Source organism: Mustela nivalis, assembly GCF_964662115.1.
Source record: "Mustela nivalis genome assembly, chromosome: 12".
Taxonomy (NCBI): domain Eukaryota; kingdom Metazoa; phylum Chordata; class Mammalia; order Carnivora; family Mustelidae; genus Mustela; species Mustela nivalis.
The window spans coordinates 21,057,449-21,342,882 of record NC_139031.1 but is presented as its reverse complement, the minus strand read 5'-3'; the positions used below and the strand labels follow the sequence as shown (position 1 = coordinate 21,342,882).

The 285,434-nt window shown below is 43.9% G+C and overlaps 8 protein-coding genes and 3 long non-coding RNA genes across 17 annotated transcripts in view; 8 read left to right on the top strand and 3 right to left on the bottom strand.

Annotated features, from left to right (window-relative positions):
* Positions 1-37,147, top strand: part of KLHDC10 (kelch domain containing 10) — a 62,684-nt gene extending 25,537 nt beyond the window's left edge. For 2 of the 3 annotated variants that reach the window (XM_082692174.1, XM_082692176.1), the window contains exons 2-10: positions 4,795-4,881; positions 21,804-22,025; positions 23,256-23,410; positions 25,836-25,984; positions 27,593-27,677; positions 28,746-28,812; positions 29,345-29,392; positions 31,181-31,320; positions 31,957-37,147. In XM_082692174.1, coding sequence (XP_082548300.1) covers positions 4,795-4,881; positions 21,804-22,025; positions 23,256-23,410; positions 25,836-25,984; positions 27,593-27,677; positions 28,746-28,812; positions 29,345-29,392; positions 31,181-31,320; positions 31,957-32,166 — 1,163 coding nt within the window. In that variant the 3' untranslated portion in view covers positions 32,167-37,147. The remainder of the gene's footprint in view (positions 1-4,794; positions 4,882-21,803; positions 22,026-23,255; positions 23,411-25,835; positions 25,985-27,592; positions 27,678-28,745; positions 28,813-29,344; positions 29,393-31,180; positions 31,321-31,956) is intronic. The other variant, XM_082692175.1, reaches the window with a different exon arrangement.
* Positions 37,148-48,033: 10,886 nt separating this feature from the next.
* On the bottom strand, positions 48,034-52,378 carry LOC309844957. Its single transcript, XR_014300976.1, has 2 exons — positions 51,913-52,378; positions 48,034-48,154 (listed from the first exon to the last, which is right to left on the bottom strand). It is a non-coding gene; the product is annotated as an uncharacterized lncRNA (long non-coding RNA).
* A 9,116-nt stretch (positions 52,379-61,494) lies between these two features.
* On the bottom strand, positions 61,495-93,916 carry TMEM209 (transmembrane protein 209). Of its 2 annotated transcripts, none has more exons than XM_082692172.1 (16): positions 93,798-93,916; positions 92,736-92,872; positions 92,532-92,590; positions 91,424-91,555; positions 90,708-90,949; positions 85,140-85,341; positions 79,038-79,213; positions 77,651-77,722; positions 75,695-75,791; positions 72,259-72,384; positions 69,449-69,546; positions 68,044-68,158; positions 67,843-67,940; positions 66,743-66,816; positions 61,825-63,425; positions 61,495-61,609 (listed from the first exon to the last, which is right to left on the bottom strand). In XM_082692172.1, the coding sequence occupies exons 1-15, from the start codon at positions 93,798-93,800 to the stop codon at positions 63,371-63,373; spliced, it is 1,686 nt and encodes a 561-aa protein (XP_082548298.1). In that variant the 5' UTR covers positions 93,801-93,916; the 3' UTR covers positions 61,495-61,609; positions 61,825-63,370. The 2 variants fall into 2 exon arrangements, with proteins under 2 accessions (XP_082548298.1, XP_082548297.1); XM_082692171.1 differs by having other exon boundaries at positions 93,635-93,901.
* Positions 93,917-96,425: 2,509 nt separating this feature from the next.
* On the top strand, positions 96,426-103,216 carry SSMEM1 (serine rich single-pass membrane protein 1). Its single transcript, XM_082692173.1, has 3 exons — positions 96,426-96,701; positions 100,835-100,889; positions 102,609-103,216. The coding sequence occupies exons 1-3, from the start codon at positions 96,519-96,521 to the stop codon at positions 103,100-103,102; spliced, it is 732 nt and encodes a 243-aa protein (XP_082548299.1). The 5' UTR covers positions 96,426-96,518; the 3' UTR covers positions 103,103-103,216.
* A 17,685-nt stretch (positions 103,217-120,901) lies between these two features.
* Positions 120,902-144,363, top strand: CPA2 (carboxypeptidase A2). Its single transcript, XM_082693302.1, has 14 exons — positions 120,902-121,114; positions 121,572-122,634; positions 123,797-123,831; positions 123,912-124,053; positions 125,928-126,009; positions 126,664-126,798; positions 127,591-127,686; positions 129,637-129,738; positions 131,870-131,968; positions 133,286-133,396; positions 134,731-134,821; positions 136,402-136,601; positions 138,624-138,708; positions 144,129-144,363. Exons 4-14 carry the CDS (start codon positions 123,989-123,991, stop codon positions 144,314-144,316), a joined length of 1,254 nt encoding a protein of 417 aa, XP_082549428.1. The 5' UTR covers positions 120,902-121,114; positions 121,572-122,634; positions 123,797-123,831; positions 123,912-123,988; the 3' UTR covers positions 144,317-144,363.
* Positions 144,364-147,250: 2,887 nt separating this feature from the next.
* On the top strand, positions 147,251-168,131 carry CPA4 (carboxypeptidase A4). Of its 2 annotated transcripts, none has more exons than XM_082693301.1 (11): positions 147,251-147,381; positions 151,910-151,991; positions 152,428-152,562; positions 153,639-153,737; positions 156,567-156,668; positions 157,984-158,091; positions 158,832-158,942; positions 160,063-160,153; positions 161,624-161,823; positions 162,791-162,875; positions 164,880-164,982. In XM_082693301.1, coding segments are annotated over exons 1-11 (1,083 nt in total). In that variant the 5' UTR covers positions 147,251-147,313; the 3' UTR covers positions 164,882-164,982. The 2 variants fall into 2 exon arrangements, with proteins under 2 accessions (XP_082549427.1, XP_082549426.1); XM_082693300.1 differs by lacking the exon at positions 164,880-164,982 and adding an exon at positions 166,747-168,131 and having other exon boundaries at positions 147,254-147,381.
* A 5,284-nt stretch (positions 168,132-173,415) lies between these two features.
* Positions 173,416-205,924, top strand: CPA5 (carboxypeptidase A5). 3 transcript variants are annotated; one of them, XM_082692679.1, is made up of 14 exons: positions 173,416-173,536; positions 174,648-174,809; positions 180,849-181,259; positions 183,812-183,871; positions 184,381-184,592; positions 185,817-185,898; positions 186,928-187,062; positions 196,233-196,331; positions 197,526-197,627; positions 198,836-198,937; positions 199,280-199,390; positions 199,793-199,883; positions 203,195-203,394; positions 204,214-205,921. In XM_082692679.1, exons 5-14 carry the CDS (start codon positions 184,477-184,479, stop codon positions 204,526-204,528), a joined length of 1,353 nt encoding a protein of 450 aa, XP_082548805.1. In that variant the 5' UTR covers positions 173,416-173,536; positions 174,648-174,809; positions 180,849-181,259; positions 183,812-183,871; positions 184,381-184,476; the 3' UTR covers positions 204,529-205,921. The 3 variants fall into 3 exon arrangements, with proteins under 3 accessions (XP_082548805.1, XP_082548807.1, XP_082548806.1); XM_082692680.1 differs by lacking the exons at positions 173,416-173,536; positions 174,648-174,809; positions 180,849-181,259 and adding an exon at positions 203,688-203,772 and having other exon boundaries at positions 182,770-183,871; positions 204,214-205,920; XM_082692681.1 differs by lacking the exons at positions 173,416-173,536; positions 174,648-174,809; positions 180,849-181,259; positions 199,280-199,390 and having other exon boundaries at positions 182,769-183,871; positions 204,214-205,924.
* Positions 205,925-215,054: 9,130 nt separating this feature from the next.
* Positions 215,055-221,782, top strand: CPA1 (carboxypeptidase A1). Its single transcript, XM_082692574.1, has 10 exons — positions 215,055-215,204; positions 215,664-215,745; positions 216,209-216,442; positions 216,699-216,800; positions 217,337-217,438; positions 217,623-217,733; positions 218,345-218,435; positions 219,165-219,364; positions 219,762-219,846; positions 221,508-221,782. The coding sequence occupies exons 1-10, from the start codon at positions 215,119-215,121 to the stop codon at positions 221,693-221,695; spliced, it is 1,281 nt and encodes a 426-aa protein (XP_082548700.1). The 5' UTR covers positions 215,055-215,118; the 3' UTR covers positions 221,696-221,782.
* Positions 221,783-229,032: 7,250 nt separating this feature from the next.
* CEP41 (centrosomal protein 41) lies at positions 229,033-277,598 on the bottom strand. Its single transcript, XM_082694011.1, has 11 exons — positions 277,453-277,598; positions 262,758-262,821; positions 248,653-248,700; positions 243,692-243,753; positions 242,483-242,552; positions 236,902-237,052; positions 234,667-234,818; positions 234,190-234,257; positions 232,988-233,102; positions 232,309-232,524; positions 229,033-231,614 (listed from the first exon to the last, which is right to left on the bottom strand). Exons 1-11 carry the CDS (start codon positions 277,483-277,485, stop codon positions 231,466-231,468), a joined length of 1,128 nt encoding a protein of 375 aa, XP_082550137.1. The 5' UTR covers positions 277,486-277,598; the 3' UTR covers positions 229,033-231,465.
* On the top strand, positions 246,262-250,218 carry LOC309845725. Its single transcript, XR_014301474.1, has 3 exons — positions 246,262-246,363; positions 247,080-247,449; positions 250,039-250,218. It is a non-coding gene; the product is annotated as an uncharacterized lncRNA (long non-coding RNA).
* A 257-nt stretch (positions 277,599-277,855) lies between the features above and the next one.
* LOC309845723 lies at positions 277,856-283,991 on the top strand. Its single transcript, XR_014301473.1, has 3 exons — positions 277,856-279,272; positions 281,704-281,804; positions 283,834-283,991. It is a non-coding gene; the product is annotated as an uncharacterized lncRNA (long non-coding RNA).
* Positions 283,992-285,434: the final 1,443 nt, after the last annotated feature.

Here is a 285,434-nt window from a genome sequence, read left to right as displayed (position 1 = left end):
AAATTTTTGTGTTCTTGTACATTAAAAGGTATCTTAATTTCACTCTCACAATTGAGAGTTTGAGTAGGTATCTGGACCATCAGTTGAAAAGACTGTTCTTCCCCATTGAGTAGTCTTACCACCTTTGTCAAAAATTCTATTCCATTGGGGCACCTGGGTGGCTCAGTTGTTAAGCGTCTGCCTTCAGCTCAGGTTATGAGCTGGGATCGAGCCCTATATTGGGCTCCCTGCTCAGCGGGAAGCTTGCTCCTCACTCTCCCACTCCCTCTGCTGTGTTCCCTCTCTCTTTCTGTGTCTCTATCAAATAAATAAATAAAATCTTTAAAAATAAATTCTATTCCGTTGATCTATATGTCCATCCTTATGCCAGCACTAAACTGGTTTGAATACTGTATCTTTGTAGTAAGTTTTGAAGTCAGAAATCGTGAGTCTTCCAATTTAGTTATTTTTCAAGATTGTTTTGGTTTTCTGGGTTCCTTGAATTACCATATGAAGTTTACGATTAGCTTGTCCATTTCTGGAAAAAAGGCAATTGGGATTTTGGTTGAAATTGCTTAAATCTTTTATATCTTAACTTTGTGAAATACTTTCTACTTCTTTTTCCTTCTGTACTCTATTGTGAATTTATTGGCTCCATCTTTCATTGTACTAATTTAGTTTGTTCATTAACTATATCTTTTCAGTTCTTAAGTGTTTTAGTTAAGTGATCAAAAATTAATTTCTGTCCAATTGATTTCTTTTTTAAATAAATATATTATTATCTTGCATATCTCTGAGGATATTAATTGTACTTGATCTAAGGTCTTACCCTATTTAACCTGTCAGCTCTCTTTGGATGTGAGTTCTATTTGTCACATTCATGCCTCCTTTTTATGTTGGAATCTTGGTTTTATACTCATTTATCTTTGTTTGAGAGTCCTTGTTAGCCTTCCAGTAAATGTTACATCTATTACTGCAGCAGGTCTCTGCTGATAGTGGGTAGAGATGGAATGGGATGGAGTGTACCAATGCTAGTCTTCTTTGTAGTAGTGTCTCCTCTTCTACCTGGAAGTCAGTATCCATCCAGGGTTCTGTCTTATCTCTCTGATCCAGTGTTTATACTCCTTGTTCCTACCTGGAGAGTGACACCAGTCTTGTTTGATGCCACTATTCCCATCTGGGAATGCCTCTCTCTATTCTACAATGTTTATCCCAAAGAGGTAAATGGGGGAGAGGCTGATCTGCTTTGTAACTTCTGTGCTACCCCCCTAACCTGTAAATTCTGAAAGTTGTTTCAGTTCTTCCTGCTGTTTTCCACCTCTGGGATTATTTTATTGTGGGGCTGGTCTGACCACTTGCAGTAGCCCTCTACTCTAGGTGTATAGGACCATGTTTTTGTATTTCAGCGATTCCTCATACTGTTAGTCCACCAAAAAACATTTCTTCTTTTGATTATGGATTTTTTTGGAAAAAAATCGCTTCTGTGTTATTTGCTGGCCTTTGGAGAAAGGGGAGTGTGCTCAGCCTACCCCCCTATTTCTGTTAATGCCTATGTCATATTTATAAAGAAGTAAATTTAATAGAAAGGAAAAAAAATTAAAAGTTAGCAAAAAATAGGGGTGCCTGCTGGCTCAGTTGGTAGAGCATGTGACTCTTGATCTCCGGGTCCTTAGTTCGAGCTCCATGTGGGGCATAGAGATTTCTTTAAAAAAATTATAAACATTAGCAAAAAATAAATATTGAAGAAATTATGCTTTTTGTTTTTGTTTTGAAGGGTAGAAGCAATCACAAATGAAGATTGGAAGTTTGAATATATAAAAATCAATGCTTTATTGAACAAAACTTCAGACCAGGAATGTACCTATATGAAATTAGAAAGGCACATAGTTGCTCTGTTGCTAGTTTCTCTCTGTTTCTAGTCTTCGGGTAAAGGAAGAAAACGTGGGTTCTGAAGCCAGGGCCTAACCTCTGTAGAGTCAACATTAGTTTGTGCCTATGACAGATGTATGTTGGTGGCTGAGAGAGAAACAGGCCAAAGATGTTTAACAGAGCTCTGAGAAAACATCAGAAAGATTTTTTTATTGTAACTTTGGTTCAGTAATTTTCAGTATATTCCCTTAGTAATATTCTAAATTTCTGTATCTTTTTCCATTATAAAATAAATCATGGAATTTTTGGATACTATAAAAGAGGAAGTAATCCTCAACCTTAATCATAACCACTGTTAACACTTTGGTATGTTTCTTTACAGTATTTTTTTTAACACAGTTAAAAAAAAAGTAATATGATATTATTTTTCTTCCAGTCCAAAAGTAATGCCTACTCAATGGGAAAGCTTGGAAAATAAAGACCAGCATTAAGGAGAAAAATCCAAACTCACTCATAATAACCACCCAAAGATAACCACAATTAAAATTTTATGTATATGCTTCCTGTATTTTTCATGAACCTATACAAGCACTTTTTTCTTTGCTAATATGGTATCATACTTTGGTACTATTTTGTATTTGCATTTTTTGTTTGCAATATATTGTGAATGTTTTTCTCACGTTAATAAATATTCTTGTATATACTTCTTAGTGTATGGAATTTGAACATATTTAAGTATGTTTATTTAGCATACTTACTTAGCCATCTCCCTATCGTTGGACATTGAAAGTGTTTCTAATTTTTTACCATTATAAATAATATCATAGTGAGTATCTTTGTCCATACATCTTTCCATGCATCTGTGATTGTTTCTTTAGGAATAAATTCCTAGAAGTGGAATAGCTGGGTCAAAGGGTATGTACATTTTAACACTTTTGATACATAAAAATGTCAAATTTTAAGCTAATCACTTGTTATATTCTGTCTTGTATTGCTATCTAACTGTTTTATGTGTCTGTCTTGTCTCCCTAATTCGAATATAAGCTTCTTGAGGTCAGGGGAAGTTTTTCATAAATTTTATGTATCCTTTGACAGTATGGTTTACAATGTTGGACTTAGGAGTTAATCAACAAAAATTGTGTTGATTTAAAGCTGTGGTTCTTCAGATTTTGGATGTCATTAACTTGTAATTTTAAAAATATATGTATTTTGGGGCTACACATAGACTTGTAAATTTTCTATTTTTCCAAGAAAGAATGATAAAACCAAAACCAACTATGCATTTCCTATCACCTTCATTTCATAAAATAAAGCATATTTACTAACACGAAATTCCCAATCCCTGAAAAAAAGGACAGGCCTTTAAATGGAACATTTTACCTTTTAAAAAACCAAAACAAAACATTGCCTTGTCCACTTTTTTTCTCATTTTGTTTTGGGCTGGTCAGTCTTTATCCTAGCCTAGCAGTAGTTTGTAGACCAACATTTGGGCATTGCTGTTTTAAAAGACTTGGACGATTAAAAGATAACCCTTTTGTAAAAATGAATACTTCTTTCCCTTGCCAAGGAGTCTGTCCTCTCCACAATAATAAGTACATATGCACCAGTAATGCGATTTCATTACACACTGTGTGTCTCTATGTACAACAGTAAACAAACCAGACCTTGCTGATAAACATCTAAATGTATTTTCAGTTGCCAAACCCAAAAGCTGTACACTTTCTAAGGAATTTGAGACAGGGTAAGTGTGGTATAGTATAGTGGATAAAAGGCTGGTTTTTGTTTTTGTTTTTGTTTTTGTTTTCAAAGTCAATAGAAGGCTGGTTTTAAAGTCCGGCCCGCTGAGCTCGGATTCTGGGTCAGGCATTAAGTCACTTAATTTTCCTTTGGCTTTTTGACTTATAAAATGAAGATGATAATATCTTCCTCAAAGTGTTTTTATGGCTACTGTTACGGCAGTTACTTCACTGTAATATAATTATTTGTTTAGACATCTGCCTTCCTCACAAGACCAAGAGCTGTTGAGGGTAGGAGTCATCTCCTTTTTGCACTACCCTAAGGCCTTGGCTAGGGTTCAAGGCATAGCAGATGCTTAATGAAATGACTGTTGAATCCATATAGGATTGTTGTGAGGATCAAATGAGGTAATATGTGTGGAATCTCGTGGTAAACTTTAAACTCTATACATACGTTAATTGTATTGCCAGTTAAAGCTATCTTTGGGAGCTATCAGACTTCGGAAAGAGACAAAATTATCCCATTTACCGGTTCAATAATGCTTTATATTTTTCTACTATATTATAAGAAAGCAAATTTTAATTGGGATTAATATGGAGCTGATTTGCTTCCTGGGAAGGCAGATGAATTTCCTTTTTTCTCTCCCCCAGTGGAAGTGCCAAGATATTAAATGTTTGCTTTATTTGGTTGTCACCATAACATTTTAATCAGCTTATTTCATATGCAAAGAATGGTGCCCATTGCTTTATCCTCTTAACCATTTAACTGATAAAAGAATATCAAACCTGGAAGAAAACAGAAGCCGACATTATGCCAAATTAATTTTAGCCAGAGCTGCTTTTTTGACATTCACTGATTTTTCAAAATGTCATAATTTCTAATCTGTTTGTAAAGCTCCTGGTGAATTTTTGCCACAAGATGGCATTGGTGATTATTGAATGCATGTACTGTTGAACCAGAATTCTGAAAAATGGTGTACATGTTGTTCGTATTCTTTGGGGATGAGTTGAATACCTTCATCACTGCTTATATATTAATTTAATTTTGTTTTGACTTCCAAAACAGGGTTAAATGCTACTTTACATCACTTCTTTCTGTATTCAAGTATTGTTTTGTTTCCTGTTTTTCTGTCTTTATAACTACAGTAACTATGTATTATTTGCCATGTGTTGTATGTGTCTGACTGATTGCTGATAATTGTGGTGACAGGTAAGAAGAAAATACGATGGGACCCAGTTAGGAGGCGCTTCATTCAGTCCTGTCCCATCATAAGGATCCCTAACAGGTTTTTGAGAGGTGGGTGATAACTAGCAAGAGATCTCTGCTTCGTGTGGATGGGGTAAAGGGAGCTTTGAATTTTCTAAACTCAAATATCCGGTTTTAAAAAATTGTCTAAACAGCTAAAATTGGAGTAAGAAAAGTCTAGAGCTTAATTTTAAACTTGTGTTTCATGTTGACCACTGTTGGAATTGTAATTATAAGTTTTAGGGAGTTAGAGTCAATGTGTATTAGATTGTAGATGGTGGAAATAAATCATCTAACTGACATCAGTATTATTCTACTGTAACCGTATGAGAAAGAACTTTGAGTGAATATTCTGTAAAATATGGGTGTGGGAAAGAATTTTCTAAATATTCTGAGGAAGAAATAAAGATTAATTTGTTTGATTATATAAAATTTAAAACCTCTTACGTCAAAAACTATAAATAATGGCAGACAGTCTCTCCTTTGCTGTCCTGCCCACCATTCCCTTGCAGTGTATTCAATAAACTTAAAAATAAATAAATAAATAAATAAATAAGATAAATAAATAAGATAAATTAAAGAGGGTACTATTTTTAACAAATGGTTACTATCATGAATATACAAAGAGCTCTTATAAATCAATAGTTTAAAAAGCAAATAAATGCCCACTAGAAAAATAGGTAAAAGGACATGAATAATCAATTCATAATCAAGAACTATGAGTAAATACTCAGTTTTACTATTATATATACTATATGCTATATATAAATCGACAGTTTAAAAAGCAAATAAATGCCTACTAGAAAAATAGGTAAAAGGACATAAAAATCAATGCATAGTCAATAACTATGAGCAAATACTCAGTTTTACTACTATATAAACATGATACTTAAAATAATAAGATATCATTTTCACCTATGAGGTTGCTGAAGACTAAAAATAAGAATACCCAGTGTTGGCAAGGGTATGGGGACATGAAGCTCATATGCTGAGGGAAGTGACAACATTTAACACAGCTTATCTGGATTCAGTTTGGCAATATAATGTAAAAAAAACCTAAAAATGGTGACATCCTTTGACCTAGTAATTCTCACTTTTAGAAATGTTGCATTCCTTCTATTTCTTATTTTTTCCACCAAAACATACTGTACACTGGAAAAAAAAAATCTGAAACAAGGGTTGAAAATTGGTTCACGCTATTTTTTCTAGATATAACAAATTGTCAGACAAGTATGCTTAATGTGCTTTAGACTTCATTAAATTATAAGCCACTATGTCTAATTTTAACTGAAGATTATTTAAAAAAAAGTCTTCAGCTGCTAGAGATGTTCTATATCTAGTACCTAATCTATTTCTAGCACCATGTTCCACAGCATGGAAAGAATAAAATCTAGACTAAATGGGTCAGGATAAGATACTTAGGGTAGTGTGTTAGCTTTTAGAATAAATAATAATTTTATTGATACAAATTAAGAAGATATAATTTTAGTATTATGTGACATGAACCATTGTGCATACATGGCCAAGCAGGCACATCAGATTCTATAATTTTTTTTTCCCATTTATGAACTAGAATGCTAATTTATTGTTTTACAATGAGAAAGCTAACTCAGGCTGACTAAATTTAAGTACAATTAAGAAATTGTTTAATTAGGATGTAGAATTTAATGTAGTACCAATTTTGTACAACTATAAATGTAAAAAAACAAAGCAGTGAAATAGCATCATTATCTGGTTGTGAGATGTTATTTTCTTTTGAATATTAAGTTTTTCAATTTTTTAATAATGGAAAAAAGAGATTAGCACAGGTAAGTTGCACACCTTTGATTATTTTGTTAGCCCTAACTTGCCTCCAACAATGGCTGAGGAAGATGTCTCTGCCAGTGCTGAGGGAGGCGGGGGTAAACCCAGCATCATCATCATCAGTCACCAGTGACTGCCTCTAAGTCAGTGGTCTTGTCTTAGTTCTCGCCTTCTTTGACCTGTTTGTAGTGTTTGATGCTGTTGACCACCTGCACCTCTTAAATTTCCTTCTTCTTTTGGGTTACTTTACTGTACAATCCTAGATGTTTTCTTCTTCTCTTTGATTGTTCATTCTGTTTCCCTCACTAGCTTCTTACTTCCTACCCACTAGAGGTGGGTATTACTGCAACGTTCTGTCCTTCTCTCCATTATCTCCTTTGGTTCTCTCATCAGCTTTCACAGACTTAATTCTCTTCGTTCGTTCGTTCATTCTTTCATTCTTTTAGTATTTCTTGATTGCCTCCTGTGCAACAGGCAGTGTACTAGCTCAATATCTAGATAGTAGAGAATCAGATAAAGGAGCAATTACAGAAAATAATTTGAGTGTAATTCTTTGTGATAAGTGTCCTGATGAGGGGGTATGGTATGGGATTACACAAAAGAGGAACCTGACTCAACTTGTAGGGAGCAAGGAGAGGAGTGGCCAGCAGGATGACTTCAGAGGAGATGAACTTAAAGGCTGAGTAGGTGTTAATGAGCAAGGGAGGGTTAGAACATCTCAATCATGGGGACCACACAGCTTAAGTAAAGGCAGTTAGGCAAAATGGCACACAGACTCTCAGAGAACTGTAGGGAGTTCAGCATAGTGGGAAAGAGTATGGAGAGAAGAAGCCGGAGAAGTCCCAGATCAAGAAGAAACTGGAGAAGGCCCAGATCAAGTGGTGGGGGTACCACCCAAGGGGAGTTTTCAGAATCATTTTGTTTTTTTAACTAGTGAAGAGATTTAACAGAAAGATCAGCTATGAGGTTATTTTAGTTATCAAGGTGAGCAGTGATAGAGGCTGCAGCGAAGGCAGAGGGTAGGGAATTGATTTTAAATATAAGAGAGAAGAATTTGATGAGACTTGATTGATTTGGCTAATATTGAAGAGGAGTGTTCTGTGTGGACTGTTGTGCTCTTTAAATGTGTTATATAGGTGGATAGTGGGGCAGATTTGAGAGAAAACATGATACATTCAGTTTACAATCTCCTCAAACCAATAATAATGTATCCTTGAACCCTCAGTGTAAGAGTTATTTCCAGGGAAATCTCCTTGGAAGGCCTGTCTCTGTTCTGATCCCACCCTTGGTGTACCTGCCTGTATCATAGCACTTATCACACTGAATTATAGTTGTTGGTTTCCTTGTCCATGCCTGCTGTTAGACTGTAAGCTCTGTAAGGGCAGGGGTAGTGGGACAGTGCCTTTCATTTCTTTATCTCCAGTCTGTAGCACAGCACCTGTGGTAGGTATATCATGTCTATTTCAGTCCAACTGAATTTTTTTATTAAAGATTTATTTATTTATTAGAGAGAGAGAGAGATTGAGGGAGAGAGAGCACATGAGAAGGGAGAGGTTAAAAAAAAAAAAAAAAAAGAGAGAGAGAGCAGGGAGAGGTCAGAGTGAGAAGCAGAGGGGAAGCCTGATGTGGGACTCCATCCTGGGACTCCAGGATCATGACCTGAGCTGAAGGCAGTTGCTTAACCTACTGAGCCACCCAGGCATCTCCCAACTCAATTATTTAAAAGGCCCCTGTCAGGGAATAGGATGGGACTAAAATTTTCATATGTTCTCAACTTCTCTTGGTGGTGTGACAGTAAGCTAATGAGTTGTTGAGAACACAAAAATGCTGGTGTTTATTGTTTTCTTAGATTAAAAAGAATCTATGCTTTTGAAATTGCCACTTTTAAGACTCATTTTGGGAATCCAGTACATTACCTCTGTTCATTCTGATTTAAATAGTTTCAAAGGGCTCATTTTCTGTCACTGGATTCCTTCACGAGATCCTGCATTTTCTCTTAAAGCTATTTCTCATTTCTCATAAAGCAATTAAAAGTGTGGTGTGAAACAATACTGGTAAAATAAAAACAATGGGTTTCCATTACAAAATGATGGCCTAAATGTACCCATTTATGTTTCCATGCGTCTTAATATCATTGCAAAAGACAAAGTAAACATAAGAAGAATAACAAATCATAATTGTAGAAAAGGAAAGCTTTGAAACCAGATTATCTATGTCTGAATCCAGGCTCTACTGTTTACCAACTGTGTGGCTTTGGGCAAGTTCCTTACTCCTTTTTTTTTTTTTTGTCTTCAATTTCCTCATTTGTAAAATAAGGATGATGATGGTAGTACCTGCCTCCTAGGGTTACTGTGAGATCAAGAGAGATATTATGTGCAAAGCACTTTGAGTTTTTACATTTATCCAATGTTGAATTAATCTTAGCTACTTTCATTATTATTTTATAATGCCAGAAAGTCTAAGGAATTTCAGGGCAATAGAAAGCAGTTGGAATTATATTGATTGAGAAACCAGAACAGAACAAAATGGAACCCAAAGTAGGTGTTCCTGCTGCACGCTGCAAGTCAGAGAATTCTTAGTAGGGCCTCTTTCCTGAAACTCCAGGCCCAGTGTCAGCAAGTATGGGAATAGGGAGCAGGTATAGGAAAAGTGGAACATCAAGGCAAATTAAGGGTCTTCCTCCAAAACAGTTATTTCCCTTACTTCTCTCTCTTCACACAAAGAGCTTTGGCAAGAGCATTAGTTCCTAGGATAAAGCTATGAGGACAGCTGCTCAGGCAGAGTTAGGGGATTTGCCCTGGGGAAGGTTGAGCAGGCTGTGTTCACATGGACTGGGATTGGAGAGAGAGTAGGGGCACAAAGCAGAACCTTGGATGAGGGAGGTGGAATAGGGACAGGAAAAGAAAGGGAGCTCCATCAAGGTGTGGTGTACATTTAAGGACCATACCATCGAAACACAGCCTTTCTCATTCGGGCGATACCAAGGCAAAGCTCCTCACCTTTTCTCTCCTCCTAAAGGGCAACCTGTCTGTCAGTCTACCACCTACCTGCAGAAGCCCACCATGAGAGGGACCTCCCATTTGGAGGTGTGAAGACAAAGTACTACAACTGTTGAGGAAATCCTTGTCTCTCACAATTACCAACCAATGTCGTCCTTCATTTATTAATATAAATAGGTGATCAAGGTCCATCAGACATCTGAGGGAGATTAGATTTGAAAAAGGGATGACTAAGATGAACAAATGAAATAACTGACCATTGGGGAAGCAGGACAGGAGGAAGCAGGATGGAACTTTAAGATCTGATCATAGGAGATTTCCTCAGAATCAAGAGTGAATTGGGTCCATAAATAAAAAACCGTGGAGAAAAGTGAGTGATTAAAGAATTTTTATGGGGGCGCCTGGGTGGCTCAGTGGGTTAAGCCTCTGCCTTCGGCTCAGGTAATGATCTCAGGGTCCTGGGATCAAGCTCCACATTGGGCTCTCTACTCAGCAGGGAGCCTGCTTCCCCTTCTCTCTCTGCCTGCTTGTGACCTCTCTGTCAAATAAATAAATAAAATCTTTAAAAAAAAAAAAGAATTATTTCTGTGTTGAAGTCATGATTGCTGACCAAAAGTTGCAGTTTGAGTATTAAAAGAAAGCTTAAGACCAATTCTAAGGAAAGTAAGAAAGAGGCAATATAGAGACCATAAAGCAAGAAGACCAAAAGAGAAAATACATGAGAGAAATTCATACTTTGAGAATAAATCTAAGTGTTCCACTAACCATATCATGGGATTACAGAAGGAAAGATCAGATAGTGGAAGGGGAAAATAAGGAACACAGAGTATTTCCCTATACTGAAGAAAGACTAACTTTTCAAGTATAAAGGGCCCACCAAGGAATAGGCAGGAAGAACACAAAAACAAAAGCATCTATCTATACATTGGTGAACTCTTTATGATTCTAAGGACAGAAAATTGCTTACATTTTCTTAGTCTTAGACCAAGACCAAGAATCAGACTGGTGTTGGATTTCTCACCTGCAACACGATTTGCTAGAAGATAAGGACCTTCGGTGTTCTGAGAGAAACTTATTATTTTTTAAAGATTTTATTTGTTTATTTGACAGAGAGGGACACCGTGAGAGAGGGAACACAAGCAGGGGGAGTGGGAAAGGGAGAATCAGACTTCCCTCCGAGCAGGGAGCCTGATGCAGGGCTCAATCCCAGAACCCCGGGATTGTGACCTGAGCTGAAGGCAGATGCTTAATGACTGAGCCACCCAGGTGCCCCCGAGAGAAAATTATTTTGAACAGAACTCTGTACCCACTAGTATAGAACTCTGTACCCTCACTAGTGTTTAAGTGGGGGTAAAAATAAATGAGAACTCTGAGAGTTTACAACACATATCCTTTTTGAGAAAATTACTTTGAAGAGCTATTCCCAGTAAAATGAAAACAAATCCAAGAAAGAGGAAGATTGGGATATTGGAAGCTATGGTGTGGAAAGAAACCAGTAATACTTAAAGAGTTGCATGCAAATAGAGGGACTGGGAAGCCCAAGTTTAATTGTTAAGAAAAGATTTATAAAAATACAGAAATAAATGTGTGTATATGTATATTTTATATATATATAACATTCTGTAACTAAAAATACAGAATAATATAAATACATATGTGTGTGTATTTATATGTGTGAATATATAAGTAACATTCTACAGCATTTCGGATGATTTAAACAAATTGGGGGTATAGGGAGAAAGTAAAACTGCTTAAGATTGTCTTATTTTTTGTTTCAGAATTTACAGGTGTAATATGGGTTTATTTAAATTCAAATAATATGGAAATACATAGAGTGAAAAATGAATGTCCTTATCTGTATATAACAAATTTGAACAGATTAGTAAGAAAAAGACATCTCAATATCTAGTTGACCAGAAAACAGGAAAAGGTGCCCAGTCTCATTAGTAATGAGACAAATGCCTATTAAAACCACAATGAAACAGGTATACAAATGGATAGGAATTGCCTAATTAAAAAGATTGACAATACCAATAATAAGTATTTTGTAAGCAGTTTGAACTTTTCTAGCAAAGGTAAAGATTTCCATATATTGTGACTCACAAATTACCTTTCTGGATTTTATAGCCAACAAATGTAGGTCCCTGTGCACCTGAAAACATGTACAAAAATATTTATAGCAGCATTAAGAGTCACTAATTTGAAACAGCCCAAATGTCTATTCATGCAACGTAGAATGGATAAATCGTGGTATATATTCATACAAAGAAATACTATTTGACAATGGAAATGAACAGACCACTTCATTCCCAACAACATGAATGAATCTCAGAAACATAGTTATGAATGATAGAGCCCAGAAAGAATATATACGATATCATTCTACTAAAATACACTTCAAAACTAGGCCAAAATAAACAATATTGTTTAGGGACACAAATTAGGTATGATAAAGCTATTAAAAGAAAGCAAGTTTTATGATTGCCATAAAAATAGGGAATGTGTTCTTCCTCTAGAAGTGAAAGAGGTGGGTTGCAGGGAGTTGTGGCCAAAAGGAGCAGGTAAGGGGGCATAAAATTTATTTTATTGTATAGGCTATGTGTAAGAAACCAGTATTCAGTATTTTGACCTGAGTGGTGATTGCCTTTTTTGTAATATGTTCAGCTATACATTTATAGTTAGATGTGTTCCTGTACATGTGTTATATTTCACCACAATGTTAAGTTAAAATGCACCCTTTCACATCTTTACTCTTCACTTTATTCCCCTCTCCAGAAGCAATCACTGTTAATAGCCAAGTTTCTTTCCGTGTGTAGTTGGTTTGTTGCTTGACTTGTTCATTTATTTTTTGAGAGAGAGAGGATGTGAGTTCGGGAGCCTGGGGGGAAGGTGGAGAGGGATAGAGGGAGAGAGAGAATCTTAAGCAGGCTCCACAGCCCAGCACGGAGCCCCAGGAGCCCCAGGGAGGGGATTGACTTCAACACCGTGAGATGATGACCTGAGCAGAAATCACAAGTCGGTCGCTTAACCAACTGACCCACCCAGTTGCGCCTATATGTGGTTTATTCTTAATATTGTTAGGAAAACAAAAGTTTATGGTTTTTTTTATTTTTTTATTTATTTTTTATTTTTTTTTATCTTTTTTTTTTTAAAGATTTTATTTATTTATTTGACAGAGAGAAATCACAAGTACACTGAGAGGCAGGCAGAGAGAGAGAGAGAGAGAAGGAAGCAGGCTCCCTGCTGAGCAGAGAGCCCGATGCGGGACTCGATCCCAGGACCCTGAGATCATGACCTGAGCCGAAGGCAGCGGCTTAACCCACTGAGCCACCCAGGCGCCCCAAAAGTTTATGGTTTTTAAAAAGATTTATTAAAGAGAAAGAGAGGGAAGTCACGTGTGCTTGCAAGTGGCAGAGGAGCAGAGGGAGACAGAGAATCCTCAGGTGGACTCCCTGCTAAGAGAGGAGCTGGAAAGCCAAGGCTTGATCCCAGGGTCCTGAAATCATAACCTGAGCTGAAATGAAGAATCGGCTCTTTAACTGACTGAGCCACCCAGGTGCCACAAGTTTATTGGTTTAAAAAAAATATTAGAGGTAATGGGACGTAGATCTTCCTAGGAGAAAAGGAAAGAAAAATAAGAAAGCTTAATTATTTCAGCAAAATCAGAAAAGTGAAAAACGAACAAGATTTTCTTGATATCAAAAAGGTTGAATAAAATTTGATTCTCAGGGCGCCTGGGTGGCTCAGTGGGTTGGGCCGCTGCCTTCGGCTCAGGTCATGATCTCAGGGTCCTGGGATCGAGTCCCGCATCGGGCTCTCTGCTCAGCAGGGAGCCTGCTTCTTCCTCTCTCTCTCTCTGCCTGCCTCTATGCCTACTTGTGATCTCTCTCTGTCAAATAAATAAATAAAATCTTTAAAAAAAAATTTGATTCTCAGTGTGTTCATTTTGTTAAAATGCACCAAGCTATACTCTTATATGCAGTTTTCTGTATTTTCCATTTCAATAAAAATTTAATTAAAAAAAATACCCATTCCTGGTAAGGAAAAAATTGGCAGGCAGCCAAGAATAAAGGAAAATTTATTTTATTGTATAGGCTATGTGTAAGAAACCAGTTGCAAATATTATACATTATGGTGAAACATTACCAATTTAAAATGAAAGTAAGACAAAATGCCCACGGCCTGGGTGGCTCGGTGGGTTAAAGCCTCTGCCTTCGGCTCAGGTCATGATCTCAGAGTCCTGGGATAGAGCCCCACATCAGGCGCTTTGCTCGCTAGGGAGCCTGCTTCCCCTTCTCTCTCTCTCTCTGCCTGCCTCTCTGCTTACTTGTGATCTCTGTATGTCAAATAAATAAATAAAATCTTTAAAAAAAAAAAAAAGAGAGGGGCGCCTGGGTGGCTCAGTGGGTTAAGGACTCTGCTTTCAGCTCGCATCATGATCCCAGGGTTCTGGGATCGAGCCCCACATCAGGCTCTCTGCTCAGCATGGAGCCTGCTCCCCCCCCCCCCGCCTACTTATGATCTATCTCTGTCAAATAAATAAATAAAATCTTTTAATTAAAAAAAAAAAGAGAGACAAAATGCCCACTATCATCTCCACTCTTCAACCTTGTTCTAGAGGTTATTGCACTTTTAGAGAAAGTGCAATAATACCATAGAAGACAAAGAAAAATATAAAAGTACATGTATTGGAAAGAAAGAGCTGAAAGTTGTCATTAATAACATGTACATGATTGTCTACTGTAAAATCCGAGATAATTAATGATAACTAATACCAGAATTCAGACAGTTGACTGGATAAAATTTGAACTTGCAAAGATAAATTATTTCTGTATATATTAACAACAACCAATTAAAAAATAGAACAAAAGAGATAAGCATTCACCATTGTATGGAAAATTATAAAGTACTTAAAAATTAAAAAACAAGAAAAAAATCTATACTGATGGTTATTAAAAAAGATGAGGATAAATGGCTAGAAACTAGGTTCCTTCATGACTCAACAGAGAAGCAACAAGAATGGTAAAAAAAATTCTCTACCATTTGCCCAGATTCTCCAAATGTTAACATTTGATCACATTTGCTTGATCCTGTTCCCTCTCTTTTCTTCCCTCTCCTCTCCTCTCCCTTTTTACCCCCTCTTTCTATGCATATATGACACATGTATATGTATACACATGTATATTGTTTTTGTTTGAGACATTTGAGGGTAAGCTATAGACATGATACCCTGTTACTCCTAAATACTTTAGTGTTCCTGGAAAACAAATATTCTCTTTGACTGCAGAACAAGTATCCAAAATAGGAAATTACCACTATTAACACTAGAAGGAATGGATAAAATTAACACCAGTATCTGATTTACAGACCTTACCTTTAGATTTTGCCAGTTATTCCAGTGATGTCCTTTGTAGTAAAAGAAAATGCCAAATCATGTGTTGCATTCAGTTTTCATAGATCTTTAGCTTTGACATTGATATTTTTCTTTTTTTTTTTTTAATATTTTATTTATTTATTTGACAGACAGAGATCACAAGTAAGCAGAGAGGCAGGTAGAGAGAGAGAGAGAGAGAAGGAAGCAGGCTCCCTGCTGAGCAGAGAACCCGATGTGGGGCTCGATCCCAGGACCCTGGGATCATGACCTGAGCCGAAGGCAGAGGCCTTAACCCACTGAGCCACCCAGGCGCCCCTGACATTGATATTTTTCAACATTATAGACTAGTTATACTGTGGCATATCACTTTGTTTGTGTTTATCTTGTGTTTTTTTCATGATTACATTCAGCTTATGCATTTTTGGTAGGAATGCTGAAGTCTTTTTTTCTTTTTTAGAGGAAGTACAAGCAAGGAGGGGCAGAGAGAGAAGGAGAGCAGGAATCTTAAGCAGGCTCCACGGCCAGCATGGATCCCCATCCAGGGCTCGATCTCACAACCCTGAGATCATGACCTGAGCCAAAAATCAAAGAGTCGGATGCTTAGCTGACTGGGCAACCCCACAGTCCCCACCCTGAAGTAATACTGTGTTCACGTCCCTTGCAGATGGTGTTGATTTTTCCTGTTATGATGACATTAATTTTGATCACCTGGATAAGATGATGTCTTATATCAAGGTTTTTTTTTTTTTTTTTAAGATTTCATTTATTTGTCAGAGAGCAAGTGAGCAAGCGAGCACAAGCAGGGGAGTGGCAGGCAGAGGGAGATGCAGACTCCCTGCTGAGCAGGGAGCCCCATGTGGGACTGGATCCCAGGATCCTGGGATCATGAACTGAGCCACCCTGGCATCCTTCAAGGGACTTCTTACATTTGTGGGGGGGGGGGGTTGTTCTGTTTTGTTTTCTTTTGTTTTGAACAAACTGACTCCAAAATTGATTGCAAGTGTAGATGGAGAAAGACAGCCCAGAAGTTCTTTGAAAAAGTAACAGAAAGGGGAATTTGTTCTACTGGATATTGAGAAGATACTTCAAAGCTATCATAATTAAAACTGTGATAATGGTATAGGAGTTGATAATTAGCAGAGCTGGTGGAACTGAATAGAGTCCAGAAGCCAATGATGATATATAACTAGGTACAGTGTAACAATTACCTCAAGTATGCTGTGCTCAGTACTTGAACTCCTCATAACACCAGAGTCTGTCAAAGCAGATTTATTTGATTGCTGCTATCTTCTACACTAAGATTATCTGCCCTGAGAAGCCAGATCTTTACATATGCATCTCATATAGGGTACGGAGTTCCTCTGGTAGGAAATGCATATATAACTATGTAATAATGCTTGCTGGTATGAATAGATTGCTTTTGCCTGAACAGCTTGAACTCTGGGAGTAGTAAAAAGGTCTGCTTGCTGGTCAGGGGCATGAGCCAGCTGGCTCATTCCTCTTTGGCTTTCCAGTCCAGTTTTCCAGATGTAAAATAGAAGACCTGTCTTCTCTGGTTGAGGTAATGGAAAGCTTTGTATTTGGAAAAAAGTGACCAGTTAAACGAAACTGAATCTATCCTTTAGGCTATTTGATATTTATAACTAGCTAATACTTTCAGCAGTAAAGGTTTTTATTTTTTTTTAATGGCCTCCCCACAAATTAATATTTAGAGGTGGCTACATCTTGTAAGTAATAAATTTACTAAGCAATAAATGTTATATGCTATTTTACTTGCAAGCTTTTCCATTAATTTTCTGTGATTTTGCTTTATATTGATTGTGTGCACTCTCTCTCTCTCTCTCTTTTTTTTTTTTTGGTAAGATTTATTTATTTATTTGAGAGACAAAGCGAGAGGGACATTCCCAAGCAGATTCTGTGCTGAATGTGGAGCCGGTCATGGGGCTCAATCTCAAAACCCTAAGATCAGGACCTGAGCCAAAATCAAGGGTTGGATGCTTAACCGACTGTGCCACCAAGGTGCCCCAGTTGTGTGCATTCTTAAAAAGTAATAGATTTTGTGTCCAAGTTTGTGATTAGACCTGGATATTGGGATTTTCCTAATTCTACTCTAGAGCATGTCAATTTAGTGTGTGATAAAGTTGACATTTCAACTCAGTATAGAAGAGATGGCTTTCCAGAAGTGGTTTGATGGCAAAAGCCTATACATTTCGGGAGGAAAATTAGAGTCCTACCTCATAGAGTCCACAAAAACAAATTCTGGATATATTCAGTTTCTGAGTATTAAAAAAAAACCTGTAAAATTACTAGAACTAAATGAAAATATTTTTATAATTTTATGATTCAGAGATAAATGAAATATAAAGCAGTCTTTTTTCTTTTCTTTTTCTTTCTTTTTTTTTTTTTTTTTTTGCAAAGTTACCTTTATTAAAAGATTGAGAGATTCAGTAACACAAAAACTTCCATACATTAAAAGATAAAATTAAGACAAGTAGCAGGTTGGATGAAAGAAATATTATAAATAAATAATTTCTACAAATCTGTAAGATAACAACTAGGTAGATAGAAAAGCAAGGGATATGATCAGGCAGCTCCCCACAGAAGAACTAGAAATGGGCTGGTTAACATGTGCACTAGTAAAAAATCAGGGAAATACAGATAGCTGACCCTCATTTGTACCCTTTCAATGGGCACACAGGAGAGAGGTTAAAGAGAGTGTGAAGAAATAAGCACTTCCAGAAATCATTTGGGAGTATAATTGTTCCAGTCTCTTTGGAGAGCAATATGGCTCTTTCACATTGCATCTGTAACACTTTAAAGCATATATTCCTTTGACGCAGAAGTACTCAGACATTTGCATGTGAACGTATGTAAAGGAAGCTTTGTTAAATACTGTAATGGCGAAAACATTGACTAATCCGGCTAATCATCTGTCACCTTAATGTTGGGCAGCTAGCTTCTCTTTTCCTGTGGGCTGGAGTAGAAACTAAAGCCCATTTCCCTGGTTACCATGAGCTCTTGCTTCTGCCCAGGTTAAAGAGCAAGTGTTTGTGACGAGGTGAGCCCACGGAAGAGAAGATGATTCAGACATCATAGATACACATTCCCTTAGCTGGATGTTGCCTTGTGGATATTGGGAGTCACCTCTGCATACTAGTTCAGTTTTAATTTTTGACTTTTTTACGCTTGAGTTTTTTACATTTTCTAGTGGAAGTTTCTGAATTAGGTAACCTAATTCAAAGGGTAATTTCATTAGTAGCAAGTCATTTTTAGGAAAGTGGGATTTGCACATGGTGAGTTTGGGGGAGGATTCAGAGAACTATTTAACAATCTAAAACCCAATTTTATTTTGGTCAAGGCTGATGAACCTGTGCTATATCCCACACAATGAAAATAAGTGCTTAGTCTCCCTGGCATTAGCCCTGACAAATTCCCCTGATTTATTCAAAGTAAAATTTGACTTTCTGATATGTTAGTCACTCTTGGGCTATAAATATGTACAAAGAAATCTCTAGTTACTGACTGAAGAGAAAGAAGAGTTACCTTTTACTCCCAGCTATCAGACTTCTTGACAGCATGTTTAATATTTATCAAACATTGATCAGATTCTCTTTACCCAGCAGTTTAATTTGCATAGATAATGGAATTACAAAAGCAAGCAATTGAGTCAGACCAGCCCTGTTCAATAGAAATGTTATGTGAGCCACAAATGGAAAAATTTCCAGTAGTCACATTAAAAAAGTAAAAGGTGGCATTAATTTTAATACTTCTATTTAACTCAGGACATCAAAAATACATTTCAACATACATTCAATACAAAAATTAGTAATTCTGTATTCATTTTTGGATACGAAGTCTTTGAAATCCAGTGGGTATTTTACATTGAAATCATATCTCATTCTGGACCATCCTCATTTCAAGTGCTCAGCATTAATACACGGTTAGTGGCTACTGCATTGAAAGTGCAGGACTAGACTTTAAGCTCTAGAGGACAGAAATGACAGTGGTCCTATCACTGTATCCCCAGCACCTTAGGCAGTACCTGGTACAAAGCAAGTATCCAGTAATATTTTGGGCTTAATGAATGAATGAATGAGTGAATAAATATGAGACCATCTTTTCACTAACTCCTCAACCTTTAATCCATTTGAGTTACATTTGTCACAAAAATAGTTGTCAAGTAACTCATAGTGGAAAATTATAGAGAGAAAATCCTAGAATATAGTGTATGTCTTTTCAAATATTTGTCCAAAAGCAGTTTTAGAAAAGTATCTGTTGACTTCAGGGAGTAAAGCATATGACGTTATATAGATTCTCAAAGTTCCCATCTGTTGACCACAACAACTCTGTTTTGTTTTTTCTTTAAATATGTCTCACTAATTTTTAGAAGCATTTCTGTTTTGAGAAGACCATTGCATAATCCAGCCCCTGCCCCTGAAATCGTATATCTCTGAAGTATAATGATACCAAAGTCCATTGGGAGCTATACACTATTTTTATCATCCCTGACACTGTTTACTTTAACCTGAAACTAGAATCTTGAAACTCCTAGTGTCTTTTTTCTTTTTTTAAGATTTTATTTATTTTTGTTTGAGAGAGGGAGTGAGAGAGAGCACGAGAGGGGAGAAGATCAGAGGGAGAAGCAGACTCCCCTTGGCGCTGGGAGGCTGATGCGGGACTCCATCCTGGGACTCCGGGATCATGACCTGAGCTGAAGGCAGTTGCTTAACCAACAGAGCCACCCAGGTGCCCTGTCTCCTAGTGTCTTTTATATCGCTCCACTGGTTTCAGGTGTTACGGGTAATACAGGACAATTGTTATACATGATCTTTGCCTTTGAGGAGCTTCTAACCTATTTGGAGAAGAAAAACAAATGTTCACAAAATGAGTAGAGAAAAATTTATAAATTTTTGTTTAGTGTTTTTTGTGTGCCTTGGGCTTGGTACTAGAAAGGTCAATGCAAGTACATTCCTCTTTCTTCAAATAGTTCACACACTTGGAAAGATTAATATATAAGCCAATAAGCATTTTAATAGAAATCTGAAAAATCTGTGAGGTACAGGCTTAATATCCCCTTATACAGATGAGGAAGCTGAGATACGGTGAGGGTCAGTGACTTGCTCAAGGTAGCAGTTAGAAACCTGGATTCAAATCTAGACATTTGTAGGAGCTTTTGCTTTTTCTTCCACACCACACTTTCTGTGTTTTGAGATTCCTAGAAAGAGAAATTTAGTTCTTCAGTTGAGGTAAATCACAGCTTATGAGTAAATTTTCTAAATGATTATAGTTTGTCTAATATATTCATGTATTTACATAGATACAGTATAATAATCTTGCTGTGTGTGTATATCCTATTATTTGAATCGCAGGGTATTGAACTTTAAGGGCCCTAGGGTTTAAAGATGAGAAAGCTGTAAGGGCTGGATTTGGAGGCATTTCCACAAGTAAGCATTGAAGGGTAGGAGACCAGGCCAAGGGCTAAGGGAAGGACTTGGCTTTATAAGCAGAGAGACAAACTTAGGCAGAAGTGTGAGCTATAAGGCCAAAGTTATGTTGTGAAAGGCTCTAAATTGTGGGTTGAAAACTGTACTTGAGCAGGAAGGAGTCATCAAAGATTCTCAGACAGGACTGACAGGTCAGAGTTGAGGGATTCAGTGATTGATTCGTGGTTTATTTGTTTTTTAGTTTCTCTAGATAGGTGCAACTTCTTTTCTGTTCTTATTTGAATTTATACCCCAGGAAGTGAGATTTTGATGAACAAAATACATAAGGCCTATGTTAGGTTGGTAATAAGTGTTTTTTTTTAATATAACATGTTCGTTAGGTGTCCAGCATCATCCTAAATATTAATTAACATTATACTAATATCTATTCCTAGTATAGGAAAGTAGGTACGTCTTTAGGGTGACTGACAACTATTGTGGCTTTTTATTCCATCCAGTATGGATTTAAGCATCTTTGGTTCTGCAGCTATGTAAGGGTTTGTGTAGACTGGTATAAAAAATTGTAAGGATAAATTTTTAGAAATAATCTAAAAATTTAGGATTTTTTTACTCTAATCTCGAAGTAGTTTTTAGTGAACTAGTTGATGCAATTTAAACTAAAGATAGCTTTCAAATATAAACTGTAGAAATAGCTTTTCTTAGTAAAGCTCTCAGTAGGTTGAAAGATGCTCTTTGAGATAAGTATAAGGATATTTTTTGTTAACTGCCATACTGTCTGGAGTGGTATTTAATTCTAAATCTTTCTATAACTCTTTGAAAGCCAGTTTTCTTTTTAAGTGTATAATTATATAGTGTGGACAAATCATAGGTTTTATGTGTGTGTATTTTTATTTATACATGACTCATTCACATTTGTGATTATATTTATGTAGTTCTCTAATATTTTCAGTTTAATTTAGTTGGCCTGTGTTTTTGTTCTCCTCTAAGGAAATAAGAAAATTTGTCCTGTTAGCTTTTTGCTTATTAAACCCCTCCTTCCTTCTTGAAAATTTCAAGTTGTCAACCATTTTTTTGAGTTTATAATGCTATTTTACCTCCCTTGGAAAAAAAAAAAAAACTTTTCACAGTGACCAAAATCTGAAAGTTAGTTGTATGAAATAGAAATGGAGACTAGCTCCTTAAAAACTTAAGTAGTCATGTGTGAATGTAAAAAATAACCTAAGCATATAAAAAGTAAATCAATGTTATAAATTTTCCCTGATTCCCTCTTAAAGCTAAAATGATTGTGACCAAATTTGTTTGTACTTTTAATCTGCTTGGCCATCTTTGGAAAACCGTCTTATTCTCTCCTAGGCCACAGACCTCCACCAGCACGAAGTGGACATCGTTGTGTGGCAGATAATACCAACCTCTATGTGTTTGGAGGTTATAACCCAGATTATGATGAATCTGGAGGGCCAGATAATGAAGACTATCCTCTCTTCAGGGAGCTTTGGAGGTATCATTTTGCTACAGGAGTATGGCACCAGATGGGCACAGATGGCTACATGCCCCGGGAATTGGCATCTATGTCACGTGAGTGCAAGCAGTTCTGAACTTTTGACTTTATGAAATGTCTGTGAGGACAGGTCAGTGTCACATGGTTCTTGTTAATTTGTAATAATACTGTCATATGATTAAACCCTGTTAAGGGATAGACTTGCTACTGTGGTAAGAATGCAGCATGGTGGTTCAAAATCACTTGGGAGGCTAGTCCTGAGTTTGAATCTAGCTGTATACCGTTTCCTTGCTTGATGATTCTTAGGTTCAAGGTCTTTACTTGTAAAATGGGATTAGTAATATTTCAGAGGGTTTAATAGAAAGTAGCAGATACAGGCTAAGTAAAATATAGTAGAGGCTCAACAGAGGGGGTTTATAATGACGATAGTAGCTTCTGAGCAAAGTACTCCACACGTAGTATCCGTTTACCTCACAACATTTCTGTGATGCACTTTAGAGTTATTGCCGTTGTACAAATGGAAAACAGGATGTTAGAGGGGCCTTAAGGGACTTCAACTGAGATCATACAAGAATTGAAACCTGGCTCTTGCAGCTCCAGAGCCATGCTGGCTCTCAAACTATATCAGCTGAACAATTGATTTCTCAAAATGCCATTGAGGTAAAATAGTAGCACGATTTGGGGGGTACTTGTCGTTAGAGAAAGAATGTGTGTGCATGTGTGTGTGTGCGTGTGTGTGTGTGCACGTGCGTGTGTGCATGTGGTGGCAGAAACAGAAGAAATAGAACACCAAAGTTACCAGCAGGATATTGGTGTTTCTTTTTATCTGGTGAAGGATTAAGGTGACAGAAGCATAATTTAAAATGTAGAGATCATTCATTCCCCTGGCAAAACCAGAATGATCCTTTTATCCCTTCATCCAGAGTCCTGCTGGGTCTTTGCTGAGGCAAAGATGATACTTCATTTTCTCTGCTTTGCTGCATACTTGAACTGTCTTCAGTGACAGTGCTGTGCCATAGTTCATGTCCTCTCGTAGTGTTAGACACAGTATTTCAGGAACTCCACAAACACGTGGAGTTGAATACGTGTCACATACCTAACAACAAGCTGGCCTTATGGTTTAGTCCGTACAGTTTGAAGTAAGCCTTTTCCTGCAGAACTTTATAGTAGTTAGATGTCAGTGGTTTGAGTTACCTTCTGAGAGAGCATTAAAGCAGACATTTCTTTAGTCTCTCTTATTCTGGGTTTACGTGGGAACATACCGCAGGTAGCCAGTACATAATGGACATGTGCGTCTCCTTCCCCAGTTGTGCTGCATGGAAACAACCTGTTGGTGTTTGGAGGTACAGGCATCCCGTTCGGTGAGAGCAACGGCAATGACGTCCATGTGTGTAACGTGAAGTATAAGAGATGGGCTTTACTCAGCTGTCGGGGGAAGAAACCCAGCCGTATATACGGACAGGTACCAATCTGTGGCCAATCATGGTGGATGTATTAGTGCAGATCTTTCTAGTTCTAAGGACAATGTCAGAATATTTGTTACTACTTTTTTTTTAAACAGAGAATGAATTCACTGTTTAATATTTGATTTTTCAGGTCATTTTTTCAAGAAGATTTTATTTATTTATTTGAGAGATGAGAGAGAGTATGAGTCTTTGGGGAGGGGAAGAGACAGAGGGAGAAGCAGTCTCCCCAGCAAGGGGCTCAATCCCAGGATCCCATGACTGGCTGAGCCACCCATGTCCCTAGGTTTTTTTGTTTCCTTTATTTATTTATTTGAAAGAGAGAGAGTGCACACATGAGTGGGGGGAGGGCAGAGGGAGAGAGAGAATCCTCCAGCAGATTCCCCACTGAGTGCAACACCACACGGGGCTTGATCTCAAGACCCTGAGATCATGGCCTGAGTTGAAACCAAGAATCAAGCGTTCAACTGACTGAGCCACCCAGGCACCCACTGATTTTTCAGTTCTGATGTGAAGTCATAATTGCAAATCTGGTTGTTATTACCTCCTTTCCTTTTTTTCCTCACTCTTTATTTCTAATCCAATTTGGGATCATGACCTAGATCTATACAGAAGTATTTTTTTAAAAAGATTTTTATTTATTTATTTGAGAGAGAGAGAGAGACGGAGAAAGCATGAGCAGGGAGAGGGGCAGAGAGAGAAGCAGACTCCCTGCTGAGCAGGGAGCACAATTTGGGATTTGATCCCAGGACCCTAGGATCATGATCTGATCCAAAGGCAGCCGCTTAACTGACTGAGCCACCTGGACGCCCCTCTACAGAAGTATTTTAAATGTCAGGATGCACTCTGCCTCCACTCCCACCCCCAATGAGTTTGGGCTCTACATATGGTCATCATCTCTAAAATGATATGATTCTTTGGAGAGCTTTCTGACCTAAGTAGTAGAGTAGATAATATCTGCACTTGGAAAGGACTTAATACAGGCTAGTCTGAGCTGAAACACAGGTTATGTGGACATTAGTTTCTAGTTAATTCCAGTGCTTCAAAAGGTCTGAAAAGTTCTATCCAAAAAGATAGGGAGCAACCCTCCAACATCGGCGACCCTTGGAGAGTAATGGGCTAAACTTAAAAGCATCTTTAGCTTCTTTTTCAACTGGCCAACATTAGTACTGATAATAAATACCTCCTAAGCTATGTGTAGAGGTACATACTGGATAGCTCTATTCCACTGGAGGAGGCATTAAAACTCTGAGAAATGACCATAACAAAAGCAGAATTTATGCTGACGGGAGTCTGGTAGAAAATGTGACATTTTTAGGACTACCAACTTTAGACATTTTACTTAAGGGGTTCTGGTGCCTTATTTTCATATCTGCTTCTTCTTCCTGAGAGCATCTTTCTTAACACTGCTTAGAAAGAGAAGCAGCTTTGCGTGGAAATGTTCATGTCTGTGATGTATACATTCTTTGGTTGGCCAGGATCCCTAAACGATATCCAGTCCTCTTGCCTATCTAGGTAGAACTGCTTTGTAGTTGAGCAAAGCTTTACCTTTCTTTCTTAACTTTTCTTTCTTTTTAAAGATTTGTTTATTTATATATTAGATTGAGAGAGAGAGAGTGCATGTGGTGGGGAAGGGGCGGAGGAAGAGGGAGAGAGAGTCATAAGCAGACTCCATGCTGAGCAGCCTGATGCAGGGCTTGGTCTAACAACCCTGAGATCATGACCTCAGCCAAAACCAAGAGTGGGACACTTAACCAACTGCACCACCGAGGCACCCCAAAGCTTTACCCTTCTAAAAATAATCCCTGGGTTCTCTAAAAATCTTTAATCTTTTATTTATTTATTTTTAGGTATATTTTTAAAAGATTTTATTTTTTAGGGGCATCTGGGTGGCTCAGTCGTTAAGTGTCTGCCTTCAGCTCAGGGCATGATCCCCGGGTCCTGGGATCAAGCCCCCACATTGGGCTCCCTGCTCAGTAGGAAGCCTTTTACTCCCTCTCCCACTCCCCCTGCTTGTGTTCCCTCTCTCACTGTGTCTCTCTTTGTCAAATAAATAAATAAAATCTATTAAAATTTTTAAATTTTTTATTCATTTATTTGAATGAGAGAGGGAAAGAGCCCAAGTTGGGGGAGGAGCAGAGGGAAAAGGACAAGCAGACTCCCCACTGAGCAGGGAGCACAATGACATGGAGCTTGATCCCTGGACCATGACATGACCTAAGCCTAAATCAAGAGTCAGATGCTCAACAGACTGAGCCACCTCGGTTCCCCCCAGATCTATAATCTTTTAAAGGTCTGCTATTTTAGAAGGTTAAAAAGTAGAAGAGAATTTCATGAAGTCTCATTTTGGGGTATTGAATAACGTTTGTATTCTTTAACCAGGCGTTAATGAATCAATGGTATTCACCTTTCCTTGCCCTCCAGGCCATGGCGATCATCAATGGCTCCCTTTATGTTTTTGGAGGGACAACTGGCTACATTTACAGCACAGATCTGCACAAACTAGATCTCAATACAAGAGAGTGGACACAACTAAAACCAAACAATCTGTCCTGTGATCTGCCAGAAGAGAGGTGAGGTTCTAGGATCAAAGCATATTTATTCTTTTTTGCTAAGTTTGACTTTTTTCTGAATACTGCTAATACGGTTTGACGAAGACTCTTACAGCCTGGTTAAAATAGCCAACTGCTGGTAGATTCCAGTTCAGCATTAAAGAAAAGTCATCTGGTTAAGGAATGATATTTCCCCCTTAACCATAGATTTTTTTCTCATAGTATTTCCTTTTATATCTCATTTTTCCCTGCATTAGGAAGATAGTAACACTTTGAAGAAGAAACCAGTGGTAGCAAATGTAATTAAATGCCATATTACAGACAAAACAATCACTTTCTAGTTACTTTTTGATTTGCCTTCTTAACTTGCGCTTTGGGATTATTTGGCTCATTTGCTCGCAGCTGTATACCCAGAGAGCCTGTGGCACTCAATTCCCATAGTGGTACTCAGTGAATATTGACTTGGGGGGGGCGTGGTGGTTGGATGGGTGGATGAGAGGAGGGGAGGACCTTCGTTTCAAGTGCCCTGTTAAGCATGCAGACTTCACAGGGTGCTCCTAGCCACCTTCTGGGAGCAGTCCTAGGCCTTTCACTTTTCTTTCCTGCTAGGACTTGCCTCTTAAAATTAGAAATACTTCTGTGAAATAATTTTTTCCTCTCCAGTTTAAAAGCAAAGACAGTAAATAGTTTTTTATTCACTTTGTTTAGATGAATCCAGTTATCTCTTCGTTTCCTTTAAACAAAACGGCCTAGAGGTTCTAAGGAAGGCTTTATCTTTGTTGTAGGATGGCAGTGGGCTGATGTTTGCAGAGCTACCATGTGAGGACTCGGGGGTGGGCTGCTGCTGGAATAATTTTGATGTAATTTATTTTATCAGCACCAGGGCCTTCAGGGAAAGGAGGAAATAGATTAAGTTTTCAAAGCATTTTCACATGGTTGCCTTCTTGAATCATTTTATGGACACATTATAAATGGTTTCACTTCTAGCTAGACTGCTTGGATAAAAGTCCTGGTAGGTGTTTCACATTATAATCACAGTTCTATGTAGCAGAATTTTTCTGATATTTTTGTATCTATTAAATAAGTATCTTAATTTGAAAGTCCATACTGTGGGGTTTCTAATGAAATGTAGACAGATCACTTTTTACAAACTCTGTAATAATTTCCCTCCTTATACAAAGTTATCACAAAAAGATTTTAGAAAATCTGGAAAATACAGATAAGTAAAATTAAGAAAATGAAAAAAATATAATATAAATCTAGAGATAGCCAGGGTTAACATTTTGGATCGATCTCTGTAGTCATTTTCTCTGCATATTTGTGTATGTATAAATTTTTCATGGGATTAGAGCCTATCTGCTCTTACATTTTTTTTTTTTTTCCAGTTAATGACATGGAAAGAAGTTCTTGATATATTAACTGTCCTCTCTGCCTGTATTCTTACTGGTTGCACGCTAATCCATTTTATGTCTATTCTGTAATTCATTTAACCAATTCACTATTGTTAAACACTTAGATTGTTTCTAACAATTTATTACTATGAATAATTATCCAACAAAAGCCTTATGGCAAAATCTTAGGTAGATCATTTTTCACTTCATTATAAACAGATTCCATGTATGTTTTCAGATACAGACATGAAATTGCACATGATGGGCAGAGGATTTACATCTTGGGAGGTGGTACTTCCTGGACAGCTTATTCCTTAAACAAGGTATATTTAAAAATAATAATAATGAGAGAGAAAAGGACAGAGAGAGGCATGTTTCATACTAAGTAAGATAATTCTGTGACTATAGATACTTGAATTTTGGAACAGTTTCTTAACACCTTTTTTTTTTTTTTAAAGATTTTATTTATTTATTTGACAAAGAGAGATCACAAGTAGGCAGAGAGGCAGGCAGAGAGAAAGAGGAGGACGCAGGCTCCCTGCCAAGCAGAGAGCCCAATGCGGGACTCGATCCCAGGACCCTGAGATCACGACCTGAGCCGAAGGCAGAGGCTTAACCCACTGAGCCACCCAGGTGCCCCTTAACACCTGTTTTATGTTACATGCTCTTTATAACATATGGCCAAACTCTGTCCCTGATATGCTTTCCAGTTGACCATTGTATCCATCACACTCTGAAAATACATGAAAATTATCCCCGGCATAAGGTGGATGGGGGAAGTGACTAAAAGGAAGAGATAGTAGCTCGTATGGAGAAACTAATGAGAACTGGAACCATGATGCTCAGGATGTCACAGCTTTGTCATCGTCAGTGCTGTGTATTTAGAAAGAACTTTGCAGGTCTAGGACTGTGCATCTGTAGGAAGCTGCACTCTGATGGGTTTTTATTCATCCACTCCTGTGGTGTTGCTAAATCAACATCTCCCAGGAGGAATCTAGATTAGGCTACAGAGCCCCTGGGCTGTTTTGGCACTTTATTGGTCTTTTTCAAGTTTTGTTAAAACTGCATTATCGTATTTTCTTATCAACACTTACTTTCTGGTATAAAAATGGTAAATGTTTGTTGTAAAAAATGTGACAGTTGCAGAATTCCAACTGTTTTCTTTTTTTTTCTGTGATTAAAAAAAAAATGGAATCCTGTATCTGTTTAACTTTCAACTGTATCATTTAATGTTTTGCCTTCTTTTAGAATTAGGGAAGATTGGAGAAAGGCAAAAGAAATGAAGACTTTCCAACTAAGAATACGTGTTTGTTTAGGCTGTTATTAAAAAATCCGGTCTTCAGGCAAGCTAAAATTACGTGTGTGATTCTTCTTTCTTTTTTCTCCCCAAGATCCATGCATACAACCTTGAAACGAACGCATGGGAGGAAATTGCCACAAAACCCCATGAAAAAATAGGTAAATTTAAAATATTGATTCACTTATCTTTAATAAATATATTTTAATTTTTACTTGTTTCGAAGGGGGGAAAGTACTCTTATTGAGTTATATGACAAGTAAAATACGTTATGCTGGTCCAGTTATTATTCTTCCTCTGTAATTGTGCAGAGACTTTTAATGGGGATTGTTACATTCTGCGGAAGCAGGGAAATGTGGGTGGGTTAGGAAGCAGGCACTTGAATCAAGATCCACCCATCTTTTTGTGGGTAAAAGGACTTGGAAAAGCCACTAGTAACTCCTTCCCCTACCATCCCATTTTGTTCCCCTGGCACCTGAATGCTGTACGGTTACAGCGAGACTTGGATGGCTTTTTTTTAGTGTGAAATAAGGAAGGATTGGAAGGACTAGTCAGTGTTTGCTTAATGCAACAATGGGCTTGTTTTAAGTGTCTAAGAGTTATTCCTAGTGTGTCTTTCACCATGGCACATCAGCGTTAGTCTTAGTTTTTCTGTGAATAATGGAATTTCTGTGTTTATTATGTGTTTGGCAGGATTTCCTGCAGCCCGAAGATGTCACAGTTGTGTCCAAATAAAAAATGGTAAGGTTTCTAAAGAACATTCTAGTTCCGTTTTATAATTGTACGTGCTGAGAATGTCTTTATGTGTATATAAAGGGCACAATTTTGAGAAGAGTCTGTTTCTTATAGCTTAAACTCAAGGGAAATCCATAAAGTTATGCTTCTTTTAGTGGTTTTCATCAGGTACATGAGTGGGGTGTCTGGGTTCCCTCAGTTACGAGAGAACTCAAAGACTGGCAATAAATAAGCTTGTCTTATACGGGCTGACCTTTCAGCACCCCACCCCAAAGCTGTCCGTGGTTTTGGTGGGTAATACTGATAATCTTGACATATAATTGAGACCTCGGTGGACATAGTATTAAAATTACAGTAACTCCTTCAGAGTGGTATTTCATAAAGTTTATTCTGTGCTCTGTCTGATGCCAAATAGGACTCTTAGCTCATTCTTTGGCTGTATTACAACAGAGGCATTGTATGGCTTCCCAAAGCAGCTGTGCCTACCTCGTCCGAGTGTGATAAATGACTCCTCTTTGGACAACCCTCCTGTCTTCTAATTTACAGCTTATTTTATGGTTTGGTTCACCCCCTTCCATTTTTCCTGGGGGGAAGGTGTGTATAAGTGAGTTTGAGAGCCCATATCCTTTCAGCAGTTTAGTTGGGATTTAACTAGGATTATGCTGCCATCTCCAGTACAAAGCTGCTTTTTATGATGCTTCTGCTTTCTGGATAAGATGTGTAGATCGTGGCATTGTTCAGCTTTGCCTCTCGAGGAAGCAAAGCTATACTTTGCCTTGGCCCTAAACTTTTCTTGAATCTTAGCCAAAGAAGTTTCCAGTGTGTTTTATAGTTTAATTAAGTATTGGCTTGAGCTTGATCTAGACCTGAATGAAGACATCTCATCATTTGATCCATTGAGGCTGGATACCGTACCAGTGGAATTCAGTCTTAGTTTGAGGCATTTCATTTGAATGTTACAAGCTGACCAGTTATAAGTATCTAACTTTACAAACATAAAACATCAACAATGATGAAGAACCTTTGATTTTGGGGAAGGTTGAAAGAACTGTGTAGATCAAATGGGGCTTCACACTGTCCTCCTTTGGCTAAAGAAAGCTTTGGAAGAACCACTTTTATGCCCCTGAACTGAACGTTGCAGTGAATGTTTCTCCTCAGGTTAAATGTCTGCATAGAGGACGTTTGTCTTTATGGGCAGACAAATATCCATCCTTTCTAGAACATTATTTGAAAGAAGAATTTGCAAACTGGTGGCCTGCAATTATGTTTTGTCTGGCTCGTGTGTGTCTTAAGTTATTTTGGATTAGTGGATAACACTTAAAAATCAAAATGTTTCCCTTAGGAAAAAAAAAATCCAGATTTCCAGCTTCTGTGGAAAAATCAGAAGATCTGGCTGTTGTGGGCCTTAAGTTCCACAAGGTGTCGGTCAGCTGGCGCTGCATCACCATCTCCCCCTTTAGAGTGTGTGCACTCCTGTTGGCTTATTTTCCCTGGACCTTCTTGTCCATTCACTTCCTGTGCCTGGTACCTATAGGTATTTGGATTTGAGGACCCAGACATGAAGCCTGCTTAGAGACTTGCATCCCTAGTCCTAGCAAAGATCCCGGCACAGTGTCCGTACTTTACTGAGGGACATGACAGCAGCCGGAGAGGGTCTCCCAGCCACAGTCATCTGTGCTGGAGGAGATGCCCAGAACTGGTCCCCTGTCAGCTCACCCGGTGATCTACTACAAAACATGCTGTTGTCGTGTCTCTTTTCTTTTGTGTGATCTGGGGTCTCTCTTTTCTTGATAGATGTGTTTATTTGTGGGGGCTATAACGGAGAAGTGATCCTGGGAGATATCTGGAAGTTGAATCTGCAGACTTTTCAGTGGGTGAAGCTCCCAGCTACCATGCCCGAGCCAGTTTATTTTCACTGTGCAGCTGTTACACCGGTAAGTTTTTATTTTCTTAACCTTCCTTACATAGTTGCAGGTGATAAGGAAATCTTTTCAGCAAAGTTAGCAAAGAAAAAGATTCTGCAGTTAGCAATCTTGAGTTAAGAATGGGTTTCTACAACTCTCTTCAAGACAAAGCTAGCTCTCCCTCTGAGAAAAGGGGAGAGAAACCATATACACAGCTTAAAAGCAGCAGAAATGTGAAAGGAAGGCTGTGTGTGACATTCAGGCCCTGGTAGGGACAGAAAAGCTGTCTTCTGGGAGGGCAGAATAGCTCTATCCCCACGAAGCCTGTTGTTAAAGATCCCATTAGTTTCACGAAGGCAAGGGCCTTTATTTTCATCTTTGTATTCCCAGTATTTGGCACTGTGAATACTTCATATAATGTTAGTTTAATGTTTGCTAAAGGCCAAAAAAAGGGAAAGAAAAAGAAAAAAGCTACAGTTTTCTCCTAGTAACTCAGTCATTATTTAAACCCTTCTTGATCTCTGTGTTGGGATCTGTGAGAAATTCTTTTTTGCTTCACCTCATCTCACTTTGGCCTAGTGGGCAATTTTTTGCTGACTCTTCAGCCTCAGTATCTGTTTCTTTCCCATTTGAATTTATCCCCTTTTGACTGCCGTTTGTTCACAGGCTGGTTGCATGTACATTCATGGAGGAGTGGTGAACATCCATGAAAACAAACGGACTGGGTCATTGTTTAAGATCTGGCTGGTGGTACCTAGCCTGCTGGAACTGGCATGGGAGAAGCTGCTTGCGGCCTTCCCTAACCTAGCAAACCTCTCCCGAACACAGCTTCTGCACCTTGGACTCACACAGGGACTCATCGAGCGCTTGAAATGAGGATTTCTGGACTGTTCATTGATACTGGAAATGTTAATTTAAAGAGACTCCTTTATTTATGGGCAGTGTAGAATGTGCTACAAAGAGGATTGGTTACCCTGATCAAGGCCTTATTCAGAAAATACATCAGATGCCTTTCTGTAAATTGGTTTTAAGTTTATGGAAATCTCACTTTCCCTTGTGCTTCTTTCTTTGCTTCTCTCCCTCCTGCCCCAACACACACACACACACACACACATTCACATACTCCCTCTTCCTTGATGGAGTTGAGGGAAAGTCTGAAGGTACCTTAATAATGTTGTGAATCAAGATAGGATAATTTTTTAAAGGAACTCTGAAACTATGACCATGTTAGCCAATGCTCTACAAATTAAAGAAGCATCATTGACAAAAAAAAATTTTTTTTTTAAATATTTAAGTCTAGCCACAACAATGAGAAGTTTCATGATAGAACAAGAAGGCTAACCTTGAGAATCGTGCGGGTTATATGCAAACCTAGAAGTTTAACTTAACTGTTTTCCAAGATGCTGCTAATTGAGTAGCTGGGTCTGGTGGCTGCACTGGTTGACGTCTTGCTGCAGAGATACCCAAACCCATCCTTTGACTTTGGAGGAACGTCAAGCAGTTCAGCAACTCTTGATTAGTGATTTCTTTTCTCATCCTTACGGTGCCAGCAATGGTTAGGTTTGGCTCGTCACAAGGCTTATGTGTGTGTTGTAGTTGTGTGTTTTATTGTGGCTCTTAGAAATTATGGCACCTAGAACGTTTTGAATCAAGGAGTTTATGGTGGTCAAAGTTCTTCATTGTGGGCAGTTTCAAAATTCTCCTGTGCTTATTCCTGGGTTCAAGTATCTCTTTGACTTCTTCATGGGGGGACTTGTAGACCCTAAATGTGTGGCGTAAATGCCATGGGACATAAAGAAGCTTGTAAGAGGCCAGAGAAGAGCAGGGCAGGGAGGGCCTCGGCGCCAGACTGTGAGGCCCAACGGTCATATTGGCCACTCCCTTTTCACAGATGTTTCTTTTCTGACACTGGGCCACACACCTGCCATTTTCTCAGGCAACAGGTTTTATCTCTGGAAAGCCAACTGGTTCTTGATTTTTCCCTTAGTTTACTGTCTCCCCTTTTTGTCTGCTTTTAATGTGCATGGTGCTGTGAGTAATTGTCTAGTCATTGGATAAAAGGTCTTGATGAGGTGGGGGAAGCCATAAGTCATCCTTCCCGATGAACTAAGTATCATTTTAAAAACTAGCATGAGGAAGGAATGAAACTGATCATTAGTTTTTGGTGTGAAGTTTTAGTTCTGGGGTTTTTTTTTTTGTTTGTTTGTTTCGTTTTGTATTTTAACTCTAAGAAAGGAGTGACCTAAATTTTCACTTCTTTGCCATCAGGCTGCTAGATATTTGAGCAAGTCACTGAGATGTGAGCATTTGGAAGTCCTCAGGTGTTCGCCAGGTGCTGCAGGCATACGAGAAGGCACGTGCTGATCATCCCATCGGTCACCTCACAACAGGAGGCTCAGATGGGAGATTTGGGACATATTTTTTTCCTTTAAGTGCCTCTTTTCCACTTAGCTTTTAAAGTTACTCTTCTTTTTTCCTTCATCCCAGAAGGGATCTCTTTAGCTCATGTGTGGATTTAAAATCACTTTTGAGTTGTGGCTAAAGTTACCATCCATTGTTGAGTTCCGGGGAAGAGAAAACTGTGGTCTCTAGACTTGGACTTTTTACTTCCATGCCTTATTAGAACATCCCACCCATGTTGGGTTGAGTTCATGGTGCCCATAGTCTGCAAGGTCTTAGAATACCACTCCCCTGTGAGTTTGGGTCCTTTTGTGGGGACTGAGGGGTAAGGGCCAGAAGAGGAGAAGGAGCAACTCCTCTAGAGGTACCCCCCTCCCCCAATCTTGCCATGACCAAGTCTGTTTGACATTTAGCCTCTTACCACCCACTGCTTAGCTTACTCCAGTGAGGAGCTCTCTCCAGAGCAAGTCAGTTTGAGCAGCGCCATGAGTTCAAGACAAGGCTTTGCTGCATTACTCCAGCCTGGTCTCTGGATATTTGGTGGAATATATCCAGTTCAATAAGCTGTGCTGTCTAGGGTGGTAAAAGGATTTTTGTCATGGATTTATATAGGGACCAAAGCCTGAATGCTCAGCCTCTGTTCTTATCTTCCCATGCTCCTTGGGAAATAAGCAGATCTCTAGCTTTGCTACACTGGAGAGCTAGAAAGAGAGTCTAGTTCAATCCACACTTGCTGGCAAAAAAGGATTTAAGCCTTCTGAGGGCAGTCTTCTTTGAGGTAGACTTTTGGAGGCCTGACATCCAAGACCTTGTATGTGATGTTTTTATAAAAGTATATATCCTTGGTCTAAAGTGTCTTCTTTTAATATAATACTAGTGAAAAGGATGTGGGTGTGACCAGCTCAGAGTGCTATAGAACCGCACATATGCACATGTTCTGGATGCCAAATGAGACTGTGTGTATGATGACTTAAGTGTACATGACTAGAATTTTATATAGGGGTTCCCCAGCCATTTAGTATACCTGTAACCAGCGCCCTGAATTCCTGACACTGTTCCTTGGTTTAGGAAAGTTTATGCCTGCTGCTTCTCTGCCTCTTTGAGGCACTCCCTGCCATCTTACTGCAGTCCTGTAAATTGAAGTGCAATATATAGAAACACATATGAATATATACAGATTATATATAGGGTGTAACTATAAAGCAGGTAGACTACTTTTTTTTCTTTTTTAATCTGCTTTGGGAAGCCAGCTCATTGCTTTAGAGTCAGCTTATATCAAGAATGTGAGATGTGATCAGCTAGCATAAACCAACTCTTGGTCAGTCTGGATCTTCAAGTCTGTGTTTTCTCACTCCAACTCTTAAAGACTTTTTATTCCTTGGGCTTGTTAGAGTTGAGACTTTTCCCCAGTCATCTTTGTACTATCTCATGTGTGCATATCTTCCTACATTTCTTTGCCCACAAAAAGAGAAGTCTACCTGTAAGGAATTTCCTAAATGGAGAATTAAAGCCTAATATTTAATACTATCAGTTCTCCCATGTATATACTAATTTATCTGTGAACATAATACGTGATTAAATGAAGACAGTGATGCTTTCTTCATTTAATAAAGTATTTTCCACATTCTGGAAAATATATAAGCCAATATAGAGTAGATGGAAATTTTAACTGTTCTTCAGGGGCCAAACTGAAATCCTTTCCACTGGCAGAATTTTTTTTTCAGGGCCCTAGTGACTTGGTGTAAAAATTTGCTCTAAATTATTCATTTCCATTACATAGCTAGATTTAAATGTATAATAATAAACATTAACTTTTCTAAGCAAAAGGTTTATTAACAGTGACCTTTGGTTACCCAGGGTAGCTAGGGTAAAGCACAGATAATTGAAATTCATAATTAATCAGTGTTTCAACTTTTCTATCAAACAATTGATTCATTTATATTCTTCCTCCCTAGCTCTCTCCCATAAGCACCTCCTTTTTCGTGGAGTGGGGCTAATAAGTAGTTAGAAATGAAAAAGAAGAATCACGGAGGGCTAGAAACCAGCAAGCATATAAGCAGCCCTATTAGCCGTAATTGTCAATTTGATGACAGCTGTTGAACGCTGAAATTAGGACCCACGGGTGGTAATCCTGAGTTGAGATGTTAACTCTTCACTCCTCTGCTTCAGCGTAGTGTTCCTGCCCTGAGTTCTAGGCTGTCTCTCCTCTAACCACCAAAGAGCTCTCTGCGCCTACGGGAAGAAGCAGCTACTGTGTGTGAAGCAGAGGAAATCCCATCATTTGAACACATTTCTTTGGCTCTTGACAAATATTTGCATTTCCTCTGTTCTTGCAGGAGTCGTATTTTCCCTTTGGAAATACCCTTTCCAGCCATATAGCTTGGCATGTAGGAAAGGTTGAATTATCCTGGAAGTCTGTGTTGGTCTTCATTCTGTAAAAGCGGTTTGTTTTTATGTGGTCTTACAGATGTTTAGAAAGTGGCACCGTCATTCATTTGTCTAGCTGCCAGCACTCTGATGTAGCACAAAAAGCCATTTTCCTTCTCTTCATTGTTCTGGCATTGAGCTCCAGGACGGATGAGGGTTTATGGTCCTGTGGTCATGAGCTCCCCAGACTGGTCTCTGTTAGCTTCAAGTGCTTTGGTTCCCCAGATTCCTCGGGGCCCCTGGAGCGTTGGCAGCGCCTGAGGCGGGCTCGGCAGGGCTCCATACTCTCCGGGTGTGTCGTGCGGATCGTGCCGGCGATGGCGTTTCCCTTCCGAGGTCGCTGGATTTGCCAGAAAGTGACCTCTTCTCTTACCTGGGGTTACAAAAAGAAGTTCTGAGGTGTGCTTCAAAAGTGGTACCATCTTTTTAGTCTAATATTCATGATTTTATCATTTTTTTTTCACTTGCTAGAAGTTTTTTAAAGGCCCTGCTCAGTCAGTGTACAGGGTGAGTCAGAGGCAGGTTCACCAAGGTGTAGTAATTGCTGTTTTACTAGTTGCACATTTAGAATACAAAGGAGGCATCAGAAACACACTGACTTTCTCCAGAGCCACTTCCTTGTACACAGAGTCTGAGCAGGGACAGCGCCAGGCATCTCCCTGTAAAGGCATCTGCCGATGAGCATTTGACTGGAAGAACCTAGGCAAGAAAGGGAAACCTATCTCGCAGTCTCTGAGGGCAGGCCTGGGCTTGGCTCTCCGTACAGGGTGCGCTTAGGCCACACACGATGCTTGCCTTACTTTTCAAGCTATTTGCCACAGTCCTGTTCAATAGTGTGGAAGTCCTTTTGCAGTCTGGTGTGCATGCCGTATGATCAGGACAGCTTCTCCACCTTACCTGGTTTCCTACAGGCAAGTAGGAAAAATAGTGAATTTACCCTAAAATGTCCGATCTGTATTTATGTACCTTGTCAGTGTTTTGCTGTTGGTTTTCTAAAAACAATCTGATCAATAAATCTTATCCAAATCGATTTGGCGCAAGGCTACCTTGATTGACGGTCATTTGCGTGTATGTGAGCTCACCGCTGGGACGGAAGCCTCGGTCCACCCACCTCCGCCGCTCCTTTCCCGACCCAGCAGGGCCCACTTTTCTTTGTCATATCTGTGAGTCATCTGCCTTCCACCGCTGCCTGCTGTGGCTCCTTCCCTCTGCTCACTGTCTGGAACTCGTGGACACACAGCCGCCCCCTCAACAGAACGCTGTTCCCCTCAGGACATGAGCAGAAGAGTGAGTGACCATGGGGGCAGAGCACGCTCCCTTTTCCTTTCTCTGTCCTACCCTGCGTACTCCCCGAACTACACTAGCCGAGTTTGTGTGGATGTGTCAAGACATTCTGAAGAGCTGGAGAAGCAATAAGGAAATTCAAAGGGAAAATGTGAATCTTTACATAAGGAGTCACAACTGTTTACGATTCAAGAGAAGAGACCCAGGAGGAGCTGAGCCCTTCGCAGGAGTCCCTTAGGGATGAAACCACAGTTCCCAGCTCTGGCCTTGGTCTTCCAGATGCTTCTTTATCCAAAACCTCGGCTTTGTGTCGCTTCGCCATCAGCTAGGATCCCTCTCCCAGCAGTGCTTTTTTGCGAACTCTGAAGTCTGGCATCGGTGTGGACACTCCCAGTCTGGTCACTTGTAAGGTCTCCCATCCAGAGCCGCACACATGCCTCTTAGCTTTCAGTGTTTCCATCGACAAACGATTGGATTAAATATACCCTCTGGGGACTAATAATCTTAGATAATACAATATAAGCCAACAAGAGGAAAACACGTAATTTCTACCCCTTAATGTGTAAGGTACAGTTAATACACTTACTCGGCGGAGCAGTCTTGTTTCCCTTGCTCTCTTTCTCCTACCTCTTCTGAGGTCTACTCCCCTGAGACCTACCAGGAATAAGAAATGGACCCTATACCTTTTTGACTTCTGACCAGCCAGAGCTTTGAAATGAACTCTTATTTGTATCTGATTCGGTTCTTAGTTAAGCCCCAGCTTGGGTTGGGTGGGATGAGGTTTCAGTGGCTTAGTTGGTTTGGGGGTTTTCTTCTTCCAGTTCCATGGATAAAATTTGAGTTCGTCAAAATGCTGTCACTAAGCCATTATAACTGAACAGTTCTCTTATGGTTAATCTGCAGTAATTGCTTGAGGGGAGAGAACATTGATAAAACCATCCAGTTTCCATGTGTTTCGTGTGAAGAACTAAATTTTTAATTCTATTTAATTTCAACTAAAATGTGAACAGTCACACATGGCTAGTGGCTACCACAGCACAGCTCTGGAAGGAGGTGATCTGGAGAGTTGGGGGACCGAAGCTTATTAGCTCTGGCTCAGTCAGTATTACTGTGTGGCTTAACTCACACGTGAAGTGCTTTGAAGAATGCCTAGCACATAGGAAGCATGGCTGGGTGTTTACTGCTACTGCTCTCTAGCTGCTGTCATAAGAAATGAAGTATTTACTCAAAGTTACAAAGTTAACCAGTAAAGAAACAAAGAGGATGGGGGGGGGCGGTGCTGGGTGGTGATATAAGTGAGCTAAAGCCTCATCTTCCATAGCAGGAACGTAATACATAGAATGTCTCAAATTAAGCAATAACCAGAAAAGTATTAAGTAGAGGCATAAAGGAAGGTATCAAAAACAAAACGAAAAACAGCCCATAGAGCTAACAGGAGCAAGATGGCCTGGGAGGTGTGACGGGCCAAAGCAGGGACTGCTGGATTTTTAAGTATGTTCATGGGTTTTTGTTCATTTTTCCCCTTTTTTCTCCTTAATAAAGCCCAACCCTTCACAGCTCTTTGGATTGAGGCCTTCTTCAGGATTCTGTGATTCTGGCCAAATTAGGCTGTAAAAAACTGGGTAATTCAAAAGGTAGGGCTGGAGTATTAATTTTGTTTTTGTTTTTGTTTTTTTAAAAGATTTTATTTATTTATTTGACAGAGAAATCACAAGTAGATGGAGAGGCAGGCAGAGAGAGAGAGAGGGAAGCAGGCTCCCTGCCAAGCAGAGAGCCCGATGCGGGACTCGATCCCAGGACCCTGAGATCATGACCTGAGCCGAAGGCTGAGGCTTACCCAATGAGCCACCCAGGCGCCCTTGTTTTTGTTTTTAAAGAGTGAGTGCAGCTGTACATGAGGGGGAGGCGGGTAAAGAGAGAGAGAATCTCAAGCAGGCTCCACAGGGCTTGATCTCATGAGCCTGAGATTTTTGACCTAAGCCAATCAAAAGTCAGGTGTTTAATGGACTGAGCCAGCCAGGTGCCTCAGGAGTATTAGTGTTTTTAAGTTCTTTATTGATTAAGTCATAACTTGACTAGTATTTGGAAATCTTTGATTTAAAAGCCAATCTTGGGAGCTAGTAGGAGGAAAAAAGGCAGGGGAGGGAGAGAATTTAAAAACAAAACACTCTCTCAAGGTTTAGACACGGTTTTGTTCTGTTGCCCAAAGTCCCTTCCTCCCATGCTGTCCATTCATAGAATCAAGCAAGAGCATCACTTTGGAGGCTTTTTCTTTCCTATATTCCACAGTGAAGTGAGAGGAGATGGAGGGCTTCTGAGCGGTACAGAGCAGAGCCGGCAAATCCACCGTCCTGCACAGGCCTCGGGGTCTGGCCCCAAAGTCTCCAGGGGAGCAGTGAGATGCTTTCTCAAGTATCTGAGTGTGTGTGAGCTCCTGCCCAGCAGCCAGCCTCCAGGACGGCCTGGGCAGCTCTGGTAGGAAGGAAGGCAGCAGCACAGCGCATGCAGGCAGGGCAGTAACCTGGGCTATGGAGGACAGAAGGACAGGGACAGGTGGGACCTCTGGCCACTTACTATTTCAGAGCCCACCGCAGGCCGCGAGCTGTACAGCCCTAGCGCAAGTGGCAGCTGCGAAAGGAAGATAAAGCAGCTAAGGTTCTCTCTGTGTCGCCTCAGAGAGGACAGACTGTTCAGTTCATCCTGGCTGCCTGGCTGAGGTGGCCCTCCCTGTGACTGCCAACAATGTCGAAAACATCTCCAGCGGACGTGAACAAACTTCCGTGCTCTGGCGACTGCACAGGAATTCGTGCAGACCTCCAGGGTCTTGGTTCCTCCCTGAGCCTCACGCCAGAGGACAAGGGTGGAGTGTGTCCTGGGACAGCCGGGATCCCACGATGGGTCAGTGCTGGCACCTGCCCCTAGCTCCCCCTGCACGGCCAACTCCCTGGAAAGGACGACGACCTCCCGCTCACAACCATGGGATCCCTAAGAACGGCAACTTGGAGGTCGCTCAGAGCGGCCTGTACCTGCGGGGCGCCCTGCTTCCCCCACCCCCTAACCTCAGAGCCCAGCGTCCGGCTCCCCGCGGTCTCCACCGCGCGTTCTCACGCGCCTCCCTCCTCCACACGCCGGGACTGCAGGGTAAGCCTGGCGGGCGGACTCCCGCGCCGACGGAGTTACCCACCTCCGCGAAGCCCACCGGAGGCTGGCCCTGCCTGCAATCGCCCGCCGCAGAGCGGCCACCCTGGGGGCCGTGGAGCCCCCGGCTGGCGGGGCGAGCCGTGCGGGAGCGCCCCCCGCCGCCTCCCCTCCGCTAGCCAGGCTCCGGCTGGAACAGCCTCGTGCCTGCGACCCCGCGACGCCAACCGCCCTGAGCCAGCGCCTTCTCGGCCTACCCTTGGCGGGCGGCGGCGGACCTCGGCCGGAAGGGGGCGCCCGGCCCCCGGCCCAAAGAAGGGAGCGCGCGGGGGCGAAGGCCGGGGCCCGGGCCTGCGCGCGCCCGCTCGCACCCCGCCCCCCGACTAACTGAGCACCTAGTAGGCGCCGGCGGCCTGCCGGGAGCCGGCGCGGCGGCGGAGAGCACGCCTGGCTGCACGCAGCTTCCGAGGGCGGTGGGGAGCAGGGAGACGGTCCCAGGAAAGGCCGCTAGCGAGGCTGAGGGAGTGATTCCGAGCTGCTGGACACAGAAAAGTTAGGGAGAGCCTCTCCGAGGCCGCAGTGAACATGCATCAGGAGCTGGAAAGTGCGCGAGGGACAGTGTCACTACACCGGGACCGGGAATTCCAGACGGAGCCCAAACCCAGCTCCTGGCGTCTTCCGGAAGGGGAAGAAGCCTGGTGGCCGCAGGACGGGGACCCAGGGGAAGAGGCATGGGAGGCAAGGAAGGGGAGGCCGGCGGGGCGGATGATAAAGAGTCGACACATAGTCCGGTTTTTATCCTAAGAACAACTGGAAGCTGGAAGCCAGAGACAGGACGACGAAGTGGTCTCTCAGGCTGCAGCGGGAAGGTGCAGGAGGAAGCAGGGCCCTCTGCTAGGAGGACCTGGCAAGGGTCCGAGCAGGGTGAGGGTGCTTTGGGCCAGGACACAGAGCAGGGCTGGATCTCAGCTCCCAGTCACTGCCCCCCCTGGGCCGGCGCCCTTGGGTAGTGAGCAGAGGCCCAGCGAGCCCAGGCGGTAGGAGAAAGGCTGTGCTAACAGCCCGCACCGGCAGGGAGGCAGCTGGGAAAGGAGAGGAGAGCAGGCGCAGGTGGAACCTGGGACAGGGCGCGGGGGGAACTGCCCAGTAGCCTCCAGACCCTCCCCACTCTTCGGAGGGCCCAGACCCTGCATCAGCAGCGCACGCCTAGTTCGAAAGCCTCTCGGGAGTGAAGCGGGAACCGCTCCGAACCAGAATGATCTGGTTTAGAGCGGCTGCCTTTCCCTCCTCCCTCTCCCCCACCCGCAACCTCCCTCTCCTTCAGCGACTGGCTGGTTTTTGCCGCAGTCCCTGACCAAGGTAAACAGAAGAGGGAAGAATGCTCTGTTTCCATGGCAACCCAGAGGGCAGTCGATATGGCTCTCTGGGATGTGCTTCAGGGGAAGAAAAGGCTCACTAGAAAAGCAACAGGGAGATGGGCCCCTTTACCATGCACACGGTGGGGGATTGTTCTGGAACACGGTGAGGGCCTGACTGAAAGGAGGAGGGTTTGAGAGAAGTCAGGCGCCATCAGTGTGCAGTGGCAGCGGAACAGAAGTGTAGGGGACACACCAAAAAGCAGCCACGCACACTATTGCAACAGCTGTCCATCAGTGGCTCAATCCTCACACCCAGGGAGCACAAAACAGAGATGGCAGAGATCTCAGAGCCTCCCCAGATGCACACCTGGCTGTCCCTTTCCGGAAAATCCGTCCATGGGGCAGGCCAGTCAGCCAAAGGGCAGCCACAGAGGTTGCACCCAGAGCCTCAAGGCCAAAGACAAGTTTTGTCTGAAACAGAGAAGCCCACTGTTCTCCAGCTGCAGAGTTGGGGGTGGGGGGCACTACTGCCCCATCGGTGCTCCCCTGAGAGAGCTCCCAGGCTGTCCCTGAACCTCCCTCAGACTCGTGGGAGGCGTGTGATGGGATAGCTTCATGGGATTATGGGCATGGTGGTTCCAGGGGTGCCCCTCTCACCCCTCCAGAGGACAAGGGCTGTCCATTTTCACCACGTCACTGTCCTGCTGCTGACTACAACTCTCCCTCGCACTGAGGACGTCTCTCAGGAACAACCTGTGGGCATCAGAAACCTCTTCTGTTTTCTAGGCTTCATATTAGATTCGAGAAACTTGTTCTACCTCAGGAATTGGCCTGAAGGCTTGTGGGGGGCCTCTCACCCGCCCAGGCAGGGATGGGAGAAAATCCGGGACAGAGGGAGGTGAGAGGTGGTAAGCTTCCTGTTCCCACAAAACAGAAAGAACCTGGATGGCTCCAGCCCAGAGAAGCAGCAGCAACAGCAATGATTTTTGAGAAAATGGAGGGCGGTGCCTTGGTTTCCCCCTGCAGACATACAGAGAATCCTGTCAGTGGGGCTACAGGCCCAGTAAGTGCTCACCCACACGTTGTACAGCCCACACCCTTCTCTTAGCACAAGCCCTCAGATGCTGTGGTCTGCGTGGGAGACACCTTCAGGACAGGACCCAGGGGTGGGAGGGAACACCCGCGGAAGACGGACTGGACAGATGGGCTTTTCCCTTCCAAAACACCCAGAAGTGACAGGTTTACTCAGCTCTTTCCATGGCCTATAGATTCCAAACTTCTGTAGCTCTTCTTTAGCTGCCACCACTGCCTCTTTGCTCATTCTATTCCAGCTCCCCTTTGCTGTTCCTTGACCGGGCAGGCTCCCACATCAGGTCTGTGGCACTGGCTGTGCCCTGGAAGTCTCGTTCTCCAGTATCCATGGGGCCAATCTCACACCTGCAATTCTTTACTCAAATGTCACCCTCTCAGGCGCCTGGGTGGCTCAGTAGGTTGGGCCTCTGCCTTCAGCTCAGGTCATGATCCCAGAGTCCTTGGATCAACTCCTGCATCTGGCTCCTTGCTCAGCAGAGAGCCTGCTTCCCCCTCGCTCTGCCTGACTCTCTGCCTACCTGTGATCTCTCTCGGTTTCAAATAAATAAATAATCTTAAAAAAAAAAAGTCACCCTCTCAATAAGGCAGAGCCAGGGCAGGGGTGAGTGAGGTGAGAGAGGCAACATGGTCTTCCGTGACCCCTTGGTTCAAAATTGTATATTGCTACCCCCACTTGTTCTCCCTCATCCTCTCCCCACAGAATGCGACACCCTCTCACTTGTTGTTTCTCTTGTTTGTTGTCCGACTTCCTTTATTAGAATGGAAGCGCCAGGAGGGCAGGAGTTGTCTCTGTCCTGTGCTGGGAGGTCTCCACCACTGCTGAGATGCTCAGGAGGTGCACTGGGAGGAGAAGGGATGGCCCTGGGGACAGGGTGGGCAGGGACCCGCCTCTTAGAACCACACAGGCTCTTCTGTCCTGCAACCGGGAGCTCCTGTCCTTCTGCCTCATGAGGCTCCCGCCGTTCAGTCTCCTAGAGCAAAGGGACAAAACCGGTCCTAACAGTCCGTCAGACAAACCCCCCACTTGCGGCGTGTCACCTTCAATTTCCTGCCGGCCTGCCTCTTTCCTGATTGACCTGATAAATTCAGGACAGCTTCTATTGCTTTTGGCAAAAAACTGCCATTAAGATTTACAGAGCCAAAAGCTGGCACGGTGTCATCTTCAGAGTAATTTACACAGTGAGTTTCAAAAGATGGAAAGTTAGCATTTCAGAGGTAATTTCATAGAAAGGATTATCAGATTAATCACTATGTCAATTTAATAGTTGGTGTCTCAAATAATTAATTAGCTTTCTTGGAGTCAGCAAGGCAAAAAGGGACTCTAAGAGGAATAAAAATGGCTGTGTCAGACAGTAAGTGTGTTTTGGGCAATAGATCTTGAGAGAATCCTCGTTGGAATTACCCCGTGCAGTGTCTGGCATGGCTTCTGTGGCTCAGAGACATAACAAGAGGAGAAAGGCTCTGGGAGCTCCCAAGTCTCCCTGAGACCCGCAGATGGAGGCGGGTCTGCACCTGCTGAGTGAGGCTGCCCTGCCACGTGTTGAATTGTCCTGTGACACCTGGAAAGTATGTCTAACCACGCCGTGCACGTGCACGGACAGGCTGCTCTGGAGGGAGGGCTGGGTGTGACTTGCAGCCCGGCCTGTGAAATTACCTGCGAGAACTTGGGGACGGAACAAATTCAGCACGGCTGGGTCATTGTCATGGAGGTTCCATCGTGATGAAGACCTCAGCCGCCACATGTCGGGGCAAGGCTGTGACTTCAGGGGGTGTTCTGGGTTACATTTGTCCCCCCACCTTTCCCCAAAATATGTTGTGGTCCTAATCCCTCATACCTCAGAACATGATCGTATTCACAGACAGGGTCTCTACAGAGGTCATCAAGTTAAAAACGAGCTCACTGGCGTAGGTCCCAGTCCAGTATGACTGATACGCTTATAAAAAGAGTGTATCTCGGGGCACCTGGATGGCTGAGTCGTTAAGCGTCTGCCTTCAGCTCAGGTCATGATCTCAGGGTCCTGGGATCGAGCCTGGCTTTAGGCTCCCTGCTCGGCGGAAGCCTGCTTCTGAAATGCCAATAAAGTATTACCCCCACCTTAAAAGACCACCAGAGATGTGAGTCAAAGCCAATCAGCAAGGGTTGTTTATTGCAGGTTCGAACCTGGACCTCTGCACTGCTTGTTGCCGATAACGCGGAGAGGTCCAGAGCTGGGTTGGTGCAGGGTTTTTATAGACAGGTACAAACAAGTTTCGGGTGGGGCTGAGCTGATTGATTGATAGTTTGAACAGGCATACTTGGCGTCAGTGGATTGGGTCAGGGGACCCGTGTGCGAAGGCACCAGCTTTTGCTTTGTCCTCAGCCAGCCTCCTGCTCCTTCACTTCTCCCTCTCCCACTCCCTTTGCTTGTGTTCTCTCTCTCTCTCTCTCAAGTAAATAAATAAATAATCTTAAAAAAAAAAAAAAAAAGAGTGTATCTGAAAACCCAACTACGCACATGCAGGGAGAATGGCACATGAACGTGAAGGCAGATAATGGGGTGATGCTTCTAGAACACCGAAGATTGCCAGCCAACCGCCAGAGCTGGGGGAGGAGCAGGGAACAGATTCCCCCTCTCAGCCTGAGAAGGCACTGCTGATACCTTCCTGGATCTCAGACTTCTAGCCTCCGGAACTGCGTGGCAATAAACTTCTCTTGTTTAAGCCACGTAGTCTGTGGTACTTGGTTATGGCTGAATTAGAAAATAATTCAGCGGGGCATCATGGAGACTTGGGTGTCATCATTCTTACGAAGATTCCTGTAGGGCGCCTGGGTGGCTCAGTGGGTTGAGCCTCTGCCTTCGGCTCAGGTCATGATCTCAGGATCCCAGGATTGAGCCCCGAATCAGGCTCTCTGCTCAGCGGGGAGCCTGCTTCCTCCTCTCTCTCTGCCTGCCTCTCTACCTACTTGTGATCTATCTCTGTGTCAAATAAATAAAATCTTTAGAAAAAAAAAGATTCCTGTATTTTCATGTGTTTTTAAAAGACTTTGCTCTTTTAGAGCAGTTTTAGGTGCACAGTAAAATTGAGAAGGTGCAGAGATTCCCCACAGGTGCTCCCCTCAGCCTTTTCCACCATCCACGTCGGCACGAGAGCTGTTCCTTCGTTACAATGGATGAACCTACATGGAAACACGGTCACCACCCAGAGTCCGTGGTTTCCCTTCAGGCTCAGTCTCGGAGGTGTGCGTTCCGTGGGTTTGGACAGATGTCTGAAGACACATGTCCACCGTTGTGGTGTGATCGCCTGTGGGGTCTCTTCACTCAAAATGCTGTGTCCCACCCACTCCTCCTCCCCTCCTTCCAACCCCTGCGGCCACAGGTCTTTTTACTGCTTCCATAGTTTTCCGCTTTCCAGAATGCCATAGAGTTGGACTTACTGCAGTCCGTAGCCTTTTCAGACTGGCTTCTTTCACTTAATATGTGTTGAGGTTTCTCCCATGTCCTTTCATGGTTTGATAGTTCATTTCTTTTTAGTGCTGAATAATAGTCCATTATCGTCTGGATGTACCAGATAATGGAAATTTATCCATTTCCTCTATTTTTTTCTTTAAAGAAACATTTTTTTTAAGCACCAGCTCAGGACAGAATATAAAGCTGTGACTAATCTGGGCGGTAGGTACAACAATACTCTCAATACTATCTCTTAAAGAATGAAGAAGACTCAGGTCCTTTCTCCTGGGGCTGCTGACCAGATCGGCTCCGAGCCTGGAGCTGCGGGGGCCAGTGGCCTCAGCCTGAGGAGAGCCTGTGTGGAAGAGAACAAGCTGGGAGCCCCCTGGGGGGCTCTGATGCCCAGTGCGCACCTGGACCCAGATGGCCAGGGTACCTTAGTCACATGAGCTTTAAACAATACATGGTTTTGGAGCTCAAGTGACACTGCTTAGAATGTGATCTGCTGGGCCTTGCCTTCCTCCCCTCTAAAATGAGAAAAATCCTAATTAATTAATTAATTAATTAATTAAAATGAGAAAAATCCACCCCCAAACTTGTGAAGATGAGACACAAGAAGAAACTTGGGGTGACCTGGAAAGTGCCAGAACATTGATAACTGTATGGTTAGAAACTTCCTGGGCAATTGACACCACATTTAACAGCTTGGAAGAAGTTCTGGTCCCAGACTCGAGAGCTACGCCGCCCACCCAAGCGCCACTCCTATTCACCCCCAAAGCCTCTTACTGACCTTCTGAGGGTGTCTCTCTGGGGTCTGCTTCTCGCCCTTCAGGGAGGATGATCTTCTCTACTACTGCTTCTTCTCACCACCGTCTGGCCACCCTAACCCCTGTAGCCTGGGGTGCTCCTGGGAGGATGATGGCCAGTTCTTTTAGAAAGGGCACTAAATGGCCAAGATGCCAATGACCCGCCGAGTCTGCTTGAGATGCCCAGCCATTAGAAGGGGACAGAGCTTCCATGGCTATGAAAGAAGATTCTACAAGCTTCCACAAGCTGTGGAAAAGGAGTCTGAGGAGGGAAGAGAGGTGAGAGGGGGAGCCAGCCAAGGGGCTAGAGGCTACAAATGTATCCTTCAATGGGGAGATTTACCTCAGACTGCCTCTTCCTTCACGTCCCTCTTGGTGAGGAACAGCCTGAGCCCCTGCCTCACAGCACCTCAGAGCGCAGAGCCCAAGCCCCAGGTCCACATTCTATCCTGCCTACTGCAGCGTCTTTCCCGCTCCCCTTTGCCTCTGTTTCCCAGGGACACAGCTGGTGGGGCAAGAGCTAGTCGGCCATTGCCAGAGGAGGCTGTGTGGGAATTTAGGGGCTGCCTCCCAGGTCGACACACTGAAGCTCCCTCTCAGTGGCTCCTTGAAAAAGGGAAATCCAGCCTGTGACACCAATGCTCTTCCCTCCCCTCTCCTCAGCCGTCACCTGCTGGGCACCTTGCCTGCTCTCTGTCTTTCCTTCGAAGATTTAAGTTTAGATTCTCCCCACGAGAGCAAGATGGCTCCAGGAAGAGGACGGTAAGTCTTAGACTTGGCCCTGGAGGAGGTATTCAACCATTTCTCTTGTCTTTTCAAGCGTGTAATTTATTTCCTGCTCTTAGGCTTTCCCACGTTTCTCCACTGGGACCCTTCTGTGGTGCCTTGAACTGTCAGCCATTCCCAAAGATGCCATGTTGGAATTCTGGGCCTGGAATAGGGAAGAGAGGAGGGCTGGTTTAGGGTGGAGGCAGTGGGATGCAGGAAGCAGATGATATATTAGATGCAAGCTGTTTGGGGGGAACAAATTTTCTTATTCGGGGAAGTAAATTTTTTGTAAACTTGGATCCTAAAATGGTGTAATTGCTCACTCTTCCCCAGGAGGGAAGTCAAGCCCAGATGGCGTGATCCGTTTCCCAGGCACTCTGGCAAGGTCACTGGAAGGGCCAGCTGGCGGCTTTCTTGTTATTGTAGAGTTATTTTATTCTTTAACATTTTACTGATTAAAGTCCTTAAATCTCAAGAGGCCAGATGGAAGCCAAATAATATAGCTCTTTTGGTTTCCTTTTAATGAGATCAGGGTTGGGTGAGTTCTTGGGTAGGACAGAGAGGGAGAAGCCGTCTGCTGGGTGCCCTGGGACTGGCTGTCCAGAGGCCTTGCTGCGCCGTGATTTCTTTGATCCTCTTCCCTGTTGTCAGTCCCTATTTTCCAGAAGGCTCTCGTAATGGTTTCTGTAGGACTTTGTGTGTCACAGGCTTCAGTTAAAATTTGACTCAGCTTGGAGGAGGGGGAGAGGGATGAGACCAAGAAGCCTGCCAAGACGTTTGACCCTTAAAGCCACCAAGTCCCACCTGAGGCTGCTTGGCATAGGAGTACGGAGGGGGCACCGAAGATGTGCTGGGCCCTTCCCTAAGTCCTGCTGCCAACGAGGAGGTGCAGTATCAAGTCCTGCTCTCTTCAGAAGAGCTTTGAGCAGCCCAACAGCAGCAGGGCGCACCCCGTTCTGCTGGGATCGAAGGGCCTGAGCCCATTTGACCTAGATCTCAAACCTGCAGAGGCAAGATGGCCGCCTGCTGCCCTATCTCACATTCACATAGTGAAGGAGGTGAGAGAGGGTGGGCAGGCCAGGCCGGGTGAGGATGCTGAGGAGGCGGGGCCTTGCGGAACTCTCCAGTAACCCCCACCGGCCTCCAAGAGCCCCTCCAGACTCTCAGGAAGCTGTCACCATTTTATTCAGCAAGCAGTTTAGCACCAGCTATGTCCCGAGCCCCCCCATTAGACCCTGGGGCACCAAAAGGACACAAAAGAAACAGGAAATGTGTCTGTTCTCAAGGATATCCTAAAAAGGTCAGGAAACACAAATCTCCCCCACAAAATGGCCTGAGGACAAACCCGGCCCAGCGGCAGTGCCTATTCATGGTACATAAACCACAGAAGCTTCACAAGCTGGGGGCAGAGGAGGCAAATCAGAGAGGACATGAAAAGTTCAGAAACAAAGTCACATAAGGGAGGACTGTGACCTGGGGAGATGTTTGCGATTGCCTCAGCATGTGGGAAGGCGGCCTGTGTTCCTGGTGCTCCCTACTCTCGGAGTTTTCAGGGGCGCTCACCCGGCTGGAACAGCGGCTCTCAGACTTGAGGGTGCAGAAGAATTTTAAGACAGCCTTGTTTAAAAGTGCAAAGTATGAAGCGCCAACAACCGTAGAGGTTCTGCTTCAGTAACTTGGGGTGGGAACAAATCTGCATTTTTCCCAAAAGGTCCGCAGATGGTTCTGTTGTTAGAGCCCGGGGGAACCCACTTTGGAAATCAGTCCTTTAAGAACTCAAACCATCGCCTTCCCCTGGACCAGCTTCAGGAAGGGAACATTAAGGAAGAGATTCTCCACTGTTTTAGGACTCCTATGGGCAGCACCTTCCGCTCCCAAAGCCTCCACTCACAGTGACCACACACCACACACGTCACACCCACACACTCATGGCAAACACAGCACACTCACTCTTCCACACTCACACAAGCCATACCGCACCCCCCACCACATGCACCACACTATACCACACACCACAAGCTATGCACACACACCGACACACACCACACCCCACATTCCTCTCCTGAGCCCGAGTCCTGGGCAGGGGCCTGTCCTCAATGACTCAAGGCAGGGCAAGCTGGCCACCCACGCAAGTGAGGCAGCCGGCAGGCGAGGGTTTGAACGACCATCCCACTGCACGTTTTTGTCACCAGAGACTAACTGCGTCATTGCCTCACTCACGCTGGCCATGGCTGCGCAGAAAGGTGAAGGCCTCTGGCTATTGTTCCTTTACCAGCTCTGCCGTGAAAGAACCTCTTTTCTCCCTGCTGAGATTTATTGACCTCATTTTTGCAGACAGAGAAAATGGATACAGGGAAGTGATCAGTGAAAGCAGTGAGGCACTGAGCTGAGCGTATTAAGTGTTCAAAAATTTGCTGACTGATGTCTAAGGCAGGGAAATGACACTCAAGAAACTGCATCCTTTCTTCCGAGGCCTTGTGTGCTGGTCAGGGCCAGGGTCGGGTCCAGGGCCAGGGGCCAGGGCAACATCCTCCTGGCCCTTCCCTCTCCTAGGTCTGGCCAGGCAGAGGAGTGGCTTTGGGCTTTCAGGACACGTGCCAGTGTGTCCCCTCTTTCTCACCCCCCAACTAGGGAAGAGAAGCTTCTCGGGAAAGGGGCAAACATGAGTGTCCACAAGGGTGTGAGGAACCCTTGGAGCCCTGGGTACAGCTGTGGGAAGGCTAACATCCAGCATGTGACCCCACGAGGGACCACCTGGAGGCAGAGAGAAGCTCGAAGAGCCAGGGAGGCTGGGGCTTGAGGAGCCATGGGGACGTAGGGAGCGGAGGCCCTGTCTAGCGTCCTCCCTCGCCGGGTCAGCAGCGTTGGGGTCAGCAGCAATGGGGGCAGAGGGCGAAGTTAGGAACAGCCGCTCCTCAGCCTCCCACTGCTCTGAGTAGGACTGCCCTGGGCCTCTTCTACGGACTGGCTCCCTCGCACCCCGGACCAGCCTCCTCAGCGCCCACGTCGGGGAGGGAGACGCAGTTGACTCTGAAAAGAATCTTCTAGAAGCTCGGGCCACGGAGCGCGCCTGCTCCGGCGGCCGTGGGGACCCAAGTGCTCGCAGGATGAGGGGCCCGGCGGCTGGGTGAGCTACTGGCAGCCCTGCGGCCTACTGTGGGGGCGAAAAGCACTTGCATGCGTTTTGCCTACGACGCCCCAGGGCAGTCGAGAGCCAGCGGTCCCCTGGTCTAGACGTCCTGGCGAGGCCGGGACAGCAGCAGTCTGGGCCGGGAGGGCCTCTGGGGGCGCGCAGACCGGGCGCCCTTCTCTCCCGCGGTGGAGCCTGTCCCGTGTGCGACGGCCCGGCGGGCTGCCCGGCTTCGTCCCCCCGCAGCGGGAGGGGCGGCCCGGAGCGTGCGGGGTGCGGGGGTTAGGGGCGCAGGGGCCGCGGGCCGGGGGGAGGCAGGCCGCGGAGTCCGGGCGATCCCCCGGCGGGGCTCACAGGCGCAGAGACCGGCGGACCCTGGATTCATGCCAGGAGCAGGTGGCCCTGAGATCCCCGGCTCCAGCCCCCACCTCGCGAGGCCCCCGCAGGAAACCTGGCACCTTTCCCCGCGCCAGCTGCGCCGCCTGGCACCGGGTCCGCACCCAGGGGAGCCCGCGGAGCACGCCGCTGCCGGGGGGCCGGCTGCGTGACTCACGCCTGCTTGCTAATCACTCCCCTCTCCTCCGCCTCGCGTCTCGCACAGCCCGCCTCCCCCTGGAGAAAAGCGTGCCCATCTGACACCTCGCCCGCCCGCTCCCCGGGACACAGTCATCTGCCCTTGCGGCTGCCCCTGCTCCACGCAGCTCCCACACCACTCTCCCCAGCCTGCCGCCCCCTGCTCCGGCTTCCGCCTGGGACCGCGCGGTTGTCCCCGACCCGCTCCCGCGCCGCACCTGGCGGCGAGGCTGTGTGTCCAGCTGTCTGTCCGGCGTTGCCTCTCTGGCCACCTGCACAGGGAAGGGCACAGACGCCCAGTCTGGAGGCATCTTCGGAGAGGAAGTATCAGAGCGCAGTGGCCAAGCTCTTTGAGCCACCGTTCAGCTGTGTCCTGTGGCACATCCCCTAAAAGGGACCAAGAACAGAGTGGCCCCTGGATTTGTCTCTGTAGCTCAAGTAGGCGTTGGGAGGTCCCGGGAGTGTCAGTGGCTGGGCATTGCAGAGCCAGCCTGCTGGGGACAAACGACTCTGCCCTGCCACCTAGAAGTCCGAGAGCTGGGCCTCTAGAGTGGGCTCTGACACCAGCGCCAGGCTGGACCCCCGGCAGGAGCAGGCCCTCTTTGGGCTTCCGGGTCTTCTGTAAAATTAGTCCAGCTGCTTGATCCGCAAGACCATTTCCAAGTTTTCTAAGCTACCCTGAGGAAAAAAATATCTCACCTAAAGGTTGAAACAGCCCCAAAGCAAACAGGGGCGCACGTGGTGTTTCACAATGTAAGGCGCTCCTTCTCCTGGGCAGCTGAATACAGTACTGGCTTCCAGGCCTGCCACCTGGAGGGTGGCACAGGACCTTGCAGTCAGAAGGGCCCTGTGATTGGCTTAATGCTCTGTTGTGGTTGTCTTGAAATTCTTGGTAATTTTAACAAGGGACCTCCACCACATTTTCATGTGCCCTGGGTCCCACAAGTTATGTAGCTGGTGCATGCCAAAAATACTCAGAATGTCAGTCAAGGAGAAGCATTTGCAGCTTTCCCTACCATGTTTAGCTCTACAGATCTTGGTATCTGGCATTCAGAAATGTGGACCATGGCCTTATTTCCGTGCCTGGAGACCAGGGAGAGGGTGAGACAGTTAGGAAGCACTTGGTGAGAGTTAAATTGTTCAAGGGGACGATGAGTCCTATATCCAGTTGCTGTCCTTGGAGTCAGACACAGGCACGGCTCTGGGGCTTGGTGTGGACATCTCCTTCGGGGACAGGCTGCTGTTGTTCAGTGTCCAACCCCTCCTTCTTCTGTAGTGCTGGGGTTATTAGCTGGCCATGACCAGGATCCTGGCGAACACACACTACTTCTTCCAGATTCCTGTGTAGCTTGATGTTTCCATGAAATGAAGTAGATGGCCAATGGGTGGATATGCCTGGAAGAGTCGGCCACCTTCTAGGAGCTTTCCTTAAGAAATCGTTGGTGTGTCCTTTCTTCTATATATATTTATTTTATTATTTATTTATTTTAATAAATGCCTACATTTTTAAAGATTTTATTTATTTGACAGAGATCACAAGTAGGCAGAGAGGCAGGCAGAGAGAGGAGGAAGCAGGCTCCCTGCTGAGCAGAGCCCGATGTGGGGCTTGATCCCAGGACCCTGAGATCATGACCTGAGCCAAAGGCAGAGGCTTAACCAACTGAGCCACCCAGGCGCCCTGCTAAGTGTTATAATATATATTTTAAAGATTTTATTTATTTGATAGTAAGAGAGAGAGCGCACAGCATGGGGAGAGGCAGAGGGAGAGGGAGAAGCAGGCTCCCTGCTGAGCAAGGACCCATGTAGGTCCCGAGCCGGAGGCAGATGCTTAACCGACTGAGCCACCCAAGTGCCCCCCTAAGTTGTATCTTTGATCTGTAACACAGCAGAGGAGTTTTAAATCTTTAGATGAAGATCTGGAGTCAGAAAAAAATATATACTATTTGTTGTTATCATTTCACAATAGAAATTGACAGAAGAGTGAATTGGCACACAGTCGCCCCTCACGTTCCGTTCTTCAGATAGAAGAGGACACCAGTGTCCCATCTCTAAAAGGGATGCCGGTGGGGGAAGTAGAACCTCATGTAAGTGGGATGGAGAGCTGAGCAGGGTAAGGGGGATGGTGAGCAACAGGGCTGCCACTTTCGGGGGGCAGGAAAGGGCCCAGGAGTTGGTATTTGAGCAGAGATCTTAACGAAAGATGGAAAGCAGCCATTCCAGAAAGCTGGGGGAAGAGCATTCTAGGAAGAAGGGTAGGTTCAAAATGTTTTCCCAAAAATGGGGATCTCTCCCGTCATATTCACGCTCCTGTTTCTAGTGATCTGTTGTCATCTCCATTTGGAGGCCCCAAACAGCAGCTCACACTCAACACTGTCTAGAATTTCTCTTCCGCTGCAAACCGGTTCTTCCTCCTATTTCTGTTACTAGTGCCACTGTCTGCCTAATCACCTCCATTGAAGTCTTGGAGCTGTGTGTGTGTGCGCGCCCGGTTACCCGTTGTGACCAGTTTTCTTCCACAAATGCTCTCTGATCATTACCAAAGCTCCGCGTGTCTTAGCCACATCTGGAGTCCGGCCTCCCACAGGCTCCAGCCTGTCATCCTCGGCTTCGTGGTCAGAGGCCCTTTCCGTAAACACACCTGTGACTTTATTCTCTGCTCAAAAAATTTCAGAGTCTCTACTATTAAGTCTGCAGTCCTTAGCCCCATAGCATAGGTGCACCTTTCCTCTGAGCCCTATCTTCCCACGCTCCTCTGAACACATCTGGGTTTGAACTCTCAGCACTTTTCCTAAGACAGCTCCTCCTCTCCTGTCTTCAGGACTCGATTCCTGCTGCTTTCCTCCCCCTCCTGAAATTCAGTTGCCGCCTCTCCCACCTCAGTTTCTCACTCAGCGGAGACTTCTCTTCCTTTGACCTGTAGAATTCTAAAATTCTATTTGTACCCCTTCCCCTCCCCCCACCCCCACCGAGTTTTTCGATTGTAAAACCACCATAACCTTGGGAGGGAACTGAAAATGGAAAAACAATCATCCACATTCCCACTTCAACAAGTGAGTTCACATTTGGATATTCTGTTCTAGTTGGCGATCTGTGTGCATATTTTTACATAATTGTAATCACAGTAGACATACAACTTTGATTTGTTTTCCCTTCTACCCAACATTTCCCCCATCTTTTTACGTAGTCTTTTTAAAGTTGTAGGACTTTTTAAAAGGGGTCAAAAATAAGTCTGTGGGTATCTCATTCAAAGATGCATCTCAGAAAGTTGAGGTACTGTAATTTATTAAACCATTCTATCATTAAACCTTTGGATGGGTTTTGTTTTTAGCTCTTGTGGACTAGAAACTTTGTGAGGAGAAAAAGGGAATGCTGAGTCTTCTCTGTATTCCTAGCACCTAGCAAACTCCCTCAAATAATATTTACCGGGTGGACGGATAAACCAATAAACGAATGTACACAGTGAACATCTTTAGGCAGAACTTATTTTTTTTTCCTGGTGAGTATTTTCCTAGGACAGATCTTCCTGGGATCAATGAGCCAGAGTGCTCACATCATGAGGGGTGGGTGCTGCACACTGGCGCACATTTATTTTTCCAAAATGACCACATCAATGTATGACGCATCCTACAGGCTGTGACGTAGGACATCTTTCCACGGAGAGGCAGGGTCTAGGCTTCCTTTGAGAATAGTTCTCCGAAGCTGCCTTGATCAATAGGGGGCAGTGGGAGAAATGCAGAACTTTCAAGTCTAGGTTCTAAAAGGTTATAATATGCTTTTGTCTCTGTCTGTCTCCCCCTCCTTCTCAAGATACTTGCTTTTGGAATGCAGCCGCCATTTTTTTTTTTTTTTTTTTTTTTAAGATTTTATTTCTCACAGAGAGGGAGAACACACAGGGGGAGTGGCAGGCAGGGAGAGGGAGAAACAGGCTCCCTGCCAAGCACAGGGCTGGACATGGGCCTCCATCCCAGGACCCTGGGATCATGACCTGAGCCGAAGGCAGCCACTTAAGGGACCAAAGCCACCCAGCGCCCCTCAGCCACCATGTCATGAGGCGGCCCAGGCCACATGTGGAAGCCCTGTGTGGGCATTCTGCTCACATTCCCAGTTAGGCCCCAGTCAATAGCCAACCTCAACGACTAGACATGTGATTGAACGAGCCCCTAAGACGATCCAGCCCCCATGGAGAGAGATACTAAGTGACTTTTTTGTTTGGGGACACTTAGTTATGCCTCAGGAGTGCCTGATACACACACAGCCCCATGTTGTGTTCGCAAAGGGCTGTACCAATTCGTAGTGCCACCCGCTGTGGAGGAGCGTGACAGAACCTGGTGTGGCCAGGAGGCACGGACTCTCACTGTGGAATAGGCTGAGACTAGTGTGGTTTCCTCATCAGAGAAAACACATCCTCTAGTCCAATGAGACACATACTTGGAGGAAAGTCCTCAGTGTGTCAGGAAACAGGATGATGGCATCTGTGACTGAACATAGTTTCCCGAGCTCTCATACTTTGCATCTACCCCTGTATAGCTCCAGCCTTGTCAGTTTGTAAGATGCCACCGATTTTGCATCCAAGAAACTCCTGGTCCATGTGCATCTAGACATCCCTCCCCACCGCCTCTCCCAGGGGCCACATACATCTACTCTTTACTATTGAATCAATTTCCATAGAGCCCAACAAAAAGGAATGCATGGAAATGTAGAGAGGGCCCTCCTGCCTTCCCTTCTACAAGTTTAGATCTAACTGCCAACTGCCAATTCCTTACTGCTTTTCTTCTCTGCCACCTTCTGCTTAACTAGCCACATAGTTCTCTACGGTCTTCAGCATGGAAAGCACATTGCAAAGTCCAGTCCAAAAGAAGGAAAGGATTGCTTTTCAAGTAAATTGTCTACTTAATCCAATTGTTAATCCAAAAATAATTCCTCAGCATCTCAGAGATGCCCCTGCCCCCAAGGACCTCAAGGAACCGCAGTCTAACAGCAGCTCCACCATCTACAGGAGTTCTAGCTGTCTGAGATCTGGTTTTCCTCGGGTATTTGTTCCAGCACTGCCATACCTACCAGGATAGGATCAGGAGGGTGAGCCAGTGAGAGCAGCAGATCCCTCACCAACAGAAACTACTAGGGGCGGGTGGGTGGGGAGGGTGTATGAGTTTTGAAGCAGGAAATAGTAGTATACTGTAGAAACACAGTAGTTTCAAAGAAAAGTGCTCTCTCAGGTTTGTGTTTCACTTGAAGAGAATCCATAATTCTAGGATGTAGACTTTGTCTTGAAGTTCCATCCAGGGCACTTGACCTAAGTACAGTCTAATTGCTAACATTAAGGTAGTTAGCTCCAGGAATTTTCAAGATGGCTTAAAGAAGAAAAAAAAGACTTTAAAGAACTCATGTTGAAAAGCAAAAATGAACTTTTGGGACTTCGTCAAGATCCTTTCCAACAGCAAAGGAAACAGTCAACAAAACAAAGAGGCAGCCCACGGAATAGGAGAAGATATTTGCAAATGACAGTACAGACAAAAGGTTGATATCCCGGATCTATAAAGAACTTTATAAAGAACTTTGAGAAGTTCTTTATAAAGAACTTCTCAAACTCAACACACATAAAACAGATAATCATATCAAAAAATGGGCAGAAGATATGAACAGACACTTCTCCAATGAAGACATACAAATGGCTATAAGACACATGAAAAAATGTTTATCTTCACTAGCCATCAGGGAGATTCAAATTAAAACCATATTGAGATACCACCTTACACCAGTTAGAATGGCCAAAATTAGCAAGACAGGAAACAACGTGTGTTGGAGAGGATATGGAGAAAGGGGAACCCTCTTACACCGTTGGTGGGAATGCAAGTTGGTGCAGCCACTTTGGAGAACAGTGTGAAGACTCCTTAAGAAATTAAAAATAGAGCTTCCCTATGACCCTGCAACTGCACTACTGGGTATTTACCCCAAAGATACAGATGTAGTGAAAAGAAGAGCCATCTGTACCCCAATGTTTATAGAGCAATGGCCACGGTCGCCAAACTGTGGAAAGAACCAAGATGCCCTTCAGTGGACGAATGGATAAGGAAGATAATGGTCCATAAACACTATGGAGTATTACGCCTCCATCAGAAAGGACAAATACCCAACTTTTGTAGCAACATGGACGGGACTGGAAGAGATTATGCTGAGTGAAATAAGTCAAGCACAGTCAATTATCATATGGTTTCACTTATTGGTGGAGCATAACAAATAACATAGAGGACATAGGGAGATGGAGAGGAGAAGGGAGTTGAGGGAAATTGGAAGGGGAGGTGAACCATGAGAGACTATGGACTCTGGAAAACAACCTGAGGGTTTTGAAGGGGTGGGGGGGTGGGAGGTTGGGAGCCAGGTGGTGGGTATTATGGAGGGCAAGTATTGCAAGGAGCATTGGGTGTGGTGCAAAAACAATGAATTCTGTTACGCTGAAAAGAAATTAAGAAAAAAAATTAAAAAAAAAAAAAAGAAACTCATGTTGAACATTTAACTGGAAGCAGAGCACTGTACTGAGTTTACTTTTAGTAGTAGTTAACTAACTCGAGATGCAAGCCACGTACCACCTTTTCCAGCTCCCAGGTTTGGGGGCTTACGGCTTTAGTTCAGACTTCCTTCTGCCAAGTCTCAGATTCATGAGTTAGCCAGGCAACGGCTCTGCCCCTCGGGCTGGCCAGGGATGATACCCCTCCTCATTTGGAAAACAAGGGGCCTTTCTGTAGAGCTGGAGCTCAGTAAGCTAATGCCTGTAGTCCGGGCCAAAACTATCACAGAGCTGCCTGATTCCAGTCTACACACCGTGTGTTTGAGGAACAATCACGCCTGGCCGCTCCTCCTGAGAAAACAAGTTTTGCCCCCAACAGAGCAGATCACCACCTTCTGACTTTCCTCCTATGGGATGCAGGTCATGAAAGCAGAGTCTGATTCAGGGTTGTTATTTTTTCCTTCTAGTTTAGAAATAGGAAAGGAAGGAGAGTGTTTTCTTGGTAGACCAGAAAGCCCAGGTTTCTAGGGTACAAGGGCAGCACTGTCTGTGCTGGGGACTGGCCAAATCTGGGTTTGGGGAAGGGAAGTGGGAGCAGGAGGCACTTCCAGCTAGGCGAGGGCAGTGGGGCGAGGGTGTGTGAAGACCATGAAGATCTCATGGCCCATAAATGAGATAGTTGCTTTGCAAGGCCAAAGGGGCCACTTCCTACTTTTATAATAATGTGCTGTTTTGAGACTTAAAAAAAAAAAATTATTTTAAAGAGCACGCATGCATGCGAGTGAACACAAGTGGGAGTGGCAGAGGCAGAGGGAGAGGGAGAATCTCAAGTGGACTGCACACTAAGTGTGGGTCTCGATCTCACCACCTAGAGATCATGACCTGAGCCGAAACCAGGAATGGGACACCCAACCAACTGTACCACCCAGGCACCCCGATTTTGAGACTTTTTAAAGCCGTATTTTTTCCTTACCCAAAACCACTGTCATCATTATGTTCAATTTAGCTTTTCCGTGATTCTCTGAATCAGAATCAGAATCTGTGGAAATGGGAATTGCCCTGCCCCCTCTCAGGGACAGAGCTCAGTCCTCCCAAGCCTCAGCCCATTCAGGCTAGTGGCTCATCCTGCCAGAGTGACTTTGAACTATTCATTTTGCTTCGGGGGCACAAAAGGATTTAACTACAGCTTTCCATGGAAATGCTAGCAGCCACAGCCGTGCCTGGGATGGACTGCTTGTGGCTCTGCTGTGAACCACCCCAGGGTTGGCAGGTCCCCAGGGGCATGCCAGTCTGCTCTCCATACCCTTCCTGCTGTACCACAGTCTTCTTCCTGATCCTGACTGAGAAGCCACAACCTGTCCCCCAGGTCAGGACAGCTCGGTCAGTGTGGAAAGCAAATGGAATGCCTGCTGATCTTCCAGGGATCAAGTTAGAGCTGCGGCTCCAAACTAACACCCAACAATCCTTTCAACTCTGCGGAAAGCCACCAGCATACCCAGGGAGATGTGGCAATGTCACCAGGACCCAGGAAGCATGGGGGCTGGAAGTGTGAACCCCTCTCATGACAAGGGGGCAGACGAGTTCTCCACAGACCGGCCCTTTTCCAAAGCTTTCTGGCCGGAGATCCCAGCCCTCTGCCGCTCACCCTCAAACACCTTTGCCTGCCACCGGCCACCCGCTACCCATGGTCTGGGGCAGCTGAGGTTGAAGCCACCCCACCCTGAGGGATGGCTGGACCCCATGACATTTGGAACGTGCTAAGCGCAGCAGCCTCACCCCAGCTCACACAGGAAGTCACCCCCCAGGGACAGGGAATGGGCTAGGTCATTTCCATCACACCCCCCCTCAGGCAGGCCCCTTGTGGCTGTCCGGTCCCGGGGCTGCTTCCTCCTCCCCAGGTCTCAGCATGGGAGGAAAGCCTCCCTTGAAAGGTGTCCTTCGAAGAGGAGAATGTAAGCCTTTAACAAAACGTAGCTTTAGCCATCATCAAGTCCTCTTGAACAGCAGGACAGCTCAGACTCGTAAAAAACCCCGCTCTTTTAGGATGAGAAAAGATATGAGGATGCACTGTTAGACAGAAAGTCACTTCTGAATCCATTCACATGGCTGCTGAGTGCCAGAAAAGGGGCACAGATCCAATCACCCTGGGGGAGAAATGACTGCCGGCTGGAGTGGTCAGGACTAGCTCCAAAAAATGGCAGGTTTAATCAGAGTGAAGTCTCCAGGCAGGGGCAGCCTGTGGCGGGGGAGGGGCTTCCCCAGGGAGCGATCAGGCCAAGCAGGACGGTGGTTCGCCCAGGGCGGGGCTGGGCCAGCCTGCTCTGGCTGGTGCCAAGATCTGCAAGGGTAAGGCTAGCTCGGGGCCAGATTGTGGGGGGCTTTGAATGTCGGGCTAAGGAATTGATCAGGGGACTGAAATGATCAAACAGGTGTTTTAGGAAGATGAATTTGAAGAGAATGTGCGGGATGAATTGGAAAGTCTGGAAGCGTGGCAACAATTAGGAAGCTGTGAGATTAATTAGGCTGTTGCAGTGGTCCTGTGTGAGTTGATAAGGGTGTAAATGAGCACACTGGCAGCAGAAACGGAAGGGGACAGCTGCAAGAGACATTGTTAAGAAAGAATGGATGAGGTTTGCTGCCTGATTGGATTGGGGACCCGGGGAGCTCAAGGAATCAAAGATGACACCAGAGTTTTGAGCGTGGGCAACGGTACAATGAATAGAAAAAGGGAGGTTAGGAGAGCGAGCTGGTTTCAGCAGATGTGAATTCCGTTCCAGCCACAGAGCGTCTGCGGAACATCCAAGTGGAAATGTCTGACAGGTCAGAGGAGAGCACCGCCGGAGCTCAGGAGAGACGTCCGGGCTGCTGCTGAACTTGGGAATCCAATGAAGAAAGGTGATAAATGAAGTTGTGAAGTGAATGAGATCTCTGAGGAAAAGAAGAGATGGTGAAACAGGACCAAAACTGATCTTTGAGGAATGTCCACATTTAAAGGATTTCTATTCCAAAGCTGAGTTTAGAAGTGCCAACCATAAGCCGCTCGTCTTCACCACTGACACAGCAAAGTGTTCCACAGAGCAGTTTGTGAAAGCCGAGCACCAGAGCACTGTTATGTCTCAGTGGGAACTCAATGATAAACACCTCGGTATGCTCCTAAAACAAACTGGCCTGAAGAAAAGGCTGATATTCATAGAGAAAAAAAAGGATAAATGATACAGTGAACATAATCTAAAAGACTGGTGGATCTGATCCCACAAGGATGAGTCAAGCAATGAAAAAAAAAACTTACGAAAAATTATCCTATAAATAACATTTAATTAGAGAAAAGTAGATACTCATTTTAACACAAAGACCAAAGAAAATTTACCATATCTGCAGTGTGAATCCCAACTAATTAATTCATCAAAGTACTTTCTTTTTTTTTTTTTTTTTAAAGATTTTATTTATTTATTTGACAGAGAGAAATCACAAGTAGATGGAGAGGCAGGCAGAGAGAGAGAGGAGGAAGCAGGCTCCCTGCGGAGCAGAGAGCCCGATGCGGAACTCGATCCCAGGACCCTGAGATCATGACCTGAGCCGAAGGCAGCGGCTTAACCACTGAGCCACCCAGGCGCCCTCAAAGTACTTTCAATAAAGGCTACACTTAAATATAAGCCGGCTCAAAGGTGTGAAGACAGGTCAATACAGGAAAGTTAATGAGACTGTAGTGAACCACACCAGACTCGAGTGGCAAACAGCAGCTTTTCTTTCTTAGTGTGGATCCCTAGTCTTTTCACATGTTAGATTTCCCATATATGGTATTTTCTTGACAGTCAGTTATAAAATAAAATATCATAGCTTTGAATTTTTAGAGTAAAAGCTGCCTTAAGTCTTATAAAGAAAAAACAATTTTGTCTTATGTGTTATTAAATTTTTTCTCCTTATTCCCTTTAAAAATATACAACTGAATAGTTTAATAGCATAACAAGTGTTCTTCCATGACACCTTCAATGACTTCTGAAATAGTACTTATATTTTGATATGTTCTTATATTTAACATGTTTAGTTGATTATTTTCTTCTAAAATATCATAGCAAACATATATAACATACATCAAAAGCAGTTAAAAGAAACTTCCTTTCTTTTGGACATAAGACCTTTTTAAAACAGAAACAGCTTTTTGAAAAACAGAATTTACAAATCATCAGAAATGGGCTACATATACAGGCCCAACAGGCAGTTACTCAGAAGGTACTGCTTTTAGTTGTTTTCAGGTTTACATAACGTGGCAGAAACAGTTTCTAGTAATATGTCAGACCAGAAAACAAATGCAACTGCTAGCCAGCTTTAGAGATTCTATATACAGATATATAAGAAAACAGTCAAACAAAACTTACAAACAGTCACTTCTTACTCTTCAAATATTCTGAACATACCTAAAAATTTTAAACAGATACTGTATGATCTTAGAGAACTCTTAAAAATAATGCAATATAATGGAATAGTCAAATTGAGTTATTAAAACCAAAGCAGCTGTTTTTTGATGTCTTCAGCCTTTTAACCTAAGACCCAAATAGTATAATGTTATCAGTTAACATTTAATCTGAGAGTTGACTTTTTAAAATGCCAATACTGTTAAACCTCTTTCAATAATACTTAAAAAAAATACAATTAGACTAATACATTACTGAGAAGTTTATCTCCTTTCTTTAAATATGGGCCCCGGGCTGACTTCTAGAACAGTTAAGTATAGAGATAAAAAAGCTGAATTAGCAATTTCCTTGTTTCTTTCCAAGTATTTACACCAAATAATGCAAATAAAAAAAGATTTTTGCAGGGAAAAATTAGGGGGATGATTCTCATTTGTAGGTCACAATGAAAAAGGACTCAAATTTCTTAATGGAGGGGAAATTGCACTGTTTTGGGGCAGCAAATACCTGAAGGGTTGCAGTTTTATAGGCAACTGAAAAATCTGAAAGGTAATAAAAAAAGTACAAGTAATGTCTTTTGATATAGAAGATTTAGGACATATATTTACAAGGAAGTTTCATAATAGCTAATTTTTTGTTATATCTAAAGTGTAAGACACACATATGTATCTTATTTCAAAAGAGGAAGTGACTCAGAGATGCTTAGATTCAACTTCTGATTCAATCAAATAAAAGTCCAAATGTTTGGAATTAAATGACCCACTACTCGCCAAAAATCCACAAAATATTCACACCGGACAGACCAAGATTAACTCTCCTAAAAAAAAAAAAAAAATTTTAGTGCAAGGTCTTTTTTCAAATAATGAAAACAGGAGTCTTGACAAGGAACACATATTTAATCAATGACATTTAATGCTATTCTGTAATGAGTTATGTTACACATGGTTTATCAGGTGAACCCTAGTAATAGTGATTTTTTTTTAAGATTACTTATTTATTTGACACAGAGAGAGAGAGAGAGATCACAAGTAGGCAGAGAGGCAGGCAGAGAGAGAGGGGGAAGCAGGCTCCCTGCTGAGCAGAGAGCCCAATGTGGGGCTCGATCCCAGGACCTTGAGATCATGACCTGAGCCAAAGGCAGAGGCTTAACCCAATGAGCCACACAGGTGCCCCAGTGATTGCTTTCTTAACTGTGCTAAAAACCCAAATTTAGAATAAATGGATTTATGGGGTGTGGAAAATTAATTTTGTGGTTGATCTCAATAACAATTACATCAGACAGAGTTAACCAAATAATTTTAGCAAGTAAGATTAAAGTATCAGTCAAATTTTAAAATAGAGGATAGAGATGCTAGGTTTCTTAGAGAATGTTACCTATTTACCTAATTCAACTTGAACTAGGGATTTACTAACTATTATGGATGCTTTAGTGAATATGTATATGGAGTTTATTAATATAGCTTAAACTTAACCATACTGTATGTATAACAGAAAGAAAAATCTACTTCTACTCCACAGAGTACTACACCATATTCAAAGTACAAAGGGAAGAGAGGGCTATAAGCTAAATTACTCATCTAACAAAATAAGAAATCAACTTCCAATGTCTTAAACTTAAGAATCAAGAGAGAGCTACAGGCCTCCATTATGTGGACGCATGACAGGGAACTGCTTATTTCTGTCATGAACTTACAGCACTACAGAACTTTTAAAATTATGAGTTGTTAATTTTGATAAAAAATTTAAAAATATATATTACCAAAATGCCCTTCAAAAATATTTTTATATTCAAAATTATAAAATTTATTAAATATATTAAATATTTTTATATTCAAAATATAACTTTTTTTCCCATTTCTTCAAAACTGCAAATGATAGGGGCACCTGGCTAGCTCAGTCAGTGGAACATGTGACCCTCGATCTCGGAGTTGTGAGTTTGAGTCCCATGTTGGGTATAGAGACTACTTAAAGGAAAAAGAAAATCTTAAGAAACCCTCAGAACCTTAATTCTGGCTTGCTTGTATATACGGATAAACATCTTTTCATGTTTATTAGCCATTTACACAACACTTTTCTGTGAAAGTCTTACAGTCTATGACCATTTTCTGTTTTTCTTCTCTAAGGAATTATTACTTTTAAAAAAGATTTATTCATTTGAGACAGAGAGATGCAGGAGAGCAAGCGTGCACACAAGCAGGGGGGAGCGACAGAGGGAGAGGAAGAAGCAGGCTCCCCGTTGAGCAGAGAGCCGGATGCAGGGCTCAATCCAGAGATCATGACCTGAGCCAAAGGCAGACACTCAACCATCTGACCACCCAGGTGCCCCTCTAACGAATTTATATATGCTCTTTATATATGATGGATATTAGCTTAGATTTGCTATATGTGTTCCAATCATAATATTTTGTCTCAGTTTGTCATTTAGCTTTAAGATTTATTTATGGTTTATTTGCTGAACAGAACACTTAAATTACTGTGCAGTCAACTCTGCCTAGATTTTTTTTCCCTTTTGGAAGTAAAACATTCATCTCATTCCAGTAACTGCACAAATATCTGGCATTGAATTGATAATGTATTTGGATCAATCTGCTGTTTTATGGGCATGATTCCAAATGGACTATATTTGAGCTACTTGCTTACTTCCTTTATAGGACAGTCATTTAAACCATTTGACTGTTTTAGAATGTATTAAAAAGATTAACCAGTCATAATTAAAAAGTTAGTTTCAAAGTTTCCTTTCCCTTGGTTAAGGAAAAAATCTCAAATAAATCATGTATTAGTTTTAGTCTAAAATGCTTCTTTCCCACATGTAAGTTATTCATTAAGAGAATAAAAGCACTTCAAAAATTTTATCAGTTTTTGGGGCGCTTGGGTGGCTCAGTAGGTTAAGCCTCTGCCTTCGGCTCAGGTCATGATCTCAGGGTCCTGGAATTGAGCCCCGCATCGGGCTCTCTGCTCAGCAGGGAGCCTGCTTCCTCCTCTCTCTCTGCCTGCTTCTCTGCCTGCTTGTGATCTCCGTCTGTCAAATAAATTAAAAAAAAAAAAATTTATCAGTTCTTTTTGGCCTCTGAGTAAATTATTACCCCACTAAGTACTTCTTCTTCTTCTTCTTTTTTTTTTTTAGGATTTATTGATTTATTTGAGAGAGGAAGAAAAAGAGAGAGCAGGGGGAGGGGCAGAGAGAATCTTCAAGCAGACTCCCTACTGAGCATGCAGCCCAATGTGACATGAAGCTCGATTCCACATCTATGAGATCATGAACTGAGCAGAAACCAAGAGTTGTATGCTTAACCAACTGAACCACGCAGGTGCTCTCCTTAATAACTACTTTTACTTTATTTCATTTTAAGTAAGCTTTATGCCCAACATGGGGTTTGAACTCACGACCCTGAGATCAAGAGCCACACACTTGGGATGCCTGAGTGGCTCAGTCAGTTAAGTGCCTGCCTTCAGTTCAGGTCATGATCCCAGGGCCTGGGATCAAGTCCTGCACCAGGCTCCTTGCTCTGCAGGGAATATATTACTAACATTAATTTCACCTCTTTCTTTTTACTTCTTATAAAATGTTTAAGGTGTCTATTAGAAAATTTAAAATCACAGGGTGGCTCCAGGCTGGCTCAGTCAGTAGAGTGTGCGACTCTTTTTTAAGATTGTATTTATTTACTTGTTAGAGAGCACAAGCAGGGAGAACAGCAGGCAGAGACAGAAGCGGGCTCCTGCTGGGCATGGAGCCCGAAGTGGGACTCGATCCCAGGACTCTGGGATCATGACCTGAGCCGTAGGCAGATGCTTAACCTACTGAGCCACCCAGGCATCCCTTGTTTTTAAATTTTAAAGTGGCAGGAGCCTGATATAGATCTCAGAGTTCCTTGTCTGAGAGACACGACTGTAAAGCCAATGACATGGTCCAACAGCCTTTTCACCAGTAGGGAAATGGGAGGTTGGTGAGGAATGAAGGGACTTGCCCAAGAAACCAGAATTGGGTAGTGACAGAGCTGGGCTTACACTAGAAGCCCATCTCTTGTCAGTCTACAATCCTTTCAGTACACAATGCTGCCTTCTGTAGAATCTTAACACAGGAAGAAAAACAATAAATAAATTAAGTACTTGTGTTTTTAAAGCATTAATACTTACCCAAGCATTCCTGACTCTTTGGTCTTTATGATGTAGAGGAACATTAACAATGTATGAAACATATTATTTCGGCCCTGGAACAAGAAAACAGCAAGATTTAAACCAAGCCAAACAAAAAAATTATGCAAACCAAACAAACAGATAAATGCAGATCCCATCAATTCACATTCTACTAACTCAGAATTCTGTGTAATTCAGACTTTCATCTGCATGGATTTGGACAGAAACTTCAATGGTCCAAAATATTAACACTATCAAAGCTAAAATGTTAAACTCGCAAAAAAGGAAATGAATATTCTCCTAGAAATTTGATGGAGAATACAATTTGTGATTATAGTCAATGTAAAATTTCTTAGTAAAGAAGCTGGTAGAACTGGTAGAAGCTGCAGAACTGATGCTTGCAGTCAAGATTAAAATGCCTGAATGGAAATGTAAACTGGTACATCTTTTGTATAAAGTAGTTTGAAAATCTATTTTAAAAGGCTTGAAAATATTCTGTAACCTAGAATTCCACTTTGCAACTTTAAGCTAATAAAATTCCCCAAATGCAGATAACTATATCCATAAAGATGAACAGTCAGCAGTGTTTATGATAATGAAGAATTAGAACACCCAAAATGTCCAACGGTAGGGAAATGATTAAATAAATTATGTTATAATCTTATAATAAACTTTTTTACAGCCATTAAAAAGTGTTTCTATGGAAGCTTTTTAATGAGATGGAAATTACGGTTTTTTAAGGTAATTAAATTAAGAAGTTAATTTTTTAAAAGGAAATAAAATTACATAAATATGACTTCAACGCACAAAGTAGCACAAAGACCAAAATGAAATTTACCAAAGGCAATACACCAAAAATGTTAACAACAGGTGCCTTCACGTAATGGAATAATGAGTGATCTTTCTTCTTTTTCGTTTTACTTTCCCAAGTTAAGCATATATTACTTTAATAGTTAGAAAAAGGGATATTCAAGAAACATATTTTCCCTAATTTAGAAAGTTTACCTATTCCATAAACAAGGGACTCTGATTTAAAAAAATATTATCAAAGCAAGTCATCCATGACACTCTGTAATAGCAACTTCTACATTTAAAGGTACCTTTGGAAGATTGTAGACATGACGCTGGTAGATTAGCTCATAATGGGGAGGGTTGATAGCACTTTGATAAATGCAAAAAACATTCTCATTTGTCACATCTGTAAAGAAAATATGCTACATTAAAAAAAAAAAAAAGCCAACCTCTCTCTCTCTCTATATCTCATGTGAAAATCTCAACGTATTCTTTTAGGAAGTTTATACCTGGTTTATTTGGTGTCTGAACAAAGTGCTGAGAAGTAAATGTTTTTCCGTCAGGGTACTTCGGATGCGGAGGTAATCTGGAATCGAGGTAGGTGCAAAATACATGCATGATGATCTGAAGATGAGAAAACAATTTTTCAAAATCAGCATGAAAATCTATCATGGCTTAAAGCCTTTGTTTATAATGACTCCAATTTTTAAACTTTTCCCTATAGAGAAACTAGCAAAAATACTTTCAAGTGGCTACATCTGCAAGATGAAATCTATAAAATGAAAACAGAAAAGCAAGACATTCCCAGTTTTCTGTTAAGTGGATCATTCATACCCATATAGTTAACACAAAAAAACAAGATAAAAATACAAATACATTCTCAATTCAAGTATCAGCACTTGAAACTTCATTTTTACATCTAACAGTCATTACAAAACAATAAAGAATATGATCTCGAAAAACTCTTAAATGCTCAAAAACAGTATACTCTTTGATTTCAACAATCTTAATTCTAGGAAACTTCTCTTTTTTTAAAGAGAGTATGAATGTTGGAGCGCGGGGAGCAGAGGGAGGGAGAGAGAATTTTAAGCAGGCTCCACTCCCAGAATCTTACAGCTGATCTCATGACCCTGAGGAGATTATCAAAGGAGCTGAAATCAAAGGAGTCAGAGGCTAAAGTGACTGAGCCACCCATGCTCCCCTAGGAATCTTTCTTAAAGCCATAATCCCAAATAAGAAAAAAATATGCATCACGATTTTTCCTGCAGTATTATTTAAAACAGAAACAAAGAAATTCTCTTTGAATTATTCCAATTCTATATTGGAGCTAGAAGCTCTCTTTGGAGCTTCTAGCTCCAATATAGAAGAACAGTTAATTGAGAGTGTGTAGTAATAAAAAAATACTTAAACACTGGGGCACCTGGGTGGCTCAGTGGTTAAGCCTCTGCCTTCGGCTCAGGTCATGATCCCAGGGTCCTGGGATCGAGCCCCGCATCTGGCTCTCTGCTCAGCGGGGAGCCTGCTTCCTCCTCTCTCTCTCTCTGCCTGCCTCTCTGCCTACTTGTGGTCTCTGTCTGTCAAATAAATAAATAAAATCTTTAAAAAAAAATACTTAAACACTGCTAAAGTTAAAAAAGAATACAAAATTTTACGTGAGGGATGATTACAACTATGATAAAAACATAAAAAAAAAAATTAAAAAATAGTGCAGTATAAGTAAAGGGAAAAAATGAAAAGAAAATACACCAAAATATTAACAGTGGTTAAGATGATGATACAATGTAAAATTTTTTTTCTACCTTAGTTTCTAAAATTTTTTTAATACTTATTTTTGTAATGGAAAAATAAAAGTATATATGTCCAATAACATAGAAGAATGTTAAACTAAAGAAAAAAATTAAAGTAGTGACTTACAGCAGAATCAGTGGGCAGGTCTGTATCCCACTTGCGTCCTTTGAAGTCTCCACCTCTATTCCATCGAAATGAACTCATACAGCCTCCCTGAGAAAGTTCTGGAGCAACAAGGGTGAAATTTAAAAAGCCAAAAAAAACAAAAACAAAAACAAAAACGAAAGAATAAAAGGAAAAAAGGCCAAGGTGCTACAATAAGGGAAGCATATCATCTGATGAAAACCCCAAACATAAAGAAATACAAGATATAAAAGAAATACACATTACCATGAAGAAAGAAGAAAGAATCAGACAAACTCATAATGTGGGATAAAACTTTTGGGGTTTTCAATAAAGTCAGCGTCACACAGGGAAAAAAGATGGACCAGAACTGTTTTGGAGAAAGTGACCAAAGAAAGATAAAACAACTTACAGTAATATGTGAACCTATACTCTATTCTGGTTAGAAAGAAAGGATATGAACATTCTTTGGACATTGGGAAATTTGAATATGAACTGTGTATTATATGATATTATAGAAATATTGCTAATTTTAAACGTCTGTTAAGTGTACTGAAGTTATGCGGGAGAATGTTCTTATTTTTAGGAATTTGCATGCTGAAAAGTAATGATGTCTGTAATGAATGACAGAGCAAAAAAAAGCGTGTATGCATATATGTAGAGAGAATCAATGACAGTGAAATGTTGGTAACTGTTCAATCCAGAAGGCTTTGCTGTGCTTAAGCTTTTTTGTATATAGGATATAATAATACTTTATATATACTTTGCATACATGTGTACACATGTGTACTTTTTTGGATATACAAATAACCTGCTATCTATCAGGCAATCTTGCCAACAACTGCAACCTGAATTTACAGGAAATACGGAGGACAGAGGATCACATAAAATTACACCCCATGGGGACGTAGTCAATAAAATCCACACCATGGGCAACTCTATAGGAAAAACAATCCAATTTTTTTCAACAAATAAGTTGCAGGAAAAAACTAAAAGGATGGATAGGAAACCTATAGCTCAAAAGGAACTTAAATGCTTTTTTTTTTTTTTTTTTTAAAGATTTTATTTATTTGACAGAGAGATAGAATGAGCGCAAGCAGGGGGAGCAGGAGGCAGAGGGAGAGGGAGAAGAGCCGGATGTGGCACTCAATCCTAGCACACTGGGATCACGACCTGAGCAGAAGGCAAGATGCTTAACGGAGTGAGCCATCCAGGTGCCCTGGAACTCAAATGCTTTATCAACCAGTCATACCATGTAATTATATTTGAATCCCAATTCAAATAATAGCAGAAAAAGTAATTACACATTTTATGAGATGGCTAGAAATTCATACACAAGTTATATACTTCATGATATAAAGAAACTGTTAAAACAATATGAGGTGTGATAATTGTACTGAGGTTATATTTTTAAAAGGCCTTATCTCTAAGACACATACAGAGCTATATATAATATGGAAAGGGAGGAGACAGATGGGGATATGGATAAGGCTTGGGATGCCCAGGGACTGATGGCCGCAGGGACCAGGGGCTACGTCTAAAAGGCTTCAGCATACTGTTGTGTCTAGTTTTATGAATATCTGAAATCTTTTTTTTTTTTTTTTTAATTTATTTATTTGACAAACAGAGATCACAAGTAGGCAGAGAGAGAGAAGCAAGCAGGGTTCCTGCTGAACAAAGAGCCCATCGCGGGGCTCGATCCCAGGACCTTGGAATCATGCCCTGAGCCAAGGGCAGAAGCTTTAACCCACTGAGCCACCCAGGCGCCTCATGAGTATCTGAAATCTTGTAATAAAAAGTTTCCTAAAAGTCATGATAAATGATTATTCCTGAACCCTAATCCAAACCTAGGGAAGAGAGGGGGCACCATAACGTTTTTAAATTAAAATTTATGGTAAATCTGAAGAGTCAAATACTATTTCTAAAACTTGTTTTAGTAATGAGAACATTTTACAGTTTATCCAAATAAAAACAGGGAAGCATAAAGAGAGACTGTGGGAATATCAGGAAGGCTAAATTTCCTGATTCTCAAGTCAGTCTCCTCAGAAGATCACATTACCCTCCAATAATCTGGACATAACAGAAAGACAAAGAAGCAACACATTAAATACAAATTTTAAGAACTGAAAGTCAGTTCGGCATGTTCAAACTATAAAGACTGTCACAGTGGTATCCATTCTTGGTACAGCAGAAAATGAGTGAAATGTTTACTTGAGCCCATGTAGCTCATATTTAAGTTTCCCTATACAGAATAAAATTAAATAATATATTCAAGGCTAACTACATCATTTTGACAATTCCCTTATTTATTTGACACACAGGGAGATAGAGAGAGAGGAAGAGAACGAACACACAAGCAAGAGGAGTAGCAGGCAGGGAGAGAGGCAGAGGCTTAATTAATCACTGAGCCATCCAGGCACCCCTCCCATTTTGACAATTTTAAGCATATGAAATATAAAAACCAAAAACCAAAAAGCTTAATTAAGCAATAATTAAATATATATTTATAAAATATAAGGTACTCGGTCTTAAAATTTTTTTTTCCTTGTTACTTTATTTTTTTTTTTGAAAGAGAGAGAGAAAAAGTGTGCATGAGTTGGAGGGGAGGGGCAGTGGAAGAGGCAGAGAGGGCATCTCAGCAGGCTCCACACCCAGTGCGAGCTGGATGGGGGACTTGATCCTCAATGACTGTGAGATCCTGACCTAAGCCTAAACCAAGAGTCACCACTGAGCCACCAGGCACCCCTTCTTGTTATTTTTATTTATAACATCTCAAAGGAATGAAATTTTTTCCTTTTCAAATTACTAGTTACCTTTGATCCTTTCAAACAAGTACTCCTGATTTGGTGTAAGGTCCAGATACTGCACAATTGTATTCAAAGTTGGAATGAGAGGAGCTTTGACCAGAGCAGCTTGTTTCAAGCTAGTAATACTAGCCTCTGTTAAAAATAAAACACACAGAACAGATTATTCTTCATGTGGGTCTCTAAAAGAACTTAAAATGCTTTTTCCTCCATACATGTCGAAGAAATAAATAAAAGCAATAACAGTTTAACAATTTGCATTATCTACTTTACTTAGAATTTCTTTTTATCATTTCTGGCATGATAGCCAGATTTATAAGAACAGAAACCACATGCATACACACACCAAAAGCAGCAGCCAAATCCATGCTGACAAATCTATGAACAGCTAATACACAAAATATTTTTGTGGGGGACACAGAGAGATACACGAGAGCTTTTAAAATCAGGTTGAGTTAGAAGTTGCCTGTTATGCCACTGATAAGCAGAAACTTTTTATGACGGTGATTTCTCTTATCATGAAAGACGACTATGCAAAGAAATAAACAACTGACAAATTTTCACAATGTCTAACCTTACTAGTAATACTCAATGCTGGGAAAAAGACATTCTTTTGTGTGACATAGTTGCTAGAGCATAAACTGGTATAAGCTTTTTAAAGGGTTATGTATGTCAAAAGCCTTAATGCATTTATTCCTACTGAACTAACTCCACTTCTAAGAAATTATCCCTAAGAAATAATTACAAATATACACAGATATTTAGATAAAAGGATATTTACTCACAGCATTACTAATAACAAGAAAGGGCAAAAGCCCAACATTTTACATAATAAAGACCACTTAAACACAACACATCACACATACAAAAATGAAGTACAATCTAGCTACAAAAGCAGTACTGGAGAATATTTAACAAAATAAAAAAATTGGGATGAAAGTTGGCAACAAAAGAGTACGATCCCAATTTAATTAAAAATATGTACATATGGGGAACCTGGGTGGCTCAGTTGTTAAGCATCTGCCTTTGGCTCAGGTCATGATCCTGGGGTCCTTGGGGCTGACCCTGCATGGGGCTCCCTGCTCAGCGGGAAGCCTACTTCTCCCTCTCCCACTCCCTCTGCTTGTGTTCCCTCTCTCACTGTTTCTCTGTCAAATAAATAAGTAAAATCTTTAACAAAAAAAATGTACATATATGTTCCATATTCCTTCAACTCTTATATAAAGTTATAATGTTTATAAATAATGGTATAACATACAATTGAGACATATCCACTAACATATATATTATATATATACTAAAATATATATTGTATACACCAATATTAAATATAAGTATATAATTATATATTAGTATACAGTTACATATATATAATATATACATATATATACACACTTACATAGTGTTTATATATATATATAGAGAGAGAGTATCATAACCAAAATTAATAATTGTTTGAGACTTAAAATTGATAGTGATTTATCTCTGGAAGCAGAATTTATGTAATATTCTTCTTTGTGTACATGTTTCTATTTTCCAGCCTCTCTACAACGAACATAATATACACTGCATTTGTAGTCACAAAGCAATGTAATTCTTTTTAAAAAGCATATCATACTGGTAAAATGTGGAAAATACACATTTTAATAGCTCCCCCCTCTCCCCATTTTTATAGCTTTTAAAGAAAGCTCAAAGAGGACAGGCACTGGTTCAAACATTACCAAGATCTAGAAAGTAACCATTCTGGACTTTGGAGTTAACAGAGCTCTGGCTCTGGCCAAGTAACTCCAGGCAAGTTACCAAAGTTCTGTGTGTCTTAGCCTCATCCATAAATGGGACACTAACAGCTAGCTTTCAAGGTTAATGTGAGGGTGTGTAAATTACCTATGAAACATCTGGACATTCAGTATATAGATACCTTTGGGATATACAATTCTACTCTTAGTCCAGAGGATAAAGATTGATTAAGACACCAAATAAGTAGAAAGTACTAATATGTAATGCAAAGCACTTAACTATTTCAAGGAGAAATTTATTCCCTAGAAAGAGGTAGTCGACTATGATATTCCTTATTTATTTTGAAAGCTAATTACTTAACACTAAATAAATTATGGTATATATATTTTAGGCAAATTGTATGGAGCCTTAACAGTTTTATTTTTTCGCAGGTAAGAGAGTTGAAAATAGTTGATTTTAAATTAGCATTATTACACATTCTTTATGCTTTGTACAACTTTGGAATTAATAGAATATATAAAGAATACCACAATGATAAAAAGACAAGTGATCCAATTTAAAAATGGTAAAAGATTTGGAAAGATATTTCTCCTAAGATACACGAATGGTAATAAGCACACAAAAAGATGCTCAACACCAGCAGCCATCAGGAAAATGCAAATCAAAACCACAATGAGATGGGGCGCCTGGGTGGCTCAGTGGTTTGGGCTGCTGCCTTCGGCTCGGGTCATGATCTCAGGGTCCTGGGATCGAGCCCCGCATCGGGCTCTCTGCTCCGCAGGAAGCCTGCTTCTCTCTCTCTCTCTCTCTGCCTGCCTCTGCCTACTTGTGATCTCTGTCTGTCAAATAAATAAATAAAATCTTAAAAAAAAAAAAAAAAAACCACAATGAGAAACTACTTCACACCCATTAGAACAACTACAATAAAAAGGACAGATAAGTATTGGTGAAAATGTAAGAAACTAAAACCCTCATACACTGTTGGTAGGAATGTAAAATGGTGCAGCTGCTTTAAAAAAGAGTCTGCTGTTCCTCAAGTTAAACATGGAGTTACCACATGGCTCAGCCATTCTACTCCTGGAGAAATTAAAACATGTCCACATAAACACCTGTATACAGCTGTTCACAGCAGCATTATTCATAATAGCCAGAGAGTGAAAACAGCCCAAATGTCAATCAATGGATAAATGGGTAAACAAAATGCAGCAGATCAATATAATAGGATATTATTTGGCAATAAAAAGAAACAAAGTAGTGATAATGTTGTAACACAGATGAACACTGAAAACACAGGAAGTTAAAGAAGCCAGTCACAAATGACAACAGACTGTATGACACCACTTATGTGAAATATCCAGAATGGGTCTGTCTAAACTGGTAGCTGCCTTGGGTTGGGGAATGAGTGATGGGGGAATGGTATGAAGGGTATGTGGGGTTTCTTTTCTGGGTGATGAGATATGAGATACTCTAAAAATTGATTGTGGCTGCACAACCCAAACATCTGAATTGTAGACTTTAAATGGGAGACCTGTATGGTAAGTAAATTCTATTTCAATAAAATATGTATTAGAAAATATATATATAAGAGACATTTAGTTTTGTCTTCAAGATAACAAAGAAGTTTTTAAATAGCCCAGTATGAAAAGAAAATTTCTACTTGGCAGATTCACTGACAGTAAATCAAATGCTGGGCTCTATTTTCACATACCTCCTATCTGAAGCTCAGGACAGCCCATTCGTCTCATCTGTGTGCTGACAGACTCCATCTCTTGTACGAGGGGCACTAATATTGTCTCATTGATCCACTAGGAAGAAACGAGGCAAAGATTTTACACATATAATTCCAAAGCATTTCTCAAATAATTATTTCCATGAAATGCTAAGAATATTTTACAGAGCATAATAAAAGAAAATGAATGTTGAAGCCCAGAAAGTTAAGCAAGCAAGCTAGTAGAGTGTAAGTTAAGTTATAATCTTAAAGCACGTAGGCCTGCATTTTGCTGAAGAGAATATAAAAATTTCACTTATATCTTTTCTTTTTTTTTTTTTTTTAAGATTTTATTTATTTATTTGACAGAGATCACAAGTAGGCTGAGACGCAGGCAGAGGGAGGGGGAAGCAGGCTCCCTGCCGAGCAGAGAGCCCGAAGCGGGGCTCAAACCCAGGACCCTGAGATCGTGACCTGAGCTGAAGGCAGAGGCTTAACCCACTGAGCCACCCAGGCGCCCCTTCTTTCTTTTTTTTTTTTTTTTTAAGATTTACTTATTCATTTGACAGAGAGATAGCACCAGCGGGAGGGACAGAGGAAGGGAGGGAGAGAAAGAAAGAATCCCAAGCAGACTCTGTGCTGAGTATGGAGCCCTATGCAGGGCTTGATCTCATAACTGTGAGATCACGACCTGAGCTGAAACCAAGAGTCGGATGCTCAATAGACTGTACCACCAGTGCCCCGTGTTAAGTTTTTCTTAAAATTTTATGATTACGCTTAGCTAAAAGGAACTCATTTCACTTATTCATTCTTCCAACATGTATTCAATGCATTCCACTTATCAGCCACTCTTGGGCTGCAACAAAATTACCTAAGGGGTTCAGGACTATGTTCCCTTGTATCCCCATGACAGAATTTTTGTTTAAGAAAGACATCCAGGCTTCTGGTTCAAGAAAATAGGCTGCAATTTTCATCACTCACTCTCGATACTCTATTGAAATCATAGTAGAAGAATAAAAGAGGAGCACAAATGATTTCAATGATTTCTAGAAGACGTAGAGTGGATACATGAGTGCTGAAGGATGGGAGGGGAAGTAGTAGCAGCCTCTGCAGAATCTACATGGAGCCCTGAGTGGAGGAGGGCTCATGTGTCCTCAGAACTTGGGAGCTTCTAGTACCTTCCAGAGTGGGAAAGAGGCAGCGCTGAAACAAGGGAACTCATTTGCTCTGGATGAGTCAGTCTTCCCAACCTCCAGGTCAAATATGAGACGGCTCTTCTCCAAAACAGTCAAAGAAACTGAAATATTCTGAAGTAGATTCTAGTATATATTACCTTCTCTCTCTAACTTAAAGTTCTCTGAGGTGATGTCCTCATTCATTTCCCTCGCATTTCTGGGTATATAATAGGTTCTGACAGAAAAGCTCTTTGTAAAAATAAAATGGAAAAAAAAAAAAAAAAAGAAAAGAAAAACTAAACTAAACTACTGCTGCCCGGGGTGGCTCAGTGGGTTAAACGTCTGCCTTTGGCTCAGGTCATGATCCCAGGGTCCTGGGATTCGAGCCCCACCTGCTTCTCTCTCTCTCCCCTTGCTCATCATGGCTCTCTCTCTCTCAAATAAATAAATAAAAATCTTTTTTTAAAAAAAAAAAAAGTAAAATAAAATTGAGCTGCTGGTAAAGGGAAAAAGCTCCTAATAACTAAATATATTATCCCTTAATCTACTCAAAATAAATGGATTTACTAAATACGGAGAGAAGAAAAACCTGATGAAAGCAGACACCATAAGGTAAATAAATGTGTTTATCCTTACACATGTGCCATCCATATTGTATTTTTAATAATAATTAATTCTGATAATTCTGGTTAGTAATGAACACCTCTAAGTTACATTCTAATAACACACTTTGCATAGTAAGAGGTACTAGTATTATCCAAAGAGTAATGTCAGAACTTACATTTCTGAACTTAGCAGTCCATGAATCCATATGATCAAGAAGTTGTCTATTCATAGTCACTCTTGCCCAAACCTATTAAAAATGTTTAAAATGAACAATCAGTGAGGAAAAATTCTGCCAGAAATTAGTCATTTATTTCCACTCTCAAAAATACGTGGAAAAATATCTGAAAAACAACTTGACAAATATTGATATTGATCTAATTAAGAGTGATAATCTTCTAACTTCCCACTTGGTTGCTATTCATGCAGACTCATTTTTAAAATTCCTTACATTGGTATGTTTAAAGAACATTCTTGCTTTTATGAACAAATAAAAATCTTATATTTGGTATTAAAATGATGAAGTTACAGACTTGAATATTCTAGCCAAGTGTATTTTATTATTTTTTTTAAGATTTATTTATTTATTTGGGGGCACAGCAGGGGAAGGGGCAAAAGGAAAGGGACAGACAGAGAAAAGCAGACTCCCCACTGAGTGTTGAGCCTGATGCCAGGCTGGATCTCAGGACTCTGAGATCACAACCTGAACCAAAATCAGGGATTGGAAACTTAACTGACTGAGCCACCCAGGCACCCCAAATCCAAGTGTATTTTATTTTTATTTATTTTTATTTTTTAAATTTTTTTTTAAGATTTTATTTATTTGACAGAGAGAAATCACAAGTAGACGGAGAGGCAGGCAGAGAGAGAGAGGAGGAAGCAGGCTCCCTGCTGAGCAGAGAGCCCGATGCGGGACTCGATCCCAGGAATCCCAGGACCCTGAGATCATGACCTGAGCCGAAGGCAGCGGCCTAACCCACTGAGCCACCCAGGGGCCCCTCCAAGTGTATTTTAAAAGCAAGAGTATATAATACTATTTGTATTAAGTACAAATAGATACTTGAGATCATCTTTTATAAATAAATGCAGAAAAGTCTTTTAGGCAAGATGGTAATGTCAACTATGTGTTATAAAGAATAAAAGTGTACAATATAAATCAGCTTTAGTATGACAGGTGTTTCTCCACTATTTAATATGCACCAGATTTATGTTTCTAGCCAGTAAAAGTGAAGAATACAGGGGTGCCTGGGTGGCATAAGCATCTGCCTTTGGCTGGTCATGATCCCACCTGGGATTGAACCCCATGGCGGGCTCCCTACTGAGGGGGGAGCCTGCCTCTCTCTCTCCCTCTGCTCTTCCTCCTGCCTGTGCTCTCTCTTTCAAATAAATAAAAACTTAAAAAAAAAAAAAAAAAGTGAAGATTACAGAAAAAAAGTTCCAGAAGTAGAAGAGACTAACAATCTGCAATCAAAAATATTAAGTCCCCTGGGGCAAATAATACCTTATATATTAATAAAAATAATTAATTCATTTAAAAAATATTGTCATTTTTATTTCCCACTTACCTCCTCTGCTGCTTGTTTAGAGCTAAGATCAGCTTCATCTTTGTTAGCACAGGGAGCCTGAGACCTGCAGGCAAGTTGATACTGAAACTTCTTTAGAGTTTGTGCGTAATCTCCCATAGAACGATTATAGTTCCAGAAAGTGGGACTGGTGGAAGGCGAGGTAGAGTCTGGGCTCCCTACAATGATGAATTTAAAGAGCATCAGTGTGCGCTGTAGTAATTCTGACATCCAGAGTTAGCTCAAGAACGCTGGCTATCTAGGCACCTAGGCAAGGGCAACCAAGGAAGACAAAGCCCCAAGGGATTCTTCTCCTCCCTGACACTTTTCTTTAGAGAACATATTTTAGCCTGTGCTAAAAATTAAAAAGAACATTTACTGAGCAATATCACGTTAAGAACTCTAAGTGGTTTAAAGTGTTTATTTTTGTTGTAAAATTAAGCTTGTTTCATTCTCTAAGACTTTCAAATGATCCAGCAAGAAACAAAAGACACAATTCTTCAGTAAAGAAATAGGCTAGGGAAGTTCCCTGCTTGAATTTTTAGTGGCGCTTTCTGAATGGGACAACTGCAGTCTCCTATTAATAAACTACTCTCTGGGTCAGCAGCTAGGCTCGCTTTCCCCTGTACTACTACACTGCATTCTCTTTATAGCTCGTAATAACTCCTGTGTTGTATTAAAAGAGACTGACGATTACACTTCTAAATTTACACATTTACTCTCAGGAAATGTTAATAGTTACATATGGGGACTTAATCCTCTAGAAGCTTCTACCAGCGTACTTATCACACTTTAAGGTTATAGCTTGTCTTTCTACCAAAACAGAGTTTGATCTCCTTGAGGGCAGGAAGTATTATTTTTCCCCAGCATCCCTGTGAACTGCTGTTGTGGCTGCTGTGGAGAGTTCTGTAGGCTTTGGGAAACCTATCAGCTTGGATTTCACTGCCGGAGTGGGAACTGATAATGAGGATACAGGCCTAGCACAGGTAGAGCTGGCTGAGACCCTTCTACTTCTATCCCCTGTACCCAGCAAAGGGTCAGGAACCTCACAGGCCAAATTTTTAGTAGGTAAGAAAAGAAATCTGTCCACTGGCACCAGGAGGTAACAAGGAAATTTTGTCTGTATTAGCTCATACAGGGATTTAAAAATTATTCATTTTTGTATGGGTTTAGAATACCCATTTATACTACCTGTGAAGTCCAGCAACCTCCTAGCTCAGAAATTACCTAAGTTAGTTCACGGTCAGTGATACTCCTCAGGCATTTGGCAGAGGGAAATACAAAACTGCTAGGAGGAGACAAGGCTTCTATCCAGTTTTCTCAAGATAGAAAAGCACAGATAAATAAAACCCTACTGTAGATAAGCTTACCAAAAACAAAAATACAGAAATCACAAGAGGAAACGGTTTCAGTCAAAGGAATCAACAAGACAAAAATGTTAGTATTTAATCTCTAAGAACTTTAGATAACTGAGCTATTGGACAGAGATTTTCATTTTTGTTTTTTGATTTTTTTTTTAAAAGATTTTATTTATTTGACAGAGAGAGAGACAGCGAGAGAGAGAACACAAGCAGGGGGAGTGGGAAAGGGAGAAGCAGGCTTCCCGCTGAGCAGGGAGTCCATGGGGTTCAATCCCAGGACCCTGGGGTCATGACTTGAGCCCAAAGCAGATACTTAACAACTGAGCCACCCAGGCACCCCTGGACAGAGACTTTTAAAGAGTTATGTTTAAAATGATTGAGATAGGAAAAAGAATGGAAAACATAAGAACAAAACCAAGATACTCTAAAACAAATCATGCCTATTTGAAAGAGAAACAAGTAAAACCTTAAAAACTGGGGGGCGGGGGAGAAAAAGAAAACACCCACAATAAATTAAAAAACTCAATGAGTTGGGGCGCCTGGGTGGCTCAGTGGGTTAAGCCGCTGCCTTCGGCTCAGGTCATGATCTCAGGGTCCTGGGATCGAGTCCCGCATCGGGCTCTCTGCTCAGCAGGGAGCCTGCTTCCTCCTCTCTCTCTGCCTGCCTCTCTGCCTACTTGCGATCTCTCTCTGTCGAATAAATAAATAAAATCTTAAAAAAAAACAAAACAAAACTCGATGAGTTAAACAGCAAGTCAGACACCACTTAGGGAAGATAGAACCAACGGTCAGTGCAGTCAGGCTAAAACAAACCAACTGTGGGGTAAGCGGTAAAACAGAAGCAAGCCAAATTACTAAATGTGGAAGAAATGGAAGTTTTAGGAAGTCTCCTTTGCAACTACCACTGCATTAACTCATTTCAGAGAGGACCATCAACAGATGCTAAAACCACTCAGTGAAAGGCTACTGGGAAACAGGATTCACAAGTCTCAAAGTATCACACAGATTATTTACTAATAATAATAATACTAATTTACTTACTAATAATATAATAATACTAATTTATTTAATACTAACAATAATACTAACTATAGATTATTTACTAATTATAAAAGGGAAAGCCAAGGCAGCCATCATCTTGACCAAGTGATCCAATTTAATCTTACCAATAAAGGGACAAAATGGTATCATGTGTTTCCTGATATGGTATGTTGAAAGGAGCATAGCACTACCTATGTTGTATTCTTACAAAAAAACTGTATTTAAACTGATTCTAATCTTATCTAATAATGAAAAATGACCACACAAATCCAAATTTGAAAAAGAACTAGGCTGACCTCTTCAAACGTAAACGTCATGATCCTGCATCAGTTAAAAAAAAAAAAAAAGCTACAAAGGCCATTACTCGGTCAATTTGAAGAAATGTGAGTATGAATAATACTAGTATGATAATTATATTGTAGTTAGAAGGGAAAATGTTCATGTTCTTAGGAGATGTGTGTGAACTAATGAAGGATGGAGGGGCTAGTCAGCCAAAAAATGTGTGAGAAAAAGCAAAAACGAGTGCCTGGTTTCTTACTATTGGAGAAAGGAATTACAAATATGAAAAGGGAGGAGGCTGGAATCAACCCTGTATAGTTGGGACTGGAATTCGGAGGCAGTAGTATGAGCTCATGGTTTTTAATATATAGAGATGGACAGATACAGAAATACAAATAGGTGTGTGTGTACACATATTCCTAGTTGTCTGTTGAGAGGACCTAGAGGAGAGATGTCCCATCAACAGTGGTATATCCAGTGCCCGGACACTAATTTCTAAATATCATTCTCCACTAAAAACAACCATGGCCCCTTGGAGAAACAGACTGACTCCATAGCCACTTAACCAGGGAAAGTACAAGAGGAGCCTGAAATATCTTTTAGTGCTAGAAAGTAAAACAAAACAACAACAAACAAACAAAAGAGAAGCCAGAGGATCCCACCAGTGAAATCTTAGACCATCTAACCACCAAAATAAATGACATTACTGGGGAGAAGAAAAAGCTCTATCTCACAACAGAATGCCAACAAATAAATATGAAAGGTGGCTGCACGTCAAGATAAACACACTTAACACCACAGAATTATACACTTAAGAATGGTTAAAATGGTAAATATTATGCATATTTTGTCATAAAAGATGTTTAAAAAATGTAAAAGGAAATAAGGAATGACGGAATTAGAAAGCCTCTATGAGAACCAACATAGTAAAAACCAATTTTAAAAAAAATTTATTTGACAGAGATCACAAGTAGGCAGAGAGAGAGAAGGAAGCAGGCTCCCTGCTGAGCAGAGAGTCCAATGCGGGGCTCGATCCCAGGACCCTGGGATCATGACCTGAGCCAAAGGCAGAGGCTTTAATCCACTGAGCCACCCAGGCAGCTCGTAAAAATCAATTTTGAAAAGAAACTTAAAAGAATATTAAAGCTGGGGCGCCTGGGTGGCTCAGTGGGTTAAAGCCCCTGCCTTCAGCTCGGGTCATGGTCTCAGGGTTCTGGGATCGAGCCCCATGTTGGGCTCTCTGTTCGGCGGGGAGCCTGCTTCCTCCTCTCTCTCTGCCTGCCCCTCTGCCTACTTGTGATCTCTGTCTGTCAAATAAATAGATGAAATATTAAAAAAAAAAAAAAAAAAAAAAGGATGTTAAAGCTAAGTCAAGGGGCGCCTGGGTAGCTCAGTCAGTTAAGTGTCTGCTTTCCGCTCAGGTCATGATCTCAGGGTCCTGGGATCGAGCTCTGCATCGAGCTCCCTGCTTGGCAGGGAGCCTGCTTCTCCCTCTTCCTCCACCTGTTCCTCCACTTTGGCTCTCTCCCCAAAATAAATAAATCTTAAAAGAAGAAAAAAAAGCTAAGTCAAATATGATGAGGAAGAGGACATTTATACAGCCTCAAAGTAGCTCCTCACAAAATACTATTTATAAATTAATTTATACAAAATACTAAATTACCTAAAACCTACAGATAATGGGTCAGAAGTATAGGGATGGACATAAATATACCAAGCAAACACTAACCATAAGAAAATTAGTAGAGCAGTGTTAATATAAGAGAAAATAGAAGGCAAAAAACCTAAGAGATAAAGATAAAAGGAATAATTGGCCATAATGATATCAACAATCCTTAATTTATATGCACTTAGCATAATTTCCTACACATTTAGCAAATTTGACCGAATCACGAGGAGACATTTAATGGAAGACAATCAGTGGGAACTGTTAATGGACTTTCTTACTAACTAATAGATCAAGTGGATGAAGATTAATAAGATAAAGATTTAAGAACACCTTCAAGAAGTCTGGTTCAATGAACAAACATGGGGTCCAGTATTTAGAGACTATGCATTCTTTTCAATATACCAAGAACCCTTTTTAAAAAGTGATCACACAGGAAGCCTAAATGCAAGTCTTAAGAAATACCAAAGAACTGACAGGGTACAGTTCAAAATCTCTAGCCGTAGCACAATTCCCTTAGGGGAAAAATAAAAGATAACCAAGCCTTCATTTTGTATGTTGGAAATGAAAAGCAACACCAATCACTAACAATACTTCTAAGCAATAATAACCACCCTTCTAAATAACTCCAAAGGATCAAAGAAGAAATAAATGTGGAACCCAGAAAATATCTCAATAAGACCAAGATACGTCAATGGAACAACCTAGGTTGTTCTTTGCATGGCATTATACTCTATAATTTACAGTAAACTTGAAATATTTCAAAATTTAACAAGAAGAAAAAGCATGCATCAACAAATAACAAGATAATATTGATTTGTTTCTTTGACATTCCTGGCACTTTCAGGCAAAATTAAATTAAAAATCAATGGAGAGATTTCAAGTGACACAAAGAGCCATGGTCCAATAACTGACTTCCTCATTGTGGCCATGCTTTAGCACCTAATGTGCTTTCTGTGAAAGTTCCTGAGGGGAAAAAATCATTACTTGGCTCAATAACCTAATTTGGTTTCAAATAATTGACTTTGTTATAATCAAATCTACCCCAAACAGATTAAGATTTGCTAACATTGTTTCCCAAAGTAAACTAAAAGACAAGTTTAAAAATGTTCTGAAAAACAGCAGCACTTCTGGAGTAAATCCATTCTCTCTCCACCACGCCAATCTTCTCAAGGACCAAAAGGAAACAACTATCACTTCAATAAGCGGTGCTAAGCACTGATTAAAAAACAACTGATAGCCTCAACTTTTAAATAGAAAGTATAACTTATATGAAAAAAGCTTTCAATCTTAATGTAGATGAAAGGTTCAAGATTTCTTGGTTCAGCTACATTTTACTTTTTAAGTTTGGTAAGCTTAATTCTAACTATACAAAATATAAAAACAAAATGTATTTCTCTCCTAGGCTATCAAGGTATATTGGTAAAAAAGAAACATTTATGGGGGCGCCTGGGTGGCTCAGTGGGTTAAAGCCTCTGCCTTCGGCTCAGGTCATGGTCCCGGGGTCCTGGGATCAAGCCCTGCCTCGGGCTCTCTGCTCAGCAGGGAGCCTGCTTCTTCCTCTCTCTCTGCCTGCCTCTCTGCCTACTTGTGATCTCTGTCTGTCAAATAAATAAATAAAATCTAAAAAAAAAAAAAAAAAAAAAAAAAAAACCATTTATGGAGAGGTATCAAAATACTGAAATAATGAGTTAAGGGTAACATTAAGTAACACCAAATATATGTACATTAGGTCTAACTAAAAATATACATACGTACCCAGCTTAACTCTATGCTGTTTCTCTTCTTCACTTCTAAGAAAAGTATCCAAAGTTCGTAAGTCTGTCATGTAGTCTTCTTTGTCAGTAGGGGAATTATATACAGTGGGTGAAGACCGGTAGCGAGATCTCAATCCACTGCTCTCCACTGGTCCAACAGTAGTAGGGTATGGAGAAGAAGGAGAGGGACTATAGCTTGCCAACTACACAAAATAAAAGAACTTCTTCTTTACTGAAATTTATTTGTTTTGGTTTTTGACTTTCAAAAAGTCACACACCAATTAGAATGGCCAAAATCCAGAACCATGACAACACCAAACGTTGATGAGGATATGGAGCAACTGGAACCCTCATTCACTGCTGGCGGGAATGCAAAATGTATACATAGCCACTCCGGAAGGCAGCTGGCGGTTTCTTACAGAACTAAACTACACTCAGCACATGATCTAGCAATTGTGCTCCTTGGTATCTACCCAAAAGAGTTGAAAACTTATGTCTACACAAAAACCTGCATACCGACATTTACAGCAACTTTATTTGTAATTGCCAAAACCTGGAACCAATGAAGGCATCCTTCAGTAGAGAATGGGTACATAAATGGTGATACAGCTGGACAAAGGAGTATTATTCAGCATTTAAATGAAATGAGCTATGGGGCACCTTGGTGGTTCAGCATCTGACTCTGGATTTCGGCTCAGATCATGATCTCAGGGTCTTGAGATCAAGTTCCACAGAGCCAAGTCAGGTCCAGGCTGGGTGTGGAGTCTTCTTAAGATTCTCTCTGTCCAGGGGGCGCCTGGGTGGCTCAGTGGATTAAAGCCTCTGCCTTCGGCTCAGGTCATGATCCCAGAGTCCTGGGATGGAGCCCCACATCGGGCTCTCTGCTCTGTGGGGAGCCTGCTTCCTCCTCTCTCTCTCTCTCTGCCTGCCTCTCTGCCTACTTGTGATCTCTGTCTGTCAAATAAATAAATAAAATCTTTAAAAAAAAAAAAAAGATTCTCTCTGTCCCTCACCCTCTTCCCTTCACTGCCCCCTCCACCCCCAACTCACAGACGAGCATTCTCACTTAAAACAAACAAACAAACAAACAAACAAAAAACAAAACAAGAGGGAAACCTGGGTGGCTCAGTGGGTTAAGCCTCTGCCTTCAGCCCAGGTCGTGATCTCAGGGTCCTGGGATCGAGCCCCACATCGGGCTCTCTGCTCAGTGGAGAGCCTGCTTCTCCCTCTCTCTCTGCCTGTCTCTCTGCCTACTTGTGATCTCTCTCTGTGTCAAATAAATAAATAAAATCTGTTTAAAAAAAAAAAAAAAAAGAAAGATGTGAACTATCAAGCCATGAGAGGGACATGGAGGAAACTTAAATGCACATAACTAACTAAAAGAAGCCAATCTGAAACGCTACACACTCTAAGGTTCCAATTATATGATATTCTGGAAAGGGAAAACTATGGACAGAGTAAAAAGATCAGTAGTTGCCAAGGACCAGGGAGGATGGATAGGGCACAAAGGATTTTTAGGGCAGTGAAATTACCCTGTTATGATACCATACAATAATGGTGCATACATGTCACTATATATTTGTCTAAACCCACAGAATGCATACCACCAAGAGTAAGCCCTAAAGTAAACTATGGCCTCTGGGTGATAATGATGTACCAATATAGGTTCATCAACTGTAACAAATGTACCACTCTGGTGGGGGATTTTGATGGCTGGGGGGAGGCTATGCTTGTGTGGGGGCAAAAGGTATACAACATGTCTCTGTACCTTCCTCTCAGTTCTGCTACAAACCCTAAAACTATTCTAAAAAATAAAGTTTTTAAAAGAAGCAATATATGTATGTTTTAAAAAATGGAGACTTTGAAGAAAGTCATACTTTTAACTCCACAACCTAGAGATAATATAATCCCCTTTCATATTTTATGTTCAAATCTTTAAATGTACCCAGATAAATCAATGCATTATTGCTTTTACATTATTGAGATAATACTGTTTAGTTTTATTACCTGTTTATTAATTTTTATTTTTAAAAGTTTCACTTACTTTAGGATAAATAAGATGTGGTATATACATACAATGGAATACTACGCAGCCATCAAAAGAAATGAAATCTTGCCATTTGTGATGATGTGGATGGAACTAGAGGGTATTATGCTGAATGAAATAAGTCAATCAGAGAAAGACAATTATCACATGATCTCCCTGATATGAGGAAGTTGAGAGGCAATGTGGGGGGCTTGGGGGACAGGAAAGGAAAAAAATGATATAAGATGGGATCGGGAGGGAGAAAAACCATGAGACTCTTAATCTCACAAAACAAATTGAGAGTTGCAGGGTGGGGGGAGGTGGGTAGGGAGAGGGTGGTTGGGTTATGGACATTGGGGAAGGTATGTGCTATGGTGAGTGAAGTGTGTAAACCCGGTGCTTCACAGACCTGTACCCCTGGGGATAATAATACATTAATGTTAATAAAACAATTAAAATAAAAAAAGATTTATTTATTTACTTTAGAGATGGAGACGAGCATGTGAGCATGTGCATTGGTGGGGGTGATCAGAGGAAGAGGGACAGCGAGTAATCTCAAGCAGACTCCCTGTTGAGTGTGGAGCCAGAGGGATCTATGTCACAACCTTGAGCTCACCACCCAAGCAGAAACTGATTGAACCACACAGGTGTCCCCTCATTGTTGTTTTAAAAATTAACCAACGATTTTCCTATAAATATTCTTACTGGCTATATAATATCTCATTGTACAAATATACTATTTCATTCTCTTGTTCTAGACATTTGAACTGTCTACAATTTTTGGCCACCGTAAATAATGTTATGATTAACATCTTTGTACATAAATCTTTTCTTAATTTCTGAGGATGTTCTTCAGGAGATCCCAAGAATTGAAATGACTGGATCAAACCATATGAACATTTAAATGCATGTTTGCATTGTATTAAATGAAAATGTTATACTAAATACAATTCAGAAGAAACTGATAGGAGGACATATTTTGATATATATCCATCAGCATTACTTCTTTTAAAATGTTTATTTGATATAGAAGAATTTTTAAAAATTTACATTTAACTTGTATTTTTCCTCATACTTATGTAGTTAAACACTTTAAAAATAATTACTGGTCACTGTATTATCTATTTTATCAACTATCTACTCCACTACATTGATAATTATTTTTATTGGGGTTTCATTATCAATTTATATAATCTTGTCAAAAAGCAAGGATTAAAAAATCTTTTAGTTTAATAATGTTTGAAAACAGAAATGTTAATACTCTTCCACACTTATGGGGGTGGAGCCTATTAAAAAAAAATCCTCACATATGCTATATTTGAGCTATATAAACCATAATGGGCTAATAAACCATTGACTGGTTTATTCTTACTGAAGGGGCATATTTTATGCATAATATATATTACCTTATTTTATCCTCTCAATAATAGGTAAATATTGCTACTGTACTAATTTTGGATATGAGAGGTTAGGTAACTCACTCAAGATCCTACCAGGATTTCAATCCAATTTTCTGACTATAGAATTTACGCTTTTAACATGTTTTACTGGATCAGAATTAGCTGTCCATACACTATAGAACGTGGGTAACTACTGAAAACGGGTACAGGTATGTCTGAAAACTTTCATAATCAAAAGTTTAAAAGTAACTTGTTTCTTGAAAATTTAAAAGAACTCAATAGCAAAATTTCAGGCTCTAATATATTCTGCAAGTATACTTGATTAAAGTTTAAAATTTTTCTTCCCTATTTATTTAGGTTTTCTACTTAGTCAATCTTGGCATTTTCTCCCTAGAAAAATAATTATTCTATTTCATTAACTTTTCCAAGGTATTAGTTTGTATTCAACAAATACTTATACGGCATCTATATTCCCTACACTGGGCTAAGAAAACACAGATGAATAAAAACACACCATCTTGTACTTGAGGTTAGAGTCTAGTAGAAAAAGATAAACAATGTTACAAACTTTATGTAAAGAGCTATTTAGCACAGATTAGTAATAGTTTCTAAGAAATAAAAATAACTTACTTATTCAAGAGTAAGCCATGGTATTTCCATTAGAGGAGTATTAAGTAGCCATTAAACAGAAATTATGTTTGGATGGTAAGAATATGAGTGATTTTTCTTTTCTTATGAAAATGAAAGCTATTTTTACAAGTTATATTTACCTACGGGTTGTGAGTTATCACTATATTTACATTTCCTCATAATATTTAACGTGTACAAGATGTTCTAAATTCTATTACTTGCCAAAATTATTATCAGGTACCCAGCTGTATGGAATTTCATAACAAATAAATATTATGTAAAGAATGAGGGCAGGGGGTTTTCATTTCCAGACATTCCTCATTTAACTAGCAGCTACAGAGATGTCTAGAGTCTAAATTGTGAGAGCATCTGAAAATGTGACTACCCCACCCCTGCCCTTTAAATGATTTAAAAGATTTTATTTATTTATTTTACAGAGAGCGAGCACAAGCAGGGGGTGAGGGAGAAGCTGAGTCCCAATGAAGCAGGGAGCCCCATCTGGGGCTTGATCCCAGGACCCTGGGATGACACCTAAGCCAAAGGCAGACACTTAACTGAGCTACTCAGGTACCCCTGATTTTTTTAAAGTAATCTCCACATACAACATGGGGCTTGCACACACAACTGCAAGATTAAGAGCTGCACGCTCTACTGAGTCAGCCAGGTGCCCCTGACCATCTCTTTAACGCTCCTTCTATGTTCTCACACTTCAGGCAGGAGTCATAATTTCAAATTTGTCAATTTTGCTTCTATCAAGTCCAAAAATGAGAACTATATCCCACTTAACTGTGGGAGTTGGAATGAAGGATTCTATTCATCCCTTTTGAGAGGGGTGTCCATCCTCAAGAGTTCAACTACACAACTCCTCTTAGCTTAGGAGGTAAACCAACATGATGAAAGCATTAAAATCTTATTTATTTTTAGATTTTATTTATTTATTTGTGTGAGAGAAAGTGAGTGAGAGAGGGCACCCACAAGCAGAGGAAGCGGCAGGCAGAGGGAGAAGCAGGCTTCCCACCAAGAAAGAAGCAGGAGGCAGGACTCGATCCCAGGACCCTGGGATCAGGACCTGAGTCGGAGGCTGACACTTAACGCACTGAGCCACCCAGGTGTCACAGAAAGCATTAAAATTTTATAAGGATATACAAACGTTTCACATAAATAAGCAAAGAAAGAGGCAAACATGAATTTAAATGTAATTTAAAGTAAAACGTTACCATAGTCTCAACTGGTTTGAAAAACCCAGTAGAAAGATCCTAGATGGTGACCCTCAACCCATTATCTTTACAAAAGCTAGTATTTTTTCTTTCATCTTAGGGTGTAGTATAAAGAACTTCTGACTACGTATCAGGCTCTGGGTTCTGTTCTTGGCTCTTAAACAGGCCATCTGGGCAAGAAAATTACCCACTGTTCCTCAGTTCCCTCAGTGAGAAAATGAGTTTTGACTCATTTGCTGATTTTCAAGGTAGCTCCCCATTCTACAATAACGTGGCCAAGAGAAAGGATTCGTTACCTTATTATAACCACCGATGGGAGAGTAAGTCACTCCAGGGCTATAGGAACCGCTGCCCCCTGATGACAGACCTTGCAGCTGGGGGCTATATCCAGTTATACAGCTGGTGGTGAACTTGGGGCTGGTACTGGGTGAACGAGATGGGCTATAACTCAACACACTCTGACCCTGAATTGAAGGAGAAGGTGGAGAGGGAGGGATTTGGGTTGCTGCCAGATCATGTGGAGGAGTAGTCTGTACAACTAGAAGGAAGGAAAGAAGAAATAAATAAAAAATGAGTGAATTAAAGATGTGTGTGCATGTGTAAATAAAATTTCTATAAGAACAGATTTAATGAATTGAATCTTTTCAGACTGATTTGGTTGTTAAGTTACATAACATATTATTATCTAAGGACACAAAGTAGTTGCTTACCATTTCCAAAGATTTCAAAGTAAGAGATTAGCTTCAATGCAACAAGAGTCATTTAATTTTAATTGTAATTAAACAACGGAACAAACTTTCATGAGGCTGTTGAATATTATTTCCATTCAGTTTATACAAATAGGAATGATAATCATTGGTCTTAAGACAATTTATTATAGACTTGCTTAATATAGTTGAGCCAGATGGCCTTAGAAGTCCCTTCCAGCTCAGTCTATAAAAAGGGCAAATTAAATTGAGAAAGATTTATTGCCAACCTTTCCCCACCTTTGCAAAAGATATAAAACACTTACCAGCTGTTTTCAACCCTAAAAGTGTTTGCTGTCCAGGGCTAACCACCAGACTTGTTGGTGCCACAGTGTACTTGAAATATCTCCAAAAATCAAATAAGGCGTTTAGGCTAAAAAGGGAGGCAAGGGCAAGCTCTGGAAGAGAACAGTATGTTATATTTTCTAAAAGGGAGGCAGAACATTTAAAGTGGGGGGGGGGGGACAAAACTCTTCAAACTTCAGCAAGTCAACAAAAAAATTGAAAACCATCTTCCTACTCCTCATAATAGTTACCATTTAATGAATGTATACTTTATACAATGTTTATTATATAAATGTTTATTATAGGACATTTACTAGTGAATTTCAAAATATTATTGGGCACCTGGCTGGCCCATTTAGTGGAGCATGTGACTCAATCTCAGAGTTGCGAGTTCAAGCCCCACACTGCATATAGAGATTACCTAAAAATAAAAAAATCTTACCAAAAAATAATCACTAATCCTTACAACCTTGTACAATAAATATTTTGACCTTCATTTGACTACAGAAGTCAAGTGACTTTTGGAAGAACACACAGCCAGTTATTCATGATTACACCTCAGATACGCAGATGCCAAAACTTGCTTATCTCCTTGCCACCTAACACCACCTCCCTAACACAGACTTCATGTTAATGTCTGGGTTAGACTATGGAATTCACTTGAATGGCCATTAAGACTCTTCAAATCCCGGGACTACCAAAGAGCAGAGAGAAGCAGACAGAGGAAGTAATAAGTAAACTGAGGAAGGCATCAATGGAATAGAAATCTGGTTGTTCTTGAAAGGAGCAGTGGTAGGGAAGTAGGGAAGGCATTTCAGAGAGAACAAATCACCATCACCAAACATTGTTTTTCATCGCAGAACTCCAAGGATTACCTAGAATTGTACTGTTTAATTTGTTCCCCCTACTAGAACGTTCCTTCCATGAGGGCAGGGACCTTGTTCCCTTCCTACTGTATCCCCAGTTCTTGGAATATAGTACACACTTGAATATTTATGGAATGCAGGGACGAATACTAAGTTGAACTGAACATGAATGCAGTTTTTCATCAGTAGTAAATCTAAATCACCATAAAAATGAATTACTTACCAATATACCAGAGGGGCCAGTATGTCACATTATAATACGAACTAATCAATTTTCCAGTCCTGAAAAAATTAGAAAGGCTTTTCAAAGTCTTAAAAAAAAAAACATCAAAAACAACAAAGAGAACACCCAAAATCAAAACACCAAAACCTGTGGAACCGACCATTAGCCTCTTCAAGTTTCACTTTTTTTGGCTAATTAACTTACATTTCAGTGTATATCATTCCAGCCATAGATACATTTAGGAGTCCCCAGGCTAAAACCACTTTCTTAGCTTCTGTTTCTTTTCTCATCTTGATGGTTCTGTCAATAAGGGAAGCACTAGGATTTGTCTCCCTTTGCATCTATTCAAAAATAAAAAGCACCGTAATTAGTGAAAAGAAACCACTTTTCCATTGAGGAAACTTGTGTCCTTTAGAACAGTAACTAAAAACTGCACGTTTTCTTTATGTTTAAAATGTCTTTCCAGTATTTTCTACATTTTACTATTATTATATGAAAAGGGAACGATAAATTATAAGTTTATTGGTACCATATTGTAATCAACAGAGAACTGGTTGGTCACTTCAGAGAATACTTGCAATGAATAAAAATGTCTTATTTTGTATTTGAAGGATGGTGATTATATTCACAATTATTCTGTACTGTGCTTTTCAAGGACGTTACAAAGACTAGCCCAAAGGCTAATTTAAGAAACTCAAAATACCAAGCTTTGGGAGAAAATACTCCATTATTAGCTAAAGCCATGAAAGGTTCTCCTAACATCTTCACGCAGAAACCATTAACTGCCTACCATCGTGAACAACTGTCTGCACTCGGCCTGTCGCACTCCAGGGACCCCTGTTTTGTGTTGCTGATTAAGTTTAAGAATTTAAGTTTTTTAAGGGTGAACACTCGTGGTGTGAAGGGAATGAGAGCGACTGAGGAGTGTGCAGTTCGGGCCCACGTGGGATTTATATTTCCTCTGTGTCGCTAGGCCTCATCTCAGACAAACATAAGACTCTTCCATCCATGGAGTCCAGAGCAGCACCCTTCCCGCCTCCCAGCCCGCGAGTCCAAACTTCCCAGTCCCCAGAGATTCCCTCCCTGGGTCTCCCAGCACAAACTTTAGCAACCCCTATGACTTCTTTCGTCCTTCCACTACAGGTGATGGGACGCCTGGACACACTCCCCTTTGGCTGAACCCTCGCCGGATCCACAGTCACCGAAACCCCACCGCCCGCGAGGACTCCGCAGCCAGGAAGCACAAAGATGACCCCAAAAACGCACCATGTTCTTCGGCCGGAAGCCGGGGACTCGCGCCACACCCTACTGCACATGCGCGAAGCCAAGCGCGAAGGCGAAAGCAACCGACTTGCAGGACCTCAGTTACCGGAAGAATGAACCTTCTCGCGAGAAGGGGTGGGGGAGCGGAAGAACGAGAGCTAGGCGCGTTACCAGGGAAACAGCTTTAGTGTTTGTGGCTCTCTTCTGTGGGGAGAAAGCTGAGCAGCGCAAATTCAGACCAAGTTCTGAACCCGCAGTAAAAAGTAATAACTGTAGCAAGCTGAATTTCTATATATTAATATAATTTTAGCTTCCTTAGAGTATTTATGGATAAAAAATATGCTCACATTTTTAAGCCGATTTTATTACGCAGGGTAGCTAGTTGTAGGGTAGAGTATGTGGTAACGTGTCCAGACACCGATCAGCGACGACAGAGCATTTCTCACAAAAACAAGTGTTCTGACCCGATGTAAATTCTTAAATATCCTTGTAATAAGGGTGCAGCAGTAGGAAGAAATCCCCAAATCTGTTAAAGTTGCTAGTGGTTTTGAGGTCGAAAAAAAATCCAGTTGTTACTTTGATTGCTTATTCTTCGGAAGAATTTATAATCCTGAGGAAAAGCTTCAGGGAGTTCACTTTGGTTTTATTTAACAAATGCAAACGCCTACAATGTGCCACAGAGCTACGCGTGGGGATGTAAAAGTGGAGTTCCCTGGTCAGTGTCTGGAGGTCAGCCAGCAGGTGCAATAGAGGTGGGGCCCGGCGAGCCTGAAGGGGGTGCCCCTGGCAGGCTCATAGTGAGCTTCCTGGAGGAGGTGATGCAGGCCTAAAGCACAGGGCCAACAGCCACCATGAGCTGGGAGTGGGGACCTGCCTTTGGGGATGTGGAGAAATGTTACCCTAATGAAAACATCACGTCTTTTCACAATAAGCTAGTGGATTGTTACATCATGTACGTGTCAATGACCAAAATTTTTCCTAAAATGCACCTAAGGTCAAATAGAAGAAAATTAAGATTCCTTATGGTATTGCATATTAATGGAATCTGCAGGTATGCTATGCTCTTAAAGATCTAACAGATTTTTTTTTTAAGATTTTATTTATTCATTTGACGGACAGAGATCACAAGTAGGCAGAGAGGCAGGCAGAGAGAGAGGAAGGGAAGCAGGCTCCCTCTTGAGCAGGAAGCCTGATGGGACTCAGGGCTCACTCCCTGGACCCCTAGATCATGACCGAGCAGAAGGCAGAGGCTTTAACACACTGAGCCACCCAGGCACCCTAACAGATTTTTTTAAACTGTGGTTTTAATAATTTCTAGACTGTTGTAGTAGCAATGATGTTTTGCTCTAGTTTTAGATTCAGAGATGAACTTACTCAAAAATTATTCAAAGTGAAGGGACCCAACGTACAGTCAAAATTAGAATACCAGTTTCCTCCCCACCTCATATCTCTTTCTTAAGAAATTGTTTACATTTAATGTCATTTACAACAGACATATCTTTTTTTTTTTTTTTTTCTTTTTAAGTGGGCTCCACACTTAGCATGGAGCCCAAGCTGGGTCTGAACTCACAACCCCGAGATCAAAATACCTGAGCTGAGACAAGGAAGTTTAACAGACTGAGTCACCCAGGCACCCCTACAACAGACACATCTTTATTTCCTCTCTCTCTTTTTTTTTTTTTTTAAGATTTTTATTTATTTATTTATTTGATAGACAGAGAGAGATCACAAGTAGGCAGAAGGCAGGCAGAGAGAGAGGGGGAAGCAGGCTCCCCGCTGAGCAGAGAGCCCGATGTGGGGCTCGATCCCAGGACCCTGAGATCATGACCTGAGCTGAAGGCGGAGGCTTAAACCACTGAGCCACCCAGGGATCCCTTTATTTCCTCTCCTAATGTCCTTAAATTATTGTGCATTTATTGAGGCTTAAAAAGAAACACTATTATATATAGTGCTTTGCTATATAACTGGCCTTATGTATTAGTTTGCAAGGGTTACCATAAAAAAAAAAAATATCATGGCCTGGATGGCTTGAACAACAAAAATGTATTTTTTCACAGTTTTGCAGGTGAGGAGTCCAAGACCAAGGCACCAGCAAAACTGGATTCTCCTGAGATCTCTTTCCTTGGCTTGAAGATGGCCACCTTCTGTGTCCTCTCTCTGTGCCCACACATCCATAGGGTCTCTCTTTCTCTTATAAGGACATCAGTCATCTGGATTAGGGCCCTATCTTTATGACCTCTTTAACCTTAATTATCTCTTTAAAGACCTTATCTCCAGTTATTGTGAAATTGGGGATTATTCATTTAACATATAATTTGGGGGGAACATAATTCAGTCTATAATATGTTAGGTGTGTGCATGTCAATTTACAGTGATATGATTCATACAGAGACTGAAAAAAATAGATACCTCAGAAATTTAGATTTTACAGGCATTAAAATTTAAAGAAAATACAGTATGTACAAGTTTCAGGAAAATAAAAAAAATTAAGGTAGAATGGACCCTATTGATGTATGGGGAAAATACCGTAACTCTCATAGAAATAATTTAGATAAATCTTCCAAAAAGTTAGAAATCCAAGAAGTGTTTGTCAGTTCCTGTCACAGTTACTGAAGCGTATGTCACAATAGGTTGCCAAGGAAATTGTCATACACATGGAGTGAAGTACTTCCCAGTCATCTTCATTCCTTTGAGCATGCTTTCTTTTCAAAGCAAGAAGCCATCATGGGAGACCTTTTTTCCTTATTTTGGGAGGTGGATCCTCCCCCCATACCTTTAAGTTTTACCATTCCAAGTCAGGAATATGAATGCCGGAAGGATGACTCTTGCGGGACAATAGGGAGCTTCCTGCTTTGGTATTTTGTCATTATATTGGTCCTGATGTTCCTCTCTCGGGCTTCTGTCTGGGTAGGATATCCTATTTCATTTAAAATAATATGTTTACTGTATCATAGGGGATTTTCCATAAAATAAATTCACTTTACTTCAGTCAAGCTACTTTTTAGAAGTTTGTTTTCTAGTTTTAAAAATAATGCAATCTCTTTCTAGAGCATCCAAGAATACAGAAAGGATGAGGAAGAAAATCAAACTACTGTAATCCTATTTCCTAGAGAGAGCCCTTGTTAATATTTTGGAGTAATAGTCTGATTTTGTTTTTTATTTTTCTCTATCTCAATATATTTCTCTCAATCTCCCTTTGATATTACATGGTTGGTAGTATAGACATTTTCATATCCTTTTTAAAAACTTAATATTATATTGTCACATTTCCTCAAATCATATTCACACAGCAGCACTCTTAATGGCTGCGTAATTTTGTCTTGTGGTTGTACCAAAACAAATCTGCAATTTGGAGACATTTAAGTTGTTTGCAGTTTGTCCATAGTCTGTGAAATGCTGGGATAAACTTCCCTACTGGTAAATGACCTCCAAATTCCTTTTGTAGCCATGTAATTCTAATCAAAGATACAAAAGTTGTCATATTTATAGAATACATGTTGTAGGATTTGGGAGATTTGAGAATGAGGCAATGTCCTCTCCTGAAAGATAAGATGCAGAACTAAAGTAAACTAAACAGAACAAAAGTCACCACTTCAGACCGCCTACTAGCAAAAGAAAATACCATCCTCTTAGGAAGGGGGTAGCCCAGGTTTTCAGGACTGTGTATCTCTAACATATTATGAGTAAGCAAGCTCTTATAAATTGCTGACATGGCGTCCTTGCTGACCATTAATACCAGGCTGATGATTAATCAGACCACCATCATTTGGCATTACAGTCAGTGCCCTGGGCTGGCAATGGTCAGCTAGACTGAGTGCTGCATCAGCTCTAGATGGAGAGGAGGAGGTTTGGTATGTCTATGCCAGCTGAATTCCATTATAATAATCAAAGATTCTTCCCCTCACTACCTCTTCCTCCTAAGAAGAAGTTTCATCTAAAGTCTAAATACTTCTTAAAGTAGATACTTTGCCAAAAGGAGATTTAGAATAGTGATCCCTTATATGTGTCCTAGACTCCCTAGCTAAGTATATTGAATTTGTCTGGTTTGGCCAGAAAAGCTACTTTAGAAAATTAACAAAAAATTGAAATTGATTCCTGGCAATTTCATCATGAAGACTACTTAAGAGATCTAAGTTATTCTTCTGCTCCTTTGCTTGTATCAGCTCTTTGGAATCACAGAGTCTGAGCTTCAAGGACCTAAGAGAGCAGGCAGTCCAGGCTCCTTTTTGTAGACAAATAAGATACCAGTATCTCTGCTTTTTTTTTTTTTTAATTGATAAGGCCCAAGGAAATTAAGTGACTTGTCCAATGTTACACAAGTGGTTAAGTGTTGGAGGAGAAATAGACCTAGGTTTCCTGCCATGTAGTTCATTTGCTTCAAAGCATAGCTGAAATGTTGAATTAAATCTATTCAGTGCTGATTAAAACCTTAATTATCTTAGAGGTTTCGTCTTTCACTTTGTACCCCCATGGCAGTTACAATGGGTTGAACTGCTTCTTGTGAAGGGTCCCAGATTTGAAATCTGAGAACCATATGAGAGCTAGTCAAGGAGGATGGAATTTTTCTTTCACTTTGAACTTCATTTTCTCAGCTAAACTATGGGCCTTTATTTACAAACCTTGAAGTAATGGTAAAAGCGTGATGGAAATGTGGTGGTAATTATCCTCAAACGTGAAGCGTGCTGATTTCCTCTGGATTTGCCACTACTTACGATGCATTTACCCTTTTGCTTTCGGAGACTATAAATACTATATTTAGTTTGGGTATTTGTTTAGTGTTTATTCAGACTGTTAGTGCTGGTATTTTTCCAAACAATACTGGTCCAAGTTTCTCATTTTGCATGTGTGGAAACTGAGCTTTAGGGAGGTGTTAAGTGAACTGCTAAAATTGCAGGGCTGTTCTATGGCTGAAAGGCAGAGCCATAGCCTACATCTCCTCTCCTCAGGGCAGGCCCTGCTGATGTTTTCACTCACTGAATCGCACACAGATAGTTAAGAAAGTGCTTTTGGTAACCAGAGTTCATGTGATTCCACTTAACTTGATGCAAAATCTTTTGATTTTGGGATTCTGTTTTGATTTGACATCAAGTCAAATATGGAAGCTTTCTGTAAAAATGATGTAAACCTAATAAATATTTTTTAACATTTCTCCCTGTCCATTATAAAAGTATGTGTTATAGAAAATGTGGAAATTATAAGAAAGTGCAAAAAATGAGGAAAAAAAAACCTACTCCAGATTACTTGGAAAAAACCAACTACCATGAACAAAATTTTAGGTGTATGAACTTCTAATCATTTAATAATTATCTCTCTTTATATTAAATTTAAAATAAGCCTCCCCCCACCAATCATTGAGAAAAGAGAGATATCTCAAAAGAGGATTCCACTCTTAAATTTTTCAGAGAATGTTTGCAGTAACCCAATGCAGAGAGGGATCTCATTAAAGATACTTGCCTGCTGTTGTAGAGATCAGATATTAAGAAAGGAATGGGCCAAGGATCCTGGATTGTAGCTATGAATATCCAGGTATGGCATTTTCAACCCCAAGGAAGTTTGACTTTCTACGAAAATTCATTGTTTTCCCCAAATGTAGACAACCTGAAAAATCAGAAAGAAAAGTATCACTGTTTCACTCACAGTCAAACATTGCTAACACTTGTGTACATTGTTTAAAGTCTTTTCATGTTTTTAGCCTTCTTGTGATTGTACTACATATACAAATTTGTATCTTTTTTTTTTTAAAGATTTTATTTATTTATTTGACAGACAGGTAGGCAGAGAGGCAGGTAGAGACAGAGAGAGGAGGAAGCAGGCCCCCCGCCGAGCAGAGAGCCTGATACAGGGCTCAATCCCAGGACACTGAGATCATGACCTGAGCTGAAGGCAGAGGCTTTAACTGAGCCACCCAGGCGCCCCTACAAATTTGTATCTTGATTTTTAACATAGTAGTACAACATGTATTTCCTCATGTCAAGACATGCTTTTCTTTTCTTTTTTTTTTAAGATTTTATTTATTTGACAGAGAGAAATCACAAGTAGATGGAGAGGCAGGCAGAGAGAGAGAGAGGGAAGCAGGCTCCCTGCTGAGCAGAGAGCCCGATGCCGGGACTCCATCCCAGGACCCTGAGATCATGAGCTGAGCCGAAGGCAGCGGCTTAACCCACTGAGCCACCCAGGCGCCCAAGACATGCTTTCCTTATAATAATTTTACAACTATATATTATGATTGTCCGTAATTTAACCATGGTCTACCTTTGAATTTTATATTATTCTAATTACACTGTGATTATTTTGTACATAAAGTTTTGTCTCTTTGAGGGGTTATTTCCTGGTGATAGATTCCTAGTAAGAATTATTACGTGTCAAAAGTGTTATGAGTATTTCTAAAGTCTTGATACATTCTGAAAGAGTTGTTTTATATTTATATTTTAGCGAAATCATATTCAGCATAAAAAAATGGGACACTAATCTGAACAATGGGACAAATTTATTTATGGAGTATTGGGCTAGGGTATTTGAGGAACTATTCAAAGAAATCCATTTCTTTTCTGTTGCCAAATCCATAGCCAATGTTATGGTTGCATTTTAGAGGAAAGTTTCGGAAGGACTTGGGAGATAGTGGTTTATGAACTCTGGTAAAGATCTTCAAGGATTACAAAAAAGGTGACCTGATAAAGTCTTTACAAAGTAATGTAAAATGAATCCCAGTACTATCAAATCTGTTTTTAAATGATATTTCTTTACAATGTGAGTACAGGAAAACTTTACAACCCATAGATCTTCATCAGTATTATTTTCTCTCAAGTCTTTGTTCCATTTAGCTTGGTTCAAAACTTTTTGGCAGACTCTGCTATCAAAGCATGGTCTTCCAGTGGGCAGCAGATGAGATGATCACTCTAATAGGAACTCCATAAGAATTTATTGAATTGTACTGAATGCTTAAAATTAGACATTGCCCAAGAGTCTAGGGCAACAGTGTTCTATGGACTTGAAAAACAGCCAACTGAGACTGCTATTACTGACCTGTATTTCTGAAACAGATGTCGGAGAAGAAAAAGGATGAAGACAGTGGGACCAGCACCTCAGTCAGTAAAGGTGAGAGCTGGTACATATTTGGTATTGAACTATGATGAGAGAAATATGTGCTGAGTGTGGAAAGCAAACAACTGAGCGTGGTTATAGGCCTCCCCAGACCTGTGGTGGTCCCCGTGGATGGGCCTCTTGCTTTAGCACAGGACAGCTTAGCTGCTTCAGTAGAGCTTCTAGAGGCCATAAATTACTAGTACGTAGAGTTCAAGTTCTCTTTTCATTCCTCAAGCATTCTCCCTGCATATAGTTTGCCTTTCATACAACTTTATTGTTAGTGTTGCTATAGGACTATGAGCTTTATATGACATTTTTAAAAAGATTTTACTTATTTATTTGACAGACAGAGATCATAAGTAGGCAGACAGACAGGCAGAGAGATAAGGGGAAGCAGGCTTCATGCTGAGTAGAAAGCCCGATGCCGGGCTCGATCCCAGGACCCTGGGATTGTGACCTGAGCTGAAGGCAGAGGCTTTAACTCACTGAGCCACCCAGGCGCCCCGCATGGTTTTTTTTTTTTTTTTTAAATGTTGCTGATATAAAGGATGTATATCACACAATTTACAAGTAACAAGATATATAATACACTTTATGGTAATAGACTGCCAATTTGACAAAGCACTTCCCAAGATTTCTGCCAGACCCTTGCATCCTAAGCCAACCGACAGCTGCATGGGTGAACAAGTGTAGTCCTATATGAATGTTATGTTTCTTTTAAGTTAAGGAGTAAGATGAAGGAAGCAGGAAGATGTATGTTGTAACTTAACTTGGTTGTCAATGATATGACTTCTTTCCTGAATTGGATAATAATTTTAGAATACTCTGGAAGGATATTTCCTCGTTTTGGGGTGCGATTCACAATGTAGTAGCTAAAGGATGACACTTCTAAATGTAATCTACGTTAGTAACATGTTCTTTTCCACTTTAAGCCGAGACAATCAACAAAATCATAAACAAGACCTGCTTTTTAGTGCTCGTTGCTTCCCGCCCCCGCACCCCCCGCCCACACTGATTGCAAATTACCAACATGATGTTACTGAAGTGGAGTTGGGAAGAGATGCATGGTAGCACACCATTACATAGGATTTCCAATATCCAGATACCACAGACATAAATAGCTTCAAGAGCTATTTCTTAATAAAATCTAGTAAAATAATTAGGAACTGATTAGCTTAGAATATTTATTACATTCATGTGTAATAAATGGATTTAATGGTAAGTTTGTATCATTTAATTTTGACTAATAGGCTGTGTTTTAACAACCATCTCACAGAATTCCTGTAAGTTTAACCCTCTGTTCTTGTGAGCTTGCTGGTAGAAGACAACTCCAGCACAGCACTGTGTAAAGAAAAGACCTTTTTTAGTTTCTTGCTACCCAAATCACATGCACATACATACTTGACTCTTTAAGACTTCAAGGCAAGGGGAAAACATGTCCTCCTCTGGAAAAGCTTGGTGACCTTTCCCTTGATCTTATATGAGGGGTCCACAAGGCTTCAAAAACAATGTGTCAAGCATCTATTTGACCCCTCTGGTCTTTAGAGGACTTGGTATCATACTGGAAAAGGCAGGCAGTTGCCAACGCTTGCAAATGAGCCGAGACAAGTGGTGCCTTGCCAAATGGTAACCAAGAGAGAGTCCATACATGCCATAGGCTTCCTTACGTAATACGAAGTTGCAGTAACCAATGATATGCCTAACATCTTGATTTGTTTCATTGGTTGTTAGCAAGCAAAGACACTTCCTATAAGCGGCAAAGCAAAGATGGTGACTGGGATTCTTTACAAATGATGAAAAAACCCAAGCAGAGCCAACTCACCCCTGTAACTGACTCAGAAGTGGCTTTGGTCAATGCCTATCTTGAACAAAGACGAGCCAGGCGCCATTCTCAGTTCAGCCAGGTGAATCAGATCCAACACGATAGTGATACTACTGAGTGTGACAGTGAAGAATCAAACTCGGGAGCCTCCTCATGGAAGGAGAGTGAAAGTGAACACCATCCATCACCAGCTAGTATTAAGAAGAGAAAACTAGCTCAGAGGCCAAGGAATGTGGGAAGTTGCCAAATCAGGGAAAGGCCCTGCCTCCACTGCAAAGCCATGAGAACCAATGAATGGTTGACCCGCCACTTCCTTCAAAATACTTCAGTAACCCACATGAAGGGAGATAATCAAGAGGAAAATTGTGTACCTGACATTAATACAAAATTCAGTAAATTTTGAATTTTATCAAGTCCTTACCTTACTTGCAGCCAGATTAAAGAGACAAATGAAACATAAAAAAAAAAAAAAATCACCAGAGCTCTAGGTGCAGAGGCTTTTACAATAAAGTCTCTCTACTAACAACAAAAACATATTGAAACCCAAGAGGTAAAATTTCAGATAATCCTTTATCCAAAAACAGGCCTGTGAATTTGTTTATGGCACCATTGGAACATCAAAGACCTGCTGCTACTATGATTTTTTAATTCAAAAGAGCACAAGACATATTTTATGCCTTGAGTGTATGTATTTTGTTTATGTCTGTAATACAAATAAGGACGCTCTTTGAAAATATATTTGTGTTCAGAAACCATTTAAATTTATTTGTATGTTTTGATTGACTGACTGAATTAGGTGACATTGGTTGGCATGGAAGGGACCATATTCTCTAGGTCCTTATTTTCAGGTGACTCTACCTGAGCTGTGTTGTTGCACATGTGTCAGCTAGAGTTGGTGAGAGAGAAGAACTCGAGAACCTGGAAAAAGACCTGATTCCCAGAGTAGAACAAGGAGGGAAGGCAGCGTGGCCCAGAGGGTGACTGGGCCATGGGTTGTCTACATGGTTATTGTCTAAAGGCCGTGGCAAATGTTAAAGAAAAAAATTATTTTGACACCGTTTTTTTTTTTTTTTTAAGATTTTACTTATTTATTTGACAGAGAAAGAGCACAAGAAGGGGGAGCAAGAGAAGGAGAAGCAGACTCCCCACCAAGCAGGGAGCCCAATGTGGGGCTTGATCCCAGGAGCTTGGGATTATGACCTGAGCCGAAGGCAGACACCCAACTTAACTGAGCCACCCAGGTGCCCCTTTGTTTTTGTTTTTAGATTTTTAAAATTTATTTGAGAGAGGGAAAGGGAGAAAGCACAGGAGGGGAAAGGGAGAAGCAGGCTTCCTCTGAGCAGGGAGCCCGATGCGGGGCTTGATCCTAGGACCCCAAGATCATGACCTAAGGAAAAGACAGATGCTTAACCGACTGAGCCAACCAGGTGCTCTGGACACTTGTTAAATATGGTGGGGAGGACTTTATTCAAGATGACTGTAGTGCTCACTTTGGCAGCACATACACTAAAACTAGAGCAATGGAAGATTAGCATGGCTCCTGGGCAAGGCGGACACGCAAATTGGTGGAGCATTCCATATTTTAAATAAGTCAAAATGAGAAAGACAAATACTGTCATCTCATTTATACATGTAATCTGAAAGAGCCAAACTCACATAAACAGAGAGTACAGTGGTGGTTTCCAGGGGCGGAGGCTGGGGAAAATGAGGAGATGTTGGTCAAACTTTCAGTTGAGTAAGTTTTGGGTCATCTAATGTACAACATGGTGACTGTAATTAACAATGCTGTTACAATTACACAGTTAAAAGTTGCTAAGAGTAAACCTAAAATGTTCTCATCACACACAACAAAATAGAAATCATGTGAGGTGGCACATGTGTTAACTAATCTTATTGTGGTAATCTTTCACAATATATATGTGTATTGAGTCACCAAGTTGGAATTATAACTCAATAAATTTAAGATTGAAGCATTAAAAAAATAACTACGCCACAAAGTGCTAGAAAAGAAAATAAATCTATCAACCATACCTTGGAGAGAAAATAACTATTATAATAGGGGTTAAATCTATTGCAATAGGAGAGAAAGGTCAAGTTCAACTCCAAATACAGCAAGAACAAGTTGTGATTGATAGCCAAGGAGCAGAGGAAGGGGGTCAGTGAATGGAAAATTACTAGCAGAGACATCAAAGGGTAGGGGGATTCCTGCTAAACTGACCTAACAGGATTCTTGCTAAAGGCAGCCAAGGACTCAGACATCAAAGATAGCGAATGAAAAACTTGATCAGATATCAAGGGTTGGGGGTTCTCAATAAACTTACTTAGCAGGATTCTTACCCAAACTGGGCCAGACACCAAAGTTGCGATCTGGTCTTAAAGAGGGCTCAGAGGAGCCTGACTAAAGTTGGGTCAGAGTCTTTATTGACTGTTAGCCGAAATCTAGACATGCATGGGGTTGGGCTTTCCAGGTAAGTGGGAACCCCAGCGGTGGGGTATTCAGGCCGGCCTTAGTAGATGGGTGGTCATTCTGGAGACCCTTCTCCAGGTGGATAGCAGAACCCCAGCTGGGATATAAAGAGGGCCCCGATTCCCAAGAAGAGGGCCCGCTAGCAAAGAGAAGATAAACAGCAGGAACTGTAGTCACTGGGCTAGAGTTCAAAGAAGGGCTTAAGTCTTGGGGAAGGACTTCGGTATTACAAATAAGATAAAGACTGCAGCCTGATAATAAGGACTAAGCCCTTCATGACTCACTGGCAGAGGGACCACAAGATAGGACTTTGGTTACTCCCGCTAATAGTAGCTTTCTTAACTGATTGCAGCACAGGAACCTGGGTTGCCGCCAGGGGGGAGTGTGGGAGTCCCGACCACTGGAACAAGGCCACTAGAATCCAGGACATGGGGTGACATTTCTGAGCTTATTTGTGGAGACTGTCTCGTTCAGGTTGCCTGAATAGGTCTGAGGCCATGAGCCAAAAGCAGGACTTCAGGAGATACTCAAGCATCAACCTTTTCCATGAAAACTTCCCTTACTCCTCGACACCCTCCTGACTTCGTTCTCTCAGACAGACAACCCCCCCCCACAAAAAAAAAAAACAAGCTCAAAATACAATAGCAAGTTGTAGGGACAGGATTTAGACCCACATTGTCATGCTTCAGAGTTTGGGCTCTTAATTACAATGATCTTAGCCATTATTCTCTGAAGATGAAAGATCCTGATTTCAAGGTAAGTCCATCACCACCTCTCACACAGCCATCAGGCATGCCCCAAGCAGATATAATCTCACCAGGAAACGGAGGATGAGGGCTATTTTCCAGATGACAGAATAAGGACCCATGCCCCAAATGTTTTGCTTATGCATCTAGAATATAAACCAATGACATTATTATCTGAAGAGTCATATCAGAGAAAGCTACTTTTCTTGTCCATGGGGCGAGAGCAGATTGAGAGGGTAGGAGATAGTGAGGGATAGAAGAAGGAATTAGGATTAAGTTAAAGCAGGGATTATCGATATGAGACAGGGTAATCTGTGAGTACATCAAAGCAAAACAGAGGCCAAACACAGGTGGGAGGATATCCAAAGCCAGAGAAATCAGGGAATCAAAGGAATAAGGCAACGACATAGTAGGGGAGCCACAAAAGTACAGCCAAGCACATTGGAACTGGATTACTGAGCAAGGAACAATACCCATGAGGTGGCAGACAGTTCATGAAACCAGGGCAGCAAGCACTAGTTGTGGCTGGGTGTTGCTTGCATGCAGAGCCTGGTGTGAGCTGTCAGGATGGGGTCCCTGGGCTGCTATCCAGTCCCTTCATCAGTCTCCCCTTGCTGCACGGGATAAAGTAGGCTACCTCTGATTTTCATGGTAGAAGGTTACAACCTGTTAGGGTAGCTTGCTTGAGGGGAGGCATGGAATTCTTGGGCTTCCCTCCTATCTGTAGTCCCTTCACGCAGCTAAATGATCAGCACTGTCCCCTGTCCATTTACTTCAAGCATCACAATTCTTGGCAAGATCTGCGATGCAGACATATGGAATGGAAATGAGGGTCTAACTGAGATGGATATGGGAAAGAATAAGAGTATCACCCAGGAGGTAATTTGGAGAGGGGGTGGTGAGTGGGGGACGGGAACTGTGCCCATAGGGTATGCAGTCTCAAACTCTGAACCAGTATCTGCCTTCCAGGAGTAGTGTGGTTTTGGTGGGAGAAGAAATGAACCAGTAGGTTAAATTTGAGCCAACAATAAGAGCAACAATAGTACTGAGAATAGGCAACATTTAGAGAATACTTGTTATGTGCCAGGCACCGAAGTAAGCATTTTATGAGGATTATTACCCTTCACAAGCCTGCAAAACAGATATGTTCCCAATTTTATAGATGATGAAACTGATGGACAGAGAAATTAAATGACCTACTCAAGGTCACACAGCTGGTGAGTATGGGGGAGCTGGGTCTTGGGTTTTGTCTGGCCACAAAGATGTTGTTTTTACTGTGATGATGATAATGTTATCCATGTTCTTAATGGAGAGCAATTAGATAAGAACTTGGGAGATCCAAATACCAAACTCAGTCCAGAGACCAGAGGACTGTTAGTGGGAAATGGAGCCAAGAATCAGAGATGGGAGTCATTAAGCTGGGAAGGGTCCCCGCTGTTGAGTGGAGAGCCTCAGCTTGTCTGCAGTGGTCAGCTTGGCCAACTTATCCATAGATCAGGCTGAAACTCAGGGTGGTCTTTTGAAGAAAAGGGGATGGGTGGGAACTGGGGGAACTGGGAACTTGGCTGGAAGGGCTGGTGAGGGTAGAAATGAGCTCTTCAGTGTCCAGGAACAAGAGACAGTAGTGACTCAAGCAGTGAGGTGGATGGCCCAGGATATGAGTGGAGAGCTAGAGAGGACACTGCCAAGGAAACCAGAAGCAACCACAGCTCTTCCCCATCCCCACCCCTTTCTCTCAGGACAGAGAACTGTCTCCCCACAGATCCCAGTGTTTCCAAAACAGCAACCCCATTCATGGATTGTGGAATCAATTTAAAGGGTTGTGACTAGCATTTATTAAAAAATAAATAGAAAATAACAGTGCATGGCACATAATAAGGGTAAGCATTGTTTTTGTTTCAGTGTGTGAGGACTGAGTTGCAATGCAAAATGTGTTTCTTACCATGGTAAGATACAAAATAAAAGCCATGGCTCTGGAGTAGCTTTCTTTGTAGATTTTTCTGGATCAGCCAACTATTCCACTAAGTTAGAGAATTGCATTCCCGACTGCTGTATGCAAGTACTTAGTAAATCTTCACCCATACCGTAGGATGGGCCAAGTGTCTAGATTAGTGAAAAGCTTGAATTAAATTATACTACTTTAAAAGAACTTTAGGTTTATTATTTTCAAATAGAGTAAGTGGAAGCCAGCTAACCAACTGTTGCCTGGTACACAGGGCTAGGTTTTGCCTTGATGAATAAACAAGTGTAATTTGTAATTGACATTTCAAAGAAGGCTTCCAAACAGGCCAGCCTTTGTTTAAATCATAATTACCCTGTTTGTATGTAAAGGGATACTTCTAAAGCTTTTCAAAACAACTGGCTCTTTTAAGTAGATAATTATTCCCCTTCCAATCTTGTTTACACTATTCAGAACTTCAGTGAACTTTTTTTTTTTTCCACAGATAGTACAAAGGTTAACTTCAGCCAGCCCTTCCTCAAATTATCACAAATTCCCAATTAGTAAATTCTAAACAGCGTTTCCCTGTAACAATATACCAAAGACTTGTATGATGTATTCTTTATTGCTTTGAATAACGTCTGACAAGTTTCCAAGTACCAGGCCACCTGGATATTCTCTATCTGTCAGGAACATGTGGTCACAGAGGTGCAGGGCAGGGTAAGAGAAACACAAATTATGCACAAACATGCAGGGGTGGTGAAGGAGACAAAAGGGAGAAATGTCTTTTATTTAATTAATTTATTTATTTAGTCTCTATTACAAATCCACTGAACTGCACATTTATAGGCCTTTTTAGTGTAAAGAAGAGCCACACTTTATATCTAAATTCACAAAGGCTACAGATAAAAACAGAAGACTGAGCTTTAAATTTATTTATTTATTTTTTGGGGGTATGTAGACTGGAAGTTATTAGAGAGACCTCGAGGGGTTGGCAGAGGATAGCTGTATTATGAAAAAAATTATACTTGTCCTGTTTTGAATAACTTATTCCTCATTGCAGATTCCAACTCAGTGCACCAAAGGACATGCATGACATTTTTTTTTTTTAGAAAACAAAACTGTTAATAATCCCAGGCCACGCTCCTTTCTGGTTCTTACCTTTTATCTTGGGAGTTTGGCCTCTGCCGTAGATGGTCCCTCAAGCTGCCTTATTACCGGGGCCTGTTGTCTATTATTGTGTTCGTTTATTAGGGCTTTCTGTCACCATGAAGTTTCGTGTGTTCGAAATCTTGATTTAGCAGTGAGAGTATCAGGTGGGGAGCCAACTCTGCTACTAATTAGTATAAATCAAAAGAGGGAGGCAGGGAGATAAAAACCAGGTCCCTCGAGGAGGAGTCTGCAGCCAGAGTTGGGAAGACTGACTAACAAGTCAGAGAGTTGAGAGCGGGGACGAAGAGACTGGAGAAATGCCACCTGGGGGCAGGGGCTTCTTGTCTCTTCTCTGATTGCCCCCCTTCAGGCCCAGAAAGCATCTGTGGGAGCCTTTATTCTTGCCCTTGTCCGCAGGTGGTTCACTCAGGGGCACGGGAGCTAACCCTGGAAGGGGAAATTTGCTGGTGGAGGCAATCAGAGAAAAGCTTCTTTGTCTTATAAAGACCTGCACAGGAAAGAAATGGTCCCTTTTCGTCTGGTGAATGATGACTAGTTCACACATGATGGCTGCAATGGTGACAGCCCCCTGTGTCCTTAAGTCTATGGGTCTGAACACATCAGAGCAAGAATATGGAAGAGACGGAGGAGACTAGGTCGTGAGCCGCTGAATTAACAAATTCTGGAAACATCCTTTTTTTGGACTTCTTTTTGGGCAAGAAAATTACCCTATTAACCATTTGAAGTTGGTTTTTCTGTGACTCGCAGCTAATATGACGTCTTAGCCATCTTCTTGTCCTTTATGGTTCTTAGAGCAGCTCTTTTTTTTCTTTTTCTTTTTGAGAGAGAGAAAGTGCATGTGGGAGGGGGGACAGAGGGAGAGGGAGAGAGAGGATCTCAAGCAGGCTCCATGCCCCAATGCGGAGCCTGACCTAGGGCTCTGTCCCACAACCCTGAGATAATGATGTGAGCCGAAATCAGGAGTCAGATGCTTAACTGACTGAGCCACCCAGCACCCCTTAAAGCAGCCCCTTTTAACTAGAAGAGAAACTTCACATAAAGTGCTTGTGCTCCTTTGATGGGGCCTGGACTTGGCCTTTGACAATGGTGGTGAGAGCTATTAATCACTGAGAAATTCCAGCAGTTTCTACTCCCCCTGATTCTCACGAGTATTGTGTATGGTGTGATCGTGCCTGTTCTCATCTCACTTTCACCCCATCTAGGCACGGGTTCGGTAGGATGTCCTTCCTATCAGAGTCCCTTCCTGCGAATTTGGAACTGGAACCAGGAAAGAGATCTCTAGGAACTGGACTTAAAGCAGATTTTTAGGGCTAATATTGCCTCTCATGTACCTAGGGACCCAGAAAAAGCAGGTTTTCACTGAAGGATAAGAATCAAACCAACAGGGGTGCCTGGGTGGCTCAGTCGTTTAAGCCTCTGCCTTCAGCTCAGGTCATGATCCCAGGATTGTGGGATCAAGCCTGTGCAGGGCTCCTTGTTCCGCAGGTAGCCGGCTTCTCCCTCTCCCTCTACCCGCCTCTTCCTCTGCTTGTTCTCTCTCTCTGTCAAATAAATAAATAAAATCTTAAAAAAAAAAAAATCAAACCAACAGAGAAGGGCAGACAGATGTGACGGATGGTTTTCAAGTCTCTGGTTCCGGTTAATTCCTAAGGCCCATTTGTTTACACACTCAGGCATCATATACTTCACTAGCAGATTCTTATAATATTTTCCCTTTTTTGCTTAGTCTAGCTCAAGTGGGTTTCTATTACTGGAAACCCAAAGAATCATTTAAACAGTGATGTCCTGGTAAATGCTTAACAATTGGCTCTGATTGTTAAAAGCCCTGATTTTGTAGCACTTGCTGATTTGCATGATATAAATACTCCCACTCTTGCTCATTTCAGCTACCAAAGTGGCATGAGTGAACGTGGAGTTGGGAAGAGATGAGTGCGTTGACTGGGGAACCAGTCTGAGACAGCTCTGGCACATTGCTGCCTAAAGGATAACACACATCACACACGTTGCAGAAAATCCCTGTTATACGGAAGGTTCAGGAGTATATACTGGTGACTGCTAAGTTGGGAATACTGGAATTAAGAGTTTTTAATTAATTTCCAATGTGCAGAGTCTTGGGGCTCAGGGAGTAGAGCAAGTAGGATTAAGTTTTTAAATAACATTGAAAAAATTTTTTTTCAGTATAATCACGATTTGGGTGTATTGGGACTCTGGGAGGCAGGGGACTTGAACCAAGGAATGGAAAAAGGCTGGGAGTGCATGTGGAAAGACGAGGAAGAAGGTGACCTTCATGAGGACAGGATCCAAGCCTTGACAAAAAGGAGAAGGTCACTTTCTGCAGGTGAGCAGTGGTATTCTTGGGGTGAGAAGGCAAGGCCACCTGGTGTTCCAGGTCCCACACCAACAAAAGACTCAATTAGGTCATTTGGCTATCTCCTGTAGAATCTCCTGATCTGCTTTGTTTTTGACTAAAAGCCTTTTATTACACAATTAAAGATAAGAAGATATAAAATGTATTATGCTGGGGTGGAACAGTCCTTTTATTATGAGGGAGGTCAAATAATAAGAGTAAGTCTGACATTAGATCCTTCGCTAACTTGGTGAGGGGAGGTCACTGGGTGTGGAGAAAGATGGCTCCCAGCCTTTAAGAAGCCCCAACCTAACTACCTTTCCACACTTGCCTCCTCTCTCTGAAACGCCAGTCTCCAAATCTTCATATGTTGGACTCTTCAAATATTGAACCCCTCCTCCATGTTAAGGCCTGTCTTCTGTGGCTCTTCCGGGCAGGCTGGTTCCCACAGTTAAGACCCTTATTGTAGCCCTGATCCTAGCCGACTATAATGAACCCCCAAAATTCCTCTTTATGTTTTATGATCAAATAACTGGAGTTTTTGGACATTATGCACGGATACTCCTAAACTCCCAGAACTTGAATTTTTGTACTTGAGGTCATGAATGAACATTTCAAACAACTGCATTTGTTTACTTTCAAGGGCATCGATATCTCTGTGCATCGATGTTTATACATGTATTCAAATATTTAGTCCTTGACATTTATACATGGCAAAGTGAATGTGTTGATGTTAGTGATAAGAAGGGTAGATTTTATAAGGTTAGTTCAGTTGAGACAAAGCTGGAAATCATTAGACATCCTGGAAGTGGTGGATTTTAGTATCAATTACGTATTTGGATGTAAGCCTGTTGACTCTGTTCATTTGTGGGAAAAAGAGAGATAAAAATTAAAGAACACGTATAAAATGCTGAAAAACATATTCCTGGAGAATATATCTGAAAGGTGATGTGAACTAATTCCTTACATAAAAATTAATTCCAGATGGGACAAAATTAAAAGATAAAACAAGGAAACCACAAAAGTACTAGAAAAAAACACTAGTAAAAAATTTCCTAATCTTAAAGTTGGGAAGACTTTTCAAGCATAATATAAACAAAACCCAGAAGCCTTAAAAGAAAAGACTTTACTTGGACTGCACACAAGTATTTAAACTTCTGGAGAGAGAGAGAGGGAGAATGAGAGAAAATAAAAGTCAGTAAATATAGTGAAAAGGCAAAGGCAAACAGGGAAAATTTTTGGAACACAAAATTAGGGCTAGCCCTAATATCCCCAAATTATAATGAGTTTTTAGAATAAAGATAAGGCCGAAGGCGTTAGTACCAAAATGGTCAGCAGAATTGAATAGAAAGTTTACCGAAGAGGAACTCTAAATGATTCTAAATGGTACACAAAAGGATGATCAACTTCACAAATAATTAAATACAAAGGAAAACAAAGTATTTTTCTTATTTTAGACTGACATAGGTCCAGTGTTTGATGATACCAACATTGGAAAGAAGACCCTTTGGAAGCAATTTTGGTGGGAATGATAATTGGTATAATTTCTTTGGAGGGCAACCTGGGAATATAAAAAATGCTTGTGCTCTGAAACCTAGCACTCTACTGCTAAGAATTGGTCTGACACATGTGTGAGTGTACACCCACACAAAATAGGTACATACTGATGGATAGTCATTGAAATATTGTATCTGCTTAGATTCCCAAGTTCCCAGAATCTGCTTTTTAGTTATTTATATTTTGTTTTTATTGCCCTCGACCCGCAAGGACGACAAGAAGCCCCAGTTCAGATGTATCTTCTCTCTATTTCCACCAAGTCTACACACTTATATACGTTTACATGACCAATCAGCGAGCAGAGTACAGGAGGGAGCGAATCAGGCTGTGCACCTAAACGAACAACTTCGCTAGCAACCAATGCTGTTTACTTCCTCTTTGGGCATTCCGCTTAGTCTCACGAGGCAATCCTAACCTGGCAACTCAACTAGCCAGGCGCCATCTTTTAATGGCGGAGGCCGCCCTGGCCAGGGGCCTGCCTCCGACAGTTTTTATTTTTTTAAGTAAGCTCCATGCCCAGCATAGGGCTGAACTCATAATCCTGAGATCAAGAATTGCATGGTCTACTGACTAAGCCAGCCAGGCGTCACCCGGAATCATCTTCTTAAAAATGACATCTTTATCATGTTGTTTTCTGATTAGAAGTACTTGGGTACATTCTAAGAAACTCACAGAACACAGTTATGTTAAAAAAGAAAGTAAATCCCACCCCAAAGATGATAACTGCTAATAGGTCCGTGCACATTATTTCCAGACCATTTTTGTGCATAAACATGTATAATGAGCTTGAATCTTGCTTTTCAAACCTAACAACTGAATAGATTCAGACAAATATTTGAGATCTACTTCTCCTCATCCTAACTCTTACTATTTGCTATCAGAAACTCAGGAGCTGAATACATTCAGAAAACTTGGTATCCTTCACCATCTGAATTCACTACACATATTTGAACTCTCGCTCTCGGAATTTAGAGATAAATAAATTCGGATAGCCAGGGATCATCGTACAAATATTTTTTCTCTTACAAAAGAAGAATTGTAATATATGCTATTCAACAACTTGCACTTTTTTGTTTACACATATATTTTTTACACCATTCCATGTTAGTTCATAAAGATCGATCTTATTTTTTAATGCCCACATAGTTCTCCACTGTAGAGTTATATCATAATTTATTGAGTGAGTTTCTTTTTGATGGGCATTTACTAGTAATCTAAGTATATACAGTAATATAGAAAGATGTCCCGATAATACATATATATTTTTTCTCTTCCCTTCCCGCTCTGAGAGTGTCTGACTGTGGATCCACTTTTAATTTAGAACTACATGGTTTGGCTCTTAATTATAAACTAGATTATAATTATACTTTTAATGTATGCGTGTTTATTTCATCTCTCCACATACTGTAAATTGTGAGCTCTTCGGAACAAGAAGTTATCTTCACTTCTGTGTCTTCCAAAATGCTCATAAAAATATTGGGCACAGACTTAGGCAGGTTTTCAAAAAGTTATACATAATGTTACCCTCTGACCGTACAATCCATTCTTTTTAAACACAGTTCTTGAATCTGATTTAAAATTTGTTTTATATCAATTGCATTTTTTACTTTCTACCCTTTGACCTCCTTCACCCAAACAAAATTTTTACCTTAAAAAGTAAGTTGGACAGGGGACACCTGGGTGGCTCAGTTGGTTAAGCAGCTGCCTTCAGCTCAGGTCATGATCCCAGCGTCCTGGGATCGAGTCCCACATCGGGCTCCTTGCTCAGCAGGGAGCCTGCTTCTCCCTCTGCCTCTGCCTGCCATTCCGTCTGCCTGTGCTCGCTCTCTCCCCCTCTCTCTCTCTGATAAATAAATAAAAATCTTAAAAAAAAAAAGTAAGTTGGACAGTATGTATAGCCTGTGTAAAATTCTGTGAAAGGAAGAAATAAGCTGGTTAATATAGATAGAGAAAAAAATTTTGACTGGTTACAGTTATCAGAGATAGAGATTGGAATAAGGGAGTGTGGGCAACAAGAGAGGTAGTACCTTTTTTGTTACAGTTTTTAATAATGTTTAAATGTTTTTACTATGCAAATATTATTTGAGAAGCAGAGAAAGTAAATATAACAAGTATACAAAGATACCATAAGCATGTTCCTTGTAACAGGCTTTGAATAGTAAAAAATTGGATGTCGTAAATAAGAATTGGTTGAATAAGTTCTAATCCATCCATATAGTGGAATACAATTCAGCTCTCCCCAGAATACAGTTATCAAGTCACACTCACAAAAATAAGGGAATCTGGGTGGTTTAGTCGATTAAGCGTCTACCTTCAACTCAGGTCATGATCCCAGGATCCTGGGATGGAGTGCCACGTTGGAATCCTTGCTCAGTGGGGAGCCTCTTTCTCCCTCTTCTCTGCTCCCCCCCAACTTGCACATGAGTGTGTTCTCTCAAAAAAATAATTTAAATCTTTAAAAAATAACCAATAATAATATGTTCTTTTATAGCTAAAACTGTTAATTATTTCTAGGAGTAATTTAGCTTTCAGAGTTATTTCAATAATGTTTCAATTCTTAATAAGCAGCATGAATTACTTTTTCAATTCAGATAAAAGGCTCTTACTTAGTCCATGTTGAAATTAAGGATTTTATGATTTTTTTTTAACCTCTTTAACTATTCTATCCTATTAAATCAGGTAAGTCTACTTTTAACTTTTATGCATTATACCTTTTTGTAAGTCTCAGGAAACTATAGTGTGTTTTAGTAGGAGACTGTTTGTTTAGATGCCTTTTTTTTTTTTTTTTTGGTCTAGACAGTGTCACACAGTAGAAATTTAAATCTAAGCTATATATGTTATCTAAAATTTTCTAGTGATTGGGGGTGCCTGACTGGGGGTTCAGTCAATAGAGTATGTGACTCTTGATCCTGGGGTCGTGAGTTCAAGCCCCATGTTGGAAGTAAAGATTACTTAAATAAAACTTCAAAAAAAAAATGATAGAAGGAGACAGGCGCAATTAATTCTAATAATGTTTTATTAACCCAATATAGCTATACTATCTAATCTATACTAGCTATACTATCTAATAAATGCTATCATTTGACATGTAATGAATATAAAAATCATTAATGAGATATCTTATATTCTAACTTTCATACTAAGTCTTTGAAATCTCATGTGTGTTTTACCATCATAGCATATCTCAATTTGGGTGCTGAATTTTCAGCAGTTAAAATGTCTTACCAAGAGGTGCCTGGGTGGCTCAGTAGGTTAAAGCCTCTGCCTTCGGCTCAGGTCATGATCCCGGGGTCCTGGGATCGAGCCCCGCATCGGGCTCTCTGCTCAGCAGGGAGCCTGCTCCCCCCCCCCCCCGCCTGCCTCTCTGCCTACTTGTGATCTCTCTCTGTCAAATAAATAAATAAAATATTAAAAAAAAAAAGACTTACCAAAACATTGTAGTGTATTTAAAGGAAACATATTTTACACTGCTTTAGGTCTTAAATTTAAGTTAAAATTAATTAAAATAAAATTTAAACATTCAGTTCCCCTGTCATACTAGTCACATCTCAAGTGGCCATAAGCTATACGTAGCTGGTGGCTGCATTATTAGTGCAGATAAAGAACATTTCCATCATTATAGAAGGTCTATTAGACTGTGCAGCTCTTGGCTGATAAAATCTTATTCATCTTTGGAGCCCTATTACTTAATGGTGGTGGTCATTCAGGAGATAGTCCATAAATAAGAGATTTATTCATGGATCCTGAACTGAGGTGACCGTAAATGGGAACCTAATGCAGAAAGAGAAGGGTGAGAACACAAATCTTCAGAGCTTGGCCTTGGGTGGCTCTGTTGACTTCTGGCTGAGGAAGGACAAATAGTTATTATACTGGAGGTCTTTTGAGCTCAGTGTTGCAAACAGTTAATGACGTATAGAGTCTGTTCTCCCCAACTGACTTAATATAAAAAAGAATTTATGGGGGTGCCTGGGTGGCTCAGTGGGTTAAGCCTCTGCCTTCAGCTCAGTTCATGATCCCAGGCTCCTGGGATTGAGCCCCACATTGGGCTCTCTGCTCAGCGGGGAGCCTGCTTCCCTCCCCCCCTCTCTGCCTGTCTCTCTGCCTACTTGTGAGAGAGAGAAAGCTCTCTCTGTCAAATAAATAAATAAAATCTTAAAAAAAAAAAAGAATTTATGTAATGGACTTGCAGACCTAAGCAAGAGTAAAGACTGTCTTTGGAAGACGGTGGGGCGCCCAGTGTAAACTGGATCCCACTGGATCCACATAATGGTCGTTTGCTGTTGGCAGGAGGGGGCAGCAGAGAGCTTCTGGGGCCGTGCGCTCTTGGGAGCCCCGAAGTACTCATAGGTGGGGAAATGGAGTATTAGGGTGAACTCAAATCAGGAACTCAAAACCAAAAGGAAAGCCAGCCTAGTAAGCTCTGTATCAAGAGGGACGCCAAGCCAAGTTGAGACCAAGGTCTAAGAAAAGAGGGTAGGGTCTGTAGTTTCCTACCCCACCTCAGAGGGAGATTTGGTCTTCTTTCTTTCTTTCTTTCTTTCTTTCTTTCTTTCTTTCTTTCTTTCTTTCTTTCTTCCTTCCTTCCTTCCTTCCTTCCTTCCTTCCTTCCTTTCTTTCTTTCATTTAAATTTTAAGCCAAATGAGGGAAATTAAAATTACTGTTAGCCACAGAGAACATTTGGGAATTTCTGCAACCAAATCACTAGGTTAACTTTGGGGGGTATTTCTTTGCTGTATCATCCTTTTTCTTTTCCCTGCTATATAATTTGAACATGTGTTTTGTAAGTGGTATGTAGGTATTTATTTATTTGTAAGTGGCTCTTTTTTTTTAATTAAAAAAAAGATTTTATTTATTTATTTTTGTGTGTGTGAGAGAGAGAGAGCTCATGAGCACGAGAGGTGGGGAGGGGCAGAGGAAGAAGCAGACTCCCAGCTGAGCAGGGAGCCAGATGCTGGACTTGATCCTAGGGCCCTGAGATCATGACCTGAGCTGAAGGTAGACGCTTAAACGACTGAGTCACCCAGGCACCCTGTAAGTTTTTTAAAAAAACTTAATATTCTGTGAATCTGTTTCCTTGTCTTTACATATTCTTAGTATTCTTGTACAACATCATTTTAAAATTAAATTAAAATTTATTTTTAAATTTTTATCATTGAAGTATAGTTGATGTACGATGTTATATTAGGTTCAAGTGTACAACATAGTGCTTCGACAATTCTATACATTACTCTATGCTAACCATGATAAGTGTAGTCACCATCTATCACCAATACAATGTTACTAAAATATTATTGATCATATTCTCGGGGCCCCTGGCTATCTCAGTCAGAAGGGCATGTGACTCTTGATCTCAGGGTCATACGTTTAAGCCCCATGTTGGGTGCAGAGATTACCTAAAATAAATAAATACAATTTAAAGAAAACAGTATTATTAACTATAGTCTTTATGCTGTACTTTTCATCTCAGTAACTTATTTACTTTATAACTGGAAGTTTGTATCTTTTAACCTCCTTCACTTACAACATGATTTTTAATGGTCCCCTCATCTTTGTTTGGTGTAGATTTGCTCTGCCTGATTTAACCAATTGCCAGTTAGAAGACATTAGGATTTTTCCAATTGTTCACTGTTCGAAATATAAGTACTAGGTAAATCTTTGTGCTTCTCCATAATGCTTTTCTTAGAATAAATGTCTAAAAGTAGAATTGTTAGGAGTTAGTTGGACAGTTAGGGCAGGGCCAGAGTCCCCACCAAGAAAATATGGAGTCAGGGCAGCTAAAATAAAACAGCACAGACATCCTGTTTGCAGCTTAGACAGGACCTCACTACCATGCTGCTCTGCAACCTTTGCAGAAATGACTTCTGCAAAACGTTCTAAAATAAGACAATGTACCACAAAGCATTTGTCAATATCACTGGCAAGGGCAGTTAAGACATAAGCCCCCGGATGTCAGCAAAAAAAGACCGGCAGCACATGGACACGAACCTACGAGGTAGACAGATAACGTGACCAAAGCCCTAACTGGCACAACTCAGCACACTCTGATTGCTTAAGATAGTTCTGCAAAAGAGCTCGTAAAAACCCCTAAACTTAGAAACTCGGGGGAGACCCTTTCGGATCCCTTTCCCTCTCAGTGAGCTTTATACTTTTGCTCAATAAACTTTGCTTTGCTGCCTACCCCTTTTCATCTGGTCTACCTCTTCGCTCTTCTTTGAAGCAGCATGACCAAGAAAGGCGGGCACTAAAGGCAGAGAAATTCTGAAATAGAATGCTAGGTGCAGAGGCACATATCTGTATGTTTTTGGCTTTCAGTTGCCAAATCCCTTGGAAATCTTTGGAAGTCTCTACCAGTGTACACTCTTCCACCAGTACCCATTTTCCCAAACCTTCTACCAATTTGGGTAGTATTAAAAATAAGTGAGAAGACAACCATCTCCCACAACCAAAAAAACCCAACAACTTTGCCAACTTGACAGGTGAAAAACCAAAAGAAAGCAAAAAAATAGTGATGTCATTTTCAAAAATAGCATTTCTTTGGTTACTAGATATTGAACATTTTTAAAAAATGGTCATATATTGTGTGTGTGTGCCTATTTTTTTCTGTCCATTTCTTTTCTTCTTTTTTTAAAAGATTTTATTTATTTTATTTTTAAAGATCTTATTTATTTATTTATTTGACAGACAGAGCTCACAAGTAGGCAGAGAGGCAGGCAGGCAGAGAGAGAGAGAGAGGTGGAAACAGGCTCCCTGCTGAGCAGAGAGCCTATGTGGGGCTCAATCCCAGGACCCTGGGATCATGACATGAGCCGAAGGCAGAGGCTTTAACCCACTGAGCCACCCAGGTGCCCCAAGATTTTTTTAAGTAACCTCCACACCCAACATGGGGCTCAAATTCACATCCCCGAGATCAAGAGTCGCAACCTTGCCTGAGTGAGCTGACCAGGTGCCCGGGTGTTACTGTCAATTTTCTACAAGATACTTTCCTGTAGAGTTTTCTAACTGGCCTCTACCCAGTGAGGATATTAATCCTTGAAAATACATGCTACAACGAACAAAGAAATAGTTGCATATATTTCCCACTGTATATTGCCTTTTCCATTATTTTTGCACATGGCTTCCCAGAAGTTTTGTTTTTTTTTTTTTTGTTTTGTTTTTGTCTTCCTTTTTATTTATTTATTTATTTTAAGATTTTATTTATTTATCAGAGAGAAAGAGGGAGAGAGAGTGAACACAGGCAGACAGAATGGCAGGTAGAGGCGGAGAGAGAAGCAGGCTCCCTGCTGAGCAAGAAGCCTGATGTGGGACTGGATCCCAGGACGCCGAAGGCAGCTGCTTAACCAACTGACCCACCCAGGCGTCCCTTTGTTTTCCTTTTTAAATGAACTTACTTTTGAGTACAATTTTATGTTTATGGGAAAGTGATTGAGACAGTATGGAGAGTTCCTACCTACCTTTCATCCCATCTGCCCTAGTGCTCCCTTCTACATAACGGTAGTGATTTGCCCAAACAAAACACCACCATGCAGGATTGAAAGTTGTCTGTTCATGGGTGCCAGAGAACCAAGCCAACTCACACCATCTTCATCTTCCTCCGATGGAAAATCTGGTTGAAAGTTTGGTTGGTGGACATTTGGAGTACGTTCTTTTCAGACACCTTGATTTTGTGGATTTTCCAGGCAGAGCACAGAAATCTATGTCATTCAGAATGTTCTGAAATTTATCATTCACCGTTGACTAACAGAGCTGTGGGACTCTTTTTACTATAACAATAACATTTCTACATGCCAAGGGCATTCAGAGTTTTGATTTTGAAGGGCTCTGGAGCCTGGAAACTCCACTGGAGGATTTAATCTCCTGTGGTTCCTTTTAATCCCTCACTTTCCCCTCGATCAGGCTGCTCACTTCCTGGGGTTAAAGGGCAAACGTGGGACGTGTGCCTAACATCATCCTTAATAGGAAGAAACATGCCATTAGAAGAGAGCTATCATCTTTCTCTTTCTAAATTACAGCTTCCCCACTGATAGCCTGATAAAGAAGCATTTGGTCTAAAACGGTCTTTTCCTAGAGCAGAGTGGAATTACCTGGGATGACAGGACAGGACAGTGTCAGAGCAGTGACCCATGGTCTGAGCATGGAGCTCCTCCAGCCTGCTCCACTTCTGATCAGCCCTGACCAGAGGCTTTGTGTAAGTCCCCTCCCGTCTGGCGCCTCATTTCCTCATCTGCAAAGCAAGGGCACTCCAATGATCTCTTTCCGGTTGGAGATTTTTCTCAGTGATTTTCAAAAACCGATTTTATTGGAGTTGATGGATATGTTTATGATGTGGATTGTAGTCATGGTTTCCTGGGTATATATATATGTCAAAACTTATCAAAGGGCATATTTTAAATACAGGCAGTTTATTGTTTGTCATGTATATCTCAACACAGCTATCTAAAAAGAGATTTTATCCAGCTTCTAGAATGATGAGGCAAGAGAAAGGACAGTGGTCTGTTCTTATAAAAATCTGTTTCCATTGTCAGTAATAGAGAGAAATAAACAGTGCTTTCTGGAGTTCCCTTACAGCGTCCTACTAAGGTTTGTGCTTTCTCCTTCTCCGGTTTCTATTTGTTATTTAAAAGGACTATTTGCATCCGTTCCAGGGAATGTTCATTCTGCTCATCCCAGGTATCATCCTTGAAGTAGGCTGCCCAAGACTCAAGAGTGTGGGGTCCAAGCTTCTCTTGGATGCCTACTGCGGTTCTACATTCATTTCCAATATCCTTTTCAGGAAGAGAAGAGAATTGTTATGTTTCTGCAAAATGAATGCAATTCATTGGGTAGTTTGAAATCATGTTGTATAAGGGCGATAAAACAAATTCTCCCAGTGGAACTTCACAGCGTGACCTGTGGGAGAGGAGAGGGGCTGTGGGAGGCTGCATGGAGGTGGCGGTCTGCCCTTCCTGCAAGGCACCCTGGAAAGCATCCTTTCCCCGACTTCTTTCCCTCTCAGCCAGGCACCGGTCACTCAGCACAGACTCGAGATTCTCCCGCGGAAGTACTTTTGAGCCCCACTCACACATTCCCTCTGCTACCACCTGGTCCGGACGCACCACTTTAAATCAATCTGGATTTCTCTGGCTCTTTGCTTCCAGGGTACCTGCCCTGCAGCCCACCCTGCCAGATTGATCATTCTCAACACTGCCTTCCTCAATCACTTGCAAGCCCAGCAGCCTCCCAAGGCTATTTCCCCCTTTCATCAGGGGTAAACTCTGCTTGGACCACGAGGACTTCATTAGCAGCCCTTCTCGTATCTTTTCCTGTTTCACCTTTCTCGCCATGCCCAGTGGCCAGAAAGGTGTTTTGCCACGTCTGCCCAGGTGGGGCAAGTTTCTGCCTGGACCTAATCACGTGCCCCAGGTTTCTCAGTTCCGGATCTTTCTCATCTCTCGCTATCACCAGCTTTTCCTAAGCAAATCCTACCTGCTTTAAGACTCACTCTGCTCAGACCCCATCTTTCCCCAGAAGATTTTACTGATTCTCCAAGTACATTCCAATTTCTATGACTACTGTTTACTTGCTGGGAGCAGGACACATGAGGATGAATTCCGGCCTGTCTCTTGGTTTCTGTCTTCTCCCTGACACCCAAGAGAATGAAAAACCGAGTTTGATCCAGGAGGAGTTTCTTAAACTGGAAACACCATGCTGGATACCTTCCCCCTTCAAGTATGTACTTGAGAACTCTAACCCCTGGATTCAAAGTGTGTGTGGAGGAAGAATTTGACACACAGAGGACAGAAGAAAATTTCCTTGTGTCTGTTTATGGTTGATTCTTGCTGAGCTGGACATAATGTGTGTGAATGATTAAGTGCAATAAGGTATGATTTCTAAAAATATGTAGTTCGATCTTTCTCTTCTGCAATGGAGAACAAAGTCAGATTAATGTAGACTTATGTTATAGAAAAGGAAAGATCACCTTTGTTTAAAAAAACCCTTTGCTTAAAAATCAGAATATATGGTATCATCTTGTCTTCAAGAAAAAACTCTAGGGGCACCTGGGTGGCTCAGTGGTTTAAAGCCTCTGCCTTTGGCTCAGGTCATGATCCCAGGGTCCTGGGATTGAGCCCCCACATCGGGCTCTCTGCTCAGCGGAGAGCCTGCTTCTTCCTCTCTCTCTGCATGCCTATCTGCCTGCTTGTGATCTGTCTGTCAAATAAATAAATAAAATCTTTTAAAAGAGAAAGAGAAAAAGCTCTAAAACACGAAAGAAATTTGGAAAGATATATACCAAATGATTTTTTTCGGGTGGAGGAACTACTGGTGATGAAAGGAACTACTACTACTTCCCTTTTATCCAAACTTTCTATAACAAGTAACTTCATTGTCGTACTCAGAAAGACATTTTCATTTTGGGAAAAAGCACAGAAACAAGGACATCAATTTGGTACAAATGCAGATGGATCACTTTAGAAACAGTCCAAAATTGAATATTAAAAGGCCTTCTGTTTTGTTTTAATATAGAGTGAGGACAGGAATGGGCCACCTCTACAGGGAGATTCAGCAGATGTGGACTGAGTGATTGTAGTGTTTCAGGGTAAACATTATAAAAATAAACAAATGAGCAAACTAATGGAATGTGATAGACTGGACGCTGGCATAATTACTGTAAATGCTGTGCCCTTTTTTATTTGTTTTTTTTCTTTTTTGTTTTTTGGGGTTTTTTTTGTCAGACACCAAAAAAAGACTTTAACCTCGGATCTATTAATTTGGCTTCTATCACCGGTCAGTTAGTGGCACTTTATGTTCTAAATCATAAACACATGATTTGCCCTTGGTATGCTCTAGCAATTTTGTTTTCCTTCCATCAAAGTTTGTTATCTCATTGCAGGAATGGAAAATGTACGGATTGGACATATCACACAGGTGGGTGTCTACAGCCTTGAGAATTGGACATGCAGGTGGGAATTTTACCATGTGGGCATTGAACTTGAGTTCTTACACAGATCAGCCTCAGCCATGGGCCCTATAAATAAAGTTCGGGAGTGACACTGAATTCTAGACTCTGGGAAGACCCTTCACCATGAAGTTGATCCTGGTTTTTTGTGCCCTTCTGGGGCATATCTACTGTCGAGAAACATTTGAGGGGTAAGTTATGCTTTCTGGTGCCTGTTTGAACTTTTTTTTTTTCACCTGATTCAGAGGGTCTCATCGGATAGTTGCAGAGTAATGGGTGTAAGCATATGGCATTTTCAGATTTAGAGAGGGAATAGTGGGAATAAAGGAATGAGTGACCCAGGGAAGAGATAAATGACACCTAAAGGAAAAAACTGAGTGAAATCTGAACACATATACCTTTCTCTCTCCCCCGGGTGATCACAATGAGGGATGATAGGCGTCAGTGAAAATAAAGCAGTCTGGCTGATTGTCTCAGTGCATCTCAGTAAGTGATGGTTTCTCTTCCACCACCTCCTCTGGGCCATTCTGGGCTTTGCCCTCCACGTCAGCCCTTGTCCTCCTCACCTGCAGATCTAGCGCCCAGGCCATGTAACCTCACGAGCTGGGAGGACCAGGGGTGTAGATTTCAGCCCAAACTCAACTCTCATGGCGTCATAGGATTCACCTTTGCTCTAAAGTACTTTGGTTTCAAGATTCTGTGAAAGGCTTTGGGCAACATTTCTTAAAGAGCGTTCCATGGAATTAAAGGAGTGATCAAGTAAGTCTGGCCCAAAGAAGTTGGTGTCAAATAAACTTGGGAATCAGAGGGTTTAACAAACTGTAGGATTTCTAGTGACTTTTACTGAAATTGTGTGTATTATAAATCTGTAAGAAGGGATCTAGGTTGTTACATTTACCCATTTTTTTTTATCATCAAACTCCTTTCACTTTTTTTTTTTTTTTAAACATGCTGAATGACTCAAAGGGCTACTGTTCTTTAGAGCACACACCAGGAAATTTAGTCCAAAGCAGTACTTTTCTCAGTGCCTTCCCATTACAAAAGCGGGGGGGGGGGGGTGTTTCCTGAGTGTCTGCACTAACCAAAAGGAATGAGACTCAAATGGAAGAATTTTCAGATCACAGGGCTGGTGTCTCCTTGTAGGCAGAAGAGCCTTGACGATCTCATACTCTATTACTTAGGTATTTTACTAGCATTCATTAGAAATGCATGACACTTGGTTTCAGAAGACCTGGGTTCTGAAGACCTGGGTTCTGGTCCTCGTATATGGCTCTCTGTACCAATCCTTTCCCTGATGCACAAATGCTCAAGGCAGTGACTCAGGAAGTCAGCCTAGTTGGAGAAAGGAAGGGTTATACGAATCCAGATCTGCTCCCCCACTTATTTCTAAGAATATGTGTTTGCTTGTTTTGCAACTTCTCTTTTTCGCCAAGGAGTCCTTGATATCTTTTATTCCTCATTATACATGTGTACGGGTGTGTGTGGAGAGCACAGCATGCTTTTTCAGGGTCCCCATTGTCTCTGGCATACCTCAAGCTTACGCCACATGAATGGGGTTTGGAGATGGAACTCTAATACATTTCAGTTAACAACAACAATAAAACATCGTAGGTCTATCCAGATGTGAATTCAATTTCTTCTTACAAGCACCAACTTAATGATTCCACTTTAAAAAAAAAAAAAAGCAAAAAAAAAAAACCTCATTTCTGAGAAGCAGGAACAGACAAGTTTTAAAAGGTATTGCTTTATGACCAGCAGGTGTTATTTTATAAATAATCATTAGCTAAAGGAAAGGTAACTTTAATGGCAAGCTTCCTGCTAAGAGTAGGTACACCTCTCAATTATTATCTAGATACCATTTCCTGGGGGGGAAGTAAAGCCATTCTACCAAGTCCTCATTGTGGGGATGTGGGTCAGTATACGATTTATTAGTTTCTCAATTGTCAAAGAGATTATTAATTGCTCCATTAACCTCATACATGCAGGGAGTAACAGGAGCAGAAAGCAGCAGGAAACAGTGTCCAGCTTTTGCTTTTAAGGTCATGTCTGTGGTTCATATTCTTAGGGACCAGGTGCTTGAGATCTCACCAAGGAATGAAGAACAAGTAAAACATCTGGTGGAACTGGAGGCTGAAGAACATCTTCAGGTATCCATTCTAAAGGGAGCTTCTGTTTCCCAAAGTGACTACTCCACAGTTAGACATGATGATTGGGATCTCTGACTTTGGACTGTATCTCATCTTTCCTGACATAGCGTGGAACACTAACTCACGGAGCTGAGATACAGAAAGCTTGGGCTGTAGTTTCGACTCTGTGGCACTGGGGAAGTCACCTACCTTCCCTGTGTCTTTTTATCCCATTCAGTATAATGAGCATAAACATACCATTCTTCTATCTCACAGGTTTATCGTAAGAGTGAAAAGAGACCGAATGTGAAAGTTACTTTGAAAAACTGTTGAACAGCTTTAATGCATATTTCCATCCTACGATAATATACAGTATTAATGTTCTATTATGAAATGAATTAGATTGCTTGAATGTCAACTGTTAAAAAAAACTGCCATAGTTTTAAATAATCTTTGCCTTCTGCCAATTTTAATATCTAAACATGGCGGGGGGCAAACAATAGGACACAAAGGCCCCGGCTTGGACATTTAAAAACCCTTTTGCAATATCAGAGTGATTCTGCAGTGATTCTAGTCTTATGGGCTGGAGGTAAAATAGATAAAAATTGATTCCTGGAAACCTGTCCATTTCCCTGAAATAACCCTCTTATTGCCTCGGCCTTTTACCCCTTCCAGCTTGATTTTTGGAAATCACCCACAACCCCAGGGGAGACAGCCCATGTCCGAGTTCCTTTTGTGAATGTCCAGGCAGTCAAAGTTTTCTTGGAGTCCCAGGGAATTGCTTATTCCATCATGATTGAAGATGTTCAGGTAATTATCCCACCAACCATTCTTCCAGAGTCTTGCTGGTTTACATGAACTGAAGATCCATCCTTTTTTGTCCTTGGATACTCTCTGCCAGGGAAAAGGACCTGTGGGCATTGCTAGGACCTTCCTGGAGTCTTGACTACCCCTGACACTGACCCTCTCCCTTTTGCATTTGGCATAAGTGGGATATGGTAACTAAAATCTTAAGTGAGAGGGCAGAACAGGACCTTTGGCATGAAATGTAAAGTACAAACTGAAGAGTGTTCGTTTAAGTGAAAGCAAAATGTTATTCATTTAGTTTAGTTTTTTTTTTTCTTAAAGATTTTATTTACTTATATGACAGAGAGAGAGAGATCACAAGTAGGCAGAAAGAGAGGGAGAAGCAGGCTCCCTGCTGAAGAGAGAGCCCGATGTGGGGCTCGATCCCAGGACCCTGAGATCATGACCTGAGCCAGAGGCAGAGGCTTAACCCACTGAGCCACTCAGGTGCCCTCATTTAGTTTTTAATTGGGGGTTAACTTGGGTGCTGGTTTCCCAGAAAGGTAGGAGAGCCAGAACACAACCGCGGGACCGACTGGCATCCTATATTTGCAGCATCTGGCTGGCCAGAAGTCCTGTTGGTGCCTAATCCCCTTTCAAAATGTTTCCAGAATAAGGGAAAGGCATGACCCCAGAGCCTGTATAACAGGAAGAGGATGCTTGGGACTGGGGACCTGAGTGTTAGCATTTCCCTCACAACTGTAGATGCAAATGGATTGCTGTAAACTAATCACAGGTGTGACTGGTTTACCTTAGGTTCTGTTGGACAAAGAGAATGAAGAAATGTTACTTAATCAGAGAAGGCAACGGGATGGTAACTTCAACTTTGAGGCTTATCATACTTTGGAAGAGGTAGGTGTTTCAAAATGAATGCCAGAGAAATGGGCCGTTTTCTCCTCTGATGACTAGGCTTTTACTTCGACCTGGTGATTTAATGGGAAGTATTCTCATATGGTTTCCTAACTTCTTCAGTTTTCTCTAGGATTTCACAGCCAGTATCAGTGTCACTGCTTCAAGACAGGACCCTGAGGCCCACTTGCCCATCCCAAGAGCCATTCCATTATTTGGAATTGTCTAGGAGTGTCTTAAGTGGGCACACAAACAGCCTCTCCTGCTGATGAGCGTCTCCTATCAAGGCCCCTCTGCTGATTTCTGACCCATGCTGCCCACAAAGCCGTTTGAGAGCAGTGCTTCCTGGCTGCCACTGATGATAGAATCAGGGGCTTCCCCAACACCTCTGGCTTTCAGCCGAGGGTTGGGTCTCCCAACCCGACCAGTGCTCTGAGACCTAATAGCAGAAAAGTCTTGTGAGGTCTCTGCTGTCTTTCCTGAGTTGTTGGTGTGAAGAATGCTTCCTTCCTCCAGCTGGGTCACACACTGCCACCTGGCCATCTGCTTGCCTCTTCCTGACATAAAGCTTTTCTTGGGTTCACCGGGGTCCACTTGCCTAAATGATTTAGAGTGGGGGAATGGAGGGGAGGAGAGAAGAGATGGGGGTTGGAGGGTAACAGGGGGAGGTGAAGGAGTAGCACAGAGCCAAAGAGGAGGAATCTGGTGGGTACTCATCCCCTAAACCAGCAATTTTAAATGCAGAGAAGTCTGAAACTAATTCCCCCCATCCCCAATTTATTTGGTGGCAAAAGCTAACCTGACCTAAACTCATCTGGGGGCAAACTCTGACCTAAATGGACTCGCTACTCATTTGTTTTACTGACAGAAATATTAATATCTCTGAATATGAAGCAATGCCACATGTTTAATACGCAATATAGGCTTCCTCTGACTTTTTTTTTTTAAGATTTTATTTATTTATTTAATGGAGAGAGAGCGCGCGCGCGAGAGAGAACAAGCAGGGGGAGCAGCAGAGGGAGAGGGAGAAGCAGGCTGCCCACTTGAGCAGAAAGCCCAACGCGAGGCTCCATCCCACGGCCCGAGATCATGACCTGAGCTGAAGGAGGATGCTTAACCCAGAGTCACCCAGGCGCCCCCTTCCTCTGACCTTTCTTAAAAAAAAAAAAAAAAAAAAAAAATCTTAATTTGAAGCATGTATGACTCCTAAGGGTTTCAGATAAGGGGTTGCGAACCAGTATAGAGAATGAGGGGTAAAGGGCGTGAAGAAAGCAAGGGGCTTGCCCGCTCTCCTTGCCTGGCCTTGCAAATTGGCGTGTGTGTCCCGCAGAGAACAAGCGCTGGCAGCGCGGCTGGAGGGGCCCTTTCCACGCCGGCCCCTCTCCAGACATGCCCAGGCACGTCCCAGCCTCAGCCAGGGCCACAGCTTGGGTGCCCCAGCCGCGCAGCATTTCAGTCAGCCTCGCAAGTAGGAGCCCAAGGAGCTGGGGACAGAAGTGCCTCAGAGGCCACTTCCCTGTCGCCCCGGGCCTCAGTCAGCCCTGCTATCTGGTCTCCAAATCCACCTTTGGTGGGGGGAGGGGGGGGGCGCTGCCAATCGTGTCCCTCTGCTAATGAAGCGAGCAGCTCTATGGCCGGGGAAGCTGCCCGTCCGCGCTGCGCTGAGGTGAGCCAGAGGCAAGCCAGAGAAGTGCCATTTTGTTGGAAGCACAAAACTGGAACGAGCCAGCTCCGCTGCCACAAAATGGCTTCCCCCTCCCCAGCCCCTGCGGACGCCCGGTGACTCATCATGTCTTCCCTTGCGGGGTCCATCGTCTCCAATCCGGTAGCATCCGCCGCGCTGCCCTCTCCGTTCCCGGAGGGAATGAAAAGGGAGGCGAGGGGAAAAGTCACTGATGGTTGCATCCCATCATCCATTTCCAAATGTCTACTTATTCGTCTTACACATTTCAGATTTCCCAAGAAATGGATAACATCGTGGCTCAGCACCCGGATCTAGTGAGCAAAGTGCATATTGGCCATTCTTTTGAAAAGCGGCCCATGAACGTGCTCAAGGTACACAGGTGCAGCTGTGGGTTTTCTTCCCGAGGTTTCTAGAATCTCGCCGCTCCCAGGCGGGCCGTCAGTCCTGGCTCTGCCTGCAGAGCGGCTCCTCCCCCCACCCCCCACCCCCTTTCCCTTTTCTCTTCCTAACCGGTCCTTGCTGGTTTGGAGTATCCACCTCCCCACTACCCCCACCCCCTCTTTTCTTTTTCCTTTTCTCTCTCCTGCGCAAGCTGACGCAGGTCTGCAGGAGTGAATTAATGCTCTCATCTTGATAGATTCGCTCAAAGGGAACCAGAGGCGAGCGCGCCAATAGGAACAGAGGAAGGGGGAGGCAGTGCGGGCCCCAGGGCAAGGGGGGCGGATGGAGGAGGTGACGGGGGTCCCAGAGCAAAGCGGGGCGCGGGGGCGGGGGGGCAGATGGAGGAAATGACGAGGGCCCCAGGGTGGGGGGAGGTATGAGGGCGGCAGTACGGGCCTGGTCCTGAGGTGGAGGCTTTGGCTGGGGGTGGTGTGCGCCCCAGGGGTGAGGGGGAAGTTGGACGTAGGGGTGCTGGCCTTTGGGTGAGCAGGGGCTGCGGAGGTATTCTGTAATTAATCAAGGTAGGAGTTCTGTACCTTGTTTTCTTTTTCTTTTCTCTCTTTGAAACCGAGAGATTAAGAAAAGGAAAAAAAAAAAAAAAGCGCCAAATACTTGCCTGAGCTGCATTTCAAAACAGAAGCACTCCTGCAGTGTGCGGGAGGAGGACAGGGCATCTAAATTGCACAGGCAAGTGCCCAGAAAACAAAGGCTAGTTTGAAAAAGGTTAGGGTTTTAAGCCAACCTGTAACCTCTGACAGTCTTACTGCTGGTAGTTTCAAGCTTTTTAACTTTGCCCAGAAAAAGAGTGAAATTTATTTACCGGGTTTCCTAGAAAGAGTTTGTGAAAGGGGGAAAAAAAAAAAAAAAAAGAAGAGAGAGTGAGATAATGTCACAACTCCCTACTAATTTTGGAAATGTTATGGCTGAGAACCAACGGACTCTTTGGGACAGATGGATTTCTCCATAGTGTTTCTCCCAAAGCAGGCTTGAGAAAAGTGGTTTGCCTACTTCATGACACAGTGGTACATTTGCTAATACTTACTACCTTACTTAAAAAAAAATTTTTTTTTTCCTACCGTTGGGCCAAGAATTCCCAGATTCTCCTCCCCCTTGGATTGTCTTGGCCTTCTCTTTTACAGGGTAATTTGTGGGTGAGAATGTTATGTGTTTTTGAAAGTTCCCTGCTTTCTACAATTGAGCTCTTTGGAGGAAAAGACACGAAACACTTAAAACTAAAACTCTCGAAGCCCATGAAATGTAATTTTTAGCAGGGATTTGCATTTCTCATTTACCTTATCTCCTATGTTTAGAATGCAGCACAGAGATAGAAGTTGATGGTGCAAAAATAATCTTTTCCTCCCCATTTACTGATCCAATTGGCAAAGCCACTCTTCCAAATAAAACTGAGACACTTAGATCATAAAATTTAAACTCTGGAAAGCACCTCCAGAACCTACCATCCTGTTTTTATGAAGGACTCGAAAGGTTATCAAAAGCATTTTTATTACAAAAATAACACAATCATTGCAAAAATTGGAAAACAGAAACAAAAGAGGAAAAACATCCCCATATTCCTAATTCCACGACTATGGAGTGATAGCTGTTAATATTTTGTGTATGTCTTGCTATTTCTTTCTTCCTCCCTCTCTTCCTTTTTCTCATGTATTTGTGTGCGTACATATATATATATATATATATATATATATATATATATGAATTGGCCTTTCAAGAGAATCAAAAGGCATCATACTATTTTGTAATCTGTTTTGTAAAAATTATAATTGATTTCACGTCACTACATTATCTGTACCTAGTTTTTACAAACATCACAGGAGAAAAAGTCTACTGCCTCTTTTTAGCCTGCATTTAAACTTATATTAAAAGCGGGGGACCAGAAAAAGCACGTGAAATAAGAGTTAATCCACAGCATCTCTGTCTACACCTCCTCCTCTCTCAATCACATCAAGTACAGAAAGAGGGACAGACAAGGCCCTAGGGGAAAAAAGTGGGGACAGGAGCCCCTAGCAGTGGAGCTGTTCACATTTCCACACTGTTTTACAGTTCAGCACCGGAGGAGACAAGCCAGCCATCTGGCTAGATGCCGGGATCCATGCTCGAGAGTGGGTTACACAAGCTACTGCACTGTGGACCGCAAATAAGGTCATTTTCCCTGAAATTCCTCCATTTATTTTGGCTTTCTGGAGTTAGACCTCACCTAACCACGCAGTGGTCTTTGATGTTCTTGGCAAGCCTTTCTTTGCATAGGCCTATTTGACCTTTTTTGGGATTGCTCTATTGCCCCAGCCAGCACGCTGGGCCTGTCCCCGGGTCTGCTGGCCACCGTGTGCTCTGTTAACAGAGAGAGTCAGAAGAGATTGAGAGGGTGGTAAGTACGGACCCCAGGAGTCAGATTTCAGCATAACAACAGACTAGAGATAAATTGTTTTGCTGCCTCCGGCCCGAGGGCTGAGGGACCATGTTCTAGAAAGCTATACAATCACCGAAGGGGCTCGGAGGGAAAATAAAAACAGGTGGTAGGAGAGTTTACTTTGCCCTACAGATCCAATGAGAAATTAGTTAAGGGTTTCTGGGTTTTTCTGAAAATGTTCCAAATCTGATTTTGAAGTTGGGAGTGTCGCAATACCTTTCTTCCACATGTGCATTGGAATTAGAGTCAGGACAGTGGACTGGGTGTGACCTAGTCTGGTATTGCTTAAGTAATTCAGAAATGACACGCTCTAAATCAGAATGTTAATTCATGAGCAAAGGAAATCAATCCACATCAGATCATTCAAGCATGTGCAACCACGTGCACACCGACTGATACATTTTTCCCTTCAATTAAAATGCAGTTACCTTTAGGGTATTATGAAATGGATATTTAACAGTTGAATAATAATGCCTTAGGATGGCTGAGCACAGGAAATGAATAAATTTTAATCCAACAGAAACTTCAACTCCACTGCAATTGATCGCAAGGAGAAATTTAATTCCCCAAATGGAATTTAACTGGCCCTCTGTATCTTCAGAAAAAGTCTCTACACATTTAAGTAATCTGTTGTTCATCGTGAGTACTTTTGGAAAGCTAGCCTCTGTGATGATGAAGGAAAGCTGAAAAAATGTCTTTGGTTTACAGATCCCTATAAGCCACATCCACCATTGCAAAATGCTTCCCCGGAATGAATAGAAAGAATTCTGCTTTTGAGAGAGAATGGATAAGTGATGTCTGAGTTTTACTTAAGATAAGTGAGTTATTCTGACTGGAAATACAAGTACAGACACTGGCGTATTAAACACATGAGTACTGCAGGAGACTGGGTGGTAGTCCTGCCAAGTTCTCATTGACTAGCAGTGGTATCTAGTTCATACCTGGAAAACCAAAAACCAAAAACCAAAAACCACATTGCCTTAATACTCCATCCCGTGTTCCCGGTGAAAGGGGAGTGTGAAATTGACATCTATGTTGTCTCTGCACAGATTGCCTCTGATTATGGAAATGATCCGTCCATCACTTCCATTTTGGACACGATGGATATCTTCCTGCTGCCCGTCACAAACCCTGATGGATATGTGTTCTCTCAAACCAAAGTAAGCCTAGGACCTTTTTCTTCTTCAACAAGAATTCATGGAAGTGTGTTGGAACTTAAAAGACAAAAGTTAACCTTTTTGGTCTTGATTTACCATAAGTGGAATGCGTAATTTCTCAGTAGTGGCCCGGAATTGAGGCGTATAGTGGACTTTATAATCACCTGTTATTCTGACACACGAGGTCTTTACATATTGCCTCCGTCAGAGCCCATTTTAGCTGTTAGGCTGGGCTATTAGAGCTCAGTGTTCACCGTGAGTCACCTAGGAGATTTGTTCCAATTCTCTCTGTGTTTTTTTGTGGTGGGATTGATGGAAAAGAGGAGGCGTATGTTACCTGCTGACAATTAGATTGCAGTAGGATTTGGGTAGGCAGTACAATGCATTTAGCATTTTACTTACAATCTGTAGAAGAAATCCTCTGTAATATCACTAAAAGGAGTTGCGTAGATTTTTTTTTCCCTTTAAAATCTTATTACAGAACCCCATTGTGGTAACTGTGACCCCACATATATTCAAAGTGAATCAGAGCTTCAAGTTTATTTTTGGAGAGAGCTGAGTACGATAGTGTTTTTCAACATGTGTTCAAAAAGAACTCATACAAATACTAGTACTCATCTCATGAGATATCCTATGAATAGAGGGTTCCACAGTCAAGTTTGGGAAGTACCGCCCACCGTATCCCTTTCCTGGAGTGGCATGAAAGAAACACGAAAGCATTAAGAAACTTAGAAGTGCTGAAGTATGTTAGCGAATTTAGCTCTATGTTTTCCTGAAATATTCAATCACAGAACTCTTGCTCTCTCCCCACATGTTGTTGTTATTTCTTGTTATTGTTTCATTTTTAAAGATTTATTTACTTATTTGACAGAGAGAGACCGTGAGAGAGGGAACACAAGCAGGGGGAGTTGTAGAGGGAGAAGCAGACATCCCGTTGAGCAGGGAGCCCGAGGTGGGGCTTGATCCCAGGCCCCTGGGATCATGACCTGAGCCAGAGGCAGACGCTTAACGACTGAGCCACCCAGGCCCCCTATTTTTTCCTATTGTTAACACTGAATAGAATGGGTGTCCTATGGAAAATAGTTTGCCAGGTATTGATTTGAGGAGATGGGGGATTATTTACTTCTCATTTCTGTGAGACAACAAAGAAACTCCTCGAAGCAGAACCCCATAGGACTGTTTGACACCTCTGTGGGCAAGGAAATTAGTGTCATTTCAAAGGGGCCTTCCCGGGAGGGAGCAGGGGAAACACACGGGATTTTAAAGGGACCATCTCATCAAGGCCGAATGACCGTCTTTCTTTTTTTTCCGTTTTCTCTTGCGTTTGGATTTATAAGAATCGTATGTGGCGGAAGACCAGGTCCAAGGTATCAGGAAGCTCCTGTGTTGGTGTTGATCCTAACCGGAATTGGGACGCAGGTTTCGGAGGTGAGCGCAGGGACCTTGCCCCCAGGGATGGCCCGAAGCTGTCTGGCCAACTAGCTGTTTTGCAAGGGCTCTGCAGTGCTGTCAGCCTGCTAAGCCCATTCAGGATTGAAGCCATTTAAAAACCTATTTGAAAAACACTTAAGTAAATTCCCTTCACAGGCACGCGGCGCTGTCACACATCTCTGAGCAGCATTTAATATATTTTGTCTCACATCTTAGTTTTCCCACAAGCTGTAGCCCAGCTCGGCTTCGCTTCTGAGTCTTCAGAACAAGACTTGGCGCCATGGCAGGAGGCCTCAGGAAGCCCTGAACCAACCACTAGAGGGGGTTAGGATCTATTCAGAGGAGAAGCATTACATCATCTCTGGATGTTTCGAGAAAGAAAACTAAAAAGAAGTACACATAGGATTAAGAAATTGATTTTCAAAACAGATTCAAAGAGAAAATACTGGCTTGCTGCTCAGGTTTTGTTGACCTGTGACTCTAATTTTGGGGGTTTCAGTGGCAGCCTGGTTGGGAGGCTCCTTTATGCTTTTAGGGACCAGTTAAAACTCCTGTGTTTCCCTAATCACAGAATTGAAATTTGTTCATTCCTCACTAGGTCTGGTCGCAGTGAGGTTAGAAACTGTCTTTTTCACTGCACTGTCGCTACCACCCAATACGGTGTCTGGAACATAGAAGGCAATCACTAAATATTTGTAAGACAAATGAATTAATGAGAGTTATTGAACCAAGAAAAGACCCACTCGGGAATTGTGGCAATGGATGAGTGGCAAGTTCATTCATCGCTTTTATAATAGCTTTTTTTTTTTAAGCGTAGGGGAAAAAAAAAAAAAGCATCAGATCCAAAATGCTGAACAATGCCCAGGAATTCAATGTCAGGTATTTTTTTTTCCCCCTGAAATATTATGGTTCTTACTAAATAATCTTGCAATGAAGTCACAGGTTGTATTTGTACTTTGTCTATATCATTTAGAGACCGTGGGGGAGTCCCAGCCCCTCCCGATCTCCTTGAAGTTTCTCTAGCATTCAGAGCCCTGGCCAGGCCACAGTGGACCACTTTGGTGGTCACGAGTAACTCCAGTTGCTGAGAAAATCAAGGCCAAAGGTGGCCTTGTTGTCAAATGCAGTTGTGATTTCCTCACTGCAGAAAGGGTGTCAGAGGTTCCTTGCATTTGTGGCTTTGTGATTTAGAAGTAAAGATGCATAGAATCTTCTGCTCTTGGACATGAAGAATTGGAAGAAATCCCAGAAAAAGAGCTTGCTCAACTCCCACCCAATGCAGGAATTCCATCTATAATGTTAAATCTAGCTTTTCTTCCAACAACTCCCACAGAGAGGAGATGATCTAATTTGATAGCTCTTTCTGCCATATAGAGGGACCATCTTTCTAAAAAAGAGAGTTGCCTCTAGGATCACTTCAGTTTGGCCTCCTGTGCCCTTAGAGAACACGTCCATCTAATGCAGGGACAGTCTTGCTGACTTCCAGAGGAGGAACTCCGTGATGCATGGTACATATATCCATACAGCATCTCCCTGAAGCTTACTGTTCCTCCTGGGCTTCTTCTGTGTCCCATCAGGACCTGGAGCCAGCAGCAACCCTTGCTCTGATTCCTATCGTGGACCCTATGCCAACTCTGAAGTTGAAGTGAAATCCATAGTGGACTTCATCAAGAGTCACGGGAAGATCAAGGCTTTCATTACCCTCCACAGCTATTCCCAGCTGCTCATGTTCCCCTATGGGTATACATGTACCAAGTCAGATAACTTTGATGAACTGGTAAGTTTCCAAAATGTCATTTCTGCTCAGCCTTGAAGGTCCACTGTGTGGACAAGTAAGTTTCAGTCATAGAGCCTGGTCCCATTCTGGGGGCGGATTAGTGACAGGTTACAGAGATGAATAGGTGCAACCACCGAGAAGAGTGGGACACAGGCAGAGGTTTGAAAGACTGGTTATGGATTTTCCAAATTAAGTTTCCTTGGGAAATAGAATTCACAAAATCACTGTTGTCTTGATCTAGATGAGCGAGAGCCTCAATGGGACCATAAATTCCCAGGACGTGCTTTCTGTTGCTTAGGAAATAACTACTGGAATTTGAATGTGAGTCTCACAGATCTGTAGTTAGATGCTGTCAGATGCTCAAAGCGAAAGAGTACTGTCTCCTAGCCTTACACCTTCCTGGTGCTTTCTGCTCTGTGACCTTCTGTCCTGCTGCACGAACGAACACTCCCTTCCCTCACTTGCTACCTTCCATCATCTTTCCTGTCTCAGGAATGACAGGGACCTCTCAGAGGGCTCCTTACAGGCGTGTACGAGCTATTCCCAGTTGAGGAGAATGTGCAGTACTCCCAATTTGGCTTTTAGGCTTGGTTTTTGAGACCCACATGTTAGAGATAAACCCTGAGATGGGACCTTTTGGTCAGTTTACTTTCAAGTACATTAACGATCAGCAGCTCCTGGCAGAAATGGACTAAATTATTCTCATTCAGGTGTATCTTTCATCTCATCCATCGGATGTTAGCCCTGTAGGGCAGTGCTCAGAGTTTTGATGATGAATAGTACCACTCAAGGCCAAATCAAGGGAAAAAGAACCTTAAGATTGAAAAGAACTTACAAGGTGCTTTTAGTAGACCTAGATGACCTTAAATTCTCCAAAGCTGGTGCTCACATCTCTGCCACATAGTCATCCAGTCTGTGTTTGGACAGTTTTCCTGCCTCCCAAGGGCTTCTGTTCTGTGTTGGAGCAGGTGTGATTGTTTGAGTTCTTCCTTACAGACAGCCCAAACCTGCTCCTTAATAGTTTTTACCTGCCAGCCCTGGTTATCATCTTGCTCCCTTTGAAAAGAAGCAAGTCCATTAATCATTTGAAGACCAGTAACTTGCTTCTTCTAGGTTTTTCTGTATCCCTACAGCTCCTTCAAACACTCATAATGTAGTGCAGAGTTCCCTCACCATGCTGTTTGCTGTTTTCCAAACATGCTTTGGTCAGTCTCTGTTCTTCAAGGGTAGCTCCCAGAAGTGAGCATAAAACCTGTGGGTCAGCCAGCACAGAGGGGAGCATGGTCATGGCTGCCCTCCTCCAGACCGTGTACTTCTGCTTAAACAGTTGAGGGTCACATTAGTTTTTTGGCAGTAGCCTTGTGCTGTTGACTCATGTTGGGCTCATTGACAACTGAAACCCCCAGGCTCTCTGAGGATTCTGCTGAGCCAGGTTTCCCCCATCTGGTAATTGTACAGTTGTTTTCCTGGACCCAAGTTCAAGACCTTACATTTATCCCTAGCAAGGACAGTAAAGCCTCAATCAGTCAAAATTGGAACCCTCAAATAATGGAAAATATTTTGCTGAGCTCTACTTCTTGGAAAAAGACACAATCATAGGGAGGTAAGCCAATGTAGGGATCTAGCTCAAAAAAAAAAAAAAAAAAATCAACTTCCCCGGTACATCCTGGGGTCAGTACGTATCAGTACGTATTCTCTTTGGCCCTTTACTTCCACCCTCTTTCCCTCCACACCCTCAACAAGGAAGGATGGTGGCAAAATCATGACCCTGGTTTATTTATTGCAAACACCTGGATGATCAGACAAACAATGAAGGTCTTCGTGTTGTATTTTTGAAGCGAACCGAAGTGAACTAGTGTTGACTTCTCAGTGAAAATGACTGAAATGAAAGGGCATTGTACTTAAGTCTACATTAGCCCGAGGGTCTAGTTAATCAGAGGGCCCTGTTCTACATTCTGCACTTGGGCATTCAATCTTCAAGAGGCAAGTGTTATCCATCTACCTTTTCTTGGTTCTTTCTAGAATGAAGTGGCCAAAAAGGCTGCCCAGGCTCTGACCAGCCTGCACGGCACCACGTACAAAGTGGGACCTATCTGCTCAGTCATCTGTAAGTATCACCTATGACCTATGACCTATCACCTATGACCCACTAAGTGGGCACCATGGGATTTTGGGGCCAGAGCCTGTCAGTGTCCTGATATGAAATGTCTAGGTCTCTCTGCGGGTGCTCAGCCCTGCCCGGTTTCCTGCCACCAGGTACTATGTGGTATCTGGAGCAAAGAACTTCCTAAATACTTGAGCTGTGTGCGTTCCTCTCTGTTTCTCCTGACCCTTCCAGCTCTTTGTCATTACATGGAAACTTTTTGCCTAAAAACAAGCTTTTGTCAAGACTTAGTCCTGAGCCATCACTTTTATTAATTATTCCTTTCTGGGCTGAGGGGTTTGCACCCTGAATAATGCCATGGACTTATTGTGGGGGCAGAATGGGGGCGACTCTTTAAAAGGACCCAGATATTCTGGTGGGCAGACTCTATTGCAGCCATTTGTGCATGTAGAATTTGGGGAGACAAAGGGGAGGATCAGTCAGGAGTACTGCCAATGTCAGGAACAAAGCTGGGGAGCCTGCTGTCAGACTTTCTGAGACTCTCCTCTCCCATGGTGGACTGGGATAGGAACAAGAAACAACTGCAGTGCCGTGGGAAAGCCTAATGCACCCATGCAGATTCTGAGTCCCCCAAAGGAGTCTACCCACTTCCTTAGGGGCAAACCCAGAAACTCAAGAGCCCGTGGTTGAATGCCCAGGAGTTTCCCTGTGCTCCCACACCCATGGACCCTTTGGAAACAAATGCCTCTTATAGGCACACGCTCTGTTCAGCACCCTTTTATTAAGCCTCTACTATGGGCTAATCATTATGTCAAGTACTACAGACATAGAGAATCCACAGAAAACTCACTGTTTAATGTGGGAGATGAACAGGAAGATGAATGTTGGTTTGCTGTGTGTTGTAGTAGGCTATACATGGTATAGAAGTATTAGAAAGTTGGGAGGATTTGACAGTGGCAGAATCAGGAAAAGCTGCATACGGAAGTGGGCAGGATTTTGATGGCTGCTCACCAAACAGCGAGAGGAGGGGGAAAGAATGGGCCATTTCCACTCTAACAGTGCAGGCAAAGGCACAGAAGTAAGAAACTGCATGATGGACTCTGTGAACAACAAGGAGGTTTGGGAACCCTGGAAGAAAGTAGGAACAAGGGGAGTGAGGGTTCAGGTTTTTGGGTGCCATGTTAAGGAGTTTAAGTCTTGACCCACAGGACCCTGGAAGCCACTGGAGTTTTCAGCAGGGAGTGAGTGTGTTGAGGCTCCTAGCAAGAGTGTGGAGGCTGGATTGTGATGGGCTGGGAGTATGAAATTCCTGCAGGAAGAGGAGGACTTGTTCAGGGGAAAGTGGGGTCCACACTAGAGCAGTGCTGTGGAGGATCTAGGGAGACGTGAAGCAGGGAAAACCAAAAGGCTTTGGTTATTCACTGGATGTGGTAGAGTTTCTCACCAAAGGTCATTGAACAGGGCTGTTAACAGAGGGAGACTTCCAGGAAGGTGAAAGGTGGTGGGTGGAGAGAGAGTGAGTTCAGCTCTGGGGAGGGTGAGGCTGAGAGGACTGTAGTGTTTTCAAGGGAGGACATCCTGTAGGCTGTGCACCACATGGCCCTGGGCTTCTGTGGAGAGAGAGAGACTTAAGAGTAGTTGACATTAAAAAAAAAAGTAGTTGACATAGAAAGGATGGTTGGAATGGGAGAGCAAGGACACCACTTGGAGTAGGAAGGGCCCTGGATGGAGGAGGGGAGCAACCTTTCAGACAGCAGAGGGGGTCGTGAGGGAGGGCCACCCAGTGGGGCTTTGCAGAGGGGCCCAGAAGCTTATGTTTCAGAAGCCATAGGAGCAGCAGTTTTTGGAAAGGAAGCAGCAGTTAATGATGACGAAAGGCTATGAGAAGGTCAATTATGACAAGGACAGAGTATTTACCACTGGATTTTTATCACTGGCTTATTGGTGACTTTAAGCAGACCATTTCATAAGGATGGTGAGGGTCACGGGAGGAGCACATGGGATGGGGGAGAGCGGAGGTCTGGAGCCCATGTGAACCCCCTTTGGAGGAGCCCAGATGAGAAGGGAAGGAGAGAGAAATGGAGATTTTTTTTTTTTTTTTCTGAGATGAGAGACTTCTTTATTGACTGTGGGAAAAGGACCAATAGAGAAGGAGAGGTGGAAGACACAGGAGAGACAAGAAATGAGCAAGGCAGTGCTACTGTGGAGTGGGGGAGAAAGGGGACAAGAACGAGTCACGTAGGGGTGGGTAGATCAGGCTTGAATAGGAGGAGTGAGTCTGCAGATGGGCTGGAGGCACCGGGAGCAGCTACATGGGGGTGGAGCGTGGTGGGAATCCAAGGGAAGGCATACTTGTTAGTCATGGTTTTCTTAATGGTAGTCTTGGAGAGCGGAGGAGCAAGAGTTCACCTAGCATATCTAGGACAATCAATGGAAATCCCAGAACTACTGATCATGATTATGGTTTTTCTTTTCTGTCATTTTCCTTTTTTTTTTTTTTTTTTGCCATTACGAGGCATTTAAAAGACTTTATAGAAAAAAGAAATCTAATGGTCATTGCATTTTATGTTTCAATTTCTTTAGTAATTTTGGTGATGAACTCAAATATATTGATCTAGTTGTTATCAATATGTGTGTTCTATTTTGTGTCCAGCCTTTTCCAGTTGATGTTATTTCCTGCACACATCTATGCATTTCCACTCTAGGTATTTGTTATTCCAGTAGATTGCTATATCCTGGTTATTGGACCTTTATATTGTTTGCTAAATGGTGCTACTACATGCTAGTGCAAACATGTTGGTATGGACTTCTTTTTCTTTTAGATGATCCTTTTGGTGTATATTCCAAAGGCAAGATTACCAGGTCAAACGGGATGAATAGATTTGGAGCTCTTGTTACATATTTTTTAGCCTATTCTCTGGGAGGGCTGATCTGCTTACAGTTGCCCTGACCTTTTTTTAAACCACGTTCCACGTGGGATTGTCCTCCCTTTTGGCAGAGGAACCCCCAGGGAGGAGGGCCCTCTGACTAGTGGCACTGGGGAGGAAGGCCATGATGGTCACTTGAGGTCAAGAAATGCATGGTTTCTGAGTTGGGCAGCCTCTGAGTGGAGGCTGGTATTGAGAATGTCAGCAGAATGGCATCCTGTGCTCTCCACGTGGGGTCTCAACCATTTTATTACAAGGATTCTGGTTTCTCACCATTCTTATCTAAGGCATGTCCAAGTGAGGTACACCTTGGAAGGCTGAGGTTTAGTGTGCTTTACTTGGTAAGGTTTCAGATATTCCTAATAAGCATGTATCAGACATGTGTAAGGTTTGCCATCTGATCTGTTGGAACCTGACCATTAATGGTCAAGCAAGTTCGGGCTCCATTTTTCCCAGAGCTGACTCTGTTATCCTTGATTCTGGCATCACGCCAGCTTGGACAAGCACTGCCTCTAAGAACAGGTCCCAATTAAGTACTTTTTGCCTCCTGCCCTAGATTGGTATGTAGCTCTGGGCTGAACACCTGCTTTACTCCACCCAAGAGGTGGCTGGACTGCTGTGGTGGGTGAGACATTTCCTGGGTAGTTTCTCATCTGGAAAGGGCTCTGAGGAGCTGTGCTATGATGGACGAAGTTGTCACTTGAGTTCTTTCTCAGAGAGGTGGAGGGTGAAAAAGACCCAGACGTTGGGGACGGATGCTTGGTTTTGAGTTATAGTTCTGCCACTTTGGAACCAAGTGATCTCAGGCAGGTCACTCATCCTTCCTTGATTTTTTTCATCTGTGAAATGGGTTGTCAAGAGTCTCAAAAGATAGGATGTAGAATAAAAGTGTTTTCAAACTGTAAGGCACTATATAAATGTTTCTTGTTAGTTTCCTGTTGGATTACTCCCCTTCAGGTACCTCTTACCTTCCTCATGGTCTGACTTTTTGATAGGATCCTAGTCATTTATTCATACTGGTGCTTATCATCACAACTGAAATTTATTGAATGCTTAGCCTACATACTTTATCTCAGCTCCTTCCCTTAATTTCTCAGAACCTCAGTTTCCTTATCTGTAAAATGGGAATAATACTAGCACCCACCTTGCTATCCATGTGGGGATTAAATCAACTGATTTAACATGTATCTAACATATTTAGTAAGTGCTCAAACAAGTGTTGGAATCATACACACAGTGTTCTCCCACTTAACTCTCCTTATGAAATAAGTACTGTAGTATTATCCCTATTTGACAGATGAAGCCTTTGGGGTTGGGAGAGGTAAGTGCCTTAGGTGATCCAGCTAATGATTTGCAGAACCAGGATTCAATCTGAAGCCAGCGTTCTGTCTACCATGGACCTCTTAGCAGGATAGGCTGTAGGCAGGTAGTGTAAATTAGGAAATTTGGTATCCAGGAAGATTCAGTTCAAGTCAGCAAACATTCAGGTGAAGGCAAAGACACAAATCACAGACCTTTATAGTGTTAATTTATAATATTAACCGCTAATCCTACTTCTTCCTGGTACAACACCCTTGTCTCCCCCAGGTCTCCTGCTGTTCTCTCCCACTCTTCCATCTGACCTCTCCCCTGCCTTCCCTGGGAGGGACCTAAGTGCCTGTCCATTGCTCAGCTCTTCTGAGTCATGATTGCCATAGGTCTTTGTAGGTTAATGCCACCTTCCTTCATCATCTGTCATGTCAGTGGCCACACGTTACACAGGTGCACATTACTTTGTTGGTGTCACCCATCATGTATAGGTGCCGGGCATATTATTTGATAGCAGAATAAAGCCTACTCCACCCTCATGCTGAAAGTTCCCTGAGGGCAGGGGTCAAATCTCTTACTCTATTGTTTTTTTTTTTTTTTTTTTAAAGATTTTATTTGTTGATTTGACAGAGAGAAACACAGCGAGAGAGTGAGCACAAGCAGGGGGAGAGGGAGAGGGAGAGGGAGAAGCAGACTCCCCATTGAGTAGGGAGCCCGATGCAGGGCTCAATCCTAGGACTCTCGGATCATGACCTGAGCCAAAGGCACACTTAACGACTGAACCACCCAGGCGCCCCTCTTACTCTGCTTGTAATCCCTCCTCTCCCACAAGAGAAAACGATGTCTGCATCTAGCACTCCTCTAAAGAAGGAAGAGGTGTGGCCTCCTTAAGGTGTAGTAGATGCCAATTAGGAGAGCAGGCAGGATTCCAAATGGGTGGGTGAAGCCAGAGGCTCCTAAGAGTGCCAGAGGAAGGCTAAGTATAGCGTCCGTTTGAATAACACCTTTTGCTTTTCAAATTAATCTACTTTTTCATGAGCATGACCCCCTATGAAGCTATCTCTGCTCTCAAGGTCCACGCAGAGGGGCCTGACTTATCTGTAATGGTGAAACCTAACACAGAGGTTATGTGTCTGGAGATGCCAGTGGGAACAGCATACTCAGACTTTGTTCTCATTTGCCCTTCAGACCAAGCCAGTGGAGGAAGCATTGACTGGTCATATGACTATGGCATCAAATACTCATTTGCTTTTGAACTGAGAGACACCGGTCGATTTGGCTTCCTCCTGCCGGCCAGTCAGATCTTGCCCACAGCCGAAGAGACCTGGCTTGGCTTGAAGACGATCATGGAGCATGTGCGGGACCATCCTTATTAGGGCTCTGGGGAATAAACACCATTAAAAGCTCTTTGGTTTGAAGCAGAGTTGGGTTGTGATTATTTTTTCTAACCCTGATCTTGGAGGACTATTTCTCTGATTTATGTTGCCCTAAAACCTAACAAGCCACTGAGCTGTACCCCTTCATCGTCAAAAACCATGAACAAAACCCATCCTGAGCAAAAAGGCTCCCAACATCGTTTAAAAATTAAAAAAAAAATTTGTGGTAAAATATGCATAAGATTGATCATTTTCACCATTTTTAAGTGCACAATTCATTAAGTACATTCACAAGGTTGTGCAATGATGACCATCATCCATCTCTGGAAATTATCCCAAACTGAAACTCTGTACCCATTCAGCAATAACTCCCCATTTTCCCTCCCAACAACCCCCAGAAACCTCCATTCTACTTTGGGTCTCTGTGAATTTGCCTATTCCAGGTAACTTATATAGATGGAATCAGATAGTATCTTGTCCTTTTGTGACTGGCTTATTTTACTTAAACAGAATGTCGTCAAGTTTCATCCATGTTGTGGCATGTGTTGGCCCCTTCACCTTTTTTTTTTTTTTTTAAAGATTTTATTTATTGGGGCACCTTGGTGGTTCAGTGGGTTAAAGCCTCTGCCTTCAACTCAGGTCATGATCTCAGGGTCCTCAGATCAAGTCCTGCATTGAGCTCTCTGCTCAGCAGGGAGCCTGCTTCTCCCTCTGTCTGCCTGCCTTTCTGCCTATTTGTGATCGCTGTCTGTCAAATAAATAAATACAATCTTAAAAAAAAAAGATTGTATTTATTTATTTGACACAGAGAGATAGAGAGAGAGAGAGTACAAGCAAGGTGAGAGGCAGGGAGCAGGAGAAGCAGGCTCCCACAAAGTAGGAAGCCTGATGTGGGGCTCTATTCCAGGACCCCGGGATCATGACCTGAGCCGAAGGCATGTGCTTAACTGAGCCATCCAGGCACCCCGCCCCTTCACCTTAACGGAGTAACATTTTAGAGCTAGCAAGTGACTTTCAAGTTTCTTTTTTCTTTCTTTTTTTTTTTTAATTTTATTTATTCATTTGAGAGAGAGCATGAGAGAGAGGATGAAACCTGAGAAGGTCAGAGGGAGAAGTAGACTCCCTATGGAGCTGGGAGCCCAATGTGGGACTTGATCCCTGGACTCCAACATCATGACCTAACCTGAAGGCAGTCACCCAACCAACTGAGCCACCCAGGCACCCTCGAGTTTCTTTATTCAATAAATACTAATTAAACAACTACATCGTGCCATACATTATTCTAGGTACTTACGTATTCTCTGGTCCCATTGTTGCCTTTGGCTTTTTCGCATTTCCAGTATGCTGCGTTATAAAAACTAGTTGGGACCCAAACAAATGACACTCATTCCTCTTGGTTGCCCCATCAAACCTGGGTCTCAGATTCTACATAATTTCTTTTTAGACATTGACTTCCATTTAGGGATTGCGATTTTCTTCCTCTTGATGGTTTTCTCTGGGAAAAGAAGGTGGGAAGTGAATGTCAGCTTGCCTAGAATTCTGGGTACTTGATTCTTTAGTTTGCATTTCTTGCAGATTCAGCTCCCATCTTTTCTTGTTACTAATTTCAAAGCTGAAATTGATCTTGGAGCCCAACCATTGTTATGGACCGGGGTGTGCGTAGGAGTTCAGTTTCAGTGCTGGAAGGATGACAAAAGTCCTGATAAAGCCCCCAGCTCTATGATTTCTGACAAAGACTCTCCTTGACTTCTCTGAGCCCTTTTTTTTTTTGACTAGACCTTGTCCTTGGGCCCTGTTTAAGTCAGTCTTAGCAAAGAATCCTAAGTCATCCCCCAGTCCTTGATACCGAATTGAATTGCTCATCCTCCACCTTTGATGACTAAGATCTTGGTCTGCCTTTGGCAAGAACCCTGTGAGTCCAGTTAAACAAGAACCCCCCTACCCTTGATGTTTTCCCTTAGCAGTATTCCATCCACTGACCCCTTCACTCTGCTGTCTTCACTGAATTTGGAATTGAACACAATTACTCTCCTGTTGTGTGAACCCTATTGTAATAATCTTGAATAAAGTCTTCCTTGCAGTTTTAATAAGTATCAGAAAAATTTTTCTTTTGCATCGCTGACAATGACCTTTGGTTGTATCCACTTTGCCTTGAGCAAGAACAAAAAGAATGATGTAGACCATGGGGACAATGGGATGGGGGAGGCTTTCATTTTGGGGCTCCGAATTTGAGGATTTGGAGTTCTCAGAACAGATTCGAAGGCCTTAGAATCCCTGAAGAAGTCGTGGAGATTATGAGCACCTTTCATTTATTCTGATGTGATTGGGTGGAAAGGATACCAGATTCAGAGTCTAGCAAATGTAAGAAAGTCTCATTATTAATAATACCATTAAGCCTTACCTTTACTCAGACCCCAAGGAAAACTGGTATTTTATCCAGACTAACACTTCTTCCTATCCCACCAACCTCATGTATTTCTACTTTTTGAGTGGGGTCTTAAGAGTTAGATGTCAGATTCCTAACAGAGGTCACAAACCCTCATCATCATGACGCTCTGGTGAAATTCTCTGACAAGTCTTATTAAGTCTTCACTTTATTTATTTATTTATTTTTAACTCTAGAGGTAACCTCATTTAGGGCTTAAAATTTGGCCTCTCCCATCAGTATAAATTCTTTCCAGCACTGTTGGGACTTCCCTATTTACTGAAAAAACACTATTTAAATACCAAATGATGAGCAATATGGCGCCCTTGGCACAGACTTTTTTCCAGCCTGAGGATCAAGTTCCTGCCCTTGTAAATCAAGAGGCCTTTATCATTCCAAAGGAATGGAAGAGGCATTGGTAGGGGCCCGCCTGATGTACCATCACAGTTGCAAGGGTGCTTGGGAATCACATTAGCATTTTTAGGGACATGAGTCTGCCTCAGACTTCTTATAAATACAGCTTGACTCAGCCACTCTATGACTGACAGCCTTGGGACTGACACCCTTGGGACATGAAGTGGATATTGTTCTTTGGGGCCCTTATTGGGCTCAGCGTCTGTGGCCGAGAAAAGTTTTTTGGGTAAGTTCCTTTTGGATTTATTATTATTTGGTTGGTTCAGTGCTATGGGAACCAAATGGATTTGAAAATGATTGGCTGGTTATATCTCCAGTGGAGTTGCCATTGGAAAAGAAGACATGAGCTCGTGTCCCAGTTCTGCCCTGTGTCATCCCGGGCAAGTTCCTTCTTTGTCAGGTTCAGTCATGCCTGTGAAATCGGGACCAGGTGGCCTCCACAGTCCCTCCTTGGCTCCCTAATCTCCTGCCAGTTCTTTTCTTTCCCAGTTCTTATTTCTAAGGTCAGTTCCAGGCCTCTTTTACTTTTTCACTTCTCTATCATGAAGTACCAAGAACTACCAGCGATTGTTTCTAATTTCTGCCATGCTTAGGGGAAAACCTGGGTCTTTGGCTTTTTGGTTTCACTTCTCTATTAGTGGGGAAGGCTTTGTAGACCTGGGGCTTTCTCGTCAGGATCTGGGACACGGACATTTGCTAGCTCTCGCCTGGCCACAGTGGTGAGAATTGGGATGAAAGGTTACAGCCGGATCGTGTGTGCTTGCATGCGCATGTGTGTGTGTGCGTGCGTGTGCGTGCATACGTACACACATGCCCAACACGGTCCGTGCGGAATGCTTTGTGGTCTGCGGAGGAGAGGACATTTGGGCGGTAGGATGGATGAAAGGATGCTATGGTCCCCTGCTGGAAGATTGAATTCGAATAACTCATTACGGCCTAATGCTTTGACATTTGCAAAGATCTTTTCATGTGCATTATCTTTTGGGTCCCACAACAACTTCGCCAGTCGGGGATGTTATTTTCTTCAATTTAAACATGAAGAAAACTCAGCCTCAGAAAGGTTAAGGAACCTGCCCAAGCCCACTTAACTGGTAAGCAGGGGAGAATCGTCTATCTCACAGAGATATCTCTATCTGTTAGTCTACTCTTTCATATGCTAGCTGGCTAAAGGGACTTGGGGTTTGTTTATTGAGGTAATTACTAATATGAGATTGAGTAATTTTTATGGTGATGACTTCTTTTCACACCTGGTGTCTACTGTCAAATAGCTCAGAGGACTTAGACATAGCAGGTGGCCGGAGAAGATTTTTCTACCGGCAGCTCAGCAGTCGCCGTGTAATAACTATGCTTGCTGCCGGGTGGGCTGAAGCATGGAGTTGTCAGGCTCTCACTGCAGCTATTCACATGGCTGGAAAAATCTTTATTTCTCAGGATACAGACTTCGCTTACAATGTGGTGGACGCCCCAGTTGAGACAGCAGGACCTGGCGTTGGAGTGCCCACCACAGGAGCAGAGCTTACACAGAAAGGGCTGTGTGCACGAGCTAATCGCAGACAGTGTCATCCTCACCCCCAAAATCTGTTCTCACCCTGTAGTGTGGTCCCAGCAAAGGTGGTGGGATCCTTCCAGGGGCTTAGAGACATGACCCTCACACCCAGCTCGATGACCGTTTTCTAGCAAGGGGAATCTGGCCTCTGTGAGAATTCAAGTGGTGGGAAGCCAGAGCACTTGTTGGCTAGGAGCAGGGACAGTACCGATGGCGATGAAGATGATGGGTTTTCTCCCCTACCCTCACCACCTCCCTCCCCAGCTTTTATTCCTTCGGCTTAATGCCCCACTGCCCCCAGTGTCTCATTCTGCTGGTATCTTCTGTGCTGCCCTTTGGTCATCTTGAGGATGGGACGGTGGCCAGGATGCCTAGAGGAGCAGGACAGACAGCGAACAGGAATGTAGTTGCCAAACCAGTTGGAGTATTGGCAGTAGCTGGCAGGCAGCTACGAGTTCTGTGAAATCAACTTTTGTGGTGGCTGGGGGTATGGGTGAGAAAGGCACAAAGGACAAGCCCTTGGCTTGTGTGCATGGAACCGACAGAGGCATAGAAGCTCGGCACCAGCGGAGCTGTTGACTGTCAGAATGTGGGATGAGTGGGAGGGTGAGCGAGAGGAAGGCATCCGTCACTCTGCTGGTAGCAGCTGGAGGGCGGCAGGTGTGGGAGAGGCTGGAATGAACACATCACTAAGAACACCTGTGTGGAGTCACAGGGGTCAACACGACAACTTGCAAATTCCAACATATCCCCTCTCCCAGACCCATCTTCCATTTTCAGGGAGTTTGAGATCCTTGAATGGATTTCCAGACCACAGAGATAGATTGTGTTCAGCTATCGGAACTCTCAGGACTGGGAAAGTAGAGATAGAGATACAGATAGAGACAAGGACGATTAGAAAATGGCTGCCCTTCATTGGACACCTCCTTACGTTCTTTCTGCTTCTAGGTTTGGATGGACTTAGGCTCAGGAGAATGGTGTTAGATCCACCCCATCCTCCCCGCTTTTTTTAGCACCATCTGAAGACTCTCCGTCTAGGTTAGGGAGAACCTCATAGACGCTGACAGTTGATTCTAGAGCCTGGGCGTGAGATTGCCAGGCAGATAAGGAAAAGGGCTGGACATCCGGGCAGAGGGAACAGCATGTGCAAAGGCATGGAAGGGCAAAGGACATGGTGAATTTGGGATTTCAGTGAGGCTGGAGCTGAGAGGAGGGAGGAGGGAGAGGCAGAGGAGAGACAGTTGAGGAAAGGCTCCATTCTGAACCCATCCTTCCACTCGGCCTCTCTGCACTCGGGTTGCATCTTTGTCCTCTGTAGCTTGGCTGATAGGGCCTGATGGAGTGTGCTGTGGATTTTTTCATGCTCGGGGCCAGTTAGATCCACCGTGTTCCACTGTCGTGGACTGCACCCAGGAGTGTAGAAGCTCTGTTGTGAGGTCTCCAATTCGGGAAGAGTTAAATGCGTGCTCTGGATGCTTGTGTAATGTGATGTTCTGAAGAGCCCCTTTTTCTTATGTTCCTCTCTTTTTTTTCTTGCTCCTTTTCCCTCCCCTCCTTCCTTGTCATTGTTCTAGTTAATGCTGTATTTTACGAGATGCCTCATTTTGTCGATAGAGATGTCAGTGCACAGGTGCTTTCTAGAACACTCATTTTAAAGACTCCTCTTTTTCTGGAGTGTTGGGGGTGGGTTGTGACAGACCATAAGTTCGGCAGATGGGCCCTGGTACTTAGCCAGGAGTAAGGATTTCCCTTCTGTTTTAAACCTGTTCCTTTTTTTGGGAGGCTGCTTGCCTGTGTCGGGGAAATGGTGGTTTGACTCCCCACCTTCGCAGGGCTGCAGTTCAACCCCTAGCAGGCCTGTTGGGTTCTGACTGAGACCTGCCCGGCCAGTGGCTTCTCCTCTGTGGCCTCAGTAGCTCCCAGGACTTGCGCTTGGCAGCCCACTTCCAAGGCCTGGGTGGGCTGGGGAGAAAGCTGGCATTTCCTCCAGACCCACCACCTGCAGGGGAAGCCTCTCTGCGGTGGACCTGGCCTCTCTGGGGCTGAACTAGACCCCCTGGAGAGTCTCCAGAACCTCCCGGAACAAAGTGAGACCCTGAGAGTCCCATCTGGATCGAGCCGGTTTTCTGATGAGAAGATGCGGTTCGGCCACGTGAGGCTGCACATTTAGCTCCCTGTGACAGAACCATTTTCCCTGTCAACAGGTCCTTCAGCCCACAGCCCTCTCCAGCAGCTCTTCCCGCATTCATTCGGGTAAAGGGATGACGCATGTGACAGCGTCGAGTGCGGATTCATTCGGGCGGTCACCTAGCAACGGCCTAATGGCTCCCCCTGGCTCCCTGAGCCGGCTGAGAGCACAAAGGCAGCTTTTCAGGCTTGGCCTTCTCCCGCCCACACACAGGACTTCGGGGGCCTCGGCCCCTGCCGCTGCTGCGGAAGCTAAATGGTGTAGATGAAGCAAGTTCGGGACAAACAACAAAGGAGGGCTCGGGACTGGCCGGCTCCCTTCTGGGCCTTCTCAGGGCCCCCCTGGGGAGGACTGAATCCCAAGTCAGCCCCAGCACCCAGCCCGTATTGTACTTCACATTTGTATAGAGTTCAGGAGCTGGACGGGATTGGGAGACCACCCAGCAAATAGCTAACCCTCCAAGGATGGAAGGTCTGTTCTCTTTTCCAGCTCTTCCCAGCGTGGACCTTCAGCCAGAGTCTCAGTCCTGGCCCCTGACAGTGAAGAAGTGCTTCTTTATGTCTTGAGTTAGCTTTGCGTGTAACTCAGGAACATTCCTTTCTGCAAAATATATATGTTTTTCATTATAAAGTAATATGACCACATTACAGAAAACAGATACAAGGGGAAAAAAAGTCAGTCATCCATAATCCCACGACCCGGACATAAGCACTGTCAGCATTTGCTATATTTCCGTTGTCTGTTTTTCTTCCAATGCATCTGCTTTTTCCATACTTGTAATCGTGGCATACATACAATTTTGTGTCCTGCTCTTTCACTTAATATTTCCCTTCAAGTTATACTATAAGCACTTTTTCATATTTGCCACGTAGTCTTATTTTTAATGGCTATACATTATAACCAAAGACTAGACCATTTCCTCTCATTCGGCCCAGTTATGTCTGGGACATAGGCTTGGGGTTTATTTGCCAGCTGAAAGCTCACCATTATCTTTTGCTTTTTTTTTTTTCTCCCCTCCAGGGACCAAGTTTTTAGGATTAACGTCAGAAATGGAGATGAGATCAGCAAACTAAGTCAGCTAGTGAATTCAGACAACCTTAAGGTACGTGGTTCTTCTGAGTCCTCTTCAGTATCTCTGACTTCAGTGACAGAAGACTCTTGCACCACCGACACTGTTACTCCTGGAGAGTTTTTGTGTATAGTTCTGTATTAGTCAACGGGTCCTTATGCGATTGTGAGGGCTGATGGGGAGAAGTGCTGTAGATCATGGCACTGCTGTCCTAGGAGCTGGGCGCCCTCAACCGTGGGCTCCCTCTTTCTGTCTGTCATTGACTTACTACTTCTTGGACTTCACCAGGTCTTGCCTTCTGGGTAGGCCTGACCAGACACAGCTGTGAAATGGGCAGAGTTTTCCCCTGGTCAGAACCCAGCTCCTCAGGGATCATCCTGGCTTTTGGCAGTTGTTTGAGAAGAATGAGCTCATTGTGCCTTTTACCTGAACTGTCCTTTAACCTGGTTTTATTTTCCATTCTCTTCAGCTCAACGTCTGGAAATCTCCCTCCACCTTCAGTCGTCCTGTGGATGTCTTGGTCCCATCTGTCAGTCTGCAGCCAGTCAAATCCTTCTTGAAGTCCCAGGGCTTAGAGTACTCAGTGACAATTAAAGACCTGCAGGTGGGTAGGCCATGGTCCCTAACTGGTCTTGTGTAGGACAAATCACCCAGAGTGGACCTGAGACACGTGCAAGTCTTGGTCTTATCCTTCTCCATTTTATAAATGAACTCACTGAGGTCCATGGGAGTAAAGTGCAGTGACTTCTTAGTGGGAACTTGTTGTTGTAGGAAGGGCATACCCAGGTTAGGGAACTGGACAGACCTGGATCTGAATCCCGATTTGCTATCAGCTGTGTGGCTCTGGAGAAGCTATTAACATCTTGAGCCTCTATTTCTTCATCAGTAAAATGGTAGTAGCAGCGATGCCAACTTCATACAACTGATCGAGAAAATTAAATATATTAAGTGTATGTGAAATGCCCAACGGTACTTGGTCTGTCAGAGATGCCCCACAAATACAAACCCTCTCTCCCTTGTTGTATTTGAAGTCAAGAGGGAAGAAAAGTGTGTGTGGGGAGGGGTATGTTGGAGACTCGTCATGAAAAGCATCTTTTGAGAATGAGGGAATGTCACCCGTAGTTCTCAGCGGCGGGAACATCACCACCCAAGCCAGACACCAGCCTCACGACCTGTATCGGAACAGCAGGACAGTGTCTGGCTCATGTTCTCTCCTTCACCGAGGTGGGTTATAGACTAATTGGTGATTTGGCCCGGGAGTTTCCTGATGGCGTGAGCAGCTGTGAGCTTATTAATCATCCTCACATGTCACGGACATCTGCCAGGAGCCTTCAAAGTATGAGTGGCTATAAGAATTTCTTTGTTTCTGAATGGTTTCCCAAGCTGTGTATTTCAGAGGCACTGGATACCAGATGCGGGCCGATGTCTAGAGAATTCATAGTATAGAATAACCAAATAGCACATATGCTGCTTTTGGGGTTTTGAATGGGGTGATGTACTTTGGATGCCAAGAAATAAGCTTTTGTAGATATGTGGAAGAAATCTGGCCCCCTTTTACACCTTGACGTTTGTGTGCCGAGGGTGCCGCCATCTTGGCCAGCTCGTGCCAAAATGTGGCAGAAACAACTTAAACCTCCGTCTCCAGTGGGTCACTTCACAGCATTGCCGTGTCTATTTCAGGCCCTTTTAGATAACGAAGATGAAGAAATGCAACACAATGAAGGGCAAGAGCGGAGCAGTAATAACTTCAACTATGGGGCCTACCATTCCCTGGAAGCTGTAAGTGTCTCAGAGCAGGTTAAGATCAAGGTCATTGACATCTTGGGTTTTGTAACCCCCTTTTCTTACTTGGAGGAAGCCCTGGTCCATAGCGCAGTACCCCTTTACTAAGGGGCTAAAATGTGAACACTTCCATTTTGTTTTGTTTTATTTTGTTTTTTGGTAATTCTTGGGTTGTTTATCTCCCACCAGCACCTAAGAGCATAGTGAAACACAACTGAACATTTTCTCCCACATGCATCCTTCCTTCCTGAGGCAACCCCTGAAAGAAAACCATGAAATAATTACAATCATTTCCATCCTTGTAATTCAACCTTCTTATACCCCACCATAATCCCTGTATTTTACTCACCCAGATTAAAATGTTACTTATTCCAGGCAAGTAGACAAGTGGTTATTTCCAAGGTTAACCAAATATTTCCACTCATTTATCATGATTACTTATAATGCATATTTGTACTCTAATGTGTTTTGGTGCTGTGTTTAGTTAAAAACCACTTTATATAGATGACTGACTTTCAAGGTAAGCCAACACTTTCAATAAAAAATTTGGAGCAGAACCACTTAATATGATATTAGAACTTGAGGAATCAAGAGGGGCTATAGAATGGGGCTGCATCAGATAGCCTACAGTTTCCTTAAGACCCTCAATGTCTTCTACATTAGTCTAGAAACTCTCTACTAGCTCAGAACAACATCTCAAAACGAAATTGTTATTCTCCTTCCCATATCTGCATACACATTGTTCTTTATAACCAAAGATGGGGTTCCTGGCATGCTTTTCGTGAGACATAGACTTTGAGCTGTTTTTCTTCTAGATGAGGGATTATTTTCAAGGTTGACCAACTGTTTTCACTTCTTTCCCATGATTGTCAGTAGCTTTGTTTATTGTATACACTTCCAACTGTACTGCCCCTTGATCCCTTTTGTGACCAATGACATACATCTGCAAAGCAGCTGGATAAAGTTAGGAGTTCAGTCCAGGGCCACGGACAAAAGCAGAGCCCAGGGCTCACACAGGGATCAGACCCATGACATGAGCCTCGTTAGCGTGGCACACTCCCTAGCTGAGCTAAGTGGTTGCAAATGTCACCCAAGACCCCAGAAATGCCATCCCCTCACCTGCCCTCTATGGGAGCTGCACTTTCTCATGGGCTTGGTTTTGCTCTCCAGCTTTAGGGGTCACTGCCATCTGATTGCAACTTCCCCCACATCCCCCGTCCCCTGTGAGGCCTTCTGCTGTGCCTTGGTGTATGGTCTCCCTCTTGGCTTGATCACATGCAGTTCTCTCTAAAAACAGCTTTGAAGAGCTCTCATCCTATAGCTGCTTAGGGTCTCTGGTGGGAGTCTCATGTCTGTCTCAGCCAGGGTTTCCAGTTTCCGTTTTCCTGTATGTTTGTTGCTGTTGCATTGTTTCTGTTGTTTGCTGGCTAAGTTTCCTCCTCATGCTGGCAGTGTGAATTTGGACCCTTCCCTCCTGATACAGCTTGGTGTTTGAACTTCTCCTGGGGGACTCTCTTGCCTCTCACGGTTCAGGGTGGGCATCTGGCTTTTGCTTCACTCTCTAGGGTTAGTAGGTAGAGTTTCTAAGCCCTCTTCATGGCTGGAGTGGCCGGTTCTCAGCTCTTAAGTTCCAGCTCCTTGGCCCACCCCGGTTCCCATGCCCTCGATCACTACTCCTGACTTGCTGTAAACCCTTAGTGCCTGCAGTGGATATCTGGTCCCAAGGCTCCACTTTCTGCCCTCCACTCAGCTGGTTAGGTCCCTTTTCATTTCTAGTCCCTGCAATGTCTCCTTTCTTGATTTTTAAGCTTGGCTGGGGATTATTTTCACTGTAGTTTCTCTGGCTTGAGTATATATTTGGGGAGCGGTTTCTTGCTTCTGCTCGGTCTGCCGTGCTGACTGCCGCTCAGGCAGACCACTGAAGCTGGAATTTTAGTATCAATCGTGTATTTTTCTCCCCTGTAAGGCTCCCTCTTCCACTTTTAAGGTTTAAACATACATTTCTTTATTTCCTTCTTTTGCCCTCAGTAGTTTTGAGCAACTAAGATGAATGAACCCTATTTAAATTAATTTTTTTTTAGAAATTGAAACCAAATGGAAGCATTTGCTGCTGTGATTTATAGCTCTTCACTCGTTCCCTTAAGGCCGTTAGAGGAATCTCCAAAGTGGGGGGCTCGGACTACAGGGTATAAGCAAGATGCTTCACTGGGTTGGAGGAAGAAACTATTACAACTTCTATTTACGTTCTACATACGTTTATACTTATTATTAATGCTACCATTTTGTTTCTTTTTTTATAATGTACTTAATACATTTGGTACATTATTCTGGTGGTATACATAATATATTGTATATATGTAATATACATAACATATATTTCCTATAAAACAAATATATATATATATAGTGTATGCTAATTAAAAAAACTGGTAGAGAAAGTGATCAAAAGGTTTGGAGAGGACCCTTTTCAAGAACCTTGGCCAAATGGGGCAATTGCTGATTCTCCAGTCTGGTATGGCATGAAGGACCACACCGCTAGAGGAGTCTGTGTGCAAGTCTCTCTAGTTTAGTGGCCTATAATTTTATGGACAGATAAAATGTGTTATTCTCTAGAATGTTGTAGAAAAGGGCTCTTAAGGCAGTTCTTCAAGAATAAGTATTCCATGGCAGCAATATTGTCAACCCTGAGATCACAGGGCTGGATCTAATCATTGATCAAATCAATGAAGAAGTCATTGATGTAAGTAAGATGAAGTTCACAGATACCTACCCAGAGCTGAAAACAAAATTTTCAAATGCTCCTGAGTCCACCTTTCCATGCTTCAGATTTACCGTGAGATGGACAGCATTGCCGGAGATTTTCCTGAGTTGGCGACCAGGGTGAAGATTGGGCATTCGTTTGAAAACCGGCCCATGTATGTACTGAAGGTGAGGCCAGAGGCTCTTCAAGAGGCCTAGCTGGACTCAGGCTCCTGGTCCCTTGTGTCCAGGACCCAGCCCTCAGACCTCTGAAGGAGGGGGGTTTTAGGCTCTTCTTGACTTCAGAGGCATTGGGAGACATCTTCTGGGGCTCAATTTTGGTGTGATTGAGAGTTCCCTGTTTTTGCCTAATGTGGAAGGAGTTAGAACGTAGAAGGAGACCATCCCATTGCAAGTTTTGACTGAAAGACAGGATCAGTTGGGGGGAGGGTCATGGAGTGGGTGAGGGGTATGGGGATGGGGGTGGGGTGGGTCTGTTAGCATTCCAGAAAGCACTCAGATGGGCCACAATCTTTTGCCTTCATTCTTACCTCCAAAAAGCAAGTCAAATTGGGATTGCTCTACAAATTCTATTCTGCTTTGAGGGGTACTTATTGGAAAAGCAATCTAGGAAGCTAATTTTAGGGTTGATGTAATTTTAAGCCCAGCCTATGATCCTTGGCTGCACAAAGCCTAACTTCTAGATATTTCTAACAGATTCAGGTCTGTATTGGCAAAAGAGGTAGAGAATTTATGGCAGGGACATAAATTACATAAATAACCCAGCCAAATGAATAAAAAGGAATTTGGAGATACGAAGCATGGAACAAATGAGGGTGCTAAGAATTTGTCAGATCCTTAGTGTCATATAAGCCCCGAAGAACCCAGGCTCCTGGCTTGAATTACCAGCCAGAGGAGATTTGCCACCGAGCCGGTCGCTCTAAAATAATCCACATAAATTTAGACGATTTGCCAACCTGAGGAGACTCTGGCTTCATTAGCACCACGCTTTGACCCAAGGTGGCCAGACCCACACTAAAAGGCAGGAGCCAGAACTCATTTAATGCCATTTGCAAAGAGCTATAGTGAACCTCTGTCTTCCTCCTTGTAAAATCGAATTCATTTATTGCATCAGCTGGAACAGGCCAGTTCATGCACTCTCGGGCCTCTCTCTGTTGGGGTACCATTTGAGGTCTTTCAAGAGACATAATATTATCTCTAATCACACTGGCATTATCATTCACAATAGCAATTGTTTCCCCTTGCCATTTGCTTCCAACCCTGGAGCGGCTCAAGTGGCCTGGAGCCGCGGCCGGGCCTCGCCAACCAACCAATTAAGCTCCCTGGTCACGGATAAACCTGATAAATAGATGGTACCCTCAGGAACAGTTGGTCTCTGAATTATCTTAAATTGATTAAATGAATAGGGGTGAGCTGGGGAGAGGAGAGGTGAGTGGAGACACGGGCAGGAGGGTCATTTTCGGGCCTCTTTGTCCTTCCACAGTTCAGCACCGCAGAAGGCAGGCGGCGGCGGCCAGCCATTTGGCTGAACGCAGGCATCCATTCCCGGGAGTGGATCTCGCAGGCCACGGCGATCTGGACTGCGAGGAAGGTCATGTCGCGCGGTATTAGCTGACAATTCTGGGGGGCCAGGGTGCCCCTGCAGGGTCCTAGGAGGCTGGGCCCGGGGGGGATGAGGTGGGAAGGTACTCAGCACAGAAACAGTTGGAGGGTGGGCTTCTTGGGTTGGAGAAGCAAAAGGTCAGAGTCCTTTGGTCAAGCCACTGTGGCTAAATGACAAAGCAGCGACATGGCAGCGAGCAAGCTAATGAGCTGTAGAAATAGACCCCAAATCCTGAGCCCATAGTCAGCCCCGCAGAAAGGGAGCAGAGCCTTCTCCGCAGCGACGAAACTCAGACCAACTGTGCCATTAGCCCACCCTAGCCCTCTAGACCCTCAGGGATCTCAGGCTGTCTGCATGTGCCCCCCCCCCAAGAGTCTGCTTTAATGCAGCACTAGCTAGAGGAGGGGTGTTGTGTGTGGAGGATGTACTTTCCCTATCCGTTAGCGTGGGGGCCCAGGTTCCCCAAATCTATGATGATGTGTGGCTCTTCCCTCCCTTGTTCCCACCCCCTGGAAGGAAGGAACCAACAAGGCAGCCCCAGACTCTGCAGTTGATGTCATCAGGAAGCCATGTTCCCCCAGTGTTTGAAGTACTCCAAGAGCTTTGTAGAGAGCTGTGTCTATGAGGGGGACAGAGAGGCTGCAGGGGGCACCTGGGGAAGATACACGGGCTTCGACTGGGCACCCCAGCTGGTCACCCAAGAAGCTGACAATCTTGTCTCTGCTTAGATCGCATCTGATTACAGGAAGGACCCAGCCATCACCACCATCTTGGAGAAAATGGATATTTTCTTGTTGCCTGTGGCCAATCCTGATGGATATGTGTACACACAAACTCAAGTAAGTAACACCAAGTGAGCTGGGCTTGAAGGTGAGAAGAGTCTGGTGAATTCCTTGCTGTGCCACTCGAACAGTTGTAGGAACGGGGAGAGAACTCCCACCCATGTGCACGTTGCAAGCTTCCTCGGGTTCCATTTCTCACTCATCTCCTGAGCGGAGAGTCACCAGGGAATATTTTTTCTTGGAGAGAATCGTCTAATGAACTCCCTCTCATGGATTTTGAACAATTATCAACACTTAACCAATCTTCTTTTCATTTCTTTCCCTCCCACACATTTTTTTTTCCTTTTGTTTAAAAGCACATCCCTGACATCAGGTTATTGGACCCCAAATTTCTTTAATATGCATCTCTGGTTGATGGTAATTAAAGCAAAACAAGAAAAAACCCAAACAATACACCACTGTCACTTAAAAAAATTAATGGAATTTCTTTAACATCATCTAATTCCCCCAATTATCTTTTAAATGTCTTTTGAGTCAGTTTATTGAAATCAGTCTGCAAATAAGGTTTTGCACCTGTATTTGGTTGTTTCTGCTCTGTAGGCTTTTTAAATCTATGGTGGTTACCCACCCCCACACACATCTCTTTTAAAAATGTCATTCATTTGTTGGAGAAACCAAGTAAATTGTCCTGTAGAACATCTCACGTTCTGAATTTGTCTGATGGCTTCTTTGTTGTGTGTCATTTGTTCCTATAAGCCCTGTATTTGCTCTTCACTTGTAGTCAGAGCTTGAAGTTCGACTGGGTTCAGTTGAGTTTTTCAGGCAAGAATAAAATAATTGCTCTGCACTTCCCGTCAGACCAGTGGTAGTTTGGGCAGACAATGTCTGTCTGTCCTCCTTCTGCCGAAGCCAAAAATCAATTTGGAGGGTTCAGGTAACATCAGGCTAGTTCTTGCGTTACAAAGTTCTCATCACGGCATTTTGGGGAGGCAGAGCCTCCTTTCTCTGGGAGATGAGAGGAGGCTGCTCAGTTCATGAGCACCGGGGCCCCAGTGATCCTCCAGGCAGAGCTAAGAACCTTGCTCCATCATAGACCCCCACCCCAGAGAACACCTTTGCTTTTCCTGTGCCCTGACCCACCTCCGAATGCTTATTCCCTCCTTGGTGGTCTTTCTAGAACCGACTATGGAGGAAGACACGGTCCGTCAATCCTGGAAGCCCTTGCATTGGTGCTGATCCAAACAGAAATTGGAATGCTAGTTTTGCAGGTAGGCTGCGGGTGTGGGGGGGTTGGCTTTCCCTCCCTGCTGCCCCAGGGAGCCTGGTCCACAGGGCGCTGAGCAGGCAGTGAGGGAGCCAGTTTCCAGGCTGGCTCCATTGCTGCTTCACTGAGAGATGTGGGCCAATTCCTTACACTCTGTCTCGGGTTTTTGTTTTTTGTTTTCTGTTTTTCTGTTTTGTTTTTGTTTTTAACATTTTTGGGGGGTAGTTTTGAAAGGGAATGACTCAACAATTCTTGTTCTCCTGAAAGTACACTTATATTTTAAAAATGATTCTAGTCTTAGACGTTCAGATCCACACTCTGTGCCCTGGGCATCCCCACTTCTCCCGGGCGAGCGACTGGGTGGGTGGAAGGGTTCCTGGTGGTAACTGGGAAGAGAGCAGTTAGCACAGTCACCCTGCCAGACCAGATCGTGGGGCGTGGTGAGGCTTCAATCCCAGCAGTTGACCCTTAGATGTGTCAGTGTGACACGCAGCCCTTTGGTGTCACAGAAAGGGCACGAGGATTAGGAGACCCAGGTTCTGAGTTCCAGCTGTTTAAAAACCATCCCTACAGTCATGCCCACTGGCTGCCAGGTAAAGTGTTCCTGTGTGTTCCCTTATTTATTTGTCTGACCCAGTGAGTGAGTTTTATTATCTGAAGCGAGACAGTCGGGCTCGGAGACAGTCTCAGGAGCAGGTGGCCCAGAGTTAGGGTCGGAGCTCACCTTGCAGCTCCAGAAGCCCGTAGTGCTCTCTCGCGCTCTTCCACAGCTGGGCTGATGTCCTGTCTTCAACCTACTTCTTGTACCTGCACATTCGCCCTCCCCACACCCTGTGGCGGGAAGAATCATCGGTCTGTGGGAAAGGAGCTGAGAGAAATGGGGGCCCTGAGGGCGTGGAAGTTAAGTCAGCTCTTCCCACAAACAGGGAGGTTTTACGCACATACCACGTACCTCAGGGAGCTGTGTTGTGAACCAGTACAGAAGGCAGTATCTAAATACCAGCCAACTGGGAGGCTTTAGCCACAATAGATTATTTTTGGCAGCACTTGGCCATTAAGATCTGAACCAAGAGAATGAGTTGACACCAGAATAAATGGAATCATTTTCATTATTAATTGGTATTTGTATTAATTATCTGGAATACTTATTAATTACAACTCATTGTCGAGTATGATATTAATTATTTATGACAGCTGTTAGTGATGCAATACAAGGTCGACTCTATCCATTTAAAGGAATCCTTCCAGTTTTCCCTCCTCAGCTGTGGCAGATCCAATGCCCTCCCTCTTCTGCATCACCCCCCGCCCCACCCACCATGTCCACATATTGCGGACTAGGCTTCTGGTGTAGGGGGGGCTCCTTCCATCGACCTGTCCATGGCCAGCCCCTCCTGCTCTTCCTCTGGGTTCAGTGTCCTGCATTTCTGTTTTCTTGCCGATGGATTCATGTTTCTGCTTGGGCCACTCCCCACAGGAGAGGGGGCCAGTGACAACCCTTGCTCTGAGATATACCATGGACCACATGCCAACTCGGAAGTGGAGGTGAAGTCGGTGGTAGATTTCATCCAAGAACATGGGAATTTCAAATGCTTCATCGACTTGCACAGCTACTCACAGCTGCTGATGTATCCATATGGGTACACCGTCAAGAAGGCCCCGGATGCTGATGAGCTGGTAAGTGACGGGCCACCCTCCCTAGGGCCGACCTGGCCCTGGGCCTGCTTAACCCTGGGGTGCTGCCACAATGGTCCTTCCACAACTTATAGAGACAGTCCAGGAGCCTGGACTTATTTCATTAAGGGCCTGGTCTTCTCCCCTTCTGCCCTTTGGATTGTGCCATCAGACCCCCTGGGGACAAGAAGACAGTTCTCCTTATTTCTGTGTTTGCTGTGACTTTCAAGAACCACGCCTGACCCCTGTCTTTCCTTCTCAGTTGTTTTTCTGACCAAAATGTGTGACAGACCCATTGCTTGCCAAAACTGTGGGTGGCATTGTGGTGAGTGAGGGAGAGGTACTCCTCATTCCAGTCAAGGTAGAGTTGAAGTAGGCTGCCAGCTACAGCCTAGGGGTGCTCCACGTCACAGGTAGTGGCTCGCCCTAGGATGTGAAGAGACACTTAGGGTGGACTGACTGGAGTAGGGCTGGCATCTGTAGGGTGAAGGCAGGCTTCTCCCTCTGTGCTGGTAGACTCCAGAGCGCCCTCCTGCTCAGGGCCACAGCTAGTCTCTAAACCTCCCAGTAGATGCAAGGCTCATGCTAAGTGTGGGCCACATTCTGGTCTCAAACAGGTGTTGGCATATGCATATAGGACAGCCCTGTCTCCACCTTCACTCTGGGAGCACCCAGCTCTTAGAAAGTTTTCTCTGGAACATACTTGGCCTTCCCGCACGTTCAAGAACATGACACTCCCATCCCTCAAGGGAGGTGAAGATGGTCGTGTATTCACTAGGTTGGGTTGGTGAGCAGCCCTCCACGTTTCTGTGTATCAGGCTTTGGCTCTAGTTGGATGGAAAAGGAGGAGACCAGAAGGGAAACTTGAGGGAAGGGCCAAGAACCTTCCACACCATCGCAATGCAGAGCAGCTGAGGGATGTCAGGTTGTGGGATCCATTCTTTCTCACTCTGCTGGTTCCCCCTCCTAGGACGAGGTGGCAAGGCGTGCGGCCAGAGCTCTGGCTTCCCTGTCGGGCACGACATACCAAGTGGGTCCTACCTGCACCACTGTCTGTAAGTACTTGCTCTATTAGTTATTTCGAGAATGCCTGGAGAGGAAACGTGAAGTGGAAGGAGAGCCGCAGATTAGGCTTACTACGTCGCAGTCTGATGGTTTTGGCTGTTAGCGATAGACTGAATTTATGCCTGTGGAATGATAGCTGCTGTAGGCGGTTGTCTCCATCAGTACCGTCACTACGGTCATGCTACGTGTCACCTGCCCGTGGCAAGTTTAGTCCTGCTAGTATGCTGGAGTCTGTGTCCCTTCTATTCCATGAAAGATCCCAACATCATTTATCAGAAGTTCCTCAAGCCCATCATTTCATTTTCAAAGGAAACCCACCTTCGGAGATGCAGACCGAGGTGGCTGTAGTGGGCATAGAGGAGACTCGTCCTCTTCCCATTGGAGATGAGCACGAGTTGGAGCAGAGCATGCTGGGAGTGGGGTTCCTCTCGGCAATGGTTAGCATCAAGCCCAAAAAAACCCACCCCAAACAAACCCTACCAAGGCTCCAAACCTGAAGAGGGTCTTTGGGCTCATTACCTACAACTTCAACCTCATTTTGAGGAAATAGCTTTGTTTTGGTTTCTCACTGAAGTGTTTCATGTGTGCATTTCACTCTGTTCCTACTGAGATCCTTCCAGTTCCCTCGTTCCATGAGTCTGAGCTTTAAACTTAAAGATCAAATCGAAGAACACTATCCTTCTCCAGGAGTCTAGCTATCAAGGGGAAATAAAAGCACGAGCACGAGGAGCATGGTTCTGACACCTTTGAAGCCAGTGCCCGTCTTTTCCCCTCTAGTGTCTATCCTCTGTAAGTAATTTTCCAACAGTGGGGCCCCCCTCAGACTCCCTGCACACTTGCCGTATTTCTGTCCTATTCCACACCGTAACTCTCCATCCAAGCACTCCACCTCAGCTAGCTGTTCCCTTCAGCCTTCCTGTTCTGGGAAGTTTCTCCATCCCCCCTCCTGGGTCCTCCTCTGTATCTGACCTCAGCCCTCTTGTGTGTGTTTCATATACTGCCTTGCTGCATAAAGCAATTAGCCTGATTTAGGTGTTCATGTGGCTAATTGCGGGAACCATCCATTAATTATTCATGGTTGATTATTATTAGTGTTGTTAAATGGGAACTCCTCGGAGAAGAAACACCTCAGGAGAATTTCTCCATCCTCTGCTCCATTAGTGAGAACTGAGTTTAGGACTGCAGAGGGGTGAAGAGACTTGGTGGGAGTCCTTTGGTGAGGCCCTCTCGAAAGAGCTTTGTGGGTCACCACAGTCCTGGCTTTTGGGTCAAACACCAGTTTAAAGGGTGGCCTTGTCAACCCACATCAAACACATTCTTCCCAGTCTAAGCTCTGCCAAAACCAAGAGATACTCATCGGATTCCTCCAGAACCAGAGGTGGAAGGCGCTCCCTGAGTGTTGTCCAGGAGACATAATATTTCCTAAGTCTTTCAAGAGCCCATCTTCTGTATTGTTTAAAGGCTTTGCCTATCCTCCTTGCTTCCCAAAACTGTAATCAATTTTTGTATAATAACACTCTGATCCCATGGGTTATTACATGTGCTACACGCATGGTCGACGTCTGTCCCTTCAAATGCCAGACCTTTTCTTAGATGAACCATTTTAGTTGAAAATAATCTCAAATTTTACACTTTCTTGCCTTTTTAAACAGAGCATGTACAAGGGATTTAAGCTCCTTTCTTCATGACATAGTGGCCTTCTGAACATTAGTAATAATGTCCCGGAGGCTTTCCGTGCCACATTGCACTTTCAGTCCCTGTGCTGGGCAACCCCAAGCCCATTTTGCTGCTTTAATTTGGGCATCTGCTTTTTTAGAATTTTCCGGTTTCTTCCCTTGGTCAGACTGTACTGCTTTCAGACTACCTGCCTCTAGCAACCTTCTCCCCTTCTCTTTACTACTAAGGGCTGGGACACAAGTTCTTTAGGCTCATTTGACTTGTGGATAGATCCTGAGTAAGAAGGATGTTCATGACAACGTTTTTCATACTCACAGAAGCCTACTGAGTACCTCAATGTCCGTCAGTACAGTACCGAATAAAAATACATTTGGTGCAGGCACACAGTGAAACAGTGTGCCCCCCGCTTAAATGAATGAGGTGCGTCTGTAGATGCGAATAGGGAATAATCTTTAAATGTCAATTGGGAAATAGTGTGATTTTTATTTATTTTAATTTTAAAATTTATCTTATCATTTTTTAAAGATTTTATTTATTTATTTAACAGCAAGGTAGTGAGAGAGAGAGAGCACAAGTAGGTAGAGGTATATGAGACCACACAAGAATTTCAGAGACTATAAGAGAGCCTGTTTCATAACCTCATGGGGCATGGCATCACAGCATCTCTAGAAAAGTCACAAGTGGAGGGGTGCCTGGGGGGCTCAGGCGTTAAGCGTCTGTCTTCAGCTCAGGTTGTGATCCCAGAGTCTTGGGATCGCGCCCTGCCTTGGGCTCCCTGCTCCACGGGGAGTCTGCTTCTCCCTCTCCCCCTTGCTTATGTTCCGTCTCTCTCGGTATCTCTCTCTGTCAAATAAATAAATAAAATCTTTTTTAAAAAAATCACAAGTGATACCATGAGAAATAACCCTCAAGAATAATGGAAAACAAAAGGACCCATCTTTTCATTTAACAGCCATGTACCATAAATACTAAATGGACTGGGAGGAGGTTGAGGAAAGCATGGGCTTCTTTTCAGCAGACAGCCTTGGGTTTCAATTCCAGTCCTGCCATTTTCCGTCTATATTTCCTTAGATAAATTACTCATTCCGAGCCTGGATTTCCTCCTCTGAAAAACAAGGACAGTAATACCCACCTCACTGGGTTTTTAAAGATTAATGAGGTCATAGATGTGAACTTTTCAATATAAATGACCAGCTTATGGGAGATGTTCAATAAATGATAGCTGCTATTGACATCATTGTTTTATTATTCAGTGTCATCCACACTTTGCACTTTTAGCCAGTTTTTGCTCTAGTCGAGTTTGGCTGGGAAGAAGCAGGAAAGCAGGCCTCTTTCTTTTCCCCGGCCTTTTGGCAAAGGGAAGTCTCAAGGGTTGTGCTTCGTTCTCTCTGTGTTTATCAGTTATCTCTTGCTATGTAAAAAGTTATCCTAAAACCTAGCAGCTTAAAATAATAAACATTTATTTTCTTCCACTCTTTCCCTGGGGTAGGAATTCAAGAATGGCTTAGCTGGGTGGCTCTGGCTCAGGGCCTCTCCCAAAGTTGCAGTCAAGGGCTCACTCAGCTGGAAGGGTCTGCTTCTCGGGTGGCTCACTCAGCTGCTGAGTACTGGCAGGAGGCCTCCATTCTTCACCACTCAGACCTGGTGATGGGACACTCTCTGACCGTCCACACACCCTGATGCCTGGCTTTCCCCAGAGCAAATGATCTAAGAGAGAGCAAGGCAGAAGCCACAGTCTTTATGATCAGCCTTGAAGGTCACACGTCATCATTCCTGCAATTTCCTGTTAGTTACTCAGGTCAGGGCAACCCCACTCAGTGTCGGAGGGGACCACCCAGGGAGGTGAAAACCAGGAGACAAGGATCATTGGGGCTGGCTTGGAGGCTGCCTGTCTCACTCTGTGAAGACTGGTTTTGAGTGACTGGAAAGAGTCTAAACAGTGAGTTAGCGAAAAGGTGGGCTCGAATATTTAAAATTTCTTGGTTTGAGATGAATGAAGATGACCATCATATAGGACAGACTGAGACATACGGATCAGGCCGGTATTCATTTGTTGGTGGCCTGATGACCTTCAGCAAGAATTCTAGGTCCCTAAGGAACCATGGCAGGCAGAACTCTTGAGGCCTGCCCATCTAACCCTGAAAGGAACTGGGGTTCAAAGGTGTTTTTTTTCCTGACTTACAGATCCAGCTAGCGGGAGCAGCGTTGACTGGGCGTATGATCATGGCATCAAGTACGCGTTCACGTTTGAGTTGAGAGATACTGGGCACTATGGCTTCCTCCTGCCAGCCAACCAGATCATCCCCACTGCAGAGGAGACCTGGTTGGGGCTGAAGACCATCATGGAGCATGTGCGGGACAATCTCTACTAGATGAAGCACTCTGCTCTGTCTCTGGTTATTTCTCCTCATGTACGCGTGCTCACCGAAGCCACGATTAAAGGGAGCTTGTTCTTTCACGTGTGACTCAGAGCCCTCTGGCTTTGTGGGGAGCACAGGTCAGCCCCTCCTCAGCCCTCATCCTGGAAGTTCATGCATTCTGGTGGTGCACCTCAGAGGGGCGCTCTTGCCACCCTGCTGTGCTTCCATCCTGCTGGTCCACTGAACCCTTTCTGGGGCCTTCCTCTCACGTAAGTGGTTGGGCAGACCACACTTAGCATCATTCCGTACTGGGTGGCACGTCTCTAACTCATTTTGAGAACAAAAAACAAGGAACTAAGATGGTTCCCCACCTTGTCCCATCCAGCCAGGCTGGTGACCTTGCGCTGCTGGGGCCCCAAGGGAGATGCTGTGGGCAACAGTGCCTGTCTTTGAGATCAGTCTCAAAGGTGACATAGAACTTCCTTTAATTTATCTCACTCCTTCTTGAACATATTTGTCTTTGAAAAATAAATCTTGTAAGGTTATCAGTAGAGGCCATCTTCCTTTTTGTTTTTTTTTTCTTTTGGTTTTTGTTTGTTTGGGGTCTGAATACAAAGTAGTGGATCACTTTTCCTCACTGGGCCCCAAATGCCTAGATACAACAGTTCCGATCACTTTCTTCCATTAGTTAGTTACACAGTGTAACTGGGATCCCAGAAGGGGATCTGTGCCACCCAGTACCTAGGTACTGTTCACCCAGGAACCCTTTATGAAGTGGTGATCTAATAGCAGGATTGCTAAATTATCCCCATCTGTCCTCATGGGCTCACCTCTACTTTGCCTTTTGAACTCACTTCAAAGATCTTGCCCTCACCCTACGGGTCCTAAATTACTCCTCTGGCCTGGATAATCTCACTGCACATTCTTGTGGCACATTCCTGCCTCTGCTCTGGTGTACCTTGTGTTTCCTCCTCCTGGCTTTCCTTTTGGTCTTTAAAGACAACTTCTACTTTACATCCCGGACCATGAGCGTCAAGGTGGAGTAAGGATTCCTCAGTCAGCCTTCTCTTGTTCCATTTCTTCTCAGCGCATACCATCTGCCCTTCTTCCTTTTTTTCCTTTTCTCAGACATGTCTGTAAATCTTATCCTCCTGCCTAGGATTCGTGCAGCATCTGGTATGTGCTCATAAGCCAATAAATATTCAATATGAGTCTCATGATCCTCTCCGATTCTTCGCCTTCACCTGAATGGAAACAAGCCATGGTTTTGAATATGCAGCTCTTTCTAATGTCAAAAGCCAATTTTTAATCCCTTTCTGTATCGCGTGACTTGTAGGAAGGCCTTTTCTCCCTCGGGCCGAGGGGCCTCCAGGGCTGCGTTACCTTAGTGACTGCACTCTGGTCCTGGGTCTAGTTCTTACTTTTTTAGTTCAGGCACTTGATATGCTTGGTGTCCATGTTGATTAGACTCGGGGATGCTGACTCACGCCCACAGAGCTCAGATGAGGCATGTGATAAAATCAGAATACGGATTTATTAATTTACATCATGGCATGTAACTGGTTAGTGGATTGGATCCTCACGTTGGTCCGCACAGTACATTCTCTCCCTGTAGGCAAGATACATGGGAAGCCAAATTATAATCAGAAGGTTGTTTAGTGAGCGGGGCGTCAGAGCAAGGAAAGTTAATTACAGTCTATGATTAGAATTTTTAATGGTATCCAGCTCTAATGGCATGATATATCCAATTCTAGAACCAGAACACACCTGCTAGCCAGCCAGCTGATCACTTGTGCTGGCTAGTCAGGGTTGCCTTGGACCAGACAATACCCCAGGAGGCATGGCAGTGTTTGCCTCTGGGACTTGTCTCTAACCTGGCTCTATGTGTAGACCTCCTCACCCCCAAGACTGAGATGGTCCTTTACATTCTTTGAGGGAAAGAGTTCCTAAACAATACCTAAAAAGCCATGAAGAGGATATCTGTGACTATAATAAAATTAAGAGCTTCTATTTAGTAATATATACATAAAGAAAGTGAGAAGTTATAAACTAGATGATGTTCACTACCTTCCTATACACACAACAAAGGGCATATGAAGAAATCCCACAGATCAGTAAGAAAAGCACAAAGAACCAAGAGAAAATGGACAAAAGTTGTGAGAAAACAGTTCACCGAAGAGGAAACATGTGTGTCTGATAAACATATGAGGAGAGGGTTACTGATCACGAGTCAAGACTGCAATGAGATGCCGTTTTACACTCTTTCAATTTACAGAAATCAAAACGTTGGAGAGGAGGTGGGTGATAAGATCTCTTGTCTGTTACTGGTGCATGTGAATCTGTAAAGCCACTTTGGAAAATAATTTGGCATTACCTTCTAAAGTTCACACCTATGGTCCAGCTGTTCCACTCCAGGCATAAACCCAAGAAATTCTTGCATATAAACAACAGGAGACAGAGGAGAATGTTTACAGCAACGCTGTTCCTAATAGCAAAAACTGAAAAATAATCCGAAAGTCCACCAGTGGGAGAATGGGTAAATAAAGTATGGTATTTTCACACACCGAAATATTATACAAGAGTCAGAACAAAATTTAGTATGATCTCCTTTCTAGAAAGTTCCAAATAACTAAACAAAATGCAAGTAATAATTCCCTTTCAGGAAGCCATACAAACTTTGAAAAAATTGTAGGGAAAGGGAAGAAAGATAGGATACATGCTCAGACCCCTTTTCCTGTTCAGTGTACCGATTCCCAGCTGCTGGGAGCGTTAGCTGGCAGCAGCTCAAGGCTCCCTCCCTCTCTGGAGAATTGCAGTTAGCCAAATAGGGGCTGACTCACACAGGAAGCTATGCACTTGTTTTCCCTATATCACCTCCCCAAATGTCAGCCAAGGCCTGACTAACTTGGGGGCACAAACAGCTAATCTTTTGCCTCAATGTAGGGTCACACTGTGGTGCAATGTGGGCTCCAGAGCTCTGAATACCTTTTCCAGCTGATTCCACATCCTTCCTTAGCTTCCCCACCCCCCCCCATCCTGTCCTGCTTCTCAAACCCCCCCTTTCCTGAGAACTCCCTCAAAAAAAAAAAAAAAAAAAATCACCTAAACAAAATCCTTTCTCAGGCTCTACTTCTAGGAAAATGGACTTAAGACAACAGGAAATGAAGAGCCTGGCATTCTGAGTGATGATTCCCTTGGATGGGGAGAGGCGGGGGATGAGATAGGGACCAGGGCCCTATGGTTAGATTCAGGTTCTGTTTTTTCCAGGAATTTATGACCTTATTGTTGGCGGGGGGTGGGGGGGACTAATTCAGTAGCTAAATAAATCATAAAAGAGGGCCATGCATGGGTCAACGATAGCCAAGGATTATGATTAACCTAGTTGTCTGTACCTGAAATCCAGTTTTAAAGATGTTTATAAAGGTACGGATTTGAACACAGAAATGTTTTCTTATTCAGTATGCATTTACTGAACGTCTAGTTGTGCCAGCAACAGTTTTAGATGCTGGCAAGGCCCTGGCAAACAAGAAGGCAAAATTCCTTCTTGCATGGAATTTCATTGTTGTTGGAGAGACAGAAAGTACTCAAGAAAACAAATTAAAAATTTTTAATTTGGTTAATGAGAGCTGCCATAAATAACAGAAAAACAGGCTGCTGGAAGGACAGAGATGTATGGTGGAGGGGCCTCTCGATTGGGAAAATTCGAGAAGACGGTGTTTGGGCTGTGGTATAAAATTTTTCTTAACTCTCTTTTTTGCATTCTTTTTGGACTCCCCAAACCATATGAAAAAATGTAGGCTAGATGTTATAATGCACATTTTATAGGCAGAAGATCTCTCAAGAGCAGTGTGTCTCTTCCCCAAGACAAGTAATTACTATTTTCTGTTCTCTAAGTGAAGACCCCACCGAGAAAAAGAAAACTTGAGCCATGAACATTCATGGACACAACTTAAATTTCTAAGACACACTTAAGCTTGGAAGGCTTTTGTACCTCATCAAATAAGTCTTTACAGAATTTTCCACTATTAAGGACACCAATGAGCATGGAAAAGGGACAATCTGTTAATGATGGAAGTATTTTGAGTTCTCTCTCTCTCTCTCTCTCTTTTTTTTTTTTTACAACACTGGGGGTATAATGGGGTTTGCTGAGTCATCCCCAAATCTTACACCCAGTCTTGTTGGGGTCCAAAAACAGACCTCGGTGACATGACTGACAGGATGAGGGATACAGTCCATGGCTATCAATGGGACTAGCTGTCATCTCTGTGCTGTCAGCTTGAAACCAGAACCACCGATGGAACTGCAATCACTTGGAAGCTGACACACAGACCACATCCACTTCTGTCTTCTGGTTTGTAGATGGCAAGGAGTGGGAGGACAACCCAACTCCTTTGCTTGGCCATATGTCCTTGATTCCTTGATGGAATCTCTGGGAGCTCCAGTTTCCTCATATTTAAAATGAGAACAATGGGAGTATTTACAATAGTGTCTTGAGAGTATTCAGCAAGCTGATGTGTTCAAGTATGGAGTACCTTACCTGGCAGGAGCAGTTCTCAGTGTGTGTTAGCCTGAATCATTTCTCTCACCAAGTGGTGGACAATTCCTTCATGAATCAAATGATTGGTGTTTCCCCTAATGTCCTTTAGATTTTTCATATGACTTAATGACAAAAGTCTCAACAGTTCACAGAAAAGCACTTGTTGGATGCAAAGTCATTTTTAGTATTATTTGGGTTTTGAAATATTGGGGTTCTGTCTCTGGGAGCTTTCCCATGTTAAGTAGATATTGATGCCCCTTTACTGGGTTAATACAAAGAATTATTGCCTGAAGCCTTCACAGGTCCAGCTTTCAAGCACAACCATGTCAAGTCTATGGGGTCACCTTAGATTTTTACGGGGCCCGGGAAGACCCCACTGTAAACTTCTTGCAAGTGAAGTTGAGGGTATGTTCCAGCTCTGGGATATTCTATGGAAGTTGCCCTTGTTTTATGTCACAATACTAGGATCAACTATGAAGAATCATTTGTATTATCATCGTCATCCTTATCTTTCTGTTTGATGAGTTCTGGACTTTTGCCAAATCAGACAGCTTGCAAAATAAATTCATTCTACTATTTGTATTGAGCCTTAAATCATGAACACCAGCTGTTTCTTGTATTTGAAGTAAAGCTCCAGGTGTCCTGGGGGCATCCAGAGAGCACAGTTTTTTCCTCCTCCTTGATGTATGGGTACTGCGGGGGAGCTGGGCAACTTGTTCCTTTAATGCAAAAAGTGAATCTCATGGTTTTGTGTGTGTGTTTTTTTCTTTCTTCCTTCCTTTCTTTCTTTCTTTTGGTATCTCCTACAAGGTCAAGCTCAACATCTGATAAATATTTGTTGATTTGATTTGCTGCAGGGGCAGTGAGTTAACAATTGTATAAACCATACTCTCAACAAGTTAGGGCAGCAGGAAAAGAGTACTTTTTCGAACCAATTGGTGGAATTCTGGAAAACAGTTTGGAATGCATGTGCCTAAGTTCTAAGACAGAGCATAAATTAAACCTTCAGAGATAAGAAAGACTTGATATTGGTTTCATTGCTTGCATTTTTGTAATGATTTATAGCTTCAAAATGCCTTTATAGATATTGGATAATTAAATTATCACAAGCACCTGGTGATATACATGGGCTGGTTGCTACTACTGTCCCTGTTTCACTGATAAGGACTCCGAGTTTTAAAGAGGCAGATAGCATGCCCTCTAGCCTGTCTGGTCTCACCACCCTGTATTATCTTCCTGGCTCCCGGAACCTTTGTTTCCAGTTTTGTGGATGAGAGGTGCTGTAAGGAGGAAACAGGAGCCCAGGTCTCCCTCTCTAGCGGCCACTGCTGGCCCATGATGACCACAATGGAGGAGTGTTTTGTGTGTTTCCTGTGGGTCTGCCCTTCCTGGGCCTAAGCCCGAGTTTGCCATCCGGGGTGGACTTGGAATTAACGAATGAATGTTTTACTTATTATGAAACATCCGGAATGGACCCCAAAGCCTATTTTCATCCTTTAGACTTTTATGCCCTTTCATAGGGATTAGACAAACCATAGGACCCACCAACCCCACCTTTAACTATTAGCTTCTCAAAATTTCCAAATTTTTGGATGACAAAATAGATATATTTACTTTCTTGAGTATTTAAACAACTTGGGCTAACCTTAGGAAACTGTTGACCCAGATAGGGGGCTCATCATTTTCTCGAGGTGCGACCCAAGATTTATTCTTTGGGACCCCCAGGACCTAAGCATCCATGGGTGCGTCATAAGGAGACAGTGCGTGAGTACCTCGAGCAGCGTCAGTTTCATGCCTGATCTGGAAGCGGCCTGGTGTCTTCTTTCCACTTAGGTAAGTGTCTGAGGCTCTCTCCCTTCCTCAGCTCCAAGGACATTGCCATGGCATTGTTCTTTTCTGACGGATGTGGGAAACACAGAGGTCAGAGAAAGCAAAGCCCTTCTGCTCCAGTTTCAGCAAATCTCTATTAGAAAACTTTGAGACGCCAGGCCCCGTGGAAGAGGAAGGATGGTGATCTATCGTGTCATTGTGAGGTGGTATTTCTAGAGCTCTGTCAGAGGCGGCTGTTGGTGAACAGGTATTAACTTGTGAAGGAGGCAAGTGAAAGAAGAATGCACCAGATCTTCCTTCCCTCCCTTTTGCCCCAGGGCCATCGGTTGGATCAATATTTAAGGGGCATGTTTCTCTGTGTCCTCAGGCTCCCTGGTGCCTGGCAGGTCTAGGGGCCTTCCATTTGCTCTGGAAAATAAGTGAGGGCCTTGTGGAGCCAGAATGATACTGGATCAAGATGGATAGTGGATACGTTGCTATGTTGGGGAAGGCCTGGTGAGAGTAGCATTGGCCCTGGAAGAGAGTGTTCCCCTCTTTGCCAGGGCTACAGGATGGTAGAAGGGTGTAGATGCCGGCTCCAAGGACTCAGAGGCCAATGGCACCATGACCTTTAGAAATGAAACCAGCAGGGACTCCTGGGTAACAAGCACACTCAGTTAAGCGTCTGACTCTTGGTTTCTGCTCAGGTCGTGATCTTGGGGTCTTGAGATAAAGTCCGATGTGGGGCTCCACTCTCAGCAGGGAGTGACTCTCAGCATCTTGAGATTCTCTCCATCTCTCTCTGTGTGCCTCCCCTTGCGCTCTCTCTCCATTAAATAATCTTACAAAAAACAAAAACAAAAACCGAAATGAAACCGGAGACTAGGAAAAGGCAGTCCAGAGCTATTTCCCTTAGTCCCAATAGAGAGAGAAATAATAACAAGTTGATCAATGTTTTCCTGAGTTGCTCAGACCTGATGGGGCTTTTGTTCCAGCAATGTCGGGATTTTCCTTTTTATTTCTCTGACACTTGGATCCAGATTTGTGAACCCTTCCCTAACTGTTCCCTTCATCAATATATGAGCAACATATGGTCCAGAGTGAAGTTGTTGCTTAGGATTTAATGGCCTGCCTGTGTTCTTCTTCTTCTTCTTCTTCTTTTTTTTAAAGATTTATTTGTCAGAGAGAGAAAGAGCACAAGCAGGGGGTAGCAGCAGGCAGAGGCAGAGGGAGAAGCAGGCTTCCCACTGAGCAAGGAGCCCAATGTGAGACTCAATCCCAGGACCCTAGGATCATGACGTGAGCCAAAAGTAGCCACTTAACCAACTGAGCCACCCCAGTGTCCCACCTACCCTGTGTTCTAAATTTCCATTTTTCAGGAGTCTGTCGAACAGCTTCTCATGATCTCAACACCCAGGATGTATCTGTGGTTCTGAGGAAGGACAGGCTTCACTCCTCTTACAAGACCCACTTCTAAAAGCAGACTGCCTTCTCCTTCATATGTGATAAATTCTGGAACACGTATGTACATAAAGCCCAAGGTATGAAAATCTCACAGTAGACACAGGCTGTGATTAGAAGTATACTCCCAGGGAGACAGAACCTTTCTACTCAGAGTTGAATGCTGACATCAGGCTCTAGCGGGGAGCTCGTCAGCATCCCTGGCCTTGCTCTGACCTACTGGATCAGAATCGACATCAGACGTGATTCCCAGGTCATTCATGTACCCAGCAAAGTATGGGAAGCGCTGAGCTAAACATGAATGTGGCTAATTACACCTCCCCTCATCATCTTTTGGACAGGTGGACTCTACCCTGCCCATAGAGAAGAATCACCTGGGGGCTTTTGTGATTACTGATTCTTGGATTCCATCTCAGATCAGTTAAAACAATGTCTGGACTTTGATTCAGTAACAATCTGCCCAGATACTGCTCATGGACAGCCAAGGCTGAGGACTACTATTTTAAGCCCAATTTCCAGTGCCATGTCCCCAGTGTTTGACACATGAGTCGGGAGACGATTCTCCATGGATCTTTCACATTTCTGCATGTCCAGGTCATACCAGATGAGAAGAATAGAAATCATTAGAGGTTTCAGGTTCCCACCTACTGCCTTGTTCAGGTGTCATCAGGCCCCCTTTGTGGAAAACGGGGCCCAAGGTACTGGCACAAATATGGATATGGCCGTAAATCATTAAGTCCTTTGTCTCTGGGCTGGGATTTTTGTTTCTTCCACCAGCATTCATGAAATTGTGGCAAGTTCACATATTAGCTTCCAGGTAGAGATGAATCTTCAAGCGGTCACAGTTCTGGACAACATCTTTTATAGTTTTGCTCTTCTCCTGCCTAAATCAATACCTCGTTACCTGGGTGGGCCCGGTGAATGTCCGAGTGAGGCTGTTTCCTTCCAGAAAATCTACCTCCATCTTTAGCTCAGTCGCATCAGGCTTATTTCAATTGTTTGATCACAGGCACTAATAATTTTAGTTTATATTTTGTACTAATTTTTACGAAATATGGGCAAAATGCAAAAAACCTGCTGTTTAGATGAAACCAAATAAGGTGAGAAGCTACATTGGCAAGCAATTCTCTCACGCCCGCCCACAGTCTTATTGTTGTACAAAAGTCTGCTGTGGTGGAAGAGACTGGATTCGGTATACACAGGGAATGGCGCCGCATAATGGATGTCAGTCAAAGAAGGCATGAAGTTCGCACAGACCCAAGCACTCATTTTAAAATTCTTGATCCCAACAGCCTGCCAGAGGAAGGCGTTCTGACTCTGGGCAACGAAAAGGAACAGTGATGATTAAAATCCCCACCACACATCAGATTCCCAAAAGACAACCTTGATCATAGCAGTGCTTAAAAAATAGCTTCTCCCCGAAATACATTGATTTCAAAGATAGTGAAATTCTTCAATATGTCAACATTGATTTAAATAAATGTTAATTAAAAACTTTTGCCATCTGACACAATGTGGGAGGAGAAGCACTTTTCGAAACAAAAGCATGAGATTGTGAGGCTTTTTTCAAAATAAATCAGTCCCTGAGCAGTAGACCAACATTTTTTTTTAAAGATTTTATTATTTATTTGACAGGCAGAGATCACAAGTAGGCAGAGAGGCAGGCAGAGAGGAGGAAGCAGGTGCCCTACTGCAGAGAGCCCAATGCGGGGCTCGATCCCAGGACCCCGGGATCATGACCTGAGCTGAAGGTAGAGGCTTTAACCCACTGAGCCACCCAGGTGCCCCAGGCCAACATCTTTTAGATGTTTTTTCATCCTGCACTCCCATAATGAAAAAATTGTTAACGTGTCACATCCAACATACGTCATTACTTATTTATAAATTCTGGGCAAATACTGTTGTACTCATTGTATATTTTATAAAAAACAAACAAAAATTGAAATAAAAGGATGTCTGGGTAGCTCACCCCAGATCTTCACCCCAAGATCACCACCTCAACAGAAGCCAAGAGTTGGACACACAACTGACTGAGCCACCTAGGCGCCCCAATGAACTATATTTTTAAATGTAAAAAAGACAATTCCATGAGAACTCTTGCTCTATCATATCTTGTGGTCCCCCAAACCTATTATGATTTACTTTTGGCCCTTTCCAGAAAGATTTTGCCATCCCTTGACAGGGAAAGCATGTGGGTTACATTCTCTCTCTTCCACGTGGTTGGGACTCCCTAAGCTCCCCACAGGGCCGAACAGGTGGCTCTCCGCCCCAAGGGGCTGGTCCTGGTTATAGATGCATCCCTTGGCTTGCAGACGCCCTTCCTCCAAAGAGTGAGAAATGGCTTCTTGGGTGGTGGTTGCCAACCCTCCATGTTGCTGAGGACAGGCTCTTGGGCCGTGGTCTTGGGCATCTCACAGTCATCATTAGCTGGGTTCTAGTGGCCAGTCCCTCAGCCACAATGTGGTGAGAACTGTGGGCTGAGACCAGAGCATGTCACCGGGCAAAGCTTCGGTCCCATAGAGGCTAGGTGGAAGCAGGTGGGAGCTTGGGGTTCCCTTGGTGGGTGGCTGGCCCAGTGGGGAAGAGAGTGGGTATAGTGCATCTGGGAGGAGGCCAGCTGGGTGCCCTGTTGAAGGCAGCCATGTAGCAGAGGGTGGCCGATGAAGCTGTCACCAACAGCTTGGCCTAGGTTTAGTGATGGACACCAGTCCAGGGGGAAGGGAAGGCAAGACCCTGGTATTGGAAAGCTGCCCTTGAGGAGTACACCAAGTGAGGTCTTTGGCTGTGGGTGGTGGGAATGGGGTCTAGGAACTAAAAATGGGGAGCAGAACAAAGTTTTAGGAGCTCTGAGCGGTGGATACAGAGCTGGTGGTGCAGGGAGGGGTGAAGGCCTAGGTGAAGGCCAAGTTTTCCAAGCTCCCCACGCTCCCCAAGCTTTGGGCAGTCATTGGAATGAGGGAATCAACAACTCAGGCAATAGGTAGGTAGGTTGTGGGCAGTGACCTGGGGCTCCTGGGTCACGTGGGTGAGGATGACACAGCTCCAGCCCACAGGGTGATTGTTTGGTTAGACTGACACTGGCAAACAGGCAGCGTCTACACAGTGGGTGAGAGGGCAGGGAGGCACAAGGCGTGAGCAGCTAAATTGAAAATGTGGTTGGCCGGCTATGACTTCCCCTGGGGGGGTGGCCCCGGTGTCGGTGTCGGATTTGGAATGATGAAGTGGATTTGGAAACTCCAGAGAAGCCTTAACCACCTTTTGGTGGGTTATTGCTTTCTTGGATTCTCATTACTCCATTTCCTCGGAAAGCACCTGTCTGGCTTATTTCTGGAAGGTGGGATAAGCCTGTTTTGTGTTAATTAAATCACATTTTGAGTGTACCGGGAGAGCCGGCTATGTTAAGAAACTGTGGTAAATCCTCTTGTTAATCAAAGAATCCTTTTGTAATGTGAATGATGACACTCCTGTTTCTCTGTGTTTTCAAATTACATTTGATATATTTATTTCCATTAAACACCCAAAGGGGACTTTTGGAAATCAAACATAATTTAGTTTGGGAATTTTATTTGTAAATATTGGAGCACCTCATGCCGTCTCGGGAGACCCTCAGGGAGGTTCCCAACCAAAGTGGGAATTAATACCTTTAATGAAGAGGGATTCAGGGCAAGAATCAGATTCCCTGCAGCCTCCCCACCTTGCTTTGGCGGGTTAACTCCTTCGTGTCGTTACCTAACTCAGCTCAAACAATACCTTTATTTGAGCTTTAGTGTTTTTGTGTGGTAACATAGGCATCGTGTGAAACTCAAGTGTCCAGTTTAGTAGCTTAAGTACATTCACATCATTGTGCGACCCTCAGTTCCATCTGCTTCTGGAATTTCTTCATCTTCCTCAATGAAACAGTCCCAGTGAGACGTTAATTCCTCTGTTGTCCCCACCAGCCCCTAGAAGCCACCCTTCTGTTTTCTGTCTCCGTGCATTCAACTACTCTAGGTATCAAATGCTGCTGTTTATTTATTTAGAGAACACGATGCGGGGAGGGGCCGAGAGAAAGGAAGAAAGAGAATCTCAAGTAGGTTCCACTCCCAGCGCGGGGCTCAATCTCATGACCCTGAGAGCATGACTCAAGCTGAAATCAAAAGTCGGACGCTTACCTGACTGAGCCACCCCGGATCCCTAAACTTCACTTTTATTTTAATCGGTCATACGGTACAGTGTTTAAAGAGTCACATAATTTCAGAAGACTTGTTATAAAAAGCAGCCGAACCTTCCTTCTTCCTCCCCACGTCTTGCTCTCCAGCGACAGCCATACTGAATTCTTTCAGGCTTGACGTTCACATCCACAGATCAAGGGAAGGTGCTTATGTTGCTCCTTCTTGATTGTTCTGTTTTAGGCATTTTCTATTGATTTCTCGCTATAAAAAATAAGAATTAAGTTTCCCGTAATTCTTTTGAAATATGTTTTATTATGAAGCATAGGATACATACGAGAGTCTTCCATAGCCTGTTAAAAATAAAATATTACTTGTTCAGCTTAAGAACAAGATGGGGGAGGGAGGCGGCACCTGGGTGGCTCAGTGGGTTAAGCCTCTGCCTTCAGCTCGGGTCATGAGCTCAGGGTCCTGGGATCGAGCCCCACATGGGGCTCTCTGCTCAGCGGGGAGCCTGCTTCCCTCCCTCTCTCTCTGCCTGCCTCTCTGCCTACTTGTGATCTGTCTGTAAAATAAATAAAATCTTAAAAAAGAAAAAAAAAAGAAAAGAAAAAGAACAAGACTGGGCACTGTTAACAAGCCTGCATGTGCCCCTCCTTATGATCCCTTCTCTTTTCCAGATGAATCCACTAATCTGTGCTAATAATTTCCTTTTCCTCATAATTATCCTGTGTGTACATATTCCCAAACAATCTATTGTTGAGTGTTACCTGTTTGTGAATGTAAACATGTAAATGGAAACATATGGTATATTTTGATTTTGCTCCTTTCACTCAGTTTTGCGGTTCTGAGGTTTGTCCCCTGGATGGATGTGACTACAGCTCATTCGTTCCCTCTGTTCTCTTGTGTTTGGTATGAATACGACTACACCTTCGTTCGTCCAGCTTGTCCTTGTAGCTGGTGCTCATGAGCTAGAGATTCTCCAGGCCCCGTAGGCGGGAGTGGGATTGTCAGGACATAGGGTGTACGGTACCTTTTCAAGTTCACTAGATAACAACAGCTCGTGGTAATCTCACCAATTTAAACTTCCACCAAGAGTGGCGAGAGAGATCACTTGTGAGTGCTTTGCTGTGAAATGGCCTTGCATATGTTTGACCCGTGCAAAGAAATGAATGCACAGATGTTCTTTCTATAGCATGGATAGCAAGGGCTTACTGGTTTTGGGTATCATAAATATGTCTTCTCAGTTTGAAGTCGGCTTTCTTCTTTTTAAGATTTATTTATTTGACACACACACACAGAGAACAAGCAAGGGGAGCAGCAGGCAGAGGGAAAAGCAGGCTCCCCACAGAGCAGGGAGCCCGACGTGGGGCTTGATTCCAGGACTCTGGGATCATGACCTGAGCTGAAGGCAGACACTTAACTGACTGAGCCACCCAGGTGCCCCTGAAGTCGGTTTTCTATTCTCCGTCAAGGACTTTTTTTTTTTTTTTAAAGATTTTATTTATTTATTTGACAGAGGGAGAGAGATCACAAGTAGGCAGAGAGGCAGGCAGAGAGAGAGGGGAAAGTAGGCTCCACACTGAGCAGAGAGCCTGATATGGGACTCGATTCCAGGACCCTGAGATCATGACCTGAGCCGAAGGCAGAGGCTTAAGCCATTGAGCCACCCAGGCGCCCTCTGTCAAGGATTTTAAGAACAGAAGTTCTTAAAATTTAGTTTAGTTTTATTGGTTTTATCCATTTTGCCCTTTATGGGAAGGGCGTGTTCTTTTTATGTTCTTTTTTTTGTTATTTCTTATTTACAAAAATTATTCCCTATCCCAATGTCAGGAAATATTCTCTATGTTACAGTTCCAAGTGTGTTACAGTTTTGCCTTTTACATGTGAGCATTTTAATCTACCTGAAATTGATTTTTATATGTGGTGCAAAAGGGATTTCATTCCATTTTTTCTCATTTCCATCTACAGTCGTTCCAGAAACATATACTGAATAGCCAGTCTACTTCACAGTGATCTGATGGGCCAAAGTCTGCAAAAAATGAAGACCCCAATATGCTTGGGTCTGTTTCTGCACTCGATTTGTCTATCTGTGCCAATACTATAGCGTCTTTGTAATATGTTTTAATGGATTCTGTAGGAAGTCTTCCCACTCTGATCTCGGGATTATCTTGACAATTAGGATGTGTGGTTGTTTGTGTTTTGTTTTGTTTTTTGTTTTTTGTATACATGTTTATCAGCTTGTGAAATTTTGTGGAACTGTTGGGCTTTTGAAGGCAATCACCTTGCATCTCTGGGTCTGTTTGGGATGGCCGAAGAGTCAGCACAGGAAGCTAAACCGGCAGAACATCCAAGACAAGAAGATCTTCAAAGCAACCGGGGGTAAGAAAAGATCACCTGCTAAAGAACAGTGAATAGACTAGTTGATTACCTTTGAACAGGACAAATGGAAACCAGAAGACTGTGGGAGAATGTTTCCAATGTGTTGACAGTGAAACGATAACCAACCTGGAATGGATATCCAGTTAAACTCTTTTAAGAATGAAAGCAAATTAGGGGTGCCTGGGTGGTGTGGTCGGTCAAGCCTTGGGCTCTCGGTTTTGGCTCAAGTCATGATCTCGGGATCATGAAATCAAGCCCCACTTTGGGCTCCATACTCAGCACGGAATCTGCTTCAGATTCTGCCTCCTTCTCCCTACCCCTACCGCTTGTGCTCTTTCCCTGCTTTCCACCAAACAAATAAATAAATCTTAAAAAAAAAAAAAAATGGCTTGCAGGGCACCTGGGTGGCTCTGTCAGTTCAGTGTCTGCCTTTGGCTTAGGTCGAGATCCCAGGGTCATGGTCCCAGGGTCCTGGGATGGAGTCCCGCATCAAGCTCCCTGCTCATAGGGGAGCCTGCTTTTCCCTCCACCTGCTGCTACCCCTGCTATGCTCTCTCTTGTTCTTTCTCTGACAAACAAACAAATAAACAAATAAATAAACAGAATGAAAACAAAAGAAAAACTTGCAAACAAATAAGAACAAAGAACATCACTAAAGGAAAGTTTCAAAAGATCTACTTCAAGCAGAAGGAAAATGACCCTAGATTTTAGGCATATTCTCCTAGGGAGGCAGATCAGGAATTGGGCTGGAGAGAACCCCTCAGGGGGTAAAATTTGCTTACCATTGAGGTGTCTGGCTTTTACACCTTTTTGGGATCTGTAGATTTTTACTCTCCTGCCAACTCAACTTTTAAAAGTCATTATAGATACGTTACCCAACATTTTCATTGTTTCATGTGGGCAGGATTGTTTGGGCTTGTAAACCCCTCACCTGCAGGAGATAAAATTCCTCCAACAGATCTTTTCTAGAAGATTCTCCCTGTCTCCTCAGTCTGTATGGAGGCAGTGGTACCTGTCCTCATGGCACACTGGAACACACACACCTGTGATATTTTTACAATTATTTGCAAAATAATTGTACTTATTTAACTTACCCCATTAGAAACCTCAGGGCCAGGTCTGTATTGTTCTGTATTTTATTCCCACACGTTAGCAAGTGCCTGGCACATAGCAGAAATTCAGTAGACATTTACTGAGTAAATGATAGATGAATAATTAATTTTGAGTGAGAAGCCAATATTAGGTATTAAGGCAAGCACAGCCATGTGTCTCTGAGAGGCACTGCTCTGGGCTGGTGAATTCCCACAGAACTGTGCTGTGTAATGTGATAGCCATTAGCCACATGCGGCTATTTAAATTATTGAAATTAATTAAAATTAAATAAAATAAGATACTCCACCCCTCGGTCACACTGACCACATTTCAAGTGGCTAGTGGCTATCCCATCGGGCAGTGCAGACATAGAACATTTCCATTATCATAGAAAGTTCTATTGGAAGGGCTGCCGTAGAGTTCACAAGAGTTCTGAAGAACTCTTCTCTCTTCCTCTCTTTCTCTTTTGCTCTTGCTCTCGATCTTTCTCTCTCTCTCTCTCCCCACCCCTACACCAAAAAGACAGGGATAGTTGTCTTATTATTAGTGACTTAAGTGATGCTTTTGAACAAGAAGATGCTGGGTACTTTTGGTGACTAGTACCATCCCACTTTTTTTCTTCTAAATTCCCAAGCTATTGTTTACTAGAACACTCTTTTATTCTTGTTTCTACTAAAACCAAATGCTACTTGGGTGGAAAGCCTAATTGCTTTCTTTTCTAGGTCCTGAAACCCTTTGCTAATGTTTCTGTCTGAGAGTTCCCGAAGTCAGGGTTCTAGGAGAGTTTGGCATGTCTGAACAGCTGAACCCTGAAATAATGGAGTAGGTCAGGTGGGGGGTGGGAGCAGGGCATCCTGTCAATGAAAGAGCTCCCTTCTCCGCACACATGGCTGGTTAATTGGTCATTCTGGGAAAGGATGGATGGGGAGGGGGGCTTCTGAGAATCGCCGGTGACAGTTAAGTGGCCTTTTGTTGATGTCCTCTGCTGAACAACTTTGTTGGATTTTAGTCTCTGCTTTTCCTTGGCCTCCTGTGGATTTTCTGTTAGATTCGTTTACCATTCAGGCATCATCTTTCACTCTCCCCTTCCAATATGACTGCTTTGTGTGCTGGCCTCGGCTTTATTCCCGCTCTTCCCGGACCATAAAGGGGGCTGTGTGGGGCTTTGGCAGGACCGAGAAATTGACTCTGCCGTCTGTCGAGAACCATAATGATTGCAGTGACCTTGGTGTCTAGCAGAAAATGCACTACCTGTGCCGGCCTAGCAGCGACCGGCTGAAGACAGAGGAAAGGGAGTCTTTCCCGAATTCCTTCTCATGCTATGTACCTATTTGCTTGGTTCCCCTCTCCGTTCCCTTCTGTCCCCCTCCTTCCCACTGCCATTGGAGCCCTGACCTAAGTAAGGTTCAGCTGTGACTAAGCGTTAATGCTCGGAAATAATGATACATTCTATTTTGCAGGCCTGGCCAAGCCAGTTCACCCAAGCTGTCTCATCTAATACCCCCCCAGACCCCTGTGAGGTAGGGAGGGGAGGTATTATTAACCCCATTTTCCTGATGAGCAAACTGAGATTTAGAGAGATTAGGATAGTTGCTCTTGGTCTTTTAGATAGGAAGTGAGCACGTGGTCTCTGTCTCTAAACCCAGCCTTCTTTCCACGGCGTCCACACCCTTATGTGTGAGGAGGACGTGGCCCCGTGGCCCCGGGGGAAGTGTGAGTGGATGGGGAGGGCGAAGGAGAGCCAAAAGAAAAGAGTTCAATGAGGAGGGAGGAAAGGAGTGATTTCCTTGGGCCTCTAGCTGTTCTCATCTTTCTCGGAAATGGAGGATTTGATGTTCCCCAGAGGCTGGCCCAGCAAACCTCCAGGGAGGAAAGAAAGCCAAGAGCCTTGTCTTCCTCTTTCCCTCTTTCCTCTTCCCAGGAGGGGATTTGCCTAGCAGTGGGGAGGGGTGGCCCCAGCTCTCCCCAGGCCCTTCGTGTCGAGTCACACGTTGGGTCTCCCCAGAGAGAACCTAATGCCTATTCTCAGGCCGGACCTGCCGGCCTTTAGGTGCTGCATTGCCTTGAGGCCTGGGCCATGCCTGGGCACGAGGAAGGCCCCTGAAGCTCGCCTGAGGGAAGAAGCATGCAGGGCGCCCCTGGAGGAGGCCCGGGCCCTGGCCCATCCCCTGTGGACAGGTGGATGCTCGTGGTCTTCAGCTTTATTATGGCAACGGCTCTGGGCCAAATGAATTTCACAGGGTGAGTGGTTGCTCCACTGGGTGTGTGTGTGTGTGTGTGTGTGTGTGGCAGCTGTTGAGAGCTTGGGGACCAGGTGTGTGTGTGTGTGGGGAGAGGGAGGTGACTGCCCCACTGGGACCTGGCCAAGGCGGAGGGAGTTGGCACCTCGGTTCCCATTCAGGTCGGTCATCTCCCATGCCTGTGCTCAAGGGTGGGACAAGCGGCTGTATTATTGTCCCTCCCCACACTAGTTCTTCATCTGCGGCCCATGGGGAAGCTTTCAGGGCTTCCTGAACCCCCTGATTCTTGGTTATAGGTGAAGTTGTTGGCATATCTACTTTTTTTTTTTTCCTGGCGTAGGGGGAAAGTTTTATAACTTTTCTCTGGTTCTTAAGGAAGTTAGTAACCGCCAGAAGACTATGTCTCCCTACCCTAGAGACGAAGTATTGTCCTCCTGCAACTAAGGAGAAGCGTTAGTGTCTTACACCAGGCCCTCTAGGGACCTGTTTCTCAGCCTCCCAAAGCTCATGGCGGGTGACTACCCCATGGCATCCCCAGTATGGTGATCAGAGAGGGGGTCAGAGAGGGGCTTTGTCCTCCCCGCTATCAGAGCTAGCCAGGGAGGGAGACGGTGCCCTCCCAGACGGCAGACCCCAGAGGCCACAGGCAGGCTGCTGTCGTACCGCCTCGCAGTCCCTCCAGCGGGGTGGGAAGGGGCTCACCTTCCTCCCATAAGGTAGTGTCAGGCTGATCCTCCCTTCTGTGTCCTCGGGCTCTTGAGAGAAGGCCAGAGAGGGCCCAAGGTTTGGGCAGACCAAGGCCCTGGGCCCTTGTGTGAAGAGCCCTTGGGGCCACAGTTGGTCTCCCCTGCCCCCCTGGATCTATTCCTTCCTCCCCTTCGTTCCTTCTGTTCTCCATCCTCCTCCATTCCCCTGTAGAGCCTTTCCGGCTCTTCCTCCCTCTGTCCTGGCGCTGGGCTCATCTGTCTACAGCTGGGCGCTGTAGTCCCTTAGGTGGCCTGTCCTCAGGCTGGAGCGGCCCCTATCCCAGGCTGAAGGACTCCCCGCTATCAGAGGCGCGTGTGCTTCCCAGAGCTACATGTACTTCTACTCTGGGTCCTCTAGCCTCCAGCCTTTCTGCCAGGGGCCCTCGGCCTGGTGTCTTCTCACGCAGCCGCCTCCAAGCAGCCCAGCCTTCCAGGAGGCCCTCTCCGCAGCTCCCTCTGTCTTCCCTCTGTCTTTCCAGAGACCAGGTTCTTCGAGTCCTGGCTAAAAATGAGAAGCAGCTTTCAGTTCTCAGGGATCTGGACGGCCTGAAGCCCCAGAAGGTGAGGACTCCTCAGGGCTGAGGAACACATTCTGCACTCTCTCAGAGTGGCTTTGCCCCTTCAGCCCCCCTCCTGCTCCCCACACCCCAAGCCTGCCCGCCAAACAGCTCCGCCAAAGAGCACAACACTGTGGAAAATCAAATTCTCTTCAGGAAAGGTTGGGAACACTCACCCAGAAGGTTGGGTGGTCCTTCTTGGCTTTCTCCTCTGTCCTAGATGGGGGGCTGTAGGGCAGACCCATCGGGGGCCACTTTGCAAGGGACTGGAACACCCTAAAGCCACAGAGGAAGCAATAGGTCCCTGGGTGGGCTGCCATGCCGAGTGTAGCCTGGACACATCTGTTTCCCAACTGAAATGGCTTTAGCTTGGCAAACCTGTGTTTTATTTGGGTTCGTCCCTGTCAGGCTGAGCATTTGTTTCCGAGAATATTGTCCTCTGCAAGTACTCCACCATGGAAAACATTTTCTTCAACCGTTAGGTTAGAAGGGTTATGTTGGAGGCCTCTTGAAACAAACATATTTCTGGGGGTAGCCTGGAGCCCTTGTCCGGAGCCTTTGTTTGCGTACCTCTCTCTCCCCCAGGACTTTAGAACAGCTCTCTCTGTTTTATAAATTGGGAAAGAGACGTCGCATTCAAATGACGTGGGAATCCGGATCAGGTGCTCCTCACCTCTCCTGGACTTAGGGGCAGTGAGGCCTTCCTCTTCTGACCAGGGTTCTTGTCCATATTCATGTCCCACACAACGAGCTGTCTCGCTCTTGGCAACTGTGTGGGGCTCTTGGGGTTCAGGTGAAGTTGCAGTGTGTGGGTGAGGCTGAGAGAGGAGGCGGGGCTGGGAATTACAGAGGGAGGCTCAGTTTGGGGGGTTTGTTTGCTCCCATCTTTCCGCTAGGCCTTAGGAACTGGGGCCCTTTTAACCGTGTAAGAGAAGGCAACCACCTGGCTACTTAAGGTGCCTACCGAATCGTGAATAAGGACATGCGAGCAACATGTCTGTTCTCCTTTCCTCTCCTTTCCTTTGTGACCAAGGTGGACTTCTGGCGTAGCCCAGCCAAGCCCAGCCTCCCTGTGGATATGAGAGTTCCTTTCTCAGAACTGAAAGACATCAAAGCTTACCTGGAGTCTCATGGCCTTGCCTACAGCATCATGATAAAGGACATCCAGGTGAGGTCCTGCCCCAGGGCTGCGGCTAGGGCCCCACCTTCCACATGGCTTTCTGGTTTGGGCCTGACGAGGAGGAAAACAAGCCGGGGCTAACAGTGGTCATCTTGTTTCTAGAGTTCCATCTGCGTTCTTGTGAACTGGCTGTGGAAGGAATGAACTCTCACACTTCTCAGAGAATATTTAAATCTAGGACAGAGTCCACGCGGCGGGGCGGGGTGGGGGGTTCTCCTAGTGTGGGAATGGCAGTCACTTGCCGGGGAGTCCTCTTGGGGAGGAATTAGCCGCTCGCAGCCGAGGAGGAGAGTTGGGGGGAGGAAGGCCGGAAGGAGGAAGTAGCTCAGGTCTTTCCTAGGCACAAGGAGTAGGCAGCACTGGACGGCTCTCTTGGCCTTTCTGACCGTCCCTCCTGTCCTGGTGGTGTCTCAGCCATCCTATACCAGAGAGTCCCTTCACTCCAGACAAGCGGCAAGAGGTGAATGAGACTAACTGTGGGCCCGCTGTGGCCTCCCTCCCAAAGCCAGTACCGAAAGGCTCTCAGTCCCGGACACCTCTCCCAGGCAGGGTGCTCCCAGGGGGACCGCAGACCTGGCCCGGGGGAGGGCAGAGGGAGCCTTCCTCGGGGCCATGCCAACTCCCCACCCCCACTGCTCCGCACATCTGACAGTGTCTTTTCTGGACATCATGGCATTTTTGTTTCCACTCTTCTGTCTTCAAGGCTCTCCCAGGTAGCCTCCTTCCTCAAGCCGATCTTGTGGGCACCATGTGCTGGTTAGGCCTCCCCGGCTGCCCCCCTCTGCCGTTGGGTACCTGTAGGAGCGTAGCCACCTAGATTCTCCCCCGGCCCCGCTGTGCCGCAGCTACTCTCTGAGGGCTCCCAGTGTGGGAACAGTCTCCGGGCGCCCACACTTGACACTGGTGCCGAGGGATAAGAGCCCTGGGGGCATTCCTTTCCCATGTGAGCCCGGGGGCTGGGTCCCTTAGGTCCCTTCAGAAACCTTGACCCCCCCCCCCCCCCCGTGCTGGCTGCTCAGCGCGCAGGGCTGGGCTCTTTCTCTAATTCCCCACGAACCAAAATGGGGACACTCCCGCAGACAAGACAGGGTACCACATCGAAAGAAACAGCACTCGATTCTCATTTTTAGCCCAAGCCTGAATTTTGAAGTTTGCATTTCCCTGCTTCTGCTGGGCCCTGGAAACCCCCGCAGCATTTGGCAAGCAGATATGAAGAGGTCTCTCAAAATTTTCTGTTGATTTCTGCACATCAGGAAGGGCCCCAGAGGCACTCTGAGCCTGTCCACGGGCTCCTTTGGAGCTGTCGTCCTCGTTCTCCTCAGCCTGTCCTCTCTTGTGCTCCCCTGGCCTGGAATCCCTGGGGGTGGGGGGCCGGGTCTTAGTGAGATGCCCCGGACTCCCAGCCCTCATCCAGCCAGATCCAGCCAGGCGGGATTTACACCAACGACTCGCTCTCTCTGTGCTGCATCAAGCTCTGATTGTCACACTTAAGATCCCATTTTGGCTTGGAGGGAGCTGGGGGCCGGTAGCTTTGGGGTGGGGGAGGCTGCTGTGTTGAGTTTGATTTGTGGTGATGAGGGGGGAGGGCGTCCAGGAGGAGAAAAGCTCAGAGGCGCTAACGGGAGGGGAAGGCTTTGCACCCCTCAGGTTGCTGGCTTCCAGCCTCATGTTGCAGTGATTGGCTCACAGGCCGAATTTCTTCCAAATCTTCCAGACCTTCTCAGCGACAGTGTCTGGCTTAGTGTCCCTTGCACGGTGGGCCCTCAACTGTCGCAACAGTTACTCTGTTGGCAGGTTCAGGAAGAGCTATGCCAGACAAAGACCTTGCTGTTATGTTGGTCTTTGTCTCCAGAGCCCCCCGACCCCCAAGCCCCTCAAGGTCCAGGATCATGCCCCTTGACTATCTTTATATCCTAGCGCATGCTGTCGCACCTGCCGCTCTGCTGGGGCTTAATAAATGTTAGATGAACTAACGGATTCGAGAAAAGGAAAGAAGTGCAGTTGTGTTTGCTGGATAGCACCAGACTGAGAGGGACAGGGAAAAAACCTGGGTGTGGGCTTTTGCTTTGGCCAATGGCGCTGGAGATTTTTGAAGAAGGGAAGAGGCCCTCCATCCCCCCAGCCCACTCCCTGCCTCCGAGCTGTGATCATGGGGTAGAAGAGTTGGGTGCATTCATTCCACCCACAGATACAGAGACACCTACTGTGTGCAAGGTGCGGGAAATACAAAGAGAAGAGCTCTGGTCCTGTATGGCGAGGGGCGCTGGGGTCATGGGGGTGGGGAGCCGAGGGGAGTAAATCAGTGATTACAATGGAGTGGATGAGTGTGCTGATGGAGTGCAGCAGGTTGCTATGGGAGCGAGGACAAGAGTCTGGGCTCTCAGAAGGCAGTAATTACGGTGCGGGTGCTGTGGGACTGAAGAGCAGGCGAGGGGGGGCCGGCAGGGGAAGGGGGCCCCCGATTGGCGATGAGGCCCAACCAGATCACAAAGGGCATCCTCTGCTAGGTGAAGAGGTTGAGATTTTATCCCGAAAATAAAAAATTGTGGGGGAGCCATTGGAGGGCTCTGACATGATCAGATTTGCATTTAAGAGAAATCCCTCTGACAGTGGCAATGTTGTTGAGTTGGGGACACTGACAAGAAGGAGGGCGCTGAGGAGATCGCAGTGGGCCAGGCAAGAAATTATCTGATTCCGAGTGAGCTCTATTTGCATTTAATTTTTCTTCACCTCCCCCTTTTTTTTCAGCCCTTTGGTTTGGTGTAGTTTTTTTTTTTTTCCTCTAGGATGAGTCACCATGGAAAAGCTTCACTTGAGCAATCAGCTCTGTGGATTTTAATGGCTTTTTTCTGATTACAAAATTAATAAATATTCATGTTAGATAATTTGGAAAATAGGGGAAAGCACAAAGGAGAAAACAAAAACCGCCAGTTCTCTGAGCCTCTAGAGCAAAACACAGTTTAGTGTAAATATTGCTTGGCCCATCGCCCCTCCCCCGCCAAACTGGATCATTCTCATTAGCATACAAATATTGAGTTATTTCTTTTGCCCTAAAAAAATCCACCCTTGATCCTTCCTTTCCACCCACCTCCAGCTATGAGCCCATTGCTTTGCTTCCCCATACAGCAGAGCTCCTGGAAACGTGGACTGTCCTTGCCGTCTCCATCCTTCTCCTTGCGTGGACTGTCCACCCCTCACGTCACCAAAACTGTGTTGTCACCAAAACGGTGTCCTCGCCCACAGCATCTAGGTTCAACTCAGGGGTTAACTTGGAGTGCCCATTGTTCCTTCCACTTTCAACACAACTGGTCACTCTCTCCTCTTTTGAAAATGTCCTGTCTGGGCTTCCAGGATACTACGCTCTCCTGGATTATCGCATCTTACTGGCTGGCAGCTCCCCTGCACGCTGTTTTCCTAGTTCCCAGCTCTGTCCTTTGACCGCTCCTCTATCCCTTCATCCAGGGTCATGGTGTTGAATACCGTCAGCTCCCTCAATATTCCCATACTGAGCACCAGCCAGACTCCCACCTCCAGCCTGAACCCCAGACTCCTACATGCTACCACCTCCTGCCTCATGGCCGTCTCGAACTTCACTGTTCCGAAGTGAATACCATCTCCCACCCAACCCACTCCTCCACAGCCTTCTCCATCTCAGGAAATGGCAATACCATCCTTCTGCTCACTCAGACAAGAAGCCTGCAGTCATCCTTCACTCCTCTCTTCCATCCCACTTTCATTTCGTCAGCAAATCCCATCAGTTCTCCCTCTAAAATGTATCTTACCTTTCTAGGTTGCCACCCAGGGCCAGCACACCTGTTGGCCCCACACCTGGATTATTCCAAGAGTTTTCTACTTCTCTTCCCAACTCCACCCTTGCCTCCTTGTTGCCTGTCTCAAAACAGATCCTTTAAAATCATTAGTATTATATATTATATTCAGTTTTGTCACGTCTCTGCCTAAAACCTCTAATTAGGGCTGCTTGGGTGGCTCAGTGGGTTAAAGCCTCTGCCTTCGGCTCAGGTCATGATCTCAGGGTCCTGGGATCAAGCCCCACATTGGGCTCTCTGCTCAGCAAGGACCCTGCTTCCTTCTCTCTCTCTGCTTGCCTCTCTACCTGCTTATGATCTCTGTCAAATAAATAAATAAAATATTAAAAAAAGAAAAACCTCTAATGACTTCCCAATTCAGAGATTCAGAGTAAAAGCCACAGTTATGGTTATAAGGTGCCACATCACCTATGCCCCACCCCCACATCACTGACTACTCTCCCCTTGCTCACTCTGCTCCAGATACCTGGACCTCCTTAATGTTCCTCAGACTTGCCTGATCCATTCCTGCCTCAGCGTCCTTGACTAGATTCGTACCTCAGCGCCTTTGCACTTCCTAGTCCTTATGACTGGAATGCTGTTTCTGCAGGTATCTGCAAGACCTCTTCCCTCATTGCTTTAAAAACCTTGTTCATAGGCCCCTTTTCAACTTATTGAAGTTGTACTCTTCTCCTACATTTTCCCGCTCCCTCCCTTCTTCCACGGCACCACTTTTCTCCTCTGCACCTACCACCTTCTAACATCCTATCTAACTTATGTAATTATGCTGTTTATAATTTATGTAATTATTCTGTCTCCCCTGCCAGACTGTAAGCTCCATGAAGGCAGGCAGTTTTGTTTCCTTGGCTGCCATACCTAGTTCCTAGTGCGTGCTCCACAAACACTTGTTCACTGAAAAGAAGAGATTAAAAAGTGGCCATGACCGTGGCTGGGGTGGGCTTGGGAGGCAGCTCTTCAAAGGAGAGGAGGCTGGACAGGAAGGAGCAGGAGAAGGCAAGGGAGGAAAGGAGCAGCTGTGGGCAAGGGACTGATGGAGAGGCAGAGTCCGGCTGCTCCAAGGGGGCAGGGAGAGAAGGCCTGACCCTTCTGTTGGTCCTGGGAGGAGGGTTGTTGCTGACTGACCGTTAACGGCCATCTGTCATCCAAGTCCTCCAGATACCACTTCTCTTTGGAGGAATCCAGATTTCCTGGTCATGTCTGGTAAATGATTGTTCCATCACAGAGTCCTGGAGTCACCCCAAGAGTGACTATTGCCCTGCCATCCTCCTCCGGCTCTCCTCAGAGCTGCATGCTAGGCAGCGTTTCAAGTACTTTACACGTATTAACCCTTCTGATCCTCATGAGAACAGCTTAAAGACTGTGCTCAAGTGTGTGATAACATGACCCCCATTTTATGAAGGCACAGAGAGATTAATGCTTTGGTAACCTGAGGCACAGAGCGATGAGCGACCTGCTCGTCAGTGATGGCATCAGGATTCAACCTGGGACAGCCTGGCTCCAGGCCCCGTCCTCTCTCTGCCCTTGTGCCATCTGCTTCCTCAGCAGTTGCCATTGTTGTTGGTGTGGGTGGATTTAACTTTGTCTTTTGGGCAGTGGGGCCACCGTTCAGCCTTGACCTCGGAGGGGGTCTATTCCGAGAACCCCCGATCTGTAGTCACCACCATGGAGATGCGGACTGCAGTTGCCCCCACCATGAAGCTGCCTGGAAGAGGCCAGGGGCATATGAGGAGAGGTGATTGCTGTTGTCACAGAATGGGGGTTCCTGGGGGTGGGGTGGGGTGTGAGATGCTCCCCATCCGCCTCATTTGGATGGGGAGCATCCAATTTGCTCCCCAATTTGCGTCTGGTTGGAGTTTGGCTGCCGAGTGCTGGTTCCCTTCAGGCATCAACTTCACCTTTCCGGGGCCTTCCTCAGCCTCTTGCCCTCCTCCATCCTGGAGGTGCTGTTCTCTGCTCGATGTTCCCATCCTTCCTTAACCCTGTCATAAATTAATTCACACCAAGGTATTACTTTCCTTGTCAGGTTATGGCTTCCAGGGAGGCAAATGGCTTACTTCTGAGCTGTTTCTTTTTTTCTGTGAGAAGCCTGACAGGGCTGTAATTAGGCTTCCCTGAGCCTGTGGCAAGACTGTGTTCTTGGTTCTCCCATCTCCTTCCCTCGGCCCCATGAAGGGAGCAAACATCTGTGTGGTTTTCAAGCCAGGGGAGATTAGTGTTCTTGGAATTGGGGCCCAGCTGCGAGGGCTGAGCATTCCCAATTTGTAAGCGGGTGTCGTCTCCATTCACAAGCCTGTGAGGGTGTTTGGAAAGTTATTTGCAGTTCGAGGCGATTTCCCATTTGCCCCCAAGCTGTTCTGTGGAACAAAGAACAGTCTCAAGGGAGCTGTGTTCCTGTGGGCGTCCCTGGGTCTGTAGGAAGAGCCGGGTCCTCTGCTCCTATCTTCCCAGTTTCTCCTCCCCGTCCTCCATCCTTACCCACTGCCTCAGGCCCTCCTCCAATTCCCTAGGCCGTCGGATGTACGGACCCTTCACTCCACTGGGGCCAGAGTGGGGCGTCCGGGTCCACCAAGTCAGCCCGCCTGCCCCCCTGCAGCTGCTCTCCATAGCTGGTCAGGCCCGGCCCAGAACAACGGGCACACATCGGTCATGGTGGTGGGCTGCTGAGATTTCTGTTGGTTTCCTGGGAGAAGACAAGTCCCTTTTGTTAGAGCTTCCCAGGGGGACGCCTGTGCCAGCGAGGACCAAGGCTCGTCCCTCCTTCCTTCACCCCACCAGCAATCCCAGCTTTGCCCCAGTGGGACCGTCCCCAACCCACCCCATTGCGCCAGAAAACGTTGCAATCACCATTGCCTAACATGCAGTTGGTGCTCAAAAAGAAAAGAAAATGAGGCCCAGGCCTTGATCCCCAGTCCCAGTTTTGAATCTCTGAACTTGAGGGTTGTGAGCAACTGGCCGGGGGCAGCGGGGGTGAGGGCGTGCGGGTGGTGGTCACAGGGCGGTGGCCTCTGTCTGCAGCAGGAATGGTGGTCCTACCTCTCTTCCAACCCCCCCCCCCCGCACTGAAGAGTCCATGGTTGCTCGTTTATTTGAGTCACAGGGGCTTTTATTTTTGTTTTAGTATTATTTATTTATTGAGAAGATTATACGCATTTTAGTATAAGCACGTTGCCAAAATGTAAAAATGGAGAAAATTTTAAAATGGCTTAAAATAATAATCTTTCTATTCTAACAGGAATTGTTAACATTTTGGTCATTTTTTGACATTTTAGTATCATGTTTTCCCATACTCGGGGTATTGCTTTCTTCATTATTTTAAAACACCCTTCAATTGCAAGAATAGTATGATGGAATTTTTGCCCGTTGTTCACATTTTACACATTTGCTCTCTCTGTATGTACACACACATACACACACACAGGTAAGTATAAAGTTGACCCTTAAACAACATGGACTTGAACTGTGTGGCTATACATGGATTTTTAAAAATTAATACAGTTTGATGCTGTAAATGTATTTTTCTTCCTTATGATTTTCTAATTTTTAAAAGATTTTTATTTATTTTGAGAGAGCGAGAGAGTGAGGGAGCAAGCAGAAGTGGAGGCAGAGACAGGGAGAGGGAGAATCTTAAGCAGACTCCATTCTGAGCATGGAGCCCAACAAGGGGCTCAGTCTCACGACCCTGAGATCATGACCTTGAGCTGAAATCAAGAGTTGGGTGCTGAATGGACTGAGCCACCCAGGTGCCCCTCCTTGTGATTTTCTTAAAACATTTTCTTTTCTCTAGCTTGTTTTACTGTAAGTGTATAATACATACAACATAAAAAATACGTATTAATTGTCTGTTTATATTACTGGTAAGGTTTCTGGTCAACAGTAGGCTATTAGTAGTTAAGATTCTGGGAACTCAAAGTTACATGTAGATTTTCAGCTGTGTGGGGGTTGACCAACTGTAGATATGCATATCTATGTGTGTGCATATATATATATGTCTATCACATATATTATAAATAATATATAGACATATATATACATATATAAATATATGTATATATTTTGATACATAATATATAAATAATATATATAAATATATTATAAATAATATATAAATAATATATGTGTTTATTATTCTTATTAGACTTTCATTTTGATATCTAGACAACCTCAGGGAACCCAAGGCTAGGAATAATATCTGGGTTCTTATCTCACCTCTGCCCTTTGTTGGCTTTGCCATTGAGTCCCTTCACTCCCCCAATCTGCTTTATCTCCTTAACACGAATAGTTACTTCTTCTTACCCTGTCATTTGTCATGTACTGGGTCAGCTGAGCTAGGGAGGATAAGGATGTCTGGTAAGCTGAAAGGTTGCTCTGGCCTGAAGCAAAGTATCATCGAGACTTATTGGGTCCCAGGGCTCAAACCAGGGTGACTTTGGGGTGAGGTCTTCACCCTTCATAGCAGAGGGACCCAGGCACTTCCCATGCTGCAAGTCAGTGTAGACTCCTGGGATGTCTCTTTCCTTGGTTGCCAATGTAAGGGTAGAGCTTGGGGTGAAGGGCAGCTGCCCTCCTCACTGAGTCCCATGCTGGGAAAAGTGTCCCAGAACGATGTGGGAGGGCAACCCAATCCAGCTATGTGCCCTCCTTGTGGTCAGTGGAAAGTACTATATGAGGACTGAATGCCAACTCCCAGTGATACCCAAGGACATTGCTTTTGGCTCACCCATGCTTGTATTTAAGAGGCAGTTAAGATGGTGAGTAAAAGACTATTGACACATTAAATTTCTAATTATTTGGACCCGCTTAGTCCATAGCTGGATTTCCAAATGGGCTGGACATCAATTATTTAGGGTACTCCCTGTGGGTAAGAGGGGCTATTGTGGGTCAGAGGAGACCAGGGGTCCAGGGTACATGCTTCAGCTTGGACCTTGACTCAGCAGTGCCCCTAGAGGACAAAAACGACGTTGGCAATAGATGAGGAGCACTTTTCTAAAACACTTTCATATCCATGATTACATTTTATCTATGTGATGATGGGCAAGTCAGGTGTTACTGTCCCAAAGTTCATGCTGATGAAACTAAGGCCAAGGCCCCGCAGCAAGTTGGTGGCATTTGCTCACCCTGTGCTCCCTTGGGAAATGGCAGCATGAACACTGGCTGGCCCAGCAGAGTCACCTCATAACTGGCATCTTCTCCCGTTGTGCAGTTCACGCTCACAGTGGCTCACTCTCCTGTGTCAGTGCTGTCTTTGCACCCAGCCAGCTGAGGTAGGGCTCTGGGAAGGCAGGCCTGGCCCAGCCCTCCCCTTCCCTTCCAGCATGTGTGCGTGTCTCCTAGGTGCTGCTGGATAAGGAGAGAGAAGCCATGGCCAAGTCCCGCCGGTTGGAGCGTAGCACGAGCAGCTTCAGCTACTCCTCCTACCACACCCTCGAGGAGGTGGGTCTGCCCAGCCGACTCCGGGCTCTGTTGCCCTTTGGGCTCTCCGGATCTCCAGACTCGGGCAGGGACTAATGAAGGACTCTGACATCTGTGGGAGGGTGTGAGCCGACACTAGGGGGGGGCAGCGCAGACACTGGGGGAAGGCCTTTCAGGAAGACAGCTTCAAAGAGGTCCAGAAGCCAGGATTCAGAGAGAACTGGGGCTCAACAGTACCACCCAGGGCAGCTATGGGGCAGAGTAATGGGTCGAGGAGGCAGGACGCTGAAGTCGAGATGCGTCACTGGCCCCGGGGAAGAGCTGGGGGAAGGAGGGGGCCATCTCAGTAGCCAACACTGTTTCAATACTGATTCAGGGGGGTCTCGACCTTCCCACAAGCATTTCTGGTGTCAAGGGGCCCCAGCTGTGGGTACTAGGGTGTAAAGGGGCAGGAGGCAAGGAACGTTGGAAAGCCATTTTGTAGAGTAGAACAGAGAGTTGCTTCAGTTGAGAAAATTCCTGATCCCAGTGACAGCCAGCTAGGGCAGGCATGACCGATTGTGGCTTATGTATAAAGGAGAACGTAGAGATGCCCAGTCCAGATAGAAACTCAAGGCACAGGCCCCATTTTCAGTTAAAGGCTGGGATGACAGGGTACTGTCCACCTTGTGATTATCATTTCTTTCCCCGTTTCACATGTCCTGGAATAGAAGATCCATTTTCTCCATATATTTGATAATTCAATTATATACATTGAAAGAGGAAGGGAAGGGATTAATACGGCCTGTCAGTATTTATTGGGATCAAAGATAAATAACTCTGCCTTCAGAGGGCTTAGCATCTAAAAGGGCCGAGAAGGCCCCAACAGCACAGCAGGGTCTGCGGGGTCTGTCAGATGGACTCGGTGGGCCAAGAGAATGGAAGCAAGAAACACTCCCTGCCGGAGAGAGACTTAGGGGCTGAGTCTGGGGGCTGAGTGGGTGAACACGTGCAACACACTTAGCTCTGCGTGTGGTGTGTGGCCTTCGGGTCCAGGCTGACTGCAGCTCGTTGCCGTAGGCCTAGTGGGTGTCTTTGATTTGTGGAGTTCTCCATCTGTGTTCTCCTAGATCCTCAAGGGGGGTGGGAAAGCGTTCAGGAGGGTGGCATGGGGGAGACACCGGGGTTCGCCCCTCCCTGCCTAAGAGCCCGTCTGATATCTGTCGTTCCTTTCAGATCTATAACTGGATGGACAACTTTGTAACCGAGTATTCAGATATTGTCTCAAAAATTCAGATTGGCCACAGTTTTGAAAATCGGTCCATTCTTGTCCTGAAGGTAAAAGCTGGCGGTGTTGACCACTAGACTCTACAGTGAGTGCCTCTGGCATAAGACTGAACTCGTGTGGGGTCATGGCGGGGTGGCAATTTTAAGGACAGAGAAGATGTGTGTGCTCTTGCCTAGAGGTGACCCGCAGCACAGAGGTTGTGGTGTTCAGGGACCCACCCTTATAGGTATGGGCAGGTGACAGTGCAATGACCTGACATGTCCTCAGGAAGTAGGTGGGAGGGTTGCTAAAGAGAGGGAACTGCAAGATGGCAGTCGTCATGCTGGTCTTGGGATGTGAGTGTGGAGAAGCCGGCTTTCCCCCTAGTCCCTTGGTTGCCTCATCTGTTAAATGGGAAGAGAGGTAAATAGAGGCCTCATTTCCAAATGATCGAGGCCTTCTGGCTCAGGCAACCCCTCAGATAGGACTGAGTCTGTGGGGAGACCTCCCGACCTTTCCCAGGGGCCACTGGAAACAGAGTTTGAGCAAAGTTGGTAGCAGCAATGCCCTTGGTCATGAATGAGGCAGGATAGGTAGGAACATGGAACCCACCCAGAAACAATTCTTAGCATGTGCCCTAAAGGGCACTCGGGAGTGTGGATCACACAGGGCCCCTGACATCCAGCTCTCGGAGAAGATGAACGCTGTTGCTCTCAACCTTGCCCTGGGGGACTCTTCCAAAGGACCAGGTGTCCTCCTTTCCCATAGGACGTGACCTCCTCTGTCCCTGCCTTGATTTCCCTGGGGGCTGTGCGGGTTCTCTCTTTAATGTTGTCTAAGACCTTGCTCCTCAAAGTGTGGTCCTGGTACCTGCCTGCAGCAGCGTCCCCAGGAGCTTGTCAGAAATGCCTACCCCTGGACCCTTCCTCACACCTACCAACCAAGCATCTGCATGTTAGGGAGCTCCTGGGGGATTCACATGCCCTTGAAAGGTCAAGAAACACCAGTCTAAGGTACTTTCAGGCCCGAGAAGTTCTGTGCTTCTGGCTGGACCACCCCGCTCCCCACGTGCATGTGCCCCACAACGTCATCAGGGCCCACACACGCGCCCCCTTTGTGGACTCAGGCACAAATACCTGCGCATAGAGTCCCCCTCTTGGGCCCAGAGGGGCCACCCCAGGTGGTGCGGAGACATCTGGGGCCTCCTTCTGGGAGCCTAGGGACAGCCCTGCAGCTGTCTCAGTTCACGCTTGTTTGGGGCCTGGTGCTTTTTACCCAGTTCAGCACTGGAGGTTCTCAGCGCCGGGCCATCTGGATCGACACTGGAATCCACTCCCGGGAGTGGATCACGCATGCCACTGGCATCTGGATGGCCAAGAAGGTCAGCGTGGAATGGGGGTGGGGCAGGGCTGGGTGTCACCCACCCCTGACTGTTTCAGGGTGTCACCAGCTGAAAATTTATACTGGGTTTGTTTAAACTCAGGGGCTCTCTCCCCTCCTGTCCTTTGGAACAGCTGCCGTGTGCTCTGCTCGTCGGCAGCCCAGCACCCACATCCATCCTTTGCCTTCTAGTTGTTTAAAATCCAAGCCTTTAGTTCTGCACCAAGAATGCATCTGATGGCTTGAGGCCACCCCTGCTCGCAGCCCCTGGCCGGGCCACCTTAGAGGAGAGCCGGCAGCGCCTCCCATCCCTGCCCCGTCCCCACTCTGCCCTTGCTTGCAGATTGTCAGTGACTATGGCAAAGACCGCACCCTGACAAACATACTGAACGCCATGGACATCTTCATGGAGATTGTCACCAACCCTGATGGGTTTGCCTTTACCCACAGCATGGTGAGGGCATTTGGGAAGGAGAGGGACCGGGGTCAGCTCTGGGGCGGATGCAGGAAAGGTTGCTGAGGCTTTGGGAAGGTTCCCTGGGGGCCGGCCCCTTAGAGGCTCATGGCAGAGAGTCTCACGAAGGCAGGCGGGTGACTCGGGAGCTGCGACTTCGGACCTTACCATTCCACCCCTGCCCTGCTGCCCAGGAAGGCCACTGCTGCCAGCCTGTGCCTGTCCTCCGGCCTCCCCGCGCCAGGGGATCTGCAGTCCTGCCCCATCCTCATGCCATCCTGCCCTAGAGAGTCCTTCCTTTTGCCCCTCTCTGTCCCCCCAGACCTGCCTTCCTAGGACAGGATGTCAGAGGCTCCCATCCCTGGAAAAGGGGTGAATGTCACCTGCCATGGGCTTTTTCAGAACCGCCTGTGGCGGAAGAACAAGTCCACCAGACCTGGAATGTTCTGCATCGGTGTGGATCTTAACAGGAACTGGAAGTCGGGCTTTGGAGGTATGGCAGTCCGCTGGACCTGGGGCCGGGCTGGAGGAGTACTGGGGCCTTGGCACGTCTCCCACACAGTCAGGTTACGTGGATGCATACTGTGGAGGTGGTGTAGTTAGCTAATGCAAGTGAGTCATGGCCAGGGACGTGCCTAGGATTGGCAGAGCGGTATGGGGAGATGTTGCATGTCTGTGGATGTACACGTATGCGCAGGCTCCTTGGGAGACGCGGGGAACAGCTCCTTGTATGCAGGACTAACTCCAGGAATTATACCTTAAGTACAGTGGGGGAAGGTACAAGAGAGTCTCCAGGTTGTACCTTCAAGAGGTACAAGATGGTCTTGCTGCTTGCTCAAAACTCAGTTTATATGCCCACCCCCCAATCTCTCTAGCCCACCCTTGTAGGGAGCCCACCAAAAGAAAAGGTCTTCAAACACGTTTCCTGAGAGCCACGATCTGAAATTTGCCCTTTGGGGAGGCCAGAACAATGGTTTTAATGATAGAATAAGTCAACTTCTTATCATCAACTCTGATTTGAGCCTGGTTTTTATTTTTTATTCAGTTGCTTTGTAATCCTGCGTGGGCTGGTGTACGTCTGCAGGGTCATACTGTTCTAGGCAGAGCTGGGCAGCTTCTTCCCAAGTTCCTTGTTGTTCTTCTCAATGATCTCCCTTACCGTACCAGTAGCGTAGGAACTAGACGGGGAAACTGAGGCCTCCAGAAAACCTAGACACCCTTATGTGGACCTTGGGAATGCAGGAATCTGATGGGTGGGATGCTGGGCCTGGCCAAGACAAGTTGCACAGGCGCAGTCTTCATGCTCCAGATGCAACACCCACTATACTGGACTGGGGTGGGGGGTTCGGAGTTTGGCTTCAAGGAGACAGTGCCTTTGCTGTTGAAAAGGAGATTCCACAGATGGGTGGCCAAACCAATGAGATCGAACATTCTAGATCTGCCCATCACTTTGGAAATCTGGCTTCCTTCCGTTTGTTCTCGTTGAAAAATCAGCACTGAAGCATCCCGAGTGAGGCTCTCAGCCCGTGGTGTGTGGGCTGTCTGAGAATCTGGCACTGTGTGTGTAGCTGCTTGTGTAAGGGAACACAACCGTGTAAAAATGGGTGTTTTCACCTTCAAATGACCACACACTTGCTCCGAGTGGGCATCCAGGTGGGCCCCTCGGAACCGGCTGAAGCAAGTGCCCGTGTGCCCCAGGATAAACCAGCTAGCAGCAAGACAAATGATCTCTTAAAGAAAATAACATTTGTGTGTTTCTCCGCAGGGGGCAGGAAGGGGGGCCAGTCTGTATATACACAATATAAAAAAATGTATGGGGGGAAAAAAGAAAGCCCAGAGGGGACAAAAAGCTCCCATAATCCCACTACGCAAAGATTACTGCTTTTAATAATTTACCATGTCCTTCCAGAGATGTCCCCTTGCTACAGATTACATTTTCAGAGAAGGAAAAATAAATAGCTAATGACTCCATTAGCAGGTACTTGTGACACAGGCAGGCTCAGAGGACTTGGACTGTGAACGTCAGAAAGAGGCAGGCAGCTAATTCCCATTTGGTCCAGGGAAGATTAGTTTATGCTGCTTAGCTCAAACCAGAACTAATGGCCTGAAGTGTTTCTCCATATTTGGGCAAAGCCACCTGGTTGTTGGCAGGGGAACCGCTTTCTGTGCGTGGGCTGCGAACGCAGACAAAGCTCTCAGCCCCCACCCCCCCCAACCCGGCTCTGCTCATCTGTTGCTGTTTGTCATTCATCAAGGGGAGCAGGTGCAGAAACTCCGGCAGACACAACAAACAGGGCCACTGTCCAGCCTGTGGGGCTGCTCCTCACCCTTGCTTCCTGCAGACACATCCCCTTCTCACCCGGGTCCCCACCGCAGGCGGGACCCCGCAGACCAAGGGGGGGACGCTCTCTCCCCAGTGACGGAACCGCCTCTGGGCCTGCCTGTGGACAGAAATAGTGTGTGCTGGGGTTGGTGACTCAGGCGGGAAGATTTTGTTTATGGTTTTATCATTGCCTTAATTTAATTGCTGCATAATGAGTCATCTGTAGACCGTCCCTCCCACTCAGGCTGCCCTCACCTGCACTCCTGGGGAGGACTGATTTGCTGCAACCCTAGTGCAGCATCTCAACAGGTCCCTGGCCCAGTCCCCCCAGCCCTCCAGCCAGTGCACTGCCCTAAGGGTCTAGGGGACAGCTCTGGCATCCCCAGGTGGCTTCAGAAGTTGGGGTGACCCCTGTCCTCGCCTCAGGTTTGTGTGCAATCATTTCAGGGAGGAGTGAGAGGAGGAACTGGGATAGCTCTTTCCAAACATGTTCCTAACCCACAAATCTTGACCAGCTCACAATCCAACCCTCTATGACATGGCCCTTGGGGAGGGGAAGGAGACACAAGAAGAGGGTAAGAGGAAGAAAAGAGACAGAGAGCAGAGAATCTAGGAGATGGGAACCAATTAAATTTGTGAACAAAATAGAAACTCAGCTCCTCTCCCCCAGCTGAAGTCCCCAAGAAGAATTGTCAAAGGCTCTTTACATCGGTGGCTCCCAGACCGGCCTCAGGCAGGGATCTAGTCTCTGTTTTTCTGGCCCCAAGTCCATGTTGATCCTGAGGTTGTGATTGTGGCAAAGCTTGAACAGATACTAAGTCTGAGCACTCAGCTGACCCAAGACTTCGGCACGGCAGGGGAGAGTCGGCAGAGAAGGGTCAGCTCAAAGGGGTCGAGGCTCATCGGGGAAGCCAGGGTTGTAGACCTCGAGTTTCCGCTGAAGGCTGTCCCACTTTTCTAATGGAACCCTCAGGGCTGAAGCATAGGACAGGCTGAGAGAGCTCTCTACAAGGCCGGCAGCATGGCTGAGTCCTTGTGTGAATTCATCCCTCTGATGTGTTAGACTAGGGTGTGCCCCAGTGATTAAAAACCCACCCGAATCTCAGGGGCTCAACACAGTAGAAGTTAATTTTTTGGGCGCAGAAGTCCGACGTGGGTGGGTAGGTGACTCTCCTTGGCAGCTTTTTCCCCGACTTTGACAAAGGGACCCAGGATGCTTCCTCCATCTAGAGTCCTTTGCTTGCAGCCACATAGACAGAAGAGACTGTGGAGGAGCCATGCCTGCCCTTAAGAGCCTCAAACTACAAGTGACTCATCGTTATTGCTCACATTCTCATTGGTCCGAAGTCGTCACGGGGCCTCAACCAAACTGCAAAGGATTATGGGAGACGTAGAGGAATACCTGGATACTTTGGGAGCATTAGGCGTCTTTCCCAAACCTGGGAATTCAAACTCTCTGGACGGTTTTATTTTTCTTCCAGGAAATGGTTCTAATAACAACCCCTGCTCTGAGACTTACCGTGGGCCCTCCCCTCAGTCGGAGCCAGAGGTGGCAGCCATAGTGAACTTCATCACCACCCACGGGAACGTCAAGGCTCTGATCTCCATTCACAGCTACTCTCAGATGCTCATGTACCCTTATGGCCACTCTTTGGAACCCGTTCCAAACCAGGAGGAGTTGGTGAGATTGGCGGCTCGGGGCTTTGGGGGAGGCGTCAGGAAGACCTCCCCAGAGGTTCAGGCCCTCACTCTAAAACCGGGGTCTGGACCCATCGACCCCATGGTAGGGAGGAGGGGGAGAGCTTGTTCTCACATGTGGTTGAGTTCAAAGTCAAACGGGCTGTGCTCCCTTCTCATGAGAGTCACCTGCTCATTCAGCTTCCGGGACCCCTCAATTCTTGTGTCTCAGCAGCTGGTGAGGGTGTGGGGGTGTGGGGAGCCCCAGCCTCTCATCCTCTGGCTGCAATCCCACAGTACCAGCTCGCCAAGGACGCGGTGAAGGCCCTGTATGAGGTCCATGGGATCGAGTACATTTTTGGCAGCATCAGCGCCACGCTCTGTGAGTGGGCCACAGCTGGAGGCCCCTCGTTCCCCTGGGGTGGGGCAGGTGCAGGCTGGTAGCTGACGGGCAGGGCTGTGCCCAGGGCAGCGCCGTCGGCCTAATTGGGTTGGGTCAGAGCTGATGTCTGAGTCTGAATGGAGGGGTGAGTGCTGGTCTTTCTTTGCAGCACTAGTTAATGACCGGCTTACTGTGATGTTCCTTGAAGGAGCAGATCTTAAGCTCGGTGGTCTCCAGGAGCTCTCTTCTTGCCGGCGCAGGGGATGGGGAGGGTGGGCAGGGCATGGGCCAGGTAGAGGCTGGGGTCAGGAAGCGCAGTGTTGTCTGGGGTGAGTTGGCGTTTGGCCGCCAGGGCCCACTTGTGGCTCAGACAACCTCTGCACCTTCGGGCCACACCCTGTTCTTCCTGCTGGGGGCATCTCTTTGCCCTTCTGTGTCCAGATGTGGCCAGCGGGATCACTGTGGACTGGGCCTACGACAGTGGCATCAAGTACGCCTTCACCTTCGAGCTCCGGGACACGGGGCGCTACGGCTTCCTGCTGCCGGCCTCCCAGATCGTCCCCACGGCCCAGGAGACGTGGCTGGCGCTCCGGACCATCATGGAGCACGCCCTGCAGCACCCCTACTAGCAACAGCGCTGAGGGCAGAGCAGGAGCACGCACTCCCTTCCCCAAGGCTGGGGCTCCTCCTGAACCCCAAGTGATCCATCCATGGTCCTCCCCACACCCTTACCCTGACCCCTTAGGCAATAAATAACAGGTTTGAACAGGCTGGGTGGCCTCTGGTGCTGGCCACCACCCACTTTGGGCTCAGCACTGAGAAGGGGCCAGGGGCAGCTTGAAATGCTTCTTTGCTCTTTAGGAATCCGGGAGGATCCGGGGGCTAGCAGACCTCCTATTCCTTCCCCTGAGTGCTCTCCAGGCCCAGAACACATAACCCACTCTCTGGGAGCTACTGGTATACACATTGTCCCCTTGGTGTCTACACTCTGAGATGAGGGCACAATGTTTCCCCCGAAGGAGTGGGTCTGCGGTGGCGGCATCTCGGGCGCCCTGAGGGAAAGGTGGGTACAGACAAGCAGCTTCCTCCTCCTCCTTACCTGTAGTCACCAAGCTCTAGTCAGGCCCTGAGCAGGCCGGACATTTACCAAGCAAGCACTTTATTTAAGGATGAGAAAGGGACGATCTTCTGAGATACAACTGAGGGGCCCCCTACCCCCATCCCGAGGCTTCCTGATAGTTTTTGCCTTCCTCCACCACCGGGGAGCAGGGAGAGTGGGTCCCTTTGTCCTGCCCTCAGGGGAAGGCAGGTCCTCTGAAGAAGCAAGAGTTTCACCAGAGAGCTGAAAGGGTCTCTGTGAGTCTGAGGCAGAAAACAAGACTTTCATTGGCAAGGGCCAGAATTTTGTTGTTCTTGTTGCAAAAGAAAAGGATTGTGGGACCCGTGATTTGGTCCCCGCAGGTCACAGAACACAGGGTTTTACTATAAATCACAGATATAGAAGGAAGCAGGGCAAAACGAGAACAAGTCCCCCTTTCTACCCACCCTGTAAAAGAAGCCAGAGGTTGAATCAGTGGGAGGCGGGGATCCGAGGGGATCAAAACTCTAGGTAAGGCCCATGTCCAATATGGTGGCCGAGGCGCAGATTCACAAGGAGTGAACTGGGGGTCTAGACAGGTGATTAAAGTACACTCATGGGTGTGCCCATATGGCGGGGTACACCTGAGCAGTGCAGCTCTCGGGAGCTCCGAGTAAAGAAATGGTGAGGAGGCCTGGGGTCGAGGCAAGAAGGCTGAGCCCAAGGACCATGCAGCCAGTGGCCACGGAGGCACCACGGCCGGGGGAGGCCTGTGCCCAGAGAAGCTGTGCCATGAGGAGACCTGAGGAAGTCAAGGTAAAGAACATCCGAAGAACCCAGATCCTCTCTAGGGCAAGAGCCAAAAACAGAGGAGGAGAGTGTCCTGATTCGGGCTGCATTTCCTTACGAGGGGAAGTGGAAGTGATTTGAGCAAGCTAGAACCTCCAGGTTGAAGTTTTCTGCTCTTAGAGGAAATATGATGCCATGGGCTGAGTTAGTATAAGCTATAGACAAATAAAGCAAGTTACACCTTTGCACACTAGAGTCTGTGATTATAACTTTTGTACCCTCTGCTCAAATATTTTCATTTCATCCTCTTGGGGAGACTATTACTGGTATTCGTAAGCTTGTATTTCAGATGAGGAACACATGGTCACAATTTGGAGAGGTTTTAAAGACCACACGGGGCCACATGCATGGAAGTGGTTGAGGGAGATTTGAACTTGGGTGTGTCTAACTCCAAAATCACTCTGTCATCATTTGTCCAAGTGTGACATGTAACTGCACCTGTAGCAGAGTCCATGGGGAGTCTTTGAATGTTATGGTAGTCGGGTTCCATTCCCAGATTGAAACGGAATCTTTGGGGTGTACCCCACGAATCTGTATGTTTACTATCTGCCCCAGAAGTTGTGAGGTTCCTTAAAGGCTCCTGAAGTTGTGAGGTTCCTTAAAGGCTAAGAACCACCGGCTCTCCTGTCTCCCAGAAAAACACATTTGAGTCTTCCTGGGGACCTTGGGGCTCAGCATCTCTACCCTCTGCTATTGTCCATTAGGTCTGAAGGTGGTTACAGCAGTGGGAGGCTGGTCATTCTTCCCAAGGGGCTGCCTTGGCCTTCATCTAAAGTAATGTGGTTGGAGGCCACAGGCATCAATACAAATTCTGGAAATACAAATTCTCAGGCCACCCCAGACCTCCTGAACCCACATCTCTGGGGATGGAGCCCAGGTGATGCTGCAAAAGCACTGCCCTAGAAGCAGGAGTAGCTGGACCCTGATGGGTTTCTCAGTAACAACAGTGAAAATAATAAGCTTTCCTAACACTCGCTGTGTGCCAGGCATGGCTGCAAGTGCATTACAGGGTTCAATACATTTCCTCCTCTCAGCTCTAAGAATTAGGACTCTTACTGCCTTGATTTTCAGATAAAGAAGCTCAGGCTCAGGATAGTAGCTAAGGGGCATCCAGCTAACTGAGTGGCAGTGCGTCATGCCCAGAGCCCCTTAGGACTAAGGGCCAGGAACTTGTTCTCACAGCCATGTTGACAAGACTTGTGTGCAGCCAATAGACTCAGGAAATTTGGAGCTGAAACTGCTTTACAGAAGGGGGTTGTCTTGAAAGGCAGCTTTTTCTTTAAAATCCTTCAGTGACTCAACTCCCCCTACCCCATCCCTACCCTGCCACTGCCCAAGATGCTACATGGCTGGCCCTGGGGACCTCTCCTAATTTGGCTGAACACCTTGCTCATCAGCCGCAACCTCACCAGCCTCCTCTCAGTTCTTTCTCAGCTGGAAGCATTTACACACGATGCTCCTTCTTTTCTGGAACATTCTCTCCTCTCTTCCTCCATATGGCCCACTTTTTAAATTTCTCTCTTCAGTATAATTTCCTCACCAGTCCTCCTAGAACCACCCATTAGAAATGGATCTATTATCCTCTTTTACAAGGCTTTAGTGTATTTCCGGGATTACAATGATAATTAATTGACTTCTGTGTTGTTTTGTCTCTGCCACTAGTTTGGCTGCTCCATGAAGGTAGGGACCATGTTTGGGTTATTCAGCCTCACTCAGCTCCTGTCAGGTGCACAGCAGAAACTCAGTATTTGTGGAGTGTTTCTCCTCCTGGGCCTTTTATAGATTCTTTCTTCGGTTTAGCATCAGGTGACGGAAGCCCACTTTTCTGTGGCTTAATCATATGGGGGTTTTATTTTTTTCACACACTGAGTCGCATGCAGTGGGCAGACCCGCCCACCTGACTGAACGTGACTTGATGCCCTGGAGACCCAGGCCCCTCTGGCCTGCTCCGTTTGGCTACCCTGCCGTCACTTTGACGCCATCCTGGGACCGTATTTCAGGCAGGAAGGGCCGGGGCCAGAAATGGGGAGTCCCCGGCCAAGCTGGTCCATCCACGGACTTCCACGACACTCTGTGTCAGGCGCTCACGGAAGCTGGAAAAGCACCTTACAGCCGAGCACTGTGCGGCCCCAAATAAAATTAGAGTCCTGTTGGTAGGAGAACAGGGAGAATGGGTAGGGAAGGATGGCCAGCAGTTTCCTGAAGCTGCTCTGAAGGGAGAGAAGGTCTGAAGGGGTCTCCGAGTCAGTTTCTTTGCTCTAGTTAAACAAGTGACTGACTTAACATCAAGCCAGAGAACTTTCCAGGGCCCTTTAAGCTTCCGGCCAAACCCCTCATCTGGGGTCTCCGGATCATTGAACTTCTGTGAGGCCCTCCATGAACCTAACGGCTGAGAGGAGACTAAAGCCAGGGGTCTTTCTCCTCTGACTGAGGGGCTCTCCTCAGCAAGCCCAGGAAAGTGGTGGCTAGAGGGGTTTAAGTGTGTCCAATAAAAGCTCAAGCCTTAAACATGCAAGTTTTAGAGACACGACAGAATCATCTCTTTCTCGTAAAATCTGAACTTTTTTTTCTTTTTTTGTTTTTCATTTCTTAGGTATATAATGCTAAACAGGAGTTCAGTTTTTCTACATTCTGCTTGGGTTGGTTTTTTTTTTTTTTTCCTTTCCCTTTCCAACAAACTGCTCTTTTTAGGTATGTTTTTTCATCCTTTTCACCAGTAAAATTTATGAGCATTTATTTAAAAGAAAAAAAACATTGGAAAAACTGAAGAGAGAAAGAGTGATTATACATATGGAAAGCTATAAAGAGCCACAGTGAATGTGTTGCGGTTATTGCTTTCTTAAAAAAACAAGCCAGGCGGGCGGTTTGGAACCTGAAAGAGTCCTGTGTGAGGGCAGGCGGGCGGCAGAGGCTGAGAGTGATGGACGCGCGGCCGGGGGCCAGGGAGTCCAGTGAGGAGCCGTTAGCTGCCTCCACCCCTCCTCCGTCTCCCCTCTGACCGCCCCAGACAGGCCCAGAGAGAAAATGACTTTACCGAAAACATAAAATTAAATTTAAAAAAGCTTCTTCAGAAAAATAAGATGGCCCGACAGCCGCTGACTACGGGTGGAGGGAATCTAGGGATGGTTAGCCTGTCAGGGCCTAACCCTCTGGTGAAGTTGATGAGGGAGCAGGAGGCTGGCTGAGGACAAAGCAAAAGCTGGCGCCTTGCACCCCCTCTTCACCCGCTCCCCTCCATATGTGTAGCATTCCTCAGGCACCCCTGACTGCCATAAAAAGATAAATAGTTAACTTGCAGAGATCAAAATCCTGCAGGACAGGAATCTCCCGTGCTCTACAGATGTCCTAGAGGTCTAAACAGGGAGGTTACCTTATCAATAGCACAAATTTCCAGAGGCAAATAACTCTCGGTTCCTGAAGCCCTAATGTCTCCCTCCCCACCATAAACTGGAGGAGACTGAGGTAGAAGGGAATGTAAATGATAGCAGGATCATAACACCCCACCAAGAATCTCCCAACTATCTTGATGCTAGTGCCTGACCTAAAGATGACATTGATCAAGCCATAAGGGCAAGGACTCCCCCCCCCCCCCGCCCCCCGGCACCTTGTAGGCCCTCCTTAACATGTGAGAACTCTGTTGAAATCTCCCATCCCTTCACCACCTCCCCCCAACCGCGGGGTATATAACATGCCACCCCTCACAACCCGGGGCAGCCGCATCTCCGCCTGCCCACGGGCCCTGTCCCCGTGCTCTAATAAATCACCTTTTGCACCAACAACGTCTTAAGAATTCTTTCTTTAGTCGTCGGCTCCGAACCTCCGCACCCCACCGAACCTGACTTAGGTTCTGCGACTTCATCAAAGTCACACCACATCTTGAGTTTGGGTTGCAGGGGGGCATGTCATGTTCTTCTGGGGACGGGGGTGCCCTGAAGGACAACTTTAACCTGTTTGGCCTTCGCATGTTCTCCTGTCCCAAGCATCTGGGATCATCCTTGGGAATGATATCATGTCTGCAAATCCATTCTTTTGGCTTGTCCCTCGGCCGCCTCTGGCGCTTGCCCCCCACCCCCGGGTCTGCCATTGGCCGCCTAACCAGCTTTGCCACACTCTGTGGCTCCCCATCCACCCTCCCTTCCTTCCATCCACCTCCCTCAACGTCCCCAGTGCCTAGCTAAGACCTCAAGGTAACATTTTACTAATTTTTACTTGGGGATACAGGAGGGAAATACAATGTAGAAAGTAAATCACTTCCGCAGGAAGCTGGCTTTGGAGTCAGCCTAGGTCCCTTTGTGAGACAACCCCTTCCTACAGCCTTCACTCTCCTTGGCCTTCTGCCTGTTCCCACGTTGCTTCTCCCCTCCCCCATTTCCTCTTCTACATTATGGGACATTCCTGCTTAGATCTTCTCTCTTCCGTCTCTGTTCTGAGACTTGGGCTCTGACTTGACATTTCCTAAAGGCCCACTGGAGTGTTTCTCTCTTCAGGTTACAAATTCTACCTCCTTTCCGGACATAAGCCCCAGCAGCCCCTTTAAAGGAATAGTTTTGCAACTTCCAAGCAAACAAACAATAGCCTCTACCCGGCACCCAATTAATGAAAGAAAAGCTCAAGGAGGCTGCTGTCAGGGCCTCCCACCACCCCCACCCAGCCTTCCAGGAAGTCCCCAGAGCCTGCAACCTCCCACCACAGCCTCAGCCGTCAGAGGCCCCTCTCAACCCGCGGGCTCCTGGGAACACTCACCCATCACAAGCCCCAGGGCCCCCGTGGCTCTACTCTGATCTGCCCACAAACCTGGGGAAGGCTCTTTGTATTCTGCACAGACCTGTCACCAAGGCTGTGATTTGTTTGGGGGTAAAATATACAAATGTCCTAGAATCATAATGTGTCACCGCTGGAAGAGATCATTCTGTCCACATTCTGTAGGACAGAATTGTGAAGGAAACTGAGGCTCTGGGATGCGCAGTGACCTCCCTGAATGATATAATGGGTTTTGTGGCCATCTACTCCTGGACAGCATTCCCTCCCCCGTTTTGCTCTCTCCTGAAGTTGGAGAATGTCTCTGTGTGAGCTGTGTACTTTCTTCAGGCACACGTGACAGAAAGCCAACTTGATAAAGCCAGAGGGGTAAGAAATAGAATTAGTTGGCTCATCTCCAGAGCTACGGTGGGGGTGGGGACAGCCGAGTCACCTGTCCTCAGAGTTGGGAAGAGTGGGCCCAGGGGAAGACAGAGGTGTTATTTATCAAAAGGAGGAGGGTGCTGGGCAGGGAAAATGAGGAGATGGCCATTATAGTCCACCACCTCGCTGCCTCAGGTTCTCACAGACTTCTCTTTCCATATGCACAACTGTACCCCAGACAACATTAAACACACTTGCCAAAGCGAGACAGCTGAAATCTCATGCAGCTGTCATCCAGTCAAAATTTGACCATTTTGACTGTGCCCATGTGTGCTATCTGCAAGGATATCCCTTCTCCATTGGCCTCCTTTGATTCCTAATATGGACATGGACTGACTTTCCTGCCTTTTTAACAAACCTTTTTCTAGGTTTTAGTTTAGGGACCTTTAAGCATTGTCTTAGAAACTCTGTTTACCATGCCTGGGCACTCTCTGGCAACAGGCCTGCCATGAATAGTTGTCCAAGTTGTGCACTGCACAAAAGCATTCTGCTGAGAGGATGAGGGACTGTCTGCTCAGAGGGAGAAGGATGCACTTTTCTCATAAAGTCTCCCCTCGGCTAAAATTGTATTGTCCTCTCACAACACAAGCACTTTAAAAGCTTAGTAAGGGGGTGCCTGGGTGGCTCGCTCAGTTGGTTGGGAGTCTGACTCTTGATTTTGGGTTAAGTCATGATGTGGTTGTGGAATGGAGCCTCACATTGGGTTCTGTGCTTGGTGCAGAGTTTGCTTGTCCCTCTCCCTTTGCTCTGCCCCCAACCCCATGGCTCCCAGTTTCTTTTTCTCTTAAAGAAATAAATAAAATCTTAAAAAGCATAATAAAAGCTTAGCAAGGGCATCACTTAGAATGCTTTGTTCAGACTTAGTGCTTTTTACAGTTAATAAAAAAGAAACATATATTCTTTCATATTATATAGTCCAAAGGTGAGGCAACAGACTTCACAACCGGGGAAAGTTGTCTCCTTCTCAAGTGTGGAATAAACATTTTCTAGAAACTTCCTTGCTTGCTTCCCTTCATGTCTCATTGGCCAAACTGGGTCAAATGCCTACCCCTAAATCAATTACTTGCAAAAGACAATGGTATTCCTCAATTGTCTTAAGCCAATCTTGGAATTTATCTCTGAGCTGGGAAGGGGGTGACTTTCCTGAGGGGTGATATCTGCACCGAATCTAGGTTTGTTCCTCGAGGAAGAAGGGAGGGACACTGGACTCTACTCCATGTGGCTACAGCAGGCCTTACTCTGTTTGCATTCAGGCCTTTGACCAGTGCCCTTTCCTTGACTCTGAATGCCAGGCTGGTGGCTTCTTTCTTATGCTACTAGGTCCTGATGTTCTTCATATACCCCCGGTTTTCCACATAATGGCCTCCATCTTTGCTCCTGCTTTGGACCAATGTGAAAGAAGCTCCCATGGAAAGGCAGAGCCGTGGCCTTCTGCTCCTGGTTCCATTCTAGCAGATAGTCTTCATGAAGAGACTATTTTCGGCTTCCTGAGGGGCTTTGGAGGGAGCCAGGGAATTAGGCCTAGCCTCCACCTGAGACCCAGAGTCCTCTCCTGTTGTGTTTTTAGTTTCCTGCCAGTACTGCCCCTAATTTTAACTTGCAGCATTGAGTTAATCTTTTCCAACCTTGCAAGAAAATAGATTATGTGACTCTTGGCCACCTTAGGTTGCTGGCTAGATGCTTCAAAAGGCCTGCTTGGTGGGGCTGACCCTCTCCCCACAGGCCCCATCATCCCCCTTCCACCAGTGGACTTGTCTTTTCTGGAAGGAATTCACAGAAAGCTCAAGAAATACCCAACACCCCCAACATGTGTAGTGTGCATGAAACGTATAGGATACCTTTAGATTTAGAAACACAGAAAGAAATATTGTTTTCATAATGCAAACTGAAGAAAGGGTCTACAGAACCTTTCTTCTTGCTGGGGGACATACTGGAAAACACGAGAACACTGTAGGGCACTAAGAGTTGAGGGAGAATATGAGGGATGGCTAAAACACAGTTCCTGGTCCAAGGAAACTTCCAGTCTCACTGGGGAGGCACACATTAAGGAGGAGTAAATGAGAGTGTGTTCAAGCACTGCCTGGAGTCATGAAACACCCATTCCTTTCTGTGTCTGGTAAAATCCTGTCATTAAGACTCAGGTCAAATGTCACTTTCTTGGTAAAGTCTTCCCTGGATGCCGAGTATGGACCCATAGCCTGGAGTCCGCAGCCCTCCAGGGACTTCTCACGCACAGCAGAGAAAATGCCCCACTCAGGTCTCCCACAGGGAGGAAGGCATCCCCAGTGGGTCCTTGGTTCATGTAATTCTGTCTCGGTGATGGCTTCTTGTAAGACCTGTTGGAGAACCGACACGTTGGTTGGTTACTTCTGTCTTCCACATGAGTCCTTGGGCTCTCTGAGATCAGAGACAAGTCAGTGGGAGCCGAATTGACCGAGGGCCTCACCCCCATCTTGTGATGTGGCCACATATCCCACAGGCTGACCCTAGCCATTGACTGGCGTTCCTGTGGGACGCAGGTCTCCCCTGACTCAAAGATTTTGTGTCAGCCTGGCCACAAGGTTCTCAGAATGGCTCCTGTCTGAACTTCTCCTGCCCAATCTCCTCTCCTCCACCTCTTGCTTCCTCCCTCCTTCCCCTCTTCTCCCCTTCTCCTTCCCCATCTCTTCCTCCTCTCTCCCCAACCCCCCTCCCCTTCCTTCCCCGCCTCTTCTCTCAGGGCTCAGCCCCATAGCTTGGTGTGAAGGCTCTCCTGCTTTCTCTTGTTCTCTCTCCTTTATCCTTCACGGGCAGTTCTCCCCACGACTCTCCTGCATGTCCAATCCTGTCTTGGAGACAGCTTCTTGGAGGACCCCAAGAGAACACAAGTTAGTTGGTTATCTCTGTTGCCTCCACTACACTGTGAGTTCGCTGAGATCAGGGGCGATGTGCCTTGGGCATCATCGCAGGGGAGAGCACAGTGCTTGGCCTGAAGAATGAATACGCAAGGGGGTTAGCATTCAGAGAAGGGGCAAATACTGGAGAAAGAAGCCAGAGGAAGCTTCAGGGAGGAAGTAGGTCTTGTCTGGGGCCTGGAGGTCAGGCAAGGTGGCTGGAGAGGAAAGAAACAGTCTTCACGGAGTCTCCACATCTGCTGGGGTGGGGGGTGGGGGGTGTCCAGTGTGCTATTGTCTGCTTGGACCTGGGCTCAGGACAGAGTGGGAACTGGCCAGGTAGGGGGTGGGATAGGGAAGCGGAGGGAACAGATGGAAACCAGAAAGCGCCACCTTGGCTGTTGTCAGTGTCCAAGCCTGAGGCCCTGACATAGAGCAGGGCCCCCAGACGGTGCTGGGTAGCCCCTGGGGGCCCCTGTGGATTAGGGCGGATTTGTGTGAGATGTTTCCGCGGTGAGATCAGCGTCCAGAGCCAGAATCAATTCCCCCCTGTGAGTTCCACTTTCTGCTGGACACTGTGCAGTCCCAACACGGGTCTGGCCCTGCTTCCCACCACCACGCTTTCTACTCAGATGACATCTGGTTGTCGTTCCCATCAAGGGGAGCCCTGATCCTGAGCCCTAGAGCAGTGGGGGTGGGGGCCAACACAGGTGAGAGTCAGGTTCCTGCCCCAACTGCTGCTGCTCTGGCTGCCCACAAGACCATCGAGGCTGGGAGGAGTGGGGCTGGGAAGCGCCCTTCAGGGGGCTGTACCCCAGAAGGCAGTGTGCCTAGCCCCAGGGAGGGGCAGCCCCGGACCAAGCCCTCCGATGCGGGAGCGGGGTGGGGGCAGAGAGCCCCACCTTACTCTGCCACAGGAACAGAGGGGCTGGCACTTAGGAACATGGGGGAAGGGGACACCTCCTGTGAGGCTCCAGCTGGTGTGGCCACTCTGGAATCCTGGCTCCTTCTCCACTGCCCGGTCGGTAAACAGGACTGAGGCCCAGGTGCAGGGCCTGAGGTGCAGACCTGGGGCAATGGGCAAGCCAGGGCCCAGCTGGGAAGCCTCAGGCCCCAGCTGACCCTCAGGCCCAGGTGAGCACTTCACAGCCAAGGGCTTGAGGCCTAGCTTATCTCCCCAGCTGCCCAGTTCCCTGCCACTTTATCAGGGAGGGTGATAAGGTGTCAGAGCTCAGGACTCCCATCCGCCCCCCACCGTGGGACTCAGCCCAGGTGCCAGTGGGAAGACTAGCCTTGGGCATGGCCAGAAGACATCTGACCTGGGAGAGTTTAAAAGGCCCCAGGACCTTCTCTGAGACTCAGTTGATGTTCCCAGTTGGCTGCAGCATGAGGGGGCTGCTGGTTTTGAGTGTGTTGCTAGGGGCTGTGCTTGGCAAAGAGGACTTTTCGGGGTAAGAGGATGGCGAGAAGGGGGTGCTCACGCAGGAGAAGGGAGGACTCAGCCCCGGGCCAGCATCTGGAGGTGACAGATGGGCTGACTTGTGGGAAGACTCCAGAGAGGCACAGACTCATACACCCCGGGAGGGCAGGCTGACCAGGGGCCTGGGCCCTCACGAAGAAATCCGAGCTTGAAGGAGTTTTTAGGAGAGGAGGTGGGAGGAAGCCTGGCTAGCTTTGGAGAGAAAAAGAGAGTCTAAACCGGGATGAGGATAGCAGCTGTGTCCAGAAGGTTCCACGGATCCTAGGCCTTGCATTGCTAAGACCCTTCATGCTTTCTCCTGCTCGGCCAGAGGATCGGAGCCCAGCCTGGGGATTCCAGGCTGCTCCACGCCCCCCGCCTCCCACCTGGGGAGGGTGAATGGCCAGTCCCAGAGGCTCAGGCCCTTCATCTTCCCTCCCGCTCCGCCCAGGCACCAGGTGCTCCGACTCTCCACTGCCGATGCAGCCCAGGTAGAGAAGGTGAAGGAGCTGGAGGACCTGGAGCACCTGCAGGTCAGAAGGAGGGGGGGTCCCCCCCGAGGCCCCCTGGTTCCTCTCAGGCCAGCCGATCCACCCCAGGATACCACCCTTCCTGGGGGCCCCCAGGTCCTGGGCCCTCTCTCCTCACCACCCAGAAAGGACCCACGGGACGGATCCCTGATAGGAAATGACTCAGCCCCCACCTCCCCCTGTTCCAGAGTCTCACTGCATTCCAGGATCTGAACAAAGCGGGGGGGCCCCCTTTCCAGCCCTTCTCTCTGTCTTGCGGTCTGGAAGCCCCTCCACCGTGCTTCCCGGGCCATCTCCCTGACCACAGTGGACTCCGTCTGATGCCCGCAGTTTCCCCTTTCGTCCCCTGCCCTTAACAGCCATGCCGCAGCCACAGTCATAGGGGACATTCTGGCCCAACCTCCCCTCCCGGGTGGACCCCTCCCCAGCTCGCCATGACCATGCCCGCTCTCGTCCCCCCCCCCAGCTGGACTTCTGGCGGGGCCCTGCCCAGCCTGGCTCGCCCATCGACGTCCGAGTGCCCTTCCGCAGCATCCAGGCTGTCAAAATCTTCCTGGAGGCCCACAGCATCGGGTACACGACCATGATTGAGGACGTGCAGGCTCTGCTGGACGAGGAGCAGGAGCAGATGTTCGCCTTCCAGGCCCGGGCCCGCTCCTCAGACACCTTCAACTATGCCACCTACCACACCCTGGAGGAGGTGAGGGAGCCCTGGGTCACTCAGCACAAGCACCGAGCTCTGCTTCAGGCTGGCAGAACGGGGCCCACCTGGGTGGGCGTGGCACCTGCTGGGTCTCCAGGCGGCCCTGCGGGGGGGGGGTGGCGGGGGGCCCGGGGCGGTGGGTCCCCGAGATGGTCGGGCTTGCAGCTGGCGGGCTAATGGGGCCGCTCCGTCCAGGAGGCAGCCAGGTGCCTGGCAGCCGCTCCAGCTGGCCTCCCCTTCTCTCCCCTCTCAGATCTATGGCTTCATGGATATGCTGGTGGCCGAGCACCCGCAGCTGGTCAGCAAGCTCCAGATTGGCAACAGCTACGAAGGGCGTCCCATCTACGTGCTGAAGGTAACAGGCACCTGCTTGAGAACGGGCATCCGCCCGTGTGGTGAGCCACGGTCACGGAGAACTCTCCATGACATGAACACCCCATGTGGACATTGGGGAAGGACGGAATTTCTATGCTGGTCTAGCTGTAGGCATACCTGTGCACACCCAGTTCTTAAAATGTTAAGGGTCCCACGTATTTTCAATCAAGTGTCACACTGCGGGAAGTAACCCAGCGTCAGGGGAGTCCAGAGAAAACATTTTGTTTGGGATACCCCACAGAGGACAGTGTATGGACAGCAGAAGGGGGCAGGGCCCAGAGGGCCGGCTGAGGCCTATTCGCCCCAAGGCTGGTATGAAGGCTGGAGGCCGCGTCCTGCTGGGTTCCTGTCCCGACACCGCCACGCCCAGCCCCACACCTCACCTGAGTGACGGCCCCACACACGGGGCCTCCACCTGACACACCCGGGGAGCAGAGGGCCTCCGGGCCGGGGTTTGCTCCCCTTCAAGGAGCCAAGACAGGAGCCTAGCAGCATCTCTCCGTTCTTCTTGTCCAGTTCAGCACTGGGGGAGAAAACCGGCCTGCCATCTGGATCGACACAGGCATCCATTCCCGGGAGTGGGTCACCCAGGCCAGCGGGGTCTGGTTTGCCAAGAAGGTGAGCCTCGGGCACTGAGTGGGGTCCTGGCCTGGTGGAGCTGTGGTCAAGAGGCCCGCAGGAGCCCTGGCCTCCCCAGCTCACCCGGAAGCAGTGAGGCAGATAGAGCAGGTGTTCACTGCCTCCTCGTGGTGGACAGTTGGCCTGACCCGCGCCGCCTGTCTGTCCCCGAACTCCCCACCAGATCACACAGGACTATGGCCAGGACTCCACTCTCACCGCCATTCTTGACTCCATGGATATCCTCCTGGAGATTGTCACCAACCCTGATGGTTTTGCCTTCACCCACAGCAAGGTACAGGCCTTGTCCCATTCTCGGGGGGCAACAGGGTGGGCCTCTGGCCTCTGAGCCCCATAAACTACTCACCCCTAATCTCAACCCCCAGCAGTCAAGGGAGGGGCAGATAGCCTTGTCCTCCCAGACCAGGGCTCTCATCCTTGGCATTCTGGAAACTTGGGGCAGAGAGTTCTTTGTGTGGGGGGCTGTCCTGAGCATGCAAAGTGTTTAGCAACAACCCGACCTAAGACTCAGGAAACACTAGGAGCAACCCCTCCATTGAGAGAGCCAAAAATGTCTTCAGACTTTGCCAAATGTCCTGGTATTGTCCCTGGGGGAGACCCACTGCCCTGGACCTTATTTCCTAGCTTCATGTTATTTTGTGGCGGGTATATCACGCTTCCAATCCAGGGGGGGTGGGGCGGGGGGTGCGCCTGGTGCCTTCCTTCCCACAGGTAGAACCCTCTGGCCAAATGCCGTCTACTGTAGCCTGTAGCCACTGTCCTCTTTCCACCAAGAGCCTCCTTTGCAGACCTTCCTGACAAGCCATGGAAAGGGGTTTCTGACACATGCTGTGTCCACACCTCTGCTATAGACGATGACAGACAAATGTCTAATTCCTTCCCCAGAATCGCATGTGGCGCAAGACTCGGTCCCTCACGGCGGGCTCCTCCTGTGTTGGAGTGGACCCCAACCGGAACTGGGATGCTGGCTTTGGGAGTAAGGCCCCATGGGATTTGGAAGCAGGGATGGGAAACCCAGAGCGGCTCCTTACCCTCCTGTGTCCTGTTTCCCCCACCTCTTTCCTGCCCCAGCAGCGAGGGCGGAGTTGAGGGGGGGAATAACAGCGTCTCCTCTGAGGCTCAGTGAGATTTTCTTGTGCCTTGTTTCTAGAAACAAATCTTCCCTCAATGGAATTAAGGCCTGAAACCCATGTAGGGCTTTTCTAGGATAACTTTAACTCCTTCTCTCTGTGGTCCCTTCACTACAAGAATGGGTCTTGGGGTGCCTGGGTGGCTCAGTTGGTTAGGCATCTGCCTTTGGCTCAAGTCATGATCCTGGGGTCCTAGGATTGAGCTGGGTGTCAGTCACGTTGGGCTCCATGCTCAGTGGAGAGCCTGCTTCTCTCTCTCCCTCTGTGGCTCCCCCTGCTTATGCTTGCTCTCTCTCTCTCTCTGTCAAATAAATAAGATCTTAAGGAAAAAAAAAATGGGTCTTGTTTGAGACCCTCCCAGGGAAAGAGGTTCTGCCCGTGTTACCTATGCCTGGCTGGGGAGGGAGGGAGGACCCCCAGGTTATAAAAGGCCTTTGGTCTTTCCTTAATCCCAGAGTGTGGGTGAGCCCTCCTGCTTTCTGCCTCATTCCTACTTCCATGCAGAGAACTTGAGGTTGTGGACGCCACGCTGCTTGGCCGTAAGGAACGCCAGCTAACCCCTTCCTCTCTCACAGTGGCTGGAGCAAGCAGCAACCCGTGCTCGGAGACTTACCATGGCAAGTTTGCCAATTCCGAAGTGGAGGTCAAGTCCATCGTGGACTTTGTGAAGAACCACGGCAACATCAAGGCCTTCATCTCCATCCACAGCTACTCCCAGCTCCTCCTGTATCCCTACGGCTACAAAGCAGAGGCAGCCCCCGACCGGGATGAGCTGGTGTGTGCCCATCCCCTGCTTGCCCTCCGGTGCCTAGCACCCCTTTCTCCCATGGAGCCCTGATGGCTTAGGAAGACCTGCAAGGCAGACTAGCCTCATTTTCTGCCTGGGAAACTGAGGCACAGAGGGGTTGAGTCACTCCAGTCACATGACCGAGCAGGGGGTAGGGCTAGACTTGGATCTGGTACCAGAAGTTCAGTCTGGAGCTGCAGTGTGACCAAAGGGCAGAGACTGAAGTGCCAGCCAGACATCCCATTGGGTTAGAGGGCCATGGGGCTGCCGAAATCCTGAGCTCTGTTGGGCTACTTCCCAGCTGAAAGTTGGGCTACCATGGCCCTGCTGTTCTGGCCTGTTGTTGCTGGCCATAACAGCTGGTATCGCTTGGCATTTTCTCCAGGATCAGCTGGCCAAGTCTGCTGTGACTGCCCTCGCCTCTCTATATGGGACCAAGTTCAAGTATGGCAGCATCATCAAAGCAATTTGTAAGTGGGTGCATGGTCTCTGGGGTGACACCAGGTGCCAGCTTAGCTGTTGTTTCCTGCCTGAGGTCCTGTCCCTCCTGGAGGAGGTGCCCAGGAGTGCCTAGATCTGGGAGCATGGGCCAGGAGAACAGTTCTCGGCCGTGCCTTGGTGGGCAGCAGGGCCCTTTTCTGACAGGAACTCTGCCTTCTTTGATATCTTCAGACAAGCATATCAGCTCCTTTGAGCACCTTTGTCCCCTTGTTTTAGGTTAAGTCCAGCTTTATGGAGGAGGTGGAGGGTTCTGCTGGCCTTTCTGTATCACCAAGAAATTCAGCTTAAAAACATACTCCTCCTCCGATGCCTTTCAATTTAAAGAAGATATCTTATATCTTATCTATCCCCAGCTTACTTGTACCTGTAATGCCCCTGGGAGGAGCACTGCTACATCAAAATGGAATAACGTCAGCAAATTTTATTGAGCACCTACTATGCCTTGTTTTCTGTGCTTGGGAAACAGTTGGGAATAAGCGAAGTTCAGGAACTGTACATTCTAGTGGAGGAGAGTGACGATAAACATGAAGAAGTAAATGATACAGTATGTTAGGTGGTGAAAGTTGGGGACAAAAAGAGAAAGTAGAACGGGGTAAGGGGAATCAGGGATACGGGGCATGGAAGTTGGGGAGGTGGGTAGAAGAATAGGTCTCATTTAGTAAAAAATGGACAAGTGTTGAAGGAAAATGAGGAAGGGAGCCAGGAGGCTATCTGGGAAAGAGACTTCTGGGCAGAGGAATCTTCTAGAACAAAGGCCCTACCCTGTGATCTGGACTGGCATGTTGGGGAAATAGTGGGAACAACAAGGAGCCCCATGTGATGGCAGTGGGGTAAGAGGGCTCAGAGTCATAGGGGCCAGGTGGGGTGGGGCTATATCCCTTAGGGCCCTGAGGAATGCAATAGGTTTGCTGGCTGACAAGAGGCAGGGGACAGGGACAGAGATGAGAGGGCTGTACACACCCCTCACATACCTTCTGCTCAGGGTGCCAGGTGTTAGCCAGTGAGTGGGCACCAGTCTTCACTCAGGCTGGCCTTACTTTTGGATTCCAGGCTCTGTTTGGAAGCAGTTGCAAACTGTATCAAAGTTTTTTGGCTTCCTTCAGTGCTGTCAACTTACATTCTGATACGCAGCTGCCTCCTGCACCCCGGCCCGATTTGAAACAGCTTCATTACCCTCTGTTCACTGCAAATCTGGGCCAAGTTTCTTGCAAAATGCCAGTCAGGGGGCTTTCACTTTGCCTCTGGCTCTTTGCACTTTCTCCTGCAGACCAGAGCCCCAGGGGACAAATCCTGGTTGCCCAAGTGGGTAACTCTGGTATATTTGGAGGTTTGACCAAAGCAGCTGCTGGAGGGGGTGGTATTCAGTGGGGCTTTCGCAATTGCGAGAATTTTCTTGCAACCCCCGTGATAGGAGAATCTCTGCTGGTCCCTCTCTTTGGGCCTCTTGAGCTTAGAGCTGTTGGGGAAGCTTCTGGGAGGAAGCCAGGCGGCTTGGTCAATTGCAGGCCCCAGCAGACGTTAACTCCGATGAACCCTGCATGAGGTTCTGGCCTTTGGACCAGTGGGGGGGCCCATATTAATGTGTCAAAAGTGATTGAACTTTGCTCTCTGGCATCTGCTCCCGCCCCAGACCAAGCCAGTGGAAGCACCATTGACTGGACCTACAGCCAGGGCATCAAGTACTCCTTCACCTTCGAGCTCCGGGACACGGGGCGCTACGGCTTCCTGCTGCCGGCCTCCCAGATCGTCCCCACGGCCCAGGAGACGTGGCTGGCGCTCCGGACCATCATGGAGCACACCCTGCAGCACCCCTACTGAACTGACCCTTCGGCACCTTCCTCTTCCTCCTCCCTGCCTGCCCCTGCCCCCAGCAACAAATAAAGTTGGATTGTCCAAGGAACAGAATCTGGGGACTGACGTGGAGGAGTGTCCGCGGCGTTTCTGTCTTTGCAAGCTGGTGCAGAAGGGGCTTAGTTCCCGCAGGCCTCGAGGGGAATGTGTGGGTGGCTGGGCTAGATGACCCCCAAACTCCCCTACATTCCAAGGTCCCCTGAAGTTGGATCCAAGTGGCATCTGTTTTAATTAGACCACCCTGCGCTCAGCTCATCAGGACGGCGACTGGTTCCTACCTCGGGAGCCAGTGCAGCCACAGCTGCTAACCAAATGCTGGGCACCCTGCAGGGGTGAGGAATTCCGCCTGCACAATAGTAGAGCTAGTTGGGTCCATTTATCTACAGAAACAATAACTCGGGAGACGGACTAGAATAATCGTGGGGGCCACTGCTCTTCCAAAGACACGTCGCCGCCAGGCAGAGCAAACTTAATTAAGTCAGAAGAAAACAACTGGGTTTGATGAAAAATTTACTGAAGATAAAGAACAAACAGCAATCCCAGAACATTTTATTAGTTGTAGTATGTCACGAAGACTTTGCTTTTAGGGACAGAAGTAGCTTTATTTTTCATATGGCACGTCCTTTCTGGCATGCTTCCATTTTCCTTCCTTTTTTACCCACTACTGCTTCTTTATCATCTGCATAATTCCTCAAATATAAGACTCTCCCTTTGATACTCTTCATAGCTCCTAAAACTTGATTTCCCTCCTTTGGCTTGTTGGTTCTGATGGCTGTGGTATGGCCTGAGCTCTAGCACAAGACACTGGGCGTCTCAACTTATTTCAAAGCAAGAATCTACCTGGTGTTTCTTCCCAATCTCTTCAGATGCCAATGTGGAGCAAGGGGTTACTCTCACAGGAGTCACTGGGAAGGGGGTGAGGGTAGGTTGGTAGCTCCCCAAAGAGTGAAGCTGACAGGTCAAGATGGCAGCCTTCCCCTGTTTGAGCCAGGTGGGGTGTCACATGGCATCCAGCTCTAAGGACTTAAGAGGCTTATCTTTTCCACAGCACAAATGCCCTACTTTTGTTTTGCTACCAAACATTCCAGAAAACAAAAAGTGTGAGGAAGACTATACATGTAGTATATACAAATATATATATATATATATATATATGGTTATGAGGCAAGGTAAAATGGTGTTTCAGTCTTTTTTTTTTCTTTTAAGATTTCATTTATTTAAGAGAGAGTGCACGAGGGCGAGCTGGAGGTTAGGGCAGAGGAAGAGGGAGAAGCAGACTGAGCATAGAGCCCAATGCGGGACTCAATTCCAGGACTCTAGAGATCATGACCTGAGCCGAAGGCAGCCGTTTAACCTACTGAGCCACCCAGGTAGCCCAGTATTTCAGTCTTTACAGAAAAATGACCTAAAGATTTTATAACACTTCCTTCAAGTTATCTTTTGCGAAACACTTCCATTTAATCTATGTAGATAGGCTAAAATCTATTTTTTTTAAAGATTTTATTTATTCATTTGACAGAGAGAAATTACAAGTACACTGAGAGGCAGGCAGAGAGAGAGAGAAGGAAGCAGGCTCCCTGCTGAGCAGAGAGCCTGATGCGGGACTCGATCCCAGGACCCTGAGATCATGACCTGAGCCGAAGGCAGCGGCTTAACCCACTGAGCCCCCCAGGCGCCCCGGCTAAAATCTATTTTAAGGGCTCAGTTTGGGCAAGTCAAATAAGCCAATCTTATTTTTTGCTTAAGATGGAGAAAGATAAGAAGAGATAAGCAAAAAATATTAATTTTAGCAAGGACACTTTATCTAACAAAATTAGATTACTTAGGCTTCAAGGATAGAATTGCTTAATTTAAAATAATCATGCTTCCTGATAGCGGGCACCACTTGGTTCAGCATTCAGTGTCCAAAACCACCAACAGTAGTTGATATCTACATGCCCAATAAATATTTGTTGAGCCAATGTTCTCTCCTTTTGCTAACAAATGAACTCACGAATTTTATAATCTGTATAGTGTAGGCTGGGGAGGTATTTTGAATTCCCCGAATGGGGAATTCCTCACTTAGAAAGTGAGGCTCTGAGCAAGTTAGTCTTAAGATACCTGACAAGATAAGGAACGGACCCCAGAAGGAAAATTCCACGAGGGCAGAGACTGCGTTGTTTTTTTCAACACATAATCCTCACCGGTAGGCCAAATACATGGCACACAGTAGGCACTTAATAAATACTTGTTAAATGGATACATGGAACTTGTTAGTACTATGTGTGTTTTGGTTTTTTTTTTTATTTCCAAGGGTAGGAAGAGGCTTATAGTTTTATTTGCAGATACATATTTTTACAAATCTGGGGGCAAAAATTTTACTTTAGAATTAAAAACATAAAGCACAAAGGGAAATGATAATTTTAGAAAATGGAGCAGCATATATGAAAAAGTATTAAAAACCTTGAGGAGAAAAGAGGTCTTATAAGTAAAAGGTGTTAAATAAAAAGGACGACCATTTTGAAAGAAAAATAAGCAATCCCCAAAAGAAGAAACAGAAAAAGCCAATAAACGTATGAGAGATACCATTCCTCTGAGTGATTTTTTTGTACATTAAAGGAAAGCAAAGGAATCATTTTTCTCCCATCAGATTGACAAAGAAAAAAAAAAAGATCGACAACTCAGTGTTACCAAGGGTATGAAGAAATAAGACCTGTCATGTACTACTGGTGTGAGGATAGATTGATGCCACCTTCCCGGGGGGTGGGGGTGGGGGACACAAAATAAATCAAAATTTCAAATGTATTGTTGCTTTGACTCAGAAAGTCCACTTGCAGAAATTTATTTTATAAAAATATTCAGACAAGTTCAAAGATATGTATGCAAAGGCTGCAAGAATACAAAATTAAATAAAAAGGAAAAGAACCCATTTGGGCACCATTGTAGAGGCCCATTTTGACGTGTTTGAACAATAGAGTAGCATGAGGCCACTGCAGACCGTGTTGACATGAGGAAATGGGTCACAAAATACTGAGTGAAATGAAGCCGACCACACACTGAAAATTTTCTGAAATAGGATTGTGGTAATGGTTGCACAGCTCTGTAAATTTGCTGATTGTCCTCGAATCTCATTTTTGTCTGAAACACACATACACATGCACACGTACACACACACTATGCCGGGAAGGATATATTCTCCAGTGATAATGGAGGTCACCCTGGGTAGTAGTGGTGGTGGCGGTGGTAGTCTTCCTCTTTTCTGAATTTCTTGCAACAAGCTTTTAGAATCAGGAAAAAACCACAACTATTTCAAACACACCAAATACTTTGTGGGTAAAGTTATCCGGAATCAACTTAATACTAACATCCAACATTTCATGGCCAAATCTTAATTTGTGCCCAGGTTCTTTTTTATAACTTGCCTCAACTCATCTCTTCTGCTCTGGCGTCCTATTTCTCCATCTTGCCTGAATCTTACTTTGGGAAAAATGTATACTCCAGATAGATCAGGAAGCAGCAGTGTTGCGACACAGGGAAGGGGTTTCCCCTGCTCCCAGCTGGGAGCTGTTCCCTGAGCAGTCTGCCATAGCTCTGATGAAATTCCCCAAGAGCCCTTTCTGCTCGCCTTTGGTTTCTGCAGCAATCTGGGGAACTGATTACGCTAATGCCTATTTTCCAAGGCCTTCCAAAAGTCTTTATTTTTAAATGAACACATTCGGCTTTTTTCTAACACCATTCTAGATGGTTCTCCATGTGGCCTGTGGGCCACTGGTGGTCCACAAGAATCCTTCAGATGGCCTCTTGAAGGGACACTCAGATATGCATGTGTAGCTTTCCGGTTTTGGCTTGAAGTTCAAATTGAAATGTCATTGACTACAATCCAGATATGACCTCACCAGTCCTTCATCCAGTGCAGTGCTATTTATCATCTCAGCGAGGGTTCTGCAAAGGCAAGTGGGGCCAGGTGGGTTTGAGGGTGCAGAAGGGCTCTTGTCCTAAGGACTCCAAGGACAGAAACACCATTCTGCAAATATCATCAGCCCCAGGTGCTACTCCCAGGAAACTGATCTGACCAACCATCACATTCAAATCAGCCACATGAAGGAAGGACTCCGAGAGAGAGGCACAGAGGACCCATCAAATCTGAAAAGTGTCACAGGATAATGAATTTTCCCCAAAGCTTTCAGGATCTGCATTAATTTGGCAACTCGAATTGTGAGCTGAGTTAATCTCCTAACAACCGCAGAGACGGAGACTGCCAAATGTTTATGGCCAAATGCAAAGAAGAAAATGAAAAGTCTCCTGCTCTACCACAGGGGGGGCATTCTGCTACATTCTGGGGAGAGTGCAGTGGAGCAAACGCTCTGTGGACACGGATGGAGGCAGAGGTTTGCCGCCGCTTTCCTCCCGTGAGACCCAGGCCCGTGGCCAGGAGCCAATTCCCACAATTTACGTCTCAGTCTAAATCAGAGACCTCACCCCAAAGGAAAGGAACGATTGGACACAAATCATATCAATGTGGTTTATTAAATGAATAGTTCAATTTACGAAAACAGCCTCCTTCTTTTCTGACAGGTTAAAAGTTTGTAACTCCCGTTTTTTTAAGTGAGACCTCATTCGTGTTCATTTGGACACAGAATGGATTCCAGAAAGCCTGGCGCCCCTGCTCTCAGGATAGGCGGTGGGAGCCAGACAGACAGTGGATTTGTGGAAATACATACTCCCGGGAGCAGATGTGCAGTCTCTGAATTCCTCTTGCCTTTTGTGCAGGCCGAGGAGGACAAGCTTTTGGTGGGATTGCCGGGGACCAGGAGGGAAGGGAGGCCGATACCCGAGGGCAAGTTGCATTCACGTTGGTAAATCGGGTTACCACCGAGGGAGAGTGCAGTGCCTAGCTGATGTGGGTAGACAGAGCGGAGTGGTCTGGATGAATTTGCTCAGAAACCACGGTTCTCAGGTCGCTTCTGGGCTTCTCCATCTTTAGCTCAGGGTCTAGGGGCTCGAGGCGAGTTGGTTAATTTCCACTGGCTCCTCAGTCTCACCTGAAAAATGGGGTGCCCCTCTCATGGGACTGTTGTGAGAACTGAGCCAAAACATACCTGGAAGAGTCTAGAAACACGGCCTAACACACAGTAAGCGTGTTTGCTAGGATCACTATCTGGAGAGTTTTGAGATTTGAAACAAGGGAGAAAAAGAACCCATTCTGGGATCGGGACGGTGCGCCACCTGTGTTTGATGAATTCCAAAGGCTAGTGAGAGCCTGAGGGGACCATGAAAATGGGCCCAGCAGACTGCACATAGCCAGGGTAGTAGTAACAGCCCTAACAGCTCCCAGGGTGCCCCCTGCAGTGGGTAATCTAAAAATCTCAGGCTTGTGAATGCCTCTCCTACAAAAGCAGGATGTACACAGGGACAAAAGATAACGAGTTTGCCAGGGTCTCTAGAACGGCAGGCCGGCTCCGAGTGGCCCCCGGAATGGGCACCCCACCCTAGACCGCAGTCCTGACGGCTTCAGTGCGTTTATTCACGCACGCTTCCTAAAGGTCACTGTCCCATCGCTGGTGATTTTCACCCTCTGGGAGCTTATAGTCAAAATAATGTCTACTGGAAGACGCATTTGCATCCTTTAAAAAAGGCAGTCCATCAGTCAGGAGCATTTAATAAGTGGCCTCTGTTTGCCACACATCTTACCAGATGCCTCAAGATGTTACACAGGCGAAGAGCATTTGCTTCTGCGTTCAGAACAAAGGAGGATCGGCCTCAGAGAGTGAGACCGCCAGGGGACCGCGGACCGCGGTGTCACAAATGGACTTTTGTAAACACGCCTAAAATCACGCACTGAATCCTGTTTTGTCAGAATTCAGTGCTGACAAATTTCCATCCTTATATTTTCCACGTCATAACAGACCTAAGGCTCAGCGGAAGGACACGACAACAACAGTGTCAATAATTCCTACCGTTTGGGGAGAGTATTGCTACCCAGACGTACTCGGAACACTCTGGGAGCACAGTGCGTCTTATTTCCCGTTTTTATAGGAAAAAAAATATATTTGTTAGTCAAAAAATTAATTGAGCTGCATAGAAGCATATCATCATGCCCACATAATTAAACTGATGAATTATAATGCATGTTTCTGATGCTTCTTGTGAAAAAGAAAAGTATTCTAGGAATCATGCCTTTGAAAGAATTGTGATGAATCTAAATGACCAAGAAAGACAATGACCATGGGCTGCAACGGTGGAAAGGAAGGTTCTCGGCGATGATCGTCGTGCTGGGGGAAGAAGGCAGTCGGGGCTGTAAATCCCGCTGGACAGAAATTAATGACACCCCCACCCCTGCCAAAATGTCGGATAACATAAAGACTGAATCTATAACCAATATGTGACATGACAGAACCCAAAACCAGCACAAGAAAAATTACCTACATCTTTCTTCCTCGCTGAGGACTCTGATTTCACTGATATTCCACCAGGGAATTGGGGGAAAAGAAGGTTTTTGTTTTGTCCTGTTTTCTTGGTGAGTGGCCTGGAGTCTTAAGAATTTTTGTATAATCTCGATAGCTCCACAGGAAAAAAAAAAAAGTCCCTCAGCAACTAATGAACACCACTATTTGTTCTCTTGTAATTCTGATTTACAACAAGTCCGACATGACTGCGCTGATTTTGGTGTTTTACTAAAGGCAACAAATAAAATTACTCTGAGGCCATTTGCATCGTTCTATACCTTCCAGTCGATTAACCCTGGCATTATTACAACCCAATATATGCTTTTTATTTTTGGGTGAGTAATGTAGCTCCCCCACACCACCCCCCACAGCCCTCCACCCCTGCCATAGCCCCTCACTCCTTTTCTTGCTTCTTTGCTTTTCTCTTTTCTTCCTTAAAGACACACCCCTTTAAAGCACGGGGGTTATTATTTAGATTTTTGGTTATCAGCACTGCTCAGGTGGAAATGCATTTATACATCATTAATGCAAGTGCCATCCTGTGGGGGGGTCGGGGGGGGTCTCACATTCCCAGGCAAGTGCAGCCCGACAACCCCTGAAACACTGACAAGAAAGTCCTGCTGTGAGGTGCTTAAGGGACCACCAGCCCCTGCCTGAACATGAGGAGAAACCCAGGCCTTCTGTCTGGAGAGCTAAGGTCCCTCGCTCTGGTTGGAACGACGTCCTGATTTTTACACAAAGAATAAGTACCTTCTGGGAAGATGCCGTGAAAAGAGGCATGCTTTCAAATCACTTCGGTCTTGCAGCCCCCCCAGATCATCTCCACAGAGAGGAAAAGAGAACTTGGCAGATCTCAGCATATGAATAGCAAACAACAAATTAATAACTATGTACTTTAATCTTCAACATTCATAATTGCACAAAGTACCACCGATCACTTCAATAATACATGTCAGTTAATCCAATGAAGAAGCTAACAGAGTAGAACATTCGAAGCAGTAACTCGAGCGTGTAAAAAACTGTCTGCGAGTGGACACTTAACACACAAAGAGCAGAATCAGAAGAGGTCTTTGAGGAGCAGTGATTTAAAATCCTTATCAACAGGCAAAGCGCTACAGAGAAACACACACAAATATATTCAACCTGCCAGATGTCGCAGCTAAATGCGCAGCGATTCTATGAGGTTTGGCTATGGTGACTTTCCATATACATATATACATACACACACACACAAAGCAGGTTCTAATACTCTAGGGGTGTTTGGTGATTGGAATGCAGAGTGGGAACAAAGGAGGACTACCATTCCTGTCAAAATAGAATTGAATGGGGAATCGAAACTCCTGACTAGTCAACTTTAAAATGGCATAAACAGAACTTTGTTACACAGAGAGATTTTTTTCCCCCCTTGAAAATCTATATGTGTCATAAATGGCTGAAAATCTTGTCCATGCTAGGGGAAAGTTGAGTGTGGAAAAATTTGCATTTTTTAAAATCTGTGCCGTAAAGAAAATAAAAAGCCAGAGCATTCTGGCATTAGCAAAAGGCTGAACTAAGTTCTCAGGCAATAAATTTATGGGGCAACATGACAGGCTCCTCATTAAAGCTATGTGTACGTTGGCTGCATTTTATACAGGATTCTTGAATCTTGTGGAAAATTGGGCACGGCTTGACATCTGAACAATGTCCCTGGTTTGTTTGATTTCTAAAGCGTCAGAATATGTTGCACTTTGGAAATCAAGTAGAGAAGAATAAACACACTAAAACAGAACTGGGCTGAATCTGAGAGTTATTTTTCCATATGTCTCTTTGAGATATTTATTACCTTTATTTCTCTTACAAACACAGCCCCCAACTCTAGAAATACTGTAGTACTTTTTCTTTTCTTTCTTTCTCTCTTTCTTTCTTTCTCTTTTTCTTTCCTTCCTTCCGTCCTTCCTTCCCTTTTTTTTTTTTTTTTTTGGTGGCAAGAAAATGGTCCCGTAAAGGCAAATCTTACCGGCCGCAGGAACCACCTAAGGACAGGCAATTTTCAGTTGGCTTTTCAGAAGCCGGTTGCCATGACAAAGTGCACAATTTATTCCTCAGTCCCTTATCACAGCTACAAATCACAGACCATAAAAATTAACAAGGCTCTTTCCCTTTGCCTGATGATTTCGGAGTCCCTCATCCTTACCTGAGGTCTTTTGTTCCTCCAATTAAATGGAATGAATGTCAGTCACCTAGCAATTCAATTAATGCTGATTCAAAATTCTGGCCCAAACCAGAATCTGTAATCACAACCTCCTAATCACAGCTCAGTCATGAGAATGAAAAGTAAGCAGGAAATTGCACTAATTACTCAATTAGACTAATACTGTATTTTAAAGCTAGGGCTTCAAGGGGCTGTCAGCCCTGACAAAGGACCATGGAGTTGTCCTCACCTTGTTTGCCTGAGGTCGCCCAACTGACGCTGCTGTTTTCAAGGGGCCATGATTTCTATCCATCCAAGAAGGATGGGCCTGAGCCGGGGAGTGGAAATGTACAACGAGGAGACCGACCGCCCATGAGGGGCAGGTCGGGGTGGGCAGTGGGGCTGCAGCAGTGGCCCTAACACAGGACCGTCCGGCAGACAGGGCGTCCTGGTGAGGAGCCCTCATGCCCTGTGTGAGGGCATCGTTACAGGGCTGGTCCAGGAAAACAGCCAGCGGGGAGGGACACTCAGGGAGTGTGAGGGTGGCTCTAACACACCCGAAAACCAAGCAATGCTCCAGGTGTCCCCCGTCGCCTCCCAACTCATAACAGACCAGTGGGCCCACGGCTAGGGGGTGCTGAGAGATGAGAGGCACCCACTCCCCCAACCTTCCACAGCCCCCAACCCCGAGATGGCTGCTACAAAGTCCGCCTGGAGAATCTTCATGAAACCAAGATCACTGAGTGAAAAAGAACTGCCTGGGAAGAACATACCAGATGGGACTGAAGAATTTACAAAACAATGCAAGATATGACCCAATACAAGCTGGGCCATTTTTTTTTTTTTTTTTTTTTTTAAGGACCTAAAACATTAGACTTTTTTTTTTTTCCTGCTCAGTTTCAGAAACTTAAATATTCTGTAAACAACAGGGAGGATGCTAGAGCCTGTCGTGCCTCTGGTTTTTGTAAAACTCCTTCCGAGCTGAGTGCAGGCAAGTGCTGGCCCCGGGGCAGAGGGAGGAGGGCCTGTCACACGCAGGGGGGTCTTTCCTGTGCAGCAGTTTCTGAAAATGACCAACTTGGAACCCCTGGGCAGTTCCAAAAGGAGAAAAAGTATTTATTCGACTAAGACAGACAAAGTCTTTACTTCCAGGGCTTGCCTTGCAGGTGGCCGCTGTTGAGCGAGCGAGGGTTCGGGGGGCCGGTGGGGACCCCGGCAGGTAGGCTCTGACCGCTGCGGGTGCCTGGAACCTTGGAGTCTCTTCCAGAGGTGTTAGCTTGGCTCAGGCGGCCTGAGGGAGCGAGAAAGCAGAGGCAGAGCTGCAAGAATGACTCTGGGCACGATCTGCCAAGTACACTTTCAAGTTAATGAAGTCTTAGGTACAACCACTTTTAAGCTAATGAAGTCCTATTCAGGGTCTACTTTAGGCTAAAACCTACTCCTCCTCCTTGAGATCAGCCTGAAGGTGGGGAAGGGGCCGGAAGGAAAGGAAGCCCAGAGAGCTTTTGCTTCCCTCCCCCACTTCCTCTCTGTTAACCCCAACCAGCCTAGCCTGACCTTCATACTTGGTAGAAATGGGTACAGGAGGGATTAGGGGAAAGAGAAGAGAAAGTAGTGCGCTCACGGGAAGGCTAGACGGGGTTTCAAGGTGCCCAGAAGCCACAGAGGGAAACAAAGCCCATCGGAGAGGAAATCCTTGTGCGTCAAATTAGCCCCTCCGCTCTGCTTGGAATACGTACGCTATCCGACTGATAAACCCTTTCTCTTTCTCTGTCTATATGCAACGTCTAATTCTTCCCACAACCTAGGATCACCACCCCTTGTCCCACCCCTCCCCACACAGCACCCGCACACTCCCCATCCTCTACAAATATTTTAAGACTGAATATAAGAGAACAAACTTTTCGTACGAGGAGGTGATGTTCAAAGCTGCAAATCTCAAAGGTCTACGGAAAACATGATCTCTAAAGGTCCAAATATCTTACTAGGATTGTCTGCAGGACCCTGCTCCTCTTCCAGGTAATATTCTATCTTTTTTAAGTCTTCTGGGGTAAATCTCCATTTATTCTCAGCTGGCAGGGGTGGCACTTTGGGGCTCGATCGTTTCCGGGCAGAGCCAGGAGGAAGGGCCTGCTGGCAAGACGCTGGCAGGGAACCCGTAATCAGTCCTTCTGGGAATTTCTGAGCTAAGACTTTTAGACCTGGGTGTGAAAGAGCATCAGAAAAAGCAGTGTTAACGTGGTGAGGCGAGGGCCTGGGAAGGCGGCTGCACGTCTCCTCATCTTTGGTCTCCCAGTCTGAGCCAACGCAAGGACGGGACATCTTAACTGCTTCACCAGGAAGCAGATTAGATCAGAAAATGTCCACGGTTAGGCAGGATTCTGAGAATTCCACCAGAAATCCTTTCGCTCCAGTCTTCAGCTTTAAGGTTTTTCTCCCAGAGTCCTATAGCAACAGCAGTATTTCAGGAATTAAAAACATGTGCTGACAGAGCTAAGAGAAGTTTCACAGAACTCCTGACCCCTTGCAGCCAGCGCGGTTCTCTCTCCTTCCAGAATTCGCAATTCTGAGCGTGCAGAGGAAAAGGGTGATAGGGGAGGGGGTTGAAGGGTTGTGAGTCCAAATATCTTGTTTTCAATCCCAAACAGGGTACAGCCCACTCACCTCCGGAAAGCATGAAGAGGTTCTCGAAGCCCCGCTCACACATGGTGGTGGCTGCCTGGCTGGCCAGCCTCTCGTCATCGTCGTACAGAATGATGACCTTGCCGTGGGCATTTTTCTAAGAGTCACAGGAGTTAAGGTTCACCCACACTAGACTACCTAGAAACCCCCAAGGAACAAGGAATGGTCTGGGGTCACCTTCCTGAGTTCAGAGAGCGTTGGACAACCCCACTCTTTATTCTGCACATCTGTACTCTCTGTTTTTTTTTTTTTTTTTTTTTCTTGTCATGGAAACCACATGAGCTGGTATTCTTCTTCTTCTTTTTTTTTTTTAAATAAACGAGTATCACCATGGTCCAAGACAGCACCAGCTCCACACCCCACACCCTTCAGCTCTTTTATCCTCACGGCCCTGAAAGGTATGACAAGCTCCATTCACAGGTGAGGAAATAGAAAACCTCTGTCCTATGGGTCCACTGCAGGCTTATTTATGCTAGTAAAAAAAAGGAGACCCACCTAAAAGCCCATTAGAGAGGAAGAGTTTAGTAAATCATAGTATAGTATATAGTAAGACGAGATAATGTGCTGCATCAAAAATGAAGTTTATAAAGAGCTTGGATTAGCCTGGAGAAATACACTGTACTATGAACTAAGGAAAAGTCAAAATACTAAATTATATCTCCAGTATGATTTCTCCTTTGTTAAAAGGAATACTGAGAAGACAACTAGAAATAAAATATGAAAAAAACATAATCAGAGTTGTTCAGTTGTACGATTATCAATCTTTTCTATATTTTTCAGTGCTTAAATTATTTTCTATTTGTGTCATTTTTATGAGCAAAAAAGTTAAGTAAAATTTTAAGAAAGAAAAAATTTAAGACAGAAAGAAAAAAAATTTACCTCTGAAGTTTTAGTTGGGAAAGCTTTCTTGGGGGGAAAAAAGGTCTTAGGACTAACTCTCAACAGATCACAGACTTTAACCTAATGTTTTTTGGCCCACTGCGGGATAGCTTGGAAGCATCTGCCAGGCTGGTCAGGGTACTCAGCAACAGCTAAGAATCCAAATTCTGAAATATGCTAAGTAAGCTAATTAATATCAAAGGTCCTTTACAGAGTTTTTTTTTTCCCTACAAGCATGATTCATGATAAGTTTGACTCTTATAGTCCTCAAACCACCCAACTCCTTAAAATGCAACAAAGGATACATATTCAAGAATGTCATTTGAATAAGGGTTCATTGTTCTAGACAGAGTTGCAATTGGGTAACTGTAAGCTGCAAAGAGAAGAAAAAGCTCAGGCAGTTAGTAGCTCTCAGTACAACTTGGCCCCAAATTCCCAGCTGGTTTAAAGTTTAAAAGCTCAAAGAAACATACTTGCAAAATCCACCAGCCATAAACCTAAATACTTTTTTGAGAGAACAGAAACAGAGCACTATGAACACATTAGGAAGCTTCATGTCACCTTTGAGGACGTTTAGCACTGGGCCCCAGAGCCATCTGGGAACGTCACCAGCCTCTCTCAAGAGCATTATGGCAGAGCCCAATTCCAGATTCCCATAAGGGATCCCACTAACAGAAAATCTCTTTAACTGCTGCCCCTGGGGTGTGGCTCCGGCCTGCCAGGACTCTAGAACAGGCTCTGTTCTTGGAATGAGACGCTAGAACGCCTCCTCCCTCTCTTACCTCCAATAATGTGGCACTGCTGGTAAGAATCTCTGTCTCGCACATCTAGTAGCAGGAAGGGGCAGTCGGGGTAAGGTTTGTCTTTGGCGGTGGGCTCTGCTTTCTTCACTAGCCCTTTGTCTAGATCCAGTTCCCCAACACCACTGATGACGCTGCAAGTGAAAAGAAGGTTGGCAGAAACTAGTCAGGGGTGAGTGCCTTCAAGGTCAAATGCATTTCTTCAGAAAAGTCAGAAAGTGCTCAGTGTCTTTTCAAAGGGTACTTCAAAGAAAAAGGAAAATGGAAATGGTGTCTCAGTTCTGCCTCTGAATGCATGGCCGTATGGATTCCTATTCTAGCTCCCTGGGCCCCGAGGAAGGCACCCAGGCGTCCACCCATACTCACCTTCAGAGAATGCATGTTAGGTCATTAGCATGGCTGAGGGGGCAGAAACCGTTGGGCACATGCCACCTCCAGCAACAAGGACAGCATTCAGAGAAAGAAAGAGGCCAACAGTTAATCTAATGGAATTGTGAGGAGTGTAAGAAATCAGAACAAAATGGAAAAGAGTAAGGTTGGTAGCACAAGAAAAAGGAAGGCTTTCTATGTACATTAGATGCACTAGAAATCAACATTGTGGGGCGCCTGGGTGGCTCAGACATTAAGCATCTGCCTTTGGCTCAGGTCACGACCTCAGGGTCCTGGGATCGAGCCCTGCACTGGGCTCCCTGCTCAGCGGGAAGCCTGCTTCTCCCTCTTTTACTCCCCCTGCTTGTGTTCCTTTTCTGTGTCAAATAAATAAATACAATCTTAAAAAAAAAAAACCAAAAAACCCAACATCATTTTAATGTTTCTCATCTATTTATACAACGACTTATCCGATAGGTATTTCGACCCTTAATGTCTTCAAAAGTTATCTGTACTTATTCCCAGTTTATAGGTGACAGTGTTGAGGCTGAAGAGGCTTTTAGATTTGGTGACATTTACATAACAAGACAGAGGAAACACTAGGATTAAATGAATGAGCTCGCCATTGACAGTTATGTTTCTAAGGTCTTAAACTGGTTGCCATATTAAAGATTACAGACAAAATGTGGTTAAAAAAATATGAATCAAAGGCTTAAGAGGAGTGGGTGTTACGAACAAAATGGCAAGGAGTGAAATGCCTGTACTGAAGTAAGAGGACGCCCTTCCCAGGCAAATCTGACGTGTCCCCTGACGGCTCCTCTCCCCGCACGGGAAAAATCAAATTCTGCACTTAGACCTGTTTGTGTTGTAACGAGATGCCAGCAAGGGCCCGTTTTGTCGCACCAAAGAAGAAGAAAATCTATTCCTATGAAGCTGCACCCTCAGTGGAAGTCTTGTTGGTCCATGTTACTAATTCCGATTTTAGAGTTCTTGCGTGAAATAGTTATAAAAAAAATAATAGCAGTACTGGGGCACCTGGGTGGCTCAGTCAGTTCAGAGTCGGCCTTCGGCTGCGTTCATGATCCCAGGGTCCTGGGATCAAGTCCTGCATGGGGCTCCCCTGCTAAATGGGGATGTCTGCTTCTCCCTCCCCCTCTGCCCCTCTCCCTCCACTTGTGCTCTCTCAAATAAATTAAATCTTAAAAAAATAATAGTGGTACTGATGATAGCAATTCATTCTCTAGCAGACCTATTTTCTCTGGCACAACTGTTTTGCTTGTAGAAGGGATGGTCGTGTGCTGAAAATGAGCACCAACCTATAATCAACACCTAATATCTGTGAGAAAGTGTTGCATCGTAGTCTATGCAGCAAGGAGGACCAGTCCCGTGCCGTTGGAGAACTGACGCCAGAGGCTGCTTTCACGCTCCTTTGCACCTGCGTAATATCAGAGCAGGGCGTATGGCACTCTATTTTTCTTCTGATTCCAGACAGGGTAATTATAAGCTGCGGCAGACAGTAAAGGGGGCGGGAGTGGGAATCAGAAGATAGTAGTTGTAAAGCTAAGTCCTAATAGCAAACCTGCATCCAGGAAGGCTGAGAAGGATGGAATTAGGGAGTAGAAATGAATGCTCTCCTTAGCAATATACTCTCATCCTCGCTAAGATGCTGTGAAAAGATTCAGGCGGCGGCATTTATACCAAGAGAAAATTAGAAGGGCTGCAGTGAAAATGCAGGACTTGACTACTGCCAGTCTGTTTCTACGGCGACTAAATCACTGAAACTGTTACCCAAATGAGTATGAAGTCAAATGCAGGGAAAACCCTGGACCCGAGGAGCGATAAGCGTACCTCTGCAGAGTCGAGCGGCTGGAGTCCCCTGCTCCTGTGCTGCTTAGGACCTGCATGGGGCTTGGCGACTGCTCCCCGGGGCTCCCCTTCCCGTTGGTCCTGGCACTGATTTCCCTGTCATCAGGCTCTGAAGTCGTCGAGGACTCATGGTCTAAGATTTGCAAAGGGATAAATAAGTGAAGTTGACCTCCGAGTGTATTCACGAGTGCGGCAGCCCCCTTGAAATTAGGTCAAGACAGGGAAATTCCATCACGGTTTTAAAACTGTCCCGGAAGTTCTAACATCTAGGACCCCAGGGGTCCCTGAGACCTGTTCAGGGGCACCTGCGAGGTCTCTCCTACTGTGTTGATATTTGCATGAATGGTGCCGAAGTGATGGGGGCCAAACTGAGAGCACCTGAGCCACAATCAGGGCAGAGGCACCGAGTTTTATTAGTGACCGTCATATTTGTTCACCATCATGGATGCGCTCAGTTCATAAACAGGACAGTCACATTGGGAAAAAGTCCCCAAGGGAGCCATAATCATGATTCTATTAAATCTCATCTTTAAATATACACCTTTTGAATATTCCGTGGGATGAAATGGGGATCCGCATATAGCAACTCGGCTCCAAACCAAGACGCACCATGCTTGTCTCAAGGGAAAGTATTAGTGTGATTAGTGCTGCTTTTGCCCTGAACACCATTTTTACTTGGAAGGAAAACTGACAGAAAAATTATAGTTACTTAGACTCGTGCATGTGGCAGACATTTTCTCAAAAATGATCTAAGTGGACTGTCATTTCAAGGAAAACAACTGATGGTATCTGTTGTGATGATTCAATTTTGAAAAAAAAAAAAAAATCAGAATTTTGGAAATCCTGTTCGTGCCACCAGGAGCTTGACTGCCTCCCTGCACTTAATGACTTTTCTGATAAGATAGGTGGTGAGTTTAATAAATATATATATATATTTTGGATATTGTGTAATGAATGAAATTTGTCAATGTTTGGAAGATCTTCATAACTCGGTGAATCGATCTTTTCCAAATGACCAATGGATGATGTTATAAAATCATGCATGGGTAAGAAGATTAATTCAAAGTACACGACAGACCGATGGGTTTAATGGAACAGAGTATGAAACCCGCATTGATATGGTTTCAGGTTCCACATTACAGCTAACCTTTAAGAAGCTATGGGTTGTCAGGTTTTAGCATAGTACTGAATATATGTATCCACAATTATCTGAAAGGGCTATTAAAAGATTCTCCCTTTTTCAACTACAGATCCATGTGAGGCTAGATCTTCTCCATGTACTTCAACCCAAACAGCATACTGCAATGGACTGAATGCAGAAGCCATGAGAATCAGCTGTCTACTATTCAATCAGACATCGAGATTTAAAAAAAAATGTAAAACGATATTATGCTCAGTAAACTTTTTTTCGTTTTGGAAATACAACTATTTTGCATAAAAATGTTATTTATGTTTGCAGTGGGTTCAGTATCACTATTTGTAAATGAAATAGAAAATAAATATTTTTAAGTTCTCAGTTAAAATTTTTAATATCCTAAATATTAGCTGATATAATGTCCATAAATCAAAATTCTTTGAGGTCCTCAATTTCAGAGTGCGGAGGGAGACGATACCAAAAAGTTTGAGAATTCGCTATTTTAACTGGTATAGTGAGAGAAGAAATAGAACTCAGAGGCCTAGTTATTGAAGAGAATATTAACATTCACTTTGCATATGATATATATATACCTAGAAACTTCAGAAGAATCCTATGAGCATAAGGGAAATAAGTATGTGGTTAAATTAAAAAAAAGAAATACTAAAAAACTACTTTTTAAAAATATACCAATTAGAAAGGAATATGATCAGCATCTCTTTTACAGTAACAACTGCAAATATAAGATATCCTCTCCTCGAAGATAAGCCTATTAAGACATGTAAAGAACCTGTAAAAACTTACAACCTTTATAGGTCTTCTATAAATTTTACTTAAGAGACATTAAAGACAATCTGAATGAAGACAGTGATGTACCTTCACATTCCTGACTGGCTGACTAAAAGTGAAATGATATTAATTCTTTCCAAACTTAATTTTTAGACATAAAACAATCCCAATGGGATTTCTGAAAAGCTTAAAGGGATTTTAAAGATGAGAAAAAAATATTTATATATATAAAATATTATACACGTATAATATAAAATATATGTAAATATTTTATATTTATATCATATATACACACACAGACACGCATTCATACATATGGGTAATTTAGAGACTATACCTTAGCAAATAGTAACATATATTGCAAAGATAAATGACCAAAAGAATGCTGAACCACAAACCAGAACAATGGAGTATGAGAACACAGAAATAAAACCCAGAATATACATAAAAAGAGAATATAGATGTTAAAGGTAACATCACAAATCAGCGGGTAAAGGGAGAACGACTGAGTAGATGATAGTGGGATATTGTGCCTACTATCTAGAAAAATCAAATTGGAAAACCCCCTCGCATCATATCCCAAAATATTAACAAATAGATTGATGTCGGAAACCAAACAAACAACAAAGCTAACAGAAGAAAGTATAGGTGAATCATTTATCTTGTTTTGGATTTTATGAGCCTCAGGCAATAAAAGAAAACACAACATGAAAGGCTAATAGATTTAATCTTGCAAAAATGCAACAAACCTGGTGTATGTCAAAAACCAACATGAAAATTAAAAGGTGAGTAACAAATTAGGAAAAATATCTATGACCCAGATGCATGAGAAAAGGTTAATATACTTAATTTACAAAGTGTTTTTTAATTACCTAGTGCTTTAATTGAAAAAAGATCCTGTGCACAAGGTAAAAATGCAAACAAGATAAAACTATTAATAGGGACAGGGAAGTCCCTTCCCACTGCAGACCCATAGGCCCTCAGGCTCCTCTCCCAAGGGAACTGCATTCAGAGATTTAAGTCCCTTCCAGAAATAAAATAACCATGGACTTTAGCATCTATTTTATTTCTTCTCCTTTTTACATATCAGGAGAATGCCATTCATACTGCTCTACACTTTGGTTTTTTGTTTTGTTGTTGTTTTATTTTTACTTAACGATACAGCTTGAAAACTGTTCCAAATCATTAAGTAAAGCTTTTTCTCATTCATTTTCAAGGCTGTACTGCTTTCCAATATTTCAAGATATCCTAATAAACAGAGCTTTTACAAATCAGTAAAAGATGGACATACCACAAGAGGAAAAAAATGGGGAAGGACATATAATGTTCTCAGAAGAAACAGGTATGACCAACAAATACATATGTACCACAAAGGTCTATTTCATGATCAGAGAGATTCAAAGGAAAATTATTAGATACCACTTTTCATCTACCAAATTGGCAAACTTTTGCAAAAATGATAATTATCCCGCAATGCCAAGGATGAAGAGAAACAGGTCTTCTCCTTTATTTGTTGGGAATGCGAATAGGAAGAACCATTCTGGAGATAATGTGGAATCCAGCATCTTAAAATGGTTCTATCATTTGACCATCTGCAGCAATTTATCTTCAGGGAATAGTCAGAAGCACACGGACGTTTATGTATTTACATTACAGCATTGTTTTATAAAAGTGAGAAATTAGAAAAACTGTAATGTCCAATAGGAGAATAATTAAATAAATTATGGTATATTCACAGGACAGGCATTATATGACAATATAACCTTCATAATTCAGGTTTTGAAGCCCATTTAATGACATAGGATAGTATGCATGATAAAATGTTAATTTGAAACAGCACAATTCACAAGCATGCCCAAAGAGAAGGGATTTGGCTGGGCAGTTAGATACGGGTAAAATAGAGCAAAATGTTAGCAGGGATTATTTAATTTTCTTTATATAGGTTTTTTTTTTTTTTTTTGCCGTTTTCTAATTTTCTAGAAATACACTTTTTAAGTCAGGAAAAAAAACAATAAACTTACAAAAGGAGATTTTTTAAAAAATTCCTTCAAAAATAGCCAATATGCATACAATCTGTTCTACAGGCATTCCTGAGTGAGTTATTATTCTGTGTAGAGCACTAGAAAAACACTAATATTACTCACACATTATGGTGTCCTACTTTATAAGAGCCTATTTTGCTGTGCAAATTCATCTCAGAAGAGAAAATTGCATGTGCCCATATGTTCCAGTGCTGCAATTGCAATGAATTAAAGGACCAAATCCAGGTACTTATATAACCAGGTTAAAATTGGGAGTACTTCTGTGAGGAGACTCAATTATCTCTGTTACAAAGAGCCCTTATTTCTCTGCCGTGTGAGAGGCATCTGTCAGAGATAAATTCCTGTCTTTGTCAGATGCTCTTTATCCTCCCTAACAAAAACAAGCCCAGGGAGATGACAGTTAAGTCGCACAAAACCAGGGCTCGGGACTTCCTGAGAAACTTGTCTTGAAATCAGAAGTCAGATTCCTGGCCTCCATCAACCTTCACAGAACACATTTCCCTTCAGTAAACAGCCGCACATTGATGATTGAGTACCTCAGGATAAAATAAAGACCTTAACTCTGTGTATTCTTTTTCATGAGAGTACAACTAAGAGGTTTTATTTTCCACTCAGTGTTTCAGAAAGGAAACCTGGAGCTTCTAGAAGCCTATCTTCCTGGCCCTATCTCCAACCCAGCACCCATTCCACCCCCAACCCCCACCCACCCCATGGCCACCAGGCTGGATGACATGTTGCCCAAACTCGCTTGGAGCTTCTCATTCTCCGCATGCCTTTCTTTGCTCAGGTTGCAAGAACCTCACCCTTAACTTGCACTCTGTTGAGATGCTACCCTCCTTTATGGCCTAGTTCAAAAGTTTTTTAAGAAAGCCTACCTCAGTTTTCTAACTGGAAAGTACCTTTCCTTCCTCAGAACTCCCACAGCAAAGACAATGATTGTTACCAGACACCTGCAAATCTGTGTATCCTGAGCCCATTCCTTACTGGCTGTGTCACCTTGAGCAAGTAATGTAACCTCTGAGGCTTGGGCTTCTCATCTCTAAAGTGTACCTTCTAGAGTTTTTGATAAGATTAAATAAGAAAACTCGAGTGCAGGACTTAGCAATATATATTCAACAAATGATGGCTTCTCTCCAGCTCTCCATTATGAATTTCTGTCACGTTCATGATTTTGTGCTTCTGTTCCCGCTCTTCTCATCCAGCATACATACGTGTGTGCGTGTGCACTTGCGGCTACCAGCTCCATGTAAGCAGAGCGGGCGTTGTTCATCTCTGTGGTCTCCTAGCACCTAATACTGTGACCTATGCGTATAGAGAAGGCACTAAAAATATTTGTTGGAAAGTAATTAGTATATTAAACACATCAAAAACATTTAAAACTACAAATGTTAGAGCCAGAAAACCAGATGGCTTTTGAAAATAAATAAGAATTAACAATTAAAGCACCAGATAGCGTTTCTCAGAGAGTAACAATCGAATTGCAAATAGATCCATCAAAGTCCCAGTTCTCTGTGAACACAACAGCGAAGCAGACGGGGCAAGCACTTTGGTCAAATGGTCAATGACTTATCTACCCCACATCCTCGATTCCCATTACCTTCCAGCCTTTGAATCTCTTCAGCTGTCACTTCCAGTGTCTGATCAGATAGGGAAGCAACTTGGATGACCTGATAGAAGAAAGAATGAAATGTAGAGACGCATGTATGTTTGTCTTTAAACAGAGGCAATTCTATCTTTTATAAAAGATGAGGAAACATCAAACATAAAAGATCTCTGGGTTTAAGGAACCGTCAGTGTCCTCCATTGGAGACTAAATCTTAGGCCTCCTTGTTTTGGGAGTGGTAATAATACCGCACGCAAATGATGGTTCCAGAAAAAAAAAGCTTCATTTAAAACATCACATAAGGGACGCCTGGGTGGCTCAGTTGGTTGGACAACTGCCTTCGGCTCAGGTCGTGATCCCGGAGTCCCGGGATCGAGTCCCGCATCGGGCTCCCAGCTCCATGGGGAGTCTGCTTCTCCCTCTGACCTTCTCCTCGCTCATGCTCTCTCTCACTGTCTCTCTCTCTCTCAAATAAATAAATAAAATCTTAAAAAAAAAAAAAAAAACATCACATAATAAACTAAAAAGACCAAAAGGGCAATATGGACGAGAAACATGAATAAATAATCATATATATTTCAGTCTCAATGTGCAGTACTTGCAATGACAGAACTGAATCAACAACTCTACATTCAATGAGTAAATAAATGTAATTATAAACATATTCAGCACATCACTGTATACCGACACATAGTTTTTAAAGCACTTTTCACAGCTCAGCTCCTAAGACCCAAGACCCATCTGAGGTACATCAGTGAAACTCATGTTTGGGGGGCCGGAGAGACACTTTGTCCGTAATTTTCAAACGAAAGAAGAAAGTGACCTTCCCAAAGTAACAAATAGCCCATAGCAATCACCTGGTTTCATAGAGAAAAACAGCCAAACAATCCAAAGACCACAATTCTAGATTCTAAATATTAAGTTAAAGGGTGCAAGGAAAAAAAAAAAAAAAAAAAACAACAACCAAACCTTAGCCATAGCGTGATGACTGAAAGGCAGAATGTGCACTTTATAAAATTCTTACCAGAGAAGACTGTTCATACTACCCTTGAGCAAGCACACACACCACACATCAATCCTCCCGAAGGTGTAAAGAATCAGAAGGAACTCTTCTGCAAACATTACCTAGCGTGGCATTAGAAATATTCACATAAACCAGCACAGATTAGAGTCTTTACTCCAAAGGATTTTAGTTAAACTTACCAGCTGGGCAAAAGTTGTAACTTTTAGTCTCTTGAAAAGCTCATCCTTTTTGTATCTATAATCTGAAAAGCAGGAAAGGACAAGTAATTTTCTAGGTATATTTTTCTTAGAGGTACTCATTCTTTCTACCCATCAAGTTAGTGTAATTTTCAAGTGATTTATTTGCTTTTACATATCCTATCTCATATAGGATCCTCATGGTACGGTCAAAATGAAGTGTGCCACACATTTTTATCACCTCTACATTCCCACCTTTGCTTTGGCTAGTAGGAAGCCTAAAGTCCATTTATAAGTCATCTTTTTGTGTCTGGTGACTTTACCCCTTGCATTTTTTCTATCTGCTTACCATCTTCCCCCTTTTACTTCTGCTGTCTTTCTTCCTTTTGACCACTGTTGTAGTACGTGCATTTTATAAGACACTTGAAATCCTTTTCCCAACAAAGAGGGTAAGGGGGAATAAACGCCTGCATTTTGCAAATGAGGACAGAGACCCAGAGAAGCTCAGTTGCCCCAGGTCAAACAGCTGGTAAGACATTCACACCCTATTATTCTAACTCTGCCTGGATCTGTTCCTGTGGTTACAAATTATGCTGGAGACACAGGACAACCTCCCCCCAATCACCACCGCCACTGCCACTGCCACTGCACTGGGAACAAAGTTAGGCCTGGTGCTGATAATCTTTTCTATCAGTTTCTCCGCGACTCCACTTCCGTAAAAATCCACCTACTCAGTGTTCCAAGATGAAAAAGTTCCCGAGATCTGTTGTGCAGCAGTGTCACATTTAAAAATGGTGAAGAGTGGGGTCATCTGGGTGGCTCAGTGGGTTAAAGCCTCTGCCTTTGGCTCAGGTCATGATCCCAGAGTCCTGGGATCGGGCCCCACATTGGGTTCTCTGCTCCATGGGGAGCCTGCTTCCTCCTCTCTCTCTCTGCCTGCCTCTCTGCCTACTTGTGATCTCTGTCTGTCAAATAAATAAATAAAATCTTTAAAAAATATAAATATAAATAAATTTAAAAAAATAAAAATGGTGAAGATGGTACATTTTATGTTAGGTGTTTTTTGTTTGTCTTTTTGTTGTTTTCTTTTTAACCACAGTTTAAAAGAAAAATCATCCTCCTGAAACATCAGTATTTATTCAGCTCTATCTTGACAGTCCTGAGACATGACTCAAATGGGGACAACTTTTATGCTTGTTTGTTAACGGTTCTTCATATCACATTGAAAGGTCTTAAAATTTAGCCAGTCTCACACGATCTAGTATCTGTCCCACAGAGGCATGTTAAAAGTTAGCTTCCTTAAAATTTCCTGAAGATAACTGCCAATTCTGAAGAGTTTTCAGCATGGAACTCCCACCCACCCTCACGCTCCCCTTCATCTCTACATTTTTATATTGGCGCCATGATTCTTTAAGTACTTCCTCATTAATCCCGAATTACTCAAGGTTAGGTGGATAATTACTATGGCCTTCACAGGGTAGAAGTCGCATAAACCAAGACTCCTAGCAACAAAGGAAAGGATTAAAGGTATTTAAAATTATTTACCTGGTGTTACTAGGTGTTACTAATCATTTCCATGAATTTTCCAGAAACCAACACAGAATGAACCCTTTGGAGGGTGTTAGCTTGGTTGACCAAAACACCTTATGACTCAAGAGTCAGGAAATCATAGTACTTTAAAAACTAGACTTCTGGGGGCACCTGGGTGGTTCAGTGGGTTAAGCCTCTGCCTTCGGCTCAGGTCATGATCCCAGAATCCTGGGATCGAGCCTCATGTCGGGCTCTCTGCTCCGCAGGGAGCCTGCTTCCCTTCCTCTCTCTCTGCCTGCCTCTCTGCCTACTTGTGATCTCTGTCTGTCAAATAAATAACATCTTAAAAAAATAAACAAACAAACAACTAGACTTCTGTCACTATACCAAGACTCTTTGTTACAGTGAATTCAAGCTTCTCTGCTCTCTTATGTCTCAAAGAGAGACAGGTGGCTAATAACTAACCATAACTTCTAGATAAGTCTCATAATAGCTTCTTCTGGATACAACAAGCTAACAAACCTAGATGCAAAGGAGCTCCTAAGACCCATGAGGATGCAGACCCAAGGCTACCACCAACCTGCCCACCAAAAGTCATTTATATCCATCACAGTGGCAATAAAATAAACCAATCAAGAGAGTCAACAATTTTCAAGTAGCTTGCTCTGTAGCATTTCTCCACTGATAAATAGTTACATAGTTTGAAATACTTCTCCACTTCTTCACATTCCCAGTACAAAATGTACCCATCCAAATCCCCTTTGACAAAGTAGAAATGATCTCAAATGAAAAACAGGCTCTCGTCTATTCTGCTGACTGGTATATCTAGGATCCTCTCATAGGCACTCAGAATCCCGCTGTACATTTGAACCTGAACTCTACATACCTGGTTCTTGTTTAGAAGGACAGCCATCGTTAGGACTCTCTGACATTCTTACTCAGAGATAAAAGATCGACCTGGACGTTTTACTAGTAAGTTTTAAAGTTTATTAAAAAGGCTGACTTGGAAAGCTCTGTCAGTCTGTCCTTGCAAGGGCGAACAGAGCTTTAAGAATGGAGCTTCTGCTACCCTCACTTCTCCCAAACTCCGGGATGAAGACAAAAAAATCCTAGTTTCAGATATGTTATCAAGTTTTGCTTCTCCGGTAAGTACGGAGTCTCGGGCTGGCTCTCTCGAGTTACTGGAAGGACAGAGACCTGACTATCTAGGATGCTTCACACTGGGTTCAGCTAGTGTCATCCAACCACCAGAAGCCAAGAATAGGCTTTGTGAGCAATCAATAGACACAGAGTGTCTATTTTCCTGAGACAGAGCAGAAAGAATATTCAGATTACAAAGGAATTCTGCGTTTTCAGGGTTCTGTTAAAACATGTTAGTAGCAAAGGGAAGTTGGGTTCACAGTGGAAGACAAATCAAAGGAAGTAAGAGAACAAGGTTTGTGATTTCACAGAAAGACATGGCATCTAAGGTAACCCGAGAAAAGTGAGGGGTCTAGGGTGTCACAAAACAAGGCAATATTCTCCTCCCTTGTGACCCAAAAGAACATCTACAGCAGAAAATGGGGAAAGAGAAGGGAAGAGCTTCCAAAATGTAGATCTCAAACCAGAATCTGAAGTAATTCTAGTCAGGGAATCAGCACAAAGTGTGTGAAACAAAGTGAGAGGAGCCTCCTGTTTTACTAAAAGGAAGGCCAAAACTTCTCAAGAGGGAAGCAAACATTTTCAAGGACTTTATCTAGAGGTATTTGTTGTGGGGGGGGGGAGAGGGTGGGGAAACAAGTTCCATTTAAAGTTTAGATATTAGAGAAACCACATTGTGCTTTTTTTTTTTTTTTAAAGATTTTATTTATTCATTTTACAGAGAGAAAGATCACAAGTTGGGACAGAGGCAGGCAGAGAGAGAGGGGGAAGCAGGCTCCCCGCTGAGCAAAGAGCCCGATGTGGGGCTCGATCCCAGGACCCTGAGACTATGACCCGAGCCGAAGGCAGAAGCCCAACCCACTGAGCCACCCAGTGCCCCCACATTGTGCTTTTAAGAAATGTTGTAAACAGGGTTCCGCAATCTGCGTGGAATGGGACATTTTCAGAGGACAAATCTTGGTGTGGACATGAGAGCTTACACTAAGCTTCGAATGGATAGGAGGCAAAAGGGATTGTAGGCCCAACCAGAAGCAAGCCGGCTGAATTTTACCTGCTGTGGATGAACTAAGGATGACAACAATGAGGCATGGGTGAGTAATGAGATTTTTTTCCAAATAAGTTTAAAATGGTAAAATATGCTCTCTCTCTCTCTCTCCCTCTCTCTCTCTCTATATATACTTATGTAATGTAAAGTATAATAAAAGTACAAAATCTGCTATAAATGATTGAAGAAGAAAAGGATGGTGTGACAATTACACAGGAAAAAACAAATGTCTGTAACAGCCCTTACAGCTGAACACGGCAACCAGCAGGGTCACAGCATAAAGCCGCCCCGGAGTCCCCACACTACTGGCTGGGGTTTCTTAATACTGCAGCAATTCAAAAGAAGCAGAAACATTATCATTTAAATTAAAAGGCCTGTTATAAAAACAGAAGTTATGGTGAATTCTGGGTTTGTAATATTCTCTTCCCAAAGGATGTGTATTACCAGAGTGAAGTCCTGAACTGGGAACCATTAGAGGGCCTCTTGCCTCCCATTAGCTAACTACTCCCCTGGCACTGGGTTCCTCTACTGAGGAGATGGACAAATCCATCTTAGGAAACAGATGTTTCTACTTCTTTCATTCTGGCCTTGGTTGTGTACACTTTCCATCCATTTTGGACACAAGTTGAAAAATTAAGATTTTGTGCAAGGGCGATGCACTTGGTGACTAGTAGCTTATCTTGGAAGCAGATTACTTTGTAAAAAGGACGTGCATGAAATATGATTTTTAATTAAAGGAAAGCAGAATGCAATGAATTCAGAAGGCATGGCAGCACCACTTAAGACTAAGCTTGTTCCCTCTCGCCCCTCCATGTCTTTCATGAATAACCGACTAATTTATACGCCAAAGGAGGCTATGAAAGGAGAGGTGGTATGCTTACTATCTCAGGCATAGAAAAAACGAAGAAGACAGGAAAGATCATGACTTTGAAAAAGGTCGTGGAGATTGCAGTCCAGTGAAACAAGAAGCTGGGATGCTCACTGCCTAACTAGAGAGCTCATTCTGCATTCTAACACTAACATCTCCTGTGGGATGTTAGTTGGGCAGAACTCAGCCCTCAGGCGACAACCTTAGCAGCTGGCTGGGATGGAACATGGGTTTCCCACATCCTCCTTGGCACCTGCCAGGCTCGCCCGCCTCCCATAGCTCTCCATGCCTGTCAGCTGTAGGACGGGGCTAAGGTTGTTAATAACCTACTTCTAGAACTTCAGGGCTCCATTATCCCAGAACCTCAATAGTGTTACTCACTTTTTTTGATCTCTTCTAGCTTCTCTGTGTATTTAGTCATACTGTTACCTAGAAAGAGAATAAAACAGGCTTTTAGTAGAAGAAAATGAGTGAACACTGCAAGAACAGAATGGAGTACAAGTATTCCCTAAGCCTTCCTATCCTCTTCCTACAGAATCATAGTAGGTAAATTGGACCACATTAATAGTCTTTTGGATTATATAGCCTCGTTAAATGATGAGGAATCAAGGGGAAAGTACTGGTCACATGTATTGAAAGGGTACACAGTAAACACTAGGAAGTCCCAGGCCATACAAATGATCACTTTATATAATCTTTTCTTTTTTTCTCTTTTTGAGTCAAGACTTTCCTCCTCCCTTTATTCTTCTATAATCTTTCTGTGGGGAAATTGTGCCAGTAAGAAAGAAAGAAGCAAGGATCTCTCTGAATGTCTAAAATGTGCTGCTGTGGCTACCCAAGCAAGCCCTTGCCCTCTGCTTAGTCTTTGTGGTTTCCCTTGCTTTCCTGAACTTGGTCTTCAACTTTTCTTGCTGATGTTGCAGCCTGAACTAGACCACACAGTCTGTGCCCTAGTATTCACCATGGATTTGATCTGCTAAGAAATAACAGCAGATTCCCACCATTGCGGAGAGCACTGAGCCCTCGTGTTCTATAGCCTAGTTCTACAATACTGGGGCTAGCCAAGGTGGTTTGGAGGGTTTCCATACACTAAAACTGGGCCAGGATCCTTTTGGTTTCCGAACGAACTAAAGGTCTAGTTCCCAAGCCAGGGGCTATTATTTTTCACTGGGCATGCTTCAATTTGATTCAACACAGCAAGCTCTGCCTGGCATTCGAAAGATACAGCAAAAAAGGGGAAAACTGTTTCAAAGTTTTCTCATTTTGAAAATTGTGCTAACTTTTAAGCTTTGGGAGCAGCTAGTCCGATTCAGTCCCAACTTCAGATAAAAGAAATGCTTTCAATTAATGGCACGAACTGATGTTTTTTAAGGACTAGCCTGAGCTTTTCTTCATGTTTTAGGTCAGAAGTAGAGAAAATTCTTGCTCTGAAACTCAAAATACATCCTCAAAACAAAACAAAAAACTTACAACATGTTATTTTATCTTTACTTATAAATTCATCAGAGAATAAAATTCCACTGAGTTAAAAACACTTGTTCTTTTTTTTTTTTTCCACTTGAAGACACACACTGTCCAGATCAGGATGAGACAGCATGGCACAGTGTAGCCCTACAGCCAGACTGTGGCCTTCCAAAAGCTCAGAGAGACATGACAGCAGTCAGGGCTGCTGAAACACCCGAGACTTCTCAGGCGAGACCCTGAAAATGCCTAAGAGATTCAAACAGCACCCCAGACCAACATAGCATCAAATATGATCTTTTCTAGGTTCTTCAGCTGGAAGCGACCTGAGATATGACCAGATTTCTGGAGTGGGAGCCACGAATTCTTCCTCAACACACACACTTCTCCCTTTGCCACTTTGACCTCGGGGTGGGGGGGGCCCATTGGTCAATACAACAGGGAAAGACATGACAAACGTCTCATTCTTAAACTATTTTCGTAACAGCTTTTGGTCACGAGTGTTCCTGAGTCCCCTATATTTGTGTGTTGCTGACCCAGCAGTTAGTTTCTTTTGGCCTGGCAGCTTCAGGCGGTCTCGTCAGAAGGCTGAGGTACAGTGGCATCTGGATGGCTCAGTTGGTTGAGTGTTTGCCTTCGGCTCCAGTCATGATCCCAGGGTCCTGGGATCGAACCCCATATCGGGGCACACTGCTCCTCCTTCTCCAGTTCCCCCCTTGCTTGTGTTCCTTCTCTCACTGTCTCTCTCTGTCATAAATAAGATCTTAAAAAAAAAAAAAAAAAAAAAAGGAGGCCGAGGTACCAAAAGGATCACCGATTTGCCCAGTGATAGCCGGGCTGAATGTTCCCAACCTCCTGGTTTGTAATATGGCTCACGAGAACATACTGCTTCTCTCGGGAGTGCTGCTTTTCAAAAACACGATTTCACTGTGAGGTAAATATGTAGGAAGTGTGATTTCCCTAATAGTAGCAGGTGGGACCCATTTTACGCTCTGAACTCCCCGAGGCACACCACACATGGAAGACAATAGCCAGGCTTATTATATGGCCTTTATTATTAAAGCATTGCATTTCCAGTCTAGAGAGGTTTCCACCAACAGCCGACCAACACCAAGCCCATTTCTCAATCAATCAATTATCAGCATTTTCCGAGTATTTACCCAGCACTTTGTCTTTGTACCAGTGGGGCCTCACAACAACCCTGTGAGGTAGGCCGGCGCTCCCTTCTGTTTCGCCCACTAAAGGAGAAGGCGGGCAAATGCAGGCTTTTGCAGAGGTATGCAAATATTTGGTAAAATTAAGAACAAATCTGAGAGGGTGACTGATAAGAGGGTCTTTTCATTATAGACATTTATTCTATCCAAGCATTGGGGGGAAAGAGGAAATGGGAAATTTCTGCATTGTTTCAGGTGAAGAAAGACACTAGGATGCCTGCCATGAAAGATCCTTAAAAATGATCTTAGAGGGACGCCTGGGTGGCTCAGTTGGTTAAGCAGCTGCCTTCGGCTCAGGTCATGATCCCAGCGTCCTGGGATCGAGTCCCACATCGGGCTCCTTGCTCCGCAGGGAGCCTGCTTCTCCCTCTGGCTCTGCCTTCCACTCTGTCTGCCTGTGCTCACTTTCGCTCGCGCTCTCTCTTTGACAAATAAATAGAATCTTAAAAAAAAAAAAAAAATGATCTTAGAAAGTATGAAATGTAGTATTTCACCCCACTTCATAGAACACTTTTATCTTAACTATGCAGTTTATCTTACTGGATCTAATTGCATCTGAAAACAGGCTTTTGACTACCTTCTAAAAAGACTAGAAATGAATCAACTCTGTAATTGGCTTATTTATAAATGCAGCTTTGTTTCATACAAAAGGAGCATAAAAGACTATCAGCAAACCAGTTCTTTTCTTTTAACTGAAATTACACATTACTGCTAGATAAATTTTCTGAGACAAGACTTTGATTAAAAGAAAAAAAATGTCAGTGGCTCCCCATTGCTTCCTGACTAAAGTTTAAACTCCTTGTTCTAGAGCTGAAAGCACCAACGTCTTACCTGCCTCTTCAATCTTGCCTTAATTACTAAACTTGACAAACTCTCCGTTAGTCTTCTGTTCTCTAACATGTCATCTTGTCCATGTAATCATAATAGCTCACCCAGCTGGAAGTGACCTTTCCCTCCTCTGAACTTCTACAGACTCAGCTCACCACCCACAAGGAATTCATCATCCTACCGCCTCATTTGTGTGCAAGTCTTATCTACCTTCTGATAGTGAAAGCCAAAGACTATTTACACACACACACACACACACACAGAATCTTTATCTCTTTCATTGTCTAGCACAAAAGGTACTTGGAATTATTTGCTAAGTGAAATATACTGTGAAGATCAACTATCTGAAGAATTTTTATAATGAATTATTTTATAACACAAGTTATCATGCCCCCAATTTGGCTTGCGTTTTTGGACACTTGATTTTTTTTTAAGCTATGCACAACTTGATCATTATCACAGTTTATGTTTTGTACTATCTATGTGACATCCATATTATTTCAAGACTTGGGTAACCTCGAAATGTATAAGGTGGCATTTGGCTTCTACCTAAGTTTATATTTTAAATTACAAAAAAGATACCTACACACACACCTCTCTCTCTCTATATATACACACACACACACACACACACACACACACACACATATAGACATATGTATTTATATACATAAAAAAGTTTCGCGATTAGAATCAAGAGACAACCCAACTCCATCAACAGTGCTATACAAGAGAGAGCACAGTCAATAAACGGAGTGACTCATTTGTTAGATTTTTTTCCCTTTGTTTTCCTATAATTTAATAACATTATTTGTACTGAGCCAGTAAAGAAAGCAAGTGATTTTGAGCAGCAGCACTCTAAAGTGGGCAAGATTTATAAGGCACGAACTCAGTTGCTAAGAGACAACTCCATTGCTTTATTTTTCTTCAATATTTCCCTCCTCTACTGAGAAGTTCTTTGGCTCAGAAGGAGCAGAAAGCGTGAAAAGAAGCACAGTGGTCCTTTGTTAATCTCAGTAAGTTATATGAGTGTATAGTGCTTTCTGGTTTATAAAAGGCTTTCACATACATTTCTTCCTTTGACATAAGAAACAGAATTAAATACTAAATAAAAGTGAAGAGTACCTTGTCTATACTGAGTTTGAGTGCTTAAGATCAAGGCTATTAGCAAATATTCAGGCAGAGTAGAGGCTAAAAAAGAAAATGACTAGTTTGTGTGGTGATAACAAGAGTAATATGAATTTTTAAAAAATTGAAAATAAGGCTAGAAGAGGCACAGTGGAGAAAAATCTACAGAATTTTAGAAAACTGAAGACATTTGAAATTAGACTGGCTAGAGACTGAAATGAGAGGCTAATGCAGGCGATGAAAGAGTGCAGGACACTGACAAAGGGAGAGCCCTGTGGTTTGGAAAGTGTCCCTTCATCAGCCTGTGGTGCTGCGGAACGGAAACCCAGAAACGGTGCTTGAGAATACACCAGAACCCTGCGGTGGAGACCGAACAAAACGCCGTCAGGGATTTCGTCAGAAGCATAATCCATTCATGGCACTGGCTGGCAAGGCTGGGGAGCCGGTAAGAGACACCCAGGCACCTATGGAACAAAAGAAATATTTGAAGTTCAAAATGATTCTGCTGTTTCTAGCGTGGCTATATAGTAGTGTTTGAGTTTATAGGAGAAGTAGAGTCAGAAGCATAGAAGTCAAAAATAATCTTTACCCAGGAAGAAGACAGCAGTCTTTGAAGAACTCAGGAGGTGATCTGGGCGAAGACCGGAGATACCATGCAATTCTTGATTCCTTGTGATTAACTCTGAATTGCTCACTGTTTGGTAAGAAAAGATTAAAGACCCATCTATTTTGCCTAGAAATGAAGAATGCTCACTCACACCTGGCCCTATTTCCACTTCTCTGACTGCAGAGCTTAAAAACGTACCATAGACAGGGCTCCTTACTCTCACGGGGCTATAAGGTTATTCTTGTGCTCTCTTAACCAGGACTCCTCACCCTTTGCACCTTTCGGTACACATATAAATGATAATGTTTGAACAAAACGCTGGTGTACATGCTGGGTGCCCTGGGCCTTGATGGCTACCCAGAGAGCTAACAGGACATGTATCACGGCACATAACCAATAGGCCATGGCACACCAAGCGGAAACTTTCTCTGAATACACAAGGAGGTAAGTCATAGGAAAAAACCATTAAAACCCTCCCCTGAAATTGACTTCAAAATCATGTCTAAGTTTGAAACAACAACAACAACAACAAAAATCAAACACTAGCATAGTCCCACACTGACTTTAAAATACCGTTTTAAGCAATGGAGTACACTTTGGACCTTCCAAAAGCTATTCTAAAACTAGTTTGGGAGACTTATGACTCCAGGAAGATGAGGTAGATGTACTTTACTCCTTCAGCTAAGTACAACAAAAACACTGGACAACCCACAAAATGGGAGAAGGTATTTGCAAATTATATTTCTGATAAGGGTCTAGGATCCAGTCTATGTAAAAGAACTACTATTACACAGCAATAGGAAAAAAACAACAAGAAGAAGTAAAAACTGGACCAATGATCTGAATAGGTATTACTCTATAGGAGATACACAAATGCCAGTAAACACATAAAAAGGTGCTCAACATCATTAGTCATTAGGAAAATGCAAATCAAAACCACAATGCGATACTACTTCATATCCACAAAGATGACTATAATCAAAATGATGGACAGTAACAAGCATCATCAAGGATGTGGAGAAAAAGAGCCCTCGTACATTACTGGTGAGGATGCAAAGTAGTGCAGCTGCTTTGGAAAACAGTTTAGCAGTTCCTCAAAAAATTAAACACAGAGTTACCACATACGGTCCTAAGTGACTCCTAGGTATCTAACCAAGAGAATTAAAAGCATATGTTCACACAAAAATGTGTACATTAATGTTTATAGCAGCATTGTGGCTAAAAAGTATAAACAACCCAAATGTCCATTAATTGGCAAGTAGATAAACAAAATGTGGAATATATTTATATAATAGAATATTATTTGGCAGTAAAAAATAATGACGTATTGATACATGTTGCAACACAGACAGACCTTGAACCCACTATGCTAACTGAAAGAAGCCAGACACAAAAGGCTATATATTACATGATTCCACTCATGTGAAATGTTCAGAATAGGCAAACTATGGATACAGTAAGTAGACTGGTGGTTTTCAGTGACTGGAAAAAGTAAGGAATGGGAAGTGATTGCTCTTGGATATGGGCTTTCTTTTTTGGGATGATAAAAATGTTCTGCAATTAGAATGATGACGGAGTCACAACTTTGTGAATGTACTAAAAACTTCTGAACTGCTTAAAAGTATGAATTTTATGGTATGTAAATTATACCTCAATTTAAGACAATAATATATCAATTATAAAAAAAGACTGATTAAAAAAAAAACCTGGACATTACATATAAAATATAAAAAAAGACTTGATAGGTTCGAGACAGGAGGGCAGACTGGGTAGGGATCTCAGGACCCAAGAAATGGCGTGATAGTTGACTTACTTGGCTTTTTGTTTTATCTGTCTTGCCTGTTTGTTTGCCTCATATATCTTAGACTTGGAGCTAAAGAAGCCAGCAACCCGGAAACACCAATGGACAGACAGGAAAAAATAAATCCCTCATAAAAGCCTGCTGGCTCCACCCAAAGGACTGGGGAAGGGGCAGCCTAGCAAGCCAGAAAACTGTCAGACAATAACTGCTTTACTCCAACCAAACACCACCCTCACCTGTCAGCAAATGTTGGGGTGGTGGGGTGGGGGTGAGGTCGGAGGGGGGGCTTGATTTCTATCCTTGCTGGGCTATGATGAGGTGCCATCAAAGCACCAGAAAGAGGATCAAGGAGGTGGGGATGGGAAAGTACTCGATACGATGGCTGAAGACTTCCCAAATTTGACAAGAAACATGAATCTATAGATGTACATACAAGCACAGTGAATACCAAACAGGATAAACCCAAAGAAACCCACACCAGATACATCATAATCAAACTTCTGAAAACTAAAGAAAAGAAGAACCTTGAAAGCAGCAAGAACAAAAAAACCACGACACCTTACCTATATGGGAAAAACAGTTCGTGATCAGAAATCATCACTAGAAGAAAGTGGCACAGTATTTTTCAAGGTTTTAAAGAAAATAATTGTCAACCTAGGCTCCCACACTCAGAGAAAATTCCCCTCAGGAATGAAAGGAGATCAAGACATTTTGCAGATGAAAGGAAACTCAGAGAGTCTGTTTACCAGTAGACCTACCCTAAAGAAGAGCTAAAGAAAGTTCTCTAATCAAAAAGGAAAAGTAGGGACACTTGGCTGGCTCAGTCAGTGGTGTGTGTGATCTTGGGGTTGTGAGTTTGAGCCCCACATTGGGTGTAGAGATTGCATAAAATAAAATCTTTTTTTTAAAAAGTATTAAAAAAAAAGAAAGAAAAAAAGAAAAGGAAAAAGAAAAAAAAAGAAAAAGAAAAAAACCTAAGGAAAGAAGAAAAATATGAAGAAGCAAAAATATGCATATGTACGTTTTTTCAAGTGCCTATGGAATAAATGCCAAGATAGTCCATATCCTGAGCAATAAAATGAACATCAATGTTAAAGCTAATTTAAAGGTATTTTTAAAAGACTTTTTTTATTTATTTGAGAGAGAGAGAGATCGTGAACAGGGGGAGGGGCAGAGGCAGAAGCAGACTCCCTGCTGAGCAAAGAGCCTGACATGGGGCTTGATCTCAGGAGTCAGGATCATGACCTGAGCCTAAGGCAGACACTTAACTGACTGAGCCACCCAACTGTCCCCCCATCAGTACAATTTATTAAAAAATCGAAACAGTGTGTTCTTCAACCACAATGGGATCAAACGGGAAATCAAAATAACAGGAAAATCTCCAAACCCTAGTAAATGAAACACCACACTTCTGAATAATTCATGGGTCAGAAAGATAGTCTCAAAGGAAATAAAAAGGCACAACGAACTGAATGAAAATGAAAATACAACATATCAAAATTTGTGGGACACAGCTAAAGCAGTGTTGAGAAATTTACAGCACTAACTATATGCATTAAAAAAGAGGAAAAGTCAAAATGATAAGCTAAGTTCCCACCCTCAACAACCTAGAAACAGAAGAACAAATAAACCCAAAGCAGAAGGAAGGAACAATATATATGAGAGCAAAAATCAATGAAATTTTAAACACCACACGCTTGTTCTTCACAAGTATCAGTAAAATGGATAAATCCATGGCAAAGAAAAAAGGGAAGAGACACAAATGAGCAGTATCAGGGCCTAGCACTTCAGACAACAGAAGGATAATAAGTGAAGATTACAGTCCTACACACATAAATTTGAAAACTTGGATGAAACGTACTAATTCCTCAAAACACACAAACTACCACAACTCACCCAATAGGAAACAAGTAATTTGAATAGTCCCATAACTATGAAACAATTAAATTCAAAATTTAAAAACTCTCAGGAAGGAAATCTCTAGGTTCAGATGGTTTTACTAGAGAATTCTACCAAATGGTTAAGAAAGAATTAACACCAATTAACCAATTAATAACAATTAACACCAGGGTTTTTTGTTTTCTATTCAGTATTTTTTCTAATGGTGTGCTATTTTCTTAAACTGAGGTATAATTTACATATGATAAAAGTCACCTTTTAATTTAGGTATTTTTTTTTTTTCAAGAGAAGAGAGAATATCAGTGGGAGTAGGGTGGGGGAGGAAGGAGCAGAGAGAGAGGGGGAATCTCAAGCAGGCTCCAGAACCAGCTCAGAGCCCAATACCAGATTCGATCTCACAACCCTGAGATCATAACCCAAGCCAAAATCAAGAGTCAGATGCTTAACCAACTGAGCCACCCAGGCGCCACTATAAGTCACCATTTTAAAGTGTACAATTCATAATATACAATCTCTTCCCAAAAATAGAACATGAGGAAATACTTTCCACCTCATTTTATGATGCCAGTATTACCCTGCTACTAAAACTAGACAAAGACAGCCCCCCCCACTGCCCAAAAATTACAAACTAATGCACATCATTAATATAGACACAAAAATCTTTAGCCAAATAATAAACAGAACTGAGCAATATATAACAAGAATTACACACCATGACTAAGTGAGGTTTAGTCCATGGATGTAGCAATAGTACAATATTTGCAGATCAAGGTAATCCACCGTATTAACTGGCTAAAGACAAAATCATATAATTATATCACTTGATGCAGTAAAACCATTTGTTAAAATTTAATAGTCATTCATGATGGAAAATTCTCAGAAAAACAGGAATAGGAGGAAACTTCTTCAGTCAGATACAGCTAACGTTATACTGGATGACGAATGACTGAATGCGTTCCCCCTAAGATTAGGGAAAAGACAGGATGTTTACTCTCATCACTCTTATTTGACATAGTTCTGGAAGTCCTAGCCAGTGCAATAAAACACATACACAGACTGGAAAGGAATGAATAAAACTTCTTTTTTGTAAATGACACCACTGTCTACAGAGAAAAGCCCACGGTATCTACCAAAAAAACCAACCAACCAAAAAACAAAACAAACAAACAAAAAACCCCAATAAACAAACAAACTCTTCTCTTTCCTAATAAGTGAATTTAGCAAAGTCCTAGGATTCAGGAGAAACATATAAAAATAAGCTGTAATTTCTATACATTAGCAATGAACACAATGACACCAAAATTAAAAAGATAACACCAATTACAATTGCTAAACAAAAAATGAAATACTTAGGTGTAAATCTAACAGACATATAAATCTAAGAGACAGGATACTTATGCTGCAATTTGTCCCCCCTTGTGGACACCTGCAACCACAGATTAGTACCAGACCCTACATGTACTGTTTTCCCTACACTAATATACCTACGATAAAGTTTAATTTATAAATTAGGCACAGTAAGAAGTTAACTACAATAACTAATAATAAAAAAGGAAAATTATAATACATACTACAATAAAAGTTATGGGAAAGCGGTCTGTTTTTCAAAACATCTTATACTCCTCTTCTTGTGATGATGTGAGATAATAAAATGCCTGATGAGAAGTAAGTGAATGACATAGGCATTGTAACGTAGCATGAAACTACTACTGACCTTCTGAGATGAATCAGGAGGAGGAGTGTCTGCTTCCAGACTGCAGATGACTGCAGGTAACTGAAACTGGAAGGTGGGGGGCAGCAGGGGGGTGGGGGACTAGTGTACTATAGTAATAGACTAGAAAACTCGACATAGTAAAGATGTCAGTTTTTTCCTAAATTGGTATATGGGTTCAATGCAACTCCTATCAAAATCAGAGCAGGGGCGCCTAGGTGGCTCAGTGGGTTAAAGCCCCTGCCTTTGGCTCAGGCCATGATCTCAGAGTCTTGGGATCGAGTCCTGCGTCAGGTTCTCTGCCCAGCGGAGAGCCTGCCTCCCCGCCCCCACCTCTGCCTGCCTTTCTGCCAACTTGTGATCTCAGTCTGTCAAATAAATAAATAAAATCTTTAAAAAAAAATCAGAGCAATGCTTTTTTGGTAAATGTAAATGAGATTATTCTAAAATTTATACGGAAAGGCAAAGGAATTAGAATAGCTAAGATAATTTGTAAAGAGAAAGAAAGTGGGAGTAATCAGTCTAACCAATTTTAATCAAGCCTGTGAGATAGTGGTAGGATAGACACATAGATCAATGGAACAGAAGAGAGAACCCAGAAATGGACCCACATAAATGTGCTAAACTGTTCTCTGACAAAGGTGAGCATGCAAAATTCAATGGAGGAAAGGCAGGCTTTTAACAAATGGAGCTAGAGCAACTAGACATCCATAAGCAAAAAGTTAACTCTGATCTAAGCTGCATATCTTATACAGTAATCACCTCAAAATGTTTTGTTTCCTCTTTTTGTATTTTTATTATTTATTTATTTGAGGGTGAGCGAGCAAGAGCAGGAGCAGAGGTGAGGAGCAGAGGGAGAGGGAGAAGCAGGCTCCCCACTGAGCAGGAAGCCCTGTGCAGGACTCAATCCCAGGACTCTGGGATCATGACCTGAGCCAAAGGCAGAAGCTTAACCAAATGAGTGACCCAGGTTCTCTCTCTCTTTTTTTGTTTCTTATTTTTTCGATTTATTTTGTCAAAGTGTATTGTTGACTTAAGTGTAAAACCTGAAACTATAAAACTTTTAGGAAAAAACTTCGATAGAAAATTTTTGGGATCTAGTCTTGGCAAAGAATTCTTAGACTTGACAGCAAAAGCATGATCCAGAAAAGGAAGCCTGATACACAGGACTTCACCACAATTAAAAACTTAGGCTCTTCAAAGACCCTGCCAGGAAAATGAAAAGACAAGCTATAGACTGAAGAAAATATTTGCAAACAACAAATAGACTGGAGAAAATATTTGCAACAAACAAAGGATCAGTAGCTCAAATCTATAAAGAACACTCCACATTCAAGTTAAAAAGCAAACAGTCCAATCAGAACCCAGGCAAAAGACATGAAGAGAAACTTCACTGAGTCAGATATACAGATGGCAAATAAGTACATGAAGAGCTGTTCAACATCATTAGCCATCAGGGAAACACACATCAAAATGGTGATATGCCACTATTCAGCTAGCGGAATGGATAAAATTAAAAATGGTGACACCACCAAATGCTGGTTAGGATGTTGGGAAACTGGAGCATTCATTCATTGCTGGGAAGAAGGTAAAATGGTCTAGCTACTCTGGAAAACAGTTTGGCAGTTCCTTAAAAAACTGCAAATGCAACTATCATCTCGCCCAGTAATTGGACTTCTGGGTGTTTATCTGGGAGAAATGAAGACTTATATTCACACAAAAATCAAAACATGAATGTTTATAGCACCTGTATTTGTAAGAGTTAAAAAGTGGAAACAATCCAGACGTCCTTGAACAGATAAATGGTTAAACTGTGGCACTTCCATACCATGGGAATACTACTCAATAAATTAAAAAGTATCAACTAATAAATGCAACAACCTTAAGGAATTCCCACAGAATTATGCAGGGTGCAAAGCCAATTAAAAAAAAAAGTTGCATATTGTATGGTTCCATTTATATAGCATCTGTGAAATGACAAAATCATATAATTGAAGAACAGATTAGTAGTTGTCAGGGGTTAAGGAGAGGGTGAGGGTAGAAAGCGGATATGCCTTTAAAAGGACAACATGAGGGATCCCTGCAGTGCTGGAAATGTTCTGAATTTAGACTTGTATGTGTCAATGTCAGTATCATGGTTATTATACTATATAGTTTCCATAAGATGTTACTATGGGAAACTGGGTAAAGGGTACATGGGAACTTTCTCCATGATTTCTTAAAATTGTGAATCCATAATTACTTCAAAATAAAAAGTTTAATTAGCAAAACACTACTTTAAAAATCTGGGGATATAAAAGGCTATCGGCAATTACTATGAATTACAAAAAGCAGATTTCAGTATCTCAATTTAAAAAAAAAAGGAAATTAATTTCAGGTACTATTTATTATTAAGTCAAATTTTAGTTAGGAATTGAGGAATGGAAGGGAAAAAAATGGGTTTTTATTCACAAATCCCAATTCAATTTCCAGGAGAAAAATCTATGAAGATACAGACAAACCTATATATCTGAAATAAACCTCAGCTCTTAAAAAATTTTCATTTTAAGAAGGTTCTAAAAGAAATGCATTCCTTTATAGTTGCCTTTTAAATGTTATCTGGACCCCTCAGAAAAAATATATAGCATTTTTAACCAAAGTGCTCCCTTCACAGAATAGCTTATTCCAGAGGAGTGGGTCACAGGTACAGTTAAGGGGGTGGGGGGGGCAGGTAGAGATGGAGGAATTGAAGGCATTTGTGGTAGAAGGAATGAGGCTCAGGGAAAAGCTGGGGCAGCTGGCTGAAGAGACAGTGGCCAGGCTCCACACCAGGTCTCCTGATGTACCACTGACTTCTGCACCCCGCATTCAAACCCTTGTTCTGTCTCCTCTCATTGAACTTGAAGTAAATGACACAATCTCTGTGTCACAATTTCCTCCTCCTCAAAAACGGAGATAAAATTTTCTACCTACTGTCAAACAGGATATTTGCAAGGATAAATATCTATACAGCTTGGAAATGTTTGAAAGAAAGGTCCCAAGAAATTGTATCTGCAAAGGTGGTTCATTTAAAACATTCAATTGAAGTTCATTTTACATGAGCAAGCTTGCATAATGGAAGACAGTAATTTCGAAGGAGACTGGAGGAAGGGAAAGACAAAATGAAGGAGATTCAAACCAAGTCAATATCTTGTCTATATCTTCTTGGTTGTCCTCAGGTTACCAGTGGCAAATTCAGCATTGCCAAAGGCATGTGGTGCCCCAATCCACTAGCAAAACCTTCCCAATAGAATGGATTTGCCACAAAGGACTTTGAATGGTTGAAAAACGAAACAAATAAATCAAAATCTCAAAAGCCTACAAATCCACTAGGGACCCGGGGAGTGGTTAAGCTCTTTGACCACAAAATTCACAATTTACACTCATCTTTCTACGTCCATAACTTTGCATGTAGTTGGTACTTGGCAAGTACTGAATTGAACAAGTGAATACAGATACTATCTATTATTCCAAGTTTAAAGGAATATACTTGAAGTGTTTCAAAAGAGAGGTTTGTTTGTTTATTTATTTATTTATTTAGGGGTATTTATTTAGCCTCAGCCTTGTAATTTATTGAACAAGGTTTTTATCAGTTTTGCAATTTATAAGAAGCTAAGTTATGTAAATAGAAATTTTTACTGATAATCTGAAGGAAAAAAAAAAAGCTTTCAAAGACAGAGCGTGAACCTGGAAGGCCATGGGACTGGAATGTGAGAAACCTTGAGCTTTGACTGACAGCAGGAATAACAGCCTGCTTCTTGACAGTAATTTGTTATTGGATTTTTTTTTTTAAGTTTTAATTTTCTAATATTTACTCACCAGTATCCAGTCTTGACTTGATATGCTGATACCGTGGATTCTGTGGTATTCTTTTGGTCAGATACTAAAAATTAAGAAAATTCACAATTAACTGAGTTAATATAAAAGTAAGGGTGACAAAGGCAGGAAAGAATCATATATTTAAAAAATTGAACGGATGATAAAATTTCATCAAATTTAAAGAAGAAAGGAGCTCTAGAGGTCCAACTGTCCCTTCAGTCAAGAACTCTTCACGACAACATTTCCACAGGTGAAGATGGTTATCTTGTTTCTATCAAAATATTTCTTTTTTTTTTTTTTTTTTGGTCCAAATAATCTCATAGCACGAGTAATTTGGGGGTGGGGGTGAAGAAAAACTCTTAAAGATGATTTCTGACATTGAGCCAAATTAGTCTCCCTCTAAGTTCCATCCAATCCACTGTCACAACCCAGAATAAGACACCCCCCCTCCACCCCTGCTTCAAGAAATCTGTGAAAATAACTAAAGGCAGCTCTCTCACCCTTCTTTTTAGTTTTACTCTTTGTATGATGATTTCTAGGCCATTGCCCCTGGACACCCTCCAGATTTTATCCATATCTTCCCTGAAAAGTAGCACTTGGATCCAGACCTGAGCACTGTGCCCAGATGCTGCCAGGCCAGGACCTGGTTTGGCAGTCCTCCCTGCTGCTTGCCTGGAGTCTGAGGCTCCACAGATGTCACTACAATGGTGTCCACTCTTGGGGCAGCTGAGGCTCCTCACGGCCCAGGGTAAGTTTGTGGTCATCCAAAAATGGCTATTGTCCTGTACTCTGGGAGTGAACTCAAAGTCCAAGCACAAGACATTTATGCATATTAAGTTTCAGGGGTATTGGTGAAAGCCATCAAAGTGAGGGAAGGCTGGTGAATTGACACTTCAAGATACAGCTTTCTTGCTTGGGCCTTTTCCTGGCCTACAAGAAAGAACATCATTCGCTCAGTCACAGGCAGCTGTGGAATAGGAAACTGAAACTGGCCAATACACTTCTGGCTTCATCTTCCGCCCCTCTTGCACGTGTTCCCTTATTGATGTTGCCCGAGAGCTCCCCTAACTTGCGGCGCTCACTTTAGTCTCCAGGCTTAACAAATGTCTGCCTAGAATGCCTTTCCTTGACTTGCCCTTAGGTAGAAACTTACTTCCACTGTAAGTTTGACCACAAACTTACCCAAGGTGGAATCAGGCATTTCTTCTCCGTGGCTCCCAGAGTACCCTGTATCCCTGTTTACAACCTGAGCTGCTTCTCTAGATTTCCTCAAATCTGTATTCATCCAGAACCTAGTATACAGCGGACACATTTGCTGATAGGCAGTCAACAAATGAGTATCTAGAATGCAGAGTATAGAGGCGCCTGGGTGGCTCAGTTGGTTAAGTAACTAACTGCCTTTGGCTCAGATTATGATCCCAGGGTCCTGGGATCAAGCCCCGCACTGGGCTCCCTGCTCAGTGGGGAGCCTGCTTCTCCCTCTGCCGGCTGAACTCTCCCTCTCTCTCTCTCTGGCAAATAAATAAATAAAATCTTATAGTATCTTATAGTAATCCCCTGGTTCCTTGGAAGAGAATACCAAACTTTATTATTATTATTTTTAATTACTGTAATTAATTACTTAGAGAGATAGTGAGAGAGGGAACACAAGCAGGGGAAGTGGGAGAGGGAGAAGCAGGCTTCTTGCGGATCAGGGAGCCCGATGTGGGGTTCGATCCCAGCCTCGGGATCATGACCTGAGCCGAAAGCAGACGCTTAATGACTGAGCCACCCAGGTGCCCCTATTTATTTATTTTTTTAAGTAATCTCTATACCCAATGTGGGGCTTGAACTCATGACCCCGAGATTAAGAGTCACTTGCTCTATCAGCTGAAAGAAAGAAGAAGAAAAAACCGGGTGGAGAACACCAAACTTTAAAACCCGAATCATCTGCTCTTGAAAACGTAGTTAGCTACAGCATGTCCTGCTGGCCAGTGTTTTAGATTTCAGAGACCAGGAAGAATTTTTTTAAAACTGGGGGCACCTACAGAGAAAAATCAACATTTAATTTTGCCAAGAAAGGACATTAAAAAGAAAGCACAAAACTCATAACCACCATCTGATGTTTTAATACCTAAAATGTAAGAAAGAAAAACAAATCCCAGAATAAAAAGATTGGTCTTTAAGTGTTATTAAAAAACTCTTGACATTGTCTGTGTTTTCCATTTCACTCCAGGCAAGTGAACACTTAGCACTGGGCCTCAGATGTGTGTGTGTGTGTGTGTGTGTGTGTGTGTGTGTGTGTGTGTGTGTGCGCGCGCGCGCGCGCGCGCGCGCGCGCGCATGCGTGTAACCCCTGAGCTATTTTATCCCTAGAGAAAGACTGGAAAACTTCAGTCTCCCTCTGACCAGCAAACTGCTGTCTTTAAGAGAAACTGACTCTGACATCGATTCCAACTCTTTCCTAGATGAAAACAGAAGATTCTTAAGTGAGAGAAGGGAAATATCTAAAGACTGAAAAGGGGAACTTTAGAATAAGATCCCCCCAGAGGAAAACAATATCATAGCAAAACAAACCAAAAAAACCCAAAAATGCAAACTAAAAAGCCAGGAAAATCACATATCTGGTAAACTGAGTCAAGAAAAGCTAATAGTAGAATTCCACTATCTTAGGCTAAGGGATTTTCTTTAATTTTATTTTTGTTTGTTACTCTGTACTTTCATAATTTCTATATGCTATTTCCTGTTTTTACTTTTGTTTAGTTTTGTTTTCCACTAGTTTCCTAGCAAAGTGTCTTTTGAAAAACTCCAGGCTAGTCTGTGCTGAACCAAGGGGATTTGTCCATACCTAAGCCAACATAGCTAAGAAGTGAGGGTGTCTCCTGGGACCAGGTGTGGTGGCAGCAGAATGATGGGGGAGAGAGTGTGGACAGCTGCAGTCGCTGGGCCCTTCCCGCCCCCAGTTTTCCCTTACAGAGACTAATGAGAAATCCATATGCTGCAGTAGAAAAATGCAGTGTCTCTTTTCCATTTTCCCATTTTGGACCACTTCTTGTTCCTGACTTTCTAGTGCCAACTACAATGTACAACTGTGCTTCACTCTAAGCAGACTGCCATAGCTTTTATGGAACTGCCATACTTTTTTCCTTAAAATTCTTGCTTTGTGGGGGGTGACTATTTCTTGACCTACTGACCAACTGGCTTCTTTAAATTACATAAACATGATGGAATGGTAGAGTGAAAGAGCTGAGGAAAGAAGCTGTTTCAAGGACTATTCATTCATTCAACAAAGCCTTATTGAGCACTAACCATTCAGGCAACATTAACTGGAGGAGTGAGCTCCTGCACTGAGGACCACAGCCATCCAGTTCTCAGTGGTGCTGGGAAGGAAGATAAACCAACAAAGAGAAACCCCACTTTGCATGATGAAAAGGAGAGGGAAGCAGGGGACAGGAGCTTGCGGAATCAGTTCCCGATCCTGACTAAAAGAGTCAAGAACCATGTCCTGAGCGGTGACTTCTGGGCCGAAATCTGATGGCTAAGAAAATCAGTCAAGCTAAAGGAGTAGTGGGTGGAAGCAGCAGGGTTTCTGGGTAGACCCAGGGCACAGGGGGCAGCATGGGGTCAGATGAGACTGAAGAGGCAGGGAGGGCAGTTTCTCAAGGGCCTTGTATCCACGCTAAGAAACCCAGATTTTTTTTTTTCCTGTAGTTGACTAGTTCTTAAATGGCAATTTTGCTCCCCTGCTCCTGGGGACAATTGTCAATGTCTGCAGATATTCTAGGTTGTCAGAACTGGGGGTGGTGGTGGAGGTGCTACTGGTATCCACTGAATAGAGAACGGCGAGGCTGCCAAACATCCCACAATGACAGGGAAGTCCCCTACGACAAAGAAGGAGCTGGCCCCAAATGCTACTGGTGCCAAAGTTGAGAAACCCCAGTACAGATGATTGGGGAATCATTGAAGACAGTTTAAGGAGAAGTGATGGGATCATCCTTCCATTCTAGAAATCTCACACTGGCAGCATTCTGGAGAACTAATGGGATCGCCGCCATCAAGGATAGAGGCACAAAGATAAGTTAAGGGGTGGTAGTTCTAAGAAACGTCTGCGGTGCTAAGGGAGTGACAGTAGAGATGACAAAGAAGAGACAGTTTCAAGAAATCTTTTAAAGACGTAAAATCATATGATTGAAAACTGACTGGTGTAACAGGGGATGACAGCGATTATCATTCCCCAGAAAAGGGACTTAAGAGGGAAGCATATATTGAAAAAAACATGTTTTTCCTATTGAGGCATGTTAAGTGTGCGATGTCTGTAGGTCATTCAAAATGGAAGTGGTGGGCTGGCTGTTTGGGTCTGAGATCAGGAGGGAAATCTGGGGTTGCAGAAAAGGACTTGGGGGTTGTTGGCATATAGGAAGCAGAGGAAGCCATACGAATAGACAAAATCACCCTCAGAGATTGTGTAAGACGGAGAAGAAAAACCCCAGCACTTAAGGTCAGGTAGAAAAAAGCACCATGCATGAGACTCATGAGAGGCCAGAAGAAAGTGGGTCACGAAAACTAAAGAAGAGTTTCAGGAAGAAGGGAGTGATCAAGAGTGATCAATGCTGTCAAGTCCGAGAACAAGAGGTCAAACATGAACAAGCCAGCAAGAATGCAGGTCAAGTATGAGAATAACAAAGCAAATTTGGATTGAACAAAGCAGGACATTGTTGACGACCCTGGTGGTTGAGGTTATAGCAAATTGACAGAAGCAGAAGCAAAAACAGCAGGTTGTATGAGACGGGGAGGGAGGAAAGAAGATAGTAGCCAGATGGCCTTTTTTTTTTCCTTGAGAGTTGCTAAGGAATTAGTTTTTGTTGTTGCTTTGTTTTGTTTTGGAAGAAAGGAGAGATTTAAGGATGTTTAGAGGCTAGATAGGAGGGGTTGGAAATGGACAGGAGGGAGCGGGAAAGGATGAGGCCCAGAGCCCAGGTGGAAGGTTCTGCTTTGGATATGTATTTAACATAAAGATATCAGATAGGTAATCATGATGAAGTTCGTCGGGGGGATGGAGGAGGCTAAGAAAGTTCATGTCTGTGGTATTATCAGTGAGCAATGAAAAATGTCAAAGATCCTTTGAGGGTTTAGATCCCTAGAAAGGGTCCAAAGATAATGTCTTTTTTGTCTACCCATGCCATCCATCACTTCTACTTGTCTTTCAAGACCCAGCATAGATGTATCTTCCAAGCAGACTCCTTTGAAGGTCCCAGCCAGATGGAAGTCTCTTCCCTGCCCGGATGGTCACAGCACTTTGTACGAATTACACTCCTCACTTCCTGCACTTGGGACATGGCTTGGACCTCTTGGATCTCTGTACCTGCTGCAGGGCCTCCCACCAGTGTGAGCAGTAAGGACTGCCTAATGGATGCATTGGCTCTGAGCCTTGAACAGCACAGCGGGATGCCCTAGGAACCCACATACGGGGGTGGGGGGGGGTTGGGGGGGTTGGGGGTGCAAGACTTTGTGGAAGAAATGGTACTGGAACTGGGTTTTAAGGGTTGAACTTCTATGGATAAAGCCAAGGGGGAAGGATGGAAAAAGTATTCCAAGTGGAGAAAATTAGAGCAGTAAAGCCACTTTAAAAGCATGTTGAAAGAACCCCACATTGTTCGATTTGCTAGAGAAGGTACAACAACAACAATGGAGATAATCCCTGCTAACATTTGCTGAGACTTAACCATGTCATCAGGAACTTGACTAAGCATTTTACCTACATTATCTCATTTAATCCTCACAACCACTCCTGATGTAGATTTTAGTATTATCTTCATTCTACATATTGGGAAATGGAACACAGAGATGGAGTGACTTCCCGAGGTTAGTCAGCTGGTGAGAAGGGTGGAACCTGGAATGAAACTGGGTAGTCTGTCTCTAGAGCTTGCCCACTTCCACTTGTTCCAGGGGCTCTGGATACCAGATCCACCAGTGGGTTTTAGATGGCCCATGAGTCCTATTAAACTATGAAAATTTTGTGAATGTGCATTCATCTGGTGAAGGGGTCTGAGATTTTCACTACATTTTCAAAAAGGTTTATAACCCAAAAAGGGTTAAGAACCATGGGTATATGAAATCCTGTGCTTATGGTGGGACGTGGACATGCAGACTCGAGGTAGAAAAGCCTGAATGTAGACTGAGGGTCTGGAGGAGGTCCTGAGGACAATGGAAGGTACCAAAAATACTGAGCTATGAGCCACATCATTGCAAGAGTATTTTGGCCAATTACTAATACATGCAAAGAAAGACTGGGCTCTATGAATGCATAGATGTTTGAGAGGGGAGAAGAATGATAAGTCAACAATAAATGCATAGATGTTGGAGAGGGGAGAAGAATGATAAGTCAACAATGGGATTTTTCTGAAAGCAAAACACTAAAAAATGAGTGAGATTGTTTGAATCTCAAATTGTTCAAACATGAATGAGCTTTTCTGACTTCCCACCTCTCTCAAAATGAAACTCACAAGGTTGGTTGTATTTCAACTGCAACATATATAATAAGATTTATGTTTAAAGGACTTTAAAAAATACCATTATTGCTCAGAATTTCCCTACTTATCTCCTTTGAATAGACAGGGGGTCCCTAAAATGAAGGAAATGAATTCAATCTTGAAAAGAGTCTCATTTAAGGCAATCTCACATTTAATACAGGTCTTTGAAAAGAGAGCATTTTTTTTTTTAATGGCAGTTTTAATCTGGTCCAATTCTATTGATCTCAAACACCAATTTTGATTGACCCTGTATGCACATGTAGCAACCCCATTTTGTTAGCAACTACTCCGTATGGCTGATTGTGTTTTTCAAGACGTTTGCAACAGAATTTCCCATCTCACTTATACTGTGATGTTGAAACTCCTCCCATGGTGGGGTGGGCCAATGTCCCCTTATACCCCGCACCCTCCATACCCACGCTTGAATCTGGATGGGCTTGTGACTATGATTAAAGTGCTGCCTTATGACTTCTGAGGCGAGATCATAAAAGACAATACCTTTCTACCTGGTTCTCCTGGGATACTTGTTCTTGGAACTCAACTACAATGTTGTCAGGAAGGCCAAGCCACATAGAAAAGGCCATTTGTAGGTGGTATGGTTGATAGCCCCAACTGAGGTCCTTGCCAACAGACTGTAACAACAGCCATGAAGAAGCCTTCAAGAAAAGTCTAGCCCTAGCTTCTGTCTGCCTGCAAAACCATATGAGATCCCAAATAAGAAGCACCTAGCTGAGCCAGGTCAACCCTCAGAACCATAGAGATCATAATAAAATGACTATTATTTTAAGTCACTAAACATGGGGTAATTCATGATAAGTCAATATATAAGCAGAATACATATTCCAATATATAACTGGAATGCCTTCTGGGTATTCCTCAATCCATTGCAACATGGCTACTGTCCCCAACATTCTACTATGGTTCCTCTGGTAGCTAGCCAGCATCAGAGAGCCCTTAATTGCTGAATATAATGCTGACTTTCCATTATTTAACTCACTCGACCTTTCGGTACCATTTGACACTGGTATATAGCCCCACCTTCTTCAGTTTCCACTCCCGTGGCTTCAGGGATATCGCTCTCCCGATTCTCCAATGACACAAGGATCATTTCTGTCAGCTGCTTAAACACTGTGATCCCCAGGATTCCATCTTCTCAATCTATAGGTTCTCTGAGAGCCAAACACTTAGGTTTAATTCCATTTATATGCTTGATATCCAAATAGGGAACCATGGCCTGACTTCTTCTCCCAGCTCAGGCATATAATCATTTACTCATTCAACAGATGTTTACTGCATGCCAGGCAGTGGGACAATGCATACAAGGACCCTAGTTTATGTTCTTGTAAGTATGCCAGAAATAAACAAATAAATAATTATAGATTACAAATAAAATAATTACAGATCATGAACTACTGGGTGAAGACAGCATACTGAACACATGCATTTAATTTCACTTCCTTCCAAAACCTCAATTTTGTCTTCTATTTTAAGGACATAAAACTCAAAAAACCAGAGAGTGGGAGAAGTGACAGCAATAGATTTTTGAATTCTAGAAAGCGGATCAACAGTGAAAATGACTTGACTGATTCAAGAAAGTCAAAGGGAAAGCCAAGAACAATTCTTAAAAGTCTTAGGAATTGACAGCCTCAAGCACCTCCAGAAATGGGGAGCAAAAGGAGTGGCTCAAAAAAGGAAGATCGTTTGAAGGCTGATTGAGAAGCAACTTGATCTCCAAATTCCTGTTCCCTGTGTGCTACTGGGTGACTGCCCCCCACCACCACCATGGTAGCTCTCTATAGATTTATTCACTGAGAAGGATTTCTGGACTGGGAGGTCTATAGACAGAGAAAGGCAGAGATATCATTACTGAAAATAGGGGTATTAAGTGAATGATGCATACTAATGTTGAGATTTAGCTCCTAGCCCTAATTCCTCCAGGAATTCAGATAGGCTTTTACTCTCAGGAGACTGAAGGAATTCTCTGAGGACAATCACCAGCCTAAGAGGAAAGAGCTGAAGGTACAGATTTGGGAGGATAGTTGCCCAAACCATGGCCCAGTGAGATCTTCCTGTAATTAGGCTCACCGTCAGAAAGTTCCTCTCAGGGCGCCTGGATGGCTCAGGGGGTTAAGCCTCTGCCTCTGGCTCAGGTCATGATCTCAGGGTCCTGGGATCGAGTCCCCACATCAGGCTCTCTGCTCAGCGGAGAGCCTGCTTCCCCCCTCTTTCTCTGCCTACTTGTGGCTTCTCTGTGTATCAAGTAAATAAATAAAATCTTAAAAAAAAAAAAAAGAAAAAGAGGGGCGCCTGGGTGGCTCAGTGGGTTAAACCACTGCCTTCGGCTCAGGTCATGATCTCAGGGTCCTGGGATCAAGTCCCGCATCGGGCTCTCTGCTCAGTGGGGAGCCTGCTTCCCTCTCTCTCTCTCTCTCTGCCTGCCTCTCTCTCCATCTACTTGTGATCTCTCTGTCAAATAAATAAATAAAATCTTAAAAAAAAAAAAAGAAAGAAAAAGAAAAAGAAAGAAAGCTCCTCTCAAATATACAGATTCCAATCACCTATTTAAGTTTCCATGAAGTGAAGTGAATTGTGGACCCCCAAAATTCACAGCAATTCACTTCACTTCATAGCAATGTTCTGAGGCTTCTTTTAATCCTAAATTATTAATTTATATTTTTGAGTCATGTTGAAGCCCTAATCTCCAGTGTAACTGTATTCAGAGACAGGGCCTTGAGGAGGTAATTAAGGTTAAGTAAGATCATAAGGGTGGGGCACAAGCGCAGTAGGAAGAGACACGGAAAAGCTTCCCCCTCTGTACAAGTACACACAGAAAGAAATCTAGGAACACACAATGAGAAGGCAGCCATCCGCAAGGCAAGAGAGACCTCTCACTAGAAACTAAACTGGCCAGCACCGGGATCTTCAACTTCCCAGCACTCCAACAAAACTGCCAGAAATAAAATTTCTGTTGTTTAAGCAACCTAGTCTGTGGCATTTTGTTAGGGCAGCCCGAGATAACTAATATTAATCTCTAACAAAATGAAAAGAAAAATAGCAAGAGGAAAGAAATTAACTATGCAGGGGGAAAAATATTTCCAAAACTATCACCAGAGAAATGAAAACACATACACACACAAAAACTTGTCCATGAATATTAATAGTAGCATCATTCATAATAGCTCCAAAGCAGAAACAATCCAAATGTCCATCAGAAAGAACAGGTCAATAAAATAGGTATGTCTATGTTAAGGAATATCATTCAGTAGTAGAAAGGAATGAAGTACTAATACAATGATATAACCTGGATGAACCTTAAAACATTGTGCTAAGTTAAAGAAGCCAGTCACATAAGACTACATTTTGCATGACTCCCTTTATATGAAATGTAGACAAAAGGCAAATAGACAGACAAATTAGATTAGTGATAGTCAAGACTGGATGGGGGAGACAATGGGAAAACTGAGGATAGCTAAAGGTTATAGAATTTGTTTGGTGTAATGAAAAATCTGATCAGTGATGACTGCACAACTCTGTGAATATATTAAAACTACTGAATTGTATATTTCAAATGGGTGCATTATATCTCATAATGCTGTTAGTAAAAACATTAAAATTTAACAAGTAACACAAATTAAAAAAAAAAAAAAACTTTTGCTCTAAAACAACACCAAGTACTTATGTAAGAGTTACAAGAAAATAATTAAGTTGCGGGAAGAGCCCCCTGGGCAGCTCAGTCCTGAAGCATCTGCCTTTGCCTCAGGTCACAATTCCAGGGTTCTGGGATTGAGCCCCATGTCAGGCTCCTTGCCCAGTGGGGAGCTTGCTTCTCCCTCTCTCACTCCCCAGCTTGTGTCCCCTCTCTTGGTGTCTCTGTCAAACAAATAAATAAAATCGTTAAAAAAAATTAAGTTGACCTTTATTTGTCTGACGTGGAAAGATTTCCAAGACTTATTGTTAAGTGCAAAGAGTAAGTCAAAAAGCCATATATATGATGTTGTTAACACTTAGGTAAAAGAAAACTGCAAAATAAAACTCTCTACATACACACACACAAATGCACAGAGAACATTTTGGAAAAGATAACTGGAAACAAATGATACGTTGTGATGTAGGAAAATTTTCCTACATTATTTATAAAAATTTAGGAATAATACAGAATAAAAATAAAGGTAGATAGGAACTCCAAGAAAAACAAAAAATAATAAGAAAGCAAATATAACCATAATGATCACTGCTTTGGCAATAATTTATATTTATATAGTCACACACCAAAACAACGGTAAAAAAAATCCAATTAGAAATTAGGAAAAAGATACAAAGAGATATTCTGTTAAAGAAGATATATGAATGGCAAATAAGCACATGAAAAAATTTAAGACATTCAACCTCAGTATCCATTGGGGAAATACAAGTTCAGACCATTATGAGATGTCACAGTATACCCATTAAAACAACTATGGGGCGCCTGTGTGGCTTAGTTGGTTAAGGAACTGCCTTTAGCTCCGGCCATGATCCCGGGGTCCTGGGATAGAGACCAGTGTCAGGTTCCCTAATCCTTGGGGGCCTGCTTCTCCTCTCTCTCTGCTAGCTGCTCCCTTGCTTATGCTCTCTCTCTCTCTCTGTCAAATAAATAAATAAATAAATCTTAAACACACACACACACACACACACACACACACACAACTAAAATAGGGGCATCTGGGTGACTCAGTCCAACTCTTGATTCTGGCTTAGGTTATGATCTCAGGGTTATCAGCTCAAGTCCCACACTGGGTTCTGTGCTTGGTGCGGAGCCCGCTTGAGATTCTCTCTCCCTCAACCTCAGTCTCTCCTTCCCTCCTCCTCTCTCCCTCCCTAAAGACAAACAAACAAACAAAAAAACACACAAAAAAAAAACCCCACAAAAAACTAAACTAAAATAAAAAATACTGACAATACCAGATTTTGTCAAGAATGTACAGAAACTCATCTCTCATTCACCGGTGATGAGAATGTAAAATGGTACAGTTCACTCTGGAAAATAGTTTGGTAGTTTCTAAAAAACTAAATGTAAGCTCACATACAACCTAGAAACTATACTCCTAGGCATCTATCCCAGAGAAATGAAAATTAACATCCACACAAACAGCTGTACCCAAAAGTTCATATCTTTATTCAGAATAGCCCCAAACTGAAAACAACCAAAATATCCTATAATAGTTGAATGGTTAAACAAACTGTTATAAATACACACCACAGAATACTAATCAGCAACAAAAGGAATGAACTACTGCTATAGGCCACAATTTGGGTGTGTCTCAAGGACATTATTCTGAGTGAAAAAAGCCAATCTCAAAAGGTCATATATCATGTGATTCCATTTATGTAACATTCCTAATGACAAAATTACAGAAATGGAGAACACATTAGTGGTTGCCAGGGGCTAGGATGGTGACGTAGAGGAAATGGAAATGACTAGGAAGGGACAGTATGAGGGAGCTATTTGTGGTGACGGAATAGTTCTGTATTTTGATTATAAATCTAAACATGTGAAGCCTTGATTATATTAAGCCTACACATGTGAAAAAATAGCCTAGAATAATATACACATTGTGCAAATGTCAAATTGTACAAATTTATGGCTTTGATATTGTATTATACTTACATAAAATATAATCAATGGGGAAACTGGGTGAAGGTACATGGGACTATACTATTTTTGCAACTTCCTATGAATCTATCGTTATTTCAAAATAAAATTTTTGTAAAAGGACATCAGAGCCCAAAACAGGTCTTAAGAATTAAGAACACAACAGCAGAAATTAAATAGGATTAGAAGGTAAAGTTAAATAAACAAATCTCCCAAAGAGAGCAAAAAGACGAAGATAAAGATGTGGAAAACAGGAAATAAAATTTAAGAAAATTAGAGAACCAGTCTTATAGAAGCGACATGAAAATAATTAATTTAAGAAAGAGAGAATGCGGGCGCCTGGGTGGCTCAGTGGGTTAAGCTGCTGCCTTCGGCTCAGGTCATGATCTCAGGATCCTGGAATCGAGTCCCGCATCGGGCTCTCTGCTCAGCAGGGAGCCTGCTTCTCTTCCTCTCTCTCTGCCTACTTGTGATCTGTCAAATAAATAAAATCTTAAAAAAAAAAGAGAGAGAATGGAGGGGGGCCTGGGTGGCTCAATGGGTTAGGCCTCTGCTGATCTCAGAGTTCTGGGATTGAGCCCCACATGGGGCTCTCTGCTCGGCGGGGAGCCTGCTTCCGCCTTTCTCTCTGCCTGCCTCTTTGCCTACTTGTGACCTCTTTCTCTCTGTCAAATAAATAAATAAATAAATAAATAAATAAATAAATAAATAAGAGAGAGAGAATGGAGAAAATAGGAGGGTGAAGTCAACAACAAAATAATTCAAAATAATTCAGCAGAATTTCACAGCATATAAAGACATGAATTCTGGTGCCTACCAAAACGAGTGAAGAGACCCACAGCAAGGAGTATCTTTGTGAAACACAACACTGTTAACATAGAGAAAATTCTACAAGCTTCCAAAAAGGAAAAATCAAGTCAAGTACAAAGGTACAGCATGGCTCTGGATTTCTCCACAGCCACAGTGGATGCTAGAAAACTATAATGCAACGTTTTCAAAATGCTGATGGTTTCCAACTAAGAATTCTATACTCCACCAAACTTGCAAGCAAATAAATGTGAAGGCAGAATAACGTTTTCAGACATGCTTAGCATTTTAGAAAGAAATAAAATGTGGTTATTTCTCATGCACTTTTTTCCAAGAAATTACTGGAAAATGTGCTCCACTAAAACAAGGAAGTTGGACATCTTCCTCTAGGACACAAATGTATGACCACACAGAGCATCTCAGCTCTGGTCCCCTACACTCCTCTCTCTCCCACATTCCTGATCTCATCAATGGCATGGGCACTGCTGAGTAGCCCAAGCTGGGAAACTAAGTCATCCATTCCACTCTCATTTCTCAAAGCTAATCATGAAGTCTTAATGATTTAACTACCTAAATATTTCTCATTTCTGTCCCACGTTCCATGACGTTCCTTTAGATCTATATGGTAAATACCACCTAACCCATCTGCCTACCCCCGTCCTGGCCTCCTCAACTCCACGATGTGGCTAACAGTCGTCTGCCTAAAATGCAAATCTGACCACATCATTCAGTTACTGAAAGATCCTTAAAAGCTTCTCAAATTCAGTCCAGTAGGCAAGATAAATATGGGGCAAATGGCCACTCTCCCCATCTATCTCCCCCACCTTCATGATAGAGATTATATTCGATCCTGGTATTGTCCTGCAGAGCCTCACAACTTTCTCCGCATAGCTCACAGCCAACCACCATGAAATGAAATAATTTGCAACTCCTGTTCGGTATAAAGGCCCGGAAGACCCTTCCAGACGTGACTCCAGCTTCCCTACAGGGAACTAACTGTCCACTCCCAGTCACCTCGCCATTTCAGACCATGGCCAGGACCGACGCTTCCTTCCCTCACTCGTCTCTATGCTCTCGCATCCTGTTCCCCAACCACGCTGCATTCAAATGGTTTCCAAGTCTCCCTCCCTAGACTGAACTTACTAACGGGCGAATGCCTTGTCTTACTCTGTGCTTCTAGCGCCTGCTGCCATGTAAGAGTCCAGTCAACATTTGTTGAAACTAAGGGACCACAAATACCGCGGGGCACTAGAGGCGGAACCAGGTTCAAGGTCCTATCGGTTAGAGGGTAAACGACGGTCAAATTCTGCGTCCTTTCCAAATGGCTTGATCTGCTTATTCCTACTCTTCTGCATCCCCATAATCAGAAATGATGGTTGCTCCTGATTTTGCTCCTTCCGTGTTCCGGGCGTTCATTCAGGTGTTCATTATTTTATGCAACTGCCGCGCCTAGACTGGAAGCCCTTTGAGGGAAGGGGCTGTGTCCTCGCGCACTTCGCGGCTCTGGGCGACAACCGCCGGCGCTCAGGGAGCATGTGCGGGAGAGTGGCCTCTCCCGCACCGGATCCGGGCCTCAGCTCCGAGTCCCCCGGGCCCGCCCCGCCTCCCTGCGCTCTCCAGACCCCTCCTCACGCCGGCCGCTTCCCGCCTTCCGGCCAGCGGAAGTCGCTAGCTGCTCTTCCCCGGCCACGTGGAGCCTTTTCCGGTGCGCCCGCCCCCTCCGGCTCTCCGATCCGGACCTGGCCCTCACCTCAGGATTCCCAATGTGCCTCCGGACAGACATATCTGCTCCAAACGACCACGCTGGGATTCTAGCCTCACCGGTAGCCTCTAACCCTAGCTTCCTACCCACCCCCCAACAACCTCTCTCAGCCGCCTCCTTACAACCTCTACTCCGATTGGCCTTCTTTCTCCGGCCAGCCAATGGAAGCCCTGTTTACTCTGCCATTGCGGGGTCAAGGGAGAGCGAAGCGCCGCTCAATGGTTGCCACAGGCAACGGGGGACGCCAGCTGCGGAAGCCTTTTGTGCTTTGCGCGGGTCCCCGCCGGCTGCTGTCTGAGCGCGGGAAGAAGGATGCGGGGGGAGGGGTAGGTTAGCGCCTGCGCGTAAGCGGATGCGCAGAGCCCAGGGAGTGGGAAGGGCGGGAGAGCAGAAGGCGGTGGAGGGGGACTTCAAGGGGGAAACAAGTATTTCTAGGTAGTGTGCAGGCACATATGTGACACAGGGCACCCTCCCCTCCTGAGGCCATCTTAAGCAAACATCTGGGCTACTTCTACAATAGGGAAAAGATCTGAGACAGAGTGGTTCAGCAAGAATGGGAATCTCTAGTTTATTATTTTCGGGTTAAGTTAATATGCAAATTATGCAAAATATCATGGGTAAATACAGTAATTATTGTAGCTTTAAAAGCTTTTTAGCTAGCTAGGGAACGGCAGCCTTAATTGCAAAGCGCACACACCATTCTGTGATTCATCATTCATTTAACAAATATTTAATAAGCACCTTATGAGAAAAGCTGCAGTTGGTTTTGTGGAGGATGGGAGGATGACTAAGAACCAGTCCCGTTGTCATGGAAACCATTGTGACTCCTGCCATCAGCTGCCACCTGTTCTTATTCCAGATCTGAAAATTAAGTCCTAGCACCTTTACAAGACTATCACACACACAGTTTGACTTTGGCTCCAAAATGTCCCACCAAATCCAACAAAATTATTTACTTTGACATGGGAGAACAACACAGTAACCCTTTGTCCTTTGCTCTAAGTTGTTTTTCCAGGAATGGAGAAAGGTTACTCTGAACTGTTCATATTCGCTAGCTCTCTGCTTGTGAGTAATAGCAGGGTCTGTGCCGGTGACCCATTCAACAACGTAGCCTCACATGCCCTTGTCCTTTCAGACACTTCAGCCTCCCACCCAGAGGGCCACACCTTAAATGGTGTTGCTTGACCTCTAGGAGTCTAAACTGGCCACAGCTGTCTCTTGCATGTTCATTGTCCGAATTTCCCTCATGTCGTCCAATCCTTTAATCCCTCTAAAATTACTAGTTTTTCATCCCTCCACTAGAATGAGGTGGAGTTTAGAGGCTGCAAAAAATAGGAAGAGGGGCGTTGGGGAGGATATCTTACTATTCAGAGGCTTTTGGACACCTTGCTACTTAGAAGGAATACTTACTGGTGTGGTGTGGAGGTGGGGTGATGATGGAGATGATGGGTAGAATAAATAGAAGAGAGAGGAGAGAGTGAGAATAGGATACTAAACTAAAAGGTAGTAAAAAGAGAAAAATATTTTTCAAAACATGTGTAGTTTAAAGGAACAGTTATATGTGTGCAAAGAAGTAAGGAGTGCAAAGAATTGGAAGGCATCAAGGATGGCTATAATTTTTCCAACGTCGGGACCAAGTAGATGAGTGATAATGCATGAATCAAGTTAAAGAACAATGGAGGTCAATAAATCAAAAGAACAGAAAGTGTAAGACCCCAAATCCTTCTGGAGTAAGAAGCTCGACTTCCATTCTTCACTTCTCTATATGGTCATTTCCCTTTTTTCCCCAGAGGGTATGGGAATATCAGGTTCGTCTCAGTACTCATTTTGGTTGTCAAATTTGGGCTGCCTGTAAGCATGCAGAGAGATTACCGAAATGTGAGTTTTGGGGTCCAGTTATCAGAGATGCTGATTCTGTGTGTCTAGGGTGAGGGTTTAGGGTTTTAAATACATGTTTCCCACTCCTACTTTTTGATTCTGATGCATGGAGTCCAAGGGCCACACCTTGAGAGGCTCTGTTGTAGAAGAACTTCTTATTTTGCCTCGGTGGAATCCTTAGAAAGCTTAAAGCTATAAATCAAAAGGCTTTTAACATGATGAATTTCCCTTCAAGATTCCTTTTGGGTATGTAGCAAAACTGCCTCATAATTAAAGCAAGGTGCGTACTGCTAATATGAAAAATAGATAAGTGTCATAAAAAGATAATTCATAGAAGAAAAACATTTAATAAACATATGAAGAAACTTCCAACTAATAATGAAAGAAATATAATACCGTGCAGCTAGATCTCATTTTTCAACTAACAAATGGACTAAAGTTTGTGTTCTTCTCCCTTTTTAAAATGATAATGCTCAGTATTGGCTAGTGCATGAAACAAGCATGCTCATACATTGTTAGTGTGATTGTAAAGAAGTATAACCATTTTAAAAAAGTAATTTTAGAGTAGGTGTCAAGAAGCCCTCAAATATTAATATTCTCAGAATGTCTTCTAAGGAAATAATCAGAGAGATATGCAATGATTACACCCACAGATGTTTACCACGATCTTTTTAAAATGATGAAAAGTTGTAACAACTTAAATAATCATCAGTTTAAAAATGATTAAAATAAGTGAGGGCATATCCACAAAAAGTGAAATTATGGAACCATTAAAAAGTAAGTTTCAAGGAATAATTAAGGCTATGGAGAATGATATAAAAGAGAAGTGCTGGAAATAATTTTTTACTTAAAATAATCCTGATTTGCGTGGAGAAACATAAAGGTATCCACAGAAAACATTGAAAAGAAAAATTTAAATGTAAGCCGTCTCTGGATGATGGGATGTGGATTTTTAAAATTCTTTACACTTCTGTGTATTTTGCAGATATCCTTCAGTGACTGTGAATTTAATTTTGTACTTTAGTAAAAAGCCTTCTCCTTCTAAGACACAAAAAAGCCTGATTCTGATTTCAGCCTGAAAATGGTCTGTGGTCTTTGTCTGGGTGGTTTTAGACCTGAGCTGAATTCTGCGTAATTCTGCTCTGTGAAGTGCTCCAGCACTCCCGTTCTTGGCAGTAAAAGACCCTCCAGGCACTTGAGTGAGATCCTTGCAATCAGAGTTGTGATTGCTAAGAGGTTCAAGCTTTGTTTGTAAGAGAAGAAGTTCTGATTCTTTTCTTTAAAAGTTCCTGCTTCCACTGATTAATCTTATTTTTCATGAAGTTAGAAGTGCTCTTGTGAACTTCCATTTGTTTGATGTCTTCTTTTTTAACCCTGTAGGTGTTCCAAAAAGATTTCAGTCTCCGCAGAGTTTGTGGGAGCCCCAGATAGGTTAAGTGGAGCTGGCTTGAGAGTAGTTCATGTTTTAGGTCTGCTGTACTTGGTCTATCCCTTCCCCCCAGCCTCCCTTCCTGGGAAACCATGTGGGCACGTAGGTGTTGCAGTCGGATTCTCTTCTGAGCCTAAAACCCTCTGGACCCATCTTCAGCCTGAATATGGCCTCATGCCATCCAACTGTCTCTCCAACCCCCCTCACCCTCAGCTCTCAGCCTTTGCTGATGGGAGCCCAGCACCTTCCCCTCAGATATGTCTCATGACATTGCTTCTCAGAAATAGGCCTCAGCTCCCTTCCTTGGCTTCATTTAGTTTTGCTCCCTAAATAAAGGACTTCTAGGTTCTTAAGGAAGGAATTCTGCCCAATCCAGTCCAGTTCTGGGGCTCTGTCCCTGTCCCCAAGAAATGGAACTGTACTTGCTGCAGTGAACCCACAAATCCCCAGACAGACCCTACCTTGGGAGAAAGTCCCTGAAGTCCTGGGAACAATTTAGTGTCACTCTGTCTGGTGGTAGAATGTGCCCCAAGGGAGTAGCACACCAGCCTCTGAGTGGAGGGCTGACCCTTGCCTGTGTCCAGCTTAGGCCAGAATTGAAGTGCTTGGCCTGGGCCCAGAGGCACCAGCCATCCCTACAGCCCTTCCCAGGAAATTAATACCCACCTCCCAGGATTTCTCAGGGATCACCACTGGGGACGTTGCTTTCTGGTGAAACAAAATATTGGCATCCTGGTTTTGCTTACATAATGGGGTTGGCATTCCCACATGTGGAGTTCTGCAGCCACCTCTGAGAGCCACCTAGGATGCCCAGCTGTTTGTAGGAAGGATGTACAATGTCCCTGCCCAGCAGATCTAAGACTTCCTTCACCCACTGTGATCCTATCTCAGGCCATTCAGTTGTCACATGCCATATTCTGCTTCTGCCTTAGGATATATGTAGAGCCGCAACTCTCATTCCAAGAGGACTCTGAGGAGCCAACCTGAATCTCAGAATGTTCTGTCTCGGTGGGAAGGAGGAGTCAGCCGTGAGGTACCTGTGTCACTTGGCATGCTGGGCAGCTGGAGACCGCCTGCCCATGAAAAGTTCAGTAAATGTGGATCAAGTATGTCAGATGTCCATTTTTCAGAATAAAATTGAATTTCAGAATAATATAGAAACCTAGGTTTTCATGTGAAATCCATAGGCCACCAACATATGACATATAAAACCAAGCTATCATTCCTATCCTTTATGGTTTTTAAATAATCAAGATCATACCCATGGTAAAAGACAAGCAAACATTAGTGAGAGTTTTGCTTTTATTTAAGATGTAGAAACCTGTAGGGCCGTTATTTCTTTCCTATCCATAAAAGTGAATAATCTATAAAATCCATACATTTTCTTGAATGTATGAACTGAGATCCCAAGGCAGCCACATAACCAAATGCCAAAAAGGGGCAAGCCCGACTAAGGAGAAAAAGGGACACACAAGCTGTTTCTCATTTGGCAGAGCACCGGCAAAAAGGTGAGTGTGATAGATTTGACTATGAGAAATCAAGCTAAAATTTTCACAATTTCCTAAAGGCTGAATTTGGACTAGTGGATCAGTTTAGAACAACTGGGAGCCTGTGATGGTTAGTTATATGTGTCAGCTTGGCTAGGCACAGTACCCAGATATTTGGTCAAGCACTCTTCTAGATGTTTCTATGGGTACTTTTTAGATGAGATTAACATTTTAAAAAAAAAGATTTTATTTATTTAGAGAGAGCACGTGCGTGCTTGTGAGCTCGGGGATGGGGGCTGAGGGAGAGAGAATCTCAAGTAGACTCTGTGTTGAGCAGTGTGGGACTCAATTTCATGACCTTGAAATCATGACCTGAACCAAAAGCAAGAGTTAGATTCTTTTTTTTTTTTTTTAGGATTTATTTATTTATTTGACAGAGAGAGAGAGAGAGATATCACAAGTAGGCAGAGAGGCAGGCAGAGAGAGAGAGAGAGGAGGAAGCAGGCTCCCTGCCAAGTAGAAAGCCTAATGCGGGGCTTGATCCCAGGACCCTGAGATCATGACCTGAGCCAAAGACAGAGGCTTAACCCACTGAGCCACCTAGGCACTCCAAGAGTTAGACTCTTAAGCGACTATGCCAACCCAGGAGCCTAATAGAGGAGATTAACATTTAAATCAGTAGACTTGAATAAAGCATATTACCCTTCATCATATGGTGGGCCTTATCAATCAGTTGAAGACTTGAAGGGAAAAAGACTCAAATTCTCTGGGGAAGAGGGAATTCTGCCAGCAGATTGCCTTTAGACTGCAGCTGCAATCTTCCCTGGGTCTCCAGCCTGCTGCTCTACTCTGCAGATTTTGGACTTGCCAGCTTCCATAATTGCATGAACCAATTCCTTAAAATAAATATCTTTTCCTCTCTCCCAGATAGGTAGGTAGGTAGGCAGATTTATGTCTGTATCTCTATGTATTTATGTTCATTCAGAGTGACAGACACAAGGGAAGTTTATGTTCATTTCCAAGGTCTTCTACACAGTGTCACTGGTTGCTCAAAAGAAAATGTGGGGTGGAGGAGACAGGAGACCAGAGAGAGCCCCTCCCCTTGGTGGTATAGGTTTACAGGAGGTGACTGCCTGATGTAGGTGACAGGCACAAATCACCCATATCTTGTGACCTTTCTTTTATTAAAGCCAAAAAGTCTTAAGCCACTGGGGGAGGGAAAGCAGACCCTCCTGTACCCAGGGGAGGGGTAGGAACAAATCTGTCTGCATCTGGGGGAGGGCAGGAACCTTCTCACTCTTCTCACTCTCAGGAACCCAGAAGATATCTATTACTTCGGGGGTAAGGATAGAAGCAAAAACTGTCTGCTCTGTGGTTGGGGTGGGGTAGAGTGATCATGAAAACCTCTTGGGTCCAAGAACCTGCACCAACTGAAGCAGAGGTAGACTACCACTGGGAGAGAAACAGGTACTTCTCTCCTTCCCAAGGCCCACCAAAGACACAAGACAGAGTTTGGTCACCACTGGGGAGGTGAGGGGAGGAGGGGAGTAATGCTGAAAATGTCCTATTCTCCAGGCCCAGAGGCACAGGACTTGCCTGAGACTGAGGCTGATTCCAGGAGAATTAAGGACCACAACCTGCCTTCCAACACAGCCTAGCAACAAGCAGCAAGCAGTCTGTTGCCAAGGAGAAGACAAGACTGTGGAGAGAAACCCCATGGAGTGGTGCAAATATGCAGGTACTGCTGAAAGCCAATGGTAGAGTATTGAGAAAAACCCTCCAGCAACCCATTCCCTACCACAGTAAGCACGGGGTGCACAAGGTGCACGAGGTGTTGGGTAAGGACCTCAACAGCTAAGCTCAAACCAGCTCAACTACTGGCTAGATTAACTCAACCCCTTATACCCTAACCCCCCCTCCCTATGGTCCAATAATAGCCTGACAGAAGAGGCAAGCCCACTTCCAGGCATAAACACTATTGATTTCAGTCTCTACTGGCTTCACATGTAATGTTCCACATTCAGTGACAAATTATAACAATATAAAAAGATAATAAAAATAGGGAGAGAGCTTATCAAGTGAAAACAATCAACAGAACTAGATCTTAACAATAAAGATCTATCAGAAAGGAACTTCTACATAAGTATGGCTAATATATGAAAGGTCTAGTGGAAAAAGTAGAAAACATGTATGAACATATGGGGAACTGGGGCACAAAAATGGAAACTATAAAAAGGAAATAGAGATAAAAATATATAATGTCAAAGATGAAGAATTCTTGTAGTCTGTTCACCAGAAGACTAGATACTGTTGACAAAAGCATGAACTTAAAGATACTACATTAGAAATCATCAAAAACGAAACACAGAGAAAAAGATGGGGAAGGAGGGTACAGAAGATAGAGGGTTGTTTTTTTTTAAATTTATTTTTTTTTTAAATACAGAGATCATAAGTAGGCAGAGAGAGAAGGGGAAGCAGGCTCCCCACTGAGCAGAGAGCCCGATGCGGGACTTGATCCCAGGACCCGGGGATCATGACCTGAGCCAAAGGCAGAGGCTTTAACCCACTGAGCCACCAGGCACCCCAAAGATAGAGTTTAGAGCTGTGGACAATATCAAGATGATAGACAATAGGGCAAAAGAAATATTTTAAGATAAAATGGCCAGTATTTTTTTTTTTAATTAATGAAGGACAATGCTACAGCTTGAAGAAGCTCAGAGAATCTTAAGCAACATAAGTACACCAAACCAAAATCAATATAAAATCCACTTACAGACACATCATAGTCAAGTTGGTGAAAACCAAAGATTTTTCTTCTTTTGAGAGAAAATCTCAAAGACAGCCAGAGAAAAACATTACATACTGAAGAAGAAAGATAAGTTTATGGCAAACTTCTTGTCAATAACTATACAAAGTAGAAGACAATAAAGAGACATCAAGTGCAGAAAGGGAAATAGAAATGTTTTTCTGGAATTCTATGTTCAGTGTAAATATATTTTTAAATGAAGATGATATAGACGTTCTCACACAAAAATTGAAGGAATTCGTTGCCAATAAACCTGTATTACACAAAAGGCTAAAGGAAGTTCTCTGGCAGAAAGAGTACAATACTAGTGAAAATTTGGACCTACACAAATGAGGATAAATATAAGAGATATTTCCCTTTTTGTTTTCTT

Excerpts from the sequence above, each read along its gene's own strand:
- TMEM209 (XM_082692171.1), bottom strand. The coding sequence starts at position 93,847 with ATGTGCAGTAGGGTGTGGCGCGAGTCCCCGGCTTCCGGCCGAAGAACA. Across the intron at positions 79,214-85,139 it reads ACAGCATAGAGTTAAGCTGG|GGAGCCCAGACTCTACCTCG; the intron begins GTACGTATGTAT and ends TCATCATTGTAG. Across the intron at positions 67,941-68,043 it reads TCAGACACCAAATAAACCAG|ATGTGACAAATGAGAATGTT; the intron begins GTATAAACTTCC and ends TTTTCTTTACAG.
- SSMEM1 (XM_082692173.1), top strand. The coding sequence starts at position 96,519 with ATGGGAGACCTTTTTTCCTTATTTTGGGAGGTGGATCCTCCCCCCATA. Across the intron at positions 96,702-100,834 it reads TCTCTCGGGCTTCTGTCTGG|ATGTCGGAGAAGAAAAAGGA; the intron begins GTAGGATATCCT and ends TTTCTGAAACAG. Across the intron at positions 100,890-102,608 it reads CAGCACCTCAGTCAGTAAAG|CAAGCAAAGACACTTCCTAT; the intron begins GTGAGAGCTGGT and ends ATTGGTTGTTAG.
- CPA2 (XM_082693302.1), top strand. The coding sequence starts at position 123,989 with ATGAAGTTGATCCTGGTTTTTTGTGCCCTTCTGGGGCATATCTACTGT. Across the intron at positions 131,969-133,285 it reads CACTGTGGACCGCAAATAAG|ATTGCCTCTGATTATGGAAA; the intron begins GTCATTTTCCCT and ends GTCTCTGCACAG. Across the intron at positions 134,822-136,401 it reads TTGGGACGCAGGTTTCGGAG|GACCTGGAGCCAGCAGCAAC; the intron begins GTGAGCGCAGGG and ends GTGTCCCATCAG.
- CPA4 (XM_082693300.1), top strand. The coding sequence starts at position 147,314 with ATGAAGTGGATATTGTTCTTTGGGGCCCTTATTGGGCTCAGCGTCTGT. Across the intron at positions 153,738-156,566 it reads CCTACCATTCCCTGGAAGCT|ATTTACCGTGAGATGGACAG; the intron begins GTAAGTGTCTCA and ends TCCATGCTTCAG. Across the intron at positions 156,669-157,983 it reads GGCCCATGTATGTACTGAAG|TTCAGCACCGCAGAAGGCAG; the intron begins GTGAGGCCAGAG and ends GTCCTTCCACAG.
- CPA5 (XM_082692679.1), top strand. The coding sequence starts at position 184,477 with ATGCAGGGCGCCCCTGGAGGAGGCCCGGGCCCTGGCCCATCCCCTGTG. Across the intron at positions 196,332-197,525 it reads CCTACCACACCCTCGAGGAG|ATCTATAACTGGATGGACAA; the intron begins GTGGGTCTGCCC and ends CGTTCCTTTCAG. Across the intron at positions 197,628-198,835 it reads GGTCCATTCTTGTCCTGAAG|TTCAGCACTGGAGGTTCTCA; the intron begins GTAAAAGCTGGC and ends CTTTTTACCCAG.
- CPA1 (XM_082692574.1), top strand. The coding sequence starts at position 215,119 with ATGTTCCCAGTTGGCTGCAGCATGAGGGGGCTGCTGGTTTTGAGTGTG. Across the intron at positions 216,801-217,336 it reads GTCCCATCTACGTGCTGAAG|TTCAGCACTGGGGGAGAAAA; the intron begins GTAACAGGCACC and ends CTTCTTGTCCAG. Across the intron at positions 219,847-221,507 it reads CAGCATCATCAAAGCAATTT|ACCAAGCCAGTGGAAGCACC; the intron begins GTAAGTGGGTGC and ends CTCCCGCCCCAG.
- CEP41 (XM_082694011.1), bottom strand. The coding sequence starts at position 277,485 with ATGTCTGTCCGGAGGCACATTGGGAATCCTGAG. Across the intron at positions 237,053-242,482 it reads AGAGATTCAAAGGCTGGAAG|ACCATGAGTCCTCGACGACT; the intron begins GTAATGGGAATC and ends TGCAAATCTTAG. Across the intron at positions 234,819-236,901 it reads AGCCGCTCGACTCTGCAGAG|CGTCATCAGTGGTGTTGGGG; the intron begins GTACGCTTATCG and ends TTTCACTTGCAG.